Source organism: Plectropomus leopardus, chromosome 22 (genome assembly GCF_026936395.1).
Source record: "Plectropomus leopardus strain MGB_pleo_1.0 chromosome 22, ASM2693639v1, whole genome shotgun sequence".
Taxonomy (NCBI): domain Eukaryota; kingdom Metazoa; phylum Chordata; class Actinopteri; order Perciformes; family Serranidae; genus Plectropomus; species Plectropomus leopardus.
The window spans coordinates 23,131,288-23,365,717 of record NC_142197.1 but is presented as its reverse complement, the minus strand read 5'-3'; the positions used below and the strand labels follow the sequence as shown (position 1 = coordinate 23,365,717).

At 38.8% G+C, this 234,430-nt stretch overlaps 9 protein-coding genes and 1 long non-coding RNA gene across 16 annotated transcripts; 4 read left to right on the top strand and 6 right to left on the bottom strand.

Moving 5' to 3' along the window:
• Window positions 1-2,402: 2,402 nt before the first annotated feature.
• Window positions 2,403-28,585, bottom strand: ppp6r2a (protein phosphatase 6, regulatory subunit 2a). Of its 2 annotated transcripts, none has more exons than XM_042511009.2 (24): window positions 28,139-28,585; window positions 22,881-23,050; window positions 21,146-21,400; window positions 19,652-19,838; window positions 19,300-19,437; window positions 19,142-19,207; window positions 18,898-19,010; window positions 17,410-17,517; window positions 17,115-17,241; window positions 16,308-16,460; window positions 15,536-15,760; window positions 15,365-15,429; window positions 14,658-14,773; window positions 14,484-14,569; window positions 12,139-12,219; window positions 11,425-11,522; window positions 10,034-10,091; window positions 9,721-9,848; window positions 8,661-8,782; window positions 8,427-8,571; window positions 7,252-7,340; window positions 6,919-7,108; window positions 4,836-4,943; window positions 2,403-3,939 (listed from the first exon to the last, which is right to left on the bottom strand). In XM_042511009.2, exons 3-24 carry the CDS (start codon window positions 21,370-21,372, stop codon window positions 3,891-3,893), a joined length of 2,679 nt encoding a protein of 892 aa, XP_042366943.2. In that variant the 5' UTR covers window positions 21,373-21,400; window positions 22,881-23,050; window positions 28,139-28,585; the 3' UTR covers window positions 2,403-3,890. The 2 variants fall into 2 exon arrangements, with proteins under 2 accessions (XP_042366943.2, XP_042366942.2); XM_042511008.2 differs by having other exon boundaries at window positions 17,404-17,517; window positions 28,139-28,584.
• Window positions 28,586-29,790: 1,205 nt separating this feature from the next.
• cbll1 (Cbl proto-oncogene-like 1, E3 ubiquitin protein ligase) lies at window positions 29,791-36,106 on the top strand. 3 transcript variants are annotated; one of them, XM_042511247.2, is made up of 6 exons: window positions 29,791-29,873; window positions 31,372-31,536; window positions 33,215-33,321; window positions 34,115-34,198; window positions 34,289-34,362; window positions 34,773-36,106. In XM_042511247.2, exons 1-6 carry the CDS (start codon window positions 29,861-29,863, stop codon window positions 35,776-35,778), a joined length of 1,449 nt encoding a protein of 482 aa, XP_042367181.2. In that variant the 5' UTR covers window positions 29,791-29,860; the 3' UTR covers window positions 35,779-36,106. The 3 variants fall into 3 exon arrangements, with proteins under 3 accessions (XP_042367181.2, XP_042367182.2, XP_042367180.2); XM_042511248.2 differs by having other exon boundaries at window positions 31,369-31,518; XM_042511246.2 differs by having other exon boundaries at window positions 31,369-31,536.
• A 1,304-nt stretch (window positions 36,107-37,410) lies between these two features.
• Window positions 37,411-47,373, bottom strand: LOC121961716 (chloride anion exchanger-like). Its single transcript, XM_042511776.2, has 19 exons — window positions 47,142-47,373; window positions 46,824-46,963; window positions 45,400-45,510; window positions 45,086-45,246; window positions 44,582-44,746; window positions 43,973-44,125; window positions 43,663-43,745; window positions 42,568-42,715; window positions 42,220-42,333; window positions 41,965-42,042; window positions 41,211-41,306; window positions 40,990-41,096; window positions 40,663-40,732; window positions 40,462-40,554; window positions 40,282-40,377; window positions 39,704-39,925; window positions 38,833-38,887; window positions 38,602-38,738; window positions 37,411-37,743 (listed from the first exon to the last, which is right to left on the bottom strand). Exons 1-19 carry the CDS (start codon window positions 47,267-47,269, stop codon window positions 37,723-37,725), a joined length of 2,178 nt encoding a protein of 725 aa, XP_042367710.1. The 5' UTR covers window positions 47,270-47,373; the 3' UTR covers window positions 37,411-37,722.
• A 1,220-nt stretch (window positions 47,374-48,593) lies between these two features.
• LOC121961623 (chloride anion exchanger-like) lies at window positions 48,594-69,099 on the bottom strand. 2 transcript variants are annotated; one of them, XM_042511678.2, is made up of 21 exons: window positions 68,892-69,099; window positions 64,442-64,618; window positions 63,075-63,214; window positions 60,987-61,097; window positions 60,734-60,894; window positions 60,035-60,199; window positions 59,796-59,948; window positions 59,361-59,443; window positions 55,783-55,930; window positions 55,585-55,698; window positions 54,771-54,848; window positions 54,593-54,688; window positions 54,350-54,456; window positions 53,503-53,572; window positions 52,905-52,997; window positions 52,563-52,658; window positions 50,658-50,885; window positions 50,518-50,572; window positions 49,536-49,681; window positions 49,372-49,431; window positions 48,594-49,040 (listed from the first exon to the last, which is right to left on the bottom strand). In XM_042511678.2, exons 2-21 carry the CDS (start codon window positions 64,570-64,572, stop codon window positions 49,014-49,016), a joined length of 2,262 nt encoding a protein of 753 aa, XP_042367612.2. In that variant the 5' UTR covers window positions 64,573-64,618; window positions 68,892-69,099; the 3' UTR covers window positions 48,594-49,013. The 2 variants fall into 2 exon arrangements, with proteins under 2 accessions (XP_042367612.2, XP_087928575.1); XM_088072449.1 differs by lacking the exon at window positions 68,892-69,099 and adding an exon at window positions 65,019-65,197.
• Window positions 69,100-77,987: 8,888 nt separating this feature from the next.
• Window positions 77,988-106,264, top strand: slc26a5 (solute carrier family 26 member 5). The gene is made up of 18 exons (XM_042511672.2): window positions 77,988-78,156; window positions 80,713-81,011; window positions 81,475-81,614; window positions 82,087-82,197; window positions 88,971-89,152; window positions 89,429-89,593; window positions 90,408-90,643; window positions 90,871-91,018; window positions 92,698-92,811; window positions 92,924-93,001; window positions 93,261-93,356; window positions 98,831-98,937; window positions 99,724-99,793; window positions 99,903-99,995; window positions 101,217-101,321; window positions 102,985-103,182; window positions 104,147-104,201; window positions 105,427-106,264. The coding sequence occupies exons 2-18, from the start codon at window positions 80,827-80,829 to the stop codon at window positions 105,573-105,575; spliced, it is 2,232 nt and encodes a 743-aa protein (XP_042367606.2). The 5' UTR covers window positions 77,988-78,156; window positions 80,713-80,826; the 3' UTR covers window positions 105,576-106,264.
• psmc2 (proteasome 26S subunit, ATPase 2) lies at window positions 106,225-112,386 on the bottom strand. Its single transcript, XM_042511673.2, has 12 exons — window positions 112,215-112,386; window positions 111,886-111,923; window positions 111,688-111,769; window positions 111,470-111,569; window positions 110,442-110,573; window positions 110,193-110,265; window positions 109,835-109,930; window positions 109,560-109,724; window positions 109,358-109,445; window positions 108,336-108,538; window positions 108,108-108,204; window positions 106,225-106,512 (listed from the first exon to the last, which is right to left on the bottom strand). The coding sequence occupies exons 1-12, from the start codon at window positions 112,282-112,284 to the stop codon at window positions 106,355-106,357; spliced, it is 1,302 nt and encodes a 433-aa protein (XP_042367607.1). The 5' UTR covers window positions 112,285-112,386; the 3' UTR covers window positions 106,225-106,354.
• A 201-nt stretch (window positions 112,387-112,587) lies between these two features.
• On the top strand, window positions 112,588-122,800 carry dnajc2 (DnaJ (Hsp40) homolog, subfamily C, member 2). The gene is made up of 16 exons (XM_088072900.1): window positions 112,588-112,815; window positions 113,648-113,838; window positions 114,630-114,705; window positions 114,787-114,885; window positions 114,974-115,196; window positions 116,142-116,207; window positions 116,336-116,427; window positions 116,593-116,714; window positions 119,273-119,422; window positions 119,499-119,587; window positions 119,730-119,799; window positions 119,938-120,119; window positions 120,986-121,086; window positions 121,620-121,730; window positions 122,379-122,539; window positions 122,628-122,800. The coding sequence occupies exons 1-16, from the start codon at window positions 112,761-112,763 to the stop codon at window positions 122,694-122,696; spliced, it is 1,857 nt and encodes a 618-aa protein (XP_087929026.1). The 5' UTR covers window positions 112,588-112,760; the 3' UTR covers window positions 122,697-122,800.
• pmpcb (peptidase, mitochondrial processing subunit beta) lies at window positions 122,713-157,338 on the bottom strand. Of its 2 annotated transcripts, none has more exons than XM_088072902.1 (13): window positions 157,179-157,338; window positions 156,713-156,850; window positions 154,607-154,693; window positions 154,221-154,350; window positions 153,784-153,982; window positions 153,586-153,665; window positions 152,740-152,852; window positions 125,597-125,740; window positions 125,239-125,399; window positions 125,063-125,148; window positions 124,888-124,976; window positions 124,165-124,240; window positions 122,713-122,927 (listed from the first exon to the last, which is right to left on the bottom strand). In XM_088072902.1, exons 1-13 carry the CDS (start codon window positions 157,260-157,262, stop codon window positions 122,863-122,865), a joined length of 1,452 nt encoding a protein of 483 aa, XP_087929028.1. In that variant the 5' UTR covers window positions 157,263-157,338; the 3' UTR covers window positions 122,713-122,862. The 2 variants fall into 2 exon arrangements, with proteins under 2 accessions (XP_087929028.1, XP_087929027.1); XM_088072901.1 differs by lacking the exon at window positions 122,713-122,927 and adding an exon at window positions 123,489-123,831.
• A 1,122-nt stretch (window positions 157,339-158,460) lies between these two features.
• phax (phosphorylated adaptor for RNA export) lies at window positions 158,461-161,099 on the top strand. Of its 2 annotated transcripts, none has more exons than XM_042511458.2 (2): window positions 158,461-158,593; window positions 158,842-161,099. In XM_042511458.2, exon 2 carries the CDS (start codon window positions 158,849-158,851, stop codon window positions 160,061-160,063), a length of 1,215 nt encoding a protein of 404 aa, XP_042367392.1. In that variant the 5' UTR covers window positions 158,461-158,593; window positions 158,842-158,848; the 3' UTR covers window positions 160,064-161,099. The 2 variants fall into 2 exon arrangements, with proteins under 2 accessions (XP_042367392.1, XP_042367391.1); XM_042511457.2 differs by having other exon boundaries at window positions 158,515-158,672.
• Window positions 161,100-170,697: 9,598 nt separating this feature from the next.
• LOC148185927 (uncharacterized) lies at window positions 170,698-234,150 on the bottom strand. The gene is made up of 3 exons (XR_015775552.1): window positions 233,824-234,150; window positions 214,941-215,000; window positions 170,698-171,422 (listed from the first exon to the last, which is right to left on the bottom strand). It is a non-coding gene; the product is annotated as an uncharacterized LOC148185927 (long non-coding RNA).
• Between the last annotated feature and the right edge of the window lie 280 nt (window positions 234,151-234,430).

Sequence of the window (234,430 nt, the reverse complement as noted above, 5' to 3'; positions counted from 1 at the left end):
TACTAGTACTTATTTTTGCAACTTTGAGGTTTTTTTTTTTTTTAATTTTTTCTTTTTATTCTTTTCATGTCAGATTGTAATGTGCCATGATGCAGTGACTTTTTTTCTGATCATTTTTGACATGGCATACTATGAAGTCATATAATGTCACCTTTTTTTCCCCATTTACATTACAAACTATACTGTAACTTTTTTTTTTTTTTGGACATACCATATACCCATTACTTGTTTTTGCATGTTTTTCTTTTCTCTTTTTTGTGTAAGCATTTTTTAAGACATACTATACTATGATCTTTTTTCAGATTTTTATGACATAAAGACCATCAGTTGTTGGGTTTTTTTGCATTATTACGACATATTATGATATGAGTTGTCTTCCCAACTCCATAACCAGGGATCTCCGCTTTTTCAACGCCATCACTCACTGTTTCCCCAGTGCCACTGTCTCCACCATCCTGGACAATCTCACGGATCTACTGCCCACTCTCCCGATGTCCATCACCAGAATCATTGTCCATTTGGGGACAAACAACACAGCGCGTCAGGAGTCTGAACGCGCTAAGCATAATTTTAGTGGCATATCTGTTTTTATTTCTGGCCCCATTCCCACCCTCGCTCATGGAGCGGAACATTTTAGCAGATTAATCTATCTTAATTCATGGCTCTTAACCGCGACCAAATCTCACAACGTGTTTTATTGACAATTTTAGTCTGTTCTGGAATTGTCCCTCTCTCTTCAGAGGAGACAACATCCACCCCAACAAGCGAGGCAGCCAGATGCTGTCGGTGTGCAGTGCCTCACTTCCACATGACTGTTTACATCTCTCCCTCACGACCCCGATCAACCGTCTTCCTGTGTCACAACCACATCAACATGGTCCTCGCGACAGCCCCCCCTGCAGGTCTTTCCAGTCATTTAACTCCACATCACACTCCCACGAGGATTCCCATGTTAAATCTCCATCACTACCCACTCCCCTTACACCCCTCCCAGTCCTCCCACACAGAACTTGTCCTAAAACAACCATCATTTCCCACCGAAAATTCAGTATTACACACCCAGTATCTCACCCCACTGCTGCCAATCAGGACAACTTAATTCAATTTCCTCTGCAACCTCTCGATCCCTGCACTTCTCCTTAAGTCTGTAAAGTTCGGCATTTTAACATCAGATCCCTTAATAATACATCCTTTTCATGTCATGATTTTATTCATTTGAATAATTTGGACTTTTTTATTATCACTGAAACTTGGCCAGCTAAAGAAGATTGCACCTCACGTATTGATGATTGATTTTACTTTTCTCCATCAGCGAGGCTTTCTGGCAGGGGAGGAGGCATTACTGTTACACATAGAAAAGGTTTTTAAATTCATTCCCACTTCACATACTTCTTTTATGTCATTCGAACATCTTGGTTTTATCTTAAATCCCAAAGATCCTGTGATAATTTTAATAATCTACAGATCGCCCAGGCATAACAATGCTTTTATCCAGGAGTTTGCTGAGCCTTCATTCATTCATTGTCTGTAACCGGAGCATTTTGTAACTTTTGACAGATTGACCTAAGACATTTTAATACCTATTAACACCGTAAATATTTCGAGTACTGATATTTTTCTTTTTAAGGATCCGCAGGAACCCTGGTTCTAAGCCAACGTGTTGTTTACATTTTGTGAAATCAAATTAAGTATGTGGTTATTTATCTCATATGTGAACTAGGCATCGACAAATTATTTATTTATTAATTATTTTTTAAAGACAAATAAAGTGTCAGCATGAGGAGGAACTTTTACTTTGTAAAACTTTAGGAAGCTTTTTTTTTAATTCATTTTTTATTTAAATTGTTACTTAATAAAAAAACGTGCTGGTAACTTGCTGAATATGATGTTTTTTTTTCGATTGAACATTTGCTAAAGCCATTTGAACAAGGTAGATTTCTTTGTCTTTTTTTTTTTCAACAAAATTTGTAAATGCATATCGGTTCCAAATATCGGTTATCGGTCTCATTAACTGCTAATAATTGGTTATTGGTATCGGCCCAGAAAAACCATTATCAGTCAACCCCTAACTAGTATCAATGAAAAAAATCTGGACCCTGTAGCTGGACCATTTGGGAACCACTGTAGTAGCATACTGGTATTTTTTACATACTGCAATTGACAGACTACATATTGGGACATACTAAAGCTTTTTTGCCATACTTTGTAGTATTGTTGCAGTATTGGGACGCACAGTCACTCTCCTCACAGCCTAACTGCACCTGTTGGGGGCGGGACAAATGACACCTTTATCATCCTTAAATGAAGCACGTCTGCAGGGATGTGCACGGACTTTAAACCCGACCAGGCGGCTGGATCTTTGCAGAGGTGGAAGGACAACAACCAGACGGGCAAAGCATAACTTTTGGTATTAATGTGGTCAACCAGACACTTTTAATTTCTTTTTTTTTTCTTTTCTTTTTTTTAACAATGATCGTAGAACCTGATCGCTGTCAAATGATTAAAGTAAGTACACCAAAGAGGCCTGGAGCTCTGCAGAACTCAGACCTGCCCTCTTTCCAATCCTGCTGCTCAGAGACAAATAAAATTAAACTTTAAAAAAAGAAAAAAAAAATAATAATACAGCGTCACTCTTACCAGATGCCACTCTCGCCCCGTGAGTAAGTGCTTGGTGGAGAGAGAGAGAGAGAGAGAGAGAAAAAAAAGGACAGACAACAATAGTAATCTCAAGATTGCTTGTAAAATTACTTTTAAATGTAGATAATATTTGAATATAGGTAGATAATGTTCGGTTGATTTAAGGGGGGATAGCAATAAGAACTTAAAGGTCAATACAATCAGAAGGTCTTAGCTCACTAGCTAGGTCAACAGAGAACCGGTTATACATGCACTAAAAAGAAAAATAAAAAAACAAAAAGGGAAAATTTTAAAAATCAGAACGATCAAGTTGAGATTATATCCAAATTTGTCTGCCCCGAAACTACACCAAATGAGACGCTAAACTGATTCTTTTTAAAAAGAAAAAGTTGGATTTCATTTTTTAAATAAAATGGCTAATTGACATTATTGCACATGAGCAAAAGACAGTAATACTATTAGAGCTCTGTTTATCGACCCGCCCCTCCTCCTCCTCCTCCTCCTCCTCCTCCTCCACCGACCCTCCTGAAGCACTTCAGAACATTCAGAAACCTGGTGATGTACGACAACAAGATGTTTCATCAACAACGACCAAAGAAAAGAAAAAAAACAGAATAATGGATAAAAACCTTGATCTGGGTGAGAGGACAGATAAGACAGCCAGCAGAGATGAGGGTTGAACACTTACATTGTGCTATAATGTACAGTAAATGGCTGCATAAGTGCTTTTTCTTAAGCTTGAAGAAAAAAAAAAAAAGAACCCCCCCAAAAAAAAAAAAAAGGTATTTATTGTTGAGGCATCGTTTAAAGTTAGCCTGTGCTATCCATTCAGGGGTGACGACGTAAAAATCCCTAACAACGGGATTCCGACGAGCAAGTAGGAGAGAAATCTTTCAGGACATAAAAAAATAATAATGACGATGTTACTCCTCGGATTCTGTCATTTTTCGAAGATCGCTGCTACATTAAAACCGCACGTAATTATGTGCTACATCGGGAAAAAAAGGCTTTGAAGATGATTCCTCTACTCTCTGTCCGTCTGTTGGTATTTCTTTTTTTTTTCTTTTTTTTTTTTTACATGTTCCGCCGCCTCATTATTGGTGTTGATTGGCAGTGTCCAGGTCCAATAACATGGCCGAGTGATTCAGTAAAAAAACACCGTAGTTGCAGTGAGGTTATTAAGGGGGAGTCACTCTGGAGGAGGCTGACAGTCCGCGGCACCGTCGCTGATGGATTAAGCAGCGGGCTCGCGCTCACACCGGCCCGTTGACCGACACTTCCTGGGGCGGTGGCGTTTCCTCTCTGTTGGGAGGACAGAGGAAACGGTCACATAAACACAGACACTGAGAGGATGAGCATCTGAGCGAGGGGACAGCTACAGTCTTCATCTCTCCCCGATCAAAGACTGTGGAGCCAAAAGAAGTTAAAAAAGTGGATTTTAAATCACAATCAGCCCTCAGCGTCAGCAGTGTTTAGCGGCAGTTTTTCACGATGACACAAAGAAAAACCCATTTTGAAAAGTATAAATGACCATTTTCAATTCCTGTGCTGTTTTTTGTTTACTAGGTAGAATTACTTTCACCATCAGTTCATCTGCAGATTTCTTTCTTCATTCTTTGTTCAATCAAATATCAGAAAACAATAAAGATAAATACCTTTTTGTTTTCTCCTTTGTTTTTTTATTGTCATCATTAAAAACAGTAACAGAAAATAGGTCAGAAAGAATACAGAAGATAAAAAAGGTGCCGGAGAAAGAAACCCGAATGGGCTTATAGAAATACCTCACTGAAGGTTATACAATAAATTACAATATTCTGATACAAGCAATAAACAATGAGGTCAGCAAAAAAATGTCAAAAAGATCAAGACAAATTATGAGTGTGCACGTGCGTGTGCGTATGTGTGTGTACATGCAGGCGCATGTGCATGTGCGCATAATTATACTGTAGGTTTAAAATATTCGAATGAAGGCTGTCGGGGGTGTACGCTGATGCTGTGAGTTTCTAAGCGCCTGTCACCAGTTCTTAAGGCCCACAGTGATGTCGTCAAAGGTGTTTAAAAATATTTTCATTGTGATATCAAAAGAAGGTGGCATTTCTTCCCATAATGTGTGGAAATCGATCAGATTTCTCCAGAATTATTATTATTCAAAGTGTCGGGTCATTATTTCAGCACAGCGTGGACGTGTGAGCGCTTACTTCCTGTCAGTCTGTGTGGTTACAGGTGAATCCTCAGCAGGCTTCTGCTCTGTCGCTTTTGGAGGATCTGACAGGGAGAGTTTCTCCAGAGACACCGGACTCTCCTCGCTGCAGGACACACACACACACACACACACACACACACACACACACACACACACACACACACACACACACACACACACACACACACACACACACACACACACACAGAGTTCAGTATACTAATACACTTTCTGCACAGTTTCAAGTTTACATCTGCATCTTTGAACTTTTTCTTGACTTTGCTTCACTCTTTTTCTCTGTAGCTGACCTTTGACCTCTCGGCACAGGCAAAGGAAAACATTTTCTATTTTGGGCTCAGTAAACAAAGCACTTCGTTTAGCCGTTTCAGTTGGAGGTAATCAGCATTTATTACTCAGCGCTCATCTCAAGAGGAAAATGATTTGACTGCGTAGACCCTGGAGTCAGCAACAGTGGTGTGCGCAATGAGTCGACTAGTCCATCAAATAAGTTGCTACCCTCGCTAGTCAGGAAATAGCAGTCAGTAAAACTTTATTAACACACTCAAAAGAAAATTAGGAGAGTTTAGATCGACTCTGATCATCAACGGTTCTTTCTCTTTCTCTCAGTCTCATGGACAGAAGTACGTGTGCATGTTTGAATGAACACTAAAAGTCTGCAGCTGTCAGCACACACACACGCACACACACACACGCACGTACGCACACACACACGCACACACACACGCACGTACGCACGCACGCACGCACGCACGCACGCACGCACGCATGCTCTCTCTGCCTAGATGTTGTTTGTGAGTGTTTTTGACATACTAAGTTAAAAAACGTTATTTGTTCTCTTCTTCTCATTATTTATTTTTCTTATCTTTTATATAGCGAGTTTTCGAGCTTTGTATTCTGATGTTAGATGTTCATAACGCACGGAACAAAGCGCCAAACATTTCAGCGGCGTTCAAACTCAGATTTGGTCATTGAAAACTGTGATAAATGCTTTGAAGTGGCTCCTATAATGGTCAAACTTCTATATAAAATGATGCTCAATTTTGGTTAGTTTTTGAGTGTTTTCTTTCATACTAAATCGACTAGTCTGAGTTTAACACTTCGGCAGCTGGATCAGTTTTCTTGTGCTGCATTCTAAAGGCTTTACAAGCATTTAAATCTCTGGATCCTGATAAACTGGTCTGATTTCATTACAAAAACACCAGAAAAAAAGTACCTTGATGAGAAATGTCCCACAGACCATATTAGACCATGTTTACTAGAAATGATCAAAAAATAGGTAAAATGCCCAGAAAACTATATTTATAATTCTATAATAATGTTTCAGAAAAAAGGACAGAAATTAATGTAATTTTCTTGTTTTTTTTATACTTTCATTTCTCTTTTGCTTTATTTCAGGTAATGTTGTTGTAACTTTTTAACAATTTCTTGCTATTTTTTAGCCATTTCTTTCATTTCATAAGTTGCTTGTCACTTTCTTAAGTGTTGTTTTTTTTTTTTGTTTTTTTTTTTAGGAAATCAGGGCAATCTGCTCAGGTTTCAAAGGGTTAAACTTCTGACAGGTAAGCTGCTGAAACATCGAGGTTTTTCTGTGTGAATCATCAGCGGAGCCAAGCCGCCGTTTGCACCAGGAGATAAAGGATTGTTATGTGTTTGCGCACATATTTTGACTTTAAGTGAGGCGATAAAGCTGACTGAGGACCTGCAGTGGATTTACTGGTAACTTCAATGTTCTAAATAAAATGGTAATTTTTCACACTAACATTAATTCACGATAACTACTCGGCTGTCGAGTTTCAAACGTCTTTGCAGATCTCCGTTGAAGCTGAAGTTTGTGTGAAGCACCAGAGAAGCTCCCAGGATGTACTTTTCTTAGAAAGGCAAAACTGAGTGAATCCCGTAATTTCAAATCCCAGTCCAGTCTATAATTACCTCAATGTGGTCATTATGTTTCAAATTTAGACCTTTATGCACACAGAGCACTTTCATGAGTGTGGTACAGAGTGGACCGGTCAACACTCAGGATCATGCAGCTAAGTTTTCGGCTAAAAGGTGCAAACCTTTTGAGGTCAGCTGTCTTGTTGCCGGGGTTGCCGGCTGTTTCCGAGGCGATGGCTGCGGCAGGAGGAGCGCCGGCATTTTTGTCGTCCTCCTCGCTGTCGGATCCCCCGGAGGAGCTGCTGTCTGAGGCCACGAGGGGAGCCTTCCTCCCTTCTCCCACGGGCCAAGCACCAGAGGAGGCACTAACATCTGCTCACACAGACAAAACACACAAGACAATGACTTTGGTTTTCAAATCAATCAGGATGTGTGTTTTCGGTGTGTTTCTCCAACAGACACATGGTGTTAAGTGGTATTCAGCCGAGCTCTAAGGATGCGGGTGTAACACTCACCACTCTTCTCGTGGTTTTGTTTGGCTTGTTTATCTGCATTAGTGCTGCCAGAGCCCACAGGAGAGCTGCACCTGGGCTCAGACTCTGTACTGTAGGAAACCAACAAGAAAACCAACAATCACGTTTACAGGCTGCAAAGACACAAAAGTTTCTACAAAATCTCCATGTTTGTTCTGCGTTCAATATGTAGAGTGTGAAATGGCACACATCGGTCTACAGATGGACAGCTTCTCATTGTGTGACATGACATGGGCAATTCAAAGCCATTTATTGGAGGGTATCCACATGATCGCCTGATATTTGAACGTCCCGTCTGTCGTATGAACGATCTGATAGCCTTTGCTTTTTCACAGTACTAAAGCTTTAATTAGGGGTGAGCCATAACGACAATATACTAAAGCAGCTTGTTCCACGTGTGATGTATAAAATGATTTTATTGCGATGACGTTTGTGTTGATGTTTTTTTTTTTTAGACAGTGGCGTGAAATTTGCTTGGGTGTTTCATTTTTTCCCTCCCTCTACAGGTCTCTCCCTCACACACACACACACACACACACACACACACACACACACACACACACACACACACACAGACACAGACACAGACACACAGACAAAAAGCAGGGCTTTTGCAGAGCTCCATACGGTCACTATTTAGTGGCATTTTGCAACCATGGAGCACCACTATGACCTGCAAATACTATTAATATATGAAAGGTGCTGTATAAATAATATATAAACATACATATAAATCAATTTTGACTGATTGATAATTTTGTTTGTTCAATTCTCTTTCTCTCTTTTTGTAAAATGAGTCGAGAGACAAAAGCACAACCTAACTTTAACATTTACCAACAAGAAATGTCTGACCCTCTTCCCCGTACTGATACGTCAGCACCTCGTTTCGTGAAAGAAGCAGCTGCAGTGTGTGTGTTTTAATTAGTGACGATCAGCAGTTCACCTCTAATGTGCCTGAAACTTTACCACCTGAAACTATCACTCAGGAACCAAATTCAGACCACGTTTTCTTGCGGTTGAAATGCAGGTTTAGTTTTAACACTTTCATAGTGACACCTGTTGCATAAAATAACCCTAGAAATTTAAAATCTAACTTTTGTTTTTTCTTGAGGACCATCTTAGCAAACATATTTTGGATCAACAGGTTTGTGTCTCACCCAGAGAAAGGCTGGAACTCAGTGAAGTTGGCCCAGCCACTTTCCTGCGTCTCAGCTCCGCTCCTAGATGAGCTGTCCCACCCTGCCGGGGTTTGGGATGCTGCCGTCCCTCCAGAGTCCCTGAAATTTGCTGTCCAGCCTGGACCTGGAGACAAGACCAAAAGGACTTTCAAACGAAAGCCTATTTTTGGCCGTTCAAAGGTTTACGTGACATTTGGCTGTCCTCTGATCTACCTGTTTCTGATGTGTTCTGCTCGGAGTCCTCGTCCTCGTCAGATTCAGATCCGTGGTCCCGCTCCCTGCCTCCGTTCTCCAAGCTGCTTCTGGAGCTTTCTGAGGTTTGGGACACTCCAAACCTAGAGAGTTACAGTGGGTGAAAGTTGAGAAGATATGAAAGGGTTAATAGACAGAAGCCACATTTACACTGCCTGTTCAAGGCGGGAATATGACGCCGTTTTGCTGCCTCGCTGTTTTGTATATAACGTCTGATTGTGTGGTCTCTGAGCCGGGAACGAAGGTTGTGACAGCGCCGTAACGAGGTCTGTGTAAAATATAAAGCTGGAGAGACGTGACCATGGGCAGCACGAGTGTGACGTTTTGATGACATCTTTATGCTTGTGGCCCACCGACGGAGAATTAAATCACAGCTGTTAGCATAGTGGCTAATTCACAGAGGAGGAACAGCGGCCGTAAATGTCTGCAAACTGTGAAAACAGTGAGATTCAGGAGCTTCTTCCCCTCTGAGCGGAGGACGAGATCAGCTGATCAGGTAAATGATTGTGCTTGACCTGTTAAGCCTTTGTTATTGTTTATAAAGTGCTGCTGATGTGTATAAGATAAGATATGATTTTATTGTCCCCGAAAGGAAATTTGCTTTGGACTCTGTCCCGCTACAGCACAGCATAAAAAGCATACGAACACATTCATCACCGACATACATACATCAAATAAACCTATTCACGAGGTAAAATCAACTTTATATCTGTGCCTGTATCTTTAACCCTTTGAAACTTGAGCAAAATTGGCTGATTTTCTATTATATGTCACGCTAGAGGCGGACTTTCGTGTGTATAACATCACGCCTGTCATGGCGCTTTTGATCACGAGATGCTGCGGCAGCGTGTAATCACACTCTGGAGCACACAGATGCCGCCATCGTTTGGTTCTGTGTAAAAGTGCTGGGACAATATAGAAGGAGAACTTCACTGCGGCCTTACAGCGCCATCGCTGTGTAAAAGGTGCACTAAACACCGCAGTGAGGGAACTAAAAACTAAAAACCCTCATCAGGTTTACCTTGTTCTGGATTTAGCTTGTGTTGCATAGTTCATCTCCTTCTCCTCCCAAATGTCTTCCTCCTCTTCAGCATCATCAAACTGGCGTATCCTCTCTTTACAGCAGGCTTCAAAAGCAGCCGCATTGGCCTGAACACAAACATATAAACAACATAATAATCAGACTACCAGCATGTTTTAAGTCTCTTACTTATGTTACTTGAAACAGTGTTGACCACTCAAACTCTCAAAACAGAACATGTAATACTGATATCACTGACTTTAAAAATAAAACCAGTTTGATCATTTTTTTAGTTAACCAACAAAACACTTACACTATTATCATCAGCATCTAGATTGAAGTTTATTTCGGCAATTCTGTCAAATGTGGCGCTGAGGAAAGAGAAGAAGAAAATGATGAAAATATGAACCAACATCCTGTAGCGTCATTGCTGTGGTCTTTTTATAGCAGGCCAGGCCCGAGTGTTACCATGAAATGAGATGAAGTGATGTTTGAATTGATATGAGTCACGTGTGTATATATTGCTTTTGGATTGTAAAAATCTTTACTTGCAGTTGAACATTAAAACTCTGAACTTTAAGCCTTGCATTATCGTTATGACTTGACTTCAATAAAATAAAATTCTGAAAAAGGGCAAAAAAGTGCAACAGAACAACAGGCTCATCCCACCACTCATCAGCTCCTGTCTGCTCTCAAACAGCCTCCATAACTCTCTCGCGCTCGAGCACACGCTCGCTACAGCTAATTATGAAATATGTTAACATGTGTACTGTACTTGAACCCCGTCTTGGAATTTTTTAATTTTTAAATGGTTGTACTGCGAGTATCAAAGTTTGTGCATGTTTGTGCGGTGGACAACTGAGTCCAACAATGACCATGTTCATTATAGTATAAGCAGTGAAAACCAATCGACTTTAAACCAAATTATTTGCCATTTAAATAAACATTGTATTTACTGTTTCTTTGCCAAAACATAAACCTGATTCATAAGTAAAAACCTGACCTGTTGCCACACTTTAACTTCCACAAAATAGTAATTTTGCAACTTCTGCTATTGGAAAGTTGCATTCTATCACTCTGTAATGTTGATGTTGAGTTCGACAGTGAAGAGTTAAAATAATTAAACAGAGATCAAATCAAGTGCGGTAACTGATAATTAATAAAATGTCTCATCAAGGTGTACAAAGGAAAAGCCTGGTTTATTTTGATAAGTTTCACTAGTTTAAGTGAGACATCGGTACCATGAGCGTGGCTTATGTGAGTGCCTGCTCAGTAACCATGGTAACTTGTGCTGTTGAACTAGTCCGCTCCATGGCAGGATAACTGTCAAGCTTAGTTCAGCTGCATGTCAAAGAGTCCCAAAAGACAGGTCCATATAGCGGCCTACCTTCACTTTTGTCCCGTGTTTTAGATGTTTTTCTCACAATGTGACTCAGCATAAATGTATGTGTTTGTATATTGAAAAGCGTAATAATACAAAGCTGAACTGTTAGTGGAATGGTTTGGGCCTTAAGTGGAAGTTCACGTTAAGTAAAATGGGGCTGTTTCAATTTAGCGAGGTCTCCTTAGTGCCGTTGATGGACTACCCGTCTGGTTTGGAGGTATAATGTTGTGTTGACTGCACAGGTTTTTCAATACTGAGCAGCAAATCTTGTTTCGTTTTCCTAAAAGGGCAACAAGCCGTGGAAGATTTTTACTACTCACTTGATATTTTCATCGTGCTCGCTGAACTCCTCGTCATTGAAGCCAAACTGATCCACAAAGTTGGCAGTCATCTGTTGGATCTGATAGTCGGAGAAGGCCTGGGAAGGTTGAACCGCACTTTTTAACCCTTTAACAGTCACACTAAGAAATACCTTTGCAAAAAATACACATTGTAGACCACAGGATAGGTTAACACATCATCACATCATGCATTAAAAAAAAAAATTTTCCCCATGTAATGCTTTGTAAAACGTGCAAAAGTCTGTGTAATCTGATAGAAATCTTAAAATTAAAGTAACTTTAACTTAAAAAGAAAATTTGTTAAAAATATATAGTTGAGTACAAACTGTCAGTGTTTAATGATAAAGATCTGAAAATAAAAGTAACTTCATAAAATAAAGATCTAAAAAAAATATACAAATAATAATGAATCTAGTAACAAAATCTGTTTCAAATATATGGTAAAAAATATATAAAAATAGAACTGAATAGAATTACAGTATAATTGAAATATTCAAATGTATCTGTATAAGATGAAATGGGCTTTTGGCGAGTTTTAAGGTAAGCATTTTGCAAAAAAAAAAAACAAAAAACTGTCCACTGTGCGATAACAATGGCTGTTAAAGGGTTAATTGGCCATGTCATTACGCAGAAAAGATGGATATTTCTTTGTGTTGACAAATTAACGTGGTGTGAAGGTGGAGTCTATCCTACCTGCTGGAGAGACAGGTCGTTGGGGAAGGGGCTCTCCATGTCGTCGTCTTCGCTGGACGAGTGCATGTTGTGGGTGCTTACCTGCAGGACACAGTGCAGAGGATTCATGAACGTCAGTGTCCAACAGTAAATTACAGACAACCAGTGGCCTTACTACATACACTGGAACATCACATTAACCCCTTGAAACCTGAACTTAATTGGCTTAATCTCTTTCAAAGATATGGGAGGGAGGCAATGTGAAACAAAAATATTACTCATAATTTGCAAGGAACTGGTAGAAAGTTACAAGAAGATAACCTGATATCCATGGCTTTAAAAAAGTGCTAAAAATAGAAGTTTAATTAATTAACTTTAAAAACATAATTAGAATTGAATAATTTTATTTATTTCTATTATTAATATTATCATTATTATTACTTTATTTATTTATTTTTTAACTAATTTTTGTAAGCTTTTTTCTAATTTTTTTGCATCTTTCAGGACATCTCTTGCCATGGTGCTTGTTGCCTTTTAAGTCATGATCCCTAAAGAAATCAAACCAAATTGCTTAGGTTTTAAAGGTTTAAACACTTGTGAAAGGCGTCCCGATGTAACACAAGAATCTGGTATCCATGCAGGTTTCAAAGGTTTAAAAAATGAACATGTGAACACATAGTACAGAGAAAATAAATATTAATAATTGTGCTGTGACATAAAACTCGCTAAAATTATGTTGACAATGAAGTTGTGGAACTATGAGCAGATCCTCTGTCATCCTACAGTTTATTACTGAGTCTTTCTTATCCGACACAGGTTTTACTTTAAGGGGCTACAGACTTCAAGTCCTTTTGAATACCATACTCATACATTTTCTTGCAATGCAGATGCTCATCTGCAATTTGCAAACATGCTTACTTCAGTTTCAGTGTTAATTTTGTTAACAAAAACTATGACGAAAATTTTTGGTCAACAACCTTTTTTTCCTGTGACAAAAATGATGATGAGCTAAAAATAGATCTTAATAATAAAAACTATTTCATTAAAATGTCAGTGGATTATCATCGGACTTTCAAAATGAGAGGAAAGGGGAACAGAACGGCCAACAACAATTGCGAGCAATTGCTTTCTGGCACATGAGCAACAGTATGAGCTCGGAGTGCTGTCTGGCTGGACACTCCAGTAAATAGTCGGTACCAGGATTTTTGGTCAGCCCACAAACACTCACATTAGAGGAGCATCAGCTGTTGGTATGAGTTCAGCAGTAAATAAGCAGCCGTGTGTGCCAGTGAAACCCTGCAGGGCAAGCAGCCACCTGTCCTCTCTGTACATCTGTTCCCTGCACAGCGTCTGACAGGCAGCTAGGAGGCTCAGTTATCTTTACATCTGTTCCCTGCACAGCGTCTGACAGGCAGGAGGCTCAGTTATCTGAGAGAGTAGCTCTGCTGTATATAAACAGTCTGAACTTTTCTCCGACAGCTACAAGTTTCATTTTAATCAGCTTCTCTGAGACAGGACCTGAGTTCCAACCTAAGACCAACATTCTGCAGATTTAGAAAAAATCAGACTGAAGTAAAGTTACTTTTCTGCTTCTTATTAGTGAAATCAATAGATCAGAGTTTACAGTGAATCAAAATGTTGGTGTGTCAAAATGTTTGAGTCCATAAATAGAGAGATTTTGAGCTTTTCAAATGATGATCAGTGAGTGGTGCTTGTAAATCATCCTTTAAACCTGTGAAAAACTCTTATGGAGGAATGCAAATTGTGTAGAAATAATTTGTATTTAAAAAACAACGGCATTGTTGTACAACCTGTCACCTTGATTAGAATTTCTGGGACATGTGTTGGCCTGGCTGGATAAGCTTAAATAGAAAAAACCCACCTTGACTAAAAGTTGACTAAAATGTCATGAATTTTTGTCGACTAAAATGTTGTGAGTTTTCATCGACTAAAACTAGACTAAAACTATGAATGATAAAAGTGACTAAAATGTGACCAAAAACTAATAAGCAGTTTTTTCACAAGACTAAAACTAAAACTAAATCTAAAATAGCTGCCAAAATGAACATTGTTCAGTTTCCTCCTCCTGTGAAAACATATCACTGCTCCCTGTGACCAAACTAACAGCACAAATTCAAAAAGAATAACCAGAGCCACTATTGTTATTAGAGTAAAACACTTCTGACTTTCGTTTCTTATATTCTTAATTTATTAAACTGAAAACAAAGTTCGTCCTGCTCTGACTCTGCGCTGGGCTGCCTTGTCCTGCCCTGAACAGCAACCTTAAACTGGGAGAGAAGAGGAAATGACAGGAAATTAAAAGAAAGCTTTTCGTGGAGGACCTGAGTTCTACTGAATGATCTCACCAGCTCTACTGTGTTTCTCCTGTTAGTCTCTCTCAGAGTCTCGTCCACGAAGCTCTCCCAGCGACCTCTGCAGTCTTCTGGCAGCTCTGCAAAAACAGGGAGATTACATTTCAACAACTTTTCAGTTAAAATGGTAACTGATCTGGTATCAGGCCTACTGCTTTATTTGATTACCTTTGATGAGGTCAGTGATCTGGGCCTGTACTGGTCCTTTCTCCAGGTTCTGGACCACCATGTTGGCAATTCTGGTCAGATGACCCATGTTGCCTCTCCTGGTGCCGCCCTCACCCCTGCAATTCACAAAAAGACACTTACTATGACCTTCATAGGTGTAAACTTACATCACTGCAATGCCACAACTGCACCCGTCATAACATAGGCTGGCTATTGTTCACATTTGAACTAATACCAGCATCGGTACCAGTACCTTGAATTCAGTACTGGTACCCAATTTTACCTTTTTTGTTCTTTACTCTTTCTGTAAGTTAATGTCAAAAATACAATTTTTGAAAAAGCTAAGCGGTGTCGATCTCTCTGCTTGCTTGTGTGTCTGTGTGCGTGTGAGTGTATGAGTGTTTACTTGTGTCTGCTTGTCTCTCCCTCTCTCTGTTTAGACACAACATGACATTCTTAGGAGTTCTTTGTTTACTGTTCTCATACTTTGATACTATTTTAATACTAAATGATACTTTTTCTTATGTATTTGCTTTAATGTCTTTTACATCTGTATTGTTGTGATGTCTTGATTTGTCTGAATTTCCTGTTTGCAACAATAAATTCACCCTTGGGTACAAATACAGAAACCTTGAATCTTGAACCTTGATTTCGATGCAAATGCATTTGAACACATTTTTATGGTATGGACGTAAAGAGGTTCTTACTGTATTTTATCATTCTCCTCCCAGGCGTCAAGGATCCTCTGTACTAGCTGACACTTCTGGAAGAGCTGAGGGTTCAACAGAAACGCAGAATGAAGATGGAAACAATTACTAATAATAGTAGCCTAGAAAGTTTTGCCAAGTTCAGGACATCAAGCTTTTTAGGCCACCTACATGTGCCACGAGGGCATTGTGGATGGAGGTCTGTGGGTCGCTGGTCCTGCCTGTCTCCACCGCCTCCCCTTGCGCCTCGGGGTTAGAGGCTGCAGGCTTCCCATCGTGGTTCTGGAGGCCTTGGCTGGGCCTCTCATCTGAGGAAGGATGGTTCAGGATAGCCGCCACACACAGCTCCACTTGGAAGTGCAAAAAGTTATTCCAGGAGTATTTGAAGAACAGATCCTGTTCAGAGAAAGAGATGTTGCACTACGTCAGTGACAGAAGAGGCTGAATTGTATGAACACCTCCCTCTGCAGCACGCAGTTGTCAATATGTACTCATAGTTCATGTCGGTTTTTAAGCATTTTAGCCAATTACTACACACCACGTGGCTCTCTGCCATTCTAACATGGATATTTTATAAAGTCATAATATCTGGACCAGAAATGACCCCTCTAGTCCTCCCATGCTGTTTAACCAGATCAACAGTAGAGGGTTTGAACTCTCTGTCCGCTGAACTTCACACAGAGCTTAAAATGGTTTTACATGAGGCTGCTCTAAATAAGCCACACCCACTGCCCTTTGGTCAGGTGGTGTGATAAGGTAATCAGTGCCTCCCTGCCTCATGACCTACCTTGTGCAAATCTGACGCAACTTTTTTAGACATAACACACACACACACAGAGCCACACGAAAGCATCCTCCTAAAAGCATATGAGGGCTCAAACATATCAAACTCAATGACAAAGAAGAGTCTCAATGTCCAGAGTTAAGCCAGGCTCAGCCTTACCAGTAGTAGGTCCATGGTGGTAAGATTGCAGAGCTCCTGGCAGATAGTGGGGGCACTGGTCTGCAGCAGGGCGGCCACCAGCCTGGCCACGTGAAGGCGGGCGTTCCCCAGTGGCTGCTCTAGAACGCCAACGGTCGTCAATATTGCACTTTTCTGTACCGGGAAACATGAAAGCACAAAGTTGTTTTGACACCAACACACAAGAACCCTGAGATTCTGCTTTTAGCTGTTATGCTCCAATACACTAGAACAGCCTGCCGGGGGATCTGCAAAGGAGCTAGAAATATTGGTACTTTTAAATGTAAACTTTGAACTTTTTAGTCAGGCTTTTATGTAGTGTCTTACTATCACAGATTTATGGTTTATACTTATTCTATTTTTTAAGACTAATTTTTGCTTATTTCAATCAAACTGCAAAGCACTCTGAATTGGATTGGATTTGTTTGAAAGGTGCTATTTGAATAAAATTAAATTTAAATAATTAATTGATTGAACAGCAAAAACAATGGAGGAGTAACATGGTAATACAGTGTAGACTCTATATTTATATATCAAAATCATAAACCCACATAATCTCGTAGTTTGTGTTTGAGGTGGATCATCAGGGATAATTACAAAATTTACACTTAATTTTTCTTTAAAAAGTAGTGTATGTCTACATTCGGGGGGGGGGGTTCCTATGGTATTAAATTGGGTACCGAAAATCCTAATGTTTCACTGGTATTTGCATGGGCTATCACATTTCTGGTATCATGACATGCCTGGTGCTTATGTTTAGAAACTACATTGCTTTAAAACTGACTTTACCTTAGGGGGATCCAGAAGAAGCTGCTGGAAGTCCTTTAAATGGGGCTCAATGGCATTTAAAATACTGCTGTTGACAGTGTAAGACCTTTCATAACCCTGAGAATACAGATCCATCAGCCCTTCCAACCTGGAGACACAAGCAGACATTAACATTAGGCCACTAGACTTGAGGTTATGAAAATGCTAACTTAGTTATGGAGTCAGTGTTATTTGAAATGCAAGCAAAGGGGAGCATTTCCCTTACTTTACTGACACCTAATAAGAGTCAATACAATACACTGTGACTCACCCAGACCTTCTAGTCTCCAGTAAGGTAAGTAGCACTTGAGTTCCATTAACAATGGAGGCCTCACTTCTCTCCCCCTCAAACATGTTCTTGAGGAGCCCCGCTACACTCTCCTGCCTGAAAGACAAAGGTAAGTGCCCCAGCAAATTTAAGATAGCTAGCGTAAGTTGTGATTCATAGGTGAGATGTTGCACAGACAGCATGCCATTTATAAAGGTCACAAAGTCAAACTTCCACACAAATCTGAACTGCTGTCAAACAGGCTCGGCCAGCAAATCATTGTGTACACAACAATCTTTTTTTTCCACTTTAGATTTTGGAATTTTCAAATCTGGATTCAACAATGACATACGAGTGTTTCAGTGTGTTTACCATCCCTGCCCGTGTGGACATGTAAGAGCACACTTTTTACCAGAAGCTACCAATTACAACACGTGACACCATAAACTGACAGCAGGTGGGGAAGAGGTCTGACAAGCTTCATCAGCAAATAAAGCCAATCTGGTGCCATTTTTAAAATCTGTTCCGTGATGCAGCCAGGTTTTTTACAACCCCAATGTCAAAACAGTTGGGAAACTGTAAAATGTGAATAAAAACAGAATGCAATGATTTGCAAACACGTTTTGACCTATATTCAACTGAACTGAAAATACCCATGGTATGGGTAACTTCTGTGCACATCTGTGAAGGCACCATGAATGCTGAAAGATACAGGTATTGGTGCAACATATGCTGCCATCCTGAACACATCATTTTAAGGGACATCCCTGCTTATTCCAGCAAGACAATGCCATGCCACCTTCTGCGTGTGTTACTATAGCGTAGCTTTTCAGTAAAACTGTGCAGGTGCAAGACTCCATTTGAAAATGTGTGGCGCATTATGAAGTGCGACTACAGAGAATCTGGACTGTTGGGCAACTGAACTCTACATCAAGTAAAGATTGGGAAGAATTTCACTTAAGTAATTTAAACAATTAGTGTCCTCAGTTCCAAGACACTTACTGAGTATATTTATTAAAAAAACAAAACAAAACAAAGAAAATGATTTTTTTGAACATGAAAAATCTTGTCTTTATATTCAGTTCATTACAGGTCAAGAAGATTTTGACCTTCTGCTCAGTAGTGGTAAATTTGAAGCTCACGGCAATTTTATACGTATTCACAGATATCTAGTTTTGGCAAACCCGTCATTAGAATTGTTAGCTTGTGTACTATCTGACATGTGATGTGTACCACTGTCACACTGAACATCCCACTGAGCCCCACTGAACTTTCAAACTCTATGGAAAACAAAACAAATCGTCAAGTATTCGTATTGAACAGCCAAATCCAAATCGACTGGCATAATTCAGAGTCAGGTGCAGCCCTAACTTTACTCAGCATACCAACTTTTTTGGAATTGGGGTTGCAATACACACTCACTTTCAATCCCACAAGCAACTGAACATAAGCGAGACTGACTTTCTGTTTGAGAACTTCAACCAAAAGTGAACTTACGACTCTAGTACAGCCAATAGTGGGTCGGCCTCCATATTCTCCTGCATCTGATTGGCCTGGTCTCGACTAAGGCGGATGATGTCACAAAGCGTTTGGGATGCGTTTGATTGTCTCTGAAACATAAATCATTGAATTAGAAAATCCTGATCAACAGATCCCTCGTTTAAGTTTTGTATGTAGATACACAATAACACTTCATTTGAAGGAGGATCATGATAACATATTTACAAGTCACCTCACTCACCTCCTCATCTTTGCCGGTGTGAATGAGCTCTGTGAGTCTTTGTACCAACTTCTCCTCATTAAGCCACTATAAAAATAAAAAACACAAGTGTTGTTAGACATTTTAAAAATCGGTGTTTATTTCTGGGAAGTCCACAAAGACATATTTAGAGAGCCTACATGGAGGACCTCCTGCCTCAAGGGGGCAGGCTCCACACAACTGATGAGGCGAAGCAGCAGGTCCATCATGGCAGAGGCGTCAATGTGTTTCAGCACCAGACCAATGAAGCCTTCCTTTTTCTTTAGAAAGGTTATCACCTGGAAAACAAAACAAGTTATGTGATACTTTTGGCTTCACATAGCAGGCCAAAGATGGATGTGTGATCCTTATCGTCTTTGTTTTATCTAAAACACCACACACTTGAGTTTTGCACTGTGTGTTTATTTAGCTGGCCTGTGCAGTGCATAAATAGCAGTTTTGATTGCTTATTTGCATGCTCTTTCAAGAAGTCACTATCTCATTTCAGTGTACCTGTTCGGTTTTCCTGGCAATGAGGTTGCCGATGGTTTTGCTGAAGAAGCTTGCCAGTAGAGGGTTGAGGGGTGGGTCCTGCTCCAGGAAGTGATAGAGCACCTCAAGGAGAGACTCCTCTCCGCCCAGCTTATCGTTTATAATGGACACATCTGATGTCAGGAGCTCACAAGCGATGTTGGGCAACCTTACAACAACAAAAAAAATATGATGACAAGAAGAAGCCTCTGTGCAAATAATGATTTAAAGTGGTATTTCTGAAATGTTTTCTTATTAGCTAAGCCTTAATGTTTCTATATGTGGAAAATACAACGTAACAAAGTAAAATAAATAAAATCACACAGAAAGGGGTACAGAACACTACATCTCTGTAACAAAGTATTCTTTTACTATCGCCTTTTTTAAGAGAATATATGAAAAAGTAAACAATGACAATATATGATTTTTTTTTAATGCCAGTTAATTCATGTGAGTTACACTAGGTGCCACACACCATCTGTCACGATAATTTAAAATCTACTACAAAACAAGAACTGCGTTAAGCAAATACTTCCCTGATGCCTCCACCTAATAACAAGACTAGGTCAAAACCTGATGACTGGACACTGTATGAAACTCTAGATGGCTTTGAATTGAAACAGAAAGTGGAAGTATTCACTAAGTCATGAAATCTTGATTACAGTGCTGGCCTTACAGACTGTATTAGCACAGGATTTCACGAACACCCCTAAAACACACATAAAACATGGCTTAATGGCACCAACATCAAACAAAAGTAAAAATTTGGTTCCACTATAACTCACAATGTTCACAGACAAAACAACTGTCCTTCTACTAGAAAGCAATATGCTAACATTATTAGCACAAGCCTATGACACTTTACATTGCATAAATTAGCCTAGCAGCTAGCTGAGTGTTGTACCATATGAAGCCTCAAGACTCTTGTACACCTTTATTTGGCTCACCATGTAAGCAGGAGGTCTGCAAGACAAAGTCATTTGTATGTCAAATACCCCCATGCCAGGCAAATCGGTCAACCCATAGGAAAAATCACTTTTCTAAAAAAATCATATCCAACGTGTCTAGAAATTTTCCGATCATAGCTGCTGCTTACAGGTCCACCTGAGGCTTTAGCATATTCACTTTTTCTCCATTCCCAATGATTCCCCAACTGCCGTTCTTTACCTCCTGCCCTCCGTCTGACTTCCATGCATCATCGGGATCATGTGACTGCAAACAAGCTATAAAGACCAAACTTTGCAGCAAGATGTCTGCTTTATGGATTATTTGAAGCCCTTAAATTTTCTATGCTATCGTTTTAGGGTAATCTAGTGTATTTTTCCATGAGAACTCTTTCAAGTTATCTCATGAAAACAGATTTTTAAAAAAAAAATATATATATATAACTTGTAATTATAATATTTTTAAAATGTAATTTTAAAATGACTACACTGCCATTTGCGCCACTTTCCTGTCACCGCTGTGAGGACTCACTTAAACCGGCTCCTCTCCTCCAGGTCGGCGGGCGGCTCTGTGGTGATGAGGCTGACCAGCTCCTGCATGCAGTGGTCCTGGGAGAGGAAGAGGAGCAGCCGGCGGTTTTGGGCCTTGCACTCCTGCAGGACGTCATCCTCCTCCATCAGCTCTCTCAGCGTCACGTCCTCCCTGTCCAGCAGCTGGTCGATGTGGGAGGTGGTGTGCAGGTCGAACTTCCAAAACATGGTGGCCGCTGGGACGGGGGACACAGCCCTGGGCGTTTGGACGGCAGAGTGAGAAGGGAGGGGAAAGTAAAAGGACAGAAACACAGAGGAAGAGGAGGATGAGGGAATACAGAGAGGCCCAGCAGTAGCCAGAACAATAAAAGAAAGGTGTAGGAAAGGGAAGAGTGGACGTGTAGGTGGGGAAGGAAGCATGGACAAGAAATAGATGTAAACAAAGATGCAAGCTTGAGGATTAAACCAATAATAGCTGAAACAACAAGACAGCACGATCACTTAAATATGTCCTTTTATATCACAGAGCATGTTTACATGAAATGCCACATTCTTGTATTTATTTTAAACGTCATCCACCCCCCCCCGCTCCCTACCACAGACCCATTTTTGTCATTTTAAGGGAAGACAGGGGACCATTTAAGGCCAAATAGCAGTATAACAGTAAATGCCACATTTAAGTAGTATACATCATCGGAAAGCTGGGAACCTAAAGATTAATTTGAGATGCAGGTCAGCGCAGTGTGTCAAATTTTCCAGCCATAAATCTCAAATAAACATCTGGTTTGGCACATTTCATTAACTTTGAAAATTTAGAACATTATGATGGATGTAAATGACAAGAATTCTCATGCTCATTTTATGTCTCATAAATCACTGATACTCTCTAAAATAGCCATAAAAAGCAGGACATAGCTTTGCTAAATTTCCAAGTTGGTACCAACAAAAGGTCATTATGAAAATGACAGAAAGACCAAATCTGATGTCAAACACTGGAGAGTTACTCTGATGCTGTAAGTCTATAATCCAGCTCAACTCTACAGAATGTAAATGTTAGTTTGGAATTTTATTGTATTTTCAATATAGGCAATGCATGTGGGCTATATTTAACATGTGACACATATTGTAAGTACTGTATTGTATTCTTACTTATGTATATATCTGTTGTTCAAAGTAGCATGGCACACACATTTATATTTTCATGTTTTGAACTTACATGCTAGTTGTATACATTGTATTGTAGCATAATGCGCCGTTTTATATTGTTCCCACATTTTATATATATTACACACTTCACAAACTCAGCACATTATCAATATTGTTCTTTAAATATTCACATATTAAGGCTAACTGTCTATTTCTGTATTTCTTTACATTTATATTTTTACACACTTAGATACTCAGCATATTATACATACTTGATTTTTTAAAAAATATTTACACATTGTACAAATTGGTTACGATTGCTGTATTTCTACATTTATGTTTTCACATACTTGAGCTTGTACTTGTTTCTACTTGCTATAATTCTCTGTGCAGGCATCAGAGCAACTGTAATGAACCACTATTTCCCCCGGGGACCAATAAAGTATTTGATTCTGATACACAGATTTATCAAAACACTATTATTTACTATAAGGACAGCAGCTGCATTATTGTGGTCCAGGTAAATTCAGTCATAAACTGTATAATCGCAAAACAACAACACTGCCACACAGTGAAAAGATCACACATACCAGTGGATGAAATGTGGATATCTTTAATCAGACCTCCCCCACAGGCAGGCAGGCATTTGTGTTTGTGCAGACGACAGAGAGTGTGGCGAGGCCTGGCATTTATCAGCATGGGTCTCCTCTTAAAACGCTGGCCTGTTTAGGAGATGAGACGCTGAGAGGCTCACCATAACCTGCACCACAGGAAAAACGGCGTGTGTTATTAATCAACATGACTTTAGGAGACATGACATTGTGTTAACATACCATTCAGACAGTATTTTAGATCCACGCGACTACTGTGTACGAATGCATGCATTAAGAGTTTTTATTTATGTTTTGCAAGCAGGTGACACATCATGGGTGCAAACATTATATACTCTTTCTACATGTTTTGTTCCTCTTTTGAAAGTCAACTTTGCTCTCACTGACATTTCTGCTCTATTCTTTTTTTCAATATCATGTCTTACAACTAACACACTGGGATGTCATGCAGGGTAAAATTTGGATTTACCTGGTATTAGTAACTTTGGTAGTGAGGTAATTAAGACAGTCCAGTAAGAAGGTCACCAATGCTAACCTAAAGAAAAATCTGTTGGCTAAGAGGCTTACTATTAGTAATGAAGCTGTGGACTTGATGCTGCTCCAACTGATGGCTAATAGTGACTATGATCACATAAACACAAATATTCTAGTATTATATGACAGAATTGCATATTTTATATGGGTCATGTAAGCAGCATATTGTATTTGGATATTTCAATTAGGGGTTTTTTCTGAATTTAGCATTTTCCAATGAAGATATGTGCGGGATGCTGGTGTTTTTTGGCTTTTAGGAACTTTCTTCAGAGATGCGTGCATTTGAAATATGCGTCTTAAAAGGGGTTTTTAACTGTAGCTTGCGAAACACAGCTTCTTACTTGTCTGCAGTTGGCTCTGTGCGTTGTCACGGATACACAAATCAATAAGCCAAAAGTTTATAAGGCAAGGCTGGAGTAGAGATACATGCCCTGAAGAAAAGCCCACATTTCTGGTCGGAAGGAGAAACACACCTTCTTTTAAACATTATGAAAGACTTGGATATCAACAAGGAACAAAACTACCACTTCTGATTGAACATTTAAAAAAAAAAAAAAAAAAAAAATATTTTGACACAGAGAAACAAAACTGCACAGCTGCGCAACCGTTTCACTTTTTCATATTTTGACTTGATAAACGACAAGCTGGAGCATGTTGATCAGCCACTGCAAGACTGCATGTATATGGGAATAATATTGGAATATTAACTTTCATTTGCCATGTAAACAGCTTAGTAGCAAAACTATCTTTTTCAGAATAAGGGTAAAAAACTGAACATTTTTTTGCATGTAAAAGTACTCAGTCTTGTAAGGGAGGACTGTGGTGTAGTCTTAATCTTTAAAACGTCTTTTAAAAAACACAGCATTGAACTTTATAAAGGGGGTCAGGTGCAAAATTTGTGATTCAGATAAAACATCTCCCAAATTTGACAAACTTTGAGGTTATTAACGTGACATTTGGGAACATCAATAGTTCTACAGGCTGTAGTTTAGCATAAACTTAAAATGTAAGATTTAAGACCAACACATTTTAACATCACCACTAAAGAGCTTAATTCAACACAATGGGAAAATTCACTAGATGGTCAAAGGGTTGTAATACAGAATGTCCCACACAAGACAAACAGGAAACTGCATCCCTATCTGGTCAGGTTCTTCTGTTTTGTAGAAATGTGGCAGGCTAATGTCGTTCAGCCTAAATCATATTACATGTTATGCTAAACTTTACCTTTGATATACAGTATATGAGGCTACGTTATATCCCTTCTACCTACTGGGAGTGTCAATGAAAGATTATAGACAGTTCCAAGGCTGAAACCCAATAAAATCAGGCAGGTTATTGTTGTTTAACACTGAAGCCGCTGTGTACGTGCTCATCACAGCACTGCAACCAGCGTTCCTACAGATAAACACACGTTAGATTTAAGGATTTTTTGACTTACTGAGTGCCACTTGGAATGACATTTAAGACCACCTTTATGGTAACCAAAACACAATACAAAACACGGGGGGTTACGGCCAATTTTGCCCAAATATTTATTGTAATTTAAAACGTGTTGGTTCTGCTACCTTGATCTACCTGATGTTAATGCGAAAGGCATTTGGTTATTTTTTTTTTTAAACTGATGTTCCAGATATATAGTTTTAAAGTTTTAAAATGCTGTGTCAGAAAAAAAAAGATTCACATAATTCTACTTTCGATGTCCCAAACATTTTTAAGAGTTTTAAAAGATTTATTTAATACATTTTAATACTAATTAAGGCCTTATTTTTACAATAATCAATTCAATGCCTTTTAAGACTTTTTAGGGAATCACAAGGACCTTGACTGCAACAGAGGATTTTAAATGCCCACTATCAGATGATCGTAAATGGAGAATGCATCTTAAATTATGTCAAACAAGTTTTTCATCTTTTTGTGACTACGCAAGCACGTTTAGTTTGTTGTTCCTTGTGTGGTTACCGTGGCAGCTAATCTAGATGACCGAACAAACCTGCAGCGACAAAAAACGATTGTATCAGGTGGTTTTGTCAAAGCTAACTTATCTGTCCGAGCAACATGCCACCAACTGTTGATCATGGAAGTAAAACTGAAGGGGGAAATCGAAGTGCTTCCTCCTTTTTCTTTTCCTTTTTTCTGAGGAGGACCCTTCCCTGCACATGCAGCAGCAGCAGCAGTGTCCATCTGGCATACATTTACAGAGTACACAAGTGCAATAATAACCCGCTGAACGCTCCCTGTGGACACTGAGCAGGAAAGCAAATGCTTGACTTTACATCCAAAATAGAACCCACCAGAGGCAACCTCAACAAAAACAGTCTGCTGGCACATGTAACAGACGATGAAAACAGGAACAATGGCATACATAAACGCCATACGTGTGGATGCTGTGAGCCAACTATTTTCTGTGATTAGGCAGGTTAAAAACCCATGAAATTGAGCAAAAGAAAAGTCCACCATTTACACGAGCTCTCCTTTAGCTGCTGAATGTAGAGAGAGGTGCAACTGGTGGCAACTGAATGTTTATCACGTTGCTCTAGATACAAAGTGACACGCACTACCAAATGATCAAACAGTCTGTGTTAGTGCACTTCAGAGGACAAACAAAAGCAGTTTTACTCAGACTGTTGCTGCTTACTTGCTACACTGACATTGTAAAATGGTGTGAACAGACGTGTTTGTAATGTTTGATAAGTTCTTTATAAAAACGCAGGCCAGTGTAGGGCTGGGCGGCATGGAGAAAAATAAGGTGTTTCTTTTTCCTTAGCAGCAGTTTGTCACTCACGGGGGGAATAATTGATCTGTTGCTTTGCTCAAACTGATCAGATCACACGGATGAGAGGAGCAGTTTGTAAGTGAAAGTCAACTTTTGGACCCAGCTGAATGAATGTTTAAATTTCACTTTCAATCCACCTGACATTCTGCTGTGTCATCTCTGCCTCAAGTGCACTTAATATATTCCAATAGTGCTCCAAATAACTAGTCCAGCTCCCAAAAGTCCATTTTTTTGGCAGCAGATGATTTAGTTGTGGCGGCCTGCCACAAATAAATGGGTGTGTGGGAAACCCTGATGTAATATGAAATTTACATATGCTGTAATAGATTCTTTTAACCATATTGCCCATACGTAATGACGAATGTATGTAACATTATACAAAATTATGACACTGTTGTTCAGTCTTTTTCTATTCACTGTTTTTCAGGATTAACCTATATAGTCAAACTAATTGTATTAGTCATTAATTACAGTTAGCCAGGAGTAGATCTAGACAATTCAGAGAAAATGAAATATCACAATATTTTCCACCCAATACCTCAATATCAACATTGTAGGGTAGATAATTGGTGTTTTCAGAATATTTTTGTGACAATAATTATCAGAAACTAAGATTTAATAACTCAGCGGATAGAGAAAAATAATAGAATATCTAGAAAAGTTCAGTAAGTTCAGAAAATTACATCACTTTACTGTAGTGCAGTAAAGGAGCAAAAGACGACACTTATGACATATCCAAAATCTAAGACAATATCTTGTCTCATATCATGATACCAATATAATATCAATATACTGCCCAGCCCTCGGCCAGTGACTTTACTTGAGCTTTATGATACTCCATCACAAATGCAAAGAGTTCTTGTGCTTCTGTCATTTACATTATTGATTTCCTTTGGGTTTGCTGACTGTTGAACAAGATAAGCCATCGCTTTAGACTCTGATAACTTGAGATGGGCACTTGGCATTATGTCCTACCATGTGATAGCTGATGACACATGGATATATTTTACAACGACAGCTCAACCAATAAAAAAAAAATGCATCATTTCTTTATAATAGTTTGGTATGTAAGGGGGTCCCCTATCTGTTGGGACAATCTAACAATGAGAGACACACTGGTGCGTTGCTAAAGAAATGTAAACTGAGCTGCAGTAGCTTTGGCATGAAGTGCACATCAACTGACTTGCGGTGGGAGCTCAGATTTCTGTTTACTCCAGTGGAGGCACCACTATCCAATAATACAAGATACAAAAACAACGCACATTTACTTCACAGTAATGGTTGATCTAACGGGAATAACAGTATTCACAGTTGTCGTTTGAACTCGAGGCCCCTTATTTTATCCATCCATAACCAACGTATAAATGAAGCAGTGTGTAAGGTTACTTGATTTGAGAAACTCAGCAAGGCTTCGTTGCTGCTGGCCTCAGCCAACTCCGAATGGCTGCACTGAGGAACTTCACTCACCTCTAGCCTGTTAGTTACATGACAATTACTACATTTTAAAATAGTTGGGCTATTATTATAATCATATCATAGGATAAACAAGTCGTGTTAATCTTCGTGGCATCGAACTGCAGCTGTTAAATGTAACTCATCGACTATTTTACGTTAACTAACGTTTAGTAATCCAAGAGATTTCTTAGGCAAAGTTAGCCGATTAGCCAGCATTAGTTTCTGAATCAACGTTACTTCTACATTTTAAGACAGTAACTTAGCAAACTTAGCCAACATTTTAGCTAACGTTAGTTCCTCCTTTCCTGTGATTAGCACGTCAGCTAAATGGCTACTAACGGTTAACGTGTACTGAGCCGAGTTAGCCAACTTAAATAGCTCTCCAACTTAGGTTCAACTTTGTCCATGCAGCAGCAGAGTTAGCGTTAGCTAGTTGCTCAAACTCATGACGATCTCTCCGTCCAAAACTTACCTGTGATTGGAAGTCCGCTGCTATTCCTTCCGCCTGTATCGGACTGTTAGTTGAGTTTTTCGTCCAGCAGCCAGCTACTAAGTCACTAGCTATTCAGCTAACCAATAGCTAGCTGTGTTAGCTAACAGACTTTAGCCTGTGAGCGAATAGTGATTTGTTTTGAAGAAGGGGTCAGTCTGCGACAGCACAGGCTACTGTTAGCTAGCTCAACTTAGCTAACGTTAGTCAAATGTGGCTTTGAAGTCTGACAAATAAACAGTTCTCCGACATTAATGGCTACTTGACGTTAATAGAAATACCTGTTATTTCAGATATAGAGCGTATGACTCGCAATCGCGCACAAAGTAATTCAAACGCGGGGCTAAGTTTAGCATGCAAAGCAGGAAAAACTCAGTCATATTTTTCGAATCAAAATGGCGACATGGCTACGAGAGCGCGCAGCAGAGCTACACGGGGGACGCGCACTGACTTCAGACAGCGCTGAGCTCAGCTGAACAGTTTGGAGGACTGAAAGATGCGACAGTGCGACACTGTTGTTTTCATATTCCAAAGACCTTAAAATAATTTATTTTTATGTATTACACATGGGGGAACTTACTGTGTGCCATACTAAGACTGAATGACCTCCATGGCGTTTTTTTCCAAACAATACTGACAAATTTACTGAAATATATATGTAGTATAATTCTAAAACGTGCCAGTGTTTTTCATTGCTTATTATATAAATAGATACATAATTAATAAATAAAGATTTACCTATTAAAGTAAAAAAAAAACAATTTCCATCACAAGTAATACATATGGGGGCTGTAATAATTATAATTGTATAAGAAACTTGTGAAAATTAACCCCAATGTTTTAAAAGCACTAAATTAATAGCATTGAAATGTTTTGCTTTTAAAACAATTTGTGGTGTTCTCCTTTTGGGAATTGTGATTTGTAAGTTGCGCAACTTTAAAAAAAAATCTATATCGAGAAATTAATGTGAGTTTTTTTTTCTTTTTTTTCAAACGCTCACCCAAATTTCTCTTTCTTAGATCATATATCTTGTTAGATCTACACACGGCCAGATTTTCAAGTTTGATGTCTAACTTTTACCAATACAAGTCCATTTTTGTTTTATTCATTAAAATTTAAATTTAGGACTTACAAAGAAGGAGATGCAAACCGTTATTTGTTTTTCAGTACCCATATCATGACCAAATATTGAAATAACAAATTGGTTTTTTTTTAATTTTTCGGATTTTGGAATTCAGTTTAAACATCAAATGAACAAATGATACACGTATTAAATCCAACCCCCCTAAAGTGATTGTCAAAATAAATCATTTCAATGCAAATAATTAAGTGGTATTTATTTTTCAACATTTCTATGGTGATTCATTTTCACAATTTAGAGTTTAGCTCCCAGGAGAAGTCAACCTTGTTGCCTTGCCTTCCAGGACAGTGATTTATTAAAATTTTTTGATCTGCTGCCAAGATAGATAATGATATGAACGCAAGAAACAGTTACAAAGCGGTTATAAAGTAATGTTTATCTGATGTAATATTATTTAAAAAAATAATATTACATTTTTTTCAATTGATTTTTTTTTGGGGGGGGGTTATTTTAACCTTTCCTATCTCTTTTTCTTCCCTCCTCTGCTCTTTTCTTTCCTCTTTCCTTCACCTCCTCTCCTCGCCCGCTCTAACCCACAATGCATTGCGTTCACTCGCTGGATCATGGACCAAAGCGGTAAGCAAAATAGTCAGCAGGGCCGACCTTAGCAAACTACTTTTGTGTGATATATATTTTAGCACGCAGGTACATCTGTTGTTCTACCAGCTCTTAAGATAACGTTGTATCATCTTCTGTGTCGGCTGGTTTGCTACGACATGCTGTTTTCCCCCAGAGCAACGTTAAAGCTAGCACGGTCCGTGCTAACGTTAGCTAAGAGTGGCTAACGGCAGAGTAGAACACTTGTGTTCACCGAAAGTTCCCGTCAAGTTTTAATGACTGCATAAGGTCACATGTAATGTTGCAGTCGTGTTTACGCAATTACTATATTGAATTACAAACACAGCATTTCTATATGTCAGTAAACTAAGGTGTAACCGTAAGCTGCTATTGAGTTGGGGCGCGAATGCTAACATACAGTACATCACTAACGTTAGCACAATGCTAACTGGTTTAGCCAAGAGATGCCATAAGTGCTGAAATGTGACACATAGTTCTCAGTTTCTAAGCTTAAGGTTGTAAAGAAAGACGGATAAAGTGAAACTAAGGTATTTGCGTTGTCATTAGTGTCTCTGTTTATTCAAAATGACAGCACATGAATAGATTTTACGGACTCTGAATGTATTAGTCTTTCCCTAAGCTAATTATAAGGGCATTGGTGGTGGGAATACTCCCAAATATGTGTATTCAGTAACATTTTTAACAAACTAATTGATTGTAAATCTGTTATGTGATCTTAAACCTTGTAGACAGGTAGGGGTCACTGGCATACGCCTTGTCACCGGGCATTTTGCACATCCAACTTTTAAACCGTCTCTAAAGGGGCATTTTTAATGTCACTAATTTTCCAAAAATTGTTAGGGGTCCCCTGATATTGTTTTTTTTAGGGCCAATTCAGATTTTTAGAAGTTAATGATACTGATAACCGATATTTGAAACTTATATGCATTTAAAATAAAATTGAAAATCTTTCAGTGAATATTTAGAATTTGGAATATAACAAACTCCAACACAAAACTTTGTTTAAATGCCCTTGGCGAATGTTTAATTAATACTGAAACAGTCAACATCATATACAGTAAGTTTCTAGCAACTTTTCTTTAGAATTAACATAAAGTCAAGCAAACTTTTAAATAAAAAATTAATAAATAAAAATAGCTCCCTGAGATCGTAAAGCAAAAGTCCCTCCTATGCTGACACTTTCTTTGCACTTTTCAGTCCATTGATGTTATTGGTGATCATAAAAATAATATACCTATACAGATAATCTGTAAAATGCTAAATTTCGGCCTTAGTAGTTGTCCAGGTCAATAATCTGTCGACCCCTTATTAATATTCAGTCTGATTTCCCCTTTCCCACTGGTCATTTCAACTCTGTACTATCATTTACAAAACCAGATTAAACAGGTGTAACTTTGACTGAATGTTAGCATGTCCCTTCAGTCCATGTTGTGTGATATTTTTGGGGTATATGAAATTATGCAGTATTTTTCTGCGCTGCTTTTTTCCCTAGCAGACAATGATCTTCAAGGAAGCGATGGCTCAGGGAGTTTGGGAGGCCCGGATGTTCGCAGACGAATCCCCATCAAACTCATCTCCAAGCAGCCCATAAGGAGCAAACCTCCGCCCCGCACCCAGAGGCCCGGCGGCAGGCCGTGTAAAAGTGAGGCTGGAGAAGATGGTAGGCACATTGTGCAGTGTGCTGTTCTGTAGTAGCTAGGGTTGCAGCAGTATACCACTTTTAAGAAATAATGTAGCATAAAAATGGGCAGTTATCATACTGTGTACATTTGCTTACATAAGATATTGAGAAAAAAAATGTCAATAACAATCTTATCTGCACCCCCCTTACCTTATTGATTATATGTAATACTATTTACTTCTATTTAATAAAATGATTTTAAGTTTCAATTATAATTAAACATTTGTTCAACAACAACAACAACAACAACAACAACAACAAAAAACAACCTATGTTTTAATTCGTTTTGGAGTCATTGTTTTTGATATTAATATCATGAAACCATGATATTTTTGTGGGAAGGTAATCGTTCCATGAAAATACCATACAGTTGCAACCCTAGCAGTAGCCAAGTCAAAAGTTTGACCCCCTTTCCTCTTTGCCAATGCAGTTTTCCTGTTATGCCTCATGTCATTATCATGTGTATGAGTTTTTACAGCATGTAGTTTTTGTCAGGTGTTCCAGTAAGGAAAATTTGCATTGTTTTATGGGGGTTCTCCTAACTGGGCGTCTCGGGACTAGGATTTAGATCATGTCTAATTATAAAGGAAAATAAATACTCTGATTAGAGTTTCAGGTCCTTTTGTTGATGTTTTTTAGAGAATGAAAACTATACATGACATTGTGCAATTTACCTTTGCACCACCAGAGGGTGCCAATGAATCACCTACTGTGTCCATAATTGACCATAGACTGCAACCCAAATAGAGTGTTCCAGGCATGACATTTTTCTGTAGGCCAACCTGGAAGCTAATGTCACCCTGGTTCCCTCATCACAAATCCAGTGGGATTTTTCCATTGTATATTGGATAATTGCAGAAATGAGCTCTGTGGTAAACAAAGTTTGTGATGCTTAAAAGTTTAGTTAATCAAGACAGTTTTCACAAACTGACACCACTTTTATGATTTTTGAAACCAGACTGCAAATGGCAGGAGTAAAAAAGCTATTGTTAGGCTAAAAGAAACTACACTACCACTGCATCACCACCGCTACAAGGCTGCAAATCAGTGTTTAGCATGATGATGTTATGTTGTCTCATTTAGCCTTTTGTTAGCAACTTTTTTTCCCTTACTGTTTGTGATTGGGGTATTTATGGATGTATTTACTGTATGCCAAAGAATAAAATGATGAAGTATCTTCAGTTTGTCTTAATCACAGATCTTAAGGCCAAAAACCCATTCATAAAACCACTGACTTTGAGACGAGGGAACAGGAGGTGCTGAAATGCTAACGGATTTCCAGGTTTTAGGACCCATTACTGGGGTTCTCATTAATCAGTGGATGATCCTACAAAAAAGCCTCCTCGATTATTGTGTCAAATGTAGTATTACATAAACATTGACCTCTGGACATACTATGCAGCCTCGTTTTCCTTTAACAGTTTAAAGTTGAGTGTGCCAAAATATCAAACTGTTAGATTTGTGATCTTGAGAAAGAAATAGAATTATATGTTATCGTATTTATATTTTTTTCTTTTAGTTGTTAACATTGTAGAGATATCTGCAGTAATCAACACACTGACATCCGGTCACAGCTCTGTCAAGCCTCTCGGGTACTTCAAGGCTGTCTTTGTTTTACTGCATGACATCATTAACATTTGTCTGTTGTGTGTTACAGATAACTTTGGCTTCAAACAAGAGGAGAGGTTTGACTGTGGGGCTAAATCTGGGGATGTGTTTGCAGGTCAGAGGAGATTCCCCCAGGCTATGTTTTGGGACTATAAGGTACATCACCTGTGGGGAGTGAAACGACGCAAAAGCCCCAAAGGGTTTAAACAGAAATTAATGACAACCACTTAATTATGACAGGATGTTGCCCTCCAGATAATGATACCAGACTGATTTAAATGATTATCTTCCTGTTTTTCCTGATGTGGGGAGTCCTCATATTCAGTCTCTCGGACCAAAATCCGATCAGACTGTAAAACCAGGCAGTGCCATTTAAGAATACATCAAGATTATCTCACTGCACTGCCTATTTATGCTCTAAATGTTTTCAGAAAAACATTTTAGTGCCCTGTTTAGCTGTTATAGTTAAGTATATGAACGGGAAGTGGGCAACATATTGCTTCCTGCACAGAGAATATGAGTCAGAAAAAAAAAAAATCCGGAAAAAGCTGAGATCAAACAGTTAAACTAATCAGTGCTGATCAAATATAAACCAAGATTCTGTTCCTGAGTTGCCTATTTCTCACTTCAAATGTTTTCAGAAAACCTGTTTTAACTGTAATATCGATTGATCGATTCATGCTGACTGGCTTCTATTGTTGCACATACACGAGTTCTCATTATTTTTGCAGCGGGAGTGTTTATTAGTCTGGTGGGACACAGTGTGTTCTCGTTGTTGTAGGCTTTCTAATACTTGACCCAAAGCTACCCTTTTTGCTGATTTCTCTTGTAATATAACACTAATTTTAAAAATACTTGCAATTTGCTACTGCATGGACAGCCTAGTTTTATTAAAAGGCAATCTTTTCAGCAATTAAATTCTTTAACTTTTTTTCTTCTATTTTAACAGTTAAATTTGATTGGAGAAAGGGATGAAGTACCAATTCACTTTTGTGATAAATGTGGGCTTCCTATCCAGCTCTATGGGCGCATGGTATGTATTTTATTTAACTCTTTTGACTCTTTTTCTACAGGCAGTCAAAGAAAATTGTTCATGTGTAACTCTTGTCTTCCAACCCCTCAGATCCCCTGCAAACATGTTTTCTGTTACGACTGCGCTCTGCTTCATGAGAAGAAAGGAGAAAAGATGTGCCCCGGGTGAGCTTTCTGGACACCTTTTTACCATTTAACCCTTTAAAACCTGCTGCGACATCAGTTTTCTTCTGCTGGTTTCTGATGTTTTTCACAAGCTATTTAGCCCTTTGAAACCTAAGCAAATCGGCTTTATTTCTTTCTAAAACATGGGGAAAAAGACAGAAAACAATCCAAATATTTATTTTTAATTTAAGTTTGTTGTGTGTGTGTGTGTGTGTGTGTGTGTTTTTTTTTTTTCTGCATTTTTTGGGTCTTTGTTTACTCATTCTGTGCTACTTTTTGGGCCATGTCTTGTTAAGTTGCTCATTGTCTTCTCCCCATGTTTTTTAAAGAAATTAAACCAATTTGCTAAGGTTTCAAAGGGTTTTTCACTGTTTTTCTTTGTGTCAATGAATTTTTGTCCCCATGTTCAGCCTCACCATGTACAACTGCACAGACCCAGTGCAGCGCATCGAGCAGTGCCAGCGCGGCTCCCTCTACATGTGCAGTGTTGTGCCAGGATGCAAGCGCACCTACCTGTCCCAGCGTGACCTGCAAGCCCACGTCAACCACCGTCACATGAGGGCAGCCAAGTCTTCCAGTGGTCGTCAGGACTCTGTGCACCTGCCCCCTGCATCTGATGTCCCCGAACGTTTCCGTGTTCCTCCGCCTCACTTACCCAAGAACCATGTTCACCTCCCGAACCCGCTCCAGCACGGCAGTCACGACCCCTACAGTCAGCCGCCCCCGCCAACAGGTCACGAAGCTCCGCCCCCAAATGCTCTTGGTCCTGAGACATTCCGCATTGCCACGGTAACAACTCGTAAGCACAGCAATCTCATCACTGTGCCCATCCAAGATGACTCTTCCTCAAGGGAGCCCCACTCTGGAGGCCCTGGTCAGCCACCCCACCACCACCCTGGGGACTATCCTGGCCAGCCACCTGTAGTCTCTCACTCTCACCACATGATGGCGCCACCGCAACAGCACTTTGGCCCCCCACCCCCCCCGCCACCTCCTATCAGCCACCCAATGCAGCATCCTCCCCAGGGCTCTGGTACACCACACATGGTGTACAACCAAGCTCCTCCCCCCCCCATCTCCACAGCTCCCCCACCAATCACTCCACCACCAGGCCACATCATGGGCCAGATGCCCCCCTATATGAATCACCCACCCCCAGGGCCTCCACCGCAACACAGTGGCCCCCCAGTCAACGCCCCCCCACCTCATCACTATAACCCCAACTCCATGCAGCAGTTCCCCGAAGACCAGGGCACCCTCAGTCCCCCGTTCAGCCAACCGGGAGGGCTCAGTCCTGGGATGTGGCCCGCTCCGAGAGGGCCCCCACCTCCACGAATGCAGGGTCCTCCTCCCCAGGGCCAGATGCCCGGACCACACCACCCAGATCAGGGCCGCTACCGACCTTATTATCAGTAAACTGCCAACTGAATGGATGGGCAACAGTCTGTGTCATTCTGTTCCATACCACTTGTCTGAATAATGTGATAGTAGACCTCAGGGTTACATGATGTAACTTTCATTTTGATATGACATTTGCCCCAAAGCAAATGTGTGTGTGCTGCACATCTTAGTTAAGTGTCTGAACTCCCCACCGAACTTACAATAGACTTGGAGAAGAGCAGGAATGTCCCCTTTTTTTTTTATAGCGTATGGTAAATATTTCTGTATATATGTTAGCTGATTTCACGCATATGTACTGTACATTGAAAGACGCTAACGATGTCTCAATAAATTTTTAACGGCAGATGTGCATCTCATCTTTGTTTGGTATGACTAAAGGATCACAAGTTGGTTTGTTTTGTTTTGATGGTTTTTGGGAGCAACAGTTAGCATGTTGACATGTGACGCTTTTTCGAAAGAAAGACTTTTGGCAATAACCTAATATGTGGTATTTGATAAGAAATCCTGTCAGCCACTTGGATATGGCTGGTTCTTTCATTTCCCCAGTCTGAAGAACTTCCTCTACTCATGTCTGCCAGTTTGTTTTTCAGTGAAAGTAAAATTAACACACCTCATGTTTAGAACTAAAAAATGCCTTGTTTTGTAATGCCTCAATGTTGGTGATAGCCATGGCCGGAGGCATCATCTTTATATCTTCTCCATATATCCTATTCTCACGATTGAGGATAGCTCATGAACACCTCAAAGAAATTTCCTCAGATTTGGCACAAATGTCCATGTGGACTCAACAATGAACTGATTAGATTCTGGTGGTCAAAAATCCAAGGTTACTCTGGCATCGTGTCCATCTCATTCTTGTTAACACATGTCAGAATGGCTTTTAGGGAATCTCCGCAACTTTGGCACAAACATCCACTCAGACTTAATTATTAACTTGGTGGTCAAAGGTCATAAAAACACCTTCAGGAAATTCCTTCAAATTTGGCACAAATGACCACTTGAACTCAAGGGTGAACTTGGGAAGAATTTGGTGGTCATTGGTCAAGGTCACCTTGACTCCATGTCCATTTTATTCATGTAAACATGTTATTTCAATCCCTGAAAATTGGCACAAACATCCACTTGGACTTTGGGATGAACTGTGACCTCAATCATGTTTTTGGCCATAACTTTAGAATCCATAAGCCAAATTATGACACAATTTCACATGGGCGTCTAACAGGATAAAATAATGAAGTGATGGCATTAGATATCCAAAAGATCAAAGGTCAACTTCACTGCGGCATTATACTGTTGTGCAAAAACTCTTTTGTCTATTATTCAGCACCAGTAATTCTAGTTCTGCCTGGTTGAAGTAAACACTCCAGGATTTCAGCTCAGTTCCTTGTTTATAAGGGATTAGCAGATACTTTGGCAGCTGTTTGTCTACCCCGGGTCCTTTTATCACTTACACATTTTCAGTATTGGTTTCGAAAAAGGAAATTCTCTTTGCACTTCAGCAAATGCACTTCAGCATTTGGAGGGAAGCGACAACTCACATTTTTGTCAATAAATTTTGCTTGTGTTCAGGTAATGTTTAAAATTTCACACACATTTGTGGAGTATTTAAGATGCAATGTGATTGACACAGTGAACACATTTAACACCTCTTGTTACACTAATTCTTTATTTAATCTTAAAAATATATTCATTTATTATAGAAATGGTGTGAAAAAGGACATATAGTAACACTGTCATGTGACAACAAAGGTTGGATCAACTATAAAAATCACACGATGAACTTCAGTAGACTTTTACCTAAACCACATTTCAAAATAAAACTCATTGACTTAATATACAAGATATTTGCTTAGTCAGTTGTTCCGTGGTTGTATGGTGGCAACAGTATTGAGCGGTATATTTAACAGCACTCCGATGTGGTCTGTGATCCAAGGGGTGTTCCTGGAGACAGTCGCTCTTCTAGAGTCTGCTATCTGCTAACTGCAAACAAAAAGTGTGTCAGAGTTCTTAAACAATAAAAACCAAAGCATTATAAGAGCTATAATACACAGGATGACTCACACAGACTTTCATCTGCTCCAGTTAAAGTCTCGTGTTGCATTTGGTTTTGGTTTTTAAGACTCAAATTTGGCCCACAATAAGGTACCAGGTTGTCCACTTACCATTTGGATTCATTAATAGATTTTAGTTTTTATTTTTTAAACTACATTTTAGTCATGTTCAACAATATTGTATGTTGATATTGTCACAGTATGGGTTGTTATTCATAGAAAAAAGGTCCTTAAACACATTTACTCAGCTGAAAATTAAAGAAATTAATAGTGCTCCTCAGTGACTGCAAGAGCCATGAAATCTGCTGTGGATATTCATGGTCCCCAGTAGATTAACTGTAATGTTTTCAGGGGCCTTCTGACCCTTCCTGCTATTTCAATGGCTGAAATTCCACTTGTACACAATAAATGTCAATGTTTAACCAGCTGTAAACGATTCAATTTTGAGAATGTGTTCATGCTCCCCACAGGATAAATCTGTGACCCTCTTGATAGAAGATTAAAAAAAAGCCTAACCAGTTATTATAGGCAAGTCTGTACTGCCCTCTGCTAGAAACACTGACACTTTTTTCTGTGGTGTAATTCGATTTGGAATCACAGTAAATGTCATGTAATCATATCAAGGGCATCAAACCTTTGATTATAAGGACGCTGTGACCTTTCTTCCAATGCCACCCCAAGGTTAAAACTGATAGTTTTAGTTTCATGACACATACAACTAAAATACAGTACTAAGTACAGAAACAATTATATAAACAATATTTGTTGTATAAATAATTTCTCTTACCACCCAGCCTATACTTTTGTCCTCCTTGTGTTTTTCCAGCACATGGAGCATGGCGTCATGAAGGGTCGGGAAGAACATGGAGGTCTGAATCTCGTCATCGAAGAACATACAGTTGTGTAGTTTCTCCAGGATGTACACTGTCAACACATGAGAAGCATGTCTCAGGTTTTTAATGGCAACATTTACAGATTCTGAGATGTTTGACTTTTACGAAATGCTGATGAAACTCACCGTCACAAGAAACAATGTAAACATCCACACCAACACGGAGGAGCTCTCTGAGTGTCTGTGGAAAACAGTGAGTTTTATATGAGGCAATCTTATAGTTGCGAGAAACTGTTAGAGTATAAAGTATGGAATTACATATGCAACTGATTGCATAAGGCGGGGTTGTCTCATGGCGAGTACAGATTTGTATATTTTCTGACATTAAGTATTATGGCAATATTGTATTCAACATACTCCTATTTTTATTAGATCTTGTATTTCCTTTTTCTTTTTTTGTTCACAAGACTGTATGAAAGGTCTGTCCTAAGAAAAATCTGCTGTTGAGGAAGCAGTTTTCAGCAACTATAATTCATTTGTAATAAATGTAATTGCTGTTGTCCAAACTGCATCAACGGAAAATCAGAGGAAACAATTTATTCATTAATCAATTAGCTGATCAAAAGTAATATAATGGCCAACAGTTTTTAGAACTGAATCATAGTCATCTTTTGAGGAAAAATGCCTAAAATGTACTGGTTCCACCTTTCTAATGGGAATATTTTCTGTTTTTTCTTACTCTTATATGACAGTAAATTTAATACCTATTTGGTTTTGGACTGTTGGCTCGGCAATTAACAGACTTATTCTGTGGTGTAGGTCTGAGGACAATTTCTCCTGCCATTAATAATTAAGGAAATGCTTGGTGGGTCGTATTAGAGGGTAGAAACAGACAACCTCCTCAAGGAAGTAAAGGTGAGAAGCAATAGTGAACTGTTTGTTTGAAAGATGGAAGTGGCCATACTGTGAAATTCTGCCACTGACTGTTACTTTCTCAGCCTCACAAACAGCATTTCTTAAGCTCCAGTATGTGGGAGACCCCTGAATGGCTTTGTACCGTTTTGAGTCCCTTCAGTCCAGAGATGTCCAAGAAGGAGACAGCAGCAAAGTCCAGAATCAGGCTGTGGAGGTCCACTCTGGGAACACTGATGCTGAGGGGAATCTCGCCATTCCAGTCTATGCAAAGAGGAAGGTCCTTGAGGTTAGGCGACGGATCCAAATCCTCATCATTCATGCAAGAGTCACCAGCCATATGACGGTATGAACCCCTTGTTCCTTTCTGTTCAACAGGAAAGAAGACTTAAAAGGATAGTTCAGATATTTTAAAGTGGGGCTGTATGAGGTACTTATCTATAGTCAATGTATAACATACAGTAAATGTTAGCAGGCACACCTCCAGTTTGGAGTCCGTTTGCTGCTTCCCTCATTCTCAGAAGTACATTGCTTAGTTTCGGTGTTGGACTCCTGTCTGCTTCTCCAAATTAGAGGCATGCCGACTGCCATCTACTCTGTGTTCTAAACTGACTATGGAAAAGTACCTCATACAACCCCACTTCACAAACTCAAAAATATCCCTTCAAAGCTTTTTGGAAGAACATTTTAAAGCACTCAGTAGTTTCTTGTTTGAGGTCTCACCTCTTTAATTTCATCATCCCTGTCCTTCAACAGTTTCCTGATTTTGCTCAGAGCCTTGTTCCGTTTCCTCAAAACCCTCAGAGGGTTGAACCCAACCTGAAACAGACACATGTTCAAACGCGTGTATTTTCTGAGAAAAACAAACTGAAGTAGAGGAGAGGGTAGATGTGTCCCACATACAGCCTCTATGAGCTTGTCCCTGAAGAACTCAACATTGGCGAAGAAGATAGGCGAGGGTATCCTGAAGATTTTTACTCCCTTTGGTTCGAAAATCTGACAAGAAGCACATGAAAAAACAAATGCAATTGAGGAGGATATCATGATATGGACGTAAATCTTTCAGTAGTATTGTGTTTGTTTCATTTAATTTAACATACTTACATGCATGTAATCTTTGCGGTCTTTGTAGAGGTCCGTCCCTGGGATGTTAGCCAAGACAGAACAGCGGGGGCTACAAAGACATGAAGAGGGTCTTGGTCACACTACTTCATTTTTCTATTATCTATATAACCCTTTATTTTAGGCAATAAAAAATCTCATAAGGTAGAAAAGTGCACTCCGTTAAAGATTATGTATGTTGTTTTAGGAGATGCAAACAATCCATTTTGTCGTTTAGGTATGATAAACTATATTGTAAACTGTATTTGGGTCATGATACAATATTTTGTCCACTATAGTAAATCTGAAATTTTGTAATTATGCCTTTACAATTGAGTCCTCAAGATGACAGTGATTAGCTCCACCCCCAAGCCCACCGCCAGACCAAGATCCAGTCCCAGTAGGATGGCACCCAGACATGTTCCCACCCACACCACCTGCAGACAAACACCTGAGGTCAAACACTGAACGACTGGGACGAGGAAATAAGTATGCGAATACTGAAAATCTTGTTTTATGGCAGTGAACTGAGATTTTTTTTAAACACCTACACATTCTATTTTGTCCCTCCTCCATAAGTAGGGGATTTCTCTGAACTGCATCAGCATGCCCTTCAGGTTGACAATGACCAAAGCACCCAGGACAGACTGCAGGGAGGTCAAATATTAAGGGTATGTGCAAGAAAAAAAACAATTAGACCTGTTGATACACAATCAAAACTGAGTTTTTCATATATGAATTAATGTAGCAGAAAAATCAGATTCTCTTTCCATATACATATATTATACAGATATTTTATATATCATATATCTTTATATATACTTAATGGCATTAGCCCTTAACCCCTTGAAACCTGAGCAAACTGGCTTGATGTCTTTAAAAAAACATGTGAAGAAGGCAATGAGCAACAAAAGAGGAAATTACCACAAACTTACTAGAAAATTAGTACAAAATACAAGAAAATTAAAATATAAATATTACAAAAAGAAAAAACATTTAAATAAACAACAACAAAGAAATTACCTTTGAAAAGGTGCTTATCAAATTATATTAATTTTGTAATATTGTTTTTCCTCAACAGTTTCCCCTAGCTTTTAAAAAAATATATTTTTTGATCTACTTATTTCTTGCAACTTGTGGAATAATTCTTCTAAAGTTGCTCATTGCCTTTTTTCCCCCATGTTTTTGAAGGAAATTGCACCAGTTTGTTCATGGCTCAGAGGTTTAAATACTTTGACAAGGCATCTTAAAGCAGGAAAAGAAAAGTGATGTGAGGTTTCAAAGGGTTAAAGAGGTGGGTCTCACCGTGGGGAGCGGCTCCAGCAGGAAGCCAAGCCACAAAGTTACAATCATTGTCATCAGGGCCGAGATCAGCCCTGCAATCTGCATTAAAAAAAAAAAAAGTTAATGTTTGATTTTAACATCCTGATGAAGGAATGAAACGTCATATAAACCAGACTGTAAAGCAGCACAACAGCAAATCTTTTTGGAGACAAATATCTGTGTGTACTGACCTAGTAAAAGCTTGTAACGCAAGAAACACTGAGTTTGTTTTCTGACCTGTGTTTTGCCTCCTGCGCTCTCCTGCACAGCCGTCCTGGAGAGCGCTGTGCTGGCTGCAAACGACCTGAAGCTTGCACCAAATATGTTGCTGACCCCAAATGCAATGAGCTCCTGGGAAAAATGAAAATATAACTTTGTTTTGACTGTAGTGACTCACTAAGACCTACCATTTTACATTAAACACAACACATTAAAGCTCAACCCTTGAGATTTAAGCAATACTCAATACAACTTTATGTCTTCATGACAAAAATTACAAGCACCCATTCTAGCTTTGTATCAGTCACCAATTAACTTTTCCTCTGTCAGAGCCAAACGAGGATCGACAGGGTTAATGTCACTCACCTGGTTTCCATCAATGGTGTAGTCATGTTTGATAGCGTAGACTTTGGCCACGGAGAAGGCAACAGCAAAACCCACTATGGCTATAGGAAAAGCCTCCACGGCGCTGTCCTGGATCACCTCCACGCTGGGCGCAGTAGGTGGCTCATACCTGAAACATAATTGTGTTTAACTGTGCATTCAAAGAATCTGAGGAGTGCTTAAAGTACTATACTTAAATAGGCACTTTACCAATTGATGCTACTTTAAACTTCTATTTGACCACAAAGGGAAATTTTGAGGCCTATTTTTCACCCCACTACATTTATCTGACAGTTTTAGTCACAACTTTAAGACTGTACATTTAAAAAAAACGACAGGTTTATAAAATACAATACACTGTTAAAGATTAAAGCAGTGGTTTGTGACATTTATAGTGTCTGACTAGGTGAGGGGAGGGGATAGTGCAAAACAGGGAAGGAATGTCATATATTTTTTTAAGCACTGGTGGAGGAATATTATTGCTTACAATTTTAAAGGGTTTATATTTTGTATTTATTTTAAATGCCCTTTAAACCCCCAGGATTGAATAGAATCTTTTAATTTAAGATCACAAAAATTTCGTAAGTAATTGTAGCTACATTTTTTATGGTCCTTGCCTAAAAAATGGGAAACAAAAGCACCCATTGCCAAAATCCTTTATTATGTTGTTAACACAAGCTTAATAAAATTTCACTTTTTGTTCTACATTTTGGTTTTTGGGGTTTTTTTTTTCTTTTTACTTTTTTTTGGGAAGGGTCAAGATTCAACAAAAACAACAACAAAAACTGAGGTCACACCTCTGCCAACCCCCTCCTCAATTTAAGTACAATTTCTTAAAATAAAACAATGTTGAGGTGGGGACATGTCTCCACAAAATGTTCATATGTTTTAATTTACACACAATAATGCTTAGACACTGATGCTTCAGTATGGACAATCTTTAATATAGATTGTATATTAGTGGATCTAATGTATTTTAATATAATTCAGTCTTGTTCAGAAGAAATGCTCTAACATTTAATACTCTTAGTATATTTTACCTGTCATCTACAAATGACAGCAGAATGTGAAACTTACCCACCAACCATTGTGCCAATAATGGTAACATTATATCTTGTCTCGAAGTTGAAGCCATAGGAAACCCCACAAGCTATGATAGTCTGTGTGAATGGAAAAGACACCACTGAGTAACAGCTCTCAAATACCAGACTGCCCCAAACCAGTGAAAGTTTTTGTAGCTTTATCACCACACATATGATGGTGTCAACTAACAAATTAACCTTTATACTTTGGGGAAACTGCAACAATGTAAAGTTTACATGATTATGGGATAAATGGTAATTATCTAAGATTTACATGATTTGTAGTGAATTATATAAAGTCTCACCATGACAGCCTCAATGGGGATGGGAACAGGCAGCTTGGCTTTGAATCTGTCATTTAGCTCTTTCACAATGAAAACTGCCACCATGATCACTATGGACATCACCAGGTCACAGATGTTGGTGGAGGTGATTTGGACAAAGACCTTCTCTAGGGTCTGCATAGAAGAGGCACAATCTTTAATAAGGTAAAACTCAAAGGCAAACCACATGATCATGCTACAGAAATCATAAAAATGCCATATCACTGAAAGCTGCCTTAGTGTATTTTGGACAAACCCGCTTTCTTTCAGTCTACAGTGTACCAGTGTACTGTGATACATCAGATGATGGCAGATGTCCAAACTACTGGAGAGCAATATTTAATCTTCATGTAACTCAACAGCATTAGCTTTCACATGCAGGAGGTGATCTGTATAAATATATCCAGTACTGCTTTACAATGAATTGATGTTGTCCTGACGGCCTCTAAATGTTATTGGACGTCTGTCTGTCAAGAATTAAGAAAAATGAAAAATGTTTTTCCTCTTTTTGTGAGTGGTAATCTGTCTAGTTCCAAATGTAAAATTGCATAGGCAACAATAACGTAACTGTCAGATACATCCTAGACTTACATAAATGATAGACAGTGGTCCACTGATGCCTGGAACAGTCAACCCCAACACAAACTTGAGCTGGGACACCAGGATGTGAACAGCAGCTGCTGTGGTGAAACCAGAAACCAAAGTGTCGGACAGGTACAAAACAATGAAGCCGACCTGAAGTACGCCCATGGCAAGCTGCATGGCACAGAAAAAATAAGGGATAAAAAGATTCTTTCTAGAACATACCGTATGGTATGATATGGTATGGTATGGTATGGTATGGTGTGAAATGGTATGGTACGGTATGGTAGGAATTGGTATGGTATGGTACTGTAGGGTACGGTACAATACAGTACGATAAGAAATGGTATGGTATGGTATGGTATGGTATGGTATGGTATGGTATGGTATGGTATGGTATGGTATGGTATGGTATGGTATGGTATGGTATGGTATGGTATGGTATGGTATGGTATGGTATGGTATGGTATGGTATGGTATGGTATGGTATGGTTGGTATGGAGTCAGATCTACTTGAAAAATTCCCACGAGAAAGGTCAGAGAGTAGGCCACCAGGACTCTCTGCTCAGTCTTGTTCAGGCCCTCAAAGGAAGTGAAGTTAGCCGGTGTTCCTAAGTCCGGGACCAGGCGGACCACCACAGCCCCTACCATCAGGCTCAGGACTGGGAAGGCCCCTGCGAAAGGTGGGTTTCGGGGGGGAGAAAAGACACTGTTCAACCATATCTTAAATCCTCTTGTATTTCTACTACAAGTCTCTGTTAATTCAAATTTGCAGTCATTACTACTATATGTCACTGAATCCTAAACACTGAGCATGCATGACATACCTACAGATATATGTCTTGAAGAGCCGAGGAAGAAATATGTAAGCATGGGGAAGAAAGCTGTATAGAGGCCGTAGCTCGCAGGCAGCTCGGCCAGCAGAGCGAAGGCCAATCCTAGGTGAGAAGATTTCAACAAAAATTGAAATTTAAGTCAAACAGCTCTGAAAAGGGAATCAAATGAAACATAAAAAGCTCCCAGAAATTACCAGTTACTTTTTCTGCCCTATAAGTTAGTGCATAGAAGGGGAGTAACTTTTAGAAATTGGCTGCTAAGTTGCAAGAAGAGGCAAAACCTATGGTTGCATTGGCTAATACTTGCTTTTGAATGTTGAAATTAAAACCTCTAGTTGACAACATTTGGTGCAGACATTTACATCTGATCAAAACAAGATGATGTATCTCAGTTTGCATTCTACCATACTTACATTTGTTATTTCGTGTAATTACATTCACACTGAAAATATGGTAAAATGCAGTGCACTATGAGAATTAGGATGGTGTACTCATAATCATCGAAATGTTAAGTGTGCCTGACATTTCTCATCGTCAGTGATCATCATCTTAGTTACACAGTGTAGGGGGAGGGACTATCAAACTTTTGAAAATGGTAGCATAGAGAGCTGCAGTGGTTGCATTTGTTCCAGTACACAATCAGACAAGCCAGCAGATATTTTGGCAAGTGACAGCTGTGGTCAAATGTTTGCAGTAGCCTAATGCTCTGTCCAGTTACCAATAATGATAAGAATTGATCAAATGTTGCAATCATCACTGACGGTAAGTGAACAACACATTCTAGCTGGTAAGCTAGAAGACGCCCCTTCGGGCACCAAATCTGTGTGTTTTCAGCAGCACATCGCATTGTTTCCAAGTGAAATTTCTGGTTCCAAAACTGGGTGTTTTGTTTGCTAAATTTGGGTGTTTTTCATTGACACATCCTGTCGTTTCCCACATCCAGCATTTCCCAATGGCTTTTTCCAAGGACGTTTGAGCCAACAAACCTGGGTGTTTGTCACTGACACATGGCACTTATGAGTAGCATTTGGGCCTCCAAGCAGTGTTTGGGCCTGGGTCATTGCATTTCCAGCAGCTTTTGTGCCATCAGACTTGAGTATTTTATGCCAAAATATGATCTTTTCCTAACCATACCAAAGTGATTTTTTTGCCTAAACCAAATTACACTTCAACCACAACATTAGGAAATGGAAAGTTTCAGTGTGTACACTACAAAATACATAATCTGCACATGCATTTTCTGCTGTTTGGGTTGTACGTTCATTTGCAGTCATCCAATATTCTGCAACAAATAAGCCGATGATGTTCATGCTGTAGAGCAGTAAGGGCGAAGGTGCACTTGGTTGCTTTGAGTGCAATAACAATGATAGGACTCTGCAGCCACAGATTCAAACTCTCTTTGTCCTGCACCTCACCTTGCATAATGGCCACCAGTCCAGTGCTAATCCCAGACACCACATCACCCAGCAGCCATTCTTTAATCCGATAGATCCTCATCCAGCCAATGATGGGCAGAAGAGAGAGCACTGCATTCTTGGCACGTTTTGAATCACAGCTGGATTTAACAGAAATAAAGAGCTAATCCACTTTATCTGATGAAGGCTGACTTTTCCTTGGACATAATTTTATGTACCGTCTTTCATTGTCTGACACCATTTAGCATAAGATTTTAAACCGCACATTGAGTCACATCAAAGACGGTGATCCGGATTTCTAAAGAAGGATTTACTTACGTCAGGAAGTGTTTCACATGGTCCAGGGTTGTTTTGCGCACCCTGTGGATTTTCTCATAATCTTCAGCAAAGCTGTCCTCTGAGTACACGGGTCTGGCCACTGCATACTGTTTCCTAAAAGTCACCATCCTCACACCTCAGGTTGGTATTCTAATGTTAAAGTTTTGGAGAAAGCTTCCTCAAAGGACCTTTGCCTGTTGCTTTCCTGTACAGCGTTGTGAGTCTGTGTTTATCTAATCTGTGATCTGAGATCAATCTCATCACTATGTCACTTTTGTCTTAAGTATGTTCAATCATTAACACAGATTTATGATTCATCGTGTGATTCATGTCTTTAGTTCAGTCACTTCTGAGATGAGATTATGGATGATTAGTATACTACATGCTCAGTATGAAGTCAAGTGAAAAGGGATAGATCAGGTTAATTTAAAAAAAAAAAAATGGAACCAGATACTTTTGCGGATATAATGTTGGAAAATCAATGAAGAAACAACAGTTGCACAACTTAATTACAGTGTCGTATTGGACAATATGAGGTTCCTTGGTGTAGCAGCCCATCAGAAAATATCAGTGGAGTACTATAAACTGTTAGCTTCAGTATGGAGTCATTTGTCAAACACAAATGTGGTGCCGACCTCAGAACCATTGGGGGAACCACTGAGGGAACCATTGCCATTGCCTGGAGCTTGGGTACTTGCTCTGCTACAGTGTTTCGCTGGGTTGTGTGTGTCAAGTAGCATCTGCATGAATCCCAGGACCCAAGATTTCCCAGCAGAACATTGCATACTGAGATGATCAGTGTTATTCATTTCACCTGAAGTGGTATCTTCTTAAAATAGACAACCAAAGGCATCCATTGGTACCAACCATGTCGGCTTAACTTGATGGAAACGGGAATAAATAACATTCAAATGTTAGGCTACATTTTGGTCAGGGAACAACTGGCATGGGCATTTTCCAAAGATGTCTCTTGATTTCTCACCTCAAAGAAAGTGTTACCCAAAAGCGTCACCTGAACTTAAGAGGGTTTGTTCTCAACAAATGTTTCCTTCCTTACAATCAATATAGTCCTTCAAATTACAGCTGTATATTTGTCTTCAAGGTAAAGGACAACCAGCCAATTTGAAGGACAAACTGGCCAAAACATGAATTGATACCATGTTAGAACAGGTTTGTTTGAGTAGTTGCTAATTACCTTTATATAATGCTTTGACATGTTGAATTGAGCAAAGGTGAGTATAATCAGGTTGCAGGTAAGTAGGGACAGTTATCGGTTGTCTATTGTGTCAATGTGTAAGTTTGTCCATTGACTAAACATTAATTTAGTAAACTTTAGTAACACTTTATTAAAATTGTAGCATACAACACAATGAGTGGGGGACACCCAAAATAAACATTAAAGATGTCAAAATACAAAAATAAAATAAAAAATAAAGAAACAGAATATCCTAATTTAGAGTGTTAAAATGTTTATTTCAATAATTCGGCCATTGTACATTCAGTCTATGTCACATTGCTTCGGTCCCAAACAAAGAATATTTTTTTGAAAACAGTTGAAAACAGCAAGAAGTTAATTTATTCTTATTATTATGAAAATATATATACAACATGTAAAATATACTGCATCTAAAATTTCTACAAATTCACTATATACAGTATAAAAAAACATCAATACCATGAAATTAGTTTTCTTACATTACAGTCAATACTGTATGTGTAAACTTAGATTGTCAGATGTATAAAGTCAAAAGCAGTATCTCATTATTAACTACATCAATGTATTGTACAGCATGATCTGTAAAACATTTACTCTTTTTGTCTTTGGTCTTTTTGGTGTTTTCTCCCAGAAATCACCATCTCCTCATTCAGAAGTTAGAACCTGGTTTCTGGGTCTGGAACCTGTGGGTCAACACAGAGTTGTGTTTCAATCAGTTTCATTTTGGAAGGGCTGTTAAAAATGTGCTTTTACAAATTAAAAATAAGGCATTTATGAAACATTTTCATTGACGTGAAGCCTCCATCATAGCTTAAAGAATGAATATTTAAAGTAATAAAGAAGGCTAAAACTGTGGTGCGTTTTGTGGTTTTCTGTTTCTGTTGCTCAAAGGGCATAGTCCCAGAAAAATAAAGCAATTGATGACATGAACTAAGGAGTATAGAACATGGCTAAGTAAAGGAGATGAAAATGGTAGCAGGTTCTGTTGCTCACAAACCCAAAGTGGATACGTACACTTCTATCTCTGTTCCTCACATTGCCTCCAGGGTGGTGAACTGTAACTGTTGTTATAATCTGCAGAACAAAATGAAGAGTTGAGTTCTGTACACAATCAGAGCACTAAAGGAACCTCCAAATATTATGCTGTGTTTGACTAAAGAAAAATGTGTCTTTTTTACCCTTTCATGGTCCAATTTCTTTTCTGTAGAGTCGGGGTGTTTCTCAAGGACGTGCAGCATAGCATCATGCAGTGTCAGGAAGAACATTGATGGCTGGACTTCATCATCAAAAAAGCAACAGTCATGCAATTTCTGCAGAATGTAAGCTGCAGGTGAAGAGAATGGGTTAATACCTGTTCTGGAACCAATCAGCTCCTTAAATTTGACAGCGGCATGCACATAATATAGTAAACAAGCTAAGTGCGGCAGCACAACTGCAACAGCATTTTTTGCAAAGAAACAGATCGACGACTCGACTTGAAGCAATCTCGGTCAATCGAGGGTCTCTGACCGATGATTCGGATCTCTGAGTTTAAAGAGGCAGCCCTAGTTTTTTTGTGTTGGATGTTCTTTGTGTTGTCTACATTTATTGCCACTTTACTTACCTCACACCAGAGAAGTAGTTAGATTTAGCTATAGTAAGCATCTCCAAACATGGCACTGTCTTTCAGAAGACCAGCAAGAGCCATATCATCCGCATATTTGAACAGCTTGACATTACCGCTGTTGGTGGTCATTTCATATGTATAAATGGAAAACAGCAGTGGTACCAGCATACAGCCTTGGGGCGCCCCAGTTTGAGTAGACCCCGTTCAATAAAACTACAAATACTTGAGACTCCCTTCCCATCTCTGGCAAACGCACACACTGATCATTTAATCGTATAAAAATTATGTGTAACAATCGGGCAGAAAGGATTAAAGACCACACATTTGAAAGCTGTCTTAGTCCAAATTCCCATGACCCTTATTAGGGTATGTGATAAAGGGTTAGGGGGACTAACCCCACCCCCCGTGCAGACTTACTGCACTTCAGACGTGCATGGACACACTTCACACACTCAGTGTCTCCCAATATAAAAACAGCATAATGTTTTAATTGTGTCTTTAGCAAGTGACATGAACAAAAGCAATGATTTTAAATACAGTAGTTTTATACTTACTATCACAAGCCACAATATAGACGTCAACTTCAACCCTGATCAGCTCTTTCAATGCCTGTAGAAAAAGCAAAAGATTATTAAAGAAAAACAGCTTTAGTGAAATAACTGATTCTGTTGCTGTGGTTGAATGAACAACTCACTGTTTTGAGTCCCTTCAGAGCAGAGATGTCTAGGAAAGAGACGGCAGCAAAGTCCAGGATCAGGCTATGGATGTCCACTCTGGGAACAACGATACTGGCAGGAAGCTCGGCGCTCCAGTCAATCCGGGCAGGAAGGTCCTTGAAGTCAGTCGGCAGGTCTAGCTCCTCCATGTTGCTCTTATCCTCTGACTCCTTGATGGGTCCACAGGAGGTATTTTGGAAGCCTCTCTGTAATAGTGGAATACTGTTTATCCATTTTCTTACTTGTCTCTGGTTCACACAGAGCTGCAGTAAACTCCAGTATGGGTGAAAGACACAGGAATACCCAGTCTGTCAAAGAGTTACATGTAATACAGGCACTGCACGCATGATTTTTAAGTCCTCAAGAGTCTTCAAGATTTTTGAAAAGTTCACAAAATAAAAATGACAAATGTCTGATGTCATATGAAAACATAAAAATCACAAAAAATCTTAAGCATAAAAAAAATTGGTAGCACTGTCTATGAAGACCATATCTATAATGCATTATGAAGACATTCATTGTGAATTACAACACATTCATAATGCTTTATGGCTACACTCATAAACACATCTAATGCTTACTGACATACTATATCAACAGGTATAAAACATTACAGATTACAGACATTACAGACTTATAATGAATTATAAGTATCAAGTGTCTTATGGATGCCCTTGACTACTTATAAATTAGAGGTTGATTGGTATGCATTATAAATACCTATAGTCACCTATACACACATCAACAATCAACTGTAATAAGGACTCATAGTGTGCTCTAACAGTCCATACAGTATCATATGTAATCATTGCATGTGTTAAATAAAACAACCTCTAAAAAAGTCTATTAAATTTTATGCAATATTTAGAATATTTTCACTGCTTTATCCTGCTGTAAGACAGCTCTTACCAACTGTAATTTGTAACTGTTATCACCACACTCTATCGAGAAATTTTACCTCACAAAACTGCAGAGTTTCTGATTTACGGCTGGCTCTATCAGCTATTGTGTAAGGTAAAGCGAAACAAATACTCAAATATAGCGTACACTTAAACTGATACTGATTTTTTTTACAGTGGCTAAAATATGCAGTATGTTGCTTAGCTTCCATGCCAGTGCTGTGGGACTGTATTTTATTTTTAAGAGGTAAGGGGTAGCTGGAGTGTGACTTTTTTTCTCTAAAATAAATACAAAATACACACTTTTAAAGTCAGCCGTCAGTGCGTAGTTTTTTTTTAAAAAAAATGCATGACCCACATTGCACCACCCCATCAATAGTCATAAATAACGAACAGTCCCTATCCCTAACCAAAAGATACTAATGGGTCATTCGGGGTACATACCTGTGCTATTCAATTAAAAATTTTAAGAGAACAACTGACTGAGTTAATATCTTTTTACTTTGACAGGTTCATGCCACTGATTTTATACTTTATTTTATAGCCTGCCTGTGGTAAATGCTGTGTGACAAGATGTCGACATGTTGTAAACCAAACACAACCAAACCCTCATCTGCTCAGCTCATTACGGACCTGTTTGTGTCACGTTCACACATTTACTTATTTACTTGTATCAGAGATTAGTGGACATGACCCTTGAACCATCTGCTGAGCAAATGCTATCATAAGCCAATTTTTTTAAGTAAAGATTCAGAATCAATATATTATTTACAGACTGGATTTGTTTTCAGTAATTGCTTTAATTGCTTTAATTTGTCAAAATTTATTACTACATTGCTGACCTGAAGAGATTTCAAACCAAAAAAGGAAAAACAACAATGACAGTGAAAAAATTGAGGACAAGGACATTTATGGCACTTTTAGGAAAGTTGCCAGAGTGAAAGTGAGTTGTTATCACTGAATGAGGTCAAAGTCATTACTTACTGCTGTATACTGAAGATCTCCCTTCTTTAAAAGCCGCCGGATCATCCTCAGCGCTTTATTTCTCTTTCTCAACACTCGCAGCGGGTTGAATCCAAGCTGAGAAGATAGTGTGAAGGGTGTTGCAAGTTTGAGAGATGCATTTAAGGGAAAGATAAGATTTTTTTAACTGTATTTTTGAAACTGTCTATTTAGAACCTGAACCTTTAAAGCTGATTTTTTTTTACTGTGATTTTCACTGAATGAGATGTTATATACTAATTTTGCAAAATTTAGGGATATATGGATCATTTTTTTTTAATACCAAAAAAATCAAGAAATGGTCTTAGGCCCCATTGTACTTACAGCTTCCACCAACTTGCTCCTGAAGAACTCAATGTTGGCAAAGAAGATTGGTGATGGTATCCTGAAGATCTTCACCCCATCTGGCTCATATATCTAGAGAGAGTCATTAGCTTTATACCAAAATTATAGCCAAAATCCTGATAAAGTATTCTCTTTAAAGTAAGTTGCAAACATAAAACAGGAAAGGATGAAAAAAGGAGGACAGGTGGAGACCTATTGCTCATTTCCAGGTTCATGCTTGTAATTAATCTTTCTACAAGAATATGTTGACACTCTTTAATGTTAAAATATATATATTTTTTTCCACATGAATGTTCTGTCTGTGCTGTATTCACACCCGTATTCACCCACTGTCTGTCCATTTTAGCTCCTGTCTTTTTCCAAAGTAGAAAAAATGTTAGAAAGAGAATATTCAGAACAGTCTAAAGACTGAAGGTTTTTGTTCACTGCCATACTTTTACATTATAACCTCAGCTTTTGAATTTTTCTGGCCACATTTAACTTAAAAATCCAGCATATCACAAGGAAAAGTACATCAGATCCCCTTTAAGATGCCAAACTATTCCTTTAATATTTCAATGCACACACACCAACTTACATCGATATAATCCTTTCTGTCTTTGTAGATATCAGTTCCTTTAATGTTGGCCAGCACACTGCAGCGAGGACTGAAAAAAAAAAGATAATATATAAAAACTTAATCTAGTATGGAGAAATAACAAGAAAAGTCTACAGCCATTATTCTTAGTCACAGCAGAGCTTTGAGCTAAATGCTAACATCAGCATGATAACATTGAAAATGACAAACTGCAAAAGGCAGATGGCTATCAGTATTATTTACCAAGATCACTCTCTTAGTTTAGCTTGTTAGCATGCTAACATCTGCTAATTAGTAGTAAAGACAAATCATAGGTGAGGCTGGTGGAAATGTAATTCACTCTGCAGGTATTTGGTCGTAAACTTAAGTAGCCTATTGGACAGAGACATATTTTGACCTGATGATGGCACTAAATGAAAAGTAAGGAGATCATTAAAGTTATTGTAATTCATCTTGAGAGGGTAATGTATATGTAAACCAGATGCCATAAAAATCCATACAATAGCTACTGAACACAGTCAAACTCCAAAAGTGAACCTCAAGGTGGTGCTAGAGGAGAAGTCAGGGAATCACCAAAATCTTCAGCATTTAGACTCTGTGAAACATTTTAGTCTAGACAAAATGTAATTCCAATTCATCTAATAGTTGATGAGATTTTGTGATCTGGATCCAAATGGTGGACCGACCAACAATGCCATCCCCAGAGCTGTCCAGACTTCAAGAAATTAGTTCAGACTTTCCATTTATCAAACGCAAAACCGCATGCTGTCATGACTTGACAGGTAATATAAGCCAAAACAAAACTTTTGATGTAAGCAAAAAGTATCATTGTTGGCCAGATACTTACAACTGAGTCCTGAGGACAACACTGATCAGCTCTATTCCGAGACCTGCAGCCAGTCCAAGGTCCAGCCCCAGCAAGATGGCTGCAACACAGGTACCCATCCACACCACCTGGACATAGATGATGTTAAGAAACAAATTATTTTAGGTAGGTAATGTCTTTTTTTTACTGCCAGGTAGCACTAAAAGACCATTTTCAAATGCAGAGATATTTGGCTTTAAAGCTTTCTGTGTGTGTAGAACTTACACAGTCTGGCTTGTCCCTTCTCCACAGGTAGGGGACTTCTCTAACCTGCATTAGCATGCCCTTCAGGTTGACAATGACCACAGCACCCAGCACAGACTGGTAAAAGAATTGGTCAATGGTCAGATTTCAGGAGAAGAACCAGTTTGTTGGTTGAGTGTAAGGGATATCTGAGGTTTACCTTTGGGAGCGGCTCCAGGAGGAATCCAATGGCCAATGTGACAATCATCACTATGAGAGCTGACAGTAAACCTGCTACCTGAAAAGGACAGAACAGGTATTATCTACAGGAAATGAGGTGCCATACATCTAAAATAGGCTTATCTAAAGTTTAGGTGAATAAACTACAGCAAAAACATGAAAGAAAAGTCCAAGAAATCTTGGTCTCAATGTATGTCTTGAATACAAATCTGATCTAGATAATCTGAAATGCTTCTACTCTACTTTCCAGTTCATCTGATAATTCATATTTGAGGAATATCATACTTCCCTCTGCCCAAACACTAGAGGTCAATGTTGTTTAGAATTCATATTGGTCCCTCACTGTGACTTTTATGTGCTTGTGTGTTTGCCTAGGTACATGTTTGCCTTTGTGTGCTCCTGTTGTAGTCCATTTATGAGGGTTAACTGCATTCTGTGTATGTGGAGCATATTTTATTTATGCTTTTTATCTTATTATTTAATAGTTTCTCTGTTTCCAGTCTTTGTGCAAAACTAAGCTAACTGGCTGCTGGTTCTAGCTAATGTTGCATATTACCTGAACAACTGTTTCAGTCCTCTTACTGAACACTTGGAAAGATAGTGAATACATGTATTTTACAAGAATAATCTACTAAGTACTATACTTGAGTAAATGTAATTAGTGACATTCTCTTCTAATGCAATAGAACTCACTTGATTTTGTCTCAGATTTCACTAAAATTTGTCTAGGGTTGTAATGAAGGTTATAATAACAATAATTAAGAAAACACATCACATACTATATATTAGACTACCTGAGTCTTGCCACCTGTGCTCTCCTGCACTGCGCTCCTGGAAAGAGCTGTACTTGCAGCAAAAGACTTGAAGGACGCTCCAAAGATGTTGCTGACTCCAAAAGCTATCAGCTCCTACAGAAAACACAACTTGTTATCTTAATCTCGATTAGACCTGCAGTTTCTACTTTAGTGTTCTTGTTTTTCATCGTTACATACCTGGTTTCCATCTATGGTGTAATCATGTTTTACAGAATAGACTTTTGCCACAGAGAATGCAACAGCAAAACCCACTATGGCCATAGGAAATGCTTCCACCGTTGTCTCCTTGAAGATGTGCAGGTTGGGGGGCATTGGAGCTTCATACCTGAGAATGGATGTGTTTGTTACATTAAAATAATAACATTAAAAATAGACACATAAATTTGAGCTGTACCTTAGATAACGTCATTATGGTTATGGCCAATCAAGTTCATGGCAAAAAATGATTTGTTTTGAAGTGTTATGGATTTACCCCAGTGAGCAAACAGTACATGGCAGAGCAGAGTGAATAACTGTTTGGTTAATGACACTTATCTCCAGCAATAGATGTTTATTTAAAATGAACTTAAAGAGTTGATAAAACAATATCTTATTCATACCCTAAAACTGATGGGTGTAATCTGACAGATACACATTGTCTATATTGCTAGTTTTGCCCACCCCATTGTCTTTACACTGTGACTGTTATGGTCCATCTGCTTTGATTGAGTAAGAGACTGAGAAACTCTAAAGCAGTTGCATTGAATCAAACAAATGATAGGCCTACAGCTGTTTCAGGGAGATTTATTCTTGTTGTCTTTCAAATAAAAGCAGTAGAGAACTCCGAAGATAAGAAAGACTACAATTGACTCCTAGGAATTACAACCACTGACTGTTAAAGTGAACAACATTAATCAACTTGTAACAAAGCAATGTCCTGCACGTGCAGCTCCACTCCCGCAAACACTGTTGCAGAAAAAGTACAAGCACAAATGATGATATCACTGTTTGATGGCACTGGCCACCTCCCACAGGATGATGCCCCACGCCACAATGCAAAACCTGCTCAAGAATGGCCCGAAGGTCATGGCAAAGAGCTCAAGGTGTTGACCTGGTCTCCAAAGTCCTAGGAACCCAATCTAATCGAGCATTATTAAATGTGCTGAAACAAGTCCAATCCATTGAGGCCTTACAACAGTACAGGACTGAAGGGATCTGCCATCAGACTGCTTCACCCCAAGTGTGTGAAGGAGCGTTACCGCAGGTCCTTCCTCCCTGCTGCAGTCAGACTGTACAACCAGCACTGCTCCCAGTAGACCACACACAACAATAACTGACTCCACTTGTACAGCTTAATACCACAAGTGCAATTTCACTTTCACCCATGCAACTGTGAACATTCTTTATTTAACTGTTGAGTTTCTCGGCGTTGTAAATACTGTATATATTGTTTGTTTATGTCGTCCTCTGTGCTTATTTCCTTCATCTTCATCCTGCACGTTTTTGTACTTATTTATTAATATAGTTTATTTTTCACAGTTATCTTGCTATTTTGCTATCCCTTTGCTGCTGCAATGCTGGAAATTCCCCCACTGTGGGACTAATAAAGGATTATCTTATCTTATCTTATCTTATCTTATCTTATCTTATCTTATCTTATCTTATCTTATCTTATCTTATCTTATCTTATCTTATCTTATCAATGTCCTGGTGTCAGACATCACAAGACACTCAACGAGGCCTAACTAAGGTTCAGACTTGGCTTTGAACTATTGAGCCATAGACACTGGACCTTGATCAGATGATTGATCATATGGGGAACTTTGAGGCCAGATTGACATCCAATGTGACTCAGAATCTGTAAGATGTACTGGTTTCCCACCTTGCAATTCACAGGACTCAAAGAATATGTCACCAATGCCCAAGTGCCAAACACAGGAGCACACCTCCAGAGGTCCTGTGTCCATATCAACTGGTCGAAGGCTCCAACCCAGATCAGACATGGCTTTGACCAGTTGAAGCTTTCAGTTCATACTTTACACATGTGTTTGTTGATATAATTACTTTACACACAGAATCAAACAGGGGTTTGTTGGAAAGCTTGTAATCTGTAGTTTAAACAGCAAAAAACAGCATGTCACTAAACTGAACCACTGACAAGTAATATGCTGTGAAGACAGGATGATATTCGGGGGCGCATATGCTCAATGTGTGTCAAGGGGATTCATATCAGGACAATTAAACAAATAAATTATTTACACGCCAAGAAGCCACCCATCATGCACCGTGCCAACTTGTAGCCTGTTCCCAACCATGCTGCTTGTTAGAATGAATGAATCAGACCTTGATCCAGGCCACCTTGGCACAATGTTTATTAATTGCATTTTCGCATCATGTATGATGCATCAGATGAAAATGCTTCCTGTTAACATAAATATATTCACCCTGTTATGATGCTTTTATAGCAATGTGTGTGCAGTCGATAGCTCCGATTACATCAGGAAAACCGAATTGTGCTTTAATGTTAGCCTGTTCAACAGCATTGTATGGGAATTTGATATACCTGGCTGACAGGCGGATAATTCCGTCCTTTACAGCTGACACGGCTTGGCTCAGGGTCGACTGGCACAGTCCCAATCGGTCGGCCAGCTCCCCCCTAGAACGCACCTGTCGCTTGGAAGCCAAGTGTGGTCAGCACCTGTATTGGTAGTGCATGGCTCCTCGCTGTGTCACGCTCCAAGACTGGCCGCAGCTCCGTGCACAGTTTCAAGAGGATTGCCCTTGGAAACCTAAATCGGCTGATCAGCCAGTCGTCATCATGTGCCCATAAAATCCTCTCCGTCTCTAAATATGCAATCTCTTTGCACTGCGCCATTTGCAATATCTTCTTAATAATCTATCTTAATAATGCTAAAGCTGCCATGGTTGTTAACATTATTTTCTGCACCATTTTGCACGTTTTTATATCCACTCATCTAATTGCCGACAGTTGGATGTGTAAAAGTTCATCAGTGCGTCTCTGATGTGCACATCACTCAGACTCTGTTTTGACATTATTAACAGTTTCCCAGCATCACCTCTAAGTGTCGCAAACGGAGCAAAAGCAGTACAAACATGCGTACGCCAGCCATGAAGTTGCCAGGACGCAAGGTTTCCCAGCAGAACTTTGCATGACAACAAGATGATCAATATTATTCACGTCAAATGTTAGTGGTTTCAGTATTGTGGCTTATCAGTGTATATTTCTGATATTTCCATCTCATCAGATCTCAGTAACCTTAGCAGATTAGGTTAGCTGCATAGTTAACACTCAGGATAAGATGCTAATAAATGTATTGTGTGATTTGAGAGAGCCAACTTAAGGAAGCAGTGTTAATGAGAATGTTATTAATCCCGTCTGTAGTTCAATTCAAGGAAGTACATAAATCTGATAGTTTATGTGAGGATTGTCGGTCATGTTGCTTGTTGCCAACATTCTAAAGACAAATGCCCTCTGGACAACGTTTCCTCCAACACGCTGACTCTGATGTCATAACATTCCCCTTACTTTTTCCAACTTAAATTTCTATTGACATTTAAATTATATCATAGTCATGGCTTTTTGATATAATTTGGACATGACTGCTGGTCAGTTAATCAAAATCTGGGATTGGTTTGGGATAAGTCTTAGTGTCGAGTGGATGTTAATGACCTTAGGTTTGAATATCAATGCTCCTATTGCTATGGTTACAACATACATAATTCCTTGCATTAAGCTTTAGTACAAAATGTCTTACCCTTTTGGAATAGGGCCAACAACATCAATGCCATATTTTGTCTTGAAGTCAAATGCGTATGAAACTCCACATGCAATGACAGTCTGGAGGAGGAATGACAGAAGTTGTTAGGCCTGACTCATGCGATCATTTTCAAGATGAGAGATATTTATTAACACCTGTTTACCATTTGAGAACTGTTTCCTTGAACCGACATGCATGCTTTCTTTTATGTGGTGTAAATGATGATATATATCATCATCAACATATATATATGATGTTGATGATGATAAATCAGATTAACAATTGTCATAGATGGTACTCCTGTCCAGCACACTCATAAAAAGTCCCATCCAAAATTAGCTTTATAACATGATTACTGTTTATATAACTAACCAGCCTTCATCGCTCGAGGCTATTGAAATGTGTATAAGGATCAAGTTGTGCAATGCTCACCATGATGACCTCTATGGGGATAGGCACTGGCAGCTTTGATTTGAATCTGTCATTTAGCTCTTTCACAATGAACACCACCACCATGATCACTAGGGAGATCACCACGTCGCACACATTAGTAGAGGTGATCTTATTGAAGATGATCTCCAGGGTCTGACAAAGACAACAACAAAAAAAGTCAGGTCTAATAAATGAATGAAGCACACTCTTAAATGGAAAGAAAACAGTTCTGGACTTACATATATGATAGACAGTGGTCCACTGATGCCTGGAACGGTCAACCCTAAGACAAACTTGAGCTGAGACACCAGGATGTGCACGGCAGCTGCTGTGGTGAAGCCAGACACCAGAGTGTCAGACAGGTACATGACAACAAAGCCCACCTGCAGAACACCCATGGCAAGCTGCAGGAGACAGAAAGGTAACGGTGATGTGGTAGTAGTATATGAAACCCACTAGAACTTCCCCCCATGTGTAGAAAGGTGAGGGTTTGCAACAGACCTACATGTAACAGAGCTACATCTAGATCTGGAAGAGATTCAGACCCAGATACATTAAAGGGACCTGTAAGCAACATTCAGAGCATATACTTGGTATAAACATGCATTGTGAGTGATCTGATCACAAGTGGGCAGCACTAAATTCAAGTGTAAACTGAGGGATGCATTTGATCACATACCTTTTGTAGTATACCCCCTAATATGTCCCCGAGAAGGCCTATGTCCTCAGTGCAGGAGGTGGTGGTTGTTTTGGTGACAGCGTGCAAACACTTTACAACTTGTCCATAGCAAACAGTGGTCTGCTGCTATACTGATGCTCTGAATTTTACATATATTGACTTTAATGAATGTGTTGACAAACTAAAGGTTATCTCCCCATCCAGTCTCAATTTAGCTGTTGAAGGGATACACTGAGTGGTTGCTGTGAGCGTGCTTCACCTGCATGATGCCGGCGAGGAAGGACACAGAAGAAGCTACCAACACTCTCTGCTCATCTCTGGTCAGGCCCTCAAAGCCCGTGATGTTGAGGGGCGGACCCTCGTCTGGAACCAACCGGGTGACCACTGATCCGATCATCAGACATAAGACTGGGAATGGACCTGCAGAGGGAGAGAGAAGGAGAGAGAGAGAATGAGAGAGGAAGTAGTTGTAGCCTTTAGAGGACAGTCACAGATGGGTATGCACGCCTTACCAACGGAGATGTGTCTGGAGGTGCCCAAGAAAAAGTAAATGACAACAGGAAAGAAGGCGGAGAAGAGTCCGTACCAGGGTGGCAAAGAAGCCAGCAGACAGTAGGCCAGACCTGACACATAAAAACATGCACATTTTATACACACTTACAGTATGAAACTTTTGTTTTCTCTTCACTTCTCTTATACTTTCCAAACTATACTTTGTTCTGCTCAGATAGTTGCAATATATTTTAGAGATTACAGTGAGTTTATCAAATAATTATAATTATTATTAATTATAATAATTATTAGGACTACCACATTTTGTAAATATTAATGAAGCACCTATTCTGAAGTAAATTACTGTTAAAATGACTATTGTATCCATAAATGCCAAATAAACTTAACTGGAATTAAAAGTAATCCACAATGAGAAAACATCTTATTGGATATAGGACAAACATGTTGATATAATGTATATAAATATTATCTCAGGGCTCATTTATATAACCCAGACCTGCAGTAGTATTATCACTGTAAAGATAGCAATATTATAGCAGTATTACTATCTGTACAACTCAGACACCCGAGGTTAAGGTTATCATATACTAACAGATTAGACATGAGTGTTAATGATAAAATAGGGCCATTTTGATGGAGAAACAATGGTAACAATGTAAACTGAAGCAGAGCAACGATTTCTTATATTTTATTTAAAAATCTGGGGATTTTTTAGCTAATTTTTAACAGAGGCATTTGTGCAGAAGTAAAAAAAAAATCTTTCTTTTGAAACAAATCAACCCACCATGGATAATGTAGGGAAGCAAGCAAATCAGTAACAGGATCCTAAAGATCTCCCACTGTGGGAATGTTTAAACAGTTTGGTTTGGTTTTTTTTTTCAACCGATACCAATACCGTGTAATTGAAGATGCATTTATCTACTCTCTTTGGTGAGGTCATGCAGAGGGAATGAAACTACTGATAATAAGAAATGTTTCATCTTCATTTCACTGCGGTTGCAGTTCTTGTCTCTGTTTACTCAACTGTCTTTCAGTGGACGGCTGCGACAGATCTCTGTGACACATGATGTTACCAGTAGCTGTTGTGTCAGTTTTTAGACCTTTACACTGCATTAGTACTGCGTCGCATCAAAAGACATGCAAAATAATTACAAAGAGACACAGGAACTATGAATTAAAATGATAACAAAGAGAAAGAAACACCTTAAAAGTTACATAAAACAACTAAAAGTTACCCAAAAGCGCTACAAATAAACAAAGTACAAAGCTACACATGTGCAGCAACAACACAAAGCATTTATATTGTTGTTGTTGTTTAACTGTATAATGACTAATACCCTAAACAAAATGACTACAAAGACCACACAAAAAAAGCTACACTGCTATAAATGCACAGCTACAATGACACAAAAAATAATGACTAGAAAGAAACACAAAATAACCAGAAAGAGACACAAAATGACTACAAAGAGACAAAAAAACCCATTTTAAAGTTACACAAAACAGCTAAAATTTACACAAGCAACTAAACGAAATGACCACAAAGACAAAAGCAATACTAAACTTAACAAGAGAGCTACAAACCTACAAACGCACAATTACAAAACACACATGACCACAAAGAGACAGAAAACAACTCCTAAGTTACAACTAATGACTGAAAGTTACCCAAAACAACTAAAGCATTACTCAAGATGACTACAAAGGCGCAAAAATAACTACAAAGCCACTTAAGAAAGCCACAATGCTCCAAATGTATGACTACAAAGACATGCAAATTTACTATGAAGAGACAATAATTACTACACAGCAACATATAGTAACTTTAAGAGACACAACACGGCATCAAAGAGACAGAAAATAACTCTATAGTTACACAAAACAACCAAATGTTACCCTCAGGTTTTTTCAAAATATTACATTACATTACATTACATTGTTACACTGGTGTTACATTGTATAAGATAAGACTCATACTTCATTGCATTTAGGCTTCTAATATGCCCCTATAGTGCCAGTTTGGTTAAAAGAAAAAATGCAATCTTCACCTCACACTCAGGTAGTTTAAAGTGAAAATCAAAGTTTACCTTGCAGGACAGCTACAAGTCCAGTACTGATACCAGACACGATGTCACTGAGCAGCCACTCTTTGATTCTGTAGATCTTCATCCAGCCGATGACTGGCAGGAGAGACAGAGCTGCATTCTTAGCCCGTTTGGCATCACACCTGCAATATGCACATTAGCAGACACACTGTTAAAAAGAAAAATAAAGTTATGGATGGAACATTTATTGTCTCTTAAGTTCTAAATATGATCACCTGAAAACACACTAACTGCACTATATTTAGACTTTATATTTCTATGTATGATATCATATCATTATCAATATAATCTCTCAACATATCAGTCAAAGACAGGTTAAAAAGGGATTTCATCATACTTCATTACTCAGTGTATAAGTGGACAAAAAGCTATGGCTGAAAATTGGTGAGTGTGAAAGCAGGAAAGCAGAAGAATCCAAAGAAGAAGAACTGGACTAAAGTAAAGCATCATCTTTTTAAACTGCTCCAGTGTTTTTTTAACAAGACATTGTTAATCACACTTAAACCTTCATGACAATAATAGATTTCTCTCAAGAAAGTAATTCATACTTTCTACAAAAAATGTCTGAAAACTTGAATATGGAGGCTCATACACAACAAAAATTTGTAGACAAGTGCATAGGAGGAAAATGTCAATAGAATAAGAAAATTTCAGCATACTGTTCTGGGGTTCAAGTGAGTCCATTTTTTAAAGTTTTGCTACCTATGACAAAGTAAATGTGCATTTATCTTATATGTGAAATTGTAAAACAAACTTATGGGCATTATACTATATATTTTTTAGAAACATTTCTACATAGTTTCTACAAAGCAGAAAATCTTACAGACAGGCACATTGAATCATTTTTTCTTTAAAATCCCTGTGTATAAGAATTTCACCATATGAACATCCAGTGATCAAAAAGTTATAAATAGAGTAAGTGCAAGTTATCAACTTTAAATTATTAGGTTTTATTTGGTTATTATTATTATTATTATTATTATTATTATTATTATTATTATTATTATTATTATTATTATTATGATTATTATTATTATTATTATTATTATTATCAAACATCTTTTATTTGCTACATACAGGATTGGACCTTTTGCATTGTGCTGGAACAAGAACCAAATCTTTAACCTTACAAAATCTGACATCATAAAACAGCCAAAATGTAGATGTTGGTATGAAAAGCTGTGTAATTTATGATGTGCTGAAAATCAAAGTATGGTTTTAGAAGTATAAATCAAGAAACAAGAAGAGGAGCTCAGTTTCTCCCATCCACTCTTTAATCTCCAGAAAGTACAGACTTGAAGAGTTAATTGAAAACCACACAAAAACCAAAAGCGTTGCATGCTCCTTACGTGAAGTACTGCTTGAGGTGGTCCAGTATGCTCTTGTGGTGCCTGTACACCTTTTCGTGGTCCTCTGCGAAGGAGTCCTCCGAGTACAGCGGCCTGGCCACCACATACTGCTGAGCTCCCGGTCGCATCATCTCGCCTCTGCTGCCTGGAGGACCGCTGTTTCCCCTCTATGTGGCTCTGAAACCCATTAATCACATTAGGTTAGGAAGAGAGTCCTGTCTTGCCTTTGAACATGACTTATCAAATGACATTAACAGCAAACAACAAAGGTCCAGACTCCTGAATCAAGGCAGAGAACAAGAGCCAGGTCAGGACCAACAACGTCCTGGGGCACTGGGGAAATTTGTCGGGCTTGTTTTGAAAAAAAAAAAACAAAAAAAACCCACCAGAGTCTTGTTTTTAATTTTAGCATCCTGACTTTTCCGAGAACTTGTTCCCAAAACACATCAGCACTTCTGGAATTCCAGTTCTTGAAGATCGTCTGATTTCAAAGATTTCCGGTCAAATGCTCAAAGCTTTTGCTTTTTCCACTAACTTTTATATCCTCATGTAAAGTTCAGCAGCTTTTCGCACATACCTGACAGTGTCCTTATCAAATCCAAACTCTCCACTCTGTTTTCGTCCTCCTCTCGCTCCTGGTTATCAACTGAGACCTCAGATGGCTTTGCCATCAATAAATGCCACCTCTGCCACTTATCAGGACTGTAATTATTAACAGCAATAATGATGAAGTTTCGCACAACCGCTGGACGCCTTATCCTTATCCTTGACCATTGTTCTTACTGATATCTGCAACCCATAACTTTCAGCTGAGACTTTCCGCCCCCAAAGAGCATTTGGAAGATATTGTACCGATGGGCAGGATAGGGAGGATGTGGACAGGACAGACAGGACAGGACAGGGCAGGTCATTGTTATGAAGTGGAAATCAAGTAGCTTTTCAGGATGGGAAACACCGCTAAAGGTCGGCTGCAGCGCTCGGCAGTGCACTTCAAGGGTAAAAATAGTCTGCAGGAAGATTGTTTGAGGGGGGGAGAAAAACTGCTGAATGCAATAGTTATATTAGAAAACTGTATCTATCTATCCAGCGTGTGATAAGGCAACATTACAGGTCCGAATTCATGAGCTGTCTCAAAGCTGAACTGACCTTTTCATGTTTTTCCTCCACAAAGTTGAGAGAGCAGAGAGCTAACAGGAAAGAGAAAGTCTTCCTTCAAATTTTAAGCAACACCTACCAAAGTGATAAGAAAGAGCAGAGAATGGAGGAGTGTAAGGTGTGTGTAGGGGGGTGGGGGGTTGTAGCTACTGGTTTCAGTGCAGTCTTATCGAAGTGTCTACTCAGAATTAAGTGGAAGTAATGCCCGAGTTGTTTGTCCAGGATCAAGCACAGTTCAGGCCAGGTTCATAGGAATTGTGTTTGTGTGTGAGAGAGCCCAAATGAATGGATATGTATCTTTGGGAAAATCCAGTGGCCAGTTTAGGGGAATTTAATGCAAATGGTGCATAACTGTAAATGCACAACTTTTTGTGTTGTTATGTGAAAATCTGATGGTGGAGGTGAGTTTGTTTTTGCACACTGGAGCAGGAACTCCTGGGTAAAATTCCGAGCTCAGACAAATGACTATAATAAATAGGCAGGTGTGATCTGATGGTACGGCTGTGGTCACATGATTTTGGCCAGCCTTTGTTCTGTCACACCATGCTCAGTGATAAAAGATGACTCAATGATTACTATCTGATTAATGCTGGAATTAATAATCAATGACCAAGGTCAGCCACTTTCTACTGGGTATGCATTTATTTCCATTGATTTTAAAAAAAAGTGTTCATGGACTATATGGGCACATGCATGTATGTTGCATTCACTATGGACAAAATTAGTGGAAAAAAATGTTAAGAACATACATAAACACACCATGCAGTCTATAAATTTGTTGCTATTTTGCAATTTTTCACATTATCTGTGATTAAAATAATTCAGTTTTTAGGCAATGTGACATAAATTATCTTTATATATTTGCAACTGAATAAACCCCTGCCACAATTTAGCAGCCATAATTAGGCACAGCAGTTTAAACTTCTGTAGTGAGGGCGATGCATTTGTAAAGGATGACAACTTTTTTTTCTTAAACCAATATCTCAAGAGCAAAACCTGTGAGGAATGCATTAAAGAGTCATAGTCAGAGTTAGCTGAAGTTTAGTCAGACTATCTATGTCTGTGCTGGAACGACGTGGAAAGGGTGTCTTTAGGAGTTTAACGGTTTACCGTACATTCATTTATTTGCCCACCATGGTAAAACATCTGCTGTCACAAAAAGATTTTCTATCGTTGGAGCTGCATCGTTCATTAGGAGCGCTGTTGACATATTAACCATTCAGTCATTCATTGCACCACACTCTCGGAATGCAGAGCATACTCTGGGCACAGATGGAGCAGCAGAACATCAGACGCATTGAAACTTAAGGGTTCATGCTGCTGTGTCTAAAAGTTTGCATTCCCTCACAGCAGATGCTCCTCGCATCCATCGATCTGATCAGTCCTAAACAGATCGACAGATTAATTATCCACCCTGCGATTCACAAACTACTGCAGAGGAAAAAAATAACACATAGAGAGCTCCACCTGTGCTGCATTCACAGAACCCCAAAAATCTCTGAATTTAGAGAGGGGACACAGATTAATACAAAGGGTCTTCACGCAAAAAAAGTAATAAAAAAGTTTGCCGTCATTGTCCCCTACCCTGTCATTGTCCCCCTAATTCTGTGGGGAACACACAATTATTGACCAATTTTTGTCTCTGTTCTTGTCATCCCGCTTGAGTTTGCAGTCCTGATGTAACAGTCAAATTTGTGCATTTGTGGATCATCATATATGATTGTCCTTGTGTATGTGTGTCTCATCCATCGCTTATCAGACAGAAGAGAATGTACTCCACTACAAATGACAGCCAAAAAGAAAACAAATTGCAGAGAAAAAGAACAACTTGCAACTTCAGCACACAGAGTGTCCCGGATTGTCCTGCTGCCGTGAACAGAATGTGGTGAGACAGATAGAGAGGATGTAAAGTCAGGGAAGAAATCTATTAGATGTTGCAACATCGTAAGGTCCTTGCTCTGACAGTCATGACCATCCTATTTACATAAGACTGAAAAAAACATGCACTATCTGTCTATTGCTACTGTGTAGGAGTGAAACTGAGGCATTTGGGAAGTGTAGTCCAAAGAAAAAACATGACAGAGACACAAATGTGTGACAAAGCTCAAAGAGGCATTCAGTTTTACACATGAAGTTTGTCATAGAGAGCACAGCACAAACCGTGAATATAGTTGTCTAGTGTGTGTCTAGTAGTCTGTGGCTCTGGAGGAGCTTTTTAAGGCCACTTTAATATGTTTTCGTAAATAAGATAATCACCGTCTATACTAACATGCCTGAAAACACATATCAGGATTGACACATCACTTAGGAATAACAAACTGCTGCTGAGGAAATAAGAACTCATGGAGAAAAACTCCTGTGCTGCGTTTGCGGAGCCACAAAAACCTGGAATTTAGAGAGGGGACACAGAATGATACAAAGGGACACACAAATTAAAACAAACAAACAAACAAACAAACCCGAAACACTCCAATTCTGTGGGGAACACTGTAAAAAATTAGTGTCCATTTCATTTCAACACAAAATAAAATGAAACAAAAGCCATAAAAATGCTTTTATCTATTCTACATACACTGTATTGTATTCTTTCTCTCAGACTATAAAAACAGAATACTTTACTCCAACAATAAACACTCTGCTCATGAATAATTACGTAAGTTTTCTTTATAAAATGTAGGCTGCGTGCTAACCATGTGTTATGTGTTCTTGTTACCCTCTAAAATGCATCGCAGTAAATCTTAATGAACTGAGGCCAACACTTAATTGCAATGCTTATCACTCTATTGTATACTGTTATCTCCTTTGACGCATACAAGACAGTTTTTGATTAGATGGATGGAAAAGTTGAGAGAGATACAATGTAGATGTCTATCAGAGAAGTTTAGGGGGAACAATAAGATTTACATTATGAAAGCCAAATTTGACCAAGAAATACAGTCAGGAAATCCAACAAAATAAAAGCTGCTTTAAGGAAGTCTCAAAAAAATGTTTGTGTACATGAAACACTCTCAGCAACTGAGGCTTGATACATGAAAGGTGTTTTTTATGGCACAGACTTTAAACCCATCCCAAGCAATAAATAGCGGCAAACACCGGTGAAGATTGTGTATAAGGATAACAGATGCAATCAAAGATTAATGACTGATAATGAAGATCAACAACAGATTTTGGCTCCAGACTTCAAGTGTTGGAAAAACATACTGTTCTCAATTAATTGTTCCAAACACCCTGATTCAACAGATTTGGTGTCGTGAAAATGAAGAGAAAGTGTAAATATTGTTAAAATATCACTTACTGATGCAGACAGGTCATCATGAACAGGCCTCCAAGTGTCTTTTAAGCTGTTGTTCTAATATTTCTCCTCCTCTTGGCTTTATATCTATGCCGACTCACAAAAACAGAAGTGTTTAAATCAAAATGAGCATCTGCCAAGGGACCACAGACTGCTGTGGTGTACATTTAAAGTGTGTTTTCTTGAGGTTGGCGTGTGGGAGAAAAAAAAAATGTGTGTGTGTGTGTGTTTGCTTGTGTGACTAATGTTACCAACCGTGCAGTGTTCTCTCATAGTGGCTGTAGCAATCATGTTTGAGGACAGAGTAAACATTGTTCTGCCATTAGTGGAACAATGTTGATGCCTGGACCTTCAAAGCGTTCCAGCCAAGAGTCAATGCCAAAAAGGGGTACAAAGTTTACAGGTTCACGTGGACCGATTAAAAAAATCGATAATGGTAAATAACAAATATAAAAGTTAAATTCAAAGTTGAATTTATTAAATGTATGTTTTGTTTTAAATTTTGCAACCCAGTAAAATTTCAGGATTGAAGACAATTTCTTTTTTGAAGTGCTCAACTGGTGCACACTTCAAGGCACCTAATTCACTCCAGTCTTGTATTAGTAGAGTATTTTATTCCGTTTAAGACACTGCTGAATCTGCAAAAATTACAGAAAACTTCCTCGGAAATTACATAAGCCCTACACTACTCACAAAATAGAGCACCATCGAAAAAGAGTTTGTCTGCTAACTAACCTAGTAATGTCATTTAAACACCTTCTTAATTGTTAAGGGATGTAAAACAACTTCTTTTTTTAAAAAAAAAAATGACTATATCTCAGCATGTCCTTTATTTCTGTGAAAAAACTCAATTAGATTATTAAGTATTAAGTTATTTTCAAGGTTGGATTATTATTATTTAAGAAATCTCACAGCATATTGTGAGGCACTGTGAAAAAAATGATCACAAGCTATACTGACAGAGCCTTGACTCTCTCCTAAACAGCCAAGTCCATCATAAGAAAAGTACGCATTTGAAACAACTAATGTGTCAGGGAGAAAAAAATGAATTTGTCAAAAAAGAAGCCTCTCTAGTAAATATGATTGTTAAAGATTAAGAAAATAATAATGCAGATAGAGAACTGCCTGCCCTAACAGTTCTGAAAAGTAACAGGGAAACTTATCTCTGATGCAACATTCACAGGAAATAATCTACTCAAAATTCATCTGAATTCCTCCCTTTACACAAACTTGCAATTACTACGTTCACAGTTCACAAATGGTTGGGAACCACAACAATAGGTTACTGCAACAGGCTCATCTTATACACTGTTTGTACATTTTCCTTAAAAAGGTAAGGCACCTAAATTCATATATATCCTGGGCCAAAAATGTATGCATAATCTATGTAATTTAGAAGGCTGTGATCACATGACAAATAAACTGACAGGAGTAAATGAGGAAGTGGTCTTGACACAAGACTTTCCCCAGGTCTTTCCCCAGGAGACCAGTATTCAAAACTCTGTGAACTTTGAGTCATTTTAAGGAGTGTTTATTTGAGTAAGAGTATGTTTAATTGCCCATACATTCAAGTTTTATAAAAGAAATATTTTTTTCCTATATTTCATTAAAAGGTCACAAATGATCTGCATTTTAATAGAGCCAGACAATTTGTTATGCTAAGGAAAACTGAGCTAAGCTCAAATAAACTAAGCTAAGCCAAGCTAGACTAAACCAAGCTAACTGTCTCCTGTCTCTGGCTTCATATTGAACAAACAGATATGAAAGTTGTGTGAATCTTCTCACACAACTCTTGGAAATAAGTCTATTCACAAAATGCTGACTTAGTCTTTTATATTCTGTGAGGATCTCTTGTGTTTAAAATGTTTGTATGTGATGTTGTTTCAAAAGCGAAAGTGTGTGAACTCTTTTCTTATCTAGACCCAACAAGATAATCTAACACTTTCCTTTCAGTTATCACGGGATTATACACACGCCAAAGAGTATAAAGATAACTTTTAACCCAAACCAAAAGGTAACAGCGGTGTCTCTCAGCAGTCACTCACTTCTGGGTCTTAGATTTTTAGATTTTTAGGGAGGAAACAAAGTGTTTATGTCTTCAACCACAGCACTGAGCAATCCTCAACTAGAGATGAGTGGGGTTTCCATGTTTATTGTTCTGTTCCTCTCCAACCCCTCAACTCACACTCAAATAAGTGTTACAGGACGTTTGCAGGAAATCAACACTGAGCTTTTGCCAGAAGATGTGGGCTGAAATTACAAAGATGGATTGATTTTAAAAATAACTGCAATTTTGTTTAATTTCCACAGAAGCCACTACATTGATTAAAGGTTCTGCATTTAGCCCTCAAGCATCAATAAATCACTACAACATTCAGTTAGCTTATGCTGGTACTGGTTTTAGTTGGTTTTAGCTGGCTTTAGCTGGTCGAAGATGGTCTGAGATGGTCCTGACTTAGTTCTTGCCGGACTTCGATGGCTTGACATGTTGGTGTAACCAGCCCATCAAGCTGAGCACATTTTTCTTTATGCATAAGACATGACAGAAGACTTGACTGATTTATGCCCTTTGCTTTTCATACTTCCCCCTCATGACACTGTAATTTATCCATACTCAAGGACATGGATTTGCTTTCAATTTTCCGGGAAGTTAAATGGATAAACTAGCTAGAGTGACCATCACAAGCTGCCAGCTAAACCAACAAAATTTATGCGAGAACATACCTTAAACTGGTCAACCAGATTAACCATTATAAGCTGGTCAAGCTGTTTTTTTCAGCAGTGGGTGCATGTAAACAGGAATATTAGTGAAATATTTGTTTTCATTAACCATGTAAACAGTTCAGTAGGAATAGTGTTGTTTTTTTTAATGAAAACCCAGGATATTTTGTGCACGTAAACATAGTCAGTGTTTAAGCCAGATATGTTTCTGAGTGTGGAGAATGCAGGATAAGAAGGAAAAATTCCATCTCTTTAACTCACTTACCTTTCTCAATACTATCATGGTACTTTGCAGTTGTGCAGCTGTAATTGTCTAATATTCCAGGATGGAAATTTCCTTCCTGAAATCTTCAAGGTTGATGAGGCTGCTATTTTAAGACGAGACAGCAATGGTCCTCAACCACTTTATTTTACAGTGAGCTTTGATACATGTGATTCATACTGATACAGTCCCATTTTATAGACTTAAAGTTATTATCTTGTGGAAACAGTCGATGGTGCCAAACCATAAAATCATAACGTGAAACAGATACTGTGTATGTGTACGTTACAGCAACAAGAAAATATCTTATTAGAAATTCATTTATGACAGGAGGATTGATAAAACAAATTATATAGAGTGCAGTAGGCTGATGCAGAACTTGGTGCTGCCTTGGTTCATCTATTAAAAAAGCCTATGGAATTTTTCTAGTGGATTTTGGATTGTTCCCAAAAAAATAAACAATAGCAAACAAATGTTAATGATAGACCCATCCTGTCTGTCCATGTTTTGAAAAAAATCAAGTCAAATTGCTCAGCTTTCAAAGGGTTGAAAAAAAAAAAAGAAGCAATCGCTAATAAGTGGCTGAATGAAACTGCAGAACATCATCACACAGAGCCGCACCGAACATGGCTTTACATCCTCGTTGTGGAGGCAACATAATTCTGTGAGCGTAGTGTTGTTTTTTTTATAGCCTAACGTTAGCTTTTTACTTCTGGTGATTACATTTATGAAATCCCATGAGCTTTTTGCATCGGCCCATTGAAAAACGCAATCCCGGGGAACTCTATTGTGTAATTGAGATCACCATGAAGGAAGTTCGGAAATGGTTCTGGCATGCACCTGTTCCTTTGATTTTAAAACTCAGATTAACTTTTCTATAAGTTACATAATATGAGGACAGAACAGGGTGTTTGCACTAGGTAAAGACAGAAAGAAAGAACTGAGAACAACTTTGAGATATTTCTACTTTACTTGATGGGTCAAGTATGTAGATCTAAGCATAGAACACAGACAGGATGTAGATAAAGTTGAACAGGTTTATTGCAGAAGCATTGAAGCAGGAGATGACCAAGGTGAGTGAATGGCAGGAAGAAGAGGGGGAATGGAGAGTGGCTTGTCGGCATGGCGGCAGAGGAAGCATAGGGAATGGGTTGGCAATCAGGCAGGGAACAAACAAGCATTAGATGAGGTATAATACATGACACTCTTCATACTCGTAGAGTCAATAAAGTAGAGGCCTTGGCATCGCTATAAGTGAGACCAAGTAATAAATGAGAGCAAGGAAAGTCGGGTGATGAGCTGATTGTAGCCAGGTGATGAGCTAAGTGTGTTGATAGGCTGAGTCCAGGCTAGCAGCAAGACAGGGACGAGACTCACACACAAACACACACGTGAACTGGGGTCATGGTAGACAATAAGGGAAGTGCGGACACAAGGAAATACAATGGAGAGACAGGAGCATGGAGGTGACAACATTATCCTTAAACTCTACTATATGATAGAGAGAATCAAGAAGATGAAGAACTTTATCATCACAAAGAAGCATACAACGAAATTTCAAACTCCCTGTGGTACACAATATACATTAACAAATAAAACAGATAATTTGAAAATAGTCATTAAGTGAAGACAAGGCACTAAGGGTAAATAAGGAAAATAATAACAAGTAATGTAGTTATTATTGTGGCTATTTATCAATGTACATTTGAGTTAGTAGTAAGAAATACAGTCAATTTGCAAATTTCGATTTGATATACTGCTGTATGATCAATTTGGACAGAATGCATGGCTGCGTGCATCGCTATATAATTAAACTCTGTATTAAAGAAGCTGAACGTGACATTCATGTCCTGCTCTCTAAACAATGACAATAGCATAATATGGTAATTACAATCATTTACCATACCTATATGGTGGTTGTTTTTGTCCTCTGCTTGGAGGGTAAGAAGCTCCTGAACCTCGTTGCCTCCCCAGTTTGCAGACATTTTTGGTAGCTGTTCTTTTTTTGAGGTAGCTGCTAACTGCTGCTAGCTGCTTTTTAAATCTCTTGGTAGTGGGTCCCACATATAACACAAAGTCAAAATGTCACACTCATCCTGTTCTGCTGGCTCATACTTGAGGCAATGAAAAGACAATGTCCTCCCATTCCATGATTGTACCAATAAAGATAGGTGAGATGGAATAATGGTGCAACATTCCCACATTGAACAGGTATTTTTAAAGGGGCTAGGGACCCGCATGCATCAATGCTGCCAGACTGTCTACCAAAACAAAAAAACAGAGAAGCTCGGATCACAAATTCTCTGCTCCGAACGCATGACTCCACTATATCTTTACATAGAAAATGGTTGTTTATTGCTCTATTACTGTTCCTAATGTTGTATACAGAAACGTTAAGTAGTTTTAATATTACCTCCCTCTTAAGGAGCTGCAACATTAAAATGCTGTTTGCATGTTAACACCTCATGACACTGAAAAATGACTTAAAAGATGACACTATACATTTGTAAAGAGTCTGTTGTATACATACATGTTTTAGCTGTTTATTTTAATGCACAGGAGTCATGACCATTGTTATTTCTGGCAGCACATGATAGACTGTGTCTGCTGTATTACTTAGCAGCGGTGACAATGCAGTTGGGTCATAAAAAAATCAAAGTGAGAACAAGAAACAGGAAGTGTTCTCACCCGGACAATGCTGGCGCCGCACAGCTTTGGGTAAGTCGTATTGTAAGGTTTGACTGCTGCAGAAACATGGAGACATAAATAAATATATTTAGTAAGACTGAGACACAGGGAGTATAGAGACAGTTTTAAGTAGCATCACTGTTTGTTCTAATTCTTCGTCCATCTGAAAGGACAACGTTGGAAAACCCATCATGATAACAGTATTCCCTCACTTTAAATTCAAGAAGAAATAAACTATTGTTTCATTGTCCCCAAAGATCAAAACAAAACTGCAAAATATTTATAACACAGTCTTTAACATCACAGTTGATTAACACCAGTAACTCAATGATACAGCACATGCTGTATGCTCAGAATTCATTTACCTGTACTCCTCAGATGTTTTCTCAAAGTCCTCCAAAACGTCAGGTGTGGATCAGCCAGAGCTAGCATTAAAAACGTGAATACATAAAGTTCAATCACAGTTGTTGCAGGGCATACTGGTTACCAACAGGAATATAGGGGACTTGTCCCCTTCAATATTCAGAGCATCCCAGCCAACATTTGTACATGGGGCCTGTCTGGGTAATAAAAAGTAGCTAAAAGACTTCTATTTTGTGAACATTTAAGACCTTTCCACAAGAAATGTATGCAGAAAAGTTCACCAGGATGCAGGAAAAGTAGTTGTACGACACCTCCGATTTTCTGGAGGAAGACCAACCCATTTCATATGTGATTCCAATCCTACACCCTTGGGCAGAGATATAAAAAATTATTTTTTGTGACGAACAAAGTTTTTGCAAAAGTTTAACAAGACTGTTGTACTGTGGGTTTATCACTGAGGTCATCGACACCAACGAACAAACAACCTGCACTCATTCCCCTTTAACCTACTGACAAAGATAAAAGCAGTTACAGTAGCAGTTGATTTATTTATTTATTTTTGCCACAGCACTGTTCAGCAACATTGGAAAGTAACTAAGAACATGTATTCAAGTACTGTATTTAGGTACAAATTTGAGGTACTATTTATATATATATATATACATATATATATATATATATATATATATATATATATATATATATATATATATATATATATATATATATATATATATATATATATATATATATATATATATATATATATATATATATATATCCATTTCCAACTAACACATCTTGACCATTAGCAACTTCAATCATTTTAGAACCAGAAACCATCACCAGAACTCTCCAGAAACATGGACAGTTATAACACAGCAGAAAACAATGAAAGAAGATCAAAAAGGACAAAATTACAGTACAAAAAATTAAGGAGGAGATGAGATCACATTTCATTGGAGTTGTATGTTGTAATTCCATGTGACAAATAAATTACATAACTGATTTATTATATGCTGTTAACAAGAAATGAATTGTTCTAACTTAAAAAAAACTAGTTTCTGGGCGGCTGTTAAAATTTGAATTGACTGAATTTGCGAAGACAATCATCTTCTCAGATTCAGTTAACTGAAACAATTCAGGCAGCCCAGATACTAACTTCTTTTACAGTATATAATTTGCTGTTCTACAATAATCTCAGAGGAAACTGTTGTATTTTTTCCTTCACCATTGAATGACACAGCTGACACGGCTATATGTACATTATAAGCATTTTCTCATATTGTATATCAAACTAATGAAATCATATCTTGTACTTTTCTCTTGTAATTTTCCACTCATTTTTCACATATTGTTTGTAACTATAGTGAATCATGGATCTATGGTATGACTGAACTCTACAATCTTTACTTTAGTAAAGGTCTTTCACTATTTGACTACTATTGCCCCCTAATGGAAACTCATTGTTACTACAAAAAGATGGATGGCATCAACTAATCTAATTCTCATTGAACATGACTTCAAGTCATACAGCAAAGTCATCTGTTAATATAATACAATGTAAAAAATTGCTCCACTTTCCTTTTTTCTGTACTTTTTGTATTTTTCATTTGTGGGTGTGACACTTGCATTCTAGATGTTTGCTTCATTGATATTGCAGAGGACAAATATGTCTATTATTTATATAGAAAAACACAAAAGGATCAAGGTATCAGTATTATCGAAAACTTTTCCAGAGAGGTGTTTGTGGTGACACTTATGAATAATTGATAACAGATGACTTAATGAAAATTTCCTCAGAAGCTGCAAAAAATCTCCAATAATAATAATAAAATATAATAAAATATAATAATATAAAACCATAGAAGAGTACACATTCGTACTGTTCTGTCATCATCATCATAATCATCATCATGTGTTGGGAAACATAAATCTTTCTTAGACAGATGTGAATCACAGTGTAAAGAGGAAACATATGGGGAGGAGTGGTTGAGAAACTTTGCTGATGACAACTAAGAATTGATTAATTTATTAAAACAACGCAGTGGAAAACTGTGAAATATTTTTTGGTTCCCCTTGAAGCATGTGAGGAGAGAGCCCCGTGACTATACGTCATGACGCCGGCGGCTCTGCTGCCATTATCCACCTCCCTGTCTTTAAACTGCCAGAGATCCACAGAGAGACAGAGCTCTCACTCTAACGTTAGTTCGGAGCACGATGAAATCAACCTCCGACGTCATGTGATAATCCCCCTTGTAAATCTCACGTTCAAGAGCATAGGTTTCATTTCAATATTGGGTGGGGGGCATATAGAAGGATTAAGACATAAAAAGGTGAAAGGAGGACATTTTGAGTGTCAAGGACTTAATTTCCTGCAATGTAGTGAAATTGTATGCGCTAATTTCTGCCTTTTCTGCATTACCTTATGGTGAAAATATCTTAATTTTCACCAAAGAGAAGTCCAGTAGTGCTTTTATGTTTTATTTTGGTGAGGGTACAAAAAATGAATTTATTCATTTATTTAATGATATATTTTGTTTTAGTTTATTTATATTTAACACACATCAGAGGAATTGATAGGATTAGATTTCACTGAAATTTGATTCCCAACAGGAATCTTATTCAAGGTAACAAAGAAATCTTAAATAAAAGAAGAAAAAAAAGAAGAAAAAAACCCTACATTAATAAATAAAATAAAACTGAATGTAATTTGAAAAGAAAATAAGAAGAAAAAGTTATAAATGTGTTTCTGGGGGAAGTTGCAAATAAATTTTTTTTTTAAAAAAGAAAATAATTTATGATATGGGTATACTTGCAAAAAACGATAAAATATTTGCCTCTAAGTACATTTTTTAACTGTTTGCAAATGACTATCAACAGAAAGCTAAATTTCAAAATTCATCAAACTGAAACTCATGTGGGATCAAAGCATTGGTTATCTGCGGGGGAAAAACAGCTCCAATTCTCGCAGCGTATAAGACTACAAACTAGTTTGAGCGCAAGAGGAGAGCGCATGCGTGGGGGTCGTTGGCGACCGGAAACTTGACAGGAATTTCACAATAGAGTAATTTCTCCTTTCTACATAGACCATCTTTGTGTTATAACAGGTAGGCATCGTGTTCTGTCCCCCAAGGACGTCGCGCTCGCTAAACTTTAACTCAAGAGGTCGACTTAAGGGATTCATTGACAGTCTGCAGCTGGCAGCATCTCTGCAGGAGCTGGAGTACGGAGGTAAGAGTCCTGCTTTATTAGCATCTTCATGTTAGCTTGAATGCTGAACTGTGGAGAGCCAGAAAAAAAACCCTCTCCTGTCACAGCGAGGATAACGTTATTTTAGTTCGGCATTGGTTTGAAACTTAAATATTACTGAGACATTTTAAAAAACATTTTTTGTTCCACGTTTCAAATGTATTAAGTTACATTTTCGTCCTTTATCAGCGTCGTGTTTGCTAGCTAACGTACAGGAAAGGAAAACGCTCGAGGCTCTCAACTGTTAGTGCGTCAGAGACTTGATTGAATTAAGAAAACTGATGTGTCGGGCCACCGAGTAACACATGAGCCAAGATATCATGGCGTCGTTTCGTTTTAGAATGATGAAAGTAAGGTTAAACTTAAAAACAACAACAAAATATGCTTGAGGAAACCTATTAAATGTTAACACAGTAGATCTTTATCTCAGCAGACATTTTGACATATCATAGCTGGAAAAGCACAGGTGCTTTTTTATAACATTCATGATGGCTGGATTCCATATAGAGAAGGTTCTGCTATTATACATGCTGACTTACGGGAACAGCTCACTGGCACACTTAAAGGAACTAGGCCATCATTTATGTTATTATTTTTAACTGTGCTTTTTCAAAAAAAAGGTCCCCTCAGTAATATCTGTTACTTTCTTCGTCACACATCGCAAAGATACACATTTAAATATGGAAATATCACACACAACAGGTAGGCTATTTACATTATGTATAAGTGCACACCTGAAAATCATGGCAGTTAAAAAGTGTTTGGCATTAGGGGCTGTACATTATTTATCAAAGGGGAGGAGGTAGTGCAAAACAAGGGAGGCACCTTAGTTGATTTTTTAAGCACTGGGGAGGTAGATATGTTTTTTGATTTGGCTTAGAGGAGGGACATTTAACTTTAAATTGTTGTGTTTTGTGTTTATTTTATATACCCTTAAAATTCCTAAAACCTGCAAATGGGTTTTAAATGCATGTTCTCCTTAAAAATCTCCAAATCATGCCATTTATCATAGCCAGAAATGGTGAAATATGGTTTTGGTGAAGGGTGGGTCATGCACAACCTTCAAGGCAGAAAAAAAAGATGCTAAAGCAGAACTGTTTAAAGCTGCAGCTTCTCAAATGGTCTTTTGAGGCGAACTCCAAAAGGCCCCATAGACCTCCATATTAACCTATCTAATGTTATAGCAGAAATAAACATGTCTACAGCCTGGAATGTAAACAGTTTTGGTATTTCTAGCTAATTATAACATTCATGACAACTGTCCGTCTTACTCACCCGTTTACATTTTATTAAGGCCCAAACTTGGGGCTTCATTGGATACAGGAATGTGTATTTAGGCATATGCTAAACTTTTGTATTGATTAAAGCCTTTTTAAATCACAGGAGATACTGTAAAATTTGTATGAAGCCACTATGAAGACACTTTATATTTCTACAGCAACTATTACCACAATTTGAGTCATTTATTTCCTGTTCAAGTTATATACCGTACCACCTCCCTTTATCTGAGGGCAACATCATACATCATGCAGTGGAGTTCAGATGACCAACTGTCCTCTTTCACATATACAGTAGGACAAACAAGACAGGTTATTATTCTTTTAGGGCCCCCTCTTAACCAAATATTTGCTAAAAAGCAGATAAACATTCACTCAAAGATGGCAGCCATGCAAATCCAAAGCAAGTTTTTAGCACAAAAATGCAAAACACACAGGCTGTGTCGGTTATCCTCACTCCACTCTTCTTATCATAAAGTAGTGGTAAACAAACCAGTTTGTGTTGGATTATTGATGGACTATTTGGCGCATTTTTGATGTTTTTCACTCTTCATTTCTTTTTCAAAATGTTGCTGTGTTCATGCATTTGACAGAAATTTTGGCAAGATTGTGTATTTTGTTTGATCTTGGAATTTCCAACTCAGTACAATAAGTCTAAAATACACTGTTCAAATAAAATTGTTACATTCATACTGTTAAGTGCAAAAAATGCACCATTGGAACCTATCCAAACATTCTTTTTTGTATCCCACAGCCATCAAAGCATAAAAACATGCATTGCATTATTTCTGTGTGTCACCCCTTGTAGTTATTTTCCACCTGATAATGTCATTTTCAGTTTTTTTTAACCATATTTGGCATATGGAGAAAATACATGCTATTTTCACCAGGTGCACTGTCACAATAAATTTTTTCACTAATCATTGACACATCCCAGGCTGTGATAATACAAAAAAAATCGACTTCATGTAGTGTATTGGAAGTAATTCTATTTGTGTTTTTTTCATCCAAAATATTGTGGCATGGTGACAAAAAATTAAAGGGTTCAAATTTTGAACATTAATGAATATTTGATATTTATGATTAAGACTGATGTTAGTTAAAAATTCACCCAATGAAAGTAGAAAATAATATTACTATGTAATTTTTTTTAAAGCTTAATTTTGAAAAGCACCTCTTGTGCACATAGTGATATGAGTGTGAGTGTAATATAAAAGCAGGCCCTAAGGGTTAATCTTATCCTCTCTTTCTCTCCATGCAGACAGAGGAAGTGCAGACGGATTAAAGTTGGAGCAGTGACAGGAATGAAGACATACCGGACAGAACAATGACAGAGACGATAAAGTTGGCAAGATAAGACACGCTCTGACTCATCATGGCTGGCACTCCTGCCTCTGATATGGAGCAAGAAGAAGCTGCAGTTGCTCGGGAGGATGCGGGCTCACCGCTGATGTACAGGATAGAGCGTCCCGTCTATGATGAAGCTATCATCCGGTCACAGCTTCTCCACCGTAAAGAAGACTCCTCCACCCTCCGACAGAGGCTGGCACAGAAGTTCCAGTAAGTTCAGGCTGCAGAATTTCCCTCTGGATTTGTCCTGCTGAAGTGCTATTGTGCAAAACATGGAATCAGTATGTGTATACACAGTATACACATAATGTACACACAGTATATACACACAAGACAAGAAGGAAATGATCTTACAGGGCTCATTTAAGTCTGTTCTTTAATATGTAAATCACAAAATTAAATAAAAAATACAATTAAATATTAGAAAACATTCTAACCATTATATAATTAAAGTCTCACTCTTAATGCACCTGATGTTTTACTGCTCTGTCTGTGCCCAGAGTGTGCTCTGTGCTCCCAGAGTGTGGTGCAATTAATAACCCAAAGGTATACATAAATTCATGAATTAATTGTCCAACTTCAACTTCATAAATGAATGTGTGGGGAAACCCTGTGCTAACTTTATGGGTATTAATTATAATCTGATAAATAACCCACTTGTCATCTTTCATAGGTGCTCATCTAAGAAGGCCAAGGCGGCAGCTTTGAGCTTTCTGCCTATTCTGACATGGCTGCCATCCTATCCGGTCAAGCAGTACCTGTTTTCGGACGTGGTCTCAGGTCTCAGCACAGGAGTCGTGCAACTCCCTCAAGGTCAGAGCCTTGCAGTCCCAGCCACAACACTGTGTTAAATACTAGTCAGACATACATTTATTTTAAAACATTAAATAAGGGAGAATCTTTCGAAAGAATCGTGCTCTTCTTTTCAGTAAAGTTTTACAGACTTGAGGGATCTGTGACAGGGAGCAGTAAGACGTTTTATTTGACATCCATCTATATATTGAAAGCCTAAAAATCTATATCTTAACAGGCTGATAAAGCTTAAAATGTTATGTATTCCAGAGCTCTGTACAGTAGCCACAAGCTCCGTTTGGCCAAGCTAGTCATCTGGAATGAAAAAAGTGTTGAAATTTGTGAAGGGCCAGCTGCCAACTCCTAAAGGGCTGCTTTAGGCGTCACGCTGTCTTTGTTTTAGTATCTCTGTCGCTCTGAGGTTGTGATGCAATCTCTTGGCTTCTGGGACTGTTCAGTTTAGTTACATTTCTCCCTCTCCTCTGCTCCACAGGGCTAGCCTATGCTATGCTGGCTGCTGTGCCTCCAGTTTATGGTCTATACTCCTCATTCTACCCGGTCCTGCTCTACACCTTCTTTGGCACATCCAGACACATATCAGTCGGTGAGAAATTAACTTCTAAGTTTTCCGTATAGGCTTTGTTTTTGGGTCATTAAACCGCTTCCACAGGCAGTGGCTGGTTTTGGTAAGTCTTCTCCTACAAACTGTGCCGGTGCCAGTATTGAGATTCAATCGAAGCAAAAAAGCAGTTAAAATGTAACAGGTCACAGGTCAGTATCCAAAACAGCTGATGATGCATGTGGAAAACATGGAAATAAAGAAGTTGTAAGTGGGTGTAAGTTGTCTGTATGATAAGGAAAAATGTAAGATCAGACTGTTATTAGGTTCTAACATAACGCTGTCTGGCTACTTAGCATACATACTTGATATTTTAACGAGTTTTCACTTCTAAAACTACGAGAGCAAAAGGTCACTGATGTGTCTGGCGAAAGTATGTCGTGACATAAAGAGCAGAATAGAGCTGCTGACCTAATCTAAAACTGTAATAGCATTTTGCACTAATACTACAAGTGAATGTGCTTGTCATACACTGGACTTCTTATTAACAAAACAAAAAAAAAAATCAGAATCTTGACAGACCATGCATGGCTGCACGGCTCTGACTGGACAATCGCTGCCTGGGGGAGGCGTTCAGAGAACTGTCACTTTTGGGGGCATATGGGTACATTTTGTGTCCCTCAGATAAACCTTTCATAAATTTTCACCAAAAAAATCTTAGTTGAATCAGTCTCAAATAATAGAACTATTTATGTTAAACCTTTGCTTGTAATAATGTTTGATGTTTATTTGAGGCACAATTTAAATATGAACTAAATCAGATGCAGATTTCCTTTATTTGTCATTTTTATTATGCACTTCCAAACATTAAAAAAAATGAAATTAAGTTCCCCTAAAGAAAAAAATAGTGTAAGTCAGTGCAAGTCAATAATAAAAAACAAATTGAAAAAAAGTAGATAAAAGTCAGTAGAAAGCTATAACCATCAAAAATATAAATCTATAAAGTGCATTGTTGGAGAGACATGATGGGCTCTTTTTTTAAGTGTCCATAAAGTGCATAGTGTTTTGTTTTGTAATAATGCACATCCCACCCATTATTGACTGATTTTGGCTCCTGATGTATACATTCAGTTTGACTGACATGAAATAATAATAATTTTTGTGTTTTTGTGCTTACTCTATTAACAGTTATAAAATCAATTGCATAGGATATCTAATTTTTGTATCATATTCAATTTCAGTATTTAGAACAATTATTTTAAGTCTGTCGCAGTCTTCTGGTCAACTCCATTACCTCTGTTATAAAACTGCATAAAAATCTTCTAAGAATTCATATAAAAAAACATTTTCACCTGCGCTCAGTGACATTACCTCATCCAGCAGGAAACATGTAAAAGGCAGTGAGGTAGGCCATGGTTTTTATTATTATTTTTGTACAAAATGTCGAGGTCACACCAACAGTGGATTATTTGTCAGATCTGTTTGCATAAATCTCTTGTGCATTTTCCTAAAACAATAATATGCTGAAAGTCAAAATAAGTCGATTTTTTTGGCATACCATGTGGTATCCGGTTGGAGGTTAGTGTGTGCAGTAAAGCTACAATAAGGTGAAAATCGTCAACTCTGTCCCCATCAACTCTGTTCTGCTCAACTCTGTTAATGGTTTAAACTACGTTTAACAGTAACAGAGACGACGGAAAGCAACAGTCACAGGGCTAAAGGTATCTAAATGTTTCACAAATTTTTTCACAAAATATTTACACAATAAGACTTATTTTTTTAACTTTATCAGAAGAACAGTGCAAGGCAAGTTAATCACAGAGCACCCAAGCATTCCTCCGTTTTTTCATATTTTCTCTCCTCACCCTCCCGCCCCCCGTAACAGAAATACAGGCAATAACAGAAATCACACAAATTGCAACAATCATGACAACATTTATTGGTTGCAATGATACCAAAATTACAAATACCGTACACACATAAGAAAATAATTAATAGATATTTGGATGAAAATGACAAAAAAAAAAAAAAAATAAAGCAAACATGGGAAACAAAAACAACAGGCAGGGACGTCAAAGAATACTGATGATTATTTGTTAAATATTCATCAGTAAAGTGGATATAATGACTAAGTTGGCAAAGGCAAATAATAGAATAGCTAGAACAGTCTAATGTCCCCTTTAAAATCAGGAAAAGGCAACACTTATTATGATATCCAAAATCTATGATATGCAGTCTCATGATATGGATGTAACAGTGATAGACTGCCCAGCTCCAGGAGAATATGTTGTTTAGAGTCAGTCAGCCAGTGGCCTTTTCACACTGCCAGTTTGCTCTCCATAGTCGGCGCCAAGAATGGTAAGATGACCAGCTAAAACTGCCAGCCATCTCTGTCTCTCTCTCTCACACACACACACACACACACACACACACACACACACACACACACACACACACACACACACACACACACACACACACATACACACAGCAAAGCACAGCACAGCATTGCTCTGTGTATCAACTCAATTAACTATCAGAAGGATTACACATTACAAACTGATTTACATTATGAGATGAAGGATTAAGTTGTTTTTTGAAATGGCATACAGAGAAAATACTTTCCCTCAGGAGTGACAGCAGTGTCCTCAGCTGACATGAGCAGCAGGATTGTGAAATGTCAGTGACCCCACCCGTGACATATTACCCGTCAAGCTACTTTCTTTCCTAGAAAGGGCTCCAAGTCATCTCAAGTGTCAGCTCTGAACTACTGTATTTGGCCATCTGAGAAATTAGCAATAAACAATAATTGACAATGAACTGAACCTGCTCAACCTTTTGCAACAAAAAATCTGATCTGAAGCGAACAACAGTAAGCAGTTGGCAAATGTTGTCTAAGGAATAGCTTGACAACAAGATGCTGTGGAACATTATAAACCTTTAACTTCTGGCAGAGAGTGAGAAGGAATGACTGGGCTGTTGTTCAAGTGCTGGGCAAGATGGCACTTTCACTACACACACACACACACACACACACACACACACACACACACACACACACACACACACACACAAGCACAAGCACACATATACACACACACACTTAAAGTGCATGACCCAGGGCATATGTGGGGCTGCTAAGGTGAAATACATCCATGCTTCACATGACGATGTTTGGTGTTTGGTTTTGTATTGCTCCGTCTTTCCTGCAGGGAACGCAGCACTAACAAGAGACTGTGTCCAGGTGACTGACTGAGCTTAGATGTGCAGCGTAATGTTCTAAGGCAAAATCAAACTTTATTAACATTTATGTATATCCTACAGGCATAACTCAACACAATCTATTGGGAGTTAAATTGTAGGGTCACAGATTGGGTAAGAATATTGCAGATAACATTTTTATTTATACTTATTATAGGCTACTGTAGTCACTGTGCTGAAGTGAATCTGTTACTGAAAGAAAAATTGCTGCAATGTAGGGGTGTAATGGTACACAGAAGTCATGGTACAGTTCATACCCCAGTCATGATAAAAAGGTAGGTTCTGTATTTTTTTAACATGGACCTTACTGTTCAATGTTTTGTGTCAAAATAAAAAATATTTTTCGAGACCACAGCAGCGAAAAAAGACTACTATATAACCACTCGGGGCATATTCAGACATTTTTTTGTTCTATATGCTAGCTCTACAAATGCTTACTGCACATTTTATGAAAGAATTAGAATTATTATAAATGTTAAAAATTGTAAAAATATTAATGTAATAGAAATCTTATAATATTATACAACTGTAGAATTGAAGAAAACAGAATAACTCGTTATTCTGCATAGACATGTCACAACAAAATGTTTGGGTGCGTTGATTCTGTTCCTAGAGCAAAATTCCAAAGAAGAAAACATAGTTGAATGTCAGAATCTTCTTAAAAACTTTGTACGTAAGTTTAAAGAGGAAATTTTCTCCTAAGAACAGTTGGTGAATGAGGCCCATTAATCTGCGTGTGTCAGTGGCAAAAACAGTTACTTTTAGTGGATCTAAATTAACAGTGCAAACATGCCCTGAGTGTTTACATTGTAGCCTGTTTTGGGTCCCGCCCAATTCTGGACCAATTAAAAAAAACATTAGTTTTCATTATTTACTCAAACACAAATATATGGGACAATAAGGTCCAGGTTGGAAAATATCAAACGTACCCTTTTAGTTACACCAGAAAAACAAAACTCAGATGCATAAGGATACGTTTCTTTTCATTTAATTTGAACAGACTGTAATGCAAGTTTCAAAGACAGACTAAATGATCTTGCTGGGGACTGATGTAACATTTTGCCTACTGGCAACTTTGGTTAACTATTTATATTATAAAAATATACAGTGAGCACTTTCCTAACAGGCAACAGGTCACAACAGGCTATAAAACTGAAAAACATTTCTGATGATATGGAACTGAGGATACTAAACAAATAGAATAATAAAAAATGAAAAGGTGCATTAGGAGTGTTTCACTTAGTTCCACCTAAACATTCAAATCACCTAAACATTTATCATTCAGGTGATGGACACATCTGGGTGATGCCATCAAATGTATGTTTGCGTGTTGGATTTCCACTCGTGTCCCCAAGAAGTATGGAGCAACACCAATACACCCTCCTCGTCTGTCCTTGCAGTTGCGGCCCAGGGTTCAACTCCAACCTTTGGCCCTTTGCTGCATGTTATCCCCCCTCTCTCACCCCCTTTCACACTTTATCTGTCCTGTCAAAATAAGGCTAAATCGGCTAAAAAAGAAATCTTCAAAAAAACTCACTGTGAGCTTTGGTTCCACATAACATGCATCAGTCAACATACAGAGTATTCTGCTTGCACAAACTGTTACAACTCTATTTTCTGTTTATATGGATGTTCTGTTGAAAGGTTTTTTGTTATGACTGTATTTACATTTTTGTTCCCTTCTGCTGCTTTCTCTGTCTCTCTTTCTCTCTCTGGCTGTATATTAAGCACTAGTGATAGAAAAACGGTTGCCACTGTCTGTATTACACGCACATTTATCCAGTTTAGGAGGACATGTTTTACTGTATGTGCTTGTTGTGGCCAGATTTGTCTTGAGTAGCAGGACTGTGAAATTTCAGTGAACCCACTGCCCTCATCTCTTGTTATTGCCATTGGCCTTTGGCTCCATATTTCAAGGAAAGGTATTGTTGTGTGGTGCTCTAATCCAATCTCAGTGTAAATGTTTACATGTGAATTGATGGTGGTTTTTAGGGCAGTGCTTTCACAGTCAGTGCCAAGAGCAGTATAACAAGGTCAAACTGCCCTCCGACAATATCTCACATACACAAGAGGTCAGCTCAAACTAACTATCTAGACATTCACAAGTTACACATTTATCCAGACTAGGAGGTGTTGGATGTACTTGTTGCAGCTGCAATCAGCCTGAGCAGCGGGATTGTACATTTTTAGTGCTTTTCACCTCACCCATCTTCCTTTCTTTCCCAGGAAAAGCTCCATGCCATCTCAAATGTCAGCTAACCTTTAAGTCCATCAGACAAAAATCCCAACCTTTAAACAAAAGACCTGATCTGAAGTGAACAGATGACCTCAGCGGGTTGCTGTATAAATGATGATCCCTTAATTTCTGGCAGAGAGTGTGAGGGCGTAACTGGGCTGCTTTTCAAGTGCTGGACGAGATGGCCTTTTCACTCAAAGGGAGACTACATGTTACAGTGGACATCGCAATGCTGCACAGAACCAATCCTGGAGAAATGCAGTGTTTAAAAAAAGATTTGGACGCAGAATGCAATCATTTGCAAATCTGTTTTGGCCTGTCTTTAATTGAATACAGTACAGAAACAAGAAAGTTAATGTTCCAACTGATAAAGTTCATTGTTTTTTGAAAATATATACTCATTCTGATATGGGTGCCTTCAACACACTCCAAAAAAGTTGTTGCATGGACAACAAAAGACTGGGAAAGATGTGAAATGCTCGAAACACACCTGTTTGGAACATTTCACTGGTACACTGGTAAATCGTTATTGGAAATCATGGACGTTGTGTCCTCAGGGCCAAAGAGTAAAAGGATCCCCCAAACTGTTACCAGCTCAGAGTTCAAAAGCCAGCATCTGCGAAGGTATGTGGCTGTGCAAGTGCCTATCTATGAGGGCACCATGAATTCTGAAAGGTACATACAGGTTTTGGAGCAACATGTGCTGCCATCCAGACATTGTCTTTTCCAGTCTTTTTCAGTGACATCCCTGCTTAAAGACGATGCAAAGACACATTTTGCACGTGTTACAGCAATGTGGCTTCGTAGTTATAGAGCGAGGGTACTAGACTGGCCTTCGTGAAGTCCAGCTCTGTCTTCTATAGAAAATGTGTCGTGCATTATGAGGCACAAAATACAGGAATGGAGACACAGGACTGTTGAGCAACATTAGTTGTATATCAAGCAACGAGAAAGAACTTTACTTCAATAAATATTGTCTTACATGAACAAGCACTTTCTGATAGTTGTTAAAAGAAAAGCTGATGGAACAAAGTGATAAACATGCCCCTGTCCAAATTTTTTTGGAACAAGTATCGAATTCAGTCTTGTATTGTTGTTTTGTATATTCACAAAACAACACTATTTATCAGTTGGAACATAAAATGTCTTGTCTTTGTACAGTATTCAGTTGAATATAGGTCAAAGGGGATTTGCAAATCATTGCATTCTGCTTTTATTTAAGTTTTATACAGCGCATCAATTTTTTTGGAATTGAGGTGGTACTTCTGTGATCTCGCCATATTATATTTTGACAGATGACCGTTCTATTTGTGATCTGCAGGCACCTTTGCAGTGATAAGTCTGATGATCGGCGGTGTTGCAGTGAGGGAGGCCCCTGACTCCATGTTTTATGTCATGCCTGCCAACGGATCCAACACATCTGCCGTCCTGGATGTGGAAGCTCGTGATGCCCGGAGGGTGCAGGTGGCCGTTGTGCTCACAACCCTAGTGGGAATCATCCAGGTCAGCTTTGAAACAACCAGAACACTTAGCCAGCAACTGTTGATTTGGTCTATCTAATTTCACCCCCCATGGAGTGTCTGTTATTTGATTAAAACATCACAGTGAAGTGATACAGCTTGCTGAAATGTTCTCACGCTCAAAAATCACTGTTTACCCTCAGCAGCAGGATGTCCAAGTCACTGTTGGTGTATCAACACCATGATTTTGTGTTTTTGTTTGAAACAACCTCCTCCTTTCTTTTTTCTATTTCTTAATTTTGTTTTCCTTTCTTTTCAGATTGTTTTTGGTCTTCTCAGGTTTGGCTTTGTGGCGATCTACCTCACAGAGCCCCTGGTGCGAGGTTTCACTACAGCAGCAGCGGTGCACGTCGTTGTCTCTCAGCTCAAATACCTGCTGGGGGTGAAAACACAGCGCTTCAGTGGGCCCCTCTCTGCTATTTATGTGAGTTCCAATAGCTATTGAATGCTTTCTAAGTGGAAAGACTGAGTGCAAGAGTACAATTGAGAGAATTGTTTTTTGGCCACAGCTATCCCCAGCGCGGAAGCATTATGTTTTGAGGTTCTCCGTCTGTCCCATTCTTGTGAATGCAGTATCTCAAAAATGCTTCAAAATTTGGCACAAACCTTCACTTGCACTTAGTGATGAACTGATGATATTTTGGTGGTCAAGGGTCAAAGTGACTGTGACCCTGTTCGTCACATTCTTATGAAAGCGGCATCTCAAGAACACCTTGATGCAGTGTCTTCAAATTTGACACAAACGTCCAATCAGACTTAAAAGTGTAATAAGTAGAATTTGATTGTCAAAAATCATGCCACTGTTTCCTGCCATCCATCTTATTGTCATAAAAGCAATATTTCAAGAAGGTGTTGAAGGAGTTTCCTCAAATTTGGCAATAACAATTTCTTTCGACTCAATGATGGACTTATTATAATTTGACAGCTGAAGATCAAAGGTCAAGTTCACTGTGACCTTACAAAACATAGTTTTGGCTGTAACTTAAGAATTCATGGACCAATTATTTCAAAATTTCACACAAATGTCTCATAGGGTATAATGATAAAGCAATGACATTTTATATCCCGAATGTCAACTCCATTGTGACATCATAATGTTTTGCAAAAACACTCTTCTGCTCGAGATGGATATTCTAGTTTACTGCCTTTTTTTGCTAGATCATGTTTTGCTTTTGTTTCGCAACTGCTAAAAAAATGGATGATTTAATTATGTCATAAATGCCACACTCTTTCTCCAGAGCGTCAAGGCAGTACTCATGGACATCACCAGCACAAATGTCTCCACTCTCATCCTGGGTCTGGTGTGCCTCGTCTTCCTGTACGTGATCAAAGACCTCAACGAGCGATTCAAGAAGAAACTTCCCATTCCCATTCCTGGAGAGATTATCGTGGTCATCGTGTCAACCAGCGTCTCGTATGGCCTGTCCTTATCAGAGGATTACAAAGTGGACGTGGTTGGGAAGATACCAACGGGGTAGGTTGTTACATTGAATTTTTAGATCTGTGTATTTCAGGCATGAGATTTTATAACTGAGAGATTTGAAACTACGTAAGAACTTGTTTGTCATATCTTAATTGTATTAATTTTGTGGTTTTAGGCTCTTGTGTGGTACATTAAAGGAACCATTATAATATCTCAGCCAAATTGATATTTACACACTGGGATTGATGGACTACATGTGTTATGTAATGTGTTCTCAGGCTTCTCCCTCCTTCAGTCCCAGAGTTCTCTCTGTTACCCAGTTTGGTCACAGACTCCTTCGCTGTAGCAATTGTCGGATTCTCAATGGGCATCTCACTTGCCAAGATCTTTGCCCTGAAGCATGGCTACAGCGTGGATGGCAACCAGGTTAGTGTTGACACTTGAGGAGCTGATTGCATAATGAGTTCTGTTTTGGACCAAGGACACTAACCTGAAAATCAGCATCTTTACATGCACTTAAGTAACTGGGTTACAGCTGCCCTTCTCTGATGTAATGATTTCTCAAACTTTGAGTACATACGAAACCTGGTTTTCTTTTCTGTAATTGAGGTAAGGGATTAACGAAAACTCATTTCTTCAGCTAGGTTTGCCCCGGTTTAAAGCAGATTTTTTCAATATGTAAGGGTAGCTGGGTTAGAGGTATTTCATTTAGATTTAAAATGACTTCAGCCGTCTAAAACTAAAACTAAGACCTGTCAAAATTAGCTGGTTTCAGACAATGTTCATGTTATTATTTTTAAAATTGAGACATATGCGGAGAAGCTTGGCTCTGTCAGTCTGTCAAATGTAAAATAATAATAAAGGACTGAGTTTTTTACTCTGAGCTCCAGCAGAAACAAAGCACCTTGTCTTTTGGTATTGTTTTTTGTTGGTTCACACCACACAACGACAAGGATACTGGAGCATGTGAACACAAATCACTGCTCTGCGCTCTTTACTGTAAACATCCACTTATCTTATCTACAAACTGTTGGTTTTTGGGGTCATTTCCTGAAGCTGTTTAAGGGGGCTTTCACATCAGGGACTGGGGCCTGGATCTGAGTACACTTGACTCCAAAGTCTGGATTGTTTGTTTAGTATGAACACTGTGTACCACACTTGGTCAATGTATGGTGTTTATGTGTCAAAAACAACTGTCAATATCAGCTGTACCAAAACATGCAAACAATAACTGTGGCCAGAAGAATTGTGTTTTCAGGTTATCTGTTCGTCATTTTATCAGTTCGTCCATCCGTCCATCCCACTCTGATGAATGGGATATCTAAAAAATTTTTTCAAATTTGACACAAACATTCACTCAGACTCAACTGTGAACTGTTTAGATATTGGTGGTCAAAAGTCGGAGGTCAAAGTTACTGTGACCTCGTCTGTCTAATTTTTGTAAATGCAATATCTCAAGAGGGCCCTGAAGTAGTTTCCTCAAATGTGTCACAGATGTCCACTTGGACTCAAGAATGATCTTAGATTAGAATACGGTGTTCAGGGTTAAAGGTTAAGGTCTCTCTGACCTCATGAACCATGATTTTGACTATAAGAATTCATATGTAAATTTTTACAAAATTTTACACAAATGTCTAAAAGGATAAAATGAATAAGTGATATCAGTTTTTATCCAAAAGGTCTTCACTTTGACATCAAAATGTTCAGCAAAAAACACTTTTCTGGTCATAACTCAGGAGCAGAAGGGGAGGCATTTAGTCAGATACAGAATCAATGACACTAATTTTGGGTGTCCACCTTGAAACTGATGAAGATGTGTGTGAAGGATCCATGTTGTCACAGACATGGATGATAACTTTTAGTGCAACTTGATTTGTGCTCAGAGGCATTCAACCGAGAGGTGGTAATTCAAGTTATGAAATGGTCTCAATTTAATATATCAGACAAGCAGCACAGCCCGCCTTGGACAAACATAGATCGGGGGAAGCGATCTTACTTGGGCACAGTACAAATCAGTCATACCTGATAGGAAATTGCGCTAAACTTATTTTTTCAATTGGAGTGTTCTGAAACCAAACCAACTTTTTGTGTCGTTCTGCTTTCAGGAGCTGATTGCCATCGGCCTGTGTAACTTCATCAGCTCTTTCTTCCAAACTTTCGCCATCACCTGCTCCATGTCAAGGAGCCTGGTGCAGGAGAGCACTGGTGGAAAAACACAGGTAGCACAAACACAGAGTGATTACACTATCTAACTTTGCTGAATTGGTGTTGTAAAGCCATACTTACAATGAGGTGATGTTGACACAGTCATCTGTGTGTGTGTGTGTTTAGATTGCAGGGCTGCTGGCGTCTCTCATGGTGCTGCTGGTGGTGGTAGCCATTGGTTTTGTCTTCCAGCCGCTCCCTCAGGTGGGTGAAGCTTTGGAGCCGATGATGCAGAGCGTTCAGCTTCCTGTCTGGCAGCTTGGCGTCTTGGGTGCAGCCACAAGCACTTTTATTTTCTTCTCCATCTGTTGAGCAAACAGAGGCTTACAGCTCTTTTGATGCAGAAATCAAGTCCCCAAAACCAGTGAATGCTTCGTGTTTCACATAATGAGATTAAAAAAAAGTCGATGGCTGATGTCTTCCTGTACTGTTTTGTTGAATGATCTTGTTTTGTGTTTCCCAGACTGCACTGGCTGCAATCATCATGGTGAATCTGTTGGGGATGTTCAAACAGTTCAGAGACATTCCTGCTCTGTGGAGGACGAGCAAGATCGAACTGGTAAGTCTGTCAGATCAAACTAAACATAACACAAATGTCACTGTGCCAGTTAGTAGATGTCCTCACAGAAAATCTGAAGATGCAAAATGAGCTGATGCAGAGCTCTTTCTGCACTTTATAATCCACTGTGGGTTTTGGTCAGAAGCTCCTCTTCAAAAATAATGTGTTACCATGAGCAAGATATGCTGTATCTTCATCATATCCTCAACATCAGAACACAACCAATTACTTTGAGGTGTTTTCATAATTCTCAAGATTGGTATGTTAATTTAAGTAGAGGGCCCTTTGGCCAAGTTTTTCTGTCCTTAGTTGGCGCGTCCCAGTCAAATGTACAATTAGTGACTTGCAAATTTGCAAATCTCACTGCCTTCCCTCCTTGAGCAATTGGCATGGACCCAAACACACACCTTAGGCTATCGAAGGGCGAGGACATTTTTGAGGACTGACAGAGTGACCTACAGTGCTGCTGGATGCAGCTAAATAAAGTAAGGCATACTGTTTCAAAAGAGAAATATTAGTGCTGAATGAGCGGGTTAAATTGAAAATTTTAGTTTATTCAATTTTGAGACATTTTTTAAGAGCTGGATAAGGTAATTACAGTATTAAACACATTGGAGGCATTTTAACAGTATTAAACCTTGCAAACCTGGATCATTAGTTTTCTTTCCATGCCTTGAAAGAAAAAAGCCTGTGATTGAAAGAACCAAAAATCACGATTCAAACAGAGGTGAAGAACTGAAGTCAAATGAAAATTACCGAAAATTAGCTAAGGTGAGAAACAACTGAAAAGTATCACAACTAGTTGCCACTGACAACCACTTTCCCACAGTCAGTGCCCAAGTGGCTTTATATAACCCCTCCTGGCCCCACCCTTATCAGATTTGTTTTATCAGTATCTAGTTTATTTTTTATATTTACAAATCACTTTGTAACTCGCTTTTGAAAAGAGATATAAAAGAAGACTGTAATAATAAAATTACTAATAATTATAATTATTATTGTTATTATATTATTATTATTTGTTGTAGGTTTCATTCAACACGCAGCAACCAGCAAGTCAACGGTGTGATATTGTTAAAACTCAGACTCTTGTAACCTTATAGCATTGTCAGACCCACACTGGACATCTGAGTATGTAAGCTATAATCATTAATGAGAGCGATAATGAGAGATATCCTCTCTTTTATTCCAGACATTCTCTTCATGCCTACATTACCCATAATGCAACTCAGTTCACTGTTGCCAAGGCAACAGCTGCCTCTTATTTTTTTTTAAGCAACAATTCTAAGAGGAAGTGATGTCACATAGGTCCACATTCTAAAGCACGTGTAACAAAGACACGTTAGATCACCAACATTCTGTGTAAAACCTTACTTATGTGACTCCAGACAGACACATTGTCATTCTTGTGTTAGCGGCCTTACCAGAGATAGACACTGTCAACAGTTGTTCATCCCCATTTCACTGTGCTGCATTCTTCAGCAACACTAATAAGCTGCCAATACAGCTTGTGACTGTGTTTCTGTGGACAAACAGAGAAGTGCTTTCAACTTTCCAGCCTTAATCGAACAGAACATGAGTGGTAGGAGAAACAACAAGCCTCTGCAGGTCTCCACTGAGGACAGCATCGACATGGACCTCCACCAGGAGCAGGCAGAAGGCGATGTTGACTTCACCGCCATGACTGTTAACCTGCGGGCCGTCAGTGAACAGCTCAAAACCCTGCACCAGGAGATCCATAACATCAAAAGACAGTTGAAGAACTGCGAAGTCTCTGAGGAGGCTTTAGAAGAAGTCCAAGCAGAGGAAAAATCTGCAAGGAAACTCTGCGTCTCCCTGCAGAAACAGGTCCGGGGCCTCACTGACAAGGTGCACCAGCAGAGCACCATTTTTAACAACTACAAGTCCATCAAGGTGTCGAATGAGGCGCTGGACCTACGTCGTGAGACTCTGGAGCAAAAAATTCAGGGTCTCCAGACAAAGCTGAGCCCCTTTGACAGTCTGCGGGAAGATTACGAGGCTGAAAAGAAAAAGGGGAAGGCCCAAACAACAGAACTTCAGAGGCTCGAGAAGGAAAAGGATGACCTTGAGCAGCAACTCGAGGTCATCAAGATCCAATCCGAAGATCTGAAGATCGATGACGACCAAAAGACACAGGAGAAAATTGACATTTTAAAACAACAAAACGTCAATTTGAAACGTCAAATCCAGGATGCCACCAGACAGCTCCAGGTGAGAGAAGACTATAAAAGCAAAGTCATCCAACTGGAAGCTGAGTTGCCAGCCCTTCTGGAAGAAAACACAGTCCTGAAGACAACCCAGTCCGAGCTCAGCAGCAAGCTTGAAAATGAGCCGGACTGGAAGACCGAACACGACGAGAAGAAGAAATACATCGATGACCTGAAGAAGCGGAACCAGACCACAATTGCCAAAATCCAGGTCACCAGGGATACCATTAGATTTCTGAGCGATCTCAAGGCGACATTTGACACCATGGAGGCAGAGAAACTAGTCCTGACCAAGGACAATGACACTCTGCAAAAACAACTTCAGGAGCTGCAGTCAGAGCGCTCCAAAGAAGCAGCTGTGGAGCAAACACACAACTCCATCAAGTCTGAGATTGAAGCCCTGAACCAAAGCAACAGCGCTCTCCAGCTTGAGGTTCGGGAGCTCCGCAGCAGCATCCGAGGAGAAGTAGCTCTGGCCAACACATATGATCTCCTGAAGGTTGAAAAACAAGCCTTGAAACGCCAGAATAAAGCCCTCCGCAAGGACCTCCAGAAGCTCCAGAAGAAAGCGCGCAAAGAAAGACCTCTGGAGGCGAAATGTGAGGCATTGAGGGCAAAGAAAGACAAACGCGCAGCAGAGCATGACGCCCTACAGCAGGAATTCTCTGCTATCTCGACCGAGGGGGCACAAATGCAAGGTGACGTGACGCCAGAGGCCAGCAGCAGCAGCAGCAGCAGCAGCCGCCCTGTGCAGCCAGTCACCGCAGCACCTCGTGGGTCGGCTATATGCCAGAGAATCGTTAGATTCCTAGGGTTTTAGGGCACTTAGGGTTCAGGCCAAACTCATTAATTTGTGCCTAAATTTGTGAGGGTTTTCTCCGGGTGCTCCGGTTTCTCCCAGACCAAAAAAATTTGTTAAATGCTATTTGGGATTGTTATTTTGGGTTTTCTTGGGGTATGCTCTGGTTTCTCCCTGAGCAAAAAAATGTTGTTAAATGTTTTTGTGACTGTTATTTCGGGTTTACTCCGGGTGCTCCGGTTTCTCCCGACCTCTTTTCATTCATTAAAAAAAAAAAAAAAAAGTACAGTTGTAAGGGTCAAATGTAAAAATACAGTATACTGAGTTCTATTTTAATGTTGTTCCTTATCATGTATTGTCAGAGGTTGTCTCAAATTGCTCAAAAACACACTAAACATTGTTTTATCATCTTCATACTTTTCATATGTTTATGAAAATGTGTCATAAACATGACTTTCTGAAGTTTACAACTGAAAATTAATCATCACCCATGTTTGGGGTTGTAGAGACACTAACTGTTAAAAATTACTTAAATACATGAGGCTACTTGCATTTCTGTTGATGAAGTTTTACCATAGCTCATGTGAGTTTTTCTTTCAGGGAACTCGTCCTCTTGATCCCAGAAATACAGTAATTAATATCAATATATAGAATATTAATCTGTGAATTATGTTTTTACACTCCTAACATTTTCATGTTGGTTTTTATAAGGTTGGGGAAAAAGAAATCATACTTGAAAGGAAGAAAAGAGGTTAATTTTGAAGTTTGAATGCTGCCAGCAATTGAAATACAACAAAACAATGTTTATAAGGAGCGGTCAAAATTAATGCAGCAGAGGACAAGATGTGCACATTATTTTAGGCTGTGTGCAGACCACAGGCAAATCTGATATTTCTAAAATCCTGTATTTAAATCATCAATATTTAAAAAAAAATAAATAAATAAAAAATGGGCATACTTAATTATGCATATACCCCTGTCCATTCCAATGGATGAATAATCTAAATGCAGAACCTGCCTAATAGTAAAAATAATAAATGGGCAGCTCATTAAGTAAACAATTAATTATGTAAATGTTCAAAACAAAAGGTGTAAAAGAAAATAATGCTTTCTGTTAGTGAAGAGCTTTGCAATGCCAAGTCGCTTACAATAACCTGAGCTAAGATTAGTCAGCAAGTTCTTAGCCATGCTGCAAAGGCTGGAAGTTGGATGCTTATATTATGTGCAAATGGAAAGCTAGTTAATATCATGGAGCCAATGGCCCAAATTCTTTGGACTATACTTTCACCACCAGTCACCCCGTTAAACTGAAAAGCGCTGCTCAAGCAGTGGGCGCTTATAAAAGCTCAGATGAAAAATCCTCAAACTCGACGCAGAAGGGGAAATGACATCATATTTTGACGTGCAGCCGTTGCACCCGCGACGCTACGGCGAGCATAAACCACGCAGTGGAGTTAATACTGACTGAGTGTGGCTTTCCGAAGTGTAGATGGCTTGACGGCAGTGCACAAATCTTGAAAACTAGTCAATTATGATGTAATATTTTACTGGCCTCTAACACGAGTAATTATGCCCCCCCCCCCCGCGTCCCAGAATGGTTCTCATCTGGCTCCTCCATGTTAACTCTAACATGCTCAGTTTAACATCCAGTGACTGGAGTGTCAGTGGGCATCCTGCTGACTGGCAACAAATAAAAATAAATACACATAATAAGGAATCTTGTAATGAACTCTCTTTAAATTGTATGGTAGAAAAAAACAAATAGTTTAGTATAATATAAAAAATATAATTGAGTGGAATAACAATACAATCATAATACTAAAATGTAGAAAAACACCTGCATTAAAAAAGCAGTTTGATTGCAAACAACGTCACAATGCCTGTTAAAGGGTTAAAGAGTTATTCTCTTTCTTAAATTGTCCTGATTTCAGGTGGATGGTTGATTCTAAAGAACGAAGGTAGTTATATATGTATTTTTTGAATGTTGAGTTTCGTGAAGACCTCTACTCTAGATTACACCTTAAACCTCAATCTGCTGTCACTGTGTTGTAACTAAATACTTTATTTTTTGTACTGAAACACAGTTGTCTTTTGACACAAGACAGATTTGAAAAGGAATCTGACAGTGAAGGGAAATCTCATCTAATCTGTGCTCAGTTCGACTTCCTGTCCACCTGGTAATCATATAGAGTTAATAATGGTAGACTTTTTTAGATTTGCATTTAAAAAAAAAAAAAGTATGTAAGTTGGATGGATATAGAACACCTAAAGTGCCTAATGTTTAATTTTTGTGAGCCTCTATCACATGCTAGAGTTATTTTCGGTGTGTGACAGAATTAAAAACAAAACAAAAAACGCCCTGTTCTTTTCCTCCTAGATGTGGAAAGAGGATGCAGCTGTAGTTTTTTTTGTCATTTTGTTTCTGTTTCTTCCTTTTTCTCTCTCAGGTCATCTGGCTGGTGGCCTTCGTAGCGTCAGTGCTGTTGGGGCTTGATTATGGCCTCCTGGTGGCCCTTGCATTTGCCATAATAACCGTCATCTACAGAACACAGAGGTACTAATGAAGTGCAGCCGCTTGTCTTTAATCTGAATGTGTTTATCATTATATCATAAGGTAGAAGGTAGATTTATTGGTCATTTTTTAAACAAAGTTTAAAAAAATGAAATTACAATTATTCTTGATCCTGCTACGTCTTTGGAGTTGAAGGTTGAGTTAATTAAAATCAGCAGCTACTATGAAGATTCCATCAGGTTCACTGAATAAACTTAATACACTTAAACATAATAGCATGTTAATACATTTGTCTGAGCTGGTTTGGATGGTGCTCTAAGCGTGCTAGCAAAAATATATCATGTAAAAGTTATTTAGTCAATGATTATAATAATAGAAATAATAAACTTTATTTGTAAAGAACCTTTTAAACAAGAAATGCAGCCCATCATGCTTTACATGAAAAAAATTAACTGCACTAAATGCTTCACATCAAAACGCATAAAAGACGAAGACACAATAAAACCTGCATGTAAAAATCAGATATAATCAGAATAGAATACGTAGAATGCATCTTCAAATGGATAAGATCCACTTATAATACTAGTAAAAGTAAGATAAAATAAAGATGCAAATTGAAATGGAAAATAAAATAAATAAGATATAACCAACTGACATTATTAATAAAATAAGCATAAAAATAGAGTATTGAAAATGCATAAAATCAAGGAAAATACAACACCTTAAAGATGTGCAGCTGTATGCAAGTGCAAAGCAGCTAAGTTATAGCTAGTTAAAGGCTAAAGTGAAGAGATGAAGTGTTTAAGACTTTTCTCTTTTTTCGTCCAGTCCCAAAAGTGCCATCCTGGGCGTTGTCCCCGGCACAGGGCTGTACTGTGATGTGGACGATTATGAAGAGGTGAGTCTGTCTGAAGAGAAAACACTAAAGTCTGAATCCAGGCTAAAAACCTCCCATTGAGTCTGTTGGTGTGAACTCTGAACGCCTGTGGTTTGTGTTTTGTTCCCAGGCAGCTGAATATGAGGGGATTAAGATTTTCCACTCCAACTCTTCCATCTACTTTGCTAACAGTGACCTTTATGTGAACGCCCTCAAGGAGAAGGTAATCCCAACCACTGTGTGTCAGTTTGTGTTAGGGTTTATAAAGAACCATACAAAAGGTTAAGAAACATCTCCCATTTACATCTACAGAGGGAGAGGGAGATTAGAAACACTTCATCAGTGGAATAGAACTGGTTTTACTCAGGTTATTTAAGGTGCAGCAGAGTTAACACTGTTGGCACTATGTAGATCACCACTGCTGTGTCCCAGGGACATGAAATTATGTGACAACAGCTCGGTGGCAGATGGACTGTTAGAGAAGTGAGCAAACAGTTGTAAATCGATGTCAGCAAAAACCGGAGTGAAAAGAGGAAGACAGTATGCGTCCTCTGACATCAGGGTGCATCACCGTGTTCTTAGTACAAACATGACCATGTCGCACAGATTAGAACGTTGACAATTTGACACGAATGTGGATGTTTTGGTTTCCATACCTCTGTGCCAGCCACAGCACGGTTGTCGGGATGTCTGTCTGTTCGCATATAGGTTCGTCCCTCCCATTCTCGGAAACAGGATATCTCAAGAACACCATGAAGGAATTTATTCAAATTTGGCACAAACGTTCACATGAACTTAATGATGATCTGATCAGATTTTGGTGGTCAAAGGTCAGGGTCGCTGTGACTTTATCTGTCTGGCTCTCGCAAATGTTATATCTTCGGGGAATTTTTTCAAATGTGGCACTAACGTTCACTCTGACTTTAAAATATGGTGGTTGAAGGACAAAGTCATTGTGACCTCACAAAACTTGTTTTTGGCCATTTATTAATAATTTATATGCTTATTCTGACAAAATTTCACACAAACAGTCTTTGAGTTCCCTCAAAGACAGCGCAAACGTCCACTTGGACTCAACAATGTACAAATTAGAATTTGGTGGTCAAAGGTAACTATGACCACATTAAACATATTTTGGCCATAACTTGTTCGCTAATTATGACAACATTTCATACAATTGTCTTGTAGGATAAAATGATGAAGTGTTGACATTGTTATTGCAATAGTTCAGAGGTAAATCCCTCTGTGACATCATAATTATCTGCAAAAGCACTTTTTAGCTGTATCTGTTACAAATAAAACAAAAATACAGAAATATTTTTTGACCTTTTTAGGTTAAAAATTTGAGCCATAAAAGCGAGAGCAAACATTTTCATTTTTAGCTATTCTGTTTTAGTAGTTAGTTTCACTGACATGTTAACTACTATTGATATTGTCTTCACAGACAGGAGTAAACCCTGCAGACATACAAGCTGCCCGGAAAGCCCAAAAAAAGCAGAGGGAGAAGGCAAACGGCAACCATGACCCTCCACTAAAGATGTGTTCCACGGTGAGTCCTCCTTTCCTTCCTTCTCTCCCTGTTTGCATTTTGCCTGTGTACATAGTGAGTTTGTTGAGTCAGCATGCTGCATATTTGCATGAACATGGACGTCACGTAGGGGCTTGTGAAATCCTGCAGTGACTGAAAAACTTGTTCTCAAGCTTTTAACTGAGCTTTTGTCTGGCCTTTTGTGATTCTGAGATGGCAGAAAATGGCCATTTATGAGACTTATAAGTGCCATAGTTAACATATATAACAGTTAAATAAAAAAAAAAAAAAGACAATTCAATCTTATAAGCTGGATACACACTTAAGTTGAAAAGTTTGAAATCACACGTTATGTTGATGTTTTTCTTCTGTCCTTCAATAGTGGTTGTTTTAACACTGTACAGTATTAAATTAAATGCTGTTCAGTTTATTATCATGTATGTCAAAGAAAAGCGTCGAATTCTCACACTTAAGAAACATGAAATCAGCAATTAATTTTCTTTTTTATGCGTCACTGGCGATAGTGTTGGCCAGAGGCATTATGATACCAGGTTGTCTGTCCATCTATCCCATTCTCATGAGTGCAATATCAAGAACACCTTGAGGGAAGTTCTTCAGGTTTGGTACAAATTTTCAATTGGACTCAAAAATGAAATAATTAGATTTTGGTGGTCAAAGGTCAAGGTCACTATGACCTTGTGTCCATCTCATTCCATATATTTCCATGTATTCGGCACAATCGTTCAGTTGAACTCAAGAATCTACCAGCGACCAAGGTAGAGTATGCCAAAAATACATAAAAGTTCAACAACAGGGGTCACACAGAATAAGCAAATCTAAAAGGGGTGAGTTTTGAGATTTTGGATTTGAAAATAAATAACTCAAGAATAAACCAATCAGGACTTGATCAAAGGTCAAGGTGACCTTACAAATAATATTTTTGACAGAACTTAAGAATTCATAATTGTGCTAAAATTTTGCACAAATGTCTTAATAGGATATAATGATGAGGTGATGACATTTTATATCTAAAAGTTCAAAAGTCAACTTCACTGTGAAGTTGTAATGTTCTGTCACTATTGTATAATTTGAAGAAAATCTTTGCTTAAGCAACAGGCTGCCAGTTAACTCCTGGTGTCTTAGACATTATTGTGCACTTAATAGTGAAACAGGAACTTGTTCTGTTTAAATCTACACACATTTTGATGCTGAACTTCCAGTTTATTTTACCAGTTTACTTCTCCTTTCTTCTATGTCCTTATTCAGCTGTTGCTCAGAGGGGTCTTTGTCTTTTTCAGTCGTCAATTGGTTTTGAACCTTTGCAAAGCTTTATGCACAAAACAAACTGTTCAGATAAATTATAATCTATTTGTAAAGAGGATTTTCTATAACCTAAAAGCATCAGTGATCCCTTAACCATATAGAGCTGCCCTCTCAGATATCTGACTGGACCCAGGCAAGTTTTTGTGGCAGGAGATTACAAACTTTTCAACATTTGCATGTTAAGTTTGTGCATACTGTACTTACAGTCTCTATGTGTAGACTTTTGGACATGTTTGACTCTGGCTCCACTCAGGGGTAATATTGAAAAATACACTAACATGTCGACCTAAAAAAAAAACGTTGACGCTTGTTGAATTTCTGTCATAAAAAAATCCCTTTCTTTGACTGGTTGAATCATTAGTCGCAGGGAGTAACCCATGAGGTTTTGTCCTATAACCTCGTGGCGGAGCAGAGGAACGGCCAGCTGGGCGACGCACACAGCCAGTCAGACTCAGAGGGCACTGTCTTCCTCCAACCTGTGTACCCTGTCCACTCCATCATCCTGGACTGGACATCTGCCAGCTTCATTGATTCTGTAGGAGCCAAAGCCATCAAACAGGTTTGTCCTTTTTTTTTCTCAAAAGAGGCTATTTTTAAATGTCAGGTTCACTGCAACGAAAGGCTGTCTCACGGCTCAATCAGCTTGTGAAAGGGCCTGTTCACCCAAAAATCAAAAATACATATTTTTCCCTTTTAACTGTAGGGCTATTTATAATGCCTCTCAGCCTAATCTCTTCTTTGGCACAAACATCAACTTGGTCTCAGTGAAGAACCTATTAGATTTTGGTGATCAGAGGTCAAAAGTCAAGGTCACTGTGACATTGTCTGTCTCATTCTCATGGGTGCGATATCTCAGGGACACCTGGGGAATATTTCTTTAAATTTGGCTAAAACGTCCACTTGGACTCAGTGATGAAAGGACTACAATATGGTGGTCAAAGGTCAAGGTCACTGTGACTTGCATCCCTCTCAGACCTTGTTGTGAGCAGAAGCTAATGTTACAGCTCAGTACATCTCGCACTGTCACAAGCCTCTTCTCCATGAGTAGATGCACGCTTCCTTCTGCGCAGTGATACGGTAAGAGATGTAATTCAGTAGAAAGGAAATAGTTCCTACGTGGAACTGCTCACAACAAGGTCTGTTGATTGTCATGAGTAACCAGTTCATGATTTCTGCAAAGAGATGTTGCTGTTGAGTTTTTGAAATGATTTTTTTTGGTGCTTTGAGTACCACAATCTGAGTGCGAGCTAGTTTTGTTACGTTGAAAAGAAGGCAGACATCTCTAAGACAGATATTACCAACACTCTGCAAGCCACACCAAAACTGTTAAGATTGATAAATAGCACTACAGGTAAAAGAAAAAATATGTGTTTTTGAATTTTGAGTGAACTGTGCCTTTGAATCTATTGCGTGCGCTGCTGCAGTACCAGTGTAGGAATGCTTGCAGAAACATGCATGTTGCAGAATGTACCCTGATGTTCAGGATGTTACCTCGGTGAGTGAGTCTGTGTTTGTCTCTGCAGGTCATCAAGGAATACGCAGCAGTGGACGTTCAAGTGGTCATAGCCGGCTGCAGCAGTAAGTGTTCATCAAGACTTTTTCTGTGTTGGCATTTAAACCAGAACCACAGTGTAGTACAGTAAGTGATACTGTCATGTACTTAAAGTGGAAAAAGACACTGGCCTTATTTACACACATAGTTGTCTTTTTTAAAATACCAACTCTGGATACTTTTGTATTATTACGAGGAATATTGTTAAAATGCCTTCCCCAGATTTAATATATTTCTCCGATGTGGAAACAAATAAATTAATTATCTTTTGATTTATCCGTGCCTGCAAAGTCAAGACATGCACAGCATTGTTTGTGGTATAAAACATAATCAGTATTATATGGTGGGTCAAAAACATCTTGTAAAGCCATTCCTAAGACTTGATAAATTCATCATCATATATTTATATATCATTTCATGTTTTATATCTTTGATATATTATAAATTTATATCTAATCTAGGTCACTCCACATGGACAGCAGTTAATATAAATATAATATTACACTTAACATGTGACCAAATTGATATTAAATGCGTAAAGTAATAAAAAAGGTTTCTTACCATTGACCAAACATGGACTTTTGCCGGCGTATGTATTTATGACCTCACTTCAGCAACTTGTGTCATAAAATAACTTTATCGATGTTAGTGTACTGGCCTGGCATGCTTTATAGTTAAAATGTACTTGCTTGCTAGAGCTAATAGATGCAGAAATTAAAATGTGTAACTACTAGAAGTAAATGATAACTACTAGGAAAAAAATAATTAAATATATATAGTTTTTAGCGTTAATTGTTGGCACTATTTTGATGCTTTCTGCCATTTCTGCTGCCCCGAAACGTCACACATGTCAAAACTTGGCAACCTGGTTATTAGTGAAATGTCCCACTCCTAAATACAACTCTGGAGGGCCGTTCATATGCTAGTAAATACGGTAAATAAAATATTTCTGAGGAACACGCGAAGGCAACGTGACAGTCCCAGTATAACACACACCAACAGCACATCTGGATTTTTCTTTAATTTGGCACAAACATCCACTGGGACTTATGAACGAACTGATTAGAATTTTGAATTCCAAGGTCCTCACAAACATACACCTATGACAAACCTTCACACAAATGTCAAACAGAATATAATGATGAGGTGGTGACATTTTACACCAAAGGTCAAAGGTCACCTGACTCGTGCAGTATGAGATCAAGGTTTGCATGTGGTCTGATCCTGTGTGCCTCTGCTTTGATCTACAAGGGACCCTCCTGTCTGAGCTGGACACCTTACAGTTTTTCACCGGGGTCGTGACCCCAGAGATGGTGTTCCCCACTGTGCACGACGCTGTCCTGAGATGTCAACACTCAAATCCCCGCCCACCAGCCGCTCTAACCAACGGAACAACCTGACGGGTAGATGATGCCTGTAACCGAGGACAAATGACAGCAGCGAGGTCCTGACTTGGACAGCAGATCTGGGAGGTGCTGCACACACCTGTAGGAATGATGAACTGTGGATGTTTTAGCGTCACTGTAGGGATGAGAGGAACATTAAATAGAGGAGTGTTTGTAGCACACGTGGACGCTTTTCCGAGGGCCATTTAATAAGACTTAACTGACATTCCTCAAGCCTTATTCCTCCACATCCTCTCTCCAGAGGATCGTTTAGAATTGCACTTTTGACACTTTTTGTAGTTTAATGTTTCACTGCTCTGCTGGGAGAAGTACGTTTAAAAGTGGTGTTACCTTGGAAACAGACCAGAAGCTGCCTCTCATCGTCATCATGCTGGTATCAGATGTTTTTGGTTACAGAGAACTTGTGTCCTGATGAATTTGTGTACTCTATTTTCAGCTGTATTTCTGTGTACTTGTGTATTTAAACCAAAAGAAACATTATTGGTCAAATAGCAGTATCACGTTTGTTGTTACAGTACCTTTCAGCATACCAAGTGTCGTACTATTTAAAGAAAAGCTGTAGCTGTGCCGTTACTGTCTCACACAGGATGCCTTCAAAGTTACTGTTCTGTTATTTTAAAAAAATTTTAAAAATCACTGAGAGTCAAAATTTGGAATAAACTTTATTTTTAAGTGAACAAGAATGACAGCAAAAAGGACAATATTGTTTTTTTTTTTCTCTGCTTCTTTTGACGGTAAAAAGCCAAAGTGGAAGCTCTCTCTCTCACACGCTCTCAGTTGTAGGTCATGTATCTGGGGGTGGCGCTGAACTTGGCGTAGGACTTGATGACCTTGTTAACAGCCTCCAGGAAGTCTTTCTCCGTGGCGATCTTCCTGCGAGCTCTGATGGCGAACATGCCGGCCTCTGTGCACACGCTGCGGATCTCGGCACCTGGCAGGAACACAAAACGTCAGATTCTGCTTACAGAGCAGGACGGACAGGAAATGCTGTTAAAGGTTCACTCACTCATCTAACAGTAACCTTAAGTAACAGTAGGTAAACAGTAAGTTTTTCAGACATTTATGTTGTGGCTCAGGTGCTTCTATAATCATTTAGTGATAGAGGAGAGTAAAACAGCTTTTCATCTGCTGAGAAAAATATTTTTGACTTAATTACAACCAAACAAAGTTCAGCTGCATTTAGACCACTGTGCCTTGTTTCCACAATATTCCTAAAGGTGGTGTTGCCTTTACACAACCTGCCAGACGAGGTGAAACAACTCCCTAAATTTCCCCCTCTCGTGCTGCATTCAGGCACCTTTTACATGTATTTAAACCTGTGAACCCTGAGCAAGTTGATCTGATTTCTTTCAAAAACATCAAGGGAAAAAAGGCAATAAGCAAGAAATATCCTGCAAAATGCAAAAAATAAGTAAATCTAGAAATGTATTTTTAATAAAAGTGGGGAAATGTCTAGAAAATTATAATCATCATTATTACATGTTTAACAAGTTATTATTATCTTTTAGCCATTTTTTCAGCTCCTTTTTTTTCACTTTACCTTTGCTGTTAATTTTCAATTATCTTGACTTTTCCCAAATTTTTGGATTATTTCTTCTCAAGTTGTTCATGGCCTTTTTGCCACGTTTAAAAAAATAAATAAATAAAACCAATTTGCTTGGGTTTCAATGGGTTGCTAGAGCAGCAAACCTTTATTTGTGATGTAAAGTTGTATTGGAGTAACGGTATCCTGTGCCAAGAATGAAACCGTGCTCCCTCTGTGTGTGTGTTGTAATGTGAGCTTCTCTGTGGTTTGTTGTGGTAAGCTGGACCTGCTGTGCGTGCATGTTAGTGCATGTGTGTATCCCACTGGCTAGCTTAGTGCCTCCTCTCTGCGCTGCGCTCATATGGCAGTTACCGCTGATATCTGGTTGGTGTCATCATGGAGGCATAGCACCCAGCCATCTGGTTCCACCCAGGTTAACCCTGTTAGCTGTCAGCACTGTTGCCATTATTTAAAGCTCTGGATTGGAGTTAACAATGTTAGCTGCTAGCCACTGGTTCAGCCTCCATGTTAAGACCTGAGCGTAGAAAACTCAAACTGATTACACATAGACGGCCTCTAAAGAAAAATGGTCTGTTTTTAGCTTTGTCGACAAATGCTATAAATATGTTGCGAAAAATGAGAATTTTGTCTCCTCGCAAAGAAACATTTAATCATTTAGTCTAGCTAAAAAAAAAATCTAATTTGGAGATGCATGGTTTTCATTGGACAGCAACAAAACAATGTTACAGTACACCCTTCTGGCCACAAACTAGTACTACACTAGTGGACAAATAACTGAGGGCAAATTTAAGCATCTAAGTAGCCAATATTCCACATCAGCAAATAAAGCAACTGAAAGGACAAAAAAGTGTTGTCGGTGTTTTGGTCACTGAGGTGACATAGAGCTGCGGGAAGATGTGAGGGAGGGTGAATACAGTAATGTGTGTGTTTAGAGGACAAATCACAGGACGGGCTGAGTCCTGCTGTGTGCTGTGTCTTACCGGTGCTGTTGGGACAGAGGCGAGCCAGCAGCTCAAAGCGAATGTCTCTCTCCACACTCATAGAGCGGGCGTGGATCTTGAAGATGTGTGTGCGTCCCTGAAACACAAAACGAACCAATAAGGACATAAATCAGAGATGAGCGATCAAGTGTTTTTGCTAACATGTGGCATCGTTTTATGTCTGATTTCTGAGAATATATCTGCATGTTCTGTGAACGCTGAACTTGCCTCCAGGTCCGGCAGGCTGAACTCAATTTTCCTGTCCAGACGTCCGGGTCTCATCAGGGCCGGGTCCAGGGTGTCCGGTCTGTTGGTGGCCATCAGCACTTTGATGTTGCCTCGGGGGTCGAAGCCGTCCAGCTGGTTGATGAGCTCCAGCATCGTCCTCTGGACCTCGTTGTCTCCACCGGCACCGTCATCGAAGCGAGCGCCTGACAGGTTCAAACGCACACACACGCACACGCACACGCACACGCACACACACAGTATTCATGTTAATGTGGGAGATTTCATTCTGCCATCTGAGCAAACTGGTGCAATTTCTCTCATCTCTCTCAACATGGGAAAAGAAATCAATGCACAAGTTGGTAATAAATGTTTCAAAAATTGCAAGAAATTAATATGTTTAGAAAACTTAAAAAGTTAGGGAGAAAAAACAAAAAGCTAAAATCTATACTTACTAATCTATACCTACTAATTTTAATTATGTTATAAAATTATTACAATTTTTATAGCACCTTTTACAGGCCATTTGTGTTTTCTTTTACATCTTTATTTTGTTTTACATGATTATTGTTAATTTCTTTATTTATAACTAATTTTCAAGTGATTTTCTTGTATTTTTCACAAATTTCTTGCTAATTTTTGGGTCATTTCTCGTGCGTTTTTGTTTCTTTCCATGTTTTTAAAAGAAATCAAGCCAATTCAAGTTTAGATGGTTCATAAAAAGGGTTAATGTTCTTACAGTGTAGTTTTTAATTTTTTTATACCACTGCTTTTGAAAGATATCATTCAGTGTTTCATGACCAGATCTGGCTGTGAATTTTTGCATATTTTGTTTAGGTTACTTTAAGATTGATTGTTACTTAAACTAGATATGAACTGTTCTATGAGATTAGAATCACAAATAATCCTTATGTTGATGTTTCCAAAATGTAAGTGTAGTTTAAGCAAATTTAAAATGATCGTCACACAGACATGATGGTGAAAATGTAGAGTCAATAATATTGTAACATAAAAGACAGTCTCACCTCCAATGGCATCAATTTCATCAAAGAAGATCAGACAAGCCTTCTTAGTCCTGGCCATCTCAAACAGCTCACGCACCATCCTGGCTCCCTACAAACAAAGACAGGAATCCAAAATGTATTTATTTTTTTTAAATCAGGATTGATCATCTAACAGCTGCTATTCTCTGCCTGGTGAGTTTCTCCAAAGTCTTGTCACACTCACCTCTCCCACATACTTCTGCACCAGCTCTGAGCCGATGACTCTGATGAAGCAGGCGTCCGTCCTGTTAGCCACGGCGCGGGCGCACAGGGTCTTTCCTGTGCCGGGCGGCCCGAACAGCAGCACGCCTTTCGGAGGCTCGATACCCAGATTAACAAACCTCTCAGGCTGGTGAGCAGAACAGAAAGACAAACAGGATGTTTGGTGAGGATGGACGGATGACTGAGAATAGCTGATAGTGATCCGACTGTGGGATTTTCTTCCTCGTGAGCACTCACATGGAGCAGGGGGGTCTCCACCACTTCTCTCAGCTTCTCGATCTGCTCCTTACATCCACCGACATCACTGTAGGTCACATCAGGCTTCTCCTCCACCTACAATGCCAGAAAGAAAGTTTTTGCGACAGCTTTTTCTACAAATTGCAGGAACCAACGTTGCAAATGTTTACATAATTTTAGTAAAGGTGTCCGCCAGTTGTCACTTTCTCAAAAAATAAATAAATGAATCAAATAAAAAATAAATTAATGAATTGGGACAAAGTAGAAAAAAGGCATGAATAACTCAAATGTGCGGTTTATATGTTTTAACTTTACAATGATGATGCTGTCGTAAATGGATCTCCTCGGGGCTTCATACCTGCATCATGGTGACAGTTGGGTCAATCTTAGGAGGCAGAGGAATGTGGATCTGATACTTGTTTCTGTCAACACTGGAAGAACAGAAGGGACGCCAAATTTAGCAGATTGTTTGACGAGACATTTGACATAAATGTAACTTTTATAATAATATATGGCATATATGGGCGAAGATGTAATAGTACTAGATTGTATTGTATTGTACTGTACTGTGTTGAATTGAGACATTTCAGTTACACTCCTGCCTCACCCGACTCTCATGCCCTCCTCGATGTCAGTCGGGGCCACCTGGTCGCTCAGGTCCACCACAAACTTGGCAAACTGTTTGACGTTGATGATGTATTTGGGGTCCTCGGAGTCTGCATTGATGATCTTCGTGCATCTGTTTGTTTAACACAAAGAAACATTTAGGACTACAAAAAGGATTTATTTAAATTTTTAAATGAAAAAAAGGTGTATTTTGTACTGGAAGAGAACACATTGATAATACGTTGTTTCCGAGTTACTGCTGTGAAATATTTCAGTTTTGTGAGGACATTTTATTTCATCATTCTGAAAGGGAATGGATAATACTCAAACAAGGTTTTAGATAAATGCAGTAGGAAAGAAGAACAAGTTGCCTCTGACACTAACCAAACCAAATATTTAGCAGCCTCCTTAAAGACCATATCACATGAAATATTTCCCTTGAGATATTATAGTAAATTCCTAGAGCTTTATGGCATGTTAGTTTGTAAGACTTTGTAATGCTGGTTAGGATTACATTTTATACCAATTTTGGATAATTTTAATTGAAGAAACAAACATGAATCGATATCAGTTACTAAGAGACAGTTTGTTAATCCAAACACAAAACTATTTTGTGGAAACATCTGATGTTTTCTGGTGGATTTTTGGGGCTATTTTATGTTTCTCACTTTTTATGTGGGATTCCACTGCCTTGATTTCCATCATGTAGAGTTTGGAAAAACTTTTTCTGCATAAACAAATAAAAATGATTTACAGATTTTACAACGCAACGTTGAAAGAAAAGATTCTTGAATTCAGTGTTTTATAGGTATTTTAAAGATTGATTTAAGACATCTTAATACTAATCAAAGCCCTATTTTTTAGATAAATGAATTCAATACCTTTCTAAATCCGCAGTAGACCCACATAAAACGGTCAACCCTAAAATACTCAAAAATACTGGCACATTATCTTGTGTTTTTGCTCCAGTGCAAATATTGAATCAAAACCACTGCGACTGATTTTTTTTTTTAAAACTATCAACATTACCTTGCAACCTGCAGGGGCTGTTCACTCTGCAGAGTCTGTTTGTCTGCAGCCAGATCCCACAGAGCTGGAGGAGCCAGGCCTGTGTCCGACTCCTTAATACCTGTCGAAGACACACAAATACAACAAGAACTTAAAAACAAACACAGCATCTGAAGCCATTTTCCATTCTTGCAAAACACAGGACCGGCACTATACAGTATCTATGTCTTGATCATCACCTGTCAGCTCATTGATCTTTTTGAGCAGCTGCTGGATGTCATCCTCCACTTGTTTGATCTGTCTGGAGTAGGTGCTTTGACCCTGATGAAAAACAGCAACGCATATTAGAATTACTAAAGGTTCATATAAAAATGTAAGTGTGACCGATTTGACAGGTAGATCTCAGGGGATGCAAGCTTTGCTAACGCTGCACTTACATATGTTTTCAGCAGGGCAATGTCGCCTTCATCCAAAGCTGTGGAGATGAAAACATGAATAAGTTGCATTCTGACATTGTCATTGGGCCGCCAGCACTGTTGTCGCACTGAGAGATGCAGTTTATCATCTTACACCAGGGTTACATACTTTATTCTAACACTACAAATATTTTAAATGTTACATTTACCAAAACACAACATGACCTGCGTGGTGAACTAAAGTAGCAGTTTATTTACCGAGAATAGCTAACGTTAGCTAAGTAGCTAATGTCGACGTTCCTTTCCAGCAAACATCATTGTTAAGAATTTCTTTAAGTATTTAGATATACCTCTAATAGGCGCGTCATCCTTTTCCTCTTCCTTAGTCTTCCGCTGGTCATCTCCCAAATAGTCCGGCATCTTTAATGAAGAGTAAACTGTTTCTCACAAAAAGACCGAGCTGCTCCAGCAGCTAAACGGTACAATTACACAGCAGCTTTGGACTTCCGCCGCTTTCTGCTAGTCACCGGAAACTCAGGGCGGAAATTTATTGTAGGTGTACCAAAATTACTATTTTTTAAAAGTGAGATTAAAAAATAGTCAAATAAATGTAATTCTCCGTCATAAATGTTAACCAAACGTAGCAAAATTTTAAATTAATATCAGCTGCTTTCCAGCGCCTCCACAAAATACGTTTATTGCGGAACTGCGATTGTGCGGAACAGTAGTTGCAACACGGAGCGTTAATGACGTGACGCGCAGCTGGTTTTCGGTCGGCACTTGGAGAGGGAGGCCCATGTGGTGTGTTAATGAGCGGGCCACAAACTTTAGCACTTCGCAAAGCTTTCACTTAGTCATCTCGGCACCTGAATGTTCGTGAAGCCCGTTTTTCTACGATGTTGTTAGAAGCGCTGGACGGCGATGAGACGCTGGTGTTTGCAGCCGCTGCCGGTAAGAAGAGACGCGGGAGAGGAATGTAGCTCGCTAAGCTAGTGAGGCAGATATGTGAGGACTGCTGCTACACTCGTTAGCACGCAGCTAAAACGCAGACAGTGAGCACTAAGCTAACAATATCAGCTAATTCACAGCTGGGGGAGTCTTTTGTTGTTAATAACGTGTCGGTCGTGTGTTTTTTGTTTGTTCAAACATTGTGGTTGTGTGTTTGTGTGTGTGTGTGTGTTTGTTTCATAATGTACCTGAGCTGCTGCTGCACAGACACTTGCTGCACTGATTTATTACAGCTAACACTTGCTATTTGCCAGCTGTTAGTATTAAACATACTGTGACTTATTTGACGTTTCACTGACTTTAATGTCTCTGCCTGTCAGTCAGTCATGACTAGACTGTTACATAATGTGTGGACACCTGTTGTTGTGCCTTCAGATGCTCTGACCGGCCACCATTTTCAATGATCACAAATGTAGCACTGGTTTGCTCTTATAGAGGAGAAGGTTTAAAGTGATAGTTTGGCTTTTTGAACTGCTGAACTACTACTTATCCATAGTCTGTGTATTACATACAGTAGTTGTCAGTTGGCACGCCCCCCAGTCTGGAGAAGCAGGCTGGAGTCTGACACATCAGTTTATTAATCTTATGCAACAAAACCGATTTTAGCTTTCTAAAACATCCCCTCCTAAAAAATCAATATCATATTAAGGTCATGCTTTATTGAGTGTATTTTAAGCGCTCTGTCAGACAGCGTGTTAAAAAATCTCATATCCGGTGGGGCTCTGTATTGTCGTCACAACTTGACGAGGTGTTCTTGCGTCTCCGTCTCTCTCAGCCTCTGTGCAGATCCAGGTGGAGCCTGTGGGCCGATGGTTCGAAGCCTACGTGAAAAGAAGGAACAGGAATGCATCTGCCTCCTTCCAGGAGCTGGAGGAGGAAGAGGAGTCTTCTGAGGAGGAGGAGGATGAGGAGTTCCAGCTGGAGGAGTACCCGATGCTCCGCACACTCGACCCCAAAGACTGGAAGGTACCGCTCGAGATCAGAGTATTAGTCATAGGAAGAGAAGCTTCCTGTATAGAGCTGACCTCATCAGCAACCATTAGTTGAAGAAATGCCTTAATTCTGATGAGTTACTTTCTGTTAATCACGAGCGACAGCAGCTTTCCCCACTAAATCTTCCTCCTGTGAATGTGCCACAGACTGGTCATCCCTGCATTGTTTGACTGAGGAACAAATTCAGTGTAAATGCAGAAAATAGTGGAAGTTTTCCATCACAGGTTCCAAGCGGCATCTCCTTTTTTTTCAATATTTAAGATTTTACTGAATGTTCAACAAGACTATCCGAAACAGAACGAGACAACAACAAAACTACAAAAACAAACAGGCAGATTGGCTAACACGTAATGACAGACTATGGGCGGGTTTACATCAACCCTCAAATTGTGCAAATCAGAACTGAGAATATAAAATGTGCCTAATGGTGACACAGCAGTTAAAAAATCCCCTTAAATTTTACGCTCGCATGGGGTGATATTTCAGGCAGTTCATAAAAATGAGTCCAGACTAAAAATGACTTAGCATTTTAGCATCCCTCTCTCTATCTCCATCTCTCTCTCTCTGTATATACTGTATATATATAAATATATATATATATATATATATATATATATATATATATATATATAAATATATATGCATACACAGACACATATGTTGACAGTGGGTGCAGTGACCCTTCATATGTAGTCGTTTTTATTAAAAGAAATCTGATGACTGAATGTGGCATATACTGAGCTCTTTTCTTCTTTGCCTGTCAGAATCAGGATCACTACTCCGTCCTCGGGCTGCCACACTTGCGGTACAAAGCCACGCAGAAACAGATCAAAGCTGCCCGTGAGTTCATCTCCTCCTCCTGCTCTCATCGTTCATCTGTCCGGCTTCACTCGGCTCATTTTCTCTGCCGTTTCTCAACAGACAAAGCGATTGTGCTGAAGCACCACCCCGACAAGAGGAAAGCTGCGGGAGAGCAGATAGTAGAGGGAGACAACGACTACTTCACGTGTATCACTAAAGGTATCAAACTCTGCCTGCGATTGATATCAGCACTGATGTTCGTCTGCTCTGAACTCTGCTGTTTCCTCTGCGTCTCTGTGAACCTCAGCGATAGAAACCCTGTCAGACCCCGTGAAGAGGAGAGCCTTCGACAGTGTCGACCCGACCTTTGACAACAGCGTGCCTTCAAAGAGCGAAGGCAAAGAGAACTTTACGGAGGTCTTCTCCCCCGTTTTTGAGAGAAACGCCAGATGGTCAACCAAAAAGCACGTGCCCAAACTCGGAACCATGGAGTCGTCTTTCGAAGACGTCGATAATTTTTACTCTTTTTGGTGAGTTTTTGCCGCTTCCTTGCGAGAAACAATGATTTGATTAGAGGAATTAAAGTGATGGTTTTTAAGTGTAAAGTGTTTTTATTACGGCTGTCAGCGCTAAGGCGTTACTTGCGATGCGATTAATGTCCGTAATTATTGCATTAATTATTTAAAATCGCGTTAAATCGCCAGCCGACATTTCTGTCCTTAAGAGGCTGTCCAGTGGTCCCAAACAGGTCTTGTCAGTTTCTCAGTAAGCAGATGGAATTCTATTTAATACTGCGAAGTTAAGCTAAATTTTGGTGATTGAAAAACAGCACGGCCATTTCACAGGAGTCCATGACCTCTGACCTCAGTAGGTTCTGTGGGTACCCATGAGTCTCCCCTTTATAGACACGCCCACTTTATGCTAGTCCCGTCATTTGATTTCTAATCGAGACAGTCTGGTAAGAATTACTTCACCGTGTCAATATTGACTTCAGTACTGTTGTGTAATGCAAAATAATGGAATTTAAAAGACATGATTTATCGCAATTAAATAGCCCTAGTTGTAACCCTTTGAAACTTGCGCAAACAATGAGCAACTTAAAAAGAAGTGATCCAAAAATGAGCAAAAAAGAGGAAAATGTCAGAGAAAAAATACCTTATAATTAGTAAATAAATAAAAAGAAAAAAAGCTTAGAAGCTTAAAAATTATAATAATTTTGTTGAATGAGTAAAAATATATAATTATGATAAAAAAAAGTTTTTCTGGACTTTTTTTTTTTTTACTAGCAGTTTGTAGGACATCTCTGTCTTAAGTTGCTCGTTGCCTTTTTACTCCATGTTTTTGACAGAAATGACACCATTTTTCTCAGGGTTTAAAGTGTTAAATATTTGTGAAAGATGTTCAAATGCGGCTCAAGAAAAGTGATGTCGCTCCAGGTTTTAAAGCGTTAACTTTTACACCGTTTCCCGTTAAAGGTACAACTTTGACTCATGGAGGGAATTCTCCTACCTGGATGAAGAGGAGAAGGAGAAGGCTGAGTGGTAAGCTGTGTGTGTGTGTGTGTGTGTGTGTGTGTGTGTGTGTGTGTGTGTGTGTGTGTGTGCGTGTGCGTGTGTGTGTGTGTGTGTGTTCCGCCCACAGCGTGTGACTGACAGTGTTTGTGTTTCAGTCGAGACGAGAGGAGATGGATTGAAAAGCAGAATCGAGCGTCCAGAGCTCAGAGGAAGAAGGAGGAGATGAACAGAATACGAACACTAGTTGGTACAGTCTCTCAGAACCAACACACACACACACACACACACACACACACACACACACACACACACACACACACACACACACACTCTGCACTGATCATATGATGCACGGCGCAGGACCCCCTGCTGACCGTTACTGACACTGATGGCTTGTGTTGCCTCGCTGCAGATACGGCCTACAGCTGTGACCCTAGAATAAAGAAATTCAAAGAAGAAGAAAAGGCCAGGAAGGAGTCTGAGAAAAAGGCCAAAGCTGAAGCCAAGAAGAGAGAGCAGGAGGAGAAGGAGCGGGTGAGTCTCATTTCCCTTCAGTGGATTAATCAATAAACATCATCTTTATCTTTCAATCTGACGGTGACGCAGAAGAAGAAAACGTTCCTGATTAAAAGGCTTTTGCTTTGCTCATGTGACGTGGAAGTTGCTGTAATTGTCAAGTCAGTTTTGTTAACCCTTAGTGCCCGCTTTAATATCACACACACCCGTATGCGTGCAAAATGTGCCTTTCAGAATCAAGCTTTACAAAATATTACACATTAATATTATTTACTACTTTTCATTGAGTTAATTTTTTGAATCAACATCAGTCCTAATCATAAATATCAAATACTGAGCAACTTTCAGAATTTTAATCCTTTAAATGCATGAATTTTATTCCTGTTTTGATTATTTTGGCTGTGTTCATGCATATGGTATACATTTAGGGAAGAGTGTGGTTTTTTTGTTTAATCTTTGAATTTCCAGCTCAGCTCCTACAATAAGTCTAAAATACTCAGTTGAAACTAAATTTTTACATTCATGTTGTTGAGTTGAAACTAAATTTTTACATTCATGTTGTTGAGTGCAAAACATGCTTTTTGAAACTCATTCAAACTGACATTTTTGATCCCGCAGCCATCAAAGCATAAAAACATGCGCTGTATTATTTCTGGGTGTCATTCTGGGATTTTGCTCTGGAATTTTTACTATTTCCACCTGATGACTGATTAGTGATGCTGCTAATCATTGACATATCCCAGACTGTGATAATTTAAAAAAATCTGCTTAATATGTAGTATATTGAAAGTAATTGGTTTTTTTTTCACATTGAAAAAGTGACATCATCACAAAAACCTGGCATTTAAAGGGTTAAAAATGAATGTTTGATAATGAATATTTGATATTTTTCATTAGGACTGATTTTGGTTAAAAAATTAACTAGATGAAAGTAGAAAATCATAATGTTGTATAATATTTTTATATGCATGTTGTGTGCAGAGCGATGTGTGAGTATTTGACTGCACAAAAAATAATGTCTAAAAATCAATGCTGCTGCTGAGATTGATTCTTGTTCGCTTTATATGCAGGTTTCTTTTCTCAGTGCAGGGTTACTGATTTTCGTAGCTTCCTCTGGGATGCGTGCTGCTTGCGTCCTGACACTCGGTCTCATCCTTTTTAATATGTCCGGACCTCACGAGAGCACTGAACCCAGGAACGTCCCAAACACAGCAAAATTACATATTAAAAAAAAAACAAACAGGCAGGGCCACATAAACACACTGAGAGTGGGTCATAAATGATGATGAGGCTCCTGATAGGTCAGAGTTTGTGTTTGATGGCTTCAGTTTCACTCGTCTATTTAAAACTGGACATAAAGGACAGTGTGTGTTTCCTGTTTCAGACCTGACTTAGTGTGAACAAATATCAGCAACACACTGTAACTAACAAGTAACCACCTGTTATCTACATGTGTGTTTTGATCCAGTACCTTTGTCTATAGAAACATATTTTTTTGTTTGCCTCTATTATTTTCTACTCCTTTTTATTTATTTTTATTTATTTAATTATACCCTTATTTAATAGTTTTTGTTTATTTAAGTATACCCTCATTTAATTGTTTTTCTTCATTTAATAATACCTTTAATTGTTTTTCTTTATTTAATTATACCCTTATTTGTTTTTCTTTATTTAGTTATACACTTATTTTTTTTTTACTTATTAAATTATACCCTGATTTAATAGTTTTTGTTTAAGTATACCCTTATTTGTTTTTCTTTATTTAATAATACCTTTACTTAATTGTTTTTCTTTATTTAATCATACTCTTATTTGTTTTTATTTATTTAATTGTTTTTCTTTTTTTAAGTATACCCTTATTTCATTGTTTTTCTTTAATTATACCTTTATTTAATTTTTTAATTTATTTAATTATACTCATATTTAATACTTTTTTTTATTTAATTATACCCTTGTTTAATTGTTATTTATTCAATTATACCCTTATTTAATAGTTTTTGTTTATTGAAGTACACCCTTATTTAATTGTTTTTATTTATTTAAGTACACCTTTATTTAATAGTTTTTGTTTATTTAATTATACTCTTAATTGTTTTTCTTGTTTTAAGTATACCCTTATTTGTTTTTCTTTAATCATACCTTTATTTAATTGTTTTTATTTATTTAATTATACCCTTATTTAATAGTTTTTGTCTATTTAATTATACCCTTATTTAATAGTTTTTGTCTATTTAATTATAACCGTATTTAATAGTTTTTATTTAAGTATACCCTTATTTAAAAGTTTTTGGTTTTTGTAAGTATACCCTTATTTATTTTTTTATTTATTTAATTATACCCTTATTTTCTTTTTCCCCACCTATTAATTTGTTCATACTATTTTATTTATTTACTTAATTCATTTCATTTCTTTCCTTCTTCATCTATTTATTTATTTTTCCTACTTACATAATTGAAAGGTCTTTGTGTGTATGTGTATTTTATTTTTGTATGTTCACATAATCCAATAAAAAGAGAATTACAAAAAAAGAAGAACTGTGATTTGGGCTCATGAGTCAGTTTGCGGTGTTTTCCAGGCCCGACAGGCCGAGCTGGAGGCCGCTCGTCTGGCAAAGGAGAAGGAGGAGGAGGAGGCCAAGCAGGTCGCCCAGCAGGCCAAGAAAGAGAAGGAGATCCAGAAGAAGGCCATCAAGAAGGAGAGGCAGAAACTCAGGACCACCTGCAAGGTTCATCCTCACACCTCACAGCGTCCGACCCTCTGGCTTCAGTCGAGCTTACACTAATGCTGTTTTCTGTCTCCAGAACTGGAATTACTTTGCAGACAACGAAGCTGACAGTGTGAAAATGATGGAGGAGGTGGAGAAGCTCTGTGATCGTCTGGAGCTGACGAGGTACGGTCACCCTCAGGATCGCCGCTGTCATTCATTTACATACTTTAAACCAGTTTTTGACACATTTCCTCATCCCAGACTCACAGTGCGTTCAGGAAGCAGCCCTGAGGAGGTGTTACAATCTGTTTATTTTTGTTTCCAGTCTGCAGTCCCTGAATGAGATCTTAGCGTCCGGCTCAAAAGAGGACAGCAAGGTAGCTGTGGAGAAGCAGGTAAAAAAAAACAACAACACAAAAACAACATTTGTTTGTATTTCTTTTAATTTGACAGCTGATAGAAATGCAGAGCTAAAACTGTCCCGTGATGATGTCCTCACAAGCGTGCAAACGTGCTGTCGTCCCCGCCCTCAGGTGCAGGAGGTGAACGCCCAGCTGCAGAGAGAGAAGGAGGCCGAGGTCCAGATGCGGCAGGCGGCTCGCAGCGCCGAGCAGGCCAGCGGAGGAGGAGGAGCCGGGGGGAAGGGCTGGAACGAGGAGGACCTCCAGCTGCTTATCAAAGCCGTCAACCTGTTCCCTGCTGGGACCAACGCCAGGTACACACACTCACAGACACACACTGACGCACACACTAAAACAGCTTCAGCTCTGCGTCCGTGTGCTCAGGGTGTGTTCAGGCTCAACGTTTAGTGTTGGTCATCTGTGTTTCAATCAGCACAGATGAATCTGAGTTATTTTCATTAATGCTAATATTGAGGCAGCATAACTCGCTTTAACATAACAGTTGTTCAACTGTGTGATAAAAGCAAATTTGGCAGATATGTTTATGGGTATATTGGGATCAAAACTGGATATCATGACAGATTCAGACCCTGGTAACCATGGCAGCCATTTTTCCAAATAGCTGCCAGCAGTTTGTTTAAATTTCCTCTCCAGGACGGGTTGACTGAATCATTCAGTAGTAGGGTTACAAATTGTACGCACCTGATCGGTTAATTGGTCAAATCAACAATCGATTAACCGATTATTTGAAATAACATAAAAACTTTGTTCTTTTCAAATACCAAATGCGGGTTTTCCTCAGTCAAAGCTCACAGCCACATATTGCATATATATTTTGACAACATTTCACAATGTATCGATTTAATTTCACGTTCGATTAAATTCTTAACAATCGAATAATTGATCATCGATTAATTATCATCCCTAGAATATCAATCGCGCTGGTCTTTCCAGACGACTTCAGTAGCATATTTAATGGCATGAGTGTGTTTACATGGCCTATGCTAATATATAGCTCCCTACTCTCTAACACAATGGTGCGTGAACAAGAAAATATGAGAAACTGGAAGGAAAGAAAGGAAGTTTTAATGACACATTGATGCTGCGCAGTGTTTGACAGTCATCTATTGAAAGAAAAAGTCGACTGTTAATTGTTTTTTTTTTCCTTTTCTTTGTCCAGATGGGAAGTTATTGCCAACTATATGAACCTTCACTCCACCTCGGGCATGAAGAGGACGGCCAAAGACGTCATCAATAAAGCCAAGAATCTCCAACGGCTCGGTGAGCTCAGATATTAAATACCAGTTAGCATCAGTGTAGTTGTGTGTGTGCTAACAGTCACGGTTAAATGAACCCAGCTGAGTTATTTTACATACAACACAGCTTATTAATGCTAATTCAGAATGACTATTTCAGACCCATTCAGTGAAATGCAGAACAAAGTGCAGCTTCTGTTACTGACCTCCAAATCTTAGTTGATACAAAGTTAAATATATTTCTGAAGTGTAACGGCATTTTCTTCCTGCAAGTCAACAAAAACTAAGTGATGGGCTGAATCATAAAAATGCAATATTTTTAGGGATTCTTAAAACTTTCGATGTTGAGGTAAAATACACAACTCTTTGCTCAGATGAGATTAAACTGAACCAATGTTGCTTTCAAAAAAAGCGATGGTTGAAATTGTTTTTATTTACAGAGGAAAAAGATATAGTTAAATTAACATTTATTAAGATTAGAATACTATTCTCCGTGCTGTTTTTGGCTGTTTTGATGCAGTAAAAAGTTAATCAGCCCTGTTATTATCACCTCTATAGATCCAGTGCAGAAGGACGAGATCAACAGAAAAGCCTTTGAGAAGTTCAAGAAGGAACACGGGTCGGTAGCGCCCACCATCGACAACGCCGTGCCCTCCGAGAGATTTGATGGTGAGTCTGCGAAAAAGACCAACAACACACCAGTTTCCAGTGTGGAGAAAATAATTCCTCTAGTGGTGTGTTCCCACTGACTGTTAACATACAAACATTACTGAACATTATACTGCGACATTTTTGACACCCTATATAATGATATTTCTAATAACATATATTTTTATATTTTTTTCACTTAGTATACTCTGAATTTTATTGGTATACATTGAACTAATTTATACTAACTATGGCTTTTTTTTTTAGTTTATTATGACATTGTTTTTAAACATTGTACTCTGACATTTTGTGAATATAATCATGATTTTTACAACATATTTACTTTAATTCTGTTAATGGCGAACAATACCCTGGCAGTTTTTTTTCTGCCATATTAAAGTATGACTTTAACATACTTTACTGTGGCATTTTTTTGACACACCATGTCGTAATATTTCTACTGTGACATTTTTGATAGACTATTTCAGATTTGAATTTCAGGAAGTTATGAAATGATGCATACTGCCTGAGCCTGTTGTGCATGTAAGCCTGCTCAGGAAACAGGAGATGTTTAAGGAATTCATAGTGAGGAAATGTTTGACAAATATAAAATGAAATATTATGGTAAAAAATCCCCGCCTCATTGAGTCGCTGTGTTTCATCCTCCAGCCTCTGGCAGCGACAGCAACGCCGCCTCCTGGACCACCGAGGAGCAGAAACTTCTGGAACAAGCCCTGAAGACTTACCCTGTCAGCACACCCGAGCGCTGGGAGAAGATCGCTGCTGCCGTCCCAGGACGGAGCAAGAAGGACTGTATGAAGAGGTACAAGGTAAGATGATCCGGCCAGCGCGGACTAAACAGCAGAAATGTCTGTCACTGCAGTGCTGGACTGACACGTGTCCCTGTTTCTCTGACAGGAGCTGGTGGAGATGGTTAAAGCCAAGAAAGCTGCACAGGAACAGGTTGCAAACAAGAGTAAAAAATGACAAGAGCCACAAAGAATAGTATCTGTTATTTTAACATTATTGTGTTGGTCTTTATTTTATAATAAAAATTAAAGGAGGAAAAAATACTACAGACGATACTTAAATACTGTGTGTGTGTTTGTATGCTGTACAGATGATGGGTTATGTGTTCCCAGAGGCGGTCTGTTCAGGTTCTCATCCAGAACATCCCGCTGCGGATCTGGTTGTAGTCTGGCAGCTGTTCGATTGGACCTGAGACAAAAAGAGAGAAGTTTAATGTCAGCTGAAGTGCATTTCACTGCTTTCAAAAGGAAAACGAGTGTGTTACACTGCGGGCTTATTCTTTAAGTCTTAGCTTAGTTAGTCTTAGGTTTCTGTTGGTTTCGATGAAAACACTGCACTCATGCAAAGGGCTGCGAGCGCGACATCACAGAAACTATCCACCTGCTGTAAATGCTGGAGGTGTTTTTGTTTACAGTCTGTCTGAAGGTGTTCACAGAGCTCAGCCAGTACTTTGCTGAGTACAGTGTTTTATTAATCCCTGCCCACCTACAAGAATATCAGTTCAAGTGTCCGCTCTGTTTAAAATGTTTTCACAGCTTTACCTCACTGCGACGTACGTGCTCTTAAAAGCCACCAAACGCCGCTGAAAAACAGTGATTTTACTTTACTCTTCTACTGCTGCCTTCATCAGTTTGTTTGTGTTATTGTGTGACTTTGGCGTTTTAAAGGGTTAATAACTCAACCTCAATACAGTTTTCTTACACATTTTTCAACCAATACATTTCCATGACTTTGAGGCAAAATTTCAAGACCATTGATGCTTATCTGTTGTTTTTTATTGCACATTTTAAAGACAATTTTATTTCTTTACATTTTAAAGAAAACTTGCTGTGAGTTTGTTCTCCTTAAAAATCACCAAAATTACCCTTTATCACAGCCAGAAACTGTAAAAACAGAAAAGATTGTTGGATTTTCAAATGTGACTGTAGTTAAATACGTCATATGTTACTACAGTTTTGTAAAACAAAATTCCATGACTTTTTCCAGGTCTGTCACGACTGTACAAACCCCGTCAGTAGCTGTTAGAGGCAGCAGTAAAGCAGCCGCTCCTGTGTTTGCAGGTTAAATGACTGTTTTGTCAATGGAGTCTTGCCTTAAAAGGAGCATAAATAATAACTTCATTAGCCCATCGAACAGCCATCAGTGTGGTAAAACGGTGAAAATTTGGTGTACAGTGAAACTGAAATTGATCTTTTTGTGGTTTGCAGCTGCTCTGTCAACAGCAGGATATTGTAAATGATACACTGACCGCGGAGAAATCTGTCATGCAACCCAACTTACAAAATCTGAACTGTTCCTTTAAAGTGTCCTCCATGAGCTCAGGGACACTCAGACACTACATACTGAGCAGATTAGCTTAAACTGTGCGTAAGTTTTTCTAATATTTGTTTACTTCAAAACCATTAGGAAAAAAAAAACAACGTACCAACTGCTGCGATGGCTGGAGCCTTATTGTAGATGTATTTGGTGCACACGTCCTTAATGGTCGCAGCATCGATAGCCTGTTGACGGACAAAAATAGTTTTAAACAACGATTCAAACAGCGTCTCATCTTTTTTTATTATTATTCTAAATTCCCCTAAAAATCTATTTAAAAAAAAACATTTTCTGATTTTCTGATATATATTGTCGCACGCAAACTTCATATCTCCACATTTTCTTTTTTCTTTCTTTTTTTTTTTTTAAATGCAATTGGTCCCCCTCTAATTTTATCAGTGGGTTTTACCACTTCTCAACTAATAAAATGTATTTTTAAAAACTTGTGACTAAACCACCTCTCTCCAATGGATCCTTTTAAAATATGTGTTTGTTTTTTTTTAAATAGCTAAAAAATAGCAATTTTGGAGACCAGAGGTTTGTGCCACACAGCAGCGATATGTCAGTTAAACAGGATGTTGGCACGGTGACAATCTTTCTAAAGTGTTAACCAATGAGATGTCAGCGAGGGAAAGAAAGGCCGGCTAATTTATCAGGAGGTGTAGGAATACTTAAAAATCTCTGACGTTTTTATGCCTACAGCTGCAGCAAAAGTTACCAACACAACATTGTACAGTTCCGTTTCATGGGCTTTGTAAAGCCTGGAAATGTAACAATAGTTGAGATCTGGAGTTTAAAATCATGATTGAAACTTTGGACTGTATCCACTCACGTCGATTCTGGCCTCCAGCTCGTGTAGAGGGATCCTGCGGCTGTAGCACAGCATCTGTCTGCCGATGTCCTCGCAGATGGGGGTGGAGCCTGAGACAAGCTGACGCCAGTAAAAAAAGAAGAGCTACTTTATGTTTCAGTGATCACCGGTGCGGCCTGCTGCCACACACACTCACCGTCCAGATGCAGGAGCATGTTGGTCTTGAGCAGGTTTTTGGCCCGTGCCACCTCGCTCTCCGTCACACTCGTGCAAAGAGACATCCTGAGAAGAGAAAAGATTGATCATCCCACCTGGAGGCAGACATGGATGGTTGAAGTGAATCATTTGAGTTTATCTGATGTGTGTCCTCACCATTCCATCTGAGTGAAGTGCATCATGTCGCTGATGGTGCCGGGCTCGCACACCATGTAGAGCCCCCACAGGCCCGTGTCTGTGTAGCACGTGTTGAAGGACTGGAAGCTGTGGCACAGGTTCCCCTGACAGGCCATCTGAGCCAGTTTACTGGACAGATTCTGGGTTCACAGGAGAGACGGTAACAGGGTGTGTGCTTGCTGTTTTATGTTAGTTATAAAACTACCGTCGCTAAAAACAAACATCTTTGCGCAGCAACTTAAGGGCTCGATCATTTTCTGACCAAATGTGTTTCAGAATTTTAACATTTTCCATATTGACTCTTGTGAAAATAATTTCAGGTTTCATGTGTACTCACCACGCCTCCACCAAACGAGCGGTCCCAGTTCCCGATGAGTGTGTTAGCCACCATGAGGGGGATGGTGTCCGGGTGTGACCATCCAACTGCCTCCACTGCAATGGCGATGTGAGCCAGAGGCATCTTGTCGTCGCGCACGCGGTGCTGAAGCGATAGAAGAACACAAGCTCCACTACCAGCAAGACTGACATTCTAACACACATTTACTTTGAAATACAGTTATTTTTGGTTGCGCTAAAAGAGATTGAATGCTCTAAAAATTTCACAGAATAATCAAAAAATATATTTTTATAGTTATATGAGTTGTATTAAAACAGCGTTGGGTTATTTATAGATCTGTGGGAAAAACTGTGTATGACTTCTTTGGTCATTTTTCCGACATGCTATATTATGAAGTGTCTCAACATGCCAGTGTATGTGGTATTCAGCTATTTTTTTGAAAAATGGTGAAAAATGTAAAAATATGACATGTCCAAAAAACTGAAAACTGCTTAAAATAGCATGCTGAGACATGTCATAGCAGACAATGTTGCAAAAATAGCCAAAAACACCCTAATAATGGTAGTTGAAAAAATGACAAAAAAGGCAAGGCTATAGTATGGCAAAAATGTCAAAATATGGCATGTCCCACAAACAGCTGAAAAAACCTCAAAACAGCATAAAAGGACGTGCCAAGACACACCATAGCATAGTTTGTTGCAAAAACGGCCCAAAACACCAAAAATATGGTAGTTGAAAAAATGACAAAAAAGGCAAGGCTATAGTATGGCATGAATGTCAAAATATGACATGTCCGAAAAACAGCTGAAAACATTACAAAAGAGCATAAAAGAGTGTGCCAAGACATACCATAGCATAGTTTGTTGCAAAAACGACCAAAAACACCAAAATAATGGTAGTTGAAAAAATGACCGAAAAGGCAAGGCTATAGTATGGCAAAAATGTCAAAATATGACATGTCCCAAAAACAGCTGAAAACACCTCAGAACAGCATGAAAGAGTGTGCCAAGACACACCATAGCATAGTTTGTTGCAAAAACGGCCCAAAACACCAAAAATATGGTAGTTGAAAAAATGACAAAAAAGGCAAGGCTATAGTATGGCAAAAATGTCAAAATATGACATGTCCGAAAAACAGCTGAAAACATTACAAAAGAGCATAAAAGAGTGTGCCAAGACACACCATAGCATAGTTTGTTGCAAAAACGGCCAAAAACACCCGAATAATGGTAGTTGAAAAAATGACACAAAAGGCAAGGCTATAGTATGGCAAAAATGTCAAATTATGACATGTCCAAAAAACAGCTGAAAACACCTCAAAAATAGAGTGCAGAGACACGTCATAGCATAGAATGTCAAAAAAACACTACAAACTTCATGACACAATGTTTTAGTGTCCCTGTGTTTTTCTTCCCCCCTGTGTGTGTGTGCGTGTGTGTGTGTGTGTGTGTGGATTGTGTCCTTATATGGGTGGTGTGGTGTGACAGGTGGAGTGCTGCCATTTGAGGTCTGGAGGGCTTGGCTGCTGTAGGAGTGGCGCCTTCTGGGATTGGAGGGCTTTTAAACCGAGGATACCTACAGCTCTTCCCTTCCTGCCTTCTCCTCTCAACAGAGCCAGTGATTGCGTGTTTTCTCTGCAGTTCTGTGTTTTGTGATTTGGGACTCATCAATGCCTTTTTGGCCTTCATTGTTATATTTTACCTCTTTACTTGTATAAATATTGTTTTTGCTTAGTTACTGTGAATGATTAAGCACGTTGTTTAAGCAGTATTACAAGTGAGTAGCCCTTTTTCTTTCATCAAATGCGTTTTTACGTAGGGAGATGAGGAAAGAGACCTGTATCTTATTTGACTTTTTTTCTGTTGGGTAAGTTTAGGGATTGTTGAGGTATTTTTTGTGTTTTTGTATTGTGGCTTGCTCACATCCAAATTAATAAACTGCTTTTATAATAAACCCTAATAATGCATGTTGAAAAAATGACCGAAAAGGCAAGGCAAAAATGTCAAAATATGACATGTCCGAAAAAAGGCTGAAAACAGCATAAAAGAGCGTGCCAAGACACGCCATAGCATAGATTGTTGCAAAAACGGCCACAAACACCAAAATAATGGTAGTTGAAAAAATGACCAAAAAGGCAAGGCTATAGTATGGCAAAAATGTCAAAATATGACATGTCCCAAAAATAGCTGAAAACACCTCAAAACAGCATAAAAGAGCATGCCAAGACACACCATAGCATAGTTTGTTGCAAAAATGACCAAAAACACCAAAATAATGGTAGTTGAAAAAATGACCGAAAAGGCAAGGCTATAGTATGGCAAAGACGTCAAAATATGACATGTCCCAAAAACAGCTGAAAACACGTCAAAACAGCATAAAAGAGCGTGCCAAGACATACCATAGCATAGTTTGTTGCAAAAACGGCCAAAAACAACAAAATAATGCATGTTGAAAAAATGACCAAAAAGGCAAGGCTATAGTATGGCATGAATGTCAAAATATGACATGTCCGAAAAAGGCTAAAAACAGCTGAAAACAGCATAAAAGAGCGTGCCAAGACACGCCATAGCATAGTTTGTTGCAAAAACGGCCAAAAACAACAAAATAATGGTAGTTGAAAAAATGACCAAAAAGGCAAGGCTATAGTATGGCAAAAACGTCAAAATATGACATGTCCAAAAAAAGGCTGAAAACACCTCAAAACAGCATAAAAGAGCGTGCCAAGACACGCCATAGCATAGTTTGTTGCAAAAACGGCCAAAAACAACAAAATAATGCATGTTGAAAAAATGACCAAAAAGGCAAGGCTATAGTATGGCAAAAATGTCAAAATATGACATGTCCGAAAAAAGGCTAAAAACAGCTGAAAACAGCATAAAAGAGCGTGCCAAGACATACCATAGCATAGTTTGTTGCAAAACCAGCCAAAAACACCAAAATAATGGTAGTTGAAAAAATGACCGAAAAGGCAAGGCTATAGTATGGCAAAAATGTCAAAATATGACATGTCCGAAAAAAGGCTGAAAAAACCTCAAAACAGCATAAAAGAGCGTGACAAGACACACCATAGCATAGTTTGTTGCAAAATCGGCCAAAAACACCAAAATAATGCATGTTGAAAAAATGACCGAAAAGGCAAGGCTATAGTATGGCAAAAATGTCAAAATATGACATGTCCCAAAAACAGCTGAAAACACGTCAAAACAGCATAAAAGAGCGTGCCAAGACATACCATAGCATAGTTTGTTGCAAAAACGTCCAAAAACACCCTAGTAATGGTAGTTGAAAAAATGACCAAAAGGGCAAGGCTATAGTATGGCAAAAATGTCAAAATATGACATGTCCAAAAAACAGCTGAAAACACCTCAAAACTGCATAAAAGAGCGTGCCAAGACACACCATAGCATAGTTTGTTGCAAAAACGGCCAAAAACAACAAAATAATGCATGTTGAAAAAATGACCAAAAAGGCAAGGCTATAGTATGGCATGAATGTCAAAATATGACATGTCCGAAAAAGGCTAAAAACAGCTGAAAACAGCATAAAAGAGCGTGCCAAGACACGCCATAGCATAGTTTGTTGCAAAAACGGCCAAAAACAACAAAATAATGGTAGTTGAAAAAATGACCGAAAAAGCAAGGCTATAGTATGGCAAAAATGTCAAAATATGACATGTCCAAAAAACAGCTGAAAACACCTCAAAACTGCATAAAAGAGCGTGCCAAGACACACCATAGCATAGTTTGTTGCAAAAACATCCAAAAACAGCCTAATAATGCATGTTGAAAAAATGACTGAAAAGGCAAGGCTATAGTATGGCAAAAACGTCAAAATATGACATGTCCAAAAAAAGGCTGAAAACACCTCAAAACAGCATAAAAGAGCGTGCCAAGACACGCCATAGCATAGTTTGTTGCAAAAACGGCCAAAAACAACAAAATAATGCATGTTGAAAAAATGACCAAAAAGGCAAGGCTATAGTATGGCAAAAATGTCAAAATATGACATGTCCGAAAAAAGGCTAAAAACAGCTGAAAACAGCATAAAAGAGCGTGCCAAGACATACCATAGCATAGTTTGTTGCAAAACCAGCCAAAAACACCAAAATAATGGTAGTTGAAAAAATGACCGAAAAGGCAAGGCTATAGTATGGCAAAAATGTCAAAATATGACATGTCCGAAAAAAGGCTGAAAAAACCTCAAAACAGCATAAAAGAGCGTGACAAGACACACCATAGCATAGTTTGTTGCAAAATCGGCCAAAAACACCAAAATAATGCATGTTGAAAAAATGACCGAAAAGGCAAGGCTATAGTATGGCAAAAATGTCAAAATATGACATGTCCCAAAAACAGCTGAAAACACGTCAAAACAGCATAAAAGAGCGTGCCAAGACATACCATAGCATAGTTTGTTGCAAAAACGTCCAAAAACACCCTAGTAATGGTAGTTGAAAAAATGACCAAAAGGGCAAGGCTATAGTATGGCAAAAATGTCAAAATATGACATGTCCAAAAAACAGCTGAAAACACCTCAAAACTGCATAAAAGAGCGTGCCAAGACACACCATAGCATAGTTTGTTGCAAAAACGGCCAAAAACAACAAAATAATGCATGTTGAAAAAATGACCAAAAAGGCAAGGCTATAGTATGGCAAAAATGTCAAAATATGACATGTCCAAAAAACAGCTGAAAACACCTCAAAACTGCATAAAAGAGCGTGCCAAGACACACCATAGCATAGTTTGTTGCAAAAACATCCAAAAACAGCCTAATAATGCATGTTGAAAAAATGACTGAAAAGGCAAGGCTATAGTATGGCAAAAACGTCAAAATATGACGTCCAAAAAAAGGCTGAAAACACCTCAAAACAGCATAAAAGAGCGTGCCAAGACACGCCATAGCATAGTTTGTTGCAAAAACGGCCAAAAACAACAAAATAATGCATGTTGAAAAAATGACCAAAAAGGCAAGGCTATAGTATGGCAAAAATGTCAAAATATGACATGTCCGAAAAAAGGCTAAAAACAGCTGAAAACAGCATAAAAGAGCGTGCCAAGACATACCATAGCATAGTTTGTTGCAAAACCAGCCAAAAACACCAAAATAATGGTAGTTGAAAAAATGACCGAAAAGGCAAGGCTATAGTATGGCAAAAATGTCAAAATATGACATGTCCGAAAAAAGGCTGAAAAAACCTCAAAACAGCATAAAAGAGCGTGACAAGACACACCATAGCATAGTTTGTTGCAAAATCGGCCAAAAACACCAAAATAATGCATGTTGAAAAAATGACCGAAAAGGCAAGGCTATAGTATGGCAAAAATGTCAAAATATGACATGTCCGAAAAAAGGCTGAAAACACCTCAAAACAGCATAAAAGAGTGTGCCAAGACATACCATAGCATAGTTTGTTGCAAAACCAGCCAAAAACACCCTAATAATGCATGTTGAAAAAATGACCGAAAAGGCAAGGCTATAGTATGGCAAAAATGTCAAAATATGACATGTCCCAAAAACAGCTGAAAACACCTCAAAACAGCATAAAAGAGTGTGCCAAGACACACCATAGCATAGTTTGTTGCAAAAACGTCCAAAAACAGCCTAAAAATGCATGTTGAAAAAATGACTGAAAAGGCAAGGCTATAGTATGGCAAAAATGTCAAAATATGACATGTCCGAAAAAAGGCTGAAAACACCTCAAAACAGCATAAAAGAGCGTGCCAAGACACACCATAGCATAGTTTGTTGCAAAAACGGCCAAAAACAACAAAATAATGCATGTTGAAAAAATGACCAAAAAGGCAAGGCTATAGTATGGCATGAATGTCAAAATATGACATGTCCCAAAAACAGCTGAAAACACGTCAAAACAGCATAAAAGAGCGTGCCAAGACATACCATAGCATAGTTTGTTGCAAAAACGTCCAAAAACACCCTAGTAATGGCAGTTGAAAAAATGACCAAAAGGGCAAGGCTATAGTATGGCAAAAATGTCAAAATATGACATGTCCAAAAAACAGCTGAAAACACCTCAAAACTGCATAAAAGAGCGTGCCAAGACACACCATAGCATAGTTTGTTGCAAAAACATCCAAAAACAGCCTAATAATGCATGTTGAAAAAATGACTGAAAAGGCAAGGCTATAGTATGGCAAAAACGTCAAAATATGACATGTTCGAAAAAAGGCTAAAAACAGCTGAAAACAGCATAAAAGAGCGTGACAAGACACACCATAGCATAGTTTGTTGCAAAACCAGCCAAAAACACCAAAATAATGGTAGTTGAAAAAATGACCGAAAAGGCAAGGCTATAGTATGGCAAAAATGTCAAAATATGACATGTCCCAAAAACAGCTGAAAACACCTCAAAACAGCATAAAAGAGTGTGCCAAGACATACCATAGCATAGTTTGTTGCAAAAACGTCCAAAAACACCCTAATAATGCATGTTGAAAAAATGACCAAAAGGGCAAGGCTATAGTATGGCAAAAATGTCAAAATATGACATGTCCGAAAAAGGGCTGAAAACACCTCAAAACAGCATAAAAGAGTGTGCCAAGACATACCATAGCATAGTTTGTTGCAAAACCAGCCAAAAACACCCTAATAATGCATGTTGAAAAAATGACCGAAAAGGCAAGGCTATAGTATGGCAAAAATGTCAAAATATGACATGTCCGAAAAAAGGCTGAAAACACCTCAAAACAGCATAAAAGAGCGTGCCAAGACACACCATAGCATAGTTTGTTGCAAAAACGGCCAAAAACAACAAAATAATGCATGTTGAAAAAATGACCAAAAAGGCAAGGCTATAGTATGGCATGAATGTCAAAATATGACATGTCCCAAAAACAGCTGAAAACACGTCAAAACAGCATAAAAGAGCGTGCCAAGACATACCATAGCATAGTTTGTTGCAAAAACGTCCAAAAACACCCTAGTAATGGTAGTTGAAAAAATGACCAAAAGGGCAAGGCTATAGTATGGCAAAAATGTCAAAATATGACATGTCCAAAAAACAGCTGAAAACACCTCAAAACTGCATAAAAGAGCGTGCCAAGACACACCATAGCATAGTTTGTTGCAAAACCAGCCAAAAACACCAAAATAATGCATGTTGAAAAAATGACCGAAAAGGCAAGGCTATAGTATGGCAAAAATGTCAAAATATGACATGTCCAAAAAACAGCTGAAAACACCTCAAAACAGCATAAAAGAGCGTGCCAAGACACTCCATAGCATAGTTTGTTGCAAAACATCCAAAAACAGCCTAATAATGCATGTTGAAAAATGACCAAAAAGGCAAGGGCATAGTATGGCATGAATGTCAAAATATGACAAAAAGGCTAAAACAGCTGAAAACAGCATAAAAGAGCGTAAGACATACCATAGCATAGTTTGTTGCAAAACCAGCCAAAAACACCAAAATAATGGTAGTTGAAAAATGACAAAAAAGGCAAGGCTATAGCATGGCAAAATGTCAAAATATGACATGTCCGAAAAAAGGCTGAAAAAACCTCAAAACAGCATAAAAGAGCGTAAGACACACCATAGCATAGTTTGTTGCAAAACGCCAAAAACAACAAAATAATGCATGTTGAAAAAATGACCAAAAAGGCAAGGCTATAGTATGGCATGAATGTCAAAATATGACATGTCCGAAAAACAGCTGAAAACAGCTGAAAACAGCATAAAAGAGCGTGCCAAGACATACCATAGCATAGTTTGTTGCAAAACCAGCCAAAAACACCAAAATAATGGTAGTTGAAAAAATGACCGAAAAGGCAAGGCTATAGTATGGCAAAATGTCAAAATATGACATGTCCAAAAAAGGCTGAAAACACCTCAAAACAGCATAAAAAGAGCGTGCCAAGACACGCCATAGCATAGTTTGTTGCAAAACGGCCAAAAAACACCAAAATAATGCATGTTGAAAAAATGACCAAAAGGCAAGGCTATAGTATGGCAAAATGTCAAAATATGACATGTCCAAAAAACAGCTGAAAACACCTCAAAACAGCATAAAAGAGCGTGCCAAGACACGCCATAGCATAGTTTGTTGCAAAATCGGCCACAAACACCAAAATAATGGTAGTTGAAAAAATGACCGAAAAGGCAAGGCTATAGTATGGCAAAAATGTCAAAATATGACATGTCCGAAGAAAGGCTGAAAACACCTCAAAACAGCATAAAAGAGCGTGCCAAGACATACCATAGCATAGTTTGTTGCAAAACAGCCAAAAACACCCTAATAATGCATGTTGAAAAAATGACCGAAAAGGCAAGGCTATAGTATGGCAAAAATGTCAAAATATGACATGTCCCAAAAACAGCTGAAAACACCTCAAAACAGCATAAAAGAGTGTGCCAAGACATACCATAGCATAGTTTGTTGCAAAACGCCAAAAACACCCTAATAATGCAGTTGAAAAAATGACCAAAAGGGCAAGGCTATAGTATGGCAAAAATGTCAAAATATGACATGTCCCAAAAAAGGCTGAAAACACCTCAAAACAGCATAAAAGAGCGTGCCAAGACACACCATAGCATAGTTTGTTGCAAAAACATCCAAAAACAGCCTAATAATGCATGTTGAAAAAATGACTGAAAAGGCAAGGCTATAGTATGGCATGAATGTCAAAATATGACATGTCCGAAAAAGGCTGAAAACACCTCAAAACAGCATAAAAGAGCGTGCCAAGACATACCATAGCATAGTTTGTTGCAAAACCAGCCAAAAACACCAAAATAATGCATGTTGAAAAAATGACCGAAAAGGCAAGGCTATAGTATGGCAAAAATGTCAAAATATGACATGTCCGAAAAAAGGCTGAAAACAGCATAAAAAGAGCGTGCCAAGACACGCCATAGCATAGTTTGTTGCAAAAACATCCAAAACAACAAAATAATGCATGTTGAAAAATGACCAAAAGGCAAGGCTATAGTATGGCAAAAAATGTCAAAATATGACATGTCCGAAAAACAGGCTGAAAACACCTCAAAACTGCATAAAAGAGCGTGCCAAGACACACCATAGCATAGTTTGTTGCAAAAACGGCCAAAAACAACAAAATAATGCATGTTGAAAAAATGACCAAAAAGGCAAGGCTATAGTATGGCATGAATGTCAAAATATGACATGTCCGAAAAAGGCTAAAAACAGCTGAAAACAGCATAAAAGAGCGTGCCAAGACACACCATAGCATAGTTTGTTGCAAAAACGGCCAAAAACAACAAAATAATGGTAGTTGAAAAAATGACCAAAACGGCAAGGCTATAGTATGGCAAAAATGTCAAAATATGACATGTCCGAAAAAAGGCTGAAAACACCTCAAAACAGCATAAAAGAGTGTGCCAAGACATACCATAGCATAGTTTGTTGCAAAACCAGCCAAAAACACCCTAATAATGGCAGTTGAAAAATGACTGAAAAGGCAAGGCTATAGTATGGCAAAAATGTCAAAATATGACATGTCCAAAAAAAAAAGGCTGAAAACACCTCAAAACAGCATAAAAGAGCGTGCCAAGACACGCCATAGCATAGTTTGTTGCAAAAACGGCCAAAAACAACAAAATAATGCATGTTGAAAAAATGACCAAAAAGGCAAGGCTATAGTATGGCATGAATGTCAAAATATGACATGTCCGAAAAAAGGCTAAAAACAGCTGAAAACAGCATAAAAGAGCGTGCCAAGACATACCATAGCATAGTTTGTTGCAAAACCAGCCAAAAACACCAAAATAATGGTAGTTGAAAAAATGACCGAAAAGGCAAGGCTATAGCATGGCAAAAATGTCAAAATATGACATGTCCGAAAAAAGGCTGAAAAAACCTCAAAACAGCATAAAAGAGCGTGCCAAGACACACCATAGCATAGTTTGTTGCAAAAACGGCCAAAAACAACAAAATAATGCATGTTGAAAAAATGACCAAAAAGGCAAGGCTATAGTATGGCATGAATGTCAAAATATGACATGTCCGAAAAACAGCTGAAAACAGCTGAAAACAGCATAAAAGAGCGTGCCAAGACATACCATAGCATAGTTTGTTGCAAAACCAGCCAAAAACACCAAAATAATGGTAGTTGAAAAAATGACCGAAAAGGCAAGGCTATAGTATGGCAAAAATGTCAAAATATGACATGTCCGAAAAAAGGCTGAAAACACCTCAAAACAGCATAAAAGAGCGTGCCAAGACACACCATAGCATAGTTTGTTGCAAAAACGGCCAAAAACAACAAAATAATGCATGTTGAAAAAATGACCAAAAAGGCAAGGCTATAGTATGGCAAAAATGTCAAAATATGACATGTCCAAAAAAGGCTAAAAACAGCTGAAAACAGCATAAAAGAGCGTGCCAAGACACGCCATAGCATAGTTTGTTGCAAAACCAGCCAAAAACACCAAAATAATGGTAGTTGAAAAAATGACCGAAAAGGCAAGGCTATAGTATGGCAAAAATGTCAAAATATGACATGTCCGAAAAAAGGCTGAAAACACCTCAAAACAGCATAAAAGAGCGTGCCAAGACATACCATAGCATAGTTTGTTGCAAAAACAGCCAAAACCAACAAAATAATGCATGTTGAAAAAATGACCAAAAAGGCAAGGCTATAGTATGGCAAAAATGTCAAAATATGACATGTCCCAAAAACAGCTGAAAACACCTCAAAACAGCATAAAAGAGTGTGCCAAGACATACCATAGCATAGTTTGTTGCAAAACCAGCCAAAAACACCCTAATAATGGCAGTTGAAAAAATGATCGAAAAGGCAAGGCTATAGTATGGCAAAAATGTCAAAATATGACATGTCCGAAAAAAGGCTGAAAACACCTCAAAACAGCATAAAAGAGCGTGCCAAGACACACCATAGCATAGTTTGTTGCAAAAACATCCAAAAACAGCCTAAAAATGCATGTTGAAAAAATGACTGAAAAGGCAAGGCTATAGTATGGCATGAATGTCAAAATATGACATGTCCGAAAAAGGCTAAAAACAGCTGAAAACAGCATAAAAGAGCGTGCCAAGACATACCATAGCATAGTTTGTTGCAAAACCAGCCAAAAACACCAAAATAATGGTAGTTGAAAAAATGACCGAAAAGGCAAGGCTATAGTATGGCAAAAATGTCAAAATATGACATGTCAAAAAGGCTGAAAACACCTCAAAACAGCATAAAAGAAGACACACCATAGCATAGTTTGTTGCAAAACAAAAACACCTAAAATAATGCATGTTGAAAAAATGACCAAAAGGCAAGGCTATAGTATGGCAAAATGTCAAAATATGACATGTCGAAAAAAGGCTGAAAACACCTCAAAACAGCATAAAAGACACCATAGCATAGTTTGTTGCAAAACGCCAAAAACAACAAAATAATGCATGTTGAAAAAATGACCAAAAGGCAAGGCTATAGTATGGCAAAAATGTCAAAATATGACATGTCCGAAAAAAGGCTGAAAACACCTCAAAACAGCATAAAAGAGCGTGCCAAGACACACCATAGCATAGTTTGTTGCAAAAACGGCCAAAAACAACAAAATAATGCATGTTGAAAAAATGACCAAAAAGGCAAGGCTATAGTATGGCATGAATGTCAAAATATGACATGTCCAAAAAAAGGCTGAAAACACCTGAAAACAGCATAAAAGAAGCGTGCAAGACATACCATAGCATAGTTTGTTGCAAAACATCCAAAACACCAAAATAATGGTAGTTGAAAAATGACTGAAAAGGCAAGGCTATAGTATGGCAAAAATGTCAAAATATGACATGTCCAAAAAAAGGCTGAAAAACCTCAAAACAGCATAAAAGAGCGTGCCAAGACACACCATAGCATAGTTTGTTGCAAAACGGCCAAAACAACAAAATAATGCATGTTGAAAAAATGACCAAAAAGGCAAGGCTATAGTATGGCATGAATGTCAAAATATGACATGTCCGAAAAAGGCTAAAAACAGCTGAAAACAGCATAAAAGAGCGTGCCAAGACATACCATAGCATAGTTTGTTGCAAAACCAGCCAAAAACACCAAAATAATGGTAGTTGAAAAAATGACCGAAAAGGCAAGGCTATAGTATGGCAAAAATGTCAAAATATGACATGTCCAAAAAAAGGCTGAAAACACCTCAAAACAGCATAAAAGAGCGTGCCAAGACACGCCATAGCATAGTTTGTTGCAAAAACGGCCAAAAACACCAAAATAATGCATGTTGAAAAATGACCAAAAAGGCAAGGCTATAGTATGGCAAAAATGTCAAAATATGACATGTCCAAAAAACAGCTGAAAACACCTCAAAACAGCATAAAAGAGCGTGCCAAGACACGCCATAGCATAGTTTGTTGCAAAATCGGCCACAAACACCAAAATAATGGTAGTTGAAAAAATGACCGAAAAGGCAAGGCTATAGTATGGCAAAAATGTCAAAATATGACATGTCCGAAAAAAGGCTGAAAAAACCTCAAAACAGCATAAAAGAGCGTGCCAAGACACACCATAGCATAGTTTGTTGCAAAATCGGCCAAAAACACCAAAATAATGCATGTTGAAAAAATGACTGAAAAGGCAAGGCTATAGTATGGCAAAAATGGCAAAATATGACATGTCCGAAGAAAGGCTGAAAAAACCTCAAAACAGCATAAAAGAGCGTGCCAAGACATACCATAGCATAGTTTGTTGCAAAAACAGCCAAAACCAACAAAATAATGCATGTTGAAAAAATGACCGAAAAGGCAAGGCTATAGTATGGCATGAATGTCAAAATATGACATGTCCGAAAAACAGCTGAAAACAGCTGAAAACAGCATAAAAGAGCGTGCCAAGACATACCATAGCATAGTTTGTTGCAAAACCAGCCAAAAACACCAAAATAATGGTAGTTGAAAAAATGACCGAAAAGGCAAGGCTATAGTATGGCAAAAATGGCAAAATATGACATGTCCGAAGAAAGGCTGAAAAAACCTCAAAACAGCATAAAAGAGCGTGCCAAGACATACCATAGCATAGTTTGTTGCAAAACAGCCAAAACCAACAAAATAATGCATGTTGAAAAAATGACCGAAAAGGCAAGGCTATAGTATGGCAAAAATGTCAAAATATGACATGTCCGAAAAACAGCTGAAAACAGCTGAAAACAGCATAAAAGAGCGTGCCAAGACATACCATAGCATAGTTTGTTGCAAAACCAGCCAAAAACACCAAAATAATGGTAGTTGAAAAAATGACCGAAAAGGCAAGGCTATAGTATGGTAAAAATGTCAAAATATGACATGTCCGAAAAAAGGCTGAAAAAACCTCAAAACAGCATAAAAGAGCGTGCCAAGACACACCATAGCATAGTTTGTTGCAAAATCGGCCAAAAACACCAAAATAATGCATGTTGAAAAAATGACTGAAAAGGCAAGGCTATAGTATGGCAAAAATGGCAAAATATGACATGTCCGAAGAAAGGCTGAAAACACCTCAAAACAGCATAAAAGAGCGTGCCAAGACATACCATAGCATAGTTTGTTGCAAAAACAGCCAAAACCAACAAAATAATGCATGTTGAAAAAATGACCGAAAAGACAAGGCTATAGTATGGCAAAAATGTCAAAATATGACATGTCCCAAAAACAGCTGAAAACACCTCAAAACAGCATAAAAGAGTGTGCCAAGACACACCATAGCATAGTTTGTTGCAAAAACGTCCAAAAACACCCTAATAATGGCAGTTGAAAAAATGACCAAAAGGGCAAGGCTATAGTATGGCAAAAATGTCAAAATATGAAATGTCCAAAAAAAGGCTGAAAACACCTCAAAACAGCATAAAAGAGCGTGCCAAGACATACCATAGCATAGTTTGTTGCAAAAACAGCCAAAACCAACAAAATAATGCATGTTGAAAAAATGACCGAAAAGACAAGGCTATAGTATGGCAAAAATGTCAAAATATGACATGTCCCAAAAACAGCTGAAAACACCTCAAAACAGCATAAAAGAGTGTGCCAAGACACACCATAGCATAGTTTGTTGCAAAAACGGCCAAAAACACCCTAATAATGGCAGTTGAAAAAATGACCAAAACGGCAAGGCTATAGTATGGCAAAAATGTCAAAATATGACATGTCCGAAAAAAGGCTGAAAACACCTCAAAACAGCATAAAAGAGCGTGCCAAGACACACCATAGCATAGTTTGTTGCAAAAACGGCCAAAAACAACAAAATAATGCATGTTGAAAAAATGACCAAAAAGGCAAGGCTATAGTATGGCATGAATGTCAAAATATGACATGTCCGAAAAACAGCTGAAAACAGCTGAAAACAGCATAAAAGAGCGTGCCAAGACATACCATAGCATAGTTTGTTGCAAAACCAGCCAAAAACACCAAAATAATGGTAGTTGAAAAAATGACCGAAAAGGCAAGGCTATAGTATGGCAAAAATGTCAAAATATGACATGTCCAAAAAAAGGCTGAAAACACCTCAAAACAGCATAAAAGAGCGTGCCAAGACACGCCATAGCATAGTTTGTTGCAAAAACGGCCAAAAACACCAAAATAATGCATGTTGAAAAAATGACCAAAAAGGCAAGGCTATAGTATGGCAAAAATGTCAAAATATGACATGTCCAAAAAACAGCTGAAAACACCTCAAAACAGCATAAAAGAGCGTGCCAAGACACGCCATAGCATAGTTTGTTGCAAAATCGGCCACAAACACCAAAATAATGGTAGTTGAAAAAATGACCGAAAAGGCAAGGCTATAGTATGGCAAAAATGTCAAAATATGACATGTCCGAAAAAAGGCTGAAAAAACCTCAAAACAGCATAAAAGAGCGTGCCAAGACACACCATAGCATAGTTTGTTGCAAAATCGGCCAAAAACACCAAAATAATGCATGTTGAAAAAATGACTGAAAAGGCAAGGCTATAGTATGGCAAAAATGGCAAAATATGACATGTCCGAAGAAAGGCTGAAAAAACCTCAAAACAGCATAAAAGAGCGTGCCAAGACATACCATAGCATAGTTTGTTGCAAAAACAGCCAAAACCAACAAAATAATGCATGTTGAAAAAATGACCGAAAAGACAAGGCTATAGTATGGCAAAAATGTCAAAATATGACATGTCCCAAAAACAGCTGAAAACACCTCAAAACAGCATAAAAGAGTGTGCCAAGACACACCATAGCATAGTTTGTTGCAAAAACGTCCAAAAACACCCTAATAATGGCAGTTGAAAAAATGACCAAAAGGGCAAGGCTATAGTATGGCAAAAATGTCAAAATATGACATGTCCAAAAAAAGGCTGAAAACACCTCAAAACAGCATAAAAGAGCGTGCCAAGACACGTCATAGCATAGTTTGTTGCAAAAACGGCCAAAAACAACAAAATAATGCATGTTGAAAAAATGACCAAAAAGGCAAGGCTATAGTATGGCATGAATGTCAAAATATGACATGTCCGAAAAACAGCTGAAAACAGCTGAAAACAGCATAAAAGAGCGTGCCAAGACATACCATAGCATAGTTTGTTGCAAAACCAGCCAAAAACACCAAAATAATGGTAGTTGAAAAAATGACCGAAAAGGCAAGGCTATAGTATGGCAAAAATGTCAAAATATGACATGTCCAAAAAGGCTGAAAACACCTCAAAACAGCATAAAAGAGCGTGCCAAGACACGCCATAGCATAGTTTGTTGCAAAAACGGCCAAAAACACCAAAATAATGCATGTTGAAAAAATGACCAAAAAGGCAAGGCTATAGTATGGCAAAAATGTCAAAATATGACATGTCCAAAAAACAGCTGAAAACACCTCAAAACAGCATAAAAGAGCGTGCCAAGACACGCCATAGCATAGTTTGTTGCAAAATCGGCCACAAACACCAAAATAATGGTAGTTGAAAAAATGACCGAAAAGGCAAGGCTATAGTATGGCAAAAATGTCAAAATATGACATGTCCGAAAAAAGGCTGAAAAAACCTCAAAACAGCATAAAAGAGCGTGCCAAGACACACCATAGCATAGTTTGTTGCAAAATCGGCCAAAAACACCAAAATAATGCATGTTGAAAAAATGACTGAAAAGGCAAGGCTATAGTATGGCAAAAATGGCAAAATATGACATGTCCGAAGAAAGGCTGAAAAAACCTCAAAACAGCATAAAAGAGCGTGCCAAGACATACCATAGCATAGTTTGTTGCAAAAACAGCCAAAACCAACAAAATAATGCATGTTGAAAAAATGACCGAAAAGGCAAGGCTATAGTATGGCATGAATGTCAAAATATGACATGTCCGAAAAACAGCTGAAAACAGCTGAAAACAGCATAAAAGAGCGTGCCAAGACATACCATAGCATAGTTTGTTGCAAAACCAGCCAAAAACACCAAAATAATGGTAGTTGAAAAAATGACCGAAAAGGCAAGGCTATAGTATGGCAAAAATGGCAAAATATGACATGTCCGAAGAAAGGCTGAAAAAACCTCAAAACAGCATAAAAGAGCGTGCCAAGACATACCATAGCATCGTTTGTTGCAAAAACAGCCAAAACCAACAAAATAATGCATGTTGAAAAAATGACCGAAAAGGCAAGGCTATAGTATGGCAAAAATGTCAAAATATGACATGTCCGAAAAACAGCTGAAAACAGCTGAAAACAGCATAAAAGAGCGTGCCAAGACATACCATAGCATAGTTTGTTGCAAAACCAGCCAAAAACACCAAAATAATGGTAGTTGAAAAAATGACCGAAAAGGCAAGGCTATAGTATGGTAAAAATGTCAAAATATGACATGTCCGAAAAAAGGCTGAAAAAACCTCAAAACAGCATAAAAGAGCGTGCCAAGACACACCATAGCATAGTTTGTTGCAAAATCGGCCAAAAACACCAAAATAATGCATGTTGAAAAAATGACTGAAAAGGCAAGGCTATAGTATGGCAAAAATGGCAAAATATGACATGTCCGAAGAAAGGCTGAAAACACCTCAAAACAGCATAAAAGAGCGTGCCAAGACATACCATAGCATAGTTTGTTGCAAAAACAGCCAAAACCAACAAAATAATGCATGTTGAAAAAATGACCGAAAAGACAAGGCTATAGTATGGCAAAAATGTCAAAATATGACATGTCCCAAAAACAGCTGAAAACACCTCAAAACAGCATAAAAGAGTGTGCCAAGACACACCATAGCATAGTTTGTTGCAAAAACGTCCAAAAACACCCTAATAATGGCAGTTGAAAAAATGACCAAAAGGGCAAGGCTATAGTATGGCAAAAATGTCAAAATATGACATGTCCAAAAAAAGGCTGAAAACACCTCAAAACAGCATAAAAGAGCGTGCCAAGACACACCATAGCATAGTTTGTTGCAAAAACATCCAAAAACAGCCTAATAATGCATGTTGAAAAAATGACTGAAAAGGCAAGGCTATAGTATGGCATGAATGTCAAAATATGACATGTCCGAAAAAGGCTGAAAACACCTCAAAACAGCATAAAAGAGCGTGCCAAGACATACCATAGCATAGTTTGTTGCAAAACCAGCCAAAAACACCAAAATAATGGTAGTTGAAAAAATGACCGAAAAGGCAAGGCTATAGTATGGCAAAAATGTCAAAATATGACATGTCCGAAAAACAGCTGAAAACAGCATAAAAGAGCATGCCAAGACACGCCATAGCATAGTTTGTTGCAAAAACATCCAAAAACACCCTAATAATGCATGTTGAAAAAATGACCGAAAAGGCAAGGCTATAGTATGGCAAAAATGTCAAAATATGACATGTCCGAAAAAAGGCTGAAAACACCTCAAAACTGCATAAAAGAGCGTGCCAAGACACACCATAGCATAGTTTGTTGCAAAATCGGCCACAAACACCCTAATAATGGCAGTTGAAAAAATGACCAAAAAGGCAAGGCTATAGTATGGCAAAAATGTCAAAATATGACATGTCCGAAAAAAGGCTGAAAACACCTCAAAACTGCATAAAAGAGCGTGCCAAGACACACCATAGCATAGTTTGTTGCAAAATCGGCCACAAACACCCTAATAATGGCAGTTGAAAAAATGACCAAAAAGGCAAGGCTATAGTATGGCAAAAATGTCAAAATATGACATGTCCGAAAAAAGGCTGAAAACACCTCAAAACAGCATAAAAGAGCGTGCCAAGACACGCCATAGCATAGTTTGTTGCAAAACCAGCCAAAAACACCAAAATAATGGTAGTTGAAAAAATGACAGAAAAGGCAAGGCTATAGTATGGCAAAAATGTCAAAATATGACATGTCCAAAAAACAGCTGAAAACACCTCAAAACAGCATAAAAGAGCGTGCCAAGACACTCCATAGCATAGTTTGTTGCAAAATCGGCCACAAACACCAAAATAATGCATGTTGAAAAAATGACCAAAAAGGCAAGGCTATAGTATGGCAAAAATGTCAAAATATGACATGTCCGAAAAAAGGCTGAAAACACCTCAAAACAGCATAAAAGAGCGTGCCAAGACACACCATAGCATAGTTTGTTGCAAAATCGGCCACAAACACCCTAATAATGGCAGTTGAAAAAATGACCAAAAAGGCAAGGCTATAGTATGGCAAAAATGTCAAAATATGACATGTCCGAAAAAAGGCTGAAAACACCTCAAAACAGCATAAAAGAGCGTGCCAAGACACACCATAGCATAGTTTGTTGCAAAAACGGCCAAAAACAACAAAATAATGCATGTTGAAAAAATGACCAAAAAGGCAAGGCTATAGTATGGCATGAATGTCAAAATATGACATGTCCGAAAAAAGGCTAAAAACAGCTGAAAACAGCATAAAAGAGCGTGCCAAGACACGCCATAGCATAGTTTGTTGCAAAACCAGCCAAAAACACCAAAATAATGGTAGTTGAAAAAATGACAGAAAAGGCAAGGCGATAGTATGGCAAAAATGTCAAAATATGACATGTCCAAAAAACAGCTGAAAACACCTCAAAACAGCATAAAAGAGCGTGCCAAGACACTCCATAGCATAGTTTGTTGCAAAATCGGCCACAAACACCAAAATAATGGTAGTTGAAAAAATGACCGAAAAGGCAAGGCTATAGTATGGCAAAAATGTCAAAATATGACATGTCCGAAAAAAGGCTGAAAAAACCTCAAAACAGCATAAAAGAGCGTGCCAAGACATACCATAGCATAGTTTGTTGCAAAAACAGCCAAAACCAACAAAATAATGCATGTTGAAAAAATGACCGAAAAGGCAAGGCTATAGTATGGCAAAAATGTCAAAATATGACATGTCCCAAAAACAGCTGAAAACACCTCAAAACAGCATAAAAGAGTGTGCCAAGACACACCAAAGCATAGTTTGTTGCAAAAACGTCCAAAAACACCCTAATAATGGCAGTTGAAAAAATGACCAAAAGGGCAAGGCTATAGTATGGCAAAAATGTCAAAATATGACATGTCCCAAAAAAGGCTGAAAACACCTCAAAACAGCATAAAAGAGCGTGCCAAGACACACCATAGCATAGTTTGTTGCAAAAACATCCAAAAACAGCCTAATAATGCATGTTGAAAAAATGACTGAAAAGGCAAGGCTATAGTATGGCATGAATGTCAAAATATGACATGTCCGAAAAAGGCTGAAAACACCTCAAAACAGCATAAAAGAGCGTGCCAAGACATACCATAGCATAGTTTGTTGCAAAACCAGCCAAAAACACCAAAATAATGGTAGTTGAAAAAATGACCGAAAAGGCAAGGCTATAGTATGGCAAAAATGTCAAAATATGACATGTCCGAAAAACAGCTGAAAACAGCATAAAAGAGCATGCCAAGACACGCCATAGCATAGTTTGTTGCAAAAACATCCAAAAACACCCTAATAATGCATGTTGAAAAAATGACCGAAAAGGCAAGGCTATAGTATGGCAAAAATGTCAAAATATGACATGTCCGAAAAAAGGCTGAAAACACCTCAAAACTGCATAAAAGAGCGTGCCAAGACACACCATAGCATAGTTTGTTGCAAAATCGGCCACAAACACCCTAATAATGGCAGTTGAAAAAATGACCAAAAAGGCAAGGCTATAGTATGGCAAAAATGTCAAAATATGACATGTCCGAAAAAAGGCTGAAAACACCTCAAAACTGCATAAAAGAGCGTGCCAAGACACACCATAGCATAGTTTGTTGCAAAATCGGCCACAAACACCCTAATAATGGCAGTTGAAAAAATGACCAAAAAGGCAAGGCTATAGTATGGCAAAAATGTCAAAATATGACATGTCCGAAAAAAGGCTGAAAACACCTCAAAACAGCATAAAAGAGCGTGCCAAGACACGCCATAGCATAGTTTGTTGCAAAACCAGCCAAAAACACCAAAATAATGGTAGTTGAAAAAATGACAGAAAAGGCAAGGCTATAGTATGGCAAAAATGTCAAAATATGACATGTCCAAAAAACAGCTGAAAACACCTCAAAACAGCATAAAAGAGCGTGCCAAGACACTCCATAGCATAGTTTGTTGCAAAATCGGCCACAAACACCCTAATAATGGCAGTTGAAAAAATGACCAAAAAGGCAAGGCAATAGTATGGCAAAAATGTCAAAATATGACATGTCGAAAAAGGCTGAAAACACCTCAAAACAGCATAAAAGAGTGTGCCAAGACACACCATAGCATAGTTTGTTGCAAAATCGGCCACAAACACCCTAATAATGGCAGTTGAAAAAATGACCAAAAAGGCAAGGCTATAGTATGGCAAAAATGTCAAAATATGACATGTCCGAAAAAAGGCTGAAAACACCTCAAAACAGCATAAAAGAGCGTGCCAAGACACACCATAGCATAGTTTGTTGCAAAAACGGCCAAAAACAACAAAATAATGCATGTTGAAAAAATGACCAAAAAGGCAAGGCTATAGTATGGCAAAAATGTCAAAATATGACATGTCCGAAAAAAGGCTAAAAACAGCTGAAAACAGCATAAAAGAGCGTGCCAAGACACGCCATAGCATAGTTTGTTGCAAAACCAGCCAAAAACACCAAAATAATGGTAGTTGAAAAAATGACAGAAAAGGCAAGGCGATAGTATGGCAAAAATGTCAAAATATGACATGTCCAAAAAACAGCTGAAAACACCTCAAAACAGCATAAAAGAGCGTGCCAAGACACTCCATAGCATAGTTTGTTGCAAAATCGGCCACAAACACCAAAATAATGGTAGTTGAAAAAATGACCGAAAAGGCAAGGCTATAGTATGGCAAAAATGTCAAAATATGACATGTCCGAAAAAAGGCTGAAAAAACCTCAAAACAGCATAAAAGAGCGTGCCAAGACACACCATAGCATAGTTTGTTGCAAAATTGGCCAAAAACACCAAAATAATGCATGTTGAAAAAATGACCGAAAAGGCAAGGCTATAGTATGGCAAAAATGTCAAAATATGACATGTCCGAAAAAAGGCTGAAAACACCTCAAAACAGCATAAAAGAGCGTGCCAAGACACACCATAGCATAGTTTGTTGCAAAAACGGCCAAAAACAACAAAATAATGCATGTTGAAAAAATGACCAAAAAGGCAAGGCTATAGTATGGCAAAAATGTCAAAATATGACATGTCCGAAAAACAGCTGAAAACAGCTGAAAACAGCATAAAAGAGCGTGCCAAGACATACCATAGCATAGTTTGTTGCAAAACCAGCCAAAAACACCAAAATAATGGTAGTTGAAAAAATGACCGAAAAGGCAAGGCTATAGTATGGCAAAAATGTCAAAATATGACATGTCCGAAAAAACAGCTGAAAACACCTCAAAACAGCATAAAAGAGCGTGCCAAGACACACCATAGCATAGTTTGTTGCAAAAACGGCCAAAAACAACAAAATAATGCATGTTGAAAAAATGACCAAAAAGGCAAGGCTATAGTATGGCAAAAATGTCAAAATATGACATGTCCGAAAAAACAGCTGAAAACACCTCAAAACAGCATAAAAGAGCGTGCCAAGACACGTCATAGCATAGTTTGTTGCAAAAACGGCCAAAAACAACAAAATAATGCATGTTGAAAAAATGACCAAAAGGGCAAGGCTATAGTATGGCAAAAATGTCAAAATATGACATGTCCCAAAAACAGCTGAAAACACCTCAAAACAGCATAAAAGAGCGTGCCAAGACACGCCATAGCATAGTTTGTTGCAAAAACGGCCAAAAACAACAAAATAATGCATGTTGAAAAAATGACCAAAAAGGCAAGGCTATAGTATGGCATGAATGTCAAAATATGACATGTCCAAAAAAAAGGCTAAAAACAGCTGAAAACAGCATAAAAGAGCGTGCCAAGACATACCATAGCATAGTTTGTTGCAAAACCAGCCAAAAACACCCTAATAATGGTAGTTGAAAAAATGACCAAAAAGGCAAGGCTATAGTATGGCATGAATGTCAAAATATGACATGTCCGAAAAAGGCTAAAAACAGCTGAAAACAGCATAAAAGAGCGTGCCAAGACACGCCATAGCATAGTTTGTTGCAAAAACGACCAAAAACACCCTAATAATGGTAGTTGAAAAAATGACCGAAAAAGCAAGGCTATAGTATGGCAAAAATGGCAAAATATGACATGTCCAAAAAACAGCTGAAAACACCTCAAAACAGCATAAAAGAGCGTGCCAAGACACGCCATAGCATAGTTTGTTGCAAAATCGGCCACAAACACCAAAATAATGGTAGTTGAAAAAATGACCGAAAAGGCAAGGCTATAGTATGGCAAAAATGTCAAAATATGACATGTCCGAAAAACAGCTGAAAACACCTCAAAACAGCATAAAAGAGCGTGCCAAGACACGCCATAGCATAGTTTGTTGCAAAATCGGCCACAAACACCAAAATAATGGTAGTTGAAAAAATGACCGAAAAGGCAAGGCTATAGTATGGCAAAAATGTCAAAATATGACATGTCCGAAAAAAGGCTGAAAACACCTCAAAACAGCATAAAAGAGCGTGCCAAGACACTCCATAGCATAGTTTGTTGCAAAATCGGCCACAAACACCAAAATAATGGTAGTTGAAAAAATGACCGAAAAGGCAAGGCTATAGTATGGCAAAAATGTCAAAATATGACATGTCCGAAAAAAGGCTGAAAACACCTCAAAACAGCATAAAAGAGCGTGCCAAGACACACCATAGCATAGTTTGTTGCAAAAACGGCCAAAAACAACAAAATAATGCATGTTGAAAAAATGACCAAAAAGGCAAGGCTATAGTATGGCATGAATGTCAAAATATGACATGTCCGAAAAAAGGCTGAAAAAACCTCAAAACAGCATAAAAGAGCGTGCCAAGACACACCATAGCATAGTTTGTTGCAAAATCGGCCAAAAACACCAAAATAATGCATGTTGAAAAAATGACCGAAAAGACAAGGCTATAGTATGGCAAAAATGGCAAAATATGACATGTCCGAAAAAAGGCTGAAAACACCTCAAAACAGCATAAAAGAGCGTGCCAAGACATACCATAGCATAGTTTGTTGCAAAAACAGCCAAAACCAACAAAATAATGCATGTTGAAAAAATGACCAAAAAGGCAAGGCTATAGTATGGCAAAAATGTCAAAATATGACATGTCCCAAAAACAGCTGAAAACACCTCAAAACAGCATAAAAGAGTGTGCCAAGACACACCAAAGCATAGTTTGTTGCAAAAACGTCCAAAAACACCCTAATAATGGCAGTTGAAAAAATGACCAAAAGGGCAAGGCTATAGTATGGCAAAAATGTCAAAATATGACATGTCCCAAAAAAGGCTGAAAACACCTCAAAACAGCATAAAAGAGCGTGCCAAGACACACCATAGCATAGTTTGTTGCAAAAACATCCAAAACAGCCTAATAATGCATGTTGAAAAAATGACCGAAAAGGCAAGGCTATAGTATGGCATGAATGTCAAAATATGACATGTCCGAAAAAGGCTGAAAACACCTCAAAACAGCATAAAAGAGCGTGCCAAGACATACCATAGCATAGTTTGTTGCAAAACCAGCCAAAAACACCAAAATAATGGTAGTTGAAAAAATGACCGAAAAGGCAAGGCTATAGTATGGCAAAAATGTCAAAATATGACATGTCCGAAAAACAGCTGAAAACAGCATAAAAGAGCATGCCAAGACACGCCATAGCATAGTTTGTTGCAAAAACATCCAAAAACACCCTAATAATGCATGTTGAAAAAATGACCGAAAAGGCAAGGCTATAGTATGGCAAAAATGTCAAAATATGACATGTCCGAAAAAAGGCTGAAAACACCTCAAAACTGCATAAAAGAGCGTGCCAAGACACACCATAGCATAGTTTGTTGCAAAATCGGCCACAAACACCCTAATAATGGCAGTTGAAAAAATGACCAAAAAGGCAAGGCTATAGTATGGCAAAAATGTCAAAATATGACATGTCCGAAAAAAGGCTGAAAACACCTCAAAACAGCATAAAAGAGCGTGCCAAGACACGCCATAGCATAGTTTGTTGCAAAACCAGCCAAAAACACCAAAATAATGGTAGTTGAAAAAATGACAGAAAAGGCAAGGCTATAGTATGGCAAAAATGTCAAAATATGACATGTCCAAAAAACAGCTGAAAACACCTCAAAACAGCATAAAAGAGCGTGCCAAGACACACCATAGCATAGTTTGTTGCAAAATCGGCCACAAACACCAAAATAATGGTAGTTGAAAAAATGACCGAAAAGGCAAGGCTATAGTATGGCAAAAATGTCAAAATATGACATGTCCGAAAAAAGGCTGAAAACACCTCAAAACAGCATAAAAGAGCGTGCCAAGACATACCATAGCATAGTTTGTTGCAAAATCGGCCAAAAACACCAAAATAATGCATGTTGAAAAAATGACTGAAAAGGCAAGGCTATAGTATGGCAAAAATGGCAAAATATTACATGTCCGAAAAAAGGCTGAAAACACCTCAAAACAGCATAAAAGAGCGTGCCAAGACACTCCATAGCATAGTTTGTTGCAAAAACGGCCAAAAACAACAAAATAATGGTAGTTGAAAAAATGACCGAAAAGGCAAGGCTATAGTGTGGCAAAGACGTCAAAATATGACGTCCCAAAAACAGCTGAAAACACCTCAAAACAGCATAAAAGAGCGTGCCAAGACACACCATAGCATAGTTTGTTGCAAAAACGTCCAAAAACACCCTAATAATGGTAGTTGAAAAAATGACCAAAAGGGCAAGGCTATAGTATGGCATGAATGTCAAAATATGACATGTCCGAAAAAAGGCTGAAAACACCTCAAAACAGCATAAAAGAGCGTGACAAGACACGCCATAGCATAGTTTGTTGCAAAAACGACCAAAAACACCCTAATAATGGTAGTTGAAAAAATGACCGAAAAAGCAAGGCTATAGTATGGCAAAAATGGCAAAATATGACATGTCCAAAAAACAGCTGAAAACACCTCGAAACAACATAAAAGAGCGTGCCAAGACACACCATAGCATAGTTTGTTGCAAAATCGGCCAAAAACAACAAAATAATGCATGTTGAAAAAATGACCGAAAAGGCAAGGCTATAGTATGGCATGAATGTCAAAATATGACATGTCCCAAAAACAGCTGAAAATAGCATAAAAGAGCGTGCCAAGACACGCCATAGTATAGTTTGTTGCAAAAACGGCCAAAAACACCAAAATAATGCCTGTTGAAAAAATGAGCGAAAGGCAAGGCTATAGTATGGCAAAAATGTCAAAATATGACATGTCCGAAAAAAGGCTGAAAACACCTCGAAACAGCATAAAAGAGTGTGCCAAGACACGCCATAGCATAGTTTGTTGCAAAAACGACCAAAAACACCCTAATAATGGTAGTTGAAAAAATGACCAAAAAGGCAAGGCTATAGTATGGCATGAATGTCAAAATATGACATGTCCGAAAAAGGCTAAAAACAGCTGAAAACAGCATAAAAGAGCGTGCCAAGACACGCCATAGCATAGTTTGTTGCAAAAACGACCAAAAACACCCTAATAATGGTAGTTGAAAAAATGACCGAAAAAGCAAGGCTATAGTATGGCAAAAATGGCAAAATATGACATGTCCAAAAAACAGCTGAAAAAACCTCAAAACAGCATAAAAGAGCGTGCCAAGACACACCATAGCATAGTTTGTTGCAAAATCGGCCACAAACACCAAAATAATGGTAGTTGAAAAAATGACAGAAAAGGCAAGGCTATAGTATGGCAAAAATGTCAAAATATGACATGTCCGAAAAAAGGCTGAAAACAGCATAAAAGAGCGTGCCAAGACACGCCATAGTATAGTTTGTTGCAAAAACGGCCAAAAACACCAAAATAATGCATGTTGAAAAAATGAGCGAAAGGCAAGGCTATAGTATGGCAAAAATGTCAAAATATGACATGTCCGAAAAAAGGCTGAAAACACCTCAAAACAGCATAAAAGAGCGTGCCAAGATACGCCATAGCATAGTTTGTTGCAAAAACGGCCAAAAACACCAAAATAATGGTAGTTGAAAAAATGACCGAAAAGGCAAGGCTATAGTATGGCAAAAATGTCAAAATAAGACATGTCCCAAAAACAGCTGAAAACACCTCAAAACAGCAGAAAGGAGTGTGCCGGGACACCCCACACCATAGTTTGTTGCAAAAACGGCCAAAAACACCACAATACAGCATGTCGAAAAATTGACCAAAAATGCCGTACTATAGTATGGCGAAAAATTCCGAATATGACATACTATGCTACTTCTTTTTTTATCATTATACAAGTCAAAGATGACTTTATCCCCCATATTTTGGACAGCATACTGTACTACGACTTTTCAATTCATATTTTGGACACATACTAGGCTTTGACTTTTTTGTCATATTTTGGATTTCATAATGTAGTATGACTTTTTTGTCATATTTAAGACAACTTACTATAGCATGAAGTTTTTGTCATATAATGGAGGACATAGTATAGTATGCCATTTTTTATATTTTGGGCAACATACCATACTATGACTTTTTTGTCATATTGAGTACGACCTCAGTATAGTATGACTTTTCTGTCATATTTTGGCCAACATACTAAATGAACAATAAACAACTCACAATAACAATATTCTGTATTATTCTCAAGAGTTACAAACTTACCTCACTTCCTGTGAAGTGGCATGGAGGAAGTGCTGGGGCTTCTCCTTTATATCTGACGGGAAGTTTTCCAAAATGATACTTGGCCAAATCAATGAGCTCGTCATGTGAAACTCCTGATGGCAAACACACCACAGAATGTCCTAAAGGTCAGTACAACCTCAAACATAGATTTCTTATTTTTCTGTATCAGTTTTTGCAGTATCAACAGTCATTTAAACTGAAAAAAAAAAAAAATTCTCCCTTGTAAAGCGAGATTGTTTTTAGTGCATCTTAGTGAATAATATCCCAAGAACAATCAGGGTTCCTACAGGTTAAGGCAAGTTAGATTTAAGACTTTTTTAATGCTACTTTGAATGAAATTTAAGACATAACAACCAACATTGACATCAATTGCTTAGGGACAAATTAGCACAATATTTTAAGTGTAACATAAAAGCTGACTTTTTGGTGACATTGATGTGACAGGAATTTCGAAGATTTCATAATAATGACAATAATAATTAAAATAAATAAATAAATAAATAAATAAATAAATGATGTTACTAGATTTTTTTAATGATAGAATGCAATATCTGTTATCTATATATTATTATAAAAATAAAAATAAAATCTAATTTCCTATGTCTGAGCATTTTTAAGACTTTTCAAAGTCTTCAAAAATGCTCAGACAAGATTTATTTAAGACATTATAGTACTAATTAAGGCCTTATTTTTAGATGAATTAATTCAATGCCTTTCAAGACTCTTTAAGGCTCAGCGGGAACCTTGAACAATGAGGGCTAACTGCTTCATATGAATCTTTTGAACTCTTGAAAGCAATCAGGTGAGGAAATTAAGAGCTCTGACCTCCAGCAGCAGCCAGCACTATCCTGGGGCCTTTGTAGTGAGTAGTGATGTACTCCACCAGGTCTCCTCTGTTGATCGTCCTGCAATCAAACACAAGCGCCTTACAGCAGGACAGAAAACGTGTCCACGTCTACAGCGAGTCTGATCAAAGCAGAGCCGTGTGAGAGCGGTCCGTATGAAGTGCGTGTTTGCTCTTACTTGATGTTTTCTGTGGGGCCCAGGATGGTCCTGCCCAGAGCTGTGGACTGGTACGCAGTAGCGTGCAGGTAATCAAAGACCACTTCCTGCAGATTGGTCTCTACTTCCTGCATCTCTCTGAGGATCACCCCTCGCTCCCTCTCGATCTCTGCCTCACCCAGTGTGCTGTTCTGGATGATGTCAGCCAGGATTTCCACAGCTTGGGACAAAAGAAAACAGCAAAGTTTGATTTGGAAAAATGGAACTATGACCTTGTTTTTCATTATTATTATTATTATTCAAACAGATGAGTTTGTGTTAATTGCATTAAATGTTTTGTTTTGTGATATAATTTACTTTTTGGTTTACCAACTCCAATCAACCTCAGTCTGTGATTTCCTACATTTTCCAGAAAGCCTTAAAACATCTCCGCTCTGTAACGTGCAGCTGCTCTGTACCTCGTGGAAGATCTTTAGAGAAAGCTTTGGCGTAGTACACAGTTTGCTCTCGGGACGTGTAGGCGTTCAGGTGAGCTCCCATGTTCTCAATCTCCAACTCCAGATCCAGCTGGGAGCGCTTCCTGGTGCCCTGTAATACAAACACACACACACAGATGTGAACCCACATTGGGATATGTTTGTATTACTGAAGACAAGACACGTACCATATCATTTCTCTTTCTGAGCCATGAAAATTCCATTTATGTGACTACTTCTACATATGTCACCCTGTGACATTCTACTTTGCTAACATGCCTTTTCAAAATGTTTAAGTAAACACCAGAGACAAACTCGTAGGCCCAGTTAGCAGAAGTTAAAACTTTGCTGCGCTGTCACCATCTCACCTTAAACGCCATATGTTCCAGGAAATGTGCTGTGCCATTATTTCTCTCGTTCTCGTAGCGACTGCCAGCGTCTATCCAGAGGCCCACCTGGAGGAAGTCATAACGATCCATAACTTCATTTCATATCCACACACTCTGCTGCTACTGCGCAACAGCTTCAGACAGACACCTGAGGCGACTGACTCTTCACCATGCTTTGGGATAAACCTTGAAATGTATGAACGGGATTTGGAGGGGATCTTACTGACACACGCCTGATGCCCGAGTACAGCTCACATCACCTGTCTCATGACACACACACCCACCTCTGTAAATACACTCGTAGCCCTGAGGTTGTCCATGCGGACATATTTTTTTTAAGTTTGTTTTGGTGCACACAAAACAAAACAGCTGAATTCAACTGAGCTCTTTGCTATTTTAATTGGTTAAATGATTTTATATTGAAGATACCTGCAACTATACAGATTACTGATTAAAAAATCATCATCAACCGGAAATCCAATAATTTCCAACAACCTCTAGAAGGTGCCTACAATATTATCCTTTAATGCACTGCAGTGTTTCTGTTTGGAAAGGTTTGGTTTCATGTCAGCTCTGTGCATTTGTTTCCATGAGAAGCACAGAAATTAATGAGTGCTGCCAAGATATTGGAATTTTTATCCTCAATACAACACCTAAAAAAATATCAATATTCGATGATGCCAAAGGGATATAGCTTTAGTAAACATTTACAATATGAGTGTGGTGAGAGTGATGTGAAAGTGTGGTTGGTAATAGTATATCAATACTGCTCAGAAGGTTAAAGTATCTAAAATAAACAAAAAATTACATCATAGAAGCAGCAGAAAGTTTAAAAACCATATTCTCCTCTGCTCAGTGATGCTTTAGGGACTGTTCTGTACTGAAAGGAGGAGACACTTGAAATATTTAAGTGCTGAGGAGGGAGTTATGTTTTTGATTCCGCTTAGGAGAGGGACATTACACTTTAAAAAGTAATATTTTGAATTTATTTTAAATATCCTCAAACTCCCAGAGCCTGTAAGTGGGTTATGAAAGGCATGGTGTCTTTACAAATCTCCAAAATCACCCCATTTATTGTTGCTAGAATCTGTGAAATATGGTTATTTATGGTGGAGGGAGGATTTGTAGCTCCAGGGAGGATCATGATGATAAAATAAACTTAAGTCACACCACAGCCAAGCCCCTACTCGATAAATAAAGTACAGTCACTTACTCTAGTCCAGTCTTTATTGCCTTACTGCCAACACTGCTACCACCAATATTCAGCCAAAGCTATCTGTCTACTTTGTGACTGTGAAGTGGGATCAGTTCTCTTTCAGCCCGACTTTAACTCATAGGTAGACAGACATATACAGGGAGTGCTTACAGATCCTGTTATTAATCATTTACAAGTTCAAAGTTGCTAGTAGTTTTGGCCAGGACTGTGTAAAATTGTAGGGACATTTTTTATATGTTTTTTTTAATCCTTGGGTTGATTAGGCCTGATTTTGAAAAGTGCATTTTGCTTGTAGTGTGTAGCAGTATGAGTGCAAGTATTTGACACTGCACAAAAAAATAATAATGTATAAAAATCAATGTTGCTTCTAATCACTGACATAACCCAGGCTGCAATAATCAAAAAATGATAAACTGGTACAAAATAATACACTTGGCATGTAGTGTTTAGAAATTAATTCTTTTTTTTTTGTTTGTTTTTTCTATATTTTTTTTTTTATCTAAAAACATGGTGGCATCATGACAAAAACCTGACATTTAAAGGGTAAAAATTCTGAAGATTTCTGCATATTGGTATTTATGATATGGACGGATGTTGGTTTAAAACCGAACTCAGTTAACATAGTAAATAATATTAATGTATCATAGAGTTTTGAATTTCTTCATGATAGTTTGGGCTGGAAAGGGTCATTACTTTTCTATGAAAATGACACAAACAATGACAACAGCCACAAGATTGCATCTGATTCTTTTCCTATATTTGACATTTTCTGGATTATCATGGTAAATAAAGTAACTGGACCTAACAGACTGCAAGTATCTGTATGTGTGTGTGTGTGTGTGTGTGTAGTTGGGTAATATTGAACCTACTGTGCAGGTGGTAAGGCCAGCGTCCTCAGAGGCCACCCGGAGTCCGTTCTCTAAAGTGGTCACCTTGGTCTCGGGGACGTTGAGGGCCACCTGCTGAGCAGCCTGGGTGGACAGCAGTCTGTGCGCTCCGGCTGGGAGCTGCAGGTGGAGGGAGGACACACAGGGATTAAGAGCTGCTCATGATGACACTGCAAAATGAGGACGGTGACGTCAGCTGTTTCCAGCCGCCACTAAGCGACAAAACTCAGTCATTTTACTTTACCGCGCAGACAAAACTTCACATACTACTTTTCAAAATTCATCCTGGAGCCCTCGACACACACTGTCGCAGCTGCTGGCTAACCTTAACTAGCAAACACTTAGCCTGACAGGCCACGCTGAGGGGTTTTCCTCCGTCAGACGATATTCTCGTAACTGTGGAGGACGTGCTGTGTCACAAACATTACTGTAAACACATTCTCCTTACCCTGCTTAAAGAATTTGTCTTCAGTAAGTGTCTTTGAAGGAGGTATCTCCCGGCAGACGTGAGGCGCTGTAGGGACGCAGCCATGTTGTTTATCTGTCACAATACGTAAGTGCCGTTTTCACTGACGCAAGCACGCGTAACATCCGCCGGGGATGACACGGTGAATTTATTTAGAGAATAAAAGAGAACACTTCAAATCAGACCTACTTGTGTCATAAAACGATATTATAATGGTGGGTGAAAGGGTAAATTTACATTTAACTGATGGATAAGTGGATATATGAAAATTGAAAATTAAACAAAAATGTTATTCAGTGCACTTTGCTCATTATACTGTCTTTTCTTAGGGACCGTTCTTTATTTATCAGAAGATGGGGGTGACTGGGGTCTTAATTAATTATTTTTTTTAAATCTTGACCATCTCAGAAGCTACAAATATTTTTGCCTTCATCCTCCCTGTCCTGAGTTACTGGGGTGGATGCATGGCCTTCTCTGAGAAGGGATAACATGCAGCAAAGACTGAAATCGAACCTGTGGCTGCTGCAGTGAGGATGAAGCCTCTGTACATGGGGCGCCTGCTCTGAGCTACTGAGCTACAGAACACCCCATTTTATTTATTTTTCAATTATTATTTTTTTAGTATATTAATACCAAATGTAAGAACTGGAGCCAATGCAACAAACAAACAACATGAGAATAAGACTTACTGCCAAATCAAACAGCAACAATAATTTCCATTTTCACAGTCCCTGGCAATGATTAACAATGTGATTTGGGCAGTTTTAGAGGAAAAATGGCTGTCAAACTTGCCAGCAGGTTTGGTGTTCACATGGTATTTGAGATCTGAAGGAAAATCTCTGCACACCTGAATGTGTGACAGGTGCGTCTGAGAAGGGAGCAATCTCTTCAGATTCATGCACACTGTCCCGCATAACATACAGCAAGTTCCCTGCAACTTTTTTTTTTATAAAGTCGTGAAAATTTACATGAACAAATAGATAAACACATACATACACAACAATAGCTCCCTGAGGTTTCACAATGTAAAAGTTCCTCCCATACTGATAATTTCTTTACGCTTTTTAATTAATTTGATCAATAATAATTAAAATAAATCACTGATACAGATTATCGGCAAATATCAGCTGAAATAATTGGCCAGCCTGATAATCTGTCGACCCCTTATTTAAAATATATTTAACTTTGATATTTTTGTTTGTGGTTATCATACACAGTATTATACGAAAACGTGACAACTTCAAAGTATTTTCTATTTTTTTCTCTACGTTTATTTTGAAGGGGTGTGACAGTTGGACGGCGGAAGTGTGGCGTTAGCTTAGCGCGAATTTTCTTCAGTTTTCTTCAGGAGTCTCAAGTTTGACTGTAGACTGACAGCCTCCTTATATCAGTTCACAGTGAGTAGAAGAGCCAAGCAAAGCTAAACTATTATTGTATGCAGAGCAGAGAGTGAGCGGCCGGGTCGGATATCTGAAGGTATTTCTGTTTTAACCCAGAGTTGATTATTAAAACCTGCCGGTGTCTTATGAAGTTGTGTAGTATCGCTAGCTGCTAACGTTAGCTATTACAGCTAATTCGAAGCCTCAACTTTAGCTGATGCATTAGAGCAACAGTCAATAGCCATTATCTTTGCTGTGGCTTTCAGGCAAGAAATGGCGCATGGCGGAGAGCTAATGGACGGCGATCTGGAGGATGGTGAGATCTCTGGGTCCGACTCGGATACTGAGATGGGAACCACAGCCGCTGCAGCTCCAGCTCGACCCCAGGTTCCTCCAACCTTTAGCGGCCAGTCTTTCCAGAGCAGAGCCGCTGCCCAGCACTCAGCCGCCGCCTACCGCAGCACCGGCAGGACGGCGGAGTCCAGCGACAGTGACCCGGATTCTTCGGACGAGGAGGCGGCTGTTTGGCGCCGTAAGCGTCAGAAAGTCTCCAACCTTCCCCATCCGCCTGCCTGTACCGCCCGGGCAGAGCAGACCCGCATGCCCGTCCCAGGCGCACCGGGAGGCCGCAAGGTGAACAACATCTGGGGCTCTGTGGTCCAGGAGCAGTGCCAGGATGCTGTAGCTGCAGAGCTAGGAATATTTGGCATGGAAGGTGAAGTCAGCATGTCCAGCAGAAATGTGGAGACTTATAACTTTGTCCTGGCTCGTAAGATAATGGACAAGGAGAGGGAGATGGAGAAACAGGCCAATCAGGGAGAGGTGAGCATGCTGGATGCCCAGCTGGAGGAGTACATGAAGGAGAGGGGAGGCGCTGATGCAAAGAGGAAGAGGTCAGCTAAAGAGAGACTGGGCCCCAGGGCTGAGATGGACATCAAGGGTCGGTATGAGATCACAGAGGACGATCCAGAGGATAAGGTGACGGATGAGATTGCGCACAGGCTGCAGGAGCCTAAAAAAGACCTGATAGAGCGCGTTGTTAAAATCATAGGGACGAAAAAAGCTATAGAGCTGCTTGGAGAGACCGCCACGCTGGAGGAGGGCGGCGGTGTCTACACCATGGACGGCAGCAGGCGACGGACGCCCGGTGGGGTGTACCTCAACCTGCTGAAGAACACGCCGAGCATCAGCAAGAACCAGATCAGGAAGATATTCTTTGAGGAACAGCAGAAAGAGAGCAAGAACAAGAAGGCCGCCCAGAAGAGGAGGAGGCACTTGGTGGCTAAGAAGATGAAGCAGGCCATCGGGACGCTGAACCTGCAGGAGCACGACGACGTCTCCAGGGAGACTTTTGCCAGTGATACCAATGAGGCCTTGGAGTCGTTAGAGGAGGCTGCGGAGGAGGAAGAGGAGGGTCAGGAGGAAGCTGCTGTGGGCACTGAGGAGACGCCGGTGGTCTACAACGCTGTGGACCTGGAGGTCTTCTGAGGGCTGTCTGAACTTTAGGAGGACATTTAGAATTCAAATTAACACTGAGAGCACTGTACACGGAAAAATCAACTATTTGATTAAAATAGTGTCTGTGCTGCATTAAGATTTTAAGTTAACTGAATTTGATTTGACAAGAAATTTAACCCTTTGAAGTTTGAGTGTATTGGCTTGATGTCTTTCAAAAGCATTGGAAGAAGGCAGTGAGAAATTACCTGAAAATTAGCAAGAAGTTAGTAAAAAGTGCATAAAATTACTTGAAAATTAGAAAAAAAGGATTTTTGGGCTTATTATGCCTTTATTGCATAGGACAGGTGAAGAGAGAGGGGTAGGTTTTATTATCATCGTAACATACATTTCCCCTAGCTTTTTTTTGTTTTTTTCCCTTGAAATTTTCCCCTAGCTTTTTAAAAATAGTTTTCCAAATCTAAGGTATTGTAATTTGTGAAACATTTCACACCACATTGCTCATTGCCTCTTTTCTCAATGTTTTTAAATGAATTAATCCAATTTGCTCAAAGTTCAAAGGTTTAAATACCTGTGAAAGGTGTCTTGGAGCAGCACAAGAAAAGCGATGTTGGTTTTTTTTAGGTTTGAAAGAGTTAAAGCAGCCCGGACACTAATATTTCTAAGTGAAAACAAATAGTTTATTTTTACAGTGTGCAAGTATTGTCTACTGAGTACAGAATCTCACCCGGGTGTCCTTTTTTTTGTTTTACCTTAGCAATAAAAAGAGTTTATGTTAACAGAAATGTTTTATTTGTTTGGTACAGCATGGATTTCTTAATTTCAGCACATGTAAAAAAAAAAAAAAAAAAAAAAAAGTGAGTCGTTCTGCAAGTTAGTGTGGTTGTACAAATGTTTGCCTTTAAATCAAATTCTTAATCATGAATCGCTCTCGTTGATTTTCAAACATAGTAACTTTCTTTGTTATTGTTTCCATCAGGTTATAATGAGGTCTTGATATATTAAATTAATTTGTGTGACTGCGCAATACAAATAAAGGTGACTTGGATAAAATGACTTCAAAAAGTAATTAGAATGCTCACTGTTTGTTATTTTTCTCAATACTAATCGCAATTAAAATAATATTTAAAGCTAATAATTAGCATTGTGATACAGATTCAAACCCGAATATCTAAGCAGTGCTCCCCATGGTCATGGAAAACCTGGAAAAGTCATAGAATTTCACAGTCACATCTTCCACAAATTTAGAAAGTTTTGGAAAATTTAATTTAATAATGATGTTGTTAAAGCAATATTACGCAGATAAGCGTCCACGAAATGTAACAAAACGGCAAAATTCATTTCTATAGCTGTTGGTGTACCAGTGCCCTGCTATGCATCAGCGAGACATTTTGTTTACCATTGCACATTTCTTTCTTTACCCCCTGCACTCCATCTCTTCCTCCATGAATGCCAGCAGACTGAATATATATTTAAACTGAATTTGAATCTTTGAAAAGTGCCATGCAAGTAAGAAAAGAAAAAAATGGAATATGTACTTGAAAAGTTATGAAAATGTTTTGAAGTTTTATCTATGAAAGTGAGTGGGAGTCTTTTCAGCAGATCAGGACAGTTAGGCTGATTATCATAATGAATCTATTTTTCTGTACATAATAGAGCTTCAAAAGCAGAAAAACTTCAAGAAAGATCCATAAGTTTGGACAGCTAATGTAGTGCAGAATTTTGTCCACTAGATGGCAGACACACACTTACAAAGACTAAACGCCTTATGTTTCTATGAAATGATCTCGTCATAGATTTTATATTCAGTACATGGATCTCAAACAGGAAAATAAGGTTAAAAATAGTTGGATAATACATGCAAAAAGGAGAAGAAGAAGAAGATGCATAACATGACACCAGCAGTTCCCAACCTTGTTCCCTCAAAGACCCCTTTTCTATTATTGAGTAAACTGACGACACCCATCTAAATAACATATTTTTAGATTTTTCATATTATATTCAATGCATAGCAATTACAGTAGAGCAAAACTGATAAACTGTAAAATGAACACAAATGCTGAATGCAATTACTGCAGGAAGTTCATGTTACACAAGTGATTTAGATGAATATTGAAGAGATTAATTGTGTGAATGTTGCATCAGATATGAGTCAACCTGTTATTTTTAAGGGACAGTTCTCTCTTTGTAATAGTATTTTTAAAGTTTCAATAATCATGCATACTTAATAAGCTTCTTTTTGTGACAAATTCAGTGTTTTCTTCTCCCTGGTACTTGGCGATGGTTCTATTAGCTCTGTGGTTGTTTTCACCGAGTAATTTTCGAATGTCGTTAAAGGCAGTTTAGCAGAGAGGGAACGGTTTGGGTCTTTACTGTATTATCCTGTGAGATTTTAAGTTTCTATCTTGAATAATCTAAACTTAACAAAAAATAATAATTCAGTTGGTTTACAAAAGTGAATGAAATTCTGAAATTTACTGTCTATTCTTTTTTTTTTTTAAGATCATTTTTTTTGGCTTTTATTGCCTTTAATGGACGGGACTGTTTAAGTGTGAAAGGGGGAGAGAGAGGGCAACATGCAGCAAATGGTCGAGGCCAGAATTGAACCCGCGGCTGCTCCAGGGAGAATATATCCTCTGTATATGGGGCGCCACTCTATTCACTGAGCCACCAGGCGCCCTGCTGACTGTCTATTCTTAAAACGTTTTCTCACATCCCTTTAAATCAAGAAGCTTAGGGGGGACCCTTAGTGAGGTTGAGACCCCCAGGTTGGGAACCAGTGCTTATAATACAATACAAAAAATGTTATATACAAAAGATTACTGGAATATCAAAGACTACACTGACCCTCAAGTTAAGCCAACTAAAAAGGATGAACTCACATAAAATAGCACTAAAAAAAACAAGAGGACTGGGTAATGGAATAAATTGTCTATTGATAGCAGCACTTGAATTGCACTTGACTGAGAAAGCTTTCCACTTCAACTGATCTTAAAATAGATAGCAGCATATTCTCACTAGCAACACCACTGGCAGCAGGTACTGGTAATGCAAAAGATACCAAAAACAATGTCTCTGTTACTCACCATAATTCAAACACCAAAGAAATAAGTCCTCGTGAAAAGTTTGTGGATTTTCAAGAGAAACTGGGACATAGATTCTGAAGAAAGACTTGTGTGTGTGTGTATGTGTGTGTGTACATTTTAAAGTCTGTTGCATGTACCATATACAACAAGTGGATGGCAGCAAAGGTCTGATTATTGAGGTGGCAATAGCATGCCTATGCTGTTCTTTGATAAAACAAGAGTCAAATATTGGATGAATGTTTTGTCCTTGATGGCGTTCTGAAATGTGTCCAGCATACCTGCCCAAAAAACTCCAAAGTTGAATTCATTCTGCTCAGAAACGATTTAATTTTGTACTACTCATAGATTAAACTGGGATAAAGTTCTGAGAACCTTTTCTTAGTCAGATGACTTAGTTGTGTTGAGTTTATGAGCAAATGTGGATTTTTTTCACTGTAAAAACGTCTTCATTTCAGCCAAGATACATAAGTATTCCTGGTAACTTTATTCTTCATATATGTTGAATTGCTTGCTCACGTGTAGACCAAAAGAGTCTACAGTGAGTTACGATAGCTTATCATAATCACTAGCAATCTTTAGGCAGCTAAATGTTTGACTGCCTTCAGCAGCTACCAGCTAACATTGCCCGCCTCCTCTTTGATGCTAAGCAGGTAGTGTGCAATGGCCTTATCAGCACTTTTTTTTTCTTTTTGTCACTGAAAACAGCATTGATAAAAGTTTAAACAATAAATCAAAGCCGACAAAAAGGTCCATAAAGAGTCAGGTGATAGTTCGGTTGTGTTTTGTCCTCACATAGTTATTTGTATACCTATGTGATCTGTTGTCGATATCAGGTTTGGGCGGTATCATGGTATAACGGTATACCAGGACATTTAGAAATCCTGAAGGTATATTTTTTTCAATACCATCATAAATGCAAGCTCTCCTCTTTCTATTAAATGGATTACACTTATATAGTGCTTTTCTAGTTTTCTGACCACCCAAAGCGCTTTTACTCAACATGCCACATTCACACACATATTCAAACACTGGTGGCTGCGGCTACCATACATGGTGCCACCTGCTACTCAGTAACCAATAGAACACAGTCATTGCATTAGTGCACAGCACACACCACCAGAATCAGTCTGTGGTCTCTACTGGTGGAACAGACAGCTGAGCTAAAAGACAATGCAACACCTAGTAGTGGAGGTTTTACATCTTACGTGGTGAATTAAGTTTTTATTTGGACCAAACCAGAGCTGGTGATTTTTGGAACAGTGTACTTAGTAACAAGATGAATATCAAGAGTAACCAGGATGGTTGTTGAGTTGAGTTTTGTGTCTCTTGAGTTTAAATGAAGGGTGTTTTATGATGAGTTAATGAGGCAATTAAGCCTTGAGTCTGTCCTCTGTGACCGAGAGAAAGTTGAATTCAGAAGGTGTATAGTTGTTTTTCTCTGTTTAATGAGGAAAATAGGTGGGAGAATATTACATTTCTTGACATGCAAGTCTGTTGTATAGTTATTAGTCTGAAAAGTGAAAGTTGGCTGTTAGTGCCGCTGCTAACCTATACTGTCATATACCGTATATCCTGGTAAGATTCAAGGAAGCCTTGTCAGTATGAAAAAAAACTTTATAAGTACAGCTTTAAAGGTCCATTTACACCAGGAACCATAAAGTAGTAAACAGTTTGCCATCCAATATTTGCTCTACAAATCTAAGTTTTTACTTGAGCTAAACAGACCTTGGTAAACAAATGCCCCCTGTTAAAGCAGCTGCATCTAAATCAAAGTAAAAGTATACTGCCGCTCCACACAGCTCCGGGGGAGAATGAAAGCCTTTAATGGTGATGGTGGATTTGTCAGCTGAAGCGCCTTGGAAATGATCATTATCTCTGCTCATGGCTGCCACATGAAAGGCCCGGCGCTCTGGCAGAAACACGTTTAATAATCCCACCACTTATGGCTGTTTTCATATTTGCTGGCGGATATGTCTTCTCTGATAAGCCGCCAGTGCGTGCACATCGTGATTCCATGCGGCAATTAGGCAAGCTGATTAAGGTTCGCAAAAGGTGCGGAGATCAGTTGCTTGCAATTGAGTTTTACTGTCACTTCATATGCTCATGTGCGCAGTTTACTGTCACCAGAGACGGAGACGGGAGTTCATATGATGGCAAGCAGACGTGCGTTGTTTGCTTTAATGATAAAGGCGTTCACAGCAGGACTATCAAAGAAATATTGCAGGAGGTGACTGATGTTCTGCCTTGTCTTATTCATGTGGAATTGTTGCACACAGTCTCTGGTCTCAGGACCTCTGTATCTGTCACCTGGCAACGAACTTGTTGCCTGGATACAACACGCTGTTTCTTATTTCCATTGGATCAAACAGGACCAGGGTTGAAAGACTTGTATCTTTGGACGGGGAGGGAGGTGCTGCATGATGTCAGCATTCAGAGAGGTTGTGTGTGTGGTTTTTTTTTGTCTCTGTGCAGAAGATTAGCATTATTTTGACAGACGCTGCATCTTTTTGAGCATCTGTCCACAATCATCAAGCTGTGTCATGGACAAACGTCTCAATGCCTGGTATGTCGCAAAGCAGGAGATCAAAAGAATCTTATCAAAGACGAGCAGAAGTAAATTGCAATCTAAGTTTGTCCGTGCACCCCTGCTGACCCATCAGAGCTAATCTTGACATGAGATGTTGACAGAGTTGCAAGAACACCACCACCACAATTAGACAACAGATCCACGCTCCGGCAGCAGAGAGAGGTTGCAATTTTCAGTATGTCTTTCTTTCACAGTAACATGTCTTCTCTGAGCTACTGCAAGCGGCCAGAAGAACAGCAGTAAAGGTGAGTTAGATAACATCATCAGAGGACTATTGAGAACAGGTGGTGACTCATCGCTTTCACCGAAACAAAGGTGACCCAGTTGGGAGGAGAAAAGAGACGATGGAGACTGTCATAAAGTATGTCAGCTCTGGGGATGATGTCATTTTAGTCCAAAGACTTTTGTTGTTACTGAGGAACATTTGGCACATGGCCCCTGCAAGTCTTCCATTAGTTGTTTCATTAATTTGGCTTTGGATGGCCTGATGCACCAGAGGAAAAGCTCAAGAGGACCTTTTCTTTTAGTCCGATGCTCCACTGACTCAGTGAGCCTTAACGCTGCATTTCAAAGTGCCATCAATTTAGAGGTGATAAAAATTTGAATGTTTTGTGATACAAATGTCTTGACTTTTAATTTCTGCCGGCTTTGCTGATAGACAGTTAGCTAGCCGCGCTAGCATGTGGGAATACAACACCCTCTGTGCACCCTCCGGTCTCCACTGGTTAGCTAACATTAGCCTTCGCTGCTCTGCATGGAGCACCTGGCTCAGGTGGAAGCTAGCAAGCTGCACTGTTCATTTTGCATCTGATGCTGGTTACGCTGTCCCAGAAGCGGGACGCGCTAATGAGGAAAAAAGGTTGCCACCTTCCGATCTTCCCCCACATAGCCCTGTTAAGTAAGCGGCTTCTTTTTGACCGAAAAACCCCTTCAGGATTCTTAACTATCTTAGCACAAGCCGTGCTGACACAGCTAAGGGTGCTGACAGAGATAACAGTGATAACACAGTTTACAATGCCAAAGGGGTTTTACAACTCAAAATGAAGCTGCTTGCTCACTGGGGTAACCTAGGGGGAGACGGTAGGGTCTGTTTCCACAGTAGTGCTGTACGGTAAAGACAACTTACTGGCAGTAATCGCCAAGAGAGCAGTGGATTATTGGTTAACCGTTGACATCCCCCGTTACAATGTTTTCTCAAGTGCTTGTTGTTGGTCCTTCTCATTGTAAATGGCAACGAAAACCAAAGGAAGTAGATATGGTCTAAATTATAGATCTGCACTGGTAGTGACTCATCGTCGCAACAAAGGTGACCTAGTTGGAAGGAGAAAAGAGACAACACATCCTGTCATAAAGTATGTCAGCTCTGAGGATGATGTCCAAAGACTCTTGTTGTTATTGAGGAATATTTTGCACATGGCTTCTGGCTAAAATTAAAACCTTAACCCATGCTGTACTCTAAGACTTTAAGACCTGACCTGTCTGAACCCAACTTGTAATGTGATTTAGGATGGGAACAAATCCTCTATTGAATCTTTAATTTACATTCTCTTCTAGACTGATAGATCTTTTGCCTCTTTCTGACACTACAGACGGATGCAAAGGAAACTGTTGATGTATAAAAATGTGCTAACTCAGTGACAAACTTGCCGACTGAACATGGCGTACCACCTATACAAAAACATGTCAAAGTATGGACACACTTTACCAGAGTCAGCAAAATAATTACAAAATGCAATATTTGCTGGAGGATACTGCTTAAATACCTGTCTAGTGTCCATCATGTTAAAGTTTCTTTGTCCGTTGTTACATTCAAAGAAATTCATCTTTGTGCTTTGAACAGTTGGTTGGCTCAAACTTGCAATTTAATGCCAACTTGGGTTCAAGGACACTAAAACAGATAAAAAGTTCATTGGGAAAATAATCAGCAGATTGATCAAAATTGACAGGAATCTGCCCAAACCAAAATCAAAAAGTTCTTATAGAAGGGTGAGTTGTTGGTCTTTGTGCATGCAAGATAAATGAAATGCTCTTTTTAAAATATTCATATTTTGCATTGTAGTGATGCAGCAGCAAAATGATGTGACGATCTTGTCAAATGAAGCATGAAATTGATCATAGGCTGACAAAAAAATCCACACATTCAGTTCAAATTAAGTGCCATCTTTTCAAACCAAGCATGAAATCGATCATAGTGGCCAGAAATAAGAGGAAGAGGGAAATAATAATGTAATGTCTATTCTGGCATTATATTATTATGATAATAATAATGATAAATCCTTCACAAAAGTAATGTTCAGAGTCCATCTATTTTCTATTTCATAAATTATTGCAGACTTGAGACAAATAATTTATGTGGTCAGTATGACAGCATTGTGGGATATTGCCATCAAATAAAAAAACTGCCATCAGTTTTCAGTAAGAGTTAGTGATGTATTTCTATTAAGAGTGAAAAGTGAGCAGAGTTGAAAACACTTAATGTCAGCATATCAAGAATTTTCGAGATACCAATCTTAAAGATGCAAAAATCAATATATATATTTTTTATATTAACAACAAGTCAAATGACTGTGTAATGGTAATTGCTGCAGAGTTTCCCACACATTCATGTATTTGTGGCAGGACACCACAAGTAAAACATCTGCCACCATGAACAGTTTTATATTTTTGGAGCTTTACCAATAATTAGGAGCGCTACTGGAATATATATACTTTTTGGTTATTTATTGCATCACACTGTCAGAATGCACTCTGGGCACAGGGGGAGCAGCAGAGTATCAGACACACTGAAAGTGAAACTTGACCGTTTATTCTGCTGGGTCTAAAAGTTTGCAAGCACTCACAGCAGCTGCTTCTCTTATCTATCAACCTGATCTGATCAGATGTAAACTGATCAACAGAACAATTATCCACTCTGCGACAAACTGCTGCTGAGGAAAAAGAGAACTTTGAACACCTTCGACTTTTGAGAAAGGACAAAAAAGGTACAAAGAGACACACATGCATTTAAAAGAAAAAACAAACTAGAAAAAAAAAACTAGGTTGCGCTCTCATTCACCTTGTTTCCAGCAGCTGTTTGGAACAAAGAAATAGTTGGTGGACACGTGAAGTATTTAGCAGTCAAAGAGTCCTCAGGACTTGGAAGACGTCAAAACAGAGCTAAAATGAGGGGGGATTTTGGACTTATTGGACAGTTATCCAATTGCCAGACAACACAACTCCAAATAAATATTAATGTTGCTTTGCGTCTGCTTGAGTAAGAAGGCAGCTGTTTCCTACCACGTTTGCTATATAAACTTTGTAAGGTGATAATATGTCATTGCTGTGTTATCATTATTGTTGTTGAAAAACTAAATTAACTCAGATTTTAGTAATTAAACAGATATTTTTCCTTGTACTTTACTACTACACAACACCCCACAATGGGGTGACAAATACTGCCACACACACTATTGTTCTCACTGTTAGTTATCTGTCTTGTGAATATAACTGAAGTTGAAAACTGTTTTGCAAGAGAGACAAAATTAGAATATGAGCTTGACAAATGACGAGTTTTGTGTGTTTTGTAGCTGTGTTAAAGAGTGTGTACTTCTTCTTCTTCTCACAGGAATGAGAAACAGCTTGTGTTGCTGGTTGCTTAGGTACAGCTGAAGCCAGTCTTCGATTCTATATTTTATCTTTGCTGCAAGCTTAAAATGAAGCAGCCTGGAGCAAATAACATGATTTAAAGATAATGAGAACCTAATGGTTTTGATGTGGCTGTAGAGTAGGGGAATGGGTTTAGTTGATGCTGATTAGGCAGGGTAAAGTGAGTGAGTCTTCGTGTAAGTAAAAGCATAAATCACAAAGCCACTTTGTCCGAATGTAGCTCCAGTGCCACTGGTTTCCTTTCATAAAGCCCTTGATGAACTATAACTGGCATCTTTTGAAGCGCTCCCTTTTCAGCGATGTTCCTCATTGCTTGACGTGGGTGGCCTTTTTTAGTCGCGGTTAAGCAGCCAACTATGCCAGCACTATTTATGACTATTTCCTTACAAAGCTTCATGCGCGTATGACGTAATTCCAAACAAAAGCTCGCTCTCGTTATTGAGACATGCAGTGGGTTAACACTTTGACTGTGACGTATGACAACCTTGATTCGAGTTTTATAGAAAAAGAAATCTCTTAAAATATGACAAACCAAATGTGAGTGGGTGATTTGTGTTAGATGCAGCTTAGTGGGTAGAGCAAGGCATGTACAGCCAAGGTTAGAGGTTTGATTCCTGCTTGTGCTACCTGCTAGCTATTTTTCTGTTGAACTGTTTGCATTAACATCACTTTTACATTTAACATACATACTTTGTTTAGCCTGGAGTTAAGTATGTCACAATTTTTGTTAGTGCCCTGAACTAAGGAAATACAAATTTTAACAGTTGAATGAGTTGAGATGGTTGTCAATAAAGACAAACAAAAATGAATTACTCAAAAGAGCAAATTAGATAAATCAGCCTTTGGATATACTATATTAATATATATATTTTAGAACACCATGTCCAAACAAATTTGGAGGTTGTATAAAATATAAAGGACACAAATCTGTTTTGACCTATATTCAACTATATATATATATATATATATAAAGTACAGAGTTAAGATATTCAACAAATAAACTGATACATTTTGTTTTGTTCTGGTAAATATACACTCATTCTGGTTTTGGTGCCTGCAAAATGTTTCAAAAAGGTTGGGACAAGGTCCACCAAAGGCTGGAAAAGTTGTGGAACAAAAGTGTGGGCAGTCTATCAGTTTAATAACAGCGTTTCTTAATGCACAGTTGCAAGGAATTTTTGATTTCAACATATACAATCCATATCATCATCAAAAGATTCAGAGAATCTTGAGAAATCTCTGCATGTAACGGGCAAGGTTGGAAACCAACTTTTATGGCCATGATCTTTTACTCCCCAGGCAGCGCAGAGTTCAAAAGCCAGCATCTGTGATGGTATGGAGGTGTGTTAGTGCCTGTGTTTTCATGAGTAACTCACACATCTGTGAATGCTAAAAGGTACCATCCAGAGTGTGCCATTCCCGTAGCAGATTAAGATTTTATTGCCAGCAAATAATTTTAATTTCTGAAAATAATGTAACAAGATGGAGTAGCAGTGGAAAACAACTTTGTTGCTTGCGGCATTAAATCAGATCACAGTTGCAATTATTTTTGACTGACTTCTTTATCAAAACGTGCGTTTGTTTGGTTGCTGTGACTGCTTAAGGTGTATCAAACAAATCAGTTAAGGATTAGAACTTAACTATATTAAACCAAATAAATAAAACACATACATTATTAAAGGATTAGAGGACAAATGACTATTACATTTGGAATTCGATTGGATTCGAATGGTTGTGCTCAGATTTGATGAGAGCGTTCAGATGACTCAACATTCGTCTTGCAGCCACTTTGAGTTTAATTTCTCCTCAGCAGACATCTCTCTCTGCTTCATGACGCTCGGTGACCCAGCTCGGCTCAGCTCAGGCCTCAGCCGCCTCCTCAGCAGGCTGGCAGCTGCCTGAATTCAGCATCTCTGGCAGGTAGACGGGCCAAACGTGGCCACCGTCATCGCTCTTCAGTCTGCCCAGCAGCCACGTGAGGAGTCAGGACGCTGTGCTCAGGAGTTCGGGGAGACGGCGAGGAACCTTTCAGCAGTGGGGTCCGAAGTTATCCAGACAGGATGTTTCTTTCTCTCTTTCATGTGACAAAAGAAATCAGAGTCTTGAGACACTGATTCAAATGTAGCTCTCTGGAGGTTCAGTGCTGCAGATTGTGTCTTCAGTGGGATTGTGTGTTTCTTATTAAAGAGTCTATTTTAATGATTTAGTATCCATGACTTTGTAAATGTAAATGTTCAAAAAGCTGTGAGCTTATGTTTCAAAAACATAACAGCCCACTGAAGTTACCTTCTTCTCTCTACAGAGTTTCTTTTTTCTACCTTTATGTGGTTCTTTGACACCAAACTGCTGAAAATCAAACAAGGCAATATCATATTTTTACAGTTGTGTGACATTCTTGTTGCTTGAAATATTGGAATGCAAAGCAAATTAAGTACTTGACTTTCCATACTGAAAATATGGCATCAGGAACTTACACCTACGTTGAATGTGGGGAAACTAACAGCATATTATCTTTTACACTGGTATTACCACTTTCGTTTATATGAGTTCAAATTCCCACAAGGTGTCGCTGAGGTTCATGTGCATAAGAATAAGTCAAATGCAAGGTCACAGTGACCTTGACCTTTGACTACCAAAATCAAATCAGTTGAGTTCAGTGAATGTTTGTGCAAAATTTAAAAAAAAATACCTCAAGGTATTACTGAGATTTCACCTTCACAGAATTGGGGCAGATGATGTCATAGCAACCTCTAATTATGTAATTGTTGAGTCCAAGTGGATATTCGTGCTAAATTTGAAGGAATTCCCTTAAGTCATTCCTGAGATGTAGATGTGAAATGTACAAACAATAACATTGAAATGAATACTATCAGTGTTGATTTTGCAATTGAATTTGACATCAAAACAATCTCAACTTTTGTCATCAGAGAAGCGTTGGTTCAATTCTTGAATAATTTCTCCAGCTGTAGTTTGTGGTGGTGTTGAAGTGGATTATACTGAAAGGTGTTTCTAATATTTCATCCAAACCCCAATTACATACACAAGGATAACAACATTATTAACACCTCTGATTCCAGTCACACCTGCTGCACATAAGCCATTCTGAATCAGGTACTTTGCTATTTATTTGCTCTCATAATGCATGTGCTGAGGTAGTGGGGAGTGTGAGTGTGTGAGTGTGTGTGTGTGTGTGTGTGTGTGTGTGTGTGTGAGAGAGAGAGAGAGAGACTGGGTATGAATGTGTGAGTGAGCTTCTCACAGTTATCTAAAAACCACTCATTGTGATCAGCGCTAGCTACAACACACACAGGATCACTTCTGTGTGAAAGACGAGCCCCGCGGATGCGACAGTGCAGGACAGACGTGTCAGTGATGGAGAAAGCCTCCTCAAGTACACAGAGTGACAGATTGCCCCGAGAACACCATTAACTGCCCAATTCAGAGGGATCATTTGCATGCAAATAGTGTGCCTATATGAATCAATGATGGATGAGGGTGCCAATGTAGACTCCATCACTGTATCCAATTTTTTTCTGCTTGAAGGACACAGATCAGGAAAGTTGCGTAATGGAAAAGGCAAAAAGAAAATGGCCGATTGATAACAAACGTTAGTCTGAGGCAGAAATGATTAAATGGTTGAGTTACAGTTCTGTCGGTGGAGCCAAAAAGATAAACTTAATTCCCCAGATTAAATTAGTTTGAACCAATCTGACAGCATCCAATCAAGGAAAAAAACATTACATTACTGAGGAAAAAAATAACAGGCTACTAAAGTTGATTCCATTTGTCATTTGAAGTTTCACAAAGAACAGTAAGTCGAGGCTAATATTTACATCGACAGCTAGTTACTGCTTTGCTAATGTTAGCTTAACAGCTGAGTAACTTTAACAAACTTGTTTTAAGAATACAAATTTTAAAAAGCATTCATGATTTAAAAATTAAAATTAAATTAAACATTACAACTCCTTAAAATGGAATTACATTTGGCAAATAACACATATTGACTTGTTTAGGACTCAAAACTCACAGTTTAAATTTTGGATTTGACTTGGGGCTTGAGACTACTTATGACTTGAAAAAACAATGACTTGGTTCCACCTCCGTCTTAAATGGCCTCGGCATCAGATGTGGCATAGTGAAGTCATCAGTGCTGGAAAGCAGTGGTTAGTTGTTAGACTACCTGGTGATCTACCTGCTAGCTGGTAACAAGCTAGCACTAGCTTGTTACTATAGCCAGCCAACTTTCTAAGAATTAGCTTGGTTGCTAACAGGAGAGAAAGTTAACAACATCTGTGTCCCAATTCAGGGTCTGCATCCTTCGGAGGACGCAGCCTACGCGGTCTACGGAGGCAACTCTTTTGGAGGCACCTCCGAAGGCCGCATCAACGGTAGTTAATTGGGACAGTCTAGCCTTCGAAAGATTTCCTGGTTGCGTCACCAGATGTTCCCGCCCTTACCCCCACATCAGCTGATTCCTGCTGTCAAGGCCAGAGAGAGAGAGAGGGGACACTAAAGCAAAGAAATTATTTTATTTTTAAAATTTACTTTTTATTTAAATTTTGCTGGAGAAGGAGGACAAGTGCCTCTGTCCACGTCGGAAGCTGATTTTTCGCGCAGTAGAGCCTCGGTCAGCGGGCAGAGCTCTCCTCTGCTGCGGGCAGCACAGCGGGGCTGCTAGGTGGCTACGTGTTAGCATTACTAACGTCACGTAATATGAATGAAATTATGAGATTTTAATGTCCCTCTAAGTTTAACATATCTGGCGTTTGATTTTCAAATGAGTAAAAACCCACATTAAGTTAAATCAAAGCTCCGATCTCCGCTCTGTGCCACCATTATTTTTGAAGATTGCGGGCGCGCAACGAATCTTGGGAAATGGAAGGCCGCGAAGGATAGTAGCGATGTGTCCTCCAAACAGAGGGAAAAGAAGGCTGCATTTGTGGGCTGCGAAAGGAGGAGCCTTCGAATTGTGACCAAATGGGACAGCTTTCGTGCAGCGCTGTGACGTAATTGGCCTTCGAATGCAGCCTCCGAAGGATGCAGACCCTGAATTGGGACACAGCTAATGCTTATTAAGACATATATTTTAACCATTGACTTTTGTTTTAAAACACAGCTTATTTTCAGAACAGTTTAAAGTTCTTGCAGTGGGGGATCATTTAAAACTGCATTGTAAAACACAGCTAATATGACAACTTCCTTTATTTTTGACCTTCAAAGGTCAGCAATGTCAAGACGGTTTGCAATTGGTGTGGTGCGTGGCAGCAAACATTCCTCTTTTTTTTCTTCAATTTCAAATGTGTGTGTCCCCCATTGTATCATTCTGTGTACACTCTCTAAATGCTGAGGTTTTTGTGGGTCCATGAGCGCAGTACAGGCAGAGCTCTTCCTGAGATCTTTTTTCCTTAACAGGAGTTTGTGAGTTGCAGAGTCGACAATTGATCAGTTGATCAATTCACAGCTGATCTGATCAGATTGTTGGATGCTGTGGATGCAAATGAATGCAAACTTTTGGACAGAGCAGGATGAACAGTTCCGTTTAACTTTCACTGTTCTACTGCTCCATTTGTACCCAGAATATGCTCTGCACCCAAAGAGTGTGGTGCAATGGATAACCGAACGGTATGCATATTTCAATAGCGCTCCTAATGAACAGTCCGACTCGGATCGGCTAATAGATCGGTGGATGCTGTGGATGCAAGTGAATGCAAACTTTTGGACACAGCAGTATGCAGAGTTAAGTTTTAGTTTCACAGTGCCTGCTGGTCTGCTGCTCCATCTGTGCCCAGAATACACTTTGTAATCTGAGAGTGTGGTGCAATGGATAACCTAATGGTATACATATTTCAATAGCCTCATGAACAGTCCAGCTCCAAAAATGGAAAATGCATTTGTGGCAACAGATGTTTTAATTGTGGTGGGCTGCCACAAATAAGTGACTGTGTGGGAAACCCTGTAAAAACAATTAATCTGATTGTGATATTTGATAAAAGTAGCTACCATCACATTCTAACAGTATTCAGCACCCTGAAAAATGTTAAAATCACATCAGCATATTATTACGGTGTCCCCTCCACCAGACAATCGACTGCTCTCTTTACAGGTCACTCTCTGCTAAATGTTTTGGCACGGACCAATTGGCAGTGCCCTCGAACTGTATGGCGAGCTCATTAATCTGCAGTGTGACTTCGCCACTCCTGTCATTCCTCTCTGGTTCTCAGATAATGGGCTTCTATTGTGTCGACCAGTGTGTAATCGCCCGGACTCTCAGACAACTAGGGTTGCTTTGGTCCCATCGTGTCCCTGTAATGCTTGGGGCACTGCACATGCCTAACATTTGTCTCCCACTTCAGTGAGAATATAGGTTGCTGCTATAATGCATACTGTGACATGGGATGGAAAAGAAAAGTTCTGGGTTTCCAGTCTGTTGGGATTGACTGTTCCCTGTTAATCCAAAATTCAACCAAACTCTGAATGCCACACTCCACAGGCAAATTTCATCCTTCTAACGGGGTCCAACAACTGTCAGCTGGTTGACATAATCAGAGATAATCTGCTGAGTCAAACCAAAAAAATGTTATGTTTTGGTGCAAAGGTCTGAGTCAGTCTGGCTAACTAGGCAGACATTCCTGACAAAAAAATAAAAATTACCATTGAATTCTGGGTCATCAGGGAAGTGAGCGCTGTCCTGACTCGCCCTGGACACATTTAGAGAACAGAGGCTGAGAGGAGGAAAGTTAAGGGGAGTCTTGTCTAGCATGTCCGAAGGCTGTGATTGGTCAGTAGTTTGCTGGAACACTTAGGGACATCGCAGACACGTGTTGACTCTATTTCAGATGGAACATGTAGATTCCATTATTCTGATTGAGTATACAGCCTGAATGTGTGTCATGATTCAATGACAATGAATTGTAAGGCATCAGAAAGACACTGGAGAGTCTGTCTTCATCTTGAAAATGGTTGGCAGGAGTAACAAGTGGACACAGGTGGAGCCTTGACCCTCTAGGACTACGCAACTATGAATTCTCTTTATTATAGAGTGCTATATTAACTCATGACAATAAAGCTCAACTTTGAACCTAGTGACTACACCATGTTCTTTTTAACAGACTGTTCCAATATTATAAATTAAGTCAAAATACACACTTATGTCATGCTGATGTTAAGATGTTAGTTAGCCCTTTTTTTCCTAAATTATTGCATGTTTATAAATAAATACAAACTTGCGTTCTGTCAGTCATGTTTACAGATCGACAGTTCATCATTCAAATTTTGAGAACACGTTCCATTTTCTGCATTTTTCACTTCCATCAAAAGCCTTTAGAGAGTTGTTTGATAAAGAAGCGGTGAACTTTAGGTAGCCGCAGTGCCGAGTGCTATACGCGGGCAAAGGTTGCCACCCTAATGATGTAACTCTAATGGGATGTCTTGTATTGTAAATTTTTGGATATAAAATTTCATCATTAGATCCTACCGGAAATTTCTGTGAAATGTTGTCCGAATCAGAAAATAAATTATTAAACTATGGCCAAAAACGTGTTCACTGTCAAGTGATCTTGACCTTTGACCACCAAAAAATCAGTTTTTTCTTGATTTCAAGTGGCCCATTTTGGCCCAATTTGGAGAAAATCCCTCACGGCAATCTTGGGATTTCATTTTCACAAGAATAACACAGACACAATCCCACTGACCTTGACCTTTGACCATTACCACCACAATGTCACCAGTTCTTACTTGCGTCCAAATGGAGGGCTGTGTCATATTTGAAAAAAATCCTCAAGGTGTTCTAGGGATATCGTGTTCACAAGAATGGGATGGACGTCTTTATGTACGTACAGTAACAGAAAGGGACAAACCAAAAACATAAAGCCTCTGGCTACAGCTATCCCTGACGCAGATGAATACAAAAAATATATAAAAAATAAGGACTTGGTTTGCAATGGCTGATAAAAACAAAAATATGATATTTTTAACCAAATACCTCAATACTGATATTGCAACAAAATTGTAGGGTTGACTTGGTGCTTTTCACAATCAGGTTTTTGATAAATTATCAGTAGCATTAAATATTGATCCAATATCGCCCATCCCTAGTCTGAGTTTAAAACTTTGATTATTAATTGGAGTGGTCAGTAACTATTTTTTGGCATGTCTTATAGGCTGTGCCACGGTGCATCATCTCTGTAGGTTTCAGATTGTACACCCAGTCTGGTAATTTTCATCCAAAGTATGCGCTCCCTATTAATTCCAGTGAGGGAGAGGAGCGTGCGCACTACATCTACATGTTCAACACGATTAAGGAATAATTTTTCATATGAATTGCTCCTAATCTGTGCGACTCCTCTGTTTAACATTAATTGGCTCATTAAATCACTGCCAGCAGGCTGACACCAGTGTAAGATTAATAAGCTCCATGATGTGGAGAAATCCTCACAGCTTCGGTGCAGCTGCAGTTTGGCCGCTGCAAAGGGTTGTGAGATGGATGAGGAATGCAAGGAAGAGCAGCTTTAAATTAAACAAAGTTTTGGGCACACTCATCCTCAATTAATTTGAAGTAGATGCTCAGAAAGTGTGAGGTCAAAGAAATATTGTTCTTTTCAGCATATGAATCGGTGGTGCGCGCTAAAAATATCCAGCACAGCAGGCAGCATCAGTCTACAAGGAAGCCAGATGAGCTGCTATATTAGTCACTGGGTCTCCACTACAGTCACAAGTACCGCTGATTGCTTTTGTTTCCTCCCCCGGAAAATTACTAAAAGCCCATAACAATGAGTAGGAACACTGTATTACTTTACAGGGCTGCAAAACACACACTGGAGGTGGAGAGAGAGCACTGCTTCACTATCTTACTTAAACTGTCACTCTTCAATACACAATATAAAATATTTATATTATGATCTTCATTTCCAAAAATCCGTTGCGATTGGAGTACATCTACAATCCATTAAAGGGATTGGTTTGATTGTATTATTTTCATTTTGGCAATTGAAAACACTAACGATTTCAATGATTAATGTCTCAATAAATAATTAATATAGTAATGTTTTAAAGGGCACTCCACTTGTACAATGTTTACTGTGGAGCCTTTAAATGTCTGCTTGCTTAGATGTTGTCAGGGTTAGCTTTGATGCAGGTATGTTGCTGTTAGTTTTGGGGATGTGAAGTTTGAGAGATATGGGTATTTATAAACCAAACAGGGTCTAATGAAAAATGCTACAGGTTGCTATGTGGGACTTGTAAGATCCAGCATTGGTGTTTGACCCATACGACAGTTTCACGCAGGGTTCCTTCAAGGTGTTCTTGAGTTATCACGTTTATGAGACTGAGACGGATGCAAGGTGGGATGCAAAGTCAGTGACTTTGACTCTGACCATCAGAATCTAATCAGTTCAAATAGACGTTTGTGCCAAATTTGGAGAAATTGCTTTAAGGTGTTTTTGAGGTATCATCTTCATGAGAACGGGACATACAAAAGTATGTACATGACAAACCGAAAACATTTTCCTCCGGCCGTGGTTGTCGCCACATGAGCCACATAACACACTGTACATCCATTTTCCAAGGCTGAGTAGCACTCATTATGACTTGTAACTTGTAAACTGACCTTATGTAAAATCAGTGGAGTACCCCTTTAATATGTAGAGTAGCATGGTTAAGATAAATAACTGTTGGCATTAGAAGTGCAGTATATGGTAATCACCTGTTAAAGCTTTAGCCCCACATTACACAGTAGCTGCTTTCATCCATCTGAAATAAACAGTAACCTGACAGCCAACACCGCTCGGATGTCAGTGTGAAAATCAGAAAGTATTGTTTTACTGTGCGGTAAGAGTGGAATCACATTGGTAGAACCATCACATAATTACCACCGTGCTCATAACCAATCCATTTACTGAGATTACATTTGCATATTTCCATAATGGAGGCTGCTTTACAACAACAAGACCATTCACCATCCAATGTGTTCTGCAAGACCAGTGTTGAATTAAATGCATCTGTGTTTCTAGTTTAACAGTGCAGAATCATGTCTTCGGCTCGTGCAAATAACCTCTAACTCAAATCAGTATGAATGACTTTCTTTAAGGTCACGTGGGTGCTTTTAAAATCTGCCTTTGGCTCAGTAGTTTGTACTGCACGCTTCACGTATTTTAAGTGTCTCACATACATAACACAGTATTTTATATCAACATATTCATAATGCATAATTTTCCATCAAAACACACATCCTGAGGCGAGCAGAGGAAGTTTGGAAGCAAGAAAGTGTGACTGCCTGATCTGTATAGCAAATGTGACATTTCCATTCCTCTAAATAGTCATGACTAAATGACTTACTGGGATGAATTCAACTGCGAATATTATGAACATTTTCATTCCAAGTATGTATTAACTTGCATTTTAAAGATCAGGTACTTCAACACACACACACACACACACACACACACACACACACACACACACACATATGGATGCATATTCATGACATAATTAGACAAAGGGGAAAATTTCTTTATATTTATGATGTTAAATGAAACAAATACAGGAACAATTCTATCAAAATGTTCTGGTTTCTGTCACCTGGGCTGTAAACTTTAAGGTTAAGTGGAGCTCCACACACCCTTCAGGAGGATGTAGTGGTGTCATCTCTGCATGGAGCTGAATGAGTGTCACTGATTGTGCGAGAGCTTTGAATCAGACAGGGACAGAATATGACAATACTCTCTCTAAGGCTTTTCTTGTCTGACAATTGCACACTGCTGACCTACAATTTGACTTTTTTGTAACTCAAAGACGACAACTGCATTTCAATTATTACACTTTGCATTTCTAGTTTAAAGGGTAACTTCTTTATCTGAATAATATAAAGTTTTAGAAGCAGCTGACGGTAGACTTGGGTGGTGTCTATTTTTTAATACCTTCCTGATGCTCGCATGAGGTGGTATTCCAGGTGATACTAAAAAGCTATATTCATAAAACTGCAATGGCTATGTGCTTGTCAATAGGAATTTTGTATCCACAATTGCTCTGTAATTTGTGGACTATCACCTCCCAGAAATCCCTCATACGTGGCCGCTCCCACATATAAGGGGCTTGCCTTTCCATTACGGCTCCATAACACGCCTACGTCGCCTTGGATTGGAAATAATGATGGCCATTGTGGGGGCTGCAATAGAAATAAAGCTGCTGATGTTCTGAACATCCATCACCATGTTTCTTTGAATGTTATCGCCGGAGCAAAAGCAAAAGCCGCAGAGCATCACACAGTGGAAGCGCAGTCATCTCACAATTGTGTTTCATCAACATTTCAAAAATATCACTTAAGTTTTGTTTGTGTATACTTAAAAAAGGTATTATTTATTATATATTTATTATTTTAAACAATTAAAACTTCTGTGAATGAGCGCTGGTCTTTCCATCAGAATTTGAAATTCGCTCAGGTATCAGAGAGTTGTTAATGAGTAATCATAGAAATTCTACAATTAAACGCTATTTAAAAAATTCATTTTAAGAGCTCTAGAATTAAGACAAGGCTTTCTGGCAAAAATGTGTAGGATGTATATAAGTCACACGTCTAGCTGTCTGGCTAATGAGGTAATGTTGTGCCCAGATGTAATGTACTCAAAGAGTGCATGTCCAGATAAGTCTCTCTCTCTCTAACCCTAACCCCCCTTGAAACCTGATCAGCACTTCCGACATTGTTAGGGCTGTGGTTAAGTGCGGCCTGTCTGCTGTCATCACCCACCGATGACATCAGAACAAACAGACCCATCTGGAGCTGCCATGCCCGCATCATGTCGAGCTGCAGGTCTGAAAGTGACGGTGTGGAGCTGCTGGTGGTGCGGAGCTGCGATTAGATGTGCCTCCTTAAACCTGCTCCAGTAATGTAGCTCCCTTAGTCTCCAGGAGCAGAGTGGAAAATCCAAAGTGACTGGAATTATGTAAAGTAACACACTACTGGCTTTTTATAGAAAGGGACCGCCTCCCGTCGGCATGGTAACTGGCCGCCATAATTGGCCCCCCATTTCTGGTGGTGTGAACCGAGGCTTTCCTCCCTTCACTGTCTTGTGTGTGCTCTTCTGGGTAATTGAGGTGATGACAGAGAGGTGAACGAATGGGGCTTAGGCTACACATCAGGCTAATCAACACACACACACACACACACACACACACACACACACACACACACACATTTTACTTTCACCTACTTGTCATTAATAGCAGCAGCTCCTTTATCCTCTCTATCAGCAGCTCTGACACTGCTGTTTTCATGCATCTGTCCTGCCTGTCTGATGGCATCAGCTGTAAACTGCCTGAATAGTCGCCTTCTTATCAACCTCTGACATGTTTTTATTTCTCCATCAAACTGCACACAACCTCAGAGCGTCCCAAATCTCATTTCTGCCCTCCCAAGTGACACAGATCTGATATTTTCTAACCAGCACAGGCATTAAAAAAGCAGCCTTTTTTTGTGTCTTGATCTAGGCCACATCTAGGAAATCCTAATGCGCGTGACCCACACGTGACTATTATTTTTAACACTCTGATTGCAATTTGTTGGTGTTGCCATGACAATAAGTAAATGTTTTCACCTGAGACAGCTGTTTGGCTCCACGGAGGACAATGAGACAAGAGAACGGGAAGAAAGGTAAACAGCGGTTTGAGGTATTTGGGGAGACACATCAGCTCAGTGAAACACAAACTTGGTTGTGGAGGAGACAAGAGGGAGAAGCTGAGCCGCAGAAACAGATGTGATGTCTTCTGTTATTGTCGCTCGCCCTTCGTACGCTGCTGTCAGGTCGCATTGTTACCAGACATGGATTTACAACAGGAAACAGTTATGAATAAGGTGTGAACTCTGCCTCATTCACACCTCCTTTCTACTGCATGTTTCTGCCTTTGATTTAAACAAAGACCTTCTCACACTCACAGGCATATACAACATATACAGCATATACACACACATGTGCAGGTGACAAGGATCTTGTCTCTTGTGCATCACAGACCTGGAAATCTCCCTAACACTAATCAAGACGACACCATCAAAACCCTCACCATCTCTTCATTCCCATCTGCCAGCAGCTCTGCACACACTGCAGCTCTACAGAGCACTTGATATCTCAACACTGATTTACCACAGTCTATTAATTTGTGCTGACAAAAAATTTGCAAGCTTCAGAGCATAATTCAAGATATTCAAGATCTTTGTTTTTATCTTGAGAACGCTCATGAAAAGGTCATAAATACTCAACCAGAAAAGTGCAGAAAGTCAAGTGCAGCTACTCTATATTGATCATAGCATTAGTTCAGGCAGGCCACGGTGTCAAGCGTTGCTACTGTTGAAATCAGCTGATATCATGCAAGCCTCATCAGCTGATGGCCAGCTGATTCACCTCAAAGCAGCTGATTTTGCTAACTCACTTGCGCCGCCTTATTTAAGCTGCTCTTGCCCGCCTGCGCTTCCCTGTTCCCTCTTTTGCGCCCTCCTCGTCCTCGCCTCCTATTGTGCCGTTCTGACTTGATCGATGAGGTTGTGCCATTGACGCCTGCTCTGTGGGGATTTTGTTCTTTTCTTTACTTGCTGCTGCGCTGCTGCTCTACCTGCCTCAGGAACGTGTGCTGTTCCTGTTTTACGCTTCCACGTAAGTACTTTTAAGGGCAGGGGTGTCCCCAGAACAGAGCTACTGCCAAATACTAATAATTGCAATAAGCTAAATCTGAAAGCTGCTAAGAAGTGTTTTTCTTGCCTAAGTGGTTATGACTGAAATCATTTTTGTGATTCCAGTAGACACGGCTGCTAGGTTTCAGAGGCAGACCAGAAGCTATTAAAAAATATGTGCAATTTGTCTTTTTTGACAGCGCTGCAGCGCGTTGCTTTGTCGCAGTCATGACTGCTAGGATGCGGCACTGCTGCGTCCGGAGGAATTTATAGGTAGGTAGTTAAGTAGGCAGAAAGAAAGGTAGGTAGGTAAGTAGGTAGTTACGTATGTAGGTATGTATGTCAGTCAGCAGGTAGGTGGGTTACCAGGTAAGTATGTAGTTCAGTAGGTAAGTATATAGGTTTGTAGGTAGGTAGGTCAACTGGTAAGTAGGTAGGTAGGTAGGTTAGCAGGTAAGTAGTGGTTAAACGGATAACCAATGGTAAATTTATTACAACAACACACCTCATGGACAGTATATCTCCAAAAATACAAAATCAATTTGTGGTGGCAGATGTTGATATCATGGTAGTGCCGCCACAAATTAATGAATATGTGGGGAAGTTTGTGAACAGAAGTGACATGAGCAGGCCATTGGTACAGCAACATCACTCCTAAGGGACATAAAGTAAAGCCTGGACTACACTGCTGGTCAATTCATCTGTGTTTTCTTCCATAGGAACTCTTAAATCTATTAAAAAGTTCCTCCAGTCCAAAAAATCTATCAACACTCGTGGTCTCTGTTCCCATCTACAAATACATGCATTACAGCAACATCCAAACCAAGTCTCCAGTAAGGCAGTAAATGAGCGTCCCTCATTCCAAACACCATATTGAAGATGGATAAAAAAGGAACAGAAGGAAAGCGGAGGTGCCGATAAAACACAAATTAAAAATGCACCAACAACAACAAAACACCTTAGTGGGCTGCAATAAAGTGCTCTATAACAACAGCTATATTCTACACATGTGTTAAGCAGTGTTGCTATAATACTAACTTAACTGTCAGGGATATTTCACACTTCAAATGAAGACTGTCTCCAGTTTTCATTATATCACTTACTGGTTGTTAAGCCATCACACTGTATCAGATAAGTGAGAACAGGCATTACAGATATCTTGAAAAGTGACAGGAGACCATGTGACTGCAACAACTCGTGTTTTAAATAGCACAGTCTCGGTTTCTCTTGGTTGTCTTGAGGTTACAGACAGTGTGACATCAGAGTCCAGTTACAAGCATAGACTGTATAAAAATATTAGACATAGACACCCATTGGTTTATGGACTCCTGTCATGAGCAGGCCTCTAGACGGTGAACCGGTCTTTGAAGACAGTTTTCGTGGTGGCCAAACAGTGGCATCATATCCATCACATAATGCCCTGTGGCCCAAAAAACCTTTTAACTTACATGGCAAAAGAGAAGCCTATAAATGGGTTAATACATTCATCTGAGCGTCAAAACTCTAGCAAATGTTTCTCTCTCAGAATTTGATCTGTTCCTCTGTTAGCAGAGTGCTAAAGTGGAAGTATGGCAGGCAGAAGTCTCGAGTGTACTTGTTCTATTATTATATCGAAAACACAACCTGGAAGTTGTACCAGTCATCTGAGTGATTTTATACGTGACAGTTGAACTTTTTTGGCATTGTTCGCTTGAGACAAAATGTGCTTACTGCAGCTTAACTGAGCATCCAACAAATTTTGAGGGTCTTTTCGTACAAACAAATGCTAACCAAGAGTTTTGTAAGGGACCAAAACATTAGTGACCTTTAATTAGCTGAAAACATACTAAAATAGCAACAGCTATGACCATGCCTGTACTCTGTTAATCTGGGGTTATGGTTCTGGAGAATTTGAATATGGGGGTCTATGGAGACTGACTTGTTTCTGGAGACAGTCTCAAGTGGCCATTAGAGAAACTGCGGTTTTTGTTTCATCTGTGTTAGATTCATTTTTCAACCTCAGAGGTTGCCACTTGTTTAAAAGTTATCTTTCAGAAACTAGAATGTTTCTTTTGGTTCATTTTCATCGACTAATTGTGTTTTTGTTTGTTTTACGGTGAGTCAAATTCAGAGGTTTGTAGTTGCATGTTGATCATCCAATAATATCTCAACTTGCTCCAAAAAAGGTCCTGATATTGTAAATGGAAAGTGGACCTGCACTTGTATAGTACCTGGTGGTGCTGAACAATCTGCTGGTCTTAAACATTCACACACATTTTTGGGCTCGGTTCAGTTCATCTTGCCAAAAGATACTTTGACACATGGATCAGAAGAGCTGGGGATCAAACCGCCAATCTTTTGATCTTTAAAATGTACTATAACGGCCCTTGTCAATATCACCTGACGTCACCGCTCACATCAGTGGGCCACTCTGACCACGTGGAGAGCGTTAGGTTTCTGGTGGAGTATTCCACTGAAAATTAAATGGAAAAAAAATTACATGTTAGAGAAACTTGGAGAAGTCAGCCTACAGTGAAATCTACAGATTTTAATCATTTTTTCACCTGTAGAAAATGTAATGGATGCTGTTTTCATAGTCGTGTTTTGGTTAACATGACATTACGCACAAGATGTTCTTACGTACATTCAACTGCCTTAGCGCTATGCTCAAGGCCAGTTCAGGCCAGTTCCATTAAGATTATCTACGTAAAAGAACTCAGTGTAAATAAGGAGCTGATGATGCACAGCAGCAGCGGCTGACGCTTGTTGAATAGAGCTGTGTGATTGCTGGAGTCATTCAGAGGTTAGCGGAGATGGGTTCGTCACAGTCAACAAGCTCGCGGCCAATCATCAGGGAGACGTTGAAGGCAGATATGAACTGTGTTGACAAGCTGCTCGCTCGCTTTGAGACGCTGCTGATTTAGAGGAGAGCGAACATTACAGCTTCGATTTCTAACGGCAACACTGCCAATCTGGAGACTTTATAGATAGAACAAGCTATTTGCACTCCCACTCCTACCAAATAAGGGTCAAAGGTCACTTTCAGGTTTTATCAGATTTTTGTTTTTGTTTGTATTTAGATAACATGTAATCTTATTAAGAAATTTATATAGTTTATTGGCAACTCTATATGTAACAGTGTTGCAGGGTTTTCTCAGCTTTGTAAAACAGGACTGTCTTGTTGCTAGGAAACATCCAAATAGATTTTTGACCCTGCTCATCACTTTGTTGCTGTGAGCTTGGCATGTCTGTTTCGTCCAGAGAGTGTCTGTCTGCTTCTGTTACGTCTGTCTCAAAGACTTGCTGCATCAACTCATGTGTTCCAACTGCCCAAAGTCCACTGTGTGTCAGACACTTTGTGATCATTTGATCAGTTTCAAAATATGCACTAATAACGCACAGTATCACCTGAAATGACCGAAAGGCCGATGCTTTATCTGAGACCTGTTCTTGTAGAGATGAGTCTCAAATTGTAGTTCTAACACATCAGTTCAGTTATATTGTGTTTTCAAAATGAATTTGGGTTTACTAAATTACATCATAACATCATTTTTATACAAAAGTATTTTAAGGTCAGGATTTCACACATATTCATTTATTTGTGGCAGCCTGCCACGATTAAAACATCTGCCAGCATGTACTGATTTTAGATGACTGGAGCTGGACCGTTTATTAGGAGCACTATTTGAATTCATATACAGTTCAATTACTCTTTGCACCACACTCTTGGAGTGCAGAGCATACTCTGAGCACAGATGGAGCAGCAGAATGACAGGCAATGCGCTGGGTAAAGTTTGCTTTCACTTGCTTCAGCAGCAGCTGCTCGGCTCATTCACGGATCTGATCAGCTCTGATAGGATCGAAAGATCAGTTACCACAAAGTGCTGCTATGGAAAAAATACTCTGATAACGAGTTCTGCCTTTGCTGTATTCTGGGATCCACAAACTTGTCAAAATTTAGAGAGGGGACACAGAAGGATAAAAAAGGATGCACACATGAGATAAAATGGAAATTTTGCTGTGACTGTAGGTAATTAATTTTAATTTTTTGGATATCCTGGAATAATACCTGGCAAACCTACTGCCTGGTATTATTCCAGGATAGAGTAATGGGGGTTCTCAGGGGCAAATTGAGTTTAATGTAATCAAATTAATGAAGATGCAATGTGTATTCTTTTGTGTTCACTTGATAAGATACTTTGTATACTGATCCACAACTCATTTTTACCCCAGGGCTCCAAAACAGGTTTATCTGGCCATGGTTCTAATTACTGTCTCTTACTCACACACAAAATCCATTTTTTCACTGTATAATCAACTCTGTGTTTATGTTATTTGTTTAATCAATGAACACGACAAAGAATACAGCCTGTGTGTTACACAACCATTTCTACATACAATAATTTTGCAGCACCTTCCCATCGCTCAATGACGATGATTGAGAAACAGCATCACTGTTGGTGACAGTTTACAGACAATGCAGATAACAGCTGGTAACTGGCCTGAGGCAACAGATCTCCAAGGGCCTCGAGAGCCCCAGGCTTTTTCCATATTAACTGGTTGTTGTATGTAATTGGATTAATTGTAAATTTTCTATTAATATGCACCACTAAAGTAAAATATCAACCAAGACAGTCCTTCATTACCTTATCTTGTGTATCTGTCATGTAGAGGGACTCATCGAAAAAACCTTGCCATAAAATAAATAAATAATATGAAATATATGCAATTACTAGAATACAGTTACTCTAAGTCCAAGTTAGCACATTCGGATGTCTTTTTTTTTTTTGTGAGCAGCTTTACTATTTCAGATGACTAAGAGTACCAACAAATACTAAAAGTTGAAAAATGGGGACCAAAGATTTTGTTTTGCATTTTTGCTCATAGAAATTACAAGACAGAATAATGATCAAAATTGTTTCTGAATTTTTGTCTTTCAATAAACTAGTCTATTGATTGGCTCGTTTTACAGTAGCCACTGTACAGCATAACAACACATTTTCGCCCCATGCAGGGCCCGCTAACACATTAATCTGGCCATGTTTCCTGTCACACCTTTTGATTAATGATTAATGCAAAAGTGCCCTGAGTAGAACGCACTGGGCGGCCACGCTTCGCCTGTGATGCAGCCACTGAAGCTGATTGCAGCCATCTTAGAGAAATGCTTATAATCACTGTCCGAAATTAACTTTTTGACTTACTGGCCAATTGGGCTGATACACGAAAAAATCCAACAGCCAAGCTTTTTTTTCCGTCCAAAACAATAACTGCCTTTCTGTGTCATGTACACTTGTTTCAGTGTATTTTAATGCAATAGTAAGGTTTTATATTGACTATTTTGGTACAAAAAGTATACGCCAGTGTGGTGGATTGCCTGCAAAGATTTACTCCCCAAATGTAAATTCTATCCGCATTTGGCACTTGTGGGTGTTAATTTCGGACCCTGCTGTAGTTACAGTGGACACACTGCAGCCACTTTTTTAGAAGCATCCCAGAAGCTAATAAAAATGCGAGTCTCATCTATTTTTGACAAGTTGCACTGAGCAGATTGATTTCTCCTACTAACAAGCACTGTATGTAAAATATAGATACAGTATGATTATGAGGCTGGATGTATTTTTAATAACTAAAACACTGCCATAAATCTTTAGTCTGTGTATTCATAATTGGACTTTTAACAGCATTAACTTTGTCTGTAGGCTAAAGCACAACACATAGAAATCTTGACAAAAAAACAACTTAAACAGACAAAAAAGGAACAGCAACAACAAAAGACCAAATCAATCAAATCTCCAAGTCAACAAAATGGAGCAGGCAAATGCTCTGCTTTAGAAACTTCTGATGTGGTAGGACACTGGTGGTTAAACTGTCCCGCCAGGCACCCGTACAGTAAACATAGTGGCAAAGATAACAAAAATGGGGACTATTTCATTTCACACCGTGCCTAACAGAAGTGGATCATAACATATCTGTTCTGGAACGTATCCATAGATGCTCCAAAATAAGACCAAACTTTTCTATGGTTGCAGTTTTGAGTCCAAAATGTAGCCTGCAACAGACAGTAAGGCTTATTGTTTTTAGCTGAGCCAATGAGGGAAAAATTGAGACAAGTGAGGAGTCAGCAGTCAACGAATGTATGAAAGGTACAAGGTAGATTTATGAATTAAAATCTGTCCTTAAAAAAAGTCAGTTAAATACTTTTTTCAACACGTGAATCACTGCAACCATGAGAGGTCATTGAGCATACGGTCAAAAATGTGCACAAAATGATTAGGCTTATTGGTCCAGTAGTTTGCAAAATTGGCTGTGGATGGGATCATGACATAAAGGACCTCACGAATGCTGTTAGTAAAAATGATGCTTCCTTGCTGCTATTTTCAGTCAGTAACTAGCAAAGCAGACAGAGATATCCATGCACTAAACACATGCTTATATCCATAACAGTGGGAGTTGAAATCAGGCCTGTAAACATGGGAACAGTTTCACAACAAATGAGGTTTGTAAAGAAAACTATTTTTATGCACAGCTTTATGAACGTGAAGATAACAATGTGTATGCATTGCTCGGTCTTTGTGCATCCACAGTGTTTTAGTAATGAGTTCTATGTTCCTAAAAAAACATGCACATATTGCCATAGAAGACAATAAGCAGTCTAACTTCCTGGCATATTGTTTCCTGTGTATCCTCAACAAAACTCCACCACAGCAAAATAAAGCAACACTTTCCACCTACAAACAGCACACGTACGGACGGTGACCTCGCTTCCCCTTCCCTCCTCCTCAGTCCTCTCCTCTCCAGATTGTTTACCTCCCATCAGCGCCTTGCAAAAACTCACTTGTAATTTCACTGTTTTTCATTTCCAATTTAGCTCAAAGGCTGACTGATGAACGCCCAATAAAGAGGCAGTGATGCAAATGACACGGCTCCTCCGCAATGACGTGATGTCTTAATGTCTTTACTTTGTGGCATTTTCCAGTCTAACCTGTGATTTCTAACCTGTGGCTGTGAGGTGAACAGTAGATCCACCTCGAGGCTTTGCGTGATGCTGCATCACAGTCATGTCCATAATTATGGTAAACATTACTGTAGTGTAATATCACAACATGACTCTGAGTCATATAAGTGGCAGATTTATCATCTTTGTGTGATGTATGAGTAATCAGCCTGGAGCTCCAGTCAGAACACAAACAGAGCTTTTTGATGCTCCCATTGACCAATCTGCCAGTGAATCTGTAACCGCCCCGTGTCAGGGTTCAACCTGCGAGCAATCCTGGACTTGTAGTTTACAGATTTTGTACCAACATTTTAAATCTCTAAATATCTGCAACAGCTATTTAAATATTCAAAACTGTATGCCGAATATGACAAGTATAGTCAGATTTAGTAAGTGTCAATAAATAAATTTAGCCTCTTTTGGCACCGGGCCAATTTTTGTTCATTAATGAGATATATTCAAGCTCCCTCCCAGAGGTCACATTGGGCTTTCCCCATTTCATCATCAGTGCCAGAGCTCCAGACTGAGAACATTTTTTATTCACTTTGCCCCCCAAAGGCAACCACTAGCAACTTTTGAGGGGGACTGTTTTCGTGCATGTTGCTGATTGCATGCTTTACAGTTGTAAGTCAATCAACACACCTTAAATGTTAAATGATAACTTTGATCAGTCCATTTGTTTGCATTGTGTCTCTTAAATTACATATGTTTTATTGGATCTTGAGGCACCTAAAACTTGGCCTTGTGGAGCGCCCAGTAGCTCAGTGAATAGATCCTGCGCCGCTGTACAAAGGCAATGCCGCTGCGGCCACGGGTTTGCTTCTAGCTCATGGCCCTTTGCTGCGTGTTATGCCCTCTTTCTCCCCCTTTCACACATTCTTTCCTGTCAAATAAAGGCAAAAGCCAAAAAAATCATCTTTGAAAAGTAAAAGAATTACATCTTGTGGTTGTATGCTTCTGCAACAAGTCAATTTGCAGTTACAGTTTACATCCGTGTCTGTCCAGAGTCATATGACATATGACAAATGTTGCTGCAAAGAAGCTACATATTATAAAAACTTAATGCTTCACATGCACTTTCACATATGACATTGAGTAATGGCCAGAAAAGTGTTTCTGCAGATTATTATGTTGTCACAATGAAGTTGACCTGTCGTTTTTTGCCCTTTTGGGGATATATATAAAGTAAAAATAAATAAATAAATAAATATACATAGAAAGAGAGAGAGATATTGTCATTACTTAACCATTATATTCTATGAGATTATTGTGTGAAATTTTGTCATAATTAGCATATAAATTCTTGATTATGGCCAAAAACATGTTATGTGAGTTCAAAGTGACCTTGACCTTTGAGAAAGTTCCCTCGAGGCCCTCTTAAAATATTACGTTCAAGAGAATAAGACAGATATGTGGTCACAGTGACCTTGACAACTTAATTTTACCGGTTCCAAGTGAACGTTTGTGCCAAATTTAAGAAAAAAAAAACTCTCAAGGTGTCTTGAGATATCACATTCACAAGAATGAGACAGACAAGGTCACACAGACCTTGACCTTCGATCACCAAAATCTAAACTGATCATCCTTGTGTCAAAATGAACAATTTTGTCAAATTTGAAAAAAAATTCTTTGTGCTCTTGATATCAAATTCACAAGAATGAAACAAACACAAAGTGACCTTGACCTTTGATTACCGTAATCTAATGAGTTCATCCTTGTGTCCAAGTGAATGTTTGTGCCAAATTATTACAACCACTTTGAATTTTCAGTTTCGTGACCATCTACTGTATGTCTCCATAAATACTGTAGACAGACTCTGGGTTATGGAATTCGAAAATTAAACATCATCTTCACTATGCCTCACTTGCAAAATAAATCCTTTATCTACAACACAACCAGAACAAGTGAAGAAAAAACTCAAATCTATCAGATCTGTAGATTCATTGTTTACAACCCTTACATGTCCTGCGGGCCAACGTCACCACGCTGCAGCTGTAATGTGAGGACAGTGAATGGAGTAACAGGAGAGGCGGCTGCTGGAACGGAACGTCTGCTAAATGTTGTGAAGCGGACTGTTAGGATAATAATGATCTACTGGGCTCGGGCGTCACATGGAAGCGGCAGGTAATGAAGTAGAGAGATTTAAAGAAGACCTTCAGATGACTTCCACAGCAGGAGACACGCTGTAATAGAGCTAAATTGAGTAATAAAACCAAAGAGTGTGTGGCGGCGGGGATGGTGGCATTTGAAGTGCCTGTGTGGATATGTGTGTGTGTGTTTGTTAATTGTTCTTCAGAGTAATAGAAGCTACTACACTCTAAGCCACAGCGTACAATACAGAATCAACACTACCATTACCTCAGGGGGTGGGGATGGGGTTGAGATTGTTTTTAACCGTGTTTAACCCTGAACAGGGAAGTGCAGGGTCGTATGCATATAAAGGTAATAAAGAAAAGCAGCCACAATGAAAACAGTCATAAAGATGATTTAAAAAACAGGGAAGGACTATAAAAACAAACAGAGCGAGTGGGTGTGTGCGTGTGGTAGAGCACTTGAATGGGCCAGGGTGGGATTTAGAATGCAAAATGCATTTCAACAAGAGGAAGGTAGTAGCTGCTTAGATGATACTTCTTTAAGTTGTATTTTTACTGCCTCATAGCAATAACTTAATTTCATATATCTAGGAGGGGTATTAAAAGTTGGGCTTGACCCAAATATTCGACAATTCAGATATTTGTTGGGTAGGTATTGACTTTTCAATTTGAGGACTTTTGGTTTTATTGTTTCAAACACTTTGTGTTACAGTTTTGCTTGTAAAAGTGCATTATAAATAAAGTCTGACTGATTGATAAGATAAACACATATATACAAGGATGATTGATTTCTGTCATGCGATATTCTTTAGAAGTATCAAGTGCCCTACCATGAATCAGCCTTGAGTTGTGTTCAGTTGGGTCAATGCATCCAACCTATTTAACAGAATTACTAATTCGTATAAATATAAAACTCAAATCTTATCCTATCTTGTTGCAGCTTGTGTGCTTTTCTGTGCTTTACTGTCACAGTCCCTTGTCAGGTATTGTCTGCCTATTATAAGCAGTTATGTCGGTCTATATATCCCTGATGACGAAAAATGGCTGACTTAGTCCTTAATTTTAAACAGATTGTAGTTTGGTATAAGCAGATCTTGTTTATTAATATGTAGAATATAATTACAGTACTGAGAATCCTGTCTAAAGAGTCAGTTACAGGTCGCTACATTTGATGAAAGCAGGATGAAATGAGGAGTGTAGGGTCATTTTCAGAAACAGCATCACTTTGCTCTAATCATGCACAAAGTCACACTACAAGATCGGGTAATAACACAATTACCTTCAGAGGAAGCTACACTGTATATGGCTTTCTCATTCACACACAGAGATGGCTCTCTTTATCCTCTTTGTCCTAACGGAGAGGACACATGATAATGGGCCTTTTCCTTCCTTGTGACATTTTAGAGAGCCCTTCTTTTTCCTCCGCTGCCTAATAAGTAACCCCATATTTGTAGTAGCTGATTTAACAGAGTCAGTCAGAGAGGTTTCAAATTTTAACAGTAAGTCACTCACATTGCCAAATTCCAAATATTCACAAAATCAATACCAACTAAAACCAGATTTGAGGTTTGAATAAGCATTAAACCGACTGTAATCTGAGTGTGCGTTTTCTTAAGAGCAGTTTAGGGTTACCCTACACTTAGGCTGCATCACGGTATTACAGTTTTTCGTTATTACAGTATTACAATATACCAGGTATTTTTCAAAAGTCTCAAAGGTATGTTTTTCAATACCATCATAAATACAGACACTCCTCTTTCTGTTAAACTCATTGTATGTAGTGCACAGCACACACCACTGCAGCTCAGTCTTTGGTCTTTACTGGTGGAACAGGCAGCTGAGCTGAAAGGACACCGTGACGGTGGTGGAGGGAGAAGTTACAGAACTGAAAATAGCTGGCTGCCAGCAATAGCAGAGAGAGATCGAGAAGAATAATGGCATGTTTTGACATCTAACTTGGTGAATTAGGATTCATTTCGACTAAACTGGAGCTGGTGATTGTGGGAACACTGGATTAACTTACCAGATTACTAGCAAGAGTAACTAAGGCAGTTAAGGAGAGTTTGAGGGCGATGTTAGAGCCGCACACTTATACCATCATATACCACATATTCCGGTGAAAGTCAAGGTATTGTGGAAGATATTAGTGTCCCGGACAATTTGGAGAAATTCCATGTTTTTTGAGCTTAAAAACAACTGACTGATAGCAATTGAAGGAAGAGATTACATAATAAAGGCATGTAGATTTAGAAAATTTTTCATTAAAAAGTAGGCCACCTTTTCATATAAATTGTATTCTAAATAAAGTCCTGTCAAGAGACTTGGATATGAGAGCCCGCAACAAAATCAACTAGATTGTATTTTTTCCACTGAAATGTAACTGGCCTGAGCTAAACTTTTATCTGACACCATGTTTTTATTTATTCCTGATGCTGGCTTTGAAAGCGCCACAATTGACAAGGAATGGCCGATTCAGGATGTTGATATGAGGAGTTATCTATGTTATGCGTCCTTATATCACCACAAAAACCTAAATTAGGTGGCAGCTGACTGGTAGGAGATCACCGTCTGGTGATTGACCATTGTTAAGAACAACCTTCTTGCTGTAGCTACTCTGGCCTAAAGGAAATTATATTCACCGCATATTATGACCATAGTCGGGCCTCAACAGGTTTCCCAGAGCAGAAACAGGGATTTACGAAATAACGGAAACCCTGGTGCAATGTCACATTTTCTGTCTATGTTACCTCCATTTTATATTTTGTGATTTTTTAAAATGTTAATATAGCAGTTTTTGTAATGGGACAATTTGGAGAAAAGTAAAATGTGTTTTAAACTACTACTTTCCTGGGTGCCGTTACCTTTTTAATACATTTCTAGCTTTTCCAGTGTTAAGTAAATGAATGAGTGTTGGTAAAACCCTTTCAAAAATCCAAAAACAGCTTCATTTGAAATCAAAAAGTGAGCCCTTTTCCAGTCCTGTGACAGGGGCATTTCACATACGATTATTGCTTCACCACTCCACTCAGTGATGAGCAAACCCCTGTTTTCACCGGGTCTCTGATAGAGGTCAACTAAGGTCAGACAGATAGGGTGGTTGCTGAATATATTTGTCACGAATCTGAATTTTAATCCTGAGACAGTATCTGCAGTCCTGACATCCAGAGGTCAATCCAAGGGAAGCCTCAGCTGTCTTCTTCAGATATAGAAAGGAAAATCTGAGCCCAAACCTGACAAGTAACAACTTGAATTGAATGCTTCATTTGAGTTTAGTCTGGGTCTGAGACAGACACTGGTCCATGGGCTCTGGGAAAGGGGACTGAATTCATTTTGCTCAGTTCAGAGCGACTGTTTTGTACAAATGTAGATCATTTGAGGCATTACAGTGTGTATAACTACATAAATCGAACAGAATTTAAAAGTAAGGTTCCATTCAATTTAAATAAAAAAAAACAAACAAACAAATATAATTTCTTAAAGCTACATTAACCAATATTTTTTATGGATCAAGTAATATTAAAAAGCAATTAAAACACATTAAAAAGAAGTAGTCCCTTTCCCTCATCTCCCCCCTAACTCCCCAATCCTGGTCTACTACCACCACATATATACTCTAATTCTGTGCGAAACTCTGGGGCCACCCTCTTAATAATTAATAACTTTGAACCTCAATAAAATGAAAACAGGTGAGTAATATCAAATTCAGTCACTGGGGGTTTGCTTGGGTAATATATCATTGTATGTTTTGCTTGTGCTGCCCCAAAGTGGCCAATAAAATTAATCAATTCAGGTTTAAATAAACATCTATTATTATTATTATTATTATTATTATTATTATTATTATTATTATTATTATTATTATATGTCTTTTTGTAATAACAGTTTTTCATGAGAAGTTAGGTACACAGCTAAAAGTCAAGCTTTGTGTTTAGGCTCATTAAATGCTGCAGTAGGTGGTGTGGATTAGACAGAGTCCAGATCTCCTCCAGTCAGTACGACTACAACATTTGTTGAAGATCAAACCTCTCAGACACAGATGGCTGAAAAAAGCTGGCGGAGAAGGTCACCGAGGCATTTGGTGCAACACAGAGAAGATTATTTCAGCATGGAGGGCAGAGGAGAAAAAAAAAAACAGCACTGATGACAGTATCACTGCAACAAAACCAGCCATTATCTCCATTAAATCCTCCCTGCGTGGCTCGCTGTGTGTGCTGGTGGTAACCATGTCAGCCACAGCCAGGAGACAAGGCAGCAGTGACATCATCAGACCGATCGACCATTTGGCTTCTGGGAAGGCCCCGTAGCCCTCTCGCTAGATTGATTCGGTTGGCCCCTAGAGGCACGGCTCATTGGACGCACGATGAGCCCACTCCCACTTTTCTGCCTCTACCTGTCATCATTTACATTTTGATAGGTCTCCGCATGCGATGACTACTGATTTCCATCAAGGTCAAAGCTGCAACACCTGAAGGAAGACAGGAGCAGGGAGGACGCGAAGGAATCATCGCTGATGGGGATGCAGGCGGAGGACGGGAGGGGACGCAGATAGATGCTGGGCGAATGACTGAAAGGACCGTGACGGGTGCAATTGGACGGGCGAAATGAGGATGAACAGAGACAGGAGGAGATGAAACACAGGGGTAAACGAGTGGGAGGGAGTGCAGCCGCTGAACAATGGGTCCATGCTGTGCGCGGTCTGTGGAGGACTGTGGCAAATCACGGCAGGTGATTGAGAAAGGTGTGCCATATAATTGCCGTTGTTAATGACTTTTGGTGACACTGAAGTTATGCGTGAGATGCATGGGTCGTGATGGGGGGAGCTTTCTTTACTTTGCTCCAGTTAGTAAAACAAGTTCTCAGATATTAGAAATACCAACACCTACTCAAAACATTAAATAACAAAAAATGAATCTATAATATTTCATATGGAAATTTTGAGGAGAGACAAAATGAAATAAAACTCAACACATACCAGTCTGATCTTGGCAAAGCATTTTGAAAATTACAAACAGTTATTTGTTATGCTGAATCCCTTATAGAGTTCAATCAATGTACCTTTGTACTTTAGTTTAAGAATTGAATATCCATGTCAAATGGTTATACAGGTAGATATAGAGGAAAAGGCTTTGCTCTTTAAATATAAGCATCTGAAGCCAATCATGTTACATGCGTGAGTTCAGTGCTCTGTCTGAGTAAATGCTTTGCTTCGGTTTTAGTCTACTGCAGTAATAAATAACCTATGGTCCATGGGCCAAATCTGGACCCCTAACCATTTTTAAAATTCACAATAAAAATAAAGTGATTCACACTGGGAATTGTTTTAGTAATTTTGTCAGAATGCATGAAACGGCTTCAGAATAGAGCTTGTTTAAAGAAAAAAGTGCCAGTGGAGGACCAACCTAAGTCCCTAATGTCTTAAAATCCTAGAAATATCCAAAAATCCTAGAAACATCCAAAAATCTTAGACATGTCCTAAATCCTAGAAACATCCTCAAATTCAAGTAATGTCCTAAAATACTAGAAACATCCTAAAATCTAAGAAATGACCAGAATCATAGAAAGGTCCAAGATCGAGATACAGTACATCCTAAACTCTGAGAAAGGTCCTAAAGTCATAGAGATGTCCTACAATCCAAGAAACATCTTGAACTATCCTAAAACTGTAGAAATGTCGTAAATCCTAGAAACATGCTAAAATCCTAGAAATGTCCTAAAACAGTTTCAAGATTTCACCCAAGATTAATGTCACCACTTCAGCATCTGTCCAAATGTGCCCCCATCTGCACCTGAGTCATGGTGTTGAGTCATGGCCAGACAAGTTTTTCAACCTTAGGTCGAGATGAGTCAGGGTCCCCGCATCTGATTTACATTTGTCAAAAACAACTGCAAACCGATGAGACAATACTGTCAAGTCTGATCTCCAAATGAATGCAAGACCATAAACTACAACCAATATGTCCGATTTTTATGTGTCAGCTTGTTATGCCGTTTTTCTGCTGCCTTTTGATCTGTGTCTCTGAGAGGAACTGGAGTGGGATATAATAAGAACTCAATGAACAATGTACTTTCATAATACAGAGGAAAAACATAAAAAGCATGAAATGAAAGAGAGATGACCTTGATACAGATTGACAGTCCAAGAGGAACTGTCAGCACTTGTTGGGAGTGAAAGATGGTCCTGTTCACACCACACACACGCACACACACGCGCGCACACACACACACACACACACAGACACACAAAGAGACAAACATATATCAGACATCAATCTGACATCTCACCATCCAGAGTGTAGGGTATGCTATGGCACAGTGATGCACTTATCTCTGAGAAACACACACGCTAACAACTGTGCGTCCTCTCTAGAGGAAAACACTCACCGCTGTGATCAACAACAAAGCATCTGATGTCATCTGCATGGAAGATTACTTTTATCCCTCATTATTGATCTACACTGTAAATAACTTTTTCTCTTTTGAAGACTTTGTGTCTCTTCCTCTACTAAAACCATTCCATTTTATTTGAAAGAAGTGAATGCTTCATTCTCTTTTAACTCTCGGGTTTGAACTTTGCATCGAAACCTACTGAGACCCAATTTATTTTTTAGGCACAGAAAGAGAGGTCTGAACTGTGAGCCATCAAAACTACTCATATATTTTGCCACGGTATCAAATGCACTTGTTTTAATATTCAATTGCAGCACCAAATAACAATTTTCTACCACAAAACGTACAACAATTCATTTTCCCCTCTCAGCTCTTTTTTGACAAATTGCCAGAGAAAAGTGAGACTACAGACTAACAGCTACAGCAAAAGGCACAAAGGCTTTTTGCTAGACACAAGACCAGACAGAACAGAGCTGAGGACAAGTCAGTGAGCATAAGAGATGGTGATGCCTGGTGTCATCCTGTGTCCTGCCGCATCTCAGACAGATGTCAAAGTAATAGCAAGGAACCTGGAGCTGATGTCTGTTTGTACCCGCTCGCTTACACAAGGAACGAACACAACCTCTGCAGAGATACAAACCATTTGCCTGTGTTTGTGCTACTATGCATTTCAACTGAGCATCTTAACATGTAAAACATAAAGAATTCAATTGTAAATGTGTAATTTTACAGTCACATAGGTTAATTTAGCAACTCCTCAGTTTACTGCACTGCTGCCCAACCGGGGCTGCTGGAAGAAAGCTAGCAGTGCCAGACACTCTGCATTTACAGCCATTCAGGAGTGTTAATGTGGGAACATTGTGCCCATCCTTGTCACAGCGGTGAGGAAGCGACTCAGTTTTGAGCTGCAAACCTCCTTAATCTTTGTTAACTATGTTAGCTATGTTAGCACCATTACCAGTGTCAGCATGGCTAGTGGTGCTAACATAGCCTTGTAAACAGTGGTAATGGGATTTTGTGGATCAAAATGAAGCCACTTTACCTAATCGACAGAGCTATGTGGGGGGAGTCTGCAGGGTTGCCACCATGTTTCTGCAGCAACGCTTTCTGGTAAGGCAGCCGAGGCTACCATTAGGCTGGGCACCTTATTACCACATGTAAATGTGACTGGCCAGCTGTCCATTAGCAAAGCCAACAGAGAATAAAAAAAAGGCATGCAAATTACAACACAAAACGTTAAAATGTCACTTACTCTAAATGAATTGCACTTTGAAATGTGTCGTTATTACAACAAGTACTTCATTTACCATTATTATATCAGTACTTCATTTAACTTCATTATGAAAGTACATTTTTTAACTTTATTTAAAAAGTATTTCATTCAATAGTATAAAAGCACATTATTTAACTTTAATATAACAGCACCTTATTTACCTTTATTGTAATAAGATGTTATTTAACTTTTTTATAACAGAATTTCATTCACCTTTACTACAAAATACTTTAAATTCATAGCAACTGTACTTTATTTACCTTACCTTTTATCATAACAATACTTTAACTTTATTACAATAGTACTTCATTCAACTTTATTTTAAGAGTATGTGATTTAACTATTAAAACAGTATGCTATTTAACTTCACTGCAATAGCAGCTTGTTTGGTTTAGTATTTTAGTATTCTACGGTAGTTCAAACACATTTCAAAATACTGAGATATATGATGTATATAGCCTTAAAATATTGCAATATTATTTACTAGGCATATCCCCCAGCCACACATCCAGTTTGTCCTCTTAAATCTTAAAACTTAGGTCACAGGACTTGGGAAACGAGCTGAAATAAAGTTGTCAGTCGGTTTCATTGTTTAAGGTCAGAAGTGGCTGAAGATCAGTTTCGGGCTTGCATGACAAAAACAACTGAGATGTACCTCTGGACATTTTATTATAGAAAATAATGTGCACGTATGCTTAACTGTGGTGATGTTTTCAATGCTTGATTTAATAAATGCATTTCAGATTTATTTCATTGTGATATGAAGCTTTCTTTATTTTAACTGTTATTAAGTTTGGATAGATGCTTCATATGAGTGCAAAATACTTGATAGTTTTAAGTTCAATGAACGTAATTGTATTAGTCCTATTGATTCAATTTACCTGCGTTACAATAACAATTCATGTATGAGTTACTTGAATTACATGATTTTTCATGCTTAATAAAACTTAAACGGTTTAACTTGCTTTCATGAGTAAACACACACGCTGACACACATTTGGTTAAAACGAGCTACACACTCTCTTAGGTTTTCCACCTTGGTTTATCCGTGTGTTTTATTTATCTGTGTGTTTTATTGCGATGCTGCTGTTGAATCATTTATCATTCCCTGTTGCACTTGATCGCAGATCCGCAATTATGTTTGTCAGTAGTGAATTTTAATACCAAACCCACTTTCATCTAAATTTCTCTTACATAATCCTTTTCATATCCTCTGCTGCTTTGTCCTGAGAGTGTGCCCTGTTGCTATGGTGATCTATGAGGGGATGGATGCTGTTTGAAGGGCAAATGGGGGGGGGGCTGAATTAGGAACACAGCTGAGTGTATCCCTGTAGAGGTCGACCCCGCAGCTCTCCTTCTGTCCTCCCCTTCCTCCCTCTCTGTCACACACACACACACACACACACACACACACACACACACACACACACACACACACACACACACACACACACACACACACACACACACACACCAAACCTCCAAAACTAAACCATCATGGTCCTAAAATAGAGACACCTACTTGGGTGATGGAGATACAGAAAGAGCCATCTGAGAGCAGGTTTTCACCAAAAGACAAATTGCCTCCGTCTGTGGACAAAAAGGAGGCCAAGCAAGATAAGTCCGGTCATCCTCACCCTCCCTCCTTCCTCCTTCCTCCTCAAACCTGACTGAGCCTGAAGCCTCTCAACAGCACTCGCAAGCCTCCCCTCCGGTTCCCACCTTCATCCTGTTGTATCCCCAAGTTCTAATCACTTTGTCCTTGACTCAAAGTGTGCCAAATTTAAGGAATTTCCATCAAGGTGTTCTTGAAATATCACTCTTTCAAGACTTTGATGATGTGAGGTCAGAGTGACCTTGACCACCAAAATCTAATTAGTTCATCTTTGAGTCCGAGTGAATGTGCCAAATTTGAAAAAAAATAAAAAAAAATCTTGAGATATCGTGCTCACAAGAATGTGATGCACAAAACTACAGTGACATTAATCACTGACCTATGACCATCAAAATTTATTCAGTTCATCATCGAGTCAAAATGGACGATTGTGCCACAATTTAAGAAGTTCCCTCGAAGTGTTCTTGAAATATTTTGTTCACAAAAATGAGAAAATGCAAGATCACAGTGACCTTGATCTTTGACCACCACAATCTAATCAGTTTATCGTTGAGTCCAACTGCATGTTTATGCCAGATTTTAAAAAAAAATCCCTTAGGGTTGTTTTTGAGATGTCACGTTCAATAAAATGTGACAGACAAGAACACAATGAGCTTGACCTTTAACCTATGACCACCAAAATCTAACTAGTTCATTGTTGAGTTCAAGTGGACGTTTGTGCCAAATTTGGAAAATTCACTTAAGGAGTTTTTGAGATAATGCATTCACAAAGAATGGAACAGATGGACAAAACACAATGATGAATGAAAAAATGAATTAAAAACAGCCATCCAGCCACAGTTTGTTCTGCCATAACATTTCGAGGTTTTAACCGTAGGTCATCTCATACCTTTTATGAAGTTCTGTAATATTTAAAGACTCATGTCTTATTTATCTTTATGTTATCAAAAGAACTGTCCATGAATTACAGGAAATTTCCTCACTGTGTCTTAATTTAATTTTTCATCTGTTCATTTTTTTTAAATGCCGCAAACATGACTGCTGACAAAATGTTGTTTATGTCCTGGCTGTAATTACTTATAGACCTTATTTTCTCCCAGTTGGCAGCTTGTATTAATGCTAAGTCTGTCCTGACCAGAAACCAGCATGAGTACAGAATAACTCAAACCTAGGAATTCAGAGTGAATTAACCCTTTAAAAACCTGAGCAAATTGGCTTGCCTTCTTTCAGAGGGAGGAAGGCAATGAGCAACAAAATAAAAATAAATAAATGAATCTATAAATGAATAAATAAATAAATCTTAATAAAAATAAAAAATGACCCCAAAATAGCAAGCAATTAGTTTAAAAAAGTACCAGAAAATTAGTACAAATAAATAAATAAATAAATGAAACCCTCCAAAAAAGGAAAAAGAAAAGAAAAACGAATTTTAAAAAATCAAAAACAAATAAACAAGACCTAGAAAAAAAATAGAAGAATTGCTTAAAAATAAAAGAATTTCAAACATAATTTTAAATATAATTATAATATAAAACAAATAATTGTCTTAATATACTAATTTTTTCCAATTTGTGGAACATTTCTTGCCAAGTTGCACATTTTTTTCCATGTTTCCAAAAATCACAGCAATTTAGTGAGAGTTCAACAGTTTAAACAGCTGTGAAAGGCGTTTTAAAAACAGTAAGGAAAGCAATGTGCATAGACAATGTGTGCTCACAGTCCACCGCAACAAGTGGTCTCTTTCTATCTTTTAATATTATAGTAAATGAAATAAATAAATCATGCAACAGACAGCTTGTGTGTACTATCCAACAGAGAAGAGCACTGTCTCTTTTTATGTATGCCTGCATGTGTGTCTTTAGTGGCAATAAATATACTACAGTGATGATAATATGTGGAGCCAATAATTATGAGCATGAATCCCCCAGTCTCGTGAAATGTATTGTGTTTTTTATTTGTTTATTTATTTATTTTTGTTAAAGAAACCAACCATTGCTTTATGTTGGAAGCCTCCATTCATGAATGTGGTGTATCACTTAGCTTGTGGAATTTAACTGAACACAAATTATTTCATCCAATTGCAGATTACAATTTAATCATCAATTAAAATAATTAAATTCTATAAACTACATTTTGACATTGTGTGCCCCCCACGGGTTCAGAGTGAAAACAGGCTGGGTTGTGAGTGTCAATAGTACACACACCTACTGCATTAAAAAGATGTTTGTGGGTGTTAGTGGGATCTTTTTGCAGTGGGAATGAGGCTATAGATTTATATTCTGTGGGAAAAACTGCAATTACAACTCGACTTGATGAATTCACTGGAGGTATTGTCCAAGTAAAGCAATGTATTTTTGTGCAACTGCAATCACTCAAAAAAAATCAAGCGCTAACAGTGTCTTCACTGAGCATCTGTGGTCATAAATACATATGAACAGAACATGAATTCTTTACACAGGGTCCCTTTAAATGGTGCAGCAGGAGGAAGTGCAGTGCAGTTGTGTTGGAGGAGACCGGAGAAAACCATCTGCCAGCTTTTATTTTCCTCACACTGACCAGGTGTGTGGGCTCTACTCAATAAGCACAGTGTTTACTCAGAAGTCATAAACACCAACTGCTAAGCTGGCGCTCATCATGACTCTCCTCCTGATCAAACAGTGTCTCCATCAGTTGACGAAAACTAAACTTTGTTGAAGTCATTTGCAAAAACCTTTACACAGTGACTTGCTGTACATTCTGTTCATTTGTGCCAACAATTGCTGCTCTGGGTCCATTCTCAGTAGTATTAACGCCGTCCTTCTGTGTTTAGGTAAGGGTTTATTTGTGCCAGGCCTACTCTCAGGAATATATATGTCAAGCATGGTCGACCATGTATGTAATAGAAAGCACTGAAGAACTGAGCATGAAGGATCGCCTCACCTCCACTCACCATACTTCATACAGAAAGATGCATTTCAGCAGGCTGGGTGTGTGTGCAGCCGTGTGTGAGTGTGAGGTTAAAATCAAAACACACTCCTGTATCAAGAGTATGAAGTGTTATGTTGTGATATGAACCCGCACTTGGATAAGAACATCAACAAGAACTGACCCTGGTATTCTGCCAAAACATGGCCAGGAACCCCGAGTGGAGATTAAAATGTTTACTGGAGGGAGGAGGAGACCCTGAGGAAGCACTTACTGTGTGTGTGTGTGTGTGTGTGTGTGTGTGTGTGTGTGTGTGTGTGTGTGTGTGTGTGTACCAGGGAATGGGCAAGTGAGCCACTTCAGTCTCTGTTGTTTCTCCTGCACCACAATTGCTTTCACTTATCTGTTTTTGAACAAATGATGCTTCAGATGTAGAAATCATTCTTTGTAGTATTATCAATCGCAGAACTAACCCAAATGATTACTGGGGGCTCTATAGCGCCTGCTTCAATGCCTCATTTTGTTGTGTGTCCATATTTACAGTAGTATACCCCTGGTGTTTAACTCTGAAACCTGAGAAGGTTGGCTTGATTTCTTTAAAAAACATCGGAAGAAAAGGTGACCAAAAAATTTGCGAGAAATAGTAAGAAGTTCATGAAAATGTATATTAAAAAAGTGGGATGGGGGGGAATTTAAAAGAAAAAAAACCCTAAAAAATTACATTATTTTTATTTATATATGTATTATACATAATTTTAAATATGTAATTATCATAAGTCTAAATAAATAAATTTCCTGGCTTTTTTTCCCCTAGCTTTTTGAAAATAAATTTTATTCATCTAATAATTTCTGACCAAATTGCTCACTGCCTTTTTCCTATGTTTCTGTAAGAAATCCCAGCCACTTGTGAAAGGCATCTGAAAGCAGCACAAGAAAAGTGATGTTGATCCAGTTCTCTAAGGGTTAATGCTTCTCTACCTCTGCCTCAATCGGCTGCTGTGTAAGGTAAAGAGGAGCAAATGTTTAAATATAGTGAACACTGGAACTGATACTGATTTTTATATACATTTTTATAACATAAGATTTGCTGCGGTGCCATCCACAGCATCACAATGGATCGTCAGATAGGTCGGACCGTGTTTTACTTTGTATATTTATACGTAAAAGTTACGACTGAAAATGACAACAGAGATAAACATGTTTGCCGAATTTACATATCTCCGCAATTTGAAACAGTTGACAGTCTAGCACTACAGTCAGTGATTCGGTCGATACTGGCAATTTTTTTCTTTGTCAGAACTGAACGGCTCCTAGCAACCATTCCCATATGACGCATATACATCCTTTACAAAATGCAGAGCCATGCAAAGATGTGAAGTAGTGCAATTTTGACAAGAATTAAATCTGACATGATGTCACCTGTTTTATATTATCTACCTCAAATAAAACTCAACAAGTTGAAGTCCATATCAAATGGTAATGGCTCAAAAATGCAAAAAAAATAAATAAATAAATAAATGAAAAAAACAGACTGCTACATCTACATGCAAAAGCAGGTACAGGTGAAGTGAAGCAGCCACAGTGACAACACAAAAAGCATTTCCCTGATATAAAAAGGCCGCCTTGTGTACTGTAAATGTGAAGGCTTGCCAGCCAACATTATGCCAGATGGCTTCCTCCTGAAGCATAGCTTACCCATATGTCAATCCACAGTAATGACTCCCATCAGGTTAGCAGAAGGGAGAAAGGTTACGTGCTCAGCAAAAGGTTTTAACCGCTACCAATCTCTGCCTCAGAATTCAGATCTGAGAGACACTGGTGAGACCGATACGACACGTGGATGATTATGACCTGGATTATGTTACTTTTTATTTCATCACAACAATTATGCTTTGAAATGCTAAAATTATGTCAAAATGAACCGTTTCTGTAAAGAAGTATATCAAATATAGGCACAGATGATTGATATCAACCTGCAGGATGTCAGATGAGGCAATAAATGAGATTTCTTCCTTTTGAGAGACAATTTATGAGAAATGAAGCCGTCCTTTAATCTGATTGATCAGATGAGGTCAAATGTTTGAGTGTCTCATTCGTCATGTCTAGTGGGAGACAGGGACGGTCATTTGTCCGGTGTCTTATCTCGATCTGTACCGGTCCTCTACCAGATCTGCCAGCATCTGTTTGGCTTCAAAATGTCCGATTTTCACTGTGAGCGCGTGTTTGCATGGGAGGATGACTGGAAGGACTTCCATTCAGCAGCTCAACAGAGATGAAAAGACAGCTTTTTCTATGGCTGAAGTTCTGCTGAAAGCTCCAAGGACAAATCTTTGTGCTGTAAGAGAAAGCCTCAGCACCTTCAACTAAAGGTTAACAATTCAAATTCAATATGTCATGGTCTCCATGGATGCAAGATAAAGACTTTTTTTTAATTATTATTAGTAAAGGTGCACACTAGCTTTGCTTTGACAACAGCATTTTTTTTTCAAGAAGATTTTCATCATGGTAGATTGTCAGTTTGAGTACATACATAAAAAGGAATCCAAATATGTGATTTTCGATCTTTAGAAGTCAAAAGAAACTGGACACACAGGTCGCTGTAGCCGAATATTTTCTGTCATTGACTGATTTTTTAATGGAATGCCATTTCAGCAGATTAGAATACTGAGGGCGATCTACCGTCACTTCAAGTAATTCCTGTGCATATTTATTAGCTATTGTCTTGTCTTGAAATTCACATACGTGATCTTGTTATCTAGCCAGCTTTAGCCTAAGAGTTAACCTCTTTGCCCTAGCTATCCCACTGGAAGGCTGTATTGCTATTGCAAAAGTCACAGCATCTAAGTTTTCAAAGTTTCTCTAAAAAGTCCAATAATTGGGATGATACTAATAAACAACGTGAAAAAATAACAGCTAGTCAGTTTATCTGCTCAGTTAGCAGGAGCTACAAGCAGCAGGGGCTCAACTTTGTCTTTAAATCCGTAACTAAGTGTTTGATAACGTTAGCCGTGTGATACAAACAGTTAGCCCTGTCACCATGTGCGGGCAGATTCTCACAAACTTTATCTTCATGGATCCTTCAATCCCACAGCAGTCTCATAAAAAATTGAGTCAAGCAAATCAATGAGCTGCATGCAGTTCAACAATGAAATTACAGTTTACCCATTTTAAATAGTTGTCTACTGATCAAATGTTACTGAAGTCCAAAAAGTAGAAAAACAGGGATTGATGCAGTGGGAGGTGACGGCCATGCAAGTAATACTGATACAAATATCAGCCAACGGCAGATTAAAGTTAAGGGGATGGGTAATATCAAATTATGTTTTTTGTGACTGTTGAATGTCTGTTAAAATGACGGACAACAAGCAGCCTCTGACTAGATGTGCTTAATATGCTATTAAAGGCCCTTATTTGCCATGCAGGAGATTTTTATTGTGACTGATAAGGATCCCTGCTCAGGTTTAGGATGGGCAGGACGCTGTAATTATAATATATGCAGGGCGGGACACACCCCCCCTAATATTCAAATATGCTCAAGTGCTTGAAAATACTTTTTCCAACTTATTTTATATAAAACCTGCTGCGCTGCTACAAAAGATTTGTTCAAAACTAGGGTTGACCAATAGTGATTTTTCAGGGCCAATACTGATACCAGTTATTAGTAGGTAATGAGACAAATAAGCAATATTTGCATTAACAATAAAATTGAAAATCTTCCTATTTTTCAAAAACTTTCAGCATCATATACAGCAAGTTCCCAGCAACTTTTTTAAAAAGTCAAGTGAAAATCGAAATATAAAATGAACAAATAAAAATAGCTCACTTTGTCTTAATTTTGGATTTCATTGCCAACACCTTAAGTTACATTGTGACTTGTGAAGCAATGGTTTCACTCCACCTCTGTGCATCTGTATCACATTTCAGAAACTTTGGCTTGGTTAATATATTTAAAACTCTCACACTGTTCTCATAAATTCATGCAGGGCAGATCTGAAACTGCCTCCACCAAGAAACCTGCTTTCAAACCAAATGCATGAAAAAAAAAAATAAATCTTCTTCATTCATTTTTTATTTGCTCTGAAAAGGCAAAGCAATTTTTGCAGCATTTAGAGTGAAACGGCCTCAGCAGTTGGCAGCTTCTTTGTGTTTCTGTTACTTCTATCCAGAATCCTTTGGAGCGGAGTCATCATTGCGCACAGATAGGTTGGTTTCTCTGCTTTTCAGATGCCACCATTTTAGCACTGCGATTCACCTCTGTGCCTGTTGCCAAGCAACTCCTGACACTTTGGGGATGCGGAGTGAATGCAGGAGCTGCCGTGGTATTTTCACATTATTTTGCGTGTGCACCTTTTGGTTTTTATGTCATCTGTACACACTAACACATGCTCAGCCTATAGAAATCCATAATTCCAGTTTGGGTGTATTTTTCAGAAAATGGGATGAGAAAAAATAAGTGGAGCAACTTGAGCATGGACTGTAGAGATGATGCAGCAAATAAACAGACTTTTACTTGCACTTTTTGGGTGAAAGCGCCAAATTCAACAACCAATTTGATCAAATTAAAGCTGAAATGAAATTACTTACTTGGATGTTTTCTGATAGCTGGTTCTGTCATTATTAAAATAATTGAGCTGCTTATGCTACATCAGTTTCAGGATTCAGCATCTTCAGGTTCAACTTTTATTTGTATATATCAATAATTCAACGTGATCAGCTTAAAAGTGCCAATGTTAGATTGTCTGTGCATGTCTACCACCATGTCATCATTATGTAAAGAAACTGGTAAACTTGTGGAATCAATATTGATACTCGTATGTGAGACTTTTAACCTGTTAAAAAAGTACATTCAATAATCAATAATGATATATCATCTAATAAAAGGATTTTATCATAAACATATAACATTAAAAAATATTTTTGATAAAAGTTTCTTAAATTTACTTTTTGTGTGTGTGTTTTATGTAGGTTATATTCCTGCCTCAGCGTTTTATCCCGTTGTTTGTAAAAACCCAAAATCTTTTATCTAAACTGTCACTAGGCTGGTTTTCATCAACCCTCAATCAGCAAAAATTGAAATTGCAAATATAAAAAATACTCCTAATGGAAACATGTCAATTTAGAAAGAACTCCTATTTATGGAAATAAGGTTTTTGCGTTTGCATGAGGTGGTATTTCAGGCGATTTAAAAGAAGCCATATTTTGCAAAACTGCAATGGAAACCCAAGAGGAGTTATATTGCATCACATAACGCTTCAAAAGTTAAGCAGATCAACTGGAAGTTTTGAATCCACAATTCCTCTGTGAAATCGTGGACCGTCACCTCCCAGAAATCGCTCCCACGTTTAAGGTGCTCCATTATCGCTCCATGACACGCCTAAGTCACCTTTGATTGGAAATAATGACGGCTGGTGCGGCTGCTGCATGAGAAATAAAGCCGCTTATGTTTTGAACGTCCATCACCATGCTGCTTGGAATGTTATCGCCAGAACATCACTCAATGGAGACACAGTCATCTTGCAATTGTGTTTTATCTACATTTTGAAAATATCAAATAAGTTTTGCACAAATCTGTAATGGAAACCCACCAGTGACCACAGATGGCAGAGGTATAGTTCAGGGCGTCCTGCCAGAAATTCAGATGTGTCCTATTAAATTTGGTGAAGAAAGAAGTGGTGGTGGAAGAGCGGATAAAGTTCAGGACGGACACCCAGGAGACCGGGGATTAAGTCCCATTAGGGACAATGTCAGCTGAGTGGCCATATTTAAGTGGTATTTTCAAAGTTGCTCGGAGCGACATTTAGTTGAGGGCCATGTTATGTTGTGTACTCTGGCAGGACTTAAATTTTAGAATTTTTGAAATATGAGATTTTTTGATTGGACATTCAAACAAAAGACATACAATGTCTCAATGATCACTGGGGTATTTTACAGTGATGTTTTACAGACATTCTTCATCAGTAACCCAGTTAAGTTGCTAAAAGTTTGGCATTTGATGAAACTGCATGCCGTTTTTTTCTTTTAAGAGAGAGAGAGAGCAACTGTAAATTTCAAATATGTCTGCCTGATACAGCTTCTGATAGGGATTTTTTTAGGTGCAGCTTGTTCTCCTGAGGAATCCATGCTTTGATCGGCCGTAGCCTACTTCATTGCGTCACCCCAACACACATTTTGTATGTCAATAATTGATGACGTTGATTACGTAGATGACTCACCGCAGCCCTACTGCACAATATGCAAAAAAAAAATCTATATTATTACATTGCAATAAATTTTGACAGATGCGGTGAGTTGTGATTTTAGTGGGAACAGTGCATTTTTGTATTTAATTTTCACAGAAAAAAATATAGAAAAATGATGATGTGATTTTTATTGAACTCTGTACCAAACAAACATGTTCCCTTGTGCCTGGAATATAATTCACAGGCATCTCTTTTGGACCACAATGCTTGATTTCCAGTATGTTGTGACACATTTTAACTGTATCAAATTAAAAAAAAGAAAAATTGCAGCTCTTGCAATTTGGATATTTCATTTGGCTATATTGCGATTTTGATAATATTTTGATTAGTTGTGCAGCCCTTATTTCCAGATTTTCTCAGATTTTACAGTCTTTGAATAATTTTCCAGGAAGGCAGGTGTCTCATTCACCTCTTTTTAATCTCCTAGTCTACTCACAGTATACAAGTTTAAAATATTCAGCTCAGATGTGGATTGGGTAACTCTGTTTCACCATCTTCTTGACACAGCGTGGTCCAATTCACATGTGAACTGTGTCCAATCTTCCACTCTTCCTCAGTTCTGTGTCTCTCTCTACCTGCACTCTGGTGTTATTTCCTCGCTCTGGAGTCACTCGTAGGCCTGGCAGAGCTTCACTCTGTAAAACACGGCTGCCTACGAGCTGCGTGCGTAGCTGCTGCATTTACCCTCTCTGGCAGCTTGATGGATGTAGCGCGGGGCTGCTGCCGCTTTAAATACTTCAACTGCGTCTGCTTGAGAATTCTGCCGGAAAGGATGGACATGCTCCCCGTGCAGTGTGCCTGAGGTGGAGGGAGGGGCGCACTGGTGTGTGTACTACATTTAGGTTAGATATAGACACACACAGTTCTCGTTCTGTTTTTTTTTTCTTTTTCATGCTTTGCTTCTCCATTTCTTCGGCTCTGATCTCTGAACTCATGGGTATTTAACCTGAATTAAGAGGCCGGATCTACAACAGATGTAAAAAATTACTGAAAAGTTTCAGACTGACAGTATTTGTTTTATCAGCATGTGCTTTTGCCACCTGAACACATATAATCTGTTTTTGACAGCAAAGCTTGTGAATGCAAACCAGTTCAGCTGTTGACTTGAAAAGGAATAGTTCAACATTTCAGAAATGTGCTTTTCATTTTCTTGCTAAGAGTTAGGGTGCTTTCCAGGGTTGCAACTGTATGAAATTCTCACTGTATGATAGCTGTCTCAGAAAATTGAGCAGTTTTATGATATCACGACATGACAGACTTATCAGTTTCAATAACCCTTGAAGGAATGAAAACAGAAGTGTTTTTTTTTTCTATTTGGTTGAACAAACATTTTATACCACAATTTAAACCTGAACCATTTTTATTTTTTCTGTTTAAAAAGCCTCCGTTTGAAAATAACTAAGATGAAGGTGAGATTCCAGTTGCATTTTTTAAATTCGAAGATAAGCAAATTACAGGGTATGATAACCATCAATTTTCATACCACAGTATACTTTGGAAAGAGTATATCGCTGCAACCCTAGTGCTTTCACACCTCACCTGTTTGGTTTGGTTAAAACAAACTCAGGTCCATTTGCCCACTTAATACAGTTCATTTGGGCTGGTGTGACAGCTGTCAGTTGAACCCTGATACAGACCAAACAACTAAAGTGAGAACACCTGAAACGATGGGTCTTCCAAGCAGACTCTGGTGCGAGTCATTTATGGTGTTAAAGCAAATAAACAAACCACAGGATTTGTATAATAGCAGGTATGTAATTTTATCATGATTTGAAAGGCTAAGCTTCTAATAAATCTATCAGTTTAAGGTGAAATCTGTCTGTAATCTCATAATTTATCTGAAGTCTACAGGCCACATATGTAACTTATTTGTGTTAACCATTTGGTAACCATAGTTACACATAAGGATTGGATTTTTGGATTTTTTTTCCTCGTTATAAAGCCTTTAAAACTGCTACTTGCCACGTCGTCAGACTCTCTGTGTTTATCATAGCACTACTGCTGCAGGAGTGTGAGCTCCGCATCAGGGAATGTTTGTGAAAGTCAGGCCACACAAACACGGTGACAGGGCTAACTGTTGACAACACACAGCTAATGTTCCCTGACAGTTATTAACAGATGCACCTATGGAGTCGAGTTGTTCAGATGTCCATGAGACTATGTTGGGACCAGTCAATGGCTCATGTCAGATGTTAGCCGCTGCTGCGTTTTAAAGAGTTTTGAATTACAATCACTTTTCCTCTTGTCCTGGCTCTCCATGTTTAGCAGCTGTTGCCGCAATGTGACACTGTCCTGTGTGTTATTGGTATGACCCAGTGAGCTTTCAAAGGGTTTATTAGATTATGAAATTTGGTGTTTGTGACCCTTAAACTTCAAAACCACCAAATTTGAGATGCATGTTGTTTACCAGAGTTTAAGTATATAATGCTTATGGAACTGATCCTTTAACAGCTCACATGAAAATGACTAGGTCTTTGTCAACTACTGCACATGTTTTAGCGTGATACGGTGCCAAATGCTGCACTTGTCACAATGAATGCATTCACATTTATTAATGTACTACGAGTCACTTTTCCTTCAGTCTCAACCAGATAGAAATACATGTGAAAAGGTCTCGTCCATTCGAAACGTCTCTGTGAGGAAGGTGAAGGCTCAGCTGACAGATTGAATTTAGGAGTTCTCTGTGCAGACAAGGCCTGTTTGACCCTCAAGGTCTCACTATGGCAGGCAGGCATGCAGAGCAGAAATGATCAGATCCTGTACTAAATAGTTTTGATGAGAACATTCATAATGAGGTGAGAGTAAGGTCAAGGGTCAGGGTCGGCGAAGATAACATTCTGTCAGAGATGCTTTCTGTCATTACACTTGGAGCTCTGTCTGAACAATCTCCTGACTCCTTGGTTTAGGTGCATTTTCTCTCACTCTTCTCTTTCACATGGTGGCATAGAAAAAGGGAATATTTGCTCAGTTTATGGAGACTTTGCAGTTACGTCAGAAATCTCCTAGCAACTACATCTGGCATAAGGAAGGACCTGCAGACCGCTGACTGTCTGAAAGATAAGAATTTTTTTTTTAAAGCGGGGTCTGTAGGGGTTTTAGACTTCTGTCTTGGTTATGGTTTTGGTAAAGGTTAACATGAGATGTGCAGGGGTGAGAGGTGAGTTAAAGGTTAGAGTAAGGACTCATGGAGAAACCCTTCAGAAATCATCCAAACTGTTGCAAAGCTAGAAGTGCTGCACTGTCAGCAGGCATACTGAAACAGAGAGCTGCCCTGCTTTAAATTAAAAAACAAAATAAAAAAAGCAAAGGGCTGCGTTGGTGTGGGCATGTTGCTTCAACTTTGAGAAATAAATGAGTTTTACGGCTTATCAGACACCAGAAAAATGCAAAGCGATTTATAACACAGTGAGAAAACATAAAAGTTATGACGAGATGTCCAGAGCAGATCTGGGCCATACTTTAATGGGTTGGTATTGGCTTAAATAAAGCAAATCATAATCCTGCTCTTTCTTGCTGGTGCTACAGTACTGCTCTCCTTTAAGACAGACTCTATAATGCTGCATTTAGCTGCATACAAGTGAAGACTTGAGTGTATGAATGTGAACATTTTTTTGGCCAGTGAGCAACTTCGACCTGACATCAAGGCTGGTAAAATGCACAAATTTCCTAATGACAAACACAAACAATGTACAGTACAAAACATTTCACTATAGCACCAAGTGCTGACCATTATACCAATAATAGAAAGGTATTGCAATACTCTGCCATAAACTAGACCAACCTGCTCCCAGTTGTATGCCTCAGCGCACCAGTTAAGTTGCACTTACAGTTTACATCCATGACTGGATGTTTCACAAACATCTCCAGAGACATAGAAGATCTCCACAATCAGCACAGTTTAAAGGTGGACATGAGTTATGATGTAAATTTATGGCCAGAAAAGTATTCTTCCAGATTATGTCACAGTGAATTTGACCTTTGACCTTTTGGATATAAAATGTCATCACGTCATCATTTTATTGAGTTACAACACTCGCATGAAAGGCTGTCATAATAAGTATATGAATTTTTCAGTTATGGCCTAAAAAATATTTTGTGGGGTCATGGTGACCTTGACCTTTGACCACCAAATACTAGGGTTGTATCAGTACAGATAATGTCATCAAATCAGAATTGCCAGTTAAATACGAACATTTGATGATTCAGGTGGTTCCGTGTGAAGTTTCAAAATTTGAACGGGGTTCAGCGGGACGGTAAGTGTGACAGCGGCAGTCAGGTAATTTGGTAAACAAGCTAAATGAGCTAACAACACTAATGACGCTAACAGTGGTTGGCAATGTACAACAACATTTTTTGCCGACACTAGATTTCACTTGATTAGAGACTGTATTGTATCAAATTGCTGTGAGCTTTACATTCACCACTTATAAGCAGAAGAGAGAAGATAATGTTACCTCAGAGCCTTGAAGAGTGTCTTCCTCCCCTGTGCCGCTGATCCGTGTCCGTTGCAGCCTCTGCAAAACAGTGGCATTACAGTCAAGAGCACTCACTTTGCAGCAAAATCTGGAAACCAAAACACCCCAGATATGGCCAATTGGAAAAAAATAAAATAAAAATTATTGCTCGACTTGAAGCAATCTAGTTGACTGACTGATTATTCAAATCTCCATTTTCAAGGGGCAACCGTACCACCAATTAACCCCCCTATATGAGGGCAGAGTCCTTGCTGCAGTGGCTGTGGGTTCGATTCCAACTCGGGGCCCTTTGCTGCATCCCCTCTCTCTCCCCCTTTCACACGTCTGTCCTATCTAATAAAGGCAAAATGCCAAAAAATAATCTTTAAATTTAGTTTTCTGTACATTTTTTTTCTCATTTTATCTTGTTATCATTATCCTCTAAGAATGTCTTTCTCTCTTTCTATCTCTCTCTCTCTCTCCCTCTCTCTGGACAAATTTTCAGGTCATCCCCCCCTAATTTCTTGCAATTTTTGGGACATTTCTTGCCAAGTTGCTCATTGCCTTTTTGCCATGTTTTCAAAAGAAATCAAACCAAAAGGTTTAAATACATGTGAAATGTGTGTGAAAGCACACAAGAAAACCGATGTTGTTCCAGGCTTCAAAGGGTTTGAGGCCCAAAGAGAGAATACCTCGGAGGTGCAACTTCTCTTCTACAAATTAGTACCTGAAAATGCATTTTTGTGGTGGAAGAAAATTCATGCAGACAGTGAACATTCTCTACTACTGTATTATGTCACTGATGAGTCACTGTCCTCCAACTCCAGTTTGGGTGACTGCCATGTTTTCATTACAGCTGAACTGTGACCTTCTCCTGAGCTCTACAAGATTGCGTTTCCCTTCCCACCTTAAAGAGTGACATTTTGGAGAAAGTATCTTTCTCCCCTGACACCAGCAGGATGTGATGTGTGCCTGAGTTATTTCTGAGTCACATTCCTTCCACTGTCATCCCACTCACACCCAGACGGACACTTTTGGCTGTGAGCTTGATGCCACAGATACCCGGCACTCAGACGATGGTAATCAAATGATGCTAATGAAACAAAGAGGCATGCAGCGCCTCCGGCCCAGCACCAGCCCGCTTCAGCTGATAATACAGCCAATCACTTCATGGCACACAGACGCCCTGCAGCCACCAACAGGACAGGGAATGGGGCGACCGTCAGCCTTGGTAAAGATTTGGGCTTTATTTTTTGTAATATTAGGGCCTTAATTACCTTTTCACTATATTTTTGATAAAGCACTTGTGGTTATATAACTTTGTATCATGTTACTGGACATTCATAAAGATGAATTAACTAAATTTAAAACTCAAGTTAAACCAGATGAAGCCATGAATCATCTGTTAGAGGGATCTCATTAGGCTGGCTGCCACTGCGTTTTAGCTTATTATCATCAAGAAAGGACAAGTGCTCTGACAGCCGTATCAAGAAGGAAGACAGCAGGCAGGAATACACTGAACTCTATATGTCCAATTTACCCCTGAGAGAACTGTAACTATAATCGTTACTGGCCACACCATTTGGTATTTCTTTAAGGAAACATACACTTGTATATCCAAAACAGTGGAGGAAAATGTGCAAAAGGGAAGTCATGCCAAAGTCTCAAATCTATGGGCATCTTTTCTTGGCTATCCAAAAAATTCGACCACTTCCAAAATATTTTTAACTAGAATTAGCGCCTTGCAATTGTTTACATCTTCCCCTCTAGCAGCACAGAGGATCTAAACATTAGGGCTGAAACGATTCCTCGAATAATTCGAGTAACTCGATCACAAAAAATGATCGAGGAATTTTCTCTGCCTTGAGGAATCGTTTAATTTTGCCAGCTCAAAGTATGGTATTTCGCCCCGACTATTTTTAATGCGGCACAACGCGCTGACGTCACGCATGTAAAGGAAGAAGAAAGAGGCGGCGGATATGTTTGGTTTTAACCATGGATGTAGAGGTAACGACGAAGAAGGCGACGAAAGCAAAGAGAAAGGCACAAAGAAAAGGCAGAAAATGTCAAAAGTGTGGGAGCATTTCAAGCTGGACACCGAGGCGAACACTGCTGCGTGTATTCACTGTAAGACAGCGCTTGCATACCACAACAATACGTCTTCAGTGCTGCAGCATCTCCACCGAAGGCCCCCTGTTTACTCCGAGAGCGGAGGACCGTCCCCCGAGACAAGGCAAAATGAAGTTAACGTAGCACTAATTAATGAGATTAACGTTACTGTACCTTGCTAACATAACGTTAGCCCTGCGGAGGGCTAGGTTTCTATTAATTATGACTACTGTCGATGCGTGGCTAACGTGCCTTTCATACAGGCTTTATTTAATCTGTAAAAACACAGCGCTGTAGAGTGATGAGGGTGGAAAATAACATAATAAAGCTAACTGGGTAGTTAAAAAAGGAAACCAATGGTTCACTGTTAGGTGAAATGTCTTATTGTCTCGTGTATATTTATAATTGCTCTTTAACTAAAAAATATGTTTTATCCGATTACTCGATTAATCGATGGAATTTTCAGGAGAATACTTGATTACTAAAATATTCGATAGCTGCAGCCCTACTAAACATTCAGCAGAATTTCAAGGTGGACAACCAAGATTATGTCCCCAATTCAGTATCTGACCAAATGTCTTCTGTTCCTGAGTTATGATATCATGGTCACAAAAGTGTTTTTGTAAAATATTGTTATGTCACAGTGAATTTGACCTTTGACCTTTTGTATATATAATGTCATCACTTTATCATATAGGCATTTGTGTGAACTTTGTCATAATTATCAATGAATTCTTTAGGTCTGTTTTTTAGGTCACATTGACCTTTGACCTTCAATCATCAAATTCTAATCAATTCATTCTTGATTCCAAGTGGACGTTAGTGCCAAATTAAGAAACTCCCTCTAGGGTCTGCTTAAAATATTGTGTCCGTGAAAATGAGCATGAAACATGTTTTGTGAGGTTACAGTGACCTTGACCTTTGATCTATCACCATCAAATTCCAATCAGTTAATTTTTGCATCTAAGTGGACGTTTGCACCAAATTTGAAGAAACTCCCCCAAGGTGCTCTTGAAATGGGACAGATGTAAGTTCACAATGACCTTGACCTATAACCTATGACTTCCAAAATCTAATCAGTTCATTGCTGACTCCAAGTGGACATTTGTGCCAAATTCAAAGAAATTCCCTCAAGGCATTCCTATGATATTGCGGATGAATGGACAACCCAAAAACATAATGTCTCCAGGCACAGCGTGGAGGCATAAAAACATAAATAAAGGTAAATTTGTATAGTAAGCTTTGAGTGTGTATATGCAAGTCATCCTGCATGCTCTGCCAGTACAGAGCGTAGTGTGCTGTCTAAGCACCCAGAGCTCTTCCTAGAAACCCATGTGGCAAATCCAGTCAGAGCTTTGAAGCTGAAAAACATCGACAGCAAAAATGTTAACCGGATTACCACCAGCCTACAACCGTGAGATGTGTAAGACTGCAGGTGTTAGACCTGGCATCTGCTTTAGCCACACATGTGTCAGTGACATTGTGTAGCTGAATACACAGAGTGAGGGACTGATGCTCGGGGCCAGAGATTCAATTCCCACCAGAGACAACAATGTTGCGATGCTACTGAAAGGTGCGTTGGATAAAAGCATCTGATGTTACAGTAAAAAGTGCCTTTATGTATGGGCCTCTTGGAGAGCAGTGTGAGGATAAGTGGGTAATGTAGCCTTAGCAGGTATAAAAATGAGCAAAACAATCGTATATTTAGAAAAACAATGGAAGAAAAATCCGCCCACCAATCAGGGCACAGTTAACCTAAAGTATAGGCTGAGGAGAGATGAACCTGTACTGGCCAACCAATCAGTGCAAGAGGAGTGGGCGAAGAATGAATGAGAAAAATATTAATGCCACTTAACATAAAACATAAAACAAAAATCTGCGCAAAAGACAAGCAAAAAGCTCGGATTATGAAATTGGTAACACACAAAAAGTGTCTCACCGCCTGAAAATTGAAACCAGTGACAGGTTTATAACCACAGTCTACATCCTGGGAGTCAGACTTGTCAAGTCATCAAGGACAAGTGGACATGTTGACCTGTTGGGGTCATTAGGATTCTGTGGCTACCAAATGTCATTAAAAGTCCTCCTATAGTTTCCAAAGTTGTTTAGTCAGATTCAAACACTGTGGTGGAAAGTTGTGGTTATCTCATAATCGAGACGCAATTCATTTTTAGATAACCGTGATGAGTCGGGATGTCCTGTCCAGGGCAACCTGGCTTCGTCGTGGAGCAAAGATATCTAAAGGTTTTGGCAACATCAGATGATTTTGGAGACGGTGTAAAATCAGGAAGTGTGAACTCAGTTTTTGTTGTGATTGGTGTGTTAAAGGTCTCAGCAACTTCTAAAAAACGATATTGCTATGTGAAGAATAATTTTTGAGCTAGTTGCTTTGCAAACTGACTCAAATCTTTGTTCTTTTAAAGATAAAGATTGTATGTTCAGAAGATCATGCCTCTGAGAAGTTATAAGTTAATAAGAACACTAAAATACTGACACACTTACACACATTGTTAGTTGAAAAAGGCAAAAAAATGTTAGTGTGTGGTGGAGGACAGGCCTGTAGATTTGATTTTTGTTTCTAAATTAGGTAATTGGGGAAAAGTGTGTTTCTTATAGTTTCCATCTCATCCACTCTTTTCAATAGAGAGCCAGTAATCGTTCCTCCTGCCCACTTATGCCAAGTGCAGATCATAAAAACTTTGCAGAAAAGTTAAACAGTAGGTCTGTGCCTTTAACCTTCTTAATTGAAGCCAAACTTAAAAGGTATCCTAATTAACTTTGATTACGCAAAATGAAGTTTTTTCTCCCTTGAGGCTAATTTGAGAGCGTGAGGGTGGTGACCCTGTCTGCCTGTTCTCTGAGGTAAGCCAGAATATAGGGTCATACTCGACGAATGTCACCCGCTGATAACGTGGCAGGTAATATTCCTTTTGCTGAGCAGGGCCCCAGAGGTCCCCAGCGCCTCACTACATGTGGATTAATAAACTGATAAGCTTAATGAATCCTGACTATTGGAGCAGGTGAAAAAGGGCTAATGGAAGTAATTACCTCGGCTGATCTGTCCGTTGGAGGGCAAGCCGGTCCTAATTCAGACGATAAAACAAAGGATGAAACCGGCTGTGAGGAATGGAAATGAAATACGGCGTTTGTAAAACATTATCCACACGGGCACATTAGCTGCATGCCTAAGGGAGCGCTTTATGAGGTGCTGAATGGGGGCGAGAAATTTGACTTTGGAAACAAGGGTTGGATTATTTTGAACTGTCCTGCTATAACGCTCCTATGACTCTAAAAGGATAACCAGCAACACACACACATTACACATTTAAATAAAGTGCTGACCGATCGGTTCGCCAATATGTATTTGACCTCTCTAATTGTTGCTGGTGTTCGCTCTGGATCAATACCCCGCCTCTATAGGGGGCCTTAATTGGGTGGCATGGCTAGTTAACTCAATGTGTCACTCACAACAAACGTCTAACCTATAAATGTGTGTGTGGGCAGTCCCTGTACGATTCACTGAATTAATTCTCCTTCAGGAAATCTGTCCTTCACTGCCCTTCAGTCTAACTGTAATTGAAACACACGGATGTAGCTCAGCTGAGCGCTCACAGAGGGACTCGGGGGGATTGTGCGTTTACCTTATCTTGCGGACTGATGCTTCAAAGATGTGAGTGGGTGACAGTTCCACACCTCTGACATGAACAGTGTGTGTTTGGTTGAAGTAAACAGCTGGAAAAGCACTTTCGTCCTCGAGCAGACTGAGCCTGCAGGGTCTACATATATTATGCATAACGGAGAAATGCACAGCAGTGCACCCGCTTACATGCTCTGAACTCCAATGTACACTACATATGTCATATGTGACCTTTTTAAAAAAATCAACATCAGAGCTGCAAAAATCAATACTCTTATAGAGTGGAAACAGCCTACAGTGATCAACTATGGATCAAAAACTTGGGATAGAATCAAATCTAAACATATGCTGTTTAAATTATTCTCTTCATCAGATAGTTTGCTTAAAGGGCTCATTTTGAGTCTTTTTTTTCTTTTTAATGCCTGTGTGTCCCTTTGTATCACACTGAGTCCCCTCTCTAAACTCAGTTATGAGTTCTTTGTTTTTCCTCAGCAGCGGTTTGTGACTCACAGGTTGGATAATTGATCTATTGTTCCTTTAAGAGTTGATCACATCTGATTGATTAATGAGAGGAGCAGCTGCTGTGATTGAAAGCAAACTTTTAGACAGTGCAGAATGAACGGTAAAGTTTTACTTTCACTGCACCTGAATTTCTGCTGCTCCATTTGTGCCCAGAGTACACTGCGCACTCTAATGATGTTGCAATTGTGGTGGGCTGCCATAAATAAATGAATGTTTTTAAAAAAACCTGTGGAAAAACTATGTGAGAATACCATTATATACAGTATATGTATATATATATATCTATATATATATAGATATATATATATACCTGATTATCTAGGAAAACAAAAGTATTGGATCGTGACTCGATATTGGCAGATAATCAATATTAAATGACTTAAATGACGGGCTCAAGATCCTACTTAATATCAAACCAGTTTCAATGTTTTACACCAAACCAACCGCACCTGATAACTGTTGAGAGAAAGAAACAGCTCTGAAAAGAGGTGTTGATAATCATGAGTAAGTGGTTTGTAGCATTTGGATATGGATAGAGATGGGACAATACACAAAAAAATTTCAGATTGGGATAAAAAACACTCACACAATGTCACATAGAGCTTTTCCATTGTCAGAATAATCATGAACATTATGTCCAGCAGCACCAAAAGACACTGTTGGGCAACCTACAATAAAAGAGTATCTGCAGAAACAGTATGCACCAACCTCAAAAAAATAAATAAATAAAGCAAAACACTTTATCATGCACTGTCATATTTTATAGCATAAGATATGATGCCAATTCAATTGTTGAAAACCCTGGCTTTTTAAGATTGGTTCTCTGTTTTTCACACACCCACAGTCAGACAGAGAGTAGAGCAGAGCAGAGAAACGATTCTACATGTTACATTAAATGTATTCAAAGCACTGCAGCTTTTGCGAGTCATACGTCACCTGACAAAGACTCTAAGAGTCTAAAATCCAACGAATAAATCATTAATGTAGAGACGTCGACCCCAATCGTCTGAAAAACAGGCAGAACTATCCTCACTTTTTAGACGCACACAACATGAAACTAGCATCAGCACCCTGCTGCTAGCCCTACCAGCCAGAGTGCTAGCAGCTCTCTTGCTGCCAGTTCATGGATGTATTCAGAAAGTCAAAAGGTTCATGTCCTGAACTGAACACCACCAGCTCTGCTGCTGACACCTGCTGCATCCCCTGACAAGCTTTGAGCCAACTTGGATGTCAGAGAGGAAATACTCCTCCTGGCTCTACAAGACTGAACTTGAGAAAAATAGATACATAAATTAAAATAAAATTGAAAATAACAATAATGAATTAATAAATAATCTTCAGGTAAATGCTAATGATAAATAAATGAATAAGCTTTGGATGAATGCAGTACACAAAAAATGAATGGGGAAGTATTTAAATTTTCATTATTAGTTGCTAATAACCAGTACACCTAAGGCACATGGAGATATAGACACTTGATAGACAGACTGCACAACTACACCGTTAGACCTACACTTCAACAGTAAAATCTCTATCTGCATCTTCATTTTTATTTCTCAGCATAATCTCCTTTCTCAAATGTTAGCTGGCTAAACACTAATTAGGTGTAGTTTGCAGGTTGTTGTTGAAGTTTGTGTTGCATAGCAACAACAGTGATGTAAGGCTCTTCGCAGCCTTTGAGCTCCTGCTCTCCGTGTTTCTAATGACGCTCCCAGTTTTGCTTTGTGCTCGAGCAGGATATAAAACCTGTGATCAGAGCACAGGCTCATGGGTAAAAGCGACCCTGCCTCTAAGTGTTGTTTATGAATTCATTTTTTCATCACCAGGAAACAGAAAGACCAACTCGGTGTCCTCTAATAGGGGCTAAAGAGCAGTGAAAGCGGAGGAATAGTTGCCGTGTATATATCACATCAGATAAGAACCCAGCCGTGGGTCCCTCGCTGTGCTCCGCTCCCCACAGCCAACAATAGAAGGCTAAAAGACTGCTAAATTGCCCGGTGATTGCTTTTTCGCTCCCCTGTCTCTTTCCACAAATGGGGTGTAAGTGTTGGGTGACACACAGCTCTACCTGACAGCTGTGGTCACTCCGCAGGCTCCGGCTGGCTTTTCCTCTCTCCCCCTGTTTTCCTGTTTGCTCAGACAGAAACTGACAGAGAGAGTAAATGCCAGTTTGGGTTAATATGTGAGAAGGTCTCTCTCCCCCCGTCTCTGTCCGACTCAAACTCTTACGTCTTTGTTTGCTCGTGTCTCTTTTCCTCAGTCAATGTCCAATGGACCATGGCTGAGCGGACTGGGGGATTAATAAAACTAGGAGTTTAAAAGGTTTTGAAAACAGAGAACTACAGCATCCGAGGTGTCTACTGATCAACCATCGCCTACGGCTAGTATCATACCTCAAAACTTTTTGGGTATGGACAAAAATGCATCTTAAGCAGAGTATTTAGAGTTACTATAAAACTATCAGGTACTGAAAGTTGGCATTTAATGTTGTAATGTCAATGTGGATCAACATAAGTGAAATACATAGCATTTATTAACAGAACTAACATAAGCTTTGTTAGAATAAATTCAACATATTTGAAATACATAGCATTTTTACAGAGTAATTACCCAAACTTTATTAAAGTAAATTAGGTAAATTCTATGAGCTTTAGTTACAAAAATTGTCATTATCTATTCATCTTAGTTTTATTTAATTTATTTACAGAAATCTTTAGGGGTTTTTTTTTTAATTACTTGACTCAACTGGATGGGAATTTGATATGTAACTGAAATACATAAATATGGCAAAACAGAAAAAAAAATCCTTTTAGTCCAAAACCAGCACATTCACTCGAGCAGCTGGAACCGGTTAACTTTTGGCATTTGCTAAAAGAAATAATTTAAAAAATTATCTGATTGTCAAAACTGTTGCTGGTTAATTTCTGTTGATTGAGTAATTTATTTATTTTTTTTAGCTTTATGTGGTTTAACCTCAGTGCTGTGATGTAAAAGTGCACTACAAGTAGGGCTGGCAAAAAGAGTTATCACGATAAAAAATGTTCACATCAGTCTGTATTGATAACTATCAAGAAAGTCACATCATTATGACATTAGCACATGACATAACTGAATGAAGTTAACAGGAATAAAACTTTCATACATTTCCCTGTCCTTTTTTTTCATTGCTAGTAACGGCAGAGTTTATAGTAAAAAGCTCCACTCTTTCATCATATATCATCATATCATATGTTTTTTAAATTGATTATTTTGCATTTCAAAAGAGTTATGAAGTCCATATTGACAAGGTAAAGCAATTCTCACCAGATCGTCTCGATTAGGAATCAGATGACAGTAATAAACCTGCTGGGGACTAGCACAAAGTGGGCGTGTCTGTAAAGGAGAGACTCATGGGTACCCACAGAACACATTTTCATTCAGATACCTTGAGGTCATTGGTCAACGCACCCCTGTGAAATGAACATGCCCTTTTCCCATTGCCAATCTTTAGCCTAAATTTGGAGTGTAATTCTGCCACCTCACTGAAAAGCTATTATAATTTGGCATCATGGGATTCCTTAGGTCTTCAAGCTTTGTATGGTATCATTATCATCACTGTAGCTTAAAAACTCAGCCCGGCACAGCCTCATAAAGACAGAAATGTTGACCAGCAATTAAAAAAATGAACGTGTTAATGACGGACCATTGTCGCATAACAATTACCAGTTATTGGCCAATCTCGTCTTATTTTACTCATACTACTACCACTACTATTTCTCCTGCCTATAGTTAATGCCAGGTGGCAAATGGTGTTTTTGGAGCGTTTTTGCCCCCCTCTACAGTGTATAGATCAACTTCACTGAGGATTTATCAAACATTTATTATGTCAATACTGGGAAAATGATATTAAGATAATTATCACTATCTTATTATTGCAGATGCCTAACTCCAGGGTTTGTGTACATCGTGACATCACTGCTGGGTGTGGCTACAGGTGCACCAGACTTGAAAACCTCCAACTAGAGAGGGCCATAAAACACTGCTTTTCAACCTGGTGTTTAGTTATTCTTTAAAGATTTAAAAAAAGACATCTTCTCTAGTTAACTGTGAAGCAAAGGCAGAGGGACATTAAACCACACAATTAACAACAGCACAGATTGGAAGTGTGTTTTCTCTGTCTTCTCAGTGCTGTTTTGCCAGGTGTGAAATCTACAGATCTTGACAATCTCATAATTACCACAAAACATATGCCAATCTAGAGCCACAAATTTCCGTTTCTTTACAAGAGCCTTTATCCAAATACATACTTATTACCCTACTCGCTTTGTCTGCATTGTGTTTCTGTCTTTGTTCCCTTTCCCCATCTTTATGCACGCGCGCACACACGCGCGCACACACACACACACACACACACACACACACACACACACACACACACACACACACACACACACACACACACACACAAATCCTGACTCAGTGCCAGCTGGAAGAGGCCCAGATCATCTGAAGGCTTTCTGTGAGGCAAAGTTGCCACTCCAAAAGCGATTATGTTTCATTACAGTGGAAATGGGAGAACAGGGTTTCCTGGCGCCTAAAGATCAATATCCCAACCTTCCCCTCCTCAACATACACTCTCTCCCTCTTTCTCTCTCTCTCACACACACAGACACACACACAGCCATGTTACTCTCATGCTTCTTGCAATATGATAGTCTGTTTATGAAAATGCTGAAAGGGGAGAGGATGCTGGTTCTTGTTTATTCTTTGCTGTTTTTTTGTTTTTTTCTATCGTTTGTGTACTCATCATCTCATTTGCATTGCTCACATATTGATTTAATTTGTGACTCCTGTGTATCCGTTGTGCTGTCATCAGGGGCTGCAGCCATTAATGTGTTTTGTATGTGGATAGAAGCAGAGTGCCTCGATGGTCCAAAGGGCCGCAGTGACTCAGGGTTTGTTTAGTCGCTGTTGGTGTCTCAGGCTCTAAGCCTATAATCAGTACAAGTATGCATGTACAAGTATACACAAGGTGCCAGAGAGCATAAAAACAGAGCTTGTGTATCAAGACAAAACAAAAAGTGCCTGTGGAGGACCCCCCACACCCTCCAAAAGAGGTCCTAGCTATACCCTTGATTACCTAAATTTCTAGAAACATCCTAAAATCCCTAAATGTCATGAATACTAAAACAACCTAAAATCCCAGAATTGTCCTAAAATCCTGAAAACATCCTAAAATCCAAAGAACGTTCTAAAATCCAAGAAATGTCCTGAAATCCGAGAAATCCCAAGAAAAGTTGTAAAATCCCGGAAATTACATAAAATCTTGAAAACATTTGAAAATGCTAGAAACAAATCCAGTCCAAAAAGCCTGGAAATGTCCTAAAATCCTAAAAACATAGCAAAATCCTGAAAATGTCCTAATATCCTAGAGACATCCTAAAACCCTGGAAAAAGACTACAATCCTAGAAATTTCCTAAAATCCTAGAATGTATGGGACTTCAACGACTGGCCCCTGACCTCCTGTCATGTTAAAAAAAAGTACCCCCCAAACATAGCAAGCTGAGTACCCCTGCTCTAAGCTGCCAACATCAACTCCCCAAGTGGGAAACAGAGGTGCATAAGAACATTAGTTTTCGTTTGGAGGAAAAAATGAGCCATTAGATTTTAAACTGAATTCAGAGTTAAGGCATCACTTTTCTATGCACATAAACAGTTTTCCATAAAAGCCTATTGCACAGATCTATAAGGAGAAAAAAAGTGGATAAGTGAGACAATTAGGATAGAAAAACAAGGCACGCACTGTAACCTGCGCACACGAACAGGCTTCCAGTTAGTTTATGGCTGTTTGGCTGCATTTAAATCACAGCCATCTGAATTATTCACTGTTCTGGGGAGGGGGGGGTGTGGGAGGCTTCTCTGCTGTAATTAGCGCTTTTCTTTAACCCAGCAGAAGGCTCCTACCACTATCGAGTGCATTCGAATTTATCTGTGAGACCGCTCCTGGCAATAATCCAGCAGGTAATTAAGAGCAACAAAAATGGATTCTGTGAATTGCAGCTCCCACACCTTTAATTCTATATGAAACATCTATTTTCTAACCCTCTTTGCTCTCTGTCTGTCAGACATGAAATGGATGTTGCTGAGCCAAGAGTGTCCAAACTGTTCTTTAGTCCAATTGTTAAAAACTGTTTCATGATAAAAGCAGAAAGTGTAAAGAAACATGAATAGGGCATCTGTTACGTCTAAAATAGATTGCTGAAGGGATGTTTTGAAACTTTAATTTGGGTTAAGTGCTCTCCATCTTTTTCAGCTTGTTGAGACAGAGTTTGCACCACAGCTGGGTGTGACAGGCCGAGAACATCAGTGCAGGAAGCAGGGGCGCTGGGGTGCTGCTTCACCCTCTGCACTCAAAAATGTATTAACCCAAAAATAAATCATTTAAATAAACCTTAATAAGTACCAACCTGGAGAGAGGGGCCACATTTGGAACTCTGTGAAGCGGGCAGTAAGACAGTTTGCATAGCTGTGGAAGGAGGCCTTGTGTTTCTGGGTTGTGCGTCTGTCCAAAAACCTTGAGGGAATTTCCTCTGTTTTGGCACAAATGTCCACTTGGATTGAACAATGAACTGGTCACATTTTGGTGGTCAAAAGTCAAAGGTCAATGTCACTGTGACTTCGTCTGTCTCATTCTTGTGAATGCTATATCTTAAGAATACCTAGAGGAAATGTCTTCAAATTTGGCAAAAGTAGATCGTATATGCCAAATTTAAAGTCAATTTATTAAAATCTGTAGGAGGAGTTCACTGAAGTATAAGGGCTAGAAATGGCCCAAAACTAAACAGGAAAACATAAATCAAAGCAGGACACATGGTTCATTTATTTTGAAGGACCTGGCTCATCTCAGGCCAGAAGTGTTGATGTTTTTGCTGTGCAGTTAGCAGACAGTTCAGCAGATATGGTTGCGTCTCAGTCACTGTGAGCGGGCAACAAACTAACAGCTCGACTTGTATATCTTATCTCTCTCTTTTATTGTAAATCTGTATCTTTTATTACGTTTTTATATTTAATTACTCTGTAAAGTGCTTTGAATTGCCCTGTGTATGACATGTGCTATACAAATAAAGCTGCCTTGCCTCTCCAATTCATTTATTACTAAAACTTGCAAATCACAATGGTGCTCCACGGTCACAAAATGTGACCAAATAGTCATGATAGTCGGAGTGCTGTAAATACGCACGCCTCACCCGCTCACACTACCACCACTTCCACTCTTTAAGTTCACTGTAAACAAAGTGACTGGAGCCCTATAGAAGCCCTGCTCTGTGTGTGTGTGTGTGTGTGTGTGTGTGTGAGAGCACCAAAACATCGGTGGCTTATAAAAACAACATAACAATTTGTACTCAATGTCCGCAATAAAGTAATTTTATACAGCAAACTCATGTAACACCCAGCAATGTAAAAACAGCCCGCAAACGTATTACAAATCTGCAGCTTTTAATGTGATAATCCCACAAACATTATAGCAGTTTCCTCCTACAAACGTAAGACGTCATTTCCTGCAAATGCAATTGCTATCGCATTTGCAAGGATTTGTTACGTTTGTGGGAAGGTGAAAATCTTCAGCTTTCGAAATTGTAATAACTAAATAAAAATGATCATTGCGGTCGGTGTTGTTTGTTTATTTACTCTCACTTTTATGACCTGCTCTGCCCTAACTCGTGATCATTTCTAATGAGCTGACTGGAACCCATTGGCAGCTGTATCAGTAAATAAACAATCATTTTTTTATTTTCTTGTTACATCTGTGGGAAGTTTTACAATTTTGAAAGCTTAAATTTTTTATCTTCCCACAAAAATGACAAATCCCTGCAAATGTAACAGCTGTTAGATTTGCAGGAAACGACAAGTTACGTTTGTAGTAGGCGACTGCTGTTACATTTGTGCGAAGTTTATTATGTTTGTGGGAGTGTTACATTAAAAGCTGCAGATTTCATGTTTGTGGTTTATAACATTTGTGGGCTGTTATAACGTTGGCGGGTGTTACACACGTGGAACACACCGCAAGACATCGAGTGTATTCGATATATCGCCCACCCCACATGGAAAAACCATGTACCGAAGCCATGCAAGGTTTGTAATGGAATTAAACATTTTAACATTATCATTATTATTATTATAAGCCTTATTTAACCAGATAAAAACCCATTGAGATCAGGATCTCTTTCACAAGGGTGACCTGGCCAAGAGGTCGGCAGCACATGTCATAAACTAACATACAAGTGACAGTACAGATTAACACATGCAGTTTTGGTTGTAGATGCAATACTGTTTTCAGGAAGAAGTGCGGGAGCAAAAACACAACAGCAGATAAAAAAAAAAAAATTACATTAAACTGGTAACAGCTCAGCTCTGTTCAGACTGTACTCCTGTGTTTCACCTGTGGTGTTGAGTATTTTATCGGCCAACAAAAACGCAGTCATGCAGAGAAAATGCCGTGCTTTTAAAAACCTCTTTGAAAGAACAGCGAGCTTAAATGACACACAGGATTAATTAAATGACACGAGGCCTGTGGAGTCAATGAACGCCAGCCACAAACTACTGATTTCACCAAGTTTCATCACACACTCCATTGCAGTTGTCGATGTTGGCATGGGGAGGGACGCCATGGCTGGGTTGGATTAATATTGGTGTGTGGTCCATTACTGGAGCCCCTGTGACGGCTGACAGCTTAATTGCCTGACACGACTGAAAAGGCGAGGGTAGAAGAAAGACCAATGTGAAATGAGTGAACTCGATAACTCAAAATTAATTCAATTCATTCAGTATTCATGCAAAAAAAAAAAAGCCTCAACTCTATTTACTATGATTATTCTAGCTGTGTGTCGGTCACCCTGCTCACTCTGCACACAGATGAAGACTCCAGCAAACCATTTTGCTTGTTTACAATGAAGCACGGGCCATTGTGGTGATTTGCCTTCTCATTTATTTTGAGTGTGCTGGATTAGAGATGTTTTCTGTTAATTATATGTCAGCTGAGAGTCGGTGACTGCGAGGAGATAAGCTGAGGGTAGACGCTATCAGGCCCTTTCAGAGTTCTCGCAGTAATTTGGCGCCTGAACGCACCGCAGCACAAATAAACAACGAGAACCGGAGGCTCTCGTGGTGTTTAATGTTTTAGTCCAAATCCATTAACGGGATGTTTGTCTACATTAGGACATTACTTAAGCTGCAGCACAACAGTATTAAAACACACGGTGGGTGTTACATTTTCACAACTGTATGCTGCCGAGGATTTCTTGTTTAATAAGTTTAGTTTTTTTGTTTTTTAAAGACTTTAAAGAGTTTTTAATGTCCGTTTTGCTGATTTGTGATAAATGACTGCACCTTGTGTATGAAAAAACAGATACCAACCAAGCTTTCTGACATGCCTAACATGCCCCCTGAGTGTGTAAAAATGCCTTTCAGGCTCAGATTCCCACACTCAAAATGACAATCTTACAGCCACTCTGGACAACATTAAACAGCGGACATAAAGCTGAGAGTTCACAGGTTAGCTGGCTGCTGTGCAGGAAGGGGGGCAAGCACGTCAGCCTCTGAGAGATCACAAATCCACCGTGCTAAATTTAGTTTGCTGCTACGAGTGGCGCTCACAAGTCCTGATGCAACGGTGAGCACAGGCTTACCTTGGCTCATTAACACGCAGCTGGGTGCACGCAGCCTATGATCTCTCTGTGTAATGACACGGAGGCAGCTGAGCCTGATAAGAGGCTTCAGCTGATCAATGGGCATGTCTGCCGTGAAATATTTAATGCTCCCCCCGCTTATCATCCGGACTTAAGGTTCAGCAAGGTGTTTCACTTCCTCAGCACATCGCTTACCTGGCTACTCGAGCGTGTGGGAAAACTGTCTTTTTGCTTCAACCGTAGGACCTGCTTTAATATTTAATATAAAATGTACTTTTCAAAATCAAGCTTTTAAAAATCACATGCATTAATATAATTTTTTACTTTTGTTGAGTTGTTTTTATAACTAACATCAGTCCTAATCATAAATATCAAATGCCATTAATTTTCAGAATTTTAACCCTGTAGATGCCAGGTTTTTGTCATGTTGTCACAATGTTTTGGAAGAAAAAGAATTATTATCAATATACTACAAACTGAGTAGATTTTTTTTTAATTATCATAGCCTGGGATATGTCGATGATTAGCAGCAACATTGATTTTATACATTATCATTTTTGTGCAGTGTCAAATATGAACACTCAAAGCCTACCGCTCTGCACACAAAATGAGCTTTTAAAAATCAATCATAAAAGTCCTATACATTAATATGATTTTCTACTTTTATTGAGTTTATGTTTTAACCCAACACCAGTCCTAATCATGAATATCAAATATTCATTAATTTCAGAATTTGAAATCCATTAAATGCCAGTTTTTTAGCATATATTTCTAGATGAAAAATGCACAAAAAGTGATGGTAGAAAAAGACATGATCATGTGGAAAATAGTAAAAGTGATAAATGCCAAGGCAAAACCCCAGAATGACACCCAGAAATAATACATGCATGTTTTTTATGCTTCAGTGGCTGCGGGATCAAAAATTGCAGTTTGAAAAGTTTCAATGTTGTTAAAAAAAAACAATTTTCGCCAAAATTTATGCCATATGCATGAACACAGCCAAAATTACAAAAAAATGAAGAATGAGGAGCGTCTAAAATGCACCAAACAGTCCCTAAGAGTTACTAAGCTGTGAATTTTTGAGCGTTTGGTCAGTTACTGACCTGACTCGTTGTTTAGACGAGGCATTTAAACGTGATTCTGGCAGCGGCACGATATGCAAATACGCTGAAAGAGAGAGGAGCTCAGGAGAGTCACATTTGAATTACAGAGTGAGGTAATCATCTGGCAGTCGACACACCCATCTTCATTAAACTGACATTTCCCTCATTATAATGGTCTCATTCTGTCTCTGTCTATTTATTCCTCATCTGTGTTTAGAGTCACAGTGACACACCAGCAAAAAGCCAAAGCTCTGCACACAAGCCTACAGATATAAAAAAGCAAAGCAAAAATATTTGGAAGTATCATACGTGAATATGTTTGAAATTGTGTATAGTACAGCTGCTATAGCTCGCTTTGGAGTTTTCATGTAGGACACAAAAAGGAAAAATGCTCAACTGCCACTGGATAAATTAAAGAAAAGTGCCACCCTCTCCTTTAAAATTATGTCAGTCATTTTTCTTTCTACTAAATGAATATGGTCAGCGGAGGTTCTGGCCCATTTAAACCTCAGGGGCCACACTGCGGCCAGCTGGTCTTTTAAAGGGGACGCTTAAACTGACCCTGAGGTTAAGCGCTCATTAAGCAGAGGTGCAGTGCAGGGGGGAAAAAATGAGGGAAAGCAAAGTCAGAAAGGTCATTTTTAAAAAATTTAGAGCTAAGCTAAAATAAAGTGTGATTTTGCATTCTGGTATAAAACAGCGAGCCATGCAGCAGCGACAGGGTGACATTAGGTAGCGGCTGTGCTTTCACTTCAGAAAGAAACGATGCATGGTACCTGTTTTCTTCAGTTAACACTACAAAACTTTTACTCTACAGGGCTATATTGAATACCACGTGACGTTCATTTACAGAATTTCAATGAAAAACTTTCAATGTATGTATCAGTTACTTGACTTACACAGCCCCTATCTATTTGCTGTAGTTGACATACAAAAGATATCCAGAGCAAAAGTCTGGGGCTTCTACAGTATAGTATAGTATAGTAACTGACCCCCTGAGGGTCCTCAGAGTTACTGCAGAGGGGCCGCCAAATCATTGCTTGTTTTAGCTAGCTAACGCTAAATAACTGAGCGGCACCTGTCCATAACAGCAAGGCAAACAAGGCAGACATCACCAAATCTGAGCTTCTAACAATCACATTAAATCAAAATAACTTAAAATTTGGCCATAAATATTAGTTTGCAAACTAACCGGCATGCACGATGATAGTGAAAAACGTTAAACTCCAGAATTTTGTCTTTAACTTCAAACATCAAGAGGTACATTTTAGTAGGTTTTAAAACACTAATTCGGATTTTTGGTGAAGAGTGGGTCACTCCGGGAGGCTCAAGAAAAAAATATTAGCAGCTACAGGGAGGGTCAAAGTTAAAAAAAAAAAAAAAAAAGAAAAAGAAAAGAAATGAAATCACTCCCAAGCCACCCCTCTCCTCTGATAAATTAAGAACAGTCCCTAACCAGGTACTATTTTTACTGTCACCTGAGTAAAAGTTGAATAAAATTAAAAATGCTAATTTTCCACTTTTGCTTAAGTAATTTTTATGGGAGTAATTGTAGTTTTACTGAAGTACAGATTTTCGTTATGATTCTATCCACCACTGCATCTACTCCAGCAGACTTTCTGAGGAGCTACAAGCCTTCACAAGTCATACACTCTGAACAGATATTTGATCGAGCAAAAAACACTAACTTTTGATTAAAAAAAACAATAGACAAAGAACAGTACCCGCCATAACAACATGAACGATATTAACTGCGCAGTACAACCATACAGACATAGCAGGACATTTTAACGTCACAAAAAACAGCAAATAGACTGCATACAATTAGAAAATGTATTTTACTCACGTTTTTCGACGCTGCAGTTTCTCTTGTTCTTCATGAAACCCAGGTGAAGTGGTAAATGTCCATGTCCATGTCCGTGTCCGTGTCCACAAATGTAAATAATTCCCTCTGAACTTGCCGCCTCCTTTGGGTCGTTTTGTAATATCATTAGCGTGACTGGAAAACAAGCTAACTCTCACAGTTTTCTGACGCCGGTTTGACTGGTTTCGCGTTTAATTGACAGTGTTGTCAATTCAGTGACCATATCTGATACCGTTAGTCTCCTAATTAGCTTTGACGTACTTTTTTTGATCAAAGAGTGTCAACTTTTCCTGCGTCACTTCCGGCTACCTGATCCGTTCTGCGCATTCTCAAGCAGTCCATCATGGACAGCTACCTATGGAAGCCTCACATGGACAAACAGGTGCGTCAGTACCTGATCCTGGCCTCCTGCCCGCGATTTTTTTTTATGTGGAAAGAAGTTGTGCTTGAAAATCTGTGTCTATATTAAAAGAGCTTGTCACGGAAAAAAGGGCATAGAATATAACAAATAACTGATAGATGAAAACAACTTGTAATTAATATAATATATATAATATTATACTAATATATATATATATATATATATATA

Bases quoted from the DNA above. Each gene is read 5' to 3' on its own strand.
- cbll1 (XM_042511246.2), top strand. The intron at 31,537-33,214 runs GTAGGCACATTG...TGTGTGTTACAG, and splicing joins AAGTGAGGCTGGAGAAGATG to ATAACTTTGGCTTCAAACAA. The intron at 34,363-34,772 runs GTGAGCTTTCTG...CCCCATGTTCAG, and splicing joins GGAGAAAAGATGTGCCCCGG to CCTCACCATGTACAACTGCA.
- phax (XM_042511458.2), top strand. From the start codon at position 158,849: ATGGCGCATGGCGGAGAGCTAATGGACGGCGATCTGGAGGATGGTGAG.
- LOC121961623 (XM_042511678.2), bottom strand. From the start codon at position 64,572: ATGATGCGACCGGGAGCTCAGCAGTATGTGGTGGCCAGGCCGCTGTAC. The intron at 59,444-59,795 runs GTGAGCATTGCA...TTCCTCCTCCAG, and splicing joins TCCCCATAGAGGTCATCATG to ACTGTCATTGCATGTGGAGT. The intron at 52,998-53,502 runs GTAAGTTGGTGT...GACTCTCTCTAG, and splicing joins ACAGAAAGGATTATATCGAT to ATATATGAGCCAGATGGGGT.
- dnajc2 (XM_088072900.1), top strand. From the start codon at position 112,761: ATGTTGTTAGAAGCGCTGGACGGCGATGAGACGCTGGTGTTTGCAGCC. The intron at 116,208-116,335 runs GTAAGCTGTGTG...TTTGTGTTTCAG, and splicing joins GAGAAGGAGAAGGCTGAGTG to TCGAGACGAGAGGAGATGGA. The intron at 119,423-119,498 runs GTTCATCCTCAC...TTCTGTCTCCAG, and splicing joins AACTCAGGACCACCTGCAAG to AACTGGAATTACTTTGCAGA.
- pmpcb (XM_088072901.1), bottom strand. From the start codon at position 157,262: ATGGCTGCGTCCCTACAGCGCCTCACGTCTGCCGGGAGATACCTCCTT. The intron at 156,851-157,178 runs GTAAGGAGAATG...CTCCACCTGCAG, and splicing joins AGACAAATTCTTTAAGCAGG to CTCCCAGCCGGAGCGCACAG. The intron at 153,666-153,783 runs GTAAGAGCAAAC...GTTTGATTGCAG, and splicing joins GGCCCCACAGAAAACATCAA to GACGATCAACAGAGGAGACC.
- LOC121961716 (XM_042511776.2), bottom strand. From the start codon at position 47,269: ATGGTGACTTTTAGGAAACAGTATGCAGTGGCCAGACCCGTGTACTCA. The intron at 42,334-42,567 runs GTGAGTGACATT...CATTTTTCCCAG, and splicing joins ACACCATTGATGGAAACCAG to GAGCTCATTGCATTTGGGGT. The intron at 40,378-40,461 runs GTATGTGGGACA...TGTCTGTTTCAG, and splicing joins GGGACAAGCTCATAGAGGCT to GTTGGGTTCAACCCTCTGAG.
- slc26a5 (XM_042511672.2), top strand. From the start codon at position 80,827: ATGGCTGGCACTCCTGCCTCTGATATGGAGCAAGAAGAAGCTGCAGTT. The intron at 90,644-90,870 runs GTAGGTTGTTAC...ATGTGTTCTCAG, and splicing joins GTTGGGAAGATACCAACGGG to GCTTCTCCCTCCTTCAGTCC. The intron at 99,794-99,902 runs GTGAGTCTGTCT...TTTTGTTCCCAG, and splicing joins ATGTGGACGATTATGAAGAG to GCAGCTGAATATGAGGGGAT.
- ppp6r2a (XM_042511008.2), bottom strand. From the start codon at position 21,372: ATGTTTTGGAAGTTCGACCTGCACACCACCTCCCACATCGACCAGCTG. The intron at 17,518-18,897 runs GTAAGTTCACTT...TTTGTCTTTCAG, and splicing joins CTATTGGCTGTACTAGAGTC to GCAGGAGAGTGTAGCGGGGC. The intron at 9,849-10,033 runs GTAAGTGTTTTG...GTTTGTGTTCAG, and splicing joins TAGATGCTGATGATAATAGT to GCCAATGCGGCTGCTTTTGA.
- psmc2 (XM_042511673.2), bottom strand. From the start codon at position 112,284: ATGCCGGACTATTTGGGAGATGACCAGCGGAAGACTAAGGAAGAGGAA. The intron at 110,574-111,469 runs GTAATGTTGATA...TTAAACAAACAG, and splicing joins CAGCCCCTGCAGGTTGCAAG to ATGCACGAAGATCATCAATG. The intron at 110,266-110,441 runs GTGAGGCAGGAG...CTGTTCTTCCAG, and splicing joins GAGGAGGGCATGAGAGTCGG to TGTTGACAGAAACAAGTATC.